General features: G+C 45.1%; 1 protein-coding gene and 1 long non-coding RNA gene across 3 annotated transcripts; both read right to left on the bottom strand.

Annotated features, from left to right (window-relative positions):
• Nucleotides 1-49,682: 49,682 nt before the first annotated feature.
• Nucleotides 49,683-247,813, bottom strand: EBF2 (EBF transcription factor 2). Of its 2 annotated transcripts, XM_045456765.1 has the most exons (16): nt 247,115-247,813; nt 244,525-244,681; nt 243,421-243,484; nt 243,063-243,118; nt 242,478-242,551; nt 235,986-236,054; nt 111,672-111,753; nt 95,067-95,184; nt 93,419-93,549; nt 92,397-92,523; nt 70,400-70,488; nt 69,074-69,139; nt 68,813-68,990; nt 66,913-67,098; nt 57,262-57,429; nt 49,683-52,570 (listed from the first exon to the last, which is right to left on the bottom strand). In XM_045456765.1, the coding sequence occupies exons 1-16, from the start codon at nt 247,243-247,245 to the stop codon at nt 52,539-52,541; spliced, it is 1,728 nt and encodes a 575-aa protein (XP_045312721.1). In that variant the 5' UTR covers nt 247,246-247,813; the 3' UTR covers nt 49,683-52,538. The 2 variants fall into 2 exon arrangements, with proteins under 2 accessions (XP_045312721.1, XP_045312722.1); XM_045456766.1 differs by lacking the exon at nt 57,262-57,429 and having other exon boundaries at nt 247,115-247,641.
• Nucleotides 247,814-250,783: 2,970 nt separating this feature from the next.
• On the bottom strand, nt 250,784-252,898 carry LOC123582718. Its single transcript, XR_006704526.1, has 2 exons — nt 252,455-252,898; nt 250,784-251,107 (listed from the first exon to the last, which is right to left on the bottom strand). It is a non-coding gene; the product is annotated as an uncharacterized LOC123582718 (long non-coding RNA).
• Nucleotides 252,899-288,358: the final 35,460 nt, after the last annotated feature.

Here is a 288,358-nt window from a genome sequence, read left to right as displayed (position 1 = left end):
GACAGTGTTTATGGTTTTCTTGGAGGGGAGGGCACCACCCAAAGGGAACTTGTACTTGGGCTTGTCCGGCAGGAAGCAAGTTGGTAGGTCCTAATATCACAACGACAGCTACCAGCCTCTGTTCTCTGTATACTCACACTGAATTCTTTACCAGCAATAAACACAAGCCTTATTTGCCAAAGATAATTTACAATTAAGAGACATTTTCATAGACTATGATTTTTGTCCCTAAAGTTTTTTTTTTAAATAAATTAAGACTTTGATTTGACATCATGGAAATGACATACTATAACAGATGGCTAATGAAAAAGAACAGAGTCAGGTTTAATAGATGAATTATGCATTTCATAAAGGTAAGATGAAATACTATCATGGCACACTGTCTGAATGAAAGTTTCCAGTAATTTTAAGAGAAGAAAGTGATATGAGAAGTTTGTCATCACATAACACACAGAAATATAAACATATCAATCAATCCCCAAAGTAACTGAGTTGTAGCCTTCATCACCCTGTTCATGTTGGGGATAACAATTTAGTTTCTGCCAAACAGCATTACTTATTATCTTAAATTAATGACTTTTATTGTCTTTTGGGTTTTGTTTCTACTCACTTTGCGAATATGCCTTTGTAGTTATTGAATACTTATAAAAAGTGATACTGAATTTTATATTTGTACAAAACATATAAAAATATATTAACATTGGGTGTTTACAAGTTTTTTCTCCCCCACGACAAGGAGTCTGAATATAACTTATCCTTGAGTAACACTAATCTGGTTCTTTGTTCTTATTTAAAAAAGTGACCTTTCAGTATTATGGGAATGTCTCAGTGTTGGAACCTCCACAGTCTTTCCAAAGAGAACTCAACCATCCTCTCCACCTATATATAGGTTATTCTATATTCCGCCCAGTGTTGATTGCTTTTTCCCTATTCCTACGTTTGCTTCTTTCACTCCCCCACATTCCCTCAGTGTTCCTACGTCAACCATAGCAAACTTCTGCTCATGTTTCAAGACCAGCTTATGGAAGGCTGCTCTTCTGGAAAGCTGTTTTTTCCAACAGCATCAAGCAATTTTCCAAATCTCAGTGGATACTGACTGGGTGTCCCACAAACTTCACCCAATTCTCCCACTACCTACCTGGAGATAGCGTCAGATCCCACAGGTTAAGGGCTCAGCCCTAAAAGGCTGCCCCCACTTCAGACACCATCACAGACCCAGGTTGTCACCTGACTGACTGGCTATAAATCACAGGTTTCCATGACCCTCTTCTCAGGCTGGATTAATTTGCTACCATGGCTCAGAGAACTCAGGAAATCAGTTTACTTACTAGATTATTGATTTATTATAAAAGATATTAAAGTATCTGAATCAGTTGTCAGATGAACAGATATATAGGGTGAGGTTTAGAAGAGCCCCCAACACAGGGGTTTCTGTCCCCCGCCCCCCGTGGAGTTTAAAGTGTGCCACCCTCCCAGCACATGGACATGCTCTGATTCACCAACCTGGAAGTTCTTTAAGCCTGTCTTTTTTTTTTTTTTTTAATGCCCATTTCATTACATAGGCATGATTGATTAAACGTTTGGCCATTGGTGATTGAACTCAAACTCCAGCCCCTTTCCTCTGTTTGGAGGTTAGGGATGGGGCTGAAAGGTCCAGCTCTTTAATCATAGTTCCACTGGGAACCAACCCCATCCTTAGTGCCTTTCCAAAAGTCACCTCATTAACATAAACTCAAGTGTGGTTCAAAGAAGTTTGTTATAAATAACAGGACACTCCTTTCACCTTTATGGCTCTGGAGCTATTTTAAGAATCAAGGACAAAAGACCAAGTACTACAACCAAAGATGCTCACATTTCTCTTATCACTTAGGAAATTCCTAGGGTTTTAGGAGCTCTGACTCAGAAACTGGATGAAGACCAAATATATATTTCTTACTACAAATCACAATATCACAGAAGCCTTCCTTCTTTTCCCGGTGTGGTGAGTGGCTCTCTCTGTGTTTGCCACAGCTTTCAGTTTCTATGTCTCATGCCACACCCTTCATGAGACACTGAACATATCTGCTTACTCTCTAAACTTCTGACTTGCGCTCACCTTGAGGAGCCTAGCCTTACTCATCCACGATTCTAGTCTGTGGCTCATTGTCAATTTTTAATAAAAGTCTATTAAGTAAGTTAGACCTCTCTATGTTAAAACAATACATCCTAATGAAACTGATCATCACCCCATGAGGCACAACCTCTAATGTCACCCTTGCAAGATTTTTAGGAGACATTACCTGCTAGATTTATTTTTACCAAATTAGCGCATGAGAAGAATAAGACAGAAACAGAGGAAATTTTTGCCAGCAAGACATTAGAATCCCTGGAGTTTATATGCAGAGGTGGGCAGGAGGCTATCTCCAGGGTCAGCTTTTGACCTTCCCATTTATGTTTGAGGAAGAAGGGTTGGAAGTTAATTCTTGCTTGAATCTGGGCTTGTGATTGGTTGCAAATGGAAAGACTTCTCGTCTCTGCAGGAAATGATGCCATCACATTGAGAAGCTGTTTTTTGGACTGGCAAATGGAAAATGTTCTTAATGAAAACACAGAATAATCACTCTGAGTGTGGGGAAGAAGCACTGGGAGGAAAAAGGAGAAAGAATACATATTAAATAGATGTGCCTACCAGCATACTGATGAGGAAAGGGATTTAGAGGTTATTGTAGGAAAAAAAAAACCTCTTCATGTTATTATCCTAATGCCTTTCTGTAGCTTAAAAAGTGAATATACAGAATGTGTCACAGTGGAAGGAAAATGCCAATCAGTGGTCTCTAAAATAGAGATATGGTGGTCACTTTCTAGAGCTATTATAGAAACTGTCACCCAGTCCAACCCCCAAATTCACGTTCACTTGTCAGACTATTTGTCCCAAGCTTTGTTTGGAAAATATGGTCACCAAGTTATCAGACATATATTGTAATAATCATAGTGGCTCATGTTTACTAAGTCCTGACATATGTTCTAAGTGCTTTATAAGTATTAATTCCTTTTTCCCATTTTACTCAGGAAATGGAGTCACCAAGCAGGTAAGAAATTTGGCCAAGGTCACATAACTAGTGCGTTGCTCAGCCTAACTTCAGAGCTCCAGCTGCCTAGCATTATGACAGTCTGCCTTCAGAGCAGAAAAACATGGGCTTTCGAGTCATGCCAGTCTCCCCACAAATCCTGAGCATTGGGCCTTGGCACAGGACAAGTTATTTAATGTTTATCAGCCTCCATTTTATCCTATGCAAAATGGGAATGATGATATTTAACTCATAGGGTTTTGTGTGGATTAAATAAGCTGATATACATAGAGTTCTTGGTACAGTACAGAGTAGATAATTTCCCTGCACCTACATTCTCCTTGCCTTAGGAATCTTTATAAGACAGAGCTTTAAGGTTTTTGGAGTGAGACATGATGTGTTGAGGCTGGCTTTATGGGATGGTGTCACCAAGAAGGTATACCCCATCGGGTTGAGGTGCCAGTGAGGTCATGGACAGGTGCACGAGGATGCTCAGAATCAGAGACTGACAGAATTGTTCCTCTGTCCTTGTATGTTCTTTTCAAGGGGGATATGGCTTAGGAGAATCAGCAAGATGAAACTTAAAATTAAATTGCTTCCGCTAATCCTGTGTGCTTTCTGCAAACTGAGTAAAATACCCCCAGACGTGCACAAATGTGACTACCATGGTATTGGTGATTAGCTCATGTCATTTGCTCAAATGGAGCTGAAGTCCTGATATTCTTGGGGGAGGGTAGAGATGTATGATACAGAGGCAGGGGATGAAGCAGCACTGGAAACAATAAAAAAACTTCATGTTGGTGGGGGGCTCACATCCTCAGTCCAAACCACTCACATTGGACAATGAAGCGGATTCTAACCAATGGGGAAATTCTTGAAATCCTTTCTACTGCCCTAAAAATGCCCGTCTACAAACCGGGAGTCTTCTCCATCAATATTTAAGCCAGAGTGAAGAACTACCATCAGGTGGCACCAAACCACAGCCCGCACAGGAAGGATTTGGATTGCATAGCCAGACCACTGGAATGCTTCCAGAATTTCAAGCTGGTCACATGTGCAAAGTCCACCTGGTCATTTCATTAACCTTGGACAAATGAGAGATGACACTTTGCACAACCGAAGTTTGGGGACATCACACACCACGTTATTGTGGGTTTTCTCATGTACGCTGACCACCTACTATTTGGGGACATATGTTAAGTGCTTGGGATTCAGAAGCAAAAAAATCTAGCCCCACCTTCTGGGAGCTGATGGTTCAGTGTGGAGATGGTCAAACAGACGAGCAATCACACCATGATGTGACAAGCGCCACCACAGTGGAAAGCAAGGAATGCTTTGGGATTGCAGAGGAGACCCAGGAAGGACATCTGAACCATTTTCCTGAGGCAGAACCAGAGGATGAGGAGGGAATTCCAGGCAGAGAGAGCAGCTTGTACATCGACCTAAAGGAGTCATGGTTTGTTCCCAAAAGTCAAGAAGAAGAACATGAGAATGAGGTATGAGGCATGAAGGACCCCAGCTGCCATGATAAGGAGCTTGAGCTTTTTGCTGTGTATTAATAATCCCTAGCCTTTTCTGGGATGCAGACTATAGTGGGCTTTATGGTCCCTTTTCTCTGGAAAGAAAAGGTATAGTGACACACACATACACGTGACTCTTCGACATTCAACTTCAGGGACAGTTTGGGGCCCTCTGGCACACACTTATTTATGGACTCCTACTTAAGACATCCCACCTAGAAGTAGTAGAGATGAGTAGAAATCAGATTTTGGGTTGAGCAGGAATGTGTCCATCAAATAACTGGAAACAGAAGATGGATTGGAAGATGTACAGCCTGAAGACGAGGAAGATGGGACCACAGTTGGGAGCCTGTAGTCACGGATTAGACAAAACAATGGTTTTGTGCAATCTCCTCCATCTCCAAAACTTTTGTTGGGTGGTGGATAAGGCACAGAACCCAATCACTGGACTCAGAGCATTTTCTGCTCCACCCCATTCTTTCTCAGGAAGGTGCCAATGATCTTGAACTCAGCTGTGAGGGAAGGCAAGGGGAGGATAATAAAAGAAGCTGTAATCTACAGGTGATATCGCCAGCCCCTAGGGTACAGATTGCCTAGGCTAGTACCCCAGAAGTTCATCTCTGAAAACATGCCCCTGGAGTGTGCCGTCTGCTTCTAACAACCACAGTGGTATCTCACTAGGAGACCAGGAAGCCTCTGGGTAGCAAGACATCATTGCTTCTTCTGTGTACTGGGGAGACGGGCAGGCATGCAGAGAGGGAAAAGTGCTTTCCTTTAGCAGTGAGATAAGGATGTGGAGATGTGAACTTAATCCCGACTCTTCCTGGGAGAACCTGGCAAGTGTCTCTGCACTCCTATTTCTACATCTAAGGGAGTAACAATAAAAGTGCTAACATGCTCTGGGAGGAGTAACAAGGAGAAGCATTTTGTAAACTCTGCAGGAAGGTGATGCAACAGTGGCGGATGGCAGGTTCACTGGAGGAAACAGCAGAATTATAGCCATCCTTGCTTTGTGGCAGACTTTTGATTTCTCCCATCACTAAAGGCCCTCCCAGAAGTAAGGGAGCCCTGCCTCCCTTTCTTGTTGCCTTCTGCAACTGTCTTGCCATGTGACAGCAATATGGTGGAAACCGGAGAAAAGAAAGTGTCCTGAAGCAGTGGGAAGCTTGGAGTGTTGAGCAAGCCTCACTCTCTCTCTAAAATAGCTGCTTAGGGAAGCCAGGGCTGGCTCCACCGCACATGGTGTGTGTGTGTGTGTGTGTGTGTGTGTGTGTGTGTGTGTGTGTGTGTTTTGTTTTAAGTTTGGGTTTAATTGAATTTTCATTGATGCCAAGAGCGCCTATAGCACTTGCTGTCCCCCATAAAGTGGGCAGTAGCTGCTCAGAATGGCTTGGTTTCCTTGAAGTCACGTTGTGGCAGACTGAGACCCCCATCCATCCAGTTCCATGCCTGCTGCTTTTTCCTTAGGACCGTCCTTGCACCTGAAGAAGGTGGGAATGATGAGCCCTGCTGGAGTCTAAACCAATCTGCTGTTCCCTTCAGACTTCCAAATGCTTTCTCCGCAGCGTGATGCCTTGTTGGGCTTGAGGTATTTTGTTTTTTGTTTTTTTCACGAGTCGAGTTTTGGCACCATTTCTATCAGTTGCAATGGAACAGAAGAGGAGGGTGGCTACAGGTAACAGATTATTTTTAATTCTGCCTTGTTATTTGGAACTGCTTTCCCATATGTTGTTGTTGTTCAATTCCTTGCATGAATTTTCTCAAATATTTGTAACATATGTCATATCTATATGCAGATTTTAAATTATGGATGCCTTCATCCAATCATTTTCGAAGGAGGAAAAATCCAAGTCTAATACTCTCAGGCAGGACCACAGTCTCCTGGGCATCAGTTATCGTTCAGGTAGACACATCTGGTGAAATGCATCACATCAAATTAGTATCAAGGGTATTGAGACTCTGAGACTACAGGCAGACAACCCCCTTCTAATGTACTGCTTTTTAGATTGTTGGGGAAACTTGAATCCCAATTCTCCTGTGAAATGAGTGATACTAACATGCCTGTTCAAATGCTCAAAGTGAAGATCAAAGCAGCAGTGTCCAAATTGCCTTTGCAAACAAAGCAGCCCCTTGCATCCCCCCTGGGGATACCGTGCTAATTTTATCTACTCTCCCTGGCTCTTCTGCTATTAAATAGCAATAAATAAATGTTTTTTTCTGGGTTTGCCAGTGGCTTATTTGTCTGACAAACAAGCTCATTTCCTTTTAAGTGTGAGGTTTTAGTCCAACTAATAGAATTAATCTATTTTTAATGAAAATGCGAATGGCTTTTACTTAGAAATCTACCTACCCATCTCCCTCTTGGCAACAGGCCCCTCCCCCCAGTGCCTTCTCTGAACACATACAACCAGCCATGAATATTTCAATACATCTCAGGCTTCCAGATCAATATAGGCAACTCTCAAGCCCTATTGATTTTCAGAGGTTTGACTCACAAGGGTGATAAATATTTCTCGACTTATGAAACCTGAGTTAAAGAGGCTTTGCTGGCCCTTCCACTTTTCCAGACATCTTTGTCTCCTCTTCTGTCCTCTTCCCATATCCCTTCTGCTCCTTCTCCCTCCCTCCCTTGCCCTGCACCCCACCTTCAGTGTCACCCTCCCCCGCCCCCAGCTCCCCAACAGCCCTGAGATGGAGTTTATGACTAAGCAATACGTCCTGGAGAAGCAGGCACTATTTCCCCCACTGGGTCCACTTCAGTTCAGAGGAAGAAGAGCCACGGGAGGAGAGCAGTCATGGCACGATTCGGCCCCCATCCATCTCACCTGCAGGGACCCTGCCAGCTTTCCTCTTGTCTCTCTGATTCATTTATCAGCACAGCCGACTCCTCCTCCTGCACACCTCTGAAGATGTAATCCCAGAAGGCGACCCTAGCAACATATGAGGAATTCCCCACTGAGGCACAGGAGCTGAGCTGCTCCATATGGGTAGGAAATAAGCTAATTATACAGTCAGCCATGTCCAATGCCAGGATGTATGTTGTTATAAGTTTATCCAGCCTAGTTATGAAGCAGTGAGCCTGAAATTCTTGGAAAATTTTACCGAACCTTTGGCATTTGATCCACCGTGATGTGCATTGGATTAGGAGGAGTTTGGAGACCCGGGTACGGATTTCTCTGGCTTGCCCTGGGAGGTTGGTCAAATCAGATGACTTCCCTTCTTGAGCCTCTATTTCCTCATTAACAAAATAAATTCATTCATTCATTTACTTACCAAATCATTGCGGAGTTCCTCCTATGTGCTAGGGACAGAGGCTAGAATGGCAAACAAGAGAGATACGGGTCCCTGCTCTGTTGAAGCCCATCATCCAGCCAGGACTAGTCAAGGCTATACTAATGGGGCTTCCTCCTCTGAACTCCCATATTGCATGCCTCTAGATACTGCAAAGACATTGTATATAAATATGTCATCATCATGTTTCCAACATGATCCCTTGCTTAAACTGTGTGCGGCTTGTTGGTCTGGATTGTGCCTAGATCTTTGGAGATGCTTGTTCGCTGGATAGCAGTTGAATAAATTGGCTCTTTATACTCTGTGTCCTGCTGAACATCAAGTAGAATTGAGGTAGCGATCCCGTGTGTGGAGCCACAGCAGAAACATACTCAGTAGTCATGGATCCTGCTCCAGTGGTTTTTTCATTCCAAGTCTTGTGTAAAGAAAAGCGTATGAAAGGACTTACAGAAAGCGAGTTATAAACTTGAATAAGTTGAATAAATTGTAGTGAATATAATTAATATATTTGTAGTGAATATAATGTATAATATAGGTAAATATAATATAGGTATATAATATAATATAGGTATAATATAGGTAAATATAATATAGGTATATAATATAATATAGGTATAATATAGGTAAATATAATATAGGTATATAATATAATATAGGTATAATATAGGTAAATATAATATAGGTATATATAATTGAAGCGAATATAATAAATAAGTGAATAAGTAGCTGTGTTTTCAATGGAAAGTTAGAGATGACCAAAATGACCCTGTGACCAAAACAGACAGACAGACTAACGTCTTTCTCTTGAAGCACAATCACGTTTTATTTTTTTTAGTTTTTTTTTTCAACGTTTATTTATTTTTGGGACAGAGAGAGACAGAGCATGAACGGGGGAGGGTCAGAGAGAGGGAGACACAGAATCCGAAACCGGCTCCAGGCTCCGAGCTGTCAGCACAGAGCCCGACGCAGGGCTCGAACTCACGGACCGCGAGATCGTGATCTGAGCCGAAGTCGGCCGCTTAACTGACCGAGCCACCCAGGCGCCCCTAAATTTATTATTGTTTTCAATTTGAAAAGTTTTTCAAGCTTTATTGAGATACAGTTAACATATAACGTTGCGTAAGTTTAAGGTGTACAGTGAGCTGATTTTTTATACATATATGTTGCAGAATGATTCCCACAATAGTATCTGTTGACAGACGAATGGATAAAGGAAATGTGGTATACAGTTACGGTGAAATATTATTCAACCATTATCAAGAAAGAAAGCCTGCCATTTGTGACAATATGGATGAATCTTGAGGGCATTATGATAACTGAAATAAATCAGACAGGGGAAGGCAAATACTTTATGATCTCATTTACATTGGAATCTAAAAATGCAGAATTCGGGTGCCTGGGTGGCTCAGTCAGTTAAGTGTCCTACTCTTGGTTTCGGCTCAGGTCATGATCTTATGGTTCATGAGTTTGAGCCCCGCATCAGGCTCCATGCTGACAGCATGGAGACTGCCTGGAATTCTCTCTCTCCCTCTTTTGCTGCCCTTCCTCTGCTCTCTCTGTATCTCAAAATAAATAAACTTAAAAAAAAAAAAGAATGCGTAGAAACAATGAGTATATTGGTGGTTTCCAGGGGTGGGGGTTGGGAAAGACAGGGAGTGAAGAAATGAGTGAAGTTGATCAAAGCGTACAAACTTCTATCTGAAATTTTTAAGTGAAGTCACATTTGCTTCTTTTTTTTTTTTTAATTTTATTATTTACTGAGAGAGAGAGAGAGAGAGAGGGAGAGAGAGAGAGAGAGGGAGAGAGAAAGAGATTGCAAGAAGGGAAAGACAGAGACAGAGGGAGAGAGAAAATCCCAAGCAGGCTTCACACTGTCAGTATGGAGCCAGATGCAGGGGTCAAACTCACCAACCATGAGATCATGACCTGAGCCGAAAACAAGAATCAGACGCTTAACCTACTGAGCCACCCAGGCTCCCCAAGTCACATTTGCTTTTAAGTGACCTTGATCAACACTCAAACAGGCCCAGTGACTTGGGTTGGAAAAGATGCACAAGTCTCCTTCCAGCATTGGTATTGCTTGATTCTGCATGGCATTGTTTATAATTCATGTGAGCTCAGAAAGAAGTCCCCTCTTCTATGCTACTCCCTCATAAGTCACGCAGGGTCAGCTTCCCTTTCTCAGGGAAGCCCTCTCTGGGAGCGTCCTTCACCCAAGGTTCAGTGAAGGGCCTCTCCCACACTTACCTCTGTTTCCATGATAAGTTTTCTCGACTGTCTCCACTAAACTTAGAGCCCTCTGAGGACAGAAGTTATGTTTTATTCTGCATGACATTTCTAACATCTTCCTACCACATTGCTGGCACAAAATAAGTACTAATAAATATTTACACTGAGTAAAATTGAGAAGTTCTCTGCTTAACATATTGAATAAATAAATATTAATAGAAGATCTAGAGATCTAGAGTAGGGAGGTGCTGATGCAATTCCTTCTTGCTCTTAAATCCTCAGGAGGCATGTAGGAAAGAAATCAGGAATCATTTGCTTTCTGTTTCCATTTCACTGGAAGAATATGGTGACCATTTTGGTACCATTGAAAGATATTTGGTCTTTGTCCCCAGTTCCTGGCACAAACCTCCTAAAATTTTGGAATTTCCTGGGTGATAATTATGATAGGAGCCCCTTTTGTTCTAATGAGGCAACTCTAGGCAAGCCCCAGATAGGTCCCGGATGGCAGCTGGTCATTGTTTCAATGAGGGATGGTCACTAGAAAGACCAAGCCTTGATTAGAAGCTTGAAATTTTCAGCACCCCCATCCAACATCTAGGGAGGAGAGAGGGGGCTGGAGATTGAGTTAATAACCAATACCCAACAATTTCATCAATCCTGCCTACATAATGAAACCTCAATAAAAACCCCTAAACTACAGGGTTCAAAGAGTTTCTGGGTTAGCAAACACACTGAAGTGCTGAGGGGGTGTTGTGCCCTGCCTATGTGTTTCCCTATGTGTCTCTTCCATTTGGCTGTCCCACGTTGTATTCTTATAACAAACTGCTAATAGTATGTGAAGTGTCTTCCTGAGTTCTGTGAGTGTTCTAGAAAATTATCAAACCTGAGGAGGGATCGAGGAACTCCAAATTTGTTTCCAAGTCATATAGAAGTGTGAATAATCTGGGTACCCTACTTGAGACTTGTGTCTAAACTGAGGGCAGTCTTATGGCTTAAGCACTTAAGTCTATGGAGTCTGGTGCTAATTCAATGGTAGGTAGTGTGAGAATTGAACTGAATTGTAGGATACCCAGTTGGTGTCAGAGTTGGTTGATGTCAGGAGAAAAAGCCACACATTTGGTGTCAGAAGTGTGAGCAAAACCAGTTCAACCACGAAGACAGCCTTTGCTGTTTGCTTTGGCAATAAGGGCATCTCCTGCTATGAGAGAAGGCCCAGTCTTCCACCATGAGGACATAAGCTTGTAGCTGGGTAGGTATTTCCTGAGTGGGTTGTGCAGGGAGTCATGTACAGAAGTGATGATATCATCAAGAGTTCTTAGGGGCAGGAGCTGGTTTGGGGAGAAGATAGAACTGTACAGCCTTTCATTTGCTGTGGAAATTCTGAAGGATCTCAAAGACCTCCCTGGGGAACAATCCAGTTACTCACCACCAGAGACAGAAATGCAAACCACACTGCAGAGCACAAAGTTGCTCTCCAACTTGACAAACTAACACCTTGATGGTGGCAGAGCTAGCAGTGGAAGTGGCGGTGGGAACATGGCATGATGTGGATGACAGCAGCTTTGCCCTCAGTCTGCCAGATGCTTTGCTGGTTGCTTCCACCAGCTGTCTCATTTTCTACCTCTCAAAATCCTTTTATAGATAAAGTACTCTGATCCTTAGTACACAGATCAAAAATTAATTCTGAAGTTCTGGGGAAATAAAATCTGATTTTCACATCAGAAGTCACAAAGGTTGCAAATGTTCCAAACTGTGTGTATGGCTAGGAGATACAATAAACAGAGAACTTACATTGCCTCAGTTTTATTCAAAGTGGTGGGGGTTTTGGTGGTGTTGGGGGGGGAGCTGGTTGCATTTTATTTATCAAAAATGTGAATGCAAACTTTACTTCAATATGTAAAGATTAAAAGCACATCTGCAAAAGGGCTGGCTTAGTTGGTGGAGCATGTGACTCTCCATCTCAGGGTCATGAGTTCCAGCCCCATGTTGGGCATGGAACCTACTTAAAAAAAAACAAACCTATCTTGGGGTGCCTGGGTGGCTCAGTCACTTAGGCATTCAACTCTTGGTTTCAGCTCAGGTCATGATCTCAAGTTTCATGGGTTCAAGCCCCGCATGGGGCTCTGTGCTGACAGTGTGGAACCTGCTTGAGATCCTCTGTCTCCCTTGCTCTCTAACCCTCCCCCACTAACACACTCTCTCTCTTTCTCAAAATAGTAATAATAACAATTATAAAAAGCCATACACATCTGCAAAGAAAGTGTGCATGGTAGCAGGTTTGCACACCATGCTCCCAGTACTTCCAGTGGCATTGTGGTTATTTGACAGAGAATTTGAAACACAGGGGGGCGCCTGGGTGGCTCCGTCGGTTAAGCGTCCGACTTCGGCTCAGGTCATGATCTCACGGTCCGTGAGTTCGAGCCCCGCGTCGGGCTCTGGGCTGATGGCTCAGAGCCTGGAGCCTGTTTCAGATTCTTTGTCTCCCTCTCTCTGTGCCCCTCCCCTGTTCATGCTCTGTCTCTCTCTGTCTCAAAAATAAATAAACGTTAAAAAAAAAATTAAAAAAAAAAAAAAAAGAAACACAGGGATGCATGAATCCTGGGGTGTCACGGCTTGCTGTGATGGAGCTAGAGCTAGCTGAAGAAGTTGTGAAGAATGTCAAAGAATTTTTAGGCATTAACTCTGGAGTATAATTTCTTTTTCTGTTTCTGAGAAGGAAAGAGGAGACAGACTGCTTTACTAATTAAACGTGCAAGCAACATTTGTTCTCCAGCTAATAGTTTGATGCTTCCCACTCAGTGACATGCCCTCCATTGCCCCCCACTTACCTCTTGTTCCAAACAAGACACCCTCATAAGTACAGTCAATCTGGAATAAAAAACCAAGTTGCTGTCTGTTAGTGTCTAAATGCATCACATGTAAACACGTGGATGGATTTCTCAGTAAATCTTGAGGGGGTATGTGGTGTGGTCGGGTTTTAAATCTAGGTTATGTAAAGTTTGTGAAATTTGCTTTCAGGAGCTGAGGGGGCACCTAAAAGAGAGAGACAGCTATCCTCTGGAGCATCTGAAACTGAGTTTACTTGGGATGTCCCAACGACTTCTGATCTACAATGTTATAACTTCCATGGAAAGGGAAAAGAGTTTCATATACGAATCCCAAATTAGAAGTCTCAAAGGCAGGTGCTCTGAATTGATTCACTGTGGAGCTACTTCTAGAATGGGCAACTCTATCTTTTGAGGCCCAGACTTCATTTACATGATATCCAGTGAGACTTTATTATTACCCTAACCGATGCTGGAGGCGGCGAGGGGGGCCAGCTAGTAACACACGTTTCCTCAGCTGAGCAGCCTTCCTTTTACATTTGCCTCTTTTGCGTTGAGCCATTCTCTAATAAGCATTAGCTGACTATCCCAAACAGGGCTAAACATCTACTCTAAAAGGTAACCCACTGCAGATTAGCATTTTAGGGCTAAAGCACACTGAGAACATCACCTTGTCAAAGCCTCTTACTTTAACACTGAGGTAACAGGCCCAGAGTTGTGAAGTGACTTGCCTAAGGTCATTAAATTAGCTAATAGTAACACTGAAACAGGACAGGTGTCTCCTCTCATCTGAGTGCTTTGTTGTTCCAGATAGCACACTATCTTTTCCAGGCGAGCACCATGGAATTTTCAAAAGTATTTGGCTTATTTGAAGGTCATTTGTTTCTGAAAACAGGGAGCTCATGACTTATGAAACAAACTGAGAAACTGAAAATAATTTCTCATCGGGGTGTTATTGTTGAGCAAATGTTTCCTGTCCTCCGTCTCCCCCAGGAAAGGAGTAGACTTTTAGACACCACTGGTGGGCCGTTTGGCCAGTGAAACGTGAGCAAATTTGAAAATACCACATCTGAGCAGAGGTGTGCTGGTGTGGTGTGGGTTCTGTGCTCTCTCCCTTTCCCGTAAGAAGGACATGCTCCAGCTTCCTGGGTCCTAAAATAGAAAGTCATGAGACAGCCCTGAATCCAACTTGCTGCTGAGATGCTAATCGACAAACGCATGGGCAAAGATATAGGTGTTGGAGTCTATGGAAATTAGGGGGGTTTATTATATAGCATATATTGGGGGATATTTATTATATGGCATATCACAGAGCATGCTAATGCACTCAAGCAAACCTTTCCTTATGTAGTCGTACCTTGCTCTCACCTTTCACGTTGCGGTGTATAAATTCAGATTGTCCCTTCAGTTTTCAGACAAGAAAGTTGCATCCCAGGTTAGATGCTTTATATAAGGGCACATTGGAGAAAATAGAGGCATAGCTGCAGTTAAAATTCATATATCCTTCCTGATTTTCAGAATTCAGTTTCACAGGGTATTTAGACATGAGATTCGTATTACCTTTCAGGTTAGAGAAAAAACCAAGGCTATTTGCTTTTTTGGTTTTGTCTATTTCCTATCTATCTGTCATCTTTCTTTCTCTCTACTCCCCCCCACCACCACTCTCCCCCACCTTTATGTATCTATCTATCCATCCAACTGTGTATTTGTTTGAACTAGAGAAAGGTAGTCTTAAGGTTCTATTGTGTTCACTGTTGTGGGGTTGACATTTTAGTGCCTTAAAAAATTCAGCTGAGTTGATAATGTTTAGTTGATCTGTCTGCATCTGATTATGCTTGTTTCCAGATCCAAGCAGTTGTTAATGAAACAGTTGCTGTTTTGTTGACAGAACATTAATTACTTGATCTTAGGACTCAGTAATTGCACAAGCCCCCTCTGTATACATTACTAATTACATTAGCAATTATATGGCATTTTAAAGACAAAGAAGTGACTGAAGCAATTGCAGTGTCACAGGTAACCTGCTGCTAGATTTCAATCACATTTCTCACGTGTCCATGATATGCTGAAGCAGTTCTGATGCATCGGTGACACCGACTTGAAGAAATGGCCTAAGACGCCTTGCCTATGAACCCACTGCCTAGTGGGAAGCCCATCAGGTGGGCAGAGATAATGTCAGGAAAGTCTCTTTAGCACTCATTTCCTTCCTCTATTGAAAGAAAAATCAGAGAGAGAAAGGTTGGACCAGAAAAATTAATTCATGTATTTAACAAATATGTATTGAATTTCACTACGTTAGCTAAGTTACAGGCCTAGTCGATAACTCTGTAAAGTTTATAATCTTGTGGAAAAGACAATAAGTAATAAACACGAAAATAAGTTGGTAATGGTCAGAGTAAAGCTTGTTAGCTGCTGTAACAAACAGCCCTCCAAATCTCAGCAACTTACTATAATAAAATTCTATTTCTTGTTCATATCTTGGTCAGCTCTTTCTAAGCGGTGGCTCAAGGATCCAGCTCTTCCCTTGCATGACCCCATAATTCTGGGCTTCTTCATTCCCAGCTGTGGGGACAGAAGAGAAAGTTGAGGATCTTGGGAGATTTTAGAGAGCAGGCCTGGACGGCCATACTCCATTTCCCCTACATGTTACTAGCTGAAACTGATCGCAGGGCTTCTTCTTCCCTGCAAAAAAGGCTAGAAAATATAAAGAAAAAGGAAGAAATGAGCACTGGTTCTGTGTCCACCGCACTACACAATTACAAATGGTGACTGGTGCTATGGAGGACAAGCACATAGTACGATGAAAACATGCAATGGAAACGTTCACTCACTTGACATCTGACATCCATTCTTCTTCCTGATAAGAATGCCCTCATTGCCTGAGAAGGGAACTACCCTCTATCGTGTGTAGTTTTTGTGGAGCTATCATTCAAGTTTTCCTATTTCTCCATCCTGTTCCTATCAGGCTTGTGCACATGGTATAAACTATGCCCATCAGATTCCCTCCCTGGACCTTAACCTCAACTGGAGAGACACAAAAGACAAGGAAAGGTAACATTTCATTCTCTACTGTGAAAGAACCATACACCGACCAACTTGTCACTTGGATCTGTATATGCCCAGTCCCTGTCCTTCTGGCCTATTTATCAGCTTTCCTTTCAATCTCCACATGATCTCATATTGATCCAAAGGATTCCCTTTCTTCCTAGATGAACCAGTTGGTTTCTGTGCTTACACCCAAGAACTAATTGACACAGGCATATGAATTACATTGGGAGGTTTAGTGTCTCTCTGTGGAGCAGCATTTTTGCTTATAAATGAAGCATAAGTTGGGGTTACCTAGATGAAGTGGGGAAAATGGTTTCTAAGGCAGAGAAAATCATATGCAAAGGCCTTGAGGTATTAAAAAAAACCTTACAGTGTCTGAGAATCATAAAGTATGCCTATCTGGCTGGAGGTTGTGGAGTGAAGGGGAAAATAACAAGATGGAACTGGACAGGTGGGAAAATAATAAAAATTGTGAGCAGTGTTGAGCATTTTGGATTTTGCCTTAAGTGCAGTGGGAAGCCACTGAAAGTTTTAAAAAGGAAAGAGATACAATTCAATTTACACTAAAAAAAAAACAAACCACCACCACCACCACCACCACCAACAACAACGCACCCAAGCTAGTCTCTGAGAGACAGAATGGAGTCAGAGTAGAAGCAGGAAGATCACTCAAGAGTCCAGGAGTCAAGAGACAGGAGGCATGGCCGTGGTTTGTCTTGGTGGCTGGCAGAGAAAATGGAGAGAGGAAGGCACTCCGGATGTGCATTGGGATAAAACTGACACAGCTTGGTGACGAATAATATCCTGGAGGCAGGAAAGGAGGGACAAAAGGAATGATGTCAGTTTCAGGAGGTTATCATTACTGAGATTTAGAAAAAATTTTACAGAGGAGTAGGTGAGAGTGACAGGTTAAGAACGCCTTTTTGGCACTGAACTGCTTGAGAGACTCCAAGCAGTCATGTCAAATGTCGATATATACGTCTGGCATTCAGAAGAGAAGTCTTGGTCAGAAATACAAACGTAGATAGCATGGACTTAGACACTGCATTTGAAGCCATGGAGAAGAAGAGACAAGATATCTGATAACCCCTGAATCTACTATCCTGGGATGGGTGCCTGGGTGGCTCAGTCGGTTAAGCGTTCGACTTCAGCTAACTAAGGTCATGATCTCATGATTCCTGAGTTCGAGCCCCACATTGGGCTCTGTGCTGATAGCTCGGAGCCTGGATCCTGCTCCAGATTCTGTCTCCCTCTCTCTCTGTCTCTCCTCCCCCTCAAAAATAAACATTATTACCTTGGGAAGCAGACAACAATATTGCACCACCCATCCACTCACCTAACCATGTTTGGGCTATGCCGTGTCTTCGGGCTTAGGGCCTTGTCCTTTTAAGGAAGCCAACCCTTCCTGCACTACTCTGCCAGGACACAGTTGGAATGGCTCCCTCTATTCCTGAAGCTTCCCTCACTCCCCGGTCATTTCCCCTCTCCTTTCAATCCCCTTGCCTAGTTTTGAGCAAAGCAGCCCTGCTCCCACTTCCCCAGATCTGAAGCCAGTTGTGTTCCTCTAGTGCAGCCCCTGGCTCCCTCCCTCAATGGCGTGTGCTAGTTCTAATCTGTGGGTTATTTTTCCTTCCCTACCTGATCCAGCCTGGCCTTTGAGCCGTGCCCCTGGTGAGCTCCAACCTTTGAGAACTAGCGCCGTGCCCTTAACGTTATTTTATGGCGCCTGGCCATTGGCCCGACTACTGCTTTCTAGAGTTGAAGGAATGGGTAAAGCAGAGAGAGAACAGCAGAGACTAGCTCCTGGGAAACCAGGCTGGTGATCTGAAACTGGAGAAGTTCCCCAGACGGTGTGAGGGGGATTGTCCTCCTGACCCCTCACCTCCCCACAGCCCTGGGTCATCTTCCTCTGTTTACTTGAGAACACGCATGTGAGAAAACAGGACCTGCCTGGGCCAGTGAGCCGTGTATGAGAGAATTTGAACTTTATTGGTCCTGACACCTCTGCCTTGGTATGTGTGACTGTTCGTACACATATGGATCGGATCAAACGAGATAATTTATGCGAAAGCACTTTGAAATTTTTAGAGGGCTATCCCGAGTATTGCTTGTTGTTATTATTACATTCCACAGGAAAGCCTTTCCTCTTTAACATACCCAAGTATTTGATTAAAATTAGGTGGCAAATTGGCAAACCTATAAAATACTTTCTTGTGTAGCCTGTCACCTACACCTATGGTGACCATATGGTCTCCATTTTCCAGGATGGCCCAGATTTCATGTCATTTTATTCTTTACAACAGAAAAGTGATTTGTTAAATTCTTAACCAAGTGTCACTTCATTATTAAGCCTCTTTAAGATTTTTCTCAAGAATAAATTCTTAAGTCAGGATAAAGAGTTTTGTCAGCCCACGCATTTTAATTTTTTGGACAGGTATGGCCCTCCATATTTAATACTGTCATCCATGCAGAATGGGAAGTATTCTCAAAAGTCAGAGCACCTCTTTTATCTCCTGCATCTGGCAGGAGGGGAAAATGAGAAGAAAATCAATTCTCCTCCTTTTAACAAGTGAGTAGATTCAAGCCAGAATGGCCTGGGTGGCACCATGGCCTTGTGAGGACAGCCACCCTGGAATTAGTTGGATTTTAATGGAAGGGGAAGAGACGAAGGGGGACTGGCCACAGTACCTTTGTCCCTTGTTGGTTCTCCCCTCTTTGTTTTCTTTTCTTCTTTTTGGTCATCCAAGGATTTCCAACAGGGACTCTGCAATGGCAGCCTTTGGGTTCTCATTGTCCACATATGCTCCGTGTCCCGTGGCTGTGGGAAGAAGTCATGAACAGAAATTAAGAGGGAAGGAGGGACAGTGGGCCTCCTGCTTGATGCCCACAGGCTTATTCTTTAGGGAAGAGAAGGATGTTCATGGGTTTTTTTCTCTGAGACATCATTTCCTGATCTATTCTGAAGTAGCTGGCCCACCAGGCATCTGAGAGATGTTTCATAAATGGCTGCATCCTCTTTGCTACTTCCTCTCCTTCTTCCCCTTTCAAAACACCTTCTCCTTTGCACAGCCTTCTCCTAAAATCCTAACACAGGGGCTCGTTTGGTATTGTTCCGCAAAGGATTCAGTGAAGAGGTCACCTTAGGTTTTTCAGTCAAGAGAATTTCTATGAGTAAGAGTCCAGTTTCTAGAACATTGTAGGCCAGGTTGCATTTGAGCTTCAGTTAAATCTAGCCCTGACCCAACCACCAGTGAGCACCGTGAGACAGAGCAGCTCAATGAGCACCGCAGGCCTTACTTTGCTTACCTGTGCTGTGAAAGAATGGTCCTTCCACCTCCGTGGAACAGTTCAAAGAACAGAGCACCTTTTGTCCCAGATACTCTTCATTGGGTTGCACACTTTAAGCCTCTGTACTCAGCTCTTCCAGCCGGGCACACAGCTACCATTTTTCTGCTTGTATAAATCTAGTCTGATGAATCTTGGAACAAGTACCTGCTAGATGCTTGGCACTTTGACACACTTTTTTCTCATCGAGACTCATCTTCTGAAGAACAGTGTAGGAATGAGATGAAACAACATGGACAGAAGCATCCAAGAGAGAACGAGGACTCTGGGTTTCACGGAGCTCATACTCCCCGCATGAGGTCACTTAGATGAGAGGCAGCCAAACCAGGATTTCAATCCGGGTGTTATGGCTCCGGGGCCAGTGTTCTTCCCAGCACATCACAGCAATTGCATTCAGAAGTTGTTGCTCTTTAAAAAGAACCAAAAAAATGAAAATTCTGTAATCCAGGAAATCCCAAGTCTTCTAAAATTAAAGAAGTTTAGAGAAGAGTGTAAGTCATTTTGAAAAGTGAACGCTGTGAATCACCACAGCATTGCCTAGCCAGGAAAACGTTTGAAAGGAAACAAACAACAAAGATATAAATGTTACCATTCTGACTTTTGATAGTATTAAGATCATTTCACTTCAAACAAGCGTGTTTATTCTTCAATATTCAGCGTCCTCAGTCTTTGAGGACACTTCTGGTATGCACTTACAGAAATAAACTCCATACTCTACAAAGGGCCTAAAGGAAGACGTTTGGAACAACTTGTTCTGCTTTTGCTAATGAAGAAGCTGAGGCTAGGGAGGACGGTGGCTTGCGTATGGTTGCTCAGCCGGTGGAGAAAATGGCAGAATCTTGAATGAAAAGAACCTTAGCATTTTTGCTTGAATGAATGGATGCATGGTGTTACCATTCGCTGGTGTAAAAAACGCTTGGATTGGAGGATACATTTTGGGGAGATGCAAAAGTTTATTTTGGATATGTTGGGTTGAGCTTTCTGTGAGATATCCAAGTAAGCAGCTGTCTGAACCTCAAAAGAGGAAGTATAAATGTGAGAGATGTCAGCATATAAACAGGTACTAAAAGCCAGGCTCAGGCTGAGAGTGGAAATTGGCGTAAGCTCTACAGATAGAGGGGACCATTTGGTTTATCATCCAAACCAGCCACTTAAGTGCAAGAGGTATTATTATTAATAACTACACTGGGACAGTGTCCTTGGCAAGCTAGAGTGACGGTAGTCTCTCTCTTAAAGGTAATCTGGCAATATTTGAAAAATGACAAATGCACATGTTCGTTCACCCACTTCTGGGAATTTGTCCTGCAAATATACTATAACTCTTCTCACATATGTGCAAAAGGACAAATTTATTAAATACCAATTATATTATTATTAGTGGCCAAAAATAGAAAACAACATAGATGTCAATAAATAGAGGAATGATCAAACAAAATATATACATTAACAATTGGAAGGGATTGAAAGGGGAAAAGCACTGCCCGCTGGGCCTGGAGATGGTTTGAGGACACAATCAGAGAACAGCAGGAGCCCAAAGCTGCTGCTGGGACCACTTGCCCCATGGCTGGACCAGGTCCTGGACTTCCCTCTTGGTTCTGCCCTTCCTACCCCTCTGTAGGCACCTCCCACCAGGAGAACCCTCCAGGGCTTGGGCTCTGCTCTCTCTTAAAAAAAGAAAAAAAGAAAAGGACTACAAGACAACCATTAAAAGCCAAGCTGTTATTTATGCACAATGGAAGTCTTTAAGATGGTTAGTTATATATATATATATATATATATATATATATATATATTTATTTATATTTATAAATTATATATTTATATATTTATGTATATATATTTAATATATATTTATTTAATTTATATATATTTATTTAATATATATTTATATAAATATATAAATATATATTATAAATTTATTTATATATATATATATGGTGCAGTTATATTTTTTTAAAAGGTACAAAACAGTGAGTAGCCTGTGTTACTGTGGGAAAGACGGGCAGAGGATAATATGTATATGTATATATGGAGACTACCTCTTAGAAAATATACAAGAAATTGGTAAAATTGATTACCTACAAAGAAGGAAATTGGGTGACTAAGGGACAGTTGTCAGAGGGAAATTTTTCAGCATACCTTTGGACTATCTTGAATTATGAACCATGTTAAAATATTACCTCTTAAAGAAAAAAAATTAAAATTAAAGATGAATCAATAAAATAAAGTCAGCCTGAACTTTAACCCATAGAAAAAATGTATTGTGAGGCTTGTAGTGTTTTATACATTTTCTTTTTTTTTTTTTTTTCAACGTTTATTTATCTTTGGGACAGAGAGAGACAGAGCATGAACGGGGGAGGGGCAGAGAGAGAGGGAGACACAGAATCAGAAACAGGCTCCAGGCTCTGAGCCATCAGCCCAGAGCCTGAATGCGGGGCTCGAACTCACGGACCGCGAGATCGTGACCTGGCTGAAGTCGGACGCTTAACCGACTACGCCACCCAGGCGCCCCTATACATTTTCTTCTTACAAGGTGAAAGCCACAAATGCTTAGACCATGCCGGAAAAAGGGTACTTCTCATGCATGGTAACCAAGATATCCTTTGTAAGACCAACAGACTGACACTAAATAATATCAGAGTGGCTAATATGTCAGAGTGGCTAAAATGAACAAATCAGGAAACATACACAGAATTGCAAATTGAAATCAAAAGCTGTAAGAAGTTTCAGCCACGGTGGAGAACTGGGACCAGGTTAGTCCTTCTTCTTAAACAACAAGGAAACTAGACAAAATATATGAAATGATTCCTTTCAGACACTGGAAGTGAGCAGAGAATGACTGTGACAGTGAGGGAAAAGAAACAGTGAGGGGAAATCATAGCCCTACAATTACTGTGGCTTTCCGCCTGGAAGCACTTTCTGGAGCTCAGCACAGGGAGGAGGTGATCAAGCACAGCAGGGCCATCTTGCTGAGTTGAGGAGACAGAGATTGAGGTTTAAGTGGTCTAAGGTGGTTGGGAGTTGTGGGGAAGACTATTAGAGGCAAAGAAGCAATGCAGGGAGAGAGAAAGATCCAGAAATCTACAGAGGAGCCTCCTACAGTCTGATGCTAAATGTTAAGCTATCTATCTATAAGGTGCAAGTCCATGAAGCCACATAAAATCCACTGGTGAGGACGGTAAGGCTGAACGGTTGGCAGAGCTCACAAGACCTGACAGATGTTCAGTTTTCAATCAGCCAAAGAGGAGACACATTGTCTAACACCCAGGCATGTGGTAGATACCCCAGAAGGGTCATGTCTCAATGAGAGTTAAATTAACCCTAGAGAAAAACTACTCTAGATTTTCCCCTACAAAGTTCAACCAAATCCACAAAGGATCAAACTAATCCTTTTCAAAATAAAAATCAACTCTTTCAAGCCTGACAACAAAATCCAGACACGCAACAGTGTTAGATCCACAATATTTATAAATATTTATATAATATCCCACAATAACAAAAAAATTACTAGACATATAAAGAAGCAAGAATATATGGTCCATAACCAAGAAAAGAGTTGGTTGATAGACCAGAAATTATAAAGATAATGGTATTAACAGAAAAGGACTTTAATACGGCTATTATAAATATGTTCAGGGGTTGAGGAGGAATGGGCGTATAAAAAAGAATCAGTTGGAAATTTTAGAACTTCATAATGCACTATCTGAAATTTCAAAGTTAACTAAATGTACTCAGTAGAATATTATACGCAGAGCCAGAAGAGCTCAGTAAATTTGAAGACAATAGAAACTATTCAAACTGAGGCACAGAGAGCAAAAGTTTAGAAAAAAAAGTGAAGAGTGAAGTGACTTGTGGGACATTATCAAATGATCATATAATTGCAGTCTCTGAAAACTGCAAAACATTGCTCAGAGAGTTTTAAAAAATACCTAAACATACGCTATGTGAGGGATAGTATGTTTATTTGTCAGAAGACTCACTATTAAGAAAGTCATTCATCCTAAATTAACCCATAGAGTCAACACAATCAAAATCTCAAAAGGCTCTTTGGTAGAAATTGACAAGCTAATTCTAAAATTTATAGGAAAATATACGGGGCGCCTGGGTGGCGCAGTCGGTTAGGCGTCCGACTTCAGCCAGGTCACGATCTCGCGGTCCGTGAGTTCGAGCCCCGCATCAGGCTCTGGGCTGATGGCTCAGAGCCTGGAGCCTGTTTCCGATTCTGTGTCTCCCTCTCTCTCTGCCCCTCCCCCGTTCATGCTCTGTCTCTCTCTGTCCCAAAAATGAATAAACGTTGAAAAAAAAATTTTTTTTTAATTTATAGGAAAATACAAAGATCTAAAATAGCCAAAAAATTTTTTTGAAAAAGAACAAAGTTGAAAGACTGATTTCAAAATCTACTATAAAGATCTTAAAATCAGTGTGGTTTTGGCAAGAAGGTATATATATAGGTTGATGAAACATAATAAAAGAAATAGGCCCCCACCAAATATATGCTCAACTGATTTTGATACAAATGCCAAAAAACAAAAACAAAAAAAAACAACCCAACGTGGAAAGGATAATCTTTTCAATAAATGGTTTTGGCACAACGGATAACCTTGGGAGACTAAAAATAAAAACAAAAAACCTTTTACCCTTGTTTCAGACCAAACGCAAACATCACCTGAAATAGATCATAACTTAAATATAAATCTAAAACTCAAAGTTCCAGAAGAAAACAAAAAAGAAAATCTTTGCAACAGTCAACCATTTAACATTGGGGTAGGCAAAGATTTCTTAGACCAGATGCATAAAGCACTATCTGTAGAATTGAAAGAGATTGATAAATTAAATCTGACAAAAATGCAAAAGTTCACTTCTTCAAAAGACATTTCAATTGTATGTCCATATGCAAAAAACCCAACCCAAGCCCACACCAAACCCAAATAACCCTTGCCCCCAGACACAAGCCTCACACTTTTATAAAACTTAACTCCAAATGGATCATATACAACTTTTAGGAGAAAATCTTCAGGATCTAGATTAGGTGAACGGTTCTTAGACTTGAAACAAACAGTACAATCCATAGAAGGGGAAGCTGATAGATTGGACCCCATTAAAATGAAAATTGTTGTTCTGCAAAAGACTCTCTTAAGAGGAAGAAAAGACAAGCTACAGACTGGGGAAAAAAAACATTTGTAAATCTCTTATCCAACCAAGAACTAGTATTTAGGATGTATGAAGAATTCTCAAACATTAGAGTAAAAAACAAAATAAAAAAATTCAATTAGTAAATGAGCAACTCATGAAGAAACATTTCACTGAAGGTGAAATATTTAGAGGGCAAAAAAGCACATGACAAGATATTCAATTTCATTAGCAATTAGGGAAATGTGAATTAGAGCTACAATGAAAACCACCGTGCACCTATCAGAATGGCTAAAATAAAAAACAGTGACAAGACCAAATGCTGGCAAGGAGGCAGGGAAACTGGATCACTCACATTTTGCTAATGAGATTGTAAAATGGTACAGCCACTTTGGAAGATGGTTTGGCAGTTTCTATGGTACTAGGCATGCAATTACCATATGACCCAGCAATTGCACTCCTGGGCATTTATCCCGGAGAAATGAAAATTTATGTTCACACAAAAACCTGTCCATGAATGTTCATAGCTTTATTCGTAATAGCCCCAAAGTGGAAACAACCTGGATGTCTTTCAGTGAGTGAATAGTGAAACAAACTGGTATATGGAATGCTACTCAGAATGAAAAAGCAACAAACTACTGATACATGCGACAACTTGAACGAATCTCAAGGGGATTATGCTGGGGGGGGGGCGGGGAATCCTCAAAGATTACATCCTACATGATTCCATTTATATGACATTTTTGTTTTTGTTTTTGTTTTTTTTTCAACATTTATTTTTGGGACAGAGAGAGACAGAGCATGAACGGGGGAGGGGCAGAGAGAGAGGGAGACACAGAATCGGAAACAGGCTCCAGGCTCTGAGCCATCAGCCCAGAGCCCGACACGGGGCTCGAACTCACGGACCGCGAGATCCTGACCTGGCTGAAGTCGGACGCTTAACCGACTGCGCCACCCAGGCGCCCCTATATGACATTTTTGAAATGAAAACCTGAAGATGGAGAACAGATCGGTGATTGCCAGGGGGTGGGGACGAGGTGTGGGTGGGGAAGGAAGGTCTGTGGGTGTGGTTATTAAAGGGCAACACAGGGAGCATAGTATTCTGCCTCTTGACTATGGATCCATGAATCTACACAAGTGATAACTGAATATAAACACACACACACAGGAGTATACATAGGACTGGGAAAATCTGAATATGATGGGTGGGCTGCACTTAGGTCAATATCCTGGTTGTAATGTACTACTGATAGTTTTGCAAGGTGTTACCACTGGGGGACTGGGTAAAGGGTCACACGAGGTGTCTCTCTACTTTTCACAACTGTGTGTAAGTCTATAATGATCTCAAAAGATGCTTAACATTATTAGTCATCAGGAAAATGCGAATTAAAACCACAGGGAGATAGGCTATACACCCATTATAATGGACAAAACCAGAAAATCTGAAAATACCAACTGTTGGTGAGGATGTGGGGCAACTGGAACTCACATACATCGCTGGTGTGAGTGAAAATGACACAGTAACTTTGGAAAACAATTTAGTCTTTTTAATTTTTTTTTAATGTTTATTTTTCAGAGAGAGAGACAGAGAGAGTGCAAGCAGGGGAAGGGCAGAGAGAGAGGCAGGCACAGAATCCGAAACAGGCTCCAGGCTCCAAGTTGTCAGCGCAGAGCCCGATGTGGGGCCCGAACCCACGAACCACGAGATCATGACCTGAGCCGAAATCAGATGCTTAACCGACTGAGCCACTCAGGCGCCCCCAACTGAGTCTTTCTTAAAGATAAAATAAGACATATGCTAACAATATGCTTACAATTCCCTTCCTAGTCGTTCACCCAAAAGAAATGAAAACATCAGTCCACAGAAAGTCATGTATGTGACTGGTCTTGGTGCTTTACTCATAATAGCTAAAAAATAGAAAAAGTATAAATATTTATCAACAGGTAGATGAGTAAATAATTTATAGTATATTCATACAACGGAATACTACTCCTCAATAAAAAAAGAATGAACTACTGACACATGCAACAACATGGATGAATTGCAAAAGCATTATGCTTGATGAAGAAAGACAGATACAAAAGACTACATACCATATAATTCCATTTATATGAAATTCTACAAGAAGCAAACTAATTTATGGAGGCAGAAAGCAGAGCTTTCAGAAAGCAGAGCAGATGCTTGCAGTCAGGGGTGGAGGATGTGTTTAGGGATGATGGAAACACTCTAATCTCAGTTGGGCTGGTGTTGATGTGCCAAAACTCACCACACTGTATACTTTAAATGGATTTTTTTTTTATGTCAAAATGAATCACAATCAATTTTAAAAGTAACCAAGAAAAAAAAGATTTCAGAGAATACACAGATTCTGTAAAATATAAAGTCTCCCACCTAGTCAACAAGTTTGCCAAACTCTCGCAGACAGTGAAGTCAAAGGACAGAGAGAGGCAATGAGAGAAAGAAAGTATAGATGTGAAGGCCAGACCATGGAAACTTGACATATGGCACCTATTGTCCCGAAGAAGACAACAAATGGGAATAAAAAACAAAAACAAAAACAAAAAAAACCTTTAAGGTGTAGTCATAGGAAAGATGGTAGCTAGCTAGGAGGGTAGGTAGATAGAGCCTCAGACTGGTGTACCTGTTGCACAATTGATAACAGGATGTGAATAACTTCTCAGTCTGAGAGAAAAAGGAAACATGGTGCATACGGCTAAATAAAGAAAATTGCAAAAAGGCACAAACTATAAAAAGTGGTGTACCAAACATGAGACCGGGCTTTTTTTGATACCGTTAAGCATAAATGGATTAATCTTCCGCATATGAAAAGAATATTTTGAACTTCTAAAATAACAACAAGGGAAACGCAGATATTTGATCTTTCTTCCACTTTTAACGGAAATGACAAGAGACAGTAGAAGAAACCAGGATTTCTAGATGTTGGGAAAGAAACAATCCAGCTCCCTTAAGCTTTGGAGGTTTGTGCCAGATGCACAGAGAATGGAACCAAAACTGAGAGATAACATGAACATCCTTGAAATTTACTGCCCAAAGAGTAGGCAGAGATTTGGGACCCTACGAATATCCCTCAGCTCTTAGGAGGAAAGAGTGGCTGCAAAGGCAGCCACTGTGTCTTTAGCCACTGTGTCTCAGTGATGGTCAGCACCCAAAATAGCCAAGTGCCTCAAGTCCAAAGCCAGCACTGATGATAAATGGATTTATTCCAATAAAACAACAGAGCTCTTATCTTTTGTGGAAAATGACAGCACCAGAAAGGAAACTGACCAAGAATGGAGAAAAGACATTTCAACAAATGGTGCGGGGAAAATTGGATATTCACATGGAAAAGAATGAAGCTAGACCCCCTATATGACACCACTTACAAAAATTACGTCAAAATGGATTAAGTTCTTAACATAAGACTGGAAACCATAAGATTCCTAGAAGAAAGCATGAAAGTAAATAGCTTTTTGACACGGGTCTTGGCAATAAGTTTTTGGATATGACACCTAAAGTACAGGCAATAAGATAAAAAATAAACAGGGGCGCCTGGGCGGCGCAGTCGGTTAAGCGTCCGACTTCAGCCAGGTCACGATCTCGCGGTCCGGGAGTTCGAGCCCCGCGTCGGGCTCTGGGCTGATGGCTCAGAGCCTGGAGCCTGTTTCCGATTCTGTGTCTCCCTCTCTCTCTGCCCCTCCCCCGTTCATGCTCTGTCTCTCTCTGTCCCAAAAATAAATAAACGTTGAAAAAAAAAAATTAAAAAAAAAAAAAGATAAAAAGTAAACAAGTTGTGACTACATCAAACTAAAAAGTTTCTGTACAGCAAAAGAAGTGATCGATACAATGAAAGTACATCCTATGGAATGGGAAAAATATTTGTGACTCATATATCTGATAAGGGGTTAATATCTCAAGTCTATAGAGAACTCAAACACCATACTTGTCATAAATAGACATTTTTCTGGAAATATATGAATGGCCAACAGGCACACAAAAAGATGTTCAACATCACTCATCGTTAGGGAAATACAAATCAAAACCCCATCTTGAGATGAGATATCATCTCAAGCCTGTGAGAATGGCCATCATGGAAAAGACAAGAGATGACAAACAATAAAACTTCTAGAAGAAAACATAGGCAGCCATCTCTTTGGTATCTGCCACAACAACGTATTTTGGAAGCCATCAACAAGATGAAAAGACAACCTACTGAGTGGGTGAAGATGAATACTATATGATCTCATTTGCATGTGAAGGAAGAAGAAAAACTCATATAAAAATAAATCAGCCTTGTGTTACCAGAGATGGGGAGTGGGGTGTGGTGTGGGGTAATTAGATGAGGGTGGTCAAAGGGCACAAACTTCCAGGTATAAGATAAAGAAGTTCTGGGGATGTCACGTAGAGCAAGCTGACTGTAGCGAACACTGCTATGTGATCTATGGGACAGTGGTTAAGAGGGTAAATCCTAAGAATTCTCATCACAAGGAAAAAAATATTTTTCTTTTTTTTTTTCGTATCTATATGAGATGGTGGGTGTTAACTAAATTTGTTGTGATAATCACTTTACAATATATGTCGATCAAGCCCCCATACACCTTAACAGACATCCAATTCTGCGTGTCATTTACATTTCAACAGCACTGGGGAAAAAATATGAATCTTTAAATTAACCTATATATAAAAAAAAGGAAGCTGAGTACAATTTGGGGGCACAGTCCTCTCAGTCCTTGATATAAATGGTTAGCAAGGGATACATAAGGCTGGAGAATCTCAATAATGTAATAACATTGATTAATAGATATCTTTCTACCCCAAAGCTTCATCTTTTTCTCCGGTATCCTGAACTACTTTTTTTATAAAAAATAAATGCGGTCATATGTTAGACCACAAAGAAAACATGTCAAAAACACCGGAAATCAGAAAATGTACAGTCTGCATTCTGAAATAATGCAAGGAAGCATAGAAATTAAGGACAAAATTATGAAATGAAAGTCCCCACTGCTTAGGAATTAGAATGCACACTAAATAATACCTTTGGGGCACCTGGGTGGCTCAGTTAGTTGAGCATCTGATTCTTTTTTTTAATGTTTATTTATTTTTGAGAGGGAGAGACAGAGACAGAAGAGAGAGTAGGAGACATAGAATCTGAAGCAGGCTCCAGGCTCCAGGCTCCATGCTGTCAGCACAGAGCCCGATACGGGGCTCAAACTCACAAATGGTGAGATCATGACCTGAGCAGAAGTCAGACGCTCAACCAACTGAGCCACCCAGGAGCCCTGAGCATCTGATTCTTGATTTCAGCTCAGGTCATGATCTCAGGGTCATGGGATAGAGCTTTGAGTTGGATTCCATGCTGAACATGGAGCCTGTTTGGGATTTTCTCTCCCTCTCTCTCCCTCTCTCTCTCCTTCCCTTTCTCTGCCCCTCTCCCTTCCTCATGCTCACTCCCTTTCTCTAAAATAAAAAAATAATAAAATAAAATAAAATAGCTATTCAGTACCAATCTTGCAAAACGCAATGCAAATCCAAAATTAAGAATATTATATCAGTTCCATCATTAAGCAACAAAACTGATCACATTATACAAGATAGAAGGAGTATTGAGAGGATCCTGATGTAACACAAAGAATTGAAAGACAAGCTGAGCCAAGGTGTCTCAGGAAAGCCACGGAAGGCTGTTCTAGACTCTCACACTGGGAGCTCCTGGGATCTCACTAAGGCTTTAGCTAAACCTGGGAGAAGCAAGTTCAGTAGACAAAAACAATAGTTATTATGACTCCATGGATCAGAAAAATACAAGTTAAAACCAGTGGGTTGGAACCAGATCTGTCCTTGGAGAGAAATTAAATAACATTAAATCATTTTGTTTCTAATAAGTGAAAAGGTAAATAAACTTCACTTAGGTTAAAACAGGCAACATCCCCAAAAGGAAAGAAATAAGAAAAACTTAATAAAAGTACCCTGAAATTTAAATAGAGGATTCGTAAAGCTAAGAATTGATTCTTTGCAAAAAATAATCAAGTAGCAAATTACTAAAAGTCTAACAAAAGGATGTACTAAATTAGACCACAAGAAAAATCCAGTAGGAACTGTATGCAATTCCATGGTATTCATTCAATTTAAAATTCTCAATGCAATGGTCACATATGTAGGAAAATTTAAAGTAATGAAATTGACAAGTGATGAAATAAAACTCCTTAATTAATCAATAATGATGAGTAAAACGGAAAAAGCTGTCAGAATATTATCTCTAATTGCAGCTCCAAACCCACAAGTTTTTATGAACAAATTTTAAATTTTTTTCAAGAAAAATAATTCCTGTTACATAAACTAGAAAATAATGAAAATTTTCTAATTTATTTCATGGTTCTATGTACCCCTCAAGAACACAAACTTGGCACTTTGAAAACTGAAAAATAAAAGCCAATCTTCCTTTGGCCTTGTCCACAAATCAAACACAGCAGCTTAGTTTAAATAAAGAACACAGCAGAATCAGGAATGCAAAAATGGCTTGATGATAGAACATCTATTCATATAATTCATTAGTTTTGTAAATAAAGGATGAGTCACATGATTATCTTACTAGATGCCAAAATACGTTGGTGATTTCCAATGTCATTCTTGATTTTTAAGAAAAAAATTTCAAATGAAACTTCTCAGCAAGAAAGGAGACTTCCTTAACCAGAAAAAGCATATTTATGTCACATTGGCCAATATCACATTTAATTGGGAAACCTGGATATAAAAGTCAGACCTAGGCATGTGAGCTTGCTATCATCACAACTTGTTAGTTAATATTTTCCTGGAACCCTTAGTCAACAGGACATCAACAGAAAGAAATATGAAGTATAAACTTTGGAAAGGAGAGAAAAAGTGTGATTTGCCTCAGAGGTTACTAGAATAATATCCTTGATGAGCTTGGGCTTTTGGAAACCAAATTCTCTTTATTTTCTGCTTTTTGCCTGTTCATTTCTCCCCTGAGGCAATGAGCAACATGCTTTCTATCTGCTTCAAGTAGGGAGAGAAGGACAAGGGAGATGGACTGAAAAGAAAGAGCGAAGGAATCGGGAACAGCCCAAAAATATTACTGCACACACTCACGCACACAAATACACATGCACACACAGAAAACAAATCTGGAGAAAATGATAACAGGGCGTATTCCTTAACGGTAACATAACTATTTTTTTTTTTTCTTTACACTGGTCAGCAGTCTCCAAATTTTCTACAGTGAACATTTATTACTCGTGTAGTAGGAAAAAAAAAAAAACATGATTTCAAAAAAAGAGGCCAAACAAGGGGATTGTAAGAAATTAGTCCCGGAGCTGTGGCTGGTGGGGAGTTGGGGAGCAGAATCCAAAGGGAAGGGTCACCGGGATGTATTGAAAAGAACTGTAGCTCCGTATCCAGAAGACCTGGATTCATTTCTGGTTGCATCGCTCAGAAGCCTGTTAACTCCAGGGAAATCACTTAACTATCCAAGACTCTATTTCCTTTGGGGGAAACATCTATGTCCTAGTCCTCATGTTCCCTCCTGGAGGGGCTTCCCTGGAGAATTAGGACTTTCACCTTGCTTGACGCTTGAGCTTATGGCTCCAGTTACCACACATCACAATTTGCCCGGCACAGTGAATGCCTTTTGTCTCACAGTATTTATACATTTCTTTCCTTTTCACTCTCAAAACTGTCCTGGTTTAAACACTGACTTACGTGGTCACCCTACTCGTGACAGCTTTGTCTATGTGAAAATGGCTATTTTTTATTGTTTTAAATACACGTGGACTTCAGCGAACTCCGGCTGCCAGGGCCAGCAGGCTGCTGGGGTCTTGGCAAAGTCCACCTGCCTACGCGACTGGTGCCGTTTCACCTGCAACCACCCAGGCTCGATGAGGTATTGTCACCTGCTAGGCATCAGTAGGCAGAACTGCGCTTGCCTCTTTGACCATGGATCTCAGCCAAGTCTGCAGGCCAAGCGTTTAAACTGTGTGGTCAGCAATGATGTACAGAGCACGAAGGTGTCTTGGGCCGGGCACAGATAAAGCGAGGCTAGGTCTGATGTCCCGGAAGTCATCTGACTGTGTTGCTTTGGATCCCCTTGGAAGCTGAGGGAGAGAACCATGGAGGGATTAAAACTCCAATTGGATTCCCATGGCTTATTCACACTTTCCAGAATTCGCCCCCGTTTGGCGCTGGTTTGTAAAATACATAAGCCCTGGCCAAGATTTTAGATTTCGGGACCTATATTGTGGGTTAGCCCACAGATTTTCTCCTTCTCCCAACACTGCTTGCCTCTGACAACACTACATACTGGGTTCTGAAAAAAAATAATTGTGATAAGTTAGCTTCTCAGGTGGCTGGAGATTTCTTGTGGTTCTAAATCTTGTGGAATATGGGCCTGATGTGATAATAATCTTCTGTGTTCCATTAACTCTTTGAACCCTTTAAAAATGGAGCTCCTGGGGGACTATGCAGGAGTCACGCCCATTCCCATGGAAGACAGCCCAGTCTGCAGCTGGTAAAGGCCAAGACCCTCTGGTTGAGACTGAGCAGGGCTGGAAATTGAGATGAAATTTTGGACATGAATTTCTCTGTGTATCAAGTCACAGGAAAAACGAAAAATTCAAATTCAACTTTAATTTCTTTGGACTTTTAACCCCACAAGTTAAAGAAATTTAACTTTGGGCCTTAATTATTTTGGCCTGAAATGTCTTTGGACTTTCTTTAGAGGAGTATTATTTAATTTTTGGACTTCAATATATCCCTTGGAATTTCCTAATGGGAAGGAGTTTCGATTCCAATTTGGTCCCCTCTATGTTGCTGGCATTATACAATTGAGTATATTGTTACTTAACCACATTGCAGAACCTCTGAAAGGCGTATCAGAGAACATGGCTGAACAGTTTTGGGGGGAGGAACACAGAATCAGGCGTGCCTTTGCACTTGGTTAAGTTCATGTAGTCTTTGGATTCGTTCGGAGTCTTCTGAAGGCAAATTCTAAACTGTCCATCTACGATCCCAGGAGGATTTTCCAAAGGAGCCGTGGCAAGAACTGGGGGACTAGCCTCGTAGAGTGGGAGCAGCACGGCTGTGAGATAAAGCCCCTCAGAACAAATAGCCACACCTGTGATGACCATGTGCTTGGTGGTTAAATTCCAGGCATTAGAACAAACGAGCTGGGATGTACCAGGAGAAATCCCTTCCCCTCCCCTCCTTGTGTTTCCATGAACAATATTGCTGGCTCTCCTGCCCTCTCACCCACTCAACCTCGTAAGGAGGAGGGAGTTATCCACTCGTGAAATGACAGCCTCAGTCGCATGGAGCTCATCTATCAAAAGCCTTTGAGCATGAGGGTTGTGCTCTCTTCCCCCTCCTCCTGGATTCGTGGTAAGTGAATCTGCTGTGAAGACCAAACTTGTACTTGAATGGGCTGCCCTTGGTCTATGCTGATGTCCGTTGTGTGTGCCTGTGGGGAGAGGGGCGGGGATGTTAACAGACTCATTGCATATGTCAGCCGCTCTCCCTGGTAAGTTTTAGCAGTAATAAAGCTGACATTTTCCTCTTCGCTCGCCTGGCTTCTGTAGGTTCCGCACTTGGGCAAGAACAGAGGTATTTGTTTAGTCTATAGAGCCCCGGAGAAACCTCATCTTTGAAGGGTGAATGATAAGTACCGCTACCATACAAAGTTGTATTGAAAAGTTAAGTGGATAACGGATGTGAGCATATTTGGTGAATTGCTGATCATTACGTAGTTTGGCCAATAACCACTGTTACCTTTATTAGGTCTAAGATAAGCGTCACCTACTTCCCAAATCAGAATTTAAAAGGGCACTGCTGGCTGTCCAGTCGGTTGAGCGTCTGACTCTTGGTTTCAGCTCAGGTCATGATCTCATGGCTGCTTGGGATTTTCTCTCTCATTCTTTCTCTGTCTCTCTTTGTCTCTCTGTCTCTTGTCTCTCTCTCTCTCTTTCGCATGTGCATGCTCTCTCTCAAAATAAATAAATAAACATTAAGAAATAAATCAAATAGGGGCATTCTGGGTAGCTCAGTCAGTTACATGTCAGAATTCAGCTCAGGTCATGATCTCAGGGACTGTGAGTTCGAGCCCCGCATCAGGCGCTATGCTGACAGCTCGGAGCCTGGAGCCTGCTTTGGATTCTGTGTCTCCCTCTCTCTCTGCACCTCCCCCACTCGCACTGTCTGTCTGTGTCTCTCTCTCCGAAAAAATGAATAAACGTTAAAAAAAAAACTAAAATAAATAAAATGAAAGTGCGCCTCTGCCTGTTGCGTGTTAGCAGAGTGCCTGGCCACCACTTACGGACTCCCTACTCCATGTACGGCACTCGGGACGGTTTCCCCCTCTGAGCATTTCTGGCTCTACATTTGCAGTTTTCATCAGAATGTGAGGGGAAAGGAAGCTCGTGGGAGAACCCTGCCATGTGTGCCACCGGGAGGCCCCCGGCTGTCATTTCTCATGAACACAGAATAAATACATTTGCTGTTGATAGCGCCTCATGCAAAAAGAGCTGGGAAGTGGCCGCCCCCGCTCTGTATTCCTCTTCAAGGTTGCAAGGGGGGCATAGGTTGCCCACATCTTCTCTTCTAACTTGATATCTTTGTGTGTCAACTTCCCATTAGCTATTCTGTCGACACGGCGCTCGGCCCCAGCTGCCCCGCGCACCCTATCCCCCAAGCAGAGATAATGAGACAGTGCTACTTATATAACCTGGTCTGATTAGAGTCTCAGATCTTTGCACCTCAACAGCTGTGTGTTGTCACCAGTGGAAATTTTTAACTCGTCTGCCAATTCCCAGGTCGCCCAAATAAGTGGCTGAAAGAGTGGCTGCTGTTTCACCGTTTATTAGAACAGAATTTAGGTTCTGATAAACCCTAATGCTGAAAATTAGCTCCGAGGAAACTGTGGCCGCGGTTCCTGGTCTCTGGCCGATAGGCACAAGGAGAATTTATTCAGGTGGGTTTTTTTTTTTTATCCTGTAGCCCGTTCGGCACACAAATTACTTCAGAGCTATTTTTAAAAACATAATAAGACCAATACTTAGGAGAGCCAGACACAGTGTGAGGAGGATCAGAAAGCATCTATTATGGGCTCGACATTCGCTCTCCCACAAAGCCTCAGATGATATTGAAAAATCTCTTCCTGGTCTTCCTGGTGGCTGAGCCACGTCGCTGGAATCCTCTGGGTGTTGGTCAGACTTGCCATGGGTGGAGAAGTCATTTTGGCCTGCAAAGTCATGTTGGAATTAGCCTTTTGATACGGGCAGAGTGGGGGTACCCCGCTGGCTTTCCAGACTGTGTGACACACGGCGAGGTCACCTCTAGGACCGGCGCAATTCAAACCTCTGGCACTTGAACACTCTCTTCAAGGTCTACAGAGAGAGAGGCCTTGCACCCTTGGTGGTGCGTTCGAGTGTTTCACACCCAGTTCAGAGGAAAAAGGAAAATTCGTTTTCAGACGCCTTCTGGAACTTTCCTTCTTGTTGTGACACGATGAAGCATAAACCCTCCTTCATCACCACTCCCCTCTGAGTCCTTTAGGCATGGTTCTTGGAGGTTGTAATGAATTCCACCCCCTTGGCCTTTCCTTTTGCAGACCAGAGTGATCCATAGATCAACCAGGATACATTGCATCCCCAGCTGGGAGCCTCGGAGGGAGAGGAGGAGGCCGGCCACTAAAGCAAAGTTACATGACACCGTTCCTGGCCCCGTTGGAACCTACCATCTAGTGAACAAATTCTTTAATTTTTCCCTGTCAGGAAGAGTTTTCTTGTCTCTCCCCCGAGCTTTTGTTCATTTTGGCCGCGTCCTTCCCAAGCCTTTCCAAGTTCTCCCCATTCTCGCCTCAGGTCAGAGGCCCCGCTTGAATCTCGGACAGGAAAACAATAATCTTATTTTAAAAGATTTCTACATTCCAAACACCTATAACATCTTGCTTATATTATTTTAACATTCAAATGGGAAATCAGGAGAATTCAAGGCAGGGCTTTGCCGCTGCCCAGCTGCTCAACGTCAGGCAGGGCCCCTAACCTTTCCTGGCCTCAGTTATGCCACCTCTCAGATGTGGGTAGCCGCAGTCCATTACAGGTTTGCCGGGGGGATCAGAGACTAGGTAGTGAAAGCTTCTTGCACTGATTTTTTTTTTTTTTTTTGTCCTTGGAGTGAAACATTTTAAACGCTAAAAATGACTACTGCCTTCTCGTGGATGAAAATAAAACAGGCCCATGGTCCTCGAAAGCAACAGCAGTGGGCCCAGCGACCTCTTCTGCGACACCTTTCCTAAGACGGAGCTGGATCTCTGCCGCCAGCTGCCCCCCAACCCTCCGTGCCCCCTCCTCCACCCCCTGGCCATGGTTCAGGCTTTTGCCGCCTGACCTGGGCACCTTGGAGTTGCGTGTCCATAAACGAGCTCCTCCCTCAGGTAATGAAGCTCCGGAGGTAATGAAGCCCCCAGGAAAACATGGGGCGTCTCCTCACCTGGGCGTCCCCAGCACATTTGCACTCACCTCCCAGATTATGTTAGTAACACTTCCCCATGTACTAGCATATTATCTCATTTAATCCTTCCGACACTCACGTGAGCTTGTTCTTTGGGCCCATTTTACAGAGGATAAAACGTGCTCAGAAAGACCGAGTCACTTTTCCATGGACAAAATGCTCATGAACAAGGTCACTTGCACATGAATCTTGGTCTCTGGGTTCTCCATTCCTGCTCCCAGTTCTGTCCCTTTCACGCAGTCAACATCCTCCTGGAGCTAGACCACCCCCAGGCGTCCTGAAGGCTCAAGTAATCCCAGGGTTTGTGCATTCCAAAAACACAGCTCAAGCCCCCAGGTATCTGCGAGCCACCCAGAGAGAGGAGCCCACCCAGAGAGCACCAGGCTGCCCTGGGAGCTTGCTCAGTCTCCCTGTCGGCTTCCTCTGGGCACCAGAATCTTGCCTGAAATGGTTCTGTAGTACCTACAAAAAGCTCGTGAGTGGTTTTAAACCCCAGACGTCATGTGGACAAGAAAGGTGTCGCTGGGAATGGCTGAAGCCACACACAGTTGAGTAGACTCAGAGTCGAAGGCTGTAAACATCTCCCGGCGGCTTGTGATACTAAGTCCTATTGAGTTTTACTTCCTCATCACCAAAATGCTTAGCAAGTGCAGATAAGGGGATCTCTGTGCTGGTTGTGACCAGATTTATCTTCCCGAGTTAGAGTCGCCGCAGTTCCCTGTCCTTGTCTATCAGGGGACATACCTGGCTACTCTTCCTCAGCCTCTGCCAGCGTCCCTTGCTCAAGGCCCTGTCTGAGCAGAAGTGTGGTCAATCCCCATGCGCTCCACAAACTGCTCGTTGCCTCCTCCTCTCGGGGAGAGGGAAACAGCTCTTTCTGTTTCCTGAACCCTGTAGTGTCTCAACTCAGTCGATTCTGGAAGCTCTGTGCTGTCTGGCTGGCCGTCCCAGGGCCGTGGTGAGGAGGCAGGTGCTGTCTGCCACTCCTTTTGGACAAAATGTGGGTTCTAAGATAAAAATGGATTCCCCGGTGGGCAACAGCCTTCACCTTTATCAACAGTCTTTCTGATCATAGCAGACAGCACTCTGACATTTTTTCTACTTCATTTCCTGTCATGGATGGGCTCACTGTGTGTTCAGGGAGCAGCCCTTTCTGGCGTCTTCGCCTGAATTAGAAGGGGAATGGGATGCCTCCAGCATTCTTCAGAGTGGGAGAGAAGTGCTCCTTTCCATCGCCTGTGTTATTTATTTGTACAGCCTAAGGATAGCAAAGTGGGGAGCAGGAGGAAGGGGGAACAAAACAGCCATGTAGGCCGCTCTAAGGCCTAGACACTTCTTCCCTTGGGTTTATCTTTCTGTGTCTCTTTGTGTCTCTTCATCTTTCTCTCTTTTAAACAATCTTATGAAGTATACAATTGACATACAGTAAACTATACGTACGGGGTGCCTGGGTGACTCAATCGGTTAAGCTGTCTAACTCCTGGTTTTGGCTCAGGTCATGATCATGCGGTCTGTGGGTTCGAGCCCTGCACTGGGCTCCATGCTGACAGTGTGGAGCCTGCTTAGGATCTCTTTTTCCCTCTCTCTCTCTGCTCCTCCCCCGCTCTCTCTCGAAATAAATAAACTTCAAAAAAATTTTTTTAAAGAGTCTGTTTTAAGAAAAAGAAAAAAGAGACTATGAAAACGTAAAGTGTGCTCTCTGACGAGTTTCGACATATGTAAACACCCACATAACCATTACTGCAGTCAAGCTAGTGAATATCTCTATGACCCTCAAAAGCTTCCCCATGTTCCTCTGTAATCTTCCCCTCAACCCCCAGCAACCCCTGGTCTGCTTCCTGTCTCTATAGATCAGTTTGCTGTTTCTAGAATTTTATAAAAATGGAATCCCACAGTATGTAGTTTAGAAATAAGCACTTTAGGGGCGCCTGGGTGGCACAGTCCATTAAGCGTCCGACTTCAGCCAGGTCACGATCTCGCGGTCCGGGAGTTCGAGCCCCGCGTCGGGCTCTGGGCTGATGGCTCAGAGCCTGGAGCCTGTTTCCGATTCTGTGTCTCCCTCTCTCTCTCTCTCTGCCCCTCCCCCATTCATGCTCTGTCTCTCTCTGTCCCAAAAATAAATAAACGTTGAAAAAAAAAAATAAAAAATTAAAAAAAAAAAAAAAAAGAAAGAAGCACTTTATTGAGAGAGAATTCACATACAATAAAATTGACTTGCGTTAAGTCTACTTTTCATCAGGGTTCTCCGGAGGCACATCACTAATACGTATATGGAGAGAGAGGGAGACATTTATTTTAAGGAGTCGACTCATACAATTGTGGGGGCTGGCAAGTCTGAATCTTCCTGGGCAGCCCAGCAGGCTGGAAACAAGCAGAAGTTCGGTGTCACAATATCGAGGCAGAATTTCTTTTCCTGGAATCTTTGGTGTTTGCTCTTACTAAGGCTTTTCAATGGGTTTCACAAGGCCCATCCATATTATCACAAGGAAGTCCTCTTAACTGATGGTGGATGTTAACCACATCCATAAAATACCTTCACAACAACACGTCGGTAAGTGTTTGGTTGGATAAACAGGTAGCGTAGCCCGGCCGAATTGATACACACAGCCACTAAGTACACAGCTCGATCATTTTAGTCTAGTTATTTACTGAAGTTGGGCCCCTATCACCACAACCTAATTTGAGAACAGTTCCATCACCCCAAGGTCTTTACACACTTTTTCTCTCAGATTTATCTCTGTCTCTTTCTTTGCCATCAAGGTTATGAGAGGGAAAGGGACCAAGCTACCTCTAGTCTAATTCTCTCAATCTTCAAATCCAACCATTTTTAGCAAGGCTTTTCTCTAATTGCTTACTGATGATCTGTTACTTATCAATATACCAGAATTGAAAAAGTCACTCTGTAACATGAGCCCATTCCTTGATTCACGTTCAAGAGCACTGAGTTCTGCTCTGTGCTAGGGGCATTCACAGGAGTCATATGTGATTCTTATCACAACCGCACAAAGAAAGGAGGAGTTGGTCCATTTTGCAGAACACAGCAGAGTCCCAGAGAGGCCGAGAACTGACATATTCAATCCATAGTCAAACAGATTTGCGAACCGTCCTCCCGATTCTAAGTCCTTCCCTTGCAGCCCAGCTGCCCTCTTTAGATGTCACATGTCATATGTGTGTTAGAGAGCCTGATACCGCATCACACGCACATGACTAAACCTTGCCAGGTTGAAGAATAGCCTTGTGAAGGTCCTGAATGCAGGAAGCTTGGCTGGGAAGTGAGAGAATCCTCAAGCATTTTCACGTGGTATTTCCACTGGCGCTTCAGAAAGGACACCACAAAAGGGCATTGGCATATTTCAGTAGATTTCTTGGTTACAGCTGTTGAAGTCTTTGGTTGTTAGAAAACTAGGCTAGAGCGTGTTGGGGAAAGCACCCTTCCCAGATGTATCCCCTCTTGTCTTTCTATTGCCAACACAGTCCTCTGTTAGGCAGAAAGAACCCGGCACCTGTATGAGGGACCTGAAGCATTTTGCCTAAGGCTTTGCACCTCCTTTGCTCCTTCCCTGCTTCCTGGACCTGCTGCCTTTCCCACAGGCTCCTTCTCTTCTGCCATGCTGATGAATGTCAAGGTGAGGCTCCACGTTCTGCTGTCATTTCTGAAGAATGGATGCCATCAATCGTATATCTTGTGCTCCCACAAAGGGACAGCCCTCTCTTCATTCCCCACATCGAAATGTGTCCTACAGGACAGAACCTCAGTGGGACTTCTCCTGCTTGTGCCTATCGCCTCTGAGAATTTACTTAACTGAACTTTTCTCCAGCATGGCACTCTGCTCCATGCCAGCAAAACCCGCCATGCTAGAAAATTCTTCCTCTGTTCTTGTTTTAAGATCAAATGCGTATCGTATGGCATATTTGAAAGTCGCTAAGAGAGTAAATCTTAAAAGTTCTCATCACAAGAGAAAAATTTTTGTAACTCTGTGTGGTGACAGATGTTGACTAGACTCACTGTGGCGATCATTTCATAATATATACAAATATCGAATCATTATGTTGTACACCCGAAGCCAACAAAATGTTGTATGTCAACTATCCCTCAATAAAAAAAAAAAAAAAAAGATCAAATGCATACTGTGTTCTCTCTTCATTTTCTCTTTTCTGCCACTCTCTGACATTCCTCCTTAACCCAAAGCGCAGTCAAACAATTAAGGAAAGACAACAGTAACCGGAATGAAAACTATATGCTATGCAAATTCGCATCTGCTTACAACCTTGGGTCCTTTGGCCGGTACAATATGATTCAACGTAGAAGAGAAGTTTAGCCTGAGGCGTGAGCATTTCCCCAAGCTTCTGGGCACACCGCCTTCTCTACCATTGCTATGCCAACCCTGCTAAGCCTGAAGAAAGGACCAATTTTTACAAGGCTTATTATACAGGAAGAGATTTCTTTCTGGTTTCCTTGCAAAGTCAGGGTACGTTTCCCAGAAGAGCTGGTTTGATTCCTGTTCTCACCTCTTGCCCACCTTAGTGAACCCAGGGAAGTGATAGATTCTTGGGTCTCAGCCCACACATACATAAGGACGGTGAAGACAAGAACCTGTGGCTTTCGGTTTTCAAAAATAAGAAAGTGAAGGCACTGCAGCATCACGTGTTAGGTGATTTGCATGGCTTATACCGTAGAACTCTGTACGTCCTGGATTTTCCACGACAACCCATTTCAGATACATCTCTGCTTGTCAAATCCCAAGTCCTGATATGTGCCCTGCAAAATATGATCACCTCGGTTGTAGGTGAGCCTGTGCTACGTGAGGTCATTTTGGTAACTAATTTTTCTCGGATGGTGTCAAAGATGACTCTGAGATTCTGCCACACTGTATAAATGAGTCATATTATTGAGATGATACAGTGCAGTTACCAGGTGGTTTTGCTAATAATTAGAAACACATTTCTATATTTCATAGAACCAAGGCAAGGAAAACATGACCAGGAAAATGTTACATGTGGGGACAATTATTCAATAGGTCCTTGGCTGAGATTTGTGGATATGAACATAATTCAGAGGCAAAAATGAAATACTGGAATAATACATGGAGGTTTCTTTTATTGATGCTGAATTACAGAACACAGGAATTAACATTCAGCCAAGTCTTGATAATTCAAGGAATGATGACCCAATCTGTAGAATACCAGACCTTTTCCTCCTCTTTCTCATTGCCATAGGCTTCTCAAATTTGAGTAATGTGTTTCGGAAAAAAATCTTTAAGAGGCTACAGTGTTTCTTAAGTTACGTATACTAAAATTGTAAAATTTGCACAGAACTAAACTTTAAGATCGAATACTTATGCTCTCATATATGCTTGTTTTAAATAAAAATAATTCACAAAGGCCATCAAAATCACAAAATCAATAAATTGGATATTCACAACATGAATTTACAGTGATGGATGGTGTTGTTTGCTGAAACAACATGGAACACCGCGATCTTTCTATGTGACCAGAAGCAGAGGGGAACGAAATATAGAGACCAGTGTGAGACCCACAAGCCCCAAGTCCTCCCATAGAACATCACGCTCCTCCCCCAGGGACGTATGAACCCTGGCTTGAGGAATACTGCTTTTATCCATTTAGAATCGATCTTTTTCTATATTCCAAGATCTACAAGGGCAAGGAGAAAATGTGAAACCAAAATGGGCCAGCTATCCTTCTTGTTGGTAAAAGTTGTCACTAAAGGGGACTTACGGGTGATTTGTAGATTTCAATCAGATCAACTTTTGACCTCCTTTTATTGGTTTCCCATTGCCCTGGCTATTAGAGGATTATCTATAATATTGCCTGTCCCGAATTGCCTGCCTACTGCTCAGAACAGGCTGTAGTGCAGCCTGCAGAGCCACGGCTTTTCCAAAGACTCCCACACTGATTTTTGAAAGACTGGAGCACATCTATTAGGACTCCCTTACATTGTAAGCAGATCCAGTTGAAGGAGCCGCCAACTCATGTATTGTGATGTAAATGGTGTTGTTCCACACCCAGTGCTTTTCATCTTCCAAGAGTTTCACAAACACGGACTAATTAATAAGCCTCTTTTCCATGCTGGCAGGGAGGAGTTGTAAGAAAAGAGCTGATGGGTGGTTTTCCAGATCAACACATGTTAATTTTTATCTAAGGCTGAGGAGAAAGAAAGAAAAAATGTATAGTGTTGAACACGTAACTGTGTCGGCCACTTTCACATTCTTTATTTTCTTTCAACCTCACAACAGTCTTGGCAGGAAAAGAATCTTGGCACAGAGGTCTTCTTGTCACCAGTTTTACAGATGGGAAAATGACGGCTCCTGAAGGTAACTTTCTGACAGTTACACAGTTATAAGTGAAGGCTGGAGGTGAGACTTGAACTCAGGTCTGTGAATTTCCTGCCCTCACACTCTTTCTGTTACTCCGTAGGACGCAGACCGGAAGTTGAGCATTTTCGCTGTATTGGTGATTATCATTGTTATTGTTACCAGTTAGTGCTATTAATATTTAATGACCATAATATTTCACAATTATTAAGACACAATCTTTGAGGCACTTAGCGTTCTATGCAACTATTCTGCTTTTGCTCAGTTCCGAAATGGCAAATATTTGGATTTGATATTCCAAGTCATTTCGGTCTCATTTCTGTCTTACAAGAAATTTTTCATGGGTTCAAACTCTTGGAACTTGCAAAACTCTGGAATTAAAAACAATGCTTGCTTTGTCCTCAGAAGTTTTGTTCATGATGCACCAGATGTTCTGGTCTATGATAAAAAAAAAAAAAAATTCTTCTTAGTTTTTAAAGGAAGAAAACACAGACGGTGTTAAGGACACATCTTTCAGTCTTATTATCACTTACAAAGAACTGGGACTGTGGCTTCTCTTGAGTGGACCACTCCCAGGTATGCAGAGCGCTAGAGAACTCTTTCCTGGCCTGGGGTCGATTATCCCTCCTTGACTTTTGCTATCGGGTAAAGGGCATCATGGCCAAATAATGGTCCCAGTGCTGTTCACTCTTCAATCCACCGAACAGACCGGACTGAGCCTTGTGCTCTGACTCCTTCCCTTCTGAGCACCTATTTGAGAGGTACCTGGGACCTGGGACCATAAGAAGGAGATATTAACTGACCCCAAGGCAGGAGCAGTTGTAGTAGTTCTGTTCTTTCAAAGATGATAAACCAGAGACTACAGGGTTTCAGTACTCACACGCTGGCAAGTGGGAGAGCGAGCCTGGGGGCCTCAAAAACCCTGCTGGAGCTATTGTCAAATTTACGGAGTCTCTACGGAAGGCAGGCATTTCACATATTCATTTAATTAATTTTTTGTTGCATGCCTACACTGTGCCCAGTACTATTCTAGGTGTTGGGAACAGAGCAGTGAAGACCAAAAACAAAAATTCAACACTCACGGAGCTTATGTTCTTTAATGTATATAGGTGTTGCTATTTAACCATAACAATGATACATATATACATATGTATATATGTATAGGTATATATACTCCTTAGCCATGTATATTTTTATTGATGTAATCTTGGGTAAATCACTGCATTGAGTCTTGTCTCCTCAAGTGCAAACCAAGGACAACCATATATATGTATACATATTAATATGATATACATGTGAATACATGTGTATACATATATACATATAGTTGGTTTTGGTTTGCATTTGAGGAGATAACGATTTAATGCAGTGATTTAATAAAGATTGCATAGCTAAGGATGATAGAATTTGAATCCAGATCTCTGCATTCTAGCCATTTCCATTTTATCATACCATGTTCTGTGCATATAATTATATAATTTATGGAAAATAGAATTTTACTGTTCCAAGTGGGATCAGCTATAGGGAAGTAACCAAAAGCACTGATGTGCCATTTCAACATATTTCCAACATTCAGGCCATGGGTCCCTTTTTGTATATTTTTTCACTGAAACAAATTCCAGTAGTAGTTTTGGGAATTCCTTGTATCTTATTATTTGTATTTGACTATTTGAAATCACCCAGGGGAGAAGGTGAAGAATGTAGCCATCGGCCTGGGCCACAGGAGCTGGTTAGCAAGGGGAATCTACAAGGTCAAAGGTAGAATGGAGGGGTTCATAGCACTACGCAGCAATCCCTTTTTCTTGAATTACTATGGTTTGGAGAATACGAAGCCATCAGATTAACCCACTATCATAAGACCTTTCCCATCAATTCCCACTCAGAATCACTCAATAGAAAATAGGGAGATGTGAAAGAGAGGCATGAATTTCATCTTGGATGAAATTAGGAAAATCGGTGACCCCAAATCACGATTTGTGAGGAAGGCATGGCAATGGCATTGAGAGTCAAACAGGAATGTGTAGAGACTGAGAAAAGATGCCTCAGCTGCTACAGACAAAGCTGGCAGGATGAGGTGTGATGATCCTAAGGTCCAAACCAATGGTCTTCTGTTGAAACGACTGGAAGTAACATATAGTCTGATGGCAGACACACCTCTGGACCCCATTTGGCAGAGGCACACTAGGTAAGGCTGATGTGGGAAGGACGCAAGGAAGCCATGGACGTATGAAGTAGTCAGTGAGGAAGAGTAGCAGCCACTGTGAGAAATAGCACAAGTGCTGTTTTACCTTGCCCAACAGGAAGTAAAAGCTAAAACAAGCATCGCTCTCTTTCTCTCTCTCTTCTCTTGTACACACACACACACACCCCACATCCCTCTGAAATAAGAATTCCTGCTAGGCTGTACATGGTCCTAGACCCTTCCCTTTCAAACTTCTGGCAACGAGCTGATACAGAAAAAACTCACTTTAAAGATGAGTATTATTGGGCACCTGTGTGGCTCAGTTGGTTAAGCATCCGACTTCGGCTCAGGACATGATCTCGAGGTTTGTGAGTCTGAGCCCCACATTGCTCTCTGTGCTGACAGCTCAGAGCCTGGAGCCTGCTTGGGATTCTGTGTCTCCCTCTCTCTCTGCCCCTCTGCTGCTCATGCTCTGTCTCTCTCTCAAAAATAAACATTAAGTTTTTTTTTTAAAAAATGAGTATTATGAAGAAGGTATCAAAACATGATTTATATACATACACCAGGAGAGAAAAAAAAAAAAAAAAAAAAGGTAGGTGATGACAATACTCACCAGAAAAAAAAAGAAAAGTTTTCACAAACCTGATGGTAATTCTGATCAAGCTCATTGCCATAATAATAATAAAATAATTTCTCTAGGAAACAATAGCTCAAAGCAGAGATACAGTAGCTCAATGGAAACAAGCAACACAATAGAAAGCAATGGAATATAAGCTGGTACAGCTGATGAAAAAGTGAAGGAAAAAATAGAAGCATCTGAAAAATTAAGGCCACATTTGAGGGAGTAGAGAGGAAGACAAGCATACGAATGGCAATATACAGGTACACTAAGAGTCAAGGGTGGCTAGAGAGACCATGATAGATATGAATGATCGACACTAGAGATCCAGCTTATGAATGGAGTCTCTAGCAAGACAGACTGCAATGAAGGAACAAGGAATGTATTTTATGTTACAATTAAAGGAAAGTTTCCAAAAATGAAAGAAGCCTGGAAGCTACACCTTGAAAGGGAATGCCGTATCCCAAGGGGGAAAAAAATTACACATAGCTATCAACACTAAGACAAATCACTGGACTTCACATACAGAGAAAGGCACTTTTAGGCAGGCAGATAAAAATATCAAGAGTGAGCCCAACTGCCAGTTTGCATCTGTTTTCCAGGCATAATTATTTACTGTGCCCCTTCTCACGGTCAGAAGTGTCTGGACTTCACCAATTACGGGATTTCCTTGCTTATATAAGGGAAATTAAAGAGAGGAATGAAAAGGGAAGGCACGACTGCAGACATCCCCATAGCAACATTCAATACTGGGAGCTAGCTTTAAAACAAACCCTTGTATGACGTTCTCAGAGGTATGCAGTGTAACCCCAGAAATTTTATACCCAACTGAACAGCCATTCAAATAGAAACAGAGCAACCATTTTTTTAAATATGCATGAACCAAAGTAATAATTCTCCTGAGTCCTTAAATCAACTGCTGGCAAACAGTCTTCAGCTAACCAGGAAAGAAAAAAAGGAACTGGGGAAGTTGTGCCCCAATTTAAAATCATGATATCTTCGCATTCCCCGCAATCTGTTCCTCTTTATTCCCTATTTCGGTTAATGTTATCACAGAATCCAATTGTCTAACCAGCAGACTGGGACTTAATACCAGCCCCCTCTTCTCCCTCATTCCCAGATCTAATCAGTCTGTAGGTCCTGTCAAACTGCAAGGCTCACTCTCAAATCTTTCCTCTACTTTCCATCTCTATTGGCAATCCTTAGGTCAGGTATGTCACTCTTACCAGGATTATTGCGACTTCCTCCTAATTTGCAGGAGTCATTTAAAAACACTTATCAGGGGCGCCTGGGTGGCGCAGTCGGTTAAGCGTCCGACTTCAGCCAGGTCACGATCTCGCGGTCCGGGAGTTCGAGCCCCGCGTCGGGCTCTGGGCTGATGGCTCAGAGCCTGGAGCCTGTTTCCGATTCTGTGTCTCCCTCTCTCTCTGCCCCTCCCCCGTTCATGCTCTGTCTCTCTCTGTCCCAAAAATAAATAAACGTTGAAAAAAAAAATAAATAAAAAATAAAATAAAATAAAAACACTTATCAGCGGGCATGGCATAGGTACTGATCAGTCAGTATGGACACCTGCCATAGAAACCAATACAGCACACAGGTGCATATGAGCCATCTTTCATCCCCCGCCTGCTTGGACTCCTTGCCTCCAGTAACCACTTGCTCCAATCCATAATCCACACTGTAGTTACTGTCATTTTTCTATAGTTTAAAGTGTATCGGGTCATTCCTTGACTCAAGTTCCTGTAAGAGTTTTCCGTGACTTGCTGCACAGTCCTGGGGATGAAATCCAAACTCTCTGGCATGGTCTCCAAGATCCTTTAGGACCTCGCTTCCACTTCATTCATAAAGTCTCACATTCACTGCCCCACAGCCACTCTGAACTTGCAGTTTGGTGAATGCCCTAAAAGCTCTTTGCGATTCAAGAGTGGGATCGACAAGTGTCATATCTGGAACAGAAATGGAATGCACATTTCCCTAAAAGTTCCCGATTCTGGTTCTGGAATTACATCATGAAAATCCACATGGGATAAGTTCCAGGGCCAAGGGGTCAAGCAACTGACCCAAGAGGCTACCAGCCAGAGAGGTCTCTTCTCTCTTGCTTTCTTTCCATTTTGAGATTTCTATATTTATTAAGCAACCAGCCACTTTACATCATAGACACACTTCATCTTTTTTTTTTTTTTTTTTTATTAATTGACTGACAAGATCGTCCCTAAGGAGTGGGCTCTCAAAGTGATGCTATTTCCTACCATTTGTGACACATCAGCTACCTCTCCCACATGGAAAGGCAGAGCTGCCTCTGGGGATCAAAATTCAGTGTGTTCGTTCACTAATTTAACAAGTATTTGTTGGGCACCTCGGGTACTGAGCTCAGTGCTCCACATAAAGTGTTGAGAGAGAGATGGCCCCTGTTCTTATGAGCCTTCAGTCTAAAGTAGACAACAAATGAATCCAAATCATGACAAGGACACAAGCAGAGTTCAGTTAAAGAGAGTAAGTGGGAAACCTGCATGATCAGAGGTCGGCCAAGGCCTCCATGAGTACAGGATACTTGATCTCAGGCCTGAAGGACGACAAGACACCAGGCTGCAAAGAGCAAGATCTTCCCCGTGAGAAGATCAAGGGCAAGCACGGTCAAGGCAGAGAGATAGTCTTCACAGAGAAAATCAGAACTGAGGTGACTTTCTCAGATTAGTGCTTAGAGATACCATCTCATCCACGCATGCAAGGAACGCGGTTTACGTGGTTTCAAGAAACTATACCCTTGTAGACAGAAAGGAGATAATCCAATCATGAGTGTGCTTGTGAACAGTCTGCTTGAAAATGACATTGAGGAGCACATTCACCTAAATGTGCTTTGTGAATTTCCCTTTGCATGTCTCTGTTTGTGACGGCCTTCCATCTGCAGCATTCACTATCAACCTCTGCCACAAAATTCCTACCATTCTTTAAAGGCCCTTTCAGCCCTGCCTCCCCCCATAGAACCTTCTCTGACCACTCCAACCCTCTGTGATTGCTGTCTTCTCCGAGTTCCTGCAGCCCTTCTATATTCCTGTATGAGCTATTCTCTATGGATTATTTCCTTCCAGGGGCATGCACCTTGCTCTCTTCCTATGACTTAAGACTGGCCTCAAGCCTTTGTGTCCAGCCTCCAAATCTTGACCCAGTGTCTGATGGGTCAGTTATAACATTTGTTCAACATGCAGTTTCAAACTTGAGTAGACCACCCACCTACCTCAAGAATTCCATACAGCCAAAGTCCAACCCAGGAAGTAGGATCCTTCTGAGTTTTTACAAAGGAATTTCACCAGATGGATACATAAATAAATGCATACAGAAAAATGACCTAAAGTCATACATATTCTCTCCTGCAAGTGAGAACCTCAGAACGCTTTCCATGTAAGCAAAAGCTGTAGTAAGATTTCCTCAACCAGAGCTCAGGGACTAATAGTTATGAGAAAATCCCCAAACATAAGAACAAATCCCAAACTATTTTTTTTGCACTTCAGGGGGAAAAAAAAGGCAAAGTTCCAATCATTTTTACAGTACAAAAATTTTATTTTTTGTTAGGATAATTTAAAGTTTAAAACTGAAGTAGACGTATTCATTTTACAAACAAGATATTCTTTAATAAGTAAGACCATTAAAAACAGTAAACAAAAAAGCTGTCTTTACAAAAAGCTCTGTGCATAGCAACTTTATACTGTATATAACTGACAAAGCAAAACGATAAAAGGAAACTATACAGTTTGAAAATGAGACCTTACTGTACAAAAGGTAGAGAAGATAATGGTTTTTAAACCATGCATATTGAAATGTGCAAAGAAAAACTGGAAAAAATATGATGCTATAACAAAAAAAATGAGATAAATAATGAAGTAAATTGTCCCTTTAAATGGAAAATCTTACACAGCTCCTCTTACAAAGATAGGATAGAATTTGTAGTTACCTATAGAAATACTCGTATTCCAAGTGGCACAAAAGTAACCTGGGACCGGAATGACTCAACAGCAAGACTGAAGAGGAGAGAGTAGCTTTGTTTTTAATTTATTAGTACACTAAAAATAATCCGTACACACATTTGTACAATTAAATAGATCTGTCGCTGCCAAGGTTCTAGCTGAATGGTCAAGGATGTCTGGTATTTAGTTACACACATTTTTCGGTGTCAAGCTATCAACAAATTCTACAATCATTTTGAAGACAGTACTCCAACTCATCTTCATGCAAGAGCAAAATTCACAGATTCTAAAAGCGATGCTACTTAAAAAAACATTTCCTTATGTCGGATTGGCTCGAATCCAGGTCTAAACACGCTTAGTTTTGTTCTGCCTTCACTTTTGGATGGTGGTGTTTGTATTCCACACACTCTTCCTCTTCGATCAGAATTTTCACAGGGAACTTTCTCTGGTGCGTTGCCTATGTTTTGGTGCTGTAAGCCCTGACTATGAAGGACTGTCAGCAGTAATTATAAGCATGCCAGGTTTCTAAAATCTTGGATTCTCATGTGCATAGAAATAATATTTGGGTCATATTGAGTAATTCCAGAATGGATTGAAGGCAGGTAAGACCGTTGGGGGCTGGACAGCTGTGGGCAGGTATCAGTGGGGCAAACAGAAGGGAGGTGGGATTTGTGACGTCACCTAAAATTGGCTCAGATGCACTGAAGATGTGTTTCCATGAGAGCTGCAACAATTTCTGATGTTAGAACCCCAGACCGAAATCTGTATACAGACTGTACCGTGGTACCAATGAGGCAACGAGGAGAACCCTGGCCTAGAAAAAAAAATGACGTCCTTACCGGAAATCCAAACGAGTCTAGATACATCTTCAGGATCACACAGACTTTCAGGACTCAGCCACTGTTAGCCACTCCTGCAAAGTTTCCCTAAGAGCTAGTCCCAGAACTAGGAAGAGTCCGTTGCAGACCTGGGTACCAGTGCTGTTTCAGCACAGAGGCCCTTAGTCTCGGACCCTGCCAAGAATCTGGGTGTCCACCTTTTTGAACATTAGGAGAGGGATTTAGGGCTTTTAACATTCTTCTTCCACACAACCATCCCATTCTTGTCTGGAAACTGTGTCAAGTTAGATACAGATTTTTTTCAAGAAAGTTGAATGCCATGAAAGGGGAAAGCTGCAGAGAGAAGAAAGGACACGGACATTCTAAGACTAGCGCTTACGAGTCCAAGAAACAGGATCATCTTCCTGAAACCCTGTCTCTGAAGTTCCGTGGAGCTCATAACCTCTGTGCTCAGCCAGGTAACCAACAAGGAGGGGGCATGTGGCTCTATCAAGGGAGAATTCCAAAGGGGCCACTTGGGAAAGTCACATGGCTTTGGCTGCTCTTTAAGGCGAGACACGTCTTGCTCCGGGATGCAAAGCCTGGGACACACTAAAACAGGGGAATTTTCTGCGCTGCTTGGAGGAGAGTGTTGAACGCTAATACAAATTTTTCAAACATTCACAAAGAGTGAATACCAAAAGGGACATGTAGACTATTTAGAAAGTGGACGGAGCTGGGAATGAGTGGATGACTTTGAGTATTTGTGTACGCGCATGGACTGAATCTTTGCTTCTGCCTTGGGCTCTTCTGTAGGAATCTGTGGAAGGTACGCGTTCTTGCCCATGGGTCAATAAAATGATGGGAAAAGTGGGGGAGGGGCTGCAGGAGGGGGGATAAAAGTCTAGTAAGTAACTGCAGGAATAATCACACACCTTTTAAACTCGTTACTACTTGTTTGCATCATTTTCATTTTACATCAGGAAGAGAAATTCCTCTCTCTTCCAAAAAGGTCTTAATTTCTACCTCTACTTACAATAAGTTACACGTTTATTTATTTAAATAATTGTAAAACATTTTAAAATTTTTCCCTTTTTTGTTTTTTTTTGTTTTTGTTTTTGTTTTTTGAAGAGATTAAACTATAAGCAAACACACATACAACATTTCATCATTCAGTTCAGGTTTCGTTTAAGAATGTCTCCCATGCTGGTACCCTGTTGTGTTCAATTTTTTTTTTTTTTCTGCATAAACTAAATTGGTATCTGAAAGGCTTCATAGAAAATAGAAACTTTCAACTTTTTTTTTCCTACAAAGAAAAACAAATAGTATCCAAAATATTAAGCATGAATTGTTTGCCAATTTTTTTTTCTTAAATATTTTACAAACATAGGAAGGTGGTTCTCATAATGTTCATAACAAAGAATTGCATTTCTGCTCTTAGCACTGACTACGTCAATGACATCTTTTGTCCTTGTCCCCAAGAGGGTCAGTTTGTGTAGCCACCATGAGAGCTATCCAGGAAGCGGGAGGCCAGGTGAGATGCGGCTCCTTGCACACCCAAATCTGTCCGTCATGTTCGTTCTGGGGCACAACTCTCCCCAAAGAGCTCATAGTGCTTTCTTCAGTATTGGTCCATCAGAGTAAGTAGTTTTGTGCTATAAGAAAGCAGTTCCTCTTCTTTACATCGGGGGCACGACAAGTCCAGTCATGGCTGCAAGGAAAGAGTGGCACAGAAATGAGACTCAGAGATGTTGACACTCGTGTCTATAACCCGGAGTGAGGGGCGGGGGGTTGGGACTGACAGAGTCTGGTACAATCCGGGGAGACGGTGCACTGATACGGGAAACCATTTTCTCCAGGTCTGGTCTAGCAGACGGCTCGGTCAGAGGCACCGAAGCCTTACGGAATCACTGACATCACAAGGCTTGTTGAAGTTTTGTTGGGAGGCCAGGAGCTATGTTTTGTCTTGTTGTGTATCAACGGGTTGTATTCTTGACAGAACAGAGGTAAACATGTAAACTAAATACTCACATCCTTGCGTTATATTCATTTTGTAGCATCAGACTACAAAGAAGATTGTATGGTCTCAAATCAGTTGGAACAGGAAAGAAAGCTCCAGGTGCTGAGCCTACAGCGTCACTCACCGGGTGTCGTTTATGACCAGTAGGCTTTCTATCCATCCTAGGTTTCTATCCATTCTAGCTGAAATGTGATGAGTTTTTTTCTTTTTTTCTAACTAGCTCATCTTCCTTTGGTGCTTACTGCTGATACGCGATGCTCGTTCACCAACGAATGCCGATCCCCTGGAATAGAAGACTTAACTGTGTTCCTAATCTGGGAGTCACCCGATCTCCACTCTTCAGCCCCTAGCCAAGTGTGGTGCTCAAGGTCTCCTCCATCTAGTGAGGAGGACGCACACGATACCTGTTGGGGGCATCGGGTTCAAGGCTTCCCCTTGATATGGGAAACAATGTAGCCTCGGCACAATGTGGAAAAGTCACACGGCAAAATGCACCCTCTGACCTTGGCTTTCGGGTGATGAACCCATTCTTGGGAATCAGCAGAGGAGCTTCCTTGCATCAAACCTGAAAACCCTATCTAGAACTTGATCCTTTGAGTTTTATTGTCTCTGTCTCGTCTAGAGCTCACCGGATACATAGAAGCATTTTGCTGAGTGGTGCTGACCAAGCTTCTAAGCAAATGGCCGAGATTCTTCCTGCTTCCCCCAACACCACCCCTCTTCCCTCCTCCCCTCCTCTTCCTCCCCCGCCCCTCCCTCTGCCCCTTCTCTCCATGCCAGCTAGTCTGCTCGGGCAAAATTGTCAGCCGCCTATTTCCCTGCCCATACAGCCTTTATTGAATGTTTGTGAGATCTGGATTAAGGTCTTACACAGCTAGCAAAGCCTTAATTATTTTTGCCTGTATTACTATATATTGAATCGATGTAACTTTTCAATAAAGGCAGTTCAATTCTGGACACTCCCTGATGATTTGGAGACATAGCAACCTTGGTAATTATCCCAGAGTGTAGGAGGTTTTTTTATTTTATTTTATTTCTTTTCCTGGAGGGAGCTGGAAAATGAATCAGGCACACAGTGCATAATATTATCTCGACAATCTATACTCATCACTGCAAATGCCTGATAAATGAGGTAGAAGCTGGGAGAGTGAACACTACACGTATAACTCTCTGGCAGTGGGATTCTGGCTCACGTTTTCAACTTTAACTTGTCCGTTACACTTAAAACTCATCAGCCCCTTCCTTTTCCTGGGTCCTCGGGGAGTTACCCAAGCTGCTTAGGGCAGAGCTGCTCAAAGAAGAAGATCTACTGCCTGCAGGAAGAACAACAGATCGCACATATTTTCCTTCTTCCTACTCTCACCTCGGGCACCGGGTGGGCTGGATCTCTGCTACATGGTGACCCTGACTTTTTGCTTATAGAAACCATCGCCAGCAGACAGAAGGCAGACGTTAAGTGGAGAAAAAGTAAGCATGCTCACTGTCGCGAGGGGAGCGTGCTTAATCGCACTTTGTTCAATTTCTTTCTGCCTTTGGCGTTTTCCAGGAAAGCAATAATCCCCCTTTGGTCCAGGTGGAAAGCAGGTATGGGCGAAGGGTGAAGAGAGGAACTGCACTATGCCTGTCCCCGGGGAGACAGTGGTCTGTCGCAGCACAGGCTCTGGAATCCAAACGTCTGAGGTCACCTTGCTTGTGTGGCCTTGGGAGAAACGACTTAACTGAGAACGGTGATAATGGTACGACCTTCCCTTTTTGGTCACATGTGCGGCTTGGGCAAGGTAATCCGTGTAAAGCGTTTGGGTCACTGTCTTGCACGTGGTGCTCAAGAACAGCAAGCCTCAGAGACGGCTGGTTGCACGTGACCTCTGCAGATGATTGAGCCCCTCTCATCTTACGGACCAGCCTGTGACCACCCAGGCACTTCCGACCACACTTTTACTCTCCCGCCGTCTGTCTCTAGAGAGACGCGGCTTCGTGCTGATCGCCCCGGCAATCCCAAGACTCCTTCGCTCGGGGACTGTGGCTAGCTCGTTTGAAGCCAGCTTGTTTTCTCCTTCTAGGCATCAGTGGGACACCTGGTAGCATTGGACCTTGAAGGTCTAGTCACCTGATGCCACATGAGGAGAAGTGGGAGTCTGCACCCCTAATTTAGGCACGGCTCTCCCCCTCCACCTCCTCCCTACTGTCTTCCTTCTTCTTCAGGCTCAAATTGCCAGAGGAATTTCGAGGGAATTGTAGGGTTCCCAAAGAGGCTCGGGACATTTCAGCGATTCTATAGAAAGGAGACTAGATCCCAGAGCCTGTGCCTACGCGCAACTGATAAAATCGTCACTCCTGCCGACACGGAACGTGTGGCTCAGCCACCTCCTCAGTCTAATTATTCTGACCTGTGGGGGACCAGAAGCTCACATGGCTGAGGAACCTAGGGAGGGTCTTCTGGCGACTGCTGTCCCTGCAGAGAAACCTCACTATGACCGCACAGACCCTTCCAGCATTTGGGGCCAACTCAACTCTGAACGGGTCACACCACAGCTAGACTTAGGCAAGCAGCCACAGGCAGGGGGTAGATTCCGGGTCATGGGAGCCGGTGAAAGATCTGTCCCAGCATTCCTGAGGGCCCAAAGCCAGGCAGGGCCCATCGTTGAGTATCTTCTGCCCAGAAGATCGGAGGCAACCAGCTCAACTCGCCCAGCTGAGTGCACGCACAAGAGAGATAAAGGAGGGATGGCAAGTGGAAGTGAAGTCGTACTTTTCCTCCTCGAAGTGAAGCTGGAAATGTTGGCAAGGGTTGCCTGCAAGGAGGAAAGGGCTGCATCCCTCCCGACTTCCTCCTACACCTGCACTCCTTCTTAGCCTTTCGGGGGGCCCTTGCTCTACATTTCCCCAGCAAGAACTGTGTGGCCCCCACTTGGTTAAGGGACGTGACTAAAATCACAGCACTTAGAAAGGGGAGACATCATCACCGACACCGGCAGGCAGAAGGGAAAGATACACCAAATATTCGACCACTGTATCCACTTCCTGGTCTCGAGATGAGGCCATTCATAGAAAACGTTCTGAGCATATCCCCCAAGGACGGGATGGAAACCACTGGTTGTTGAGGAGAGACCAGGCAGGTAGTGACACTGAGCCGCGGGCTGAGCCTCTTTCTCTATGGATCAGGCATCTAGATTAGAACCAAACAGATCTATCTTGTCCCCCTCAAATATACAGATGTTTCCAACTACTCACACGTTGGATGGCATGTTTCCCAGCTACTTGTCTCGTTGAAAGTGAAAGAATTCTCAGGGACCTCTTCTTAGGGCTGAGCTTCCAGTTCCCGTTTCACAGTTTGTCCAGTCACTTGACTTTGAGGAGACACCACTGTCTCTTACGGTAGAATGGGACAGGAACCTACCGTGCCTCCCAGAGCTCTGCTCGGCCACAACTGGCAGATGAACCCTCACAGGTGACCCAGAGGGTCAGGAATCTATGCATAATCATAAAGCTACTAGGCAGATGCCGTCCTGGGGACGGCACAGGTCATCTGAGGTTCTGCTGAGCTCAGAGGCTCTGATCCATAAGGGGTTAACCAAACCTCTGCCCTGCTCGGTTTTAGCCAATGCCGCTAGTCGTGAATGTTTTCATGTCAAGACATGAAAAAGAGCCTAAAAATAATGTGGGTCGTCAGGATCCATGGTGTTCAGCAGGTTCCAATTTGCTCTTTTGCCATCAGCTGGCTCCCATTCACAGCGAGATGATTAGATTCTCGTGCACTCATCACATTTGTGTAATGTTATGTCATACTCTATTTTCAGACATTGCTCAAAAATGGGTTGGATGGGCGATATTCATTTTTGTTCTTAGACGGTGTATGTCTTTTTACCTTCTTTCTTTCCTGCCCCACCCCAGATCAGGCACCTGCTATCAATCTGACTGGCATGTAACCAGAACTCTCACAATGGGCTGGTTGCTCCCAATGGATCCTGTCCATTTGTGCCATGGGAATATGTATGCAGTGTAGACGGCAAGACAGGTAAGCACCAATCACCATACGGTATCTGATGTGGCAACGAGGCACCTTCTGGGAAACGGTGACACGGCCCTGTGGAAACCAAAGGTCTGGGCAGTCCAGACACTCCTGGAGGGTGTATATGGCTCTATCATAGTTAATTCCGTGACCTCGAAGAGCTGTCCGACTTCTCTGTTTTCCTCCATCGTGCCCTTGGATGGAGTACAAGCTCAGTTGTATAAGCCGTCTGTGACCCATGGTGAAAACACCAAAGCACCTCTTTGTAGGTACATGGTTAAAGATGGGGAATGATGCTGTGCTGTTTGCTCTTACTCTGCCGGCCCTGTGGCCCATCTAATCATGGCGGTACCAAAGTGGTACCTTTGCTTACCTCTGAATCCATTTCCATTGCCACTGGAGCAGGCAGGTGAAGGGGAGCCTTGTGGCCTGATGACAGGGGCAAAGGCACTCTTCTGTTTGACGGCAGGAAAAACTGAAGAGGAAAATGGAAGGATGGAGGACGTGCTAGAAGATCCAACAGTAGGACTTGATGACATGACTGGAAAGCAAAGGCACAATCCTCTTAGGAAGGGACAAACCTAGGCACGAAGTCCTTTCTTCGGGACATACAACCAACACACATTACTCATTGGTTCCAGGCATTGTCCCAGATTCTGGGGATTCAAAACAAAGTAGGATGCAACAACGTCCCCGCCTTGCCCAGTGGAGGGAACGCACAGACAAAACAATGAACAGGTTCACAGTCCTACTGGAGGAACACACACGATGCTAAGGAGACTCAGCAGACAGAGTGCTCTTCTGCCAGGGAGTCAGGAAGACAGCAGCGGGAGGTAATACGATGATAGGTCTTTGCTCACGACCAGAAGCTTGACAAGAGAACACTAAGACCAACATCGGCAAAATCATCAAAGCTACTCAAGAATGGAAACCTCTTTTTCACCCTAAAAAGAAGTCCTGGCTGGGAGCTCTGCGCTTCCCTGGTAATTCTCAGCGCTCCAGAGGTTTCATCTACAGGGTTAACATCTCTGAGAGTACCATCTCTATGGGCCACTGCTTCATTAAATGTAAACGTTTATTAACATCTAGGAGATTACCTCCCTCCCTCCCTCTCTCTCTCTCTCTCTCTCTCTACTTTCAAAGCCCCTGGGAAATGAAGTTGCAAGTTAGGCCCCTCTGATGTAATGTGTAGAAAAAAACACCAATATTAACACTAAAATTACCTAAAGGAAGCCAAAAGCTAAGTGTTGTAATTTCCAAGAAAAATAAAGGCAATTTCCACAATGAAATGCCCTACCTCTTAATGTCAGATACTCCACCAAGTTACATCATACAAGAAGATAATTGTATCTTTTCTGTTCAACTAGCTCAAGTAAGGGGTAATCTACAGTTCACAAGGGTAAAATTGGCAGATACAGCATCTTGGAGAATAATGTCAAGTTCCAGGGATTCATTTTAGCACCGTCTCCAGAATTCTGAACTGTCATATGATGTGGTGAAGGAATTACTGAAACCTAATGGTCAAGGCTAGGAGTGCTAACTTCTGCTTCGTATCTTCAGTGACCCAGCTACCCAACAAAGTAAATTTTGAAAGTGAGGACATGTATGTGACTTATGGCTCAAAGACCAAGTACAGGGTGAATTGAAGGTCAACTGTTCTGATGTCCTCTGTAAGACTCCATTCCCGTTTCTTGTCTCTCCATATTTTCTACCTCCATATGAAGATACACTTTGGGCTATGTTCACACAATTACATATATAAAATCACCATATAGCATCCCTGCAATATGATGTCTTTTATAGCCAAACTACAAACCAAAGACCTCAAAAAAAGAGCTTTATCTAAAAACTGCTCGTCCTTATGTAGTCCTGATTTAAGCGCAGAAAGACGCATCTGAGTACATGTCTGTCTTTCCGCAAGTAATAGGAATCAAGAGAAAAAATTGGAAAGGAGGATGAAGTCTTGGAAGAATCTCACATCATACTTGAAGATTAAACTGAAGAAAAAATTGGGCTAATTCACTATTATTACAGAATAGGACACAGGGCTAACCATTGGGAGTGGATTGTATTCATACTCTCAAGCAAAATCTCCTCTTCTAGCATTGGCTTTCACATCAATAAAATGAAGTCGGGGACCTTTCCCCTTTCTGGAAGGCACACAATTAGAGGCCAAAGAAAAGCTGAGACTCCGGAGGCCCTGATTCCGATCACAGTCCAATCTCCACCACTCCATGTGAACCATGCAGGCACCAAGATGGCGCCTTGACTTCTGAGTCTGCAAAAGCACCACCTCTCCTCCTACACCATGATAGAGGAGGGTTTTTATAACATGAGGCACACATATACACCCTTGATTCCATTTATATTCAGCACCTGATTCACTTTTACAAATACCTCTTTTCTAAACAACAGATCTCAAACTAAAGTAGATCCATTAGGTCAAATGTGGCTGCCTCTCCATGAAAGAGTCGCCTCAAACTTCGCTAAGTAACATGGAACAATTGTTGTGGAGTTGAATAAGCACAGAGTTATAATATGCCCAATTAAAATACCTTTTAGGAAATTTTTGTGAAATGCTAAATACCCAACTTAATTTAAAATTTAATGCAACTGGGGCGCCTGGGTGGCGCAGTCGGTTAAGCGTCCGACTTCAGCCAGGTCATGATCTCGCTGTCTGTGAGTTCGAGCCCCGCATCGGGCTCTGGGCTGATGGCTCAGAGCCTGGAGCCTGTTTCCGATTCTGTGTCTCCCTCTCTCTCTGCCCCTCCCCCGTTCATGCTCTGTCTCTCTCTGTCCCAAAAATAAATAAACGTTGAAAAAAGAAATTTTTTTTAATAAAAAAATAAAAAAATAATAAAATTTAATGCAATGATAACAAAAATCCCAAGAGGAATTTTAATTTGTTTATGTCCACAAACCCAATTGTTATGTTTAATAGATAACTATTAAAAAAACAACAACCCTATAAGAGCCAGAAAGTTCTGTTAATACTTCAAAAGTACTAAGAAAGCATTTATCTTAACAGATATTAAATCTTACGAAAAATCTACATCAATGAAGTCAGTGTTACATGAGTGTAGAAACAGGCAGACAAATCCTTGGAGAAAATAGAGGCCAGAAACAGACCTGGATATATATGAGAACTGAAACTTAATAAAGGCGACATTTCAAATTAATGGGGACATAAATGCATGGGAACAATATACAGGCCCCCCAGAGACAAAATTTAAAGTGCTTCCTCGTGTTAAACACTAAAGTAATGTAAATGGATTAATGAGTTATTTGCTAAAACAAAATTATAAAGGCGCTAGTAGAAAAATTAGGAAGGTTATATAATCTACATAATCCTTTCAACCTCAAAGCCTAAACAGAACATCACGGAACAGATTTGCCCGCCCCATGACGCAAAACTTCCTTAACACGCAGAGAAAAGGCAAATGACAAATTAGGAAAAATCTTTATCATAATTATTTAGATATGTTCTTATCCTCAATAGCTAATAGGCTGTTATAAATCAATTAGAAAACAGAAAAACATCCCAATGAGGAAAATGGGCAAAGGATCGGAAAAGCAAGGTCACAAACATGAGTGAGACATGAGTGAAAATGACCAAAAGACTTTCATAGGCCTAAAACATGTTCAAACTGATTAGTAATCGAATGCAAATTAAAACAGTAATGAGAGGTTACTTTCCACTTTACCAAACTGCCAAAGATTAAGGAGAAAGGAACAGGGCAGGGAAACAGATACTCTTCCTTTACTAAGGGGAGGTTTCATCTCTCTGGGGGGACTTTGGCAATGTGTATTTAAAATCAAAGTATTTTAGGGGCGCCTGGGTGGCTCAGTCGGTTGAGCGTCTGACTTCAGCTCAGGTCACGATCTCACGGTTTGTGAGTTCGAGCCCCGCATCAGGCTCTGGGCTGATGGCTCAGAGCCTGGAGCCTGCTTCCGATTCTGTGTCTCCCTCTCTCTCTGCCCCTCCCCCACTCATGCTCTGTCTCTCTCTGTCTCAAAAATAAATAAACATTAAAAAAATAAATAAATAAATAAATAAAATAAAAATAAAATAAAATCAAAGTATTTTAGGGGCGCCTGGGTGGCGCAGTCGGTTGAGCGTCCGACTTCAGCCAGGTCACGATCTCGCGGTCCGTGAGTTCGAGCCCCGCGTCAGGCTCTGGGCTGATGGCTCGGAGCCTGGAGCCTGTTGCCGATTCTGTGTCTCCCTCTCTCTCTGCCCCTCCCCCGTTCATGCTCTGTCTCTCTCTGTCCCAAAAATAAATAAATGTTGAAAAATAAATAAATAAATAAAATCAAAGTATTTTAAAATGTGCCCATTTTTTAACCCAGCAATTTAATTTTGAGAAGTTAATCCCAAGGAGATAATCATAAATTTGCAAAAAAAAAAAAAAAAAAAAAAAAATCGATCCAAGGGCATTTTTATAATTGTGAAAAATTGGGAAATAATGGAAATGACCAAGCAATGGGGTAAACTATATTAAGTCTATAAAATAGAACGCTACGCAAATATTAAAGCTAATGTTGGAGAAGAATATTTGCTGACATTGAAAGATATGCTTCCTCAGGTGAATAGGACAAATTACATCTTAACATATACATCAAACCCAATTTAATTTTTTTAATTATTAACTTTTTTTTTAATTTTAAAGAGAGGGAGCATGCGATCAGGGGAGAGGAGCAGAGGGAGAGAGGGAGAGAGAGAGAGAGAATCTTTTAATTTTTTTTTTAACGTTTGTTTATTTTTGATACGGAGACAGAGTGTGAGCCGGGGAAGGGCAGAGAGAGAGAGGGAGACAGAATCTGAAGCAGGTTCCAGGTTCCAAGCTCTGAGCTGTCAGCACAGAGCCCAACGCCGGGCTCGAATTGATGAACCGTGAGATCATGACCTGAGCAGAAGTCGGACGCTTAACCAACTGAGCCACCCAGGAGCCCCGAGAGAGAGAGAGAGAGAGAGAGAGAGAGAGAGAATCTTAAGCAGGCTCCACACTTAGCCCGGAGCTCAATCCCATGACCCTGGGTTCATGACCTGACAAATCAAGACCCTAACAAATCAAGAGTCAGGCCTTCAACCATCTGAGCAACCCGGGGGCCCCAACCCAATTTTATTTTCTAAGAACACGTACAAAGCAAAAATTTAGAAGGATGCGATATACATCAAAACTTTTAACAATGTTATCTCTGGCCGATGGATTATGAATGTTCTTAAATTTATTCCTTTAACTTCTCCATATTTTCAAAATCTTCTATGATGAACGTGCATTAATTTTGATGTAGCAGAAACCAATAAAAGCTGTTAAAAGAAACAAATGGAAAATCTCCTCTTTTTTTTTTGGTTAAAAATTATATAATCCTTAGCACTAGGCCTAATAGCTTTCCTGGCTGTTAATGCTCCTCTTTGATTTAAGGCTTTACTACCTGTAAACAAGGTTGCCTGTTAACCTTTCTGCTACAAAAAAGCAGACACTGATAAATTTTCAAAATCCCGGGAAAAGCTTATTGATTATAGTGAACTTTGCAAGGCAAACATCACTCCTTATATCTGTTCTCCATTCTCAGGACCCAGGTCTGCATCATTGACAGATTTTATGGAGCCTAGCTTCCAATCTGTGGCTTTGATAATTTTGCCACTTTTCTTTTACTCCCTCTTTCATTGATCCCCTGGCAGAATTCCATTTGTTGTGCATCAGAGAAGACACTGCAATCTTCAAAATGTATCTATCCATGACTAGAAGGTTATCCTTTAAAAGTTAACGGCGGTTGTCCCTGCACGGAAATAAAGCGTGTCATTTCTCTTTTCCTTTTTACATATGCGTGCTTTTCAAATTGTGTATAATGAGAATGTTACTATTGTAACAGGGTTTCTTTTTCCTTCCCGGAGTAAAAGACAATAGAAATATGTCAAAATGTTAACAAGGTTGTTTTTTTGTTTTGTTTTGTTTTGTTTTTTTAATTTTTTTTTCAACGTTTATTTATTTTTGGGACAGAGAGAGACAAAGCATGAACGGGGGAGGGGCAGAGAGAGAGGGAGACACAGAATCGGAAACAGGCTCCAGGCTCTGAGCCATCAGCCCAGAGCCCGACGCGGGGCTCGAACTCACGGACCGCGAGATCGTGACCTGGCTGAAGTCGGACGCTTAACCGACTGCGCCACCCAGGCGCCCCAACAAGGTTGTTTTTTATGGTGGGAGTACGCTTTCTTTTTGAAACTACTTCCATATGGTCTAAATTTCCTATAATAATCATTTAATACTCTACCATAGAAAATGTCTTGATATCTGTTGTTGAAAACATAAAAATATTGAGCCCCAGGGCATAGGCTAAAACTATGTAAATGAAGTAGGAGTCCCTGAGCACGGGTCGGATTTCTGCCCGTATAGATTCTGCCCCAATCTTTAGAATTGCTCGATGGCTATCCTGCTTTGGAAGAAGTGGTCCCACAAGTGTCGCAAGCCTGTTGAATAGACCATCTTTGGGGACACCAGTGGGTGCCATTTTAGGAAAGCTGATCACATCTACTTGCAACTGAGAATTTCTCTGGACAACTCTCTCTCTATGGATAGAGGCCAAAGTAAAGGCAAGTCCGTCTGGCCCCCAAATCTCTGTGAACATGGGGAGTTAAGGAAAAACCACTTTTCTTCTTACAAGGATTGATTGGCCTGCATAGGCCCAGCTGGAACTCACCGGGCACATATCCTCCTCCTTTGCATCGAGCCATTGCATTTGTTGGCGCTAAGGGGTCTGTCGGCATTTCATTATAACCCCCTATTGTCAGGGGTTTAGAATTCAGCCATAAAAACCTGCACTGAGCTGGAACTTGGCACACATGCTACCGCCAGGAAGTGAAGTTTGTATGTGAAATTGAAAAAACATCTGTCCGGCCATTTTTGAAGCAGTGTGAGAGCGAAAGCAGTGAAGACGCAGGTTTTTGATACTCTGCGATGGACATCATGCAAATCAACTTGACCGAGAGGCTTGGCTTTTTATTTATTTATTTTCTTAACGTCTCTGGCAAGTGATTGCTCCGGGGCAGGGCCCGGCTGCATCAGCATCGCTTAAAAAAGAAAACGAAAAATCATAGACTGGTGTTTTCAGACACAAGCAACTGAATTGACAAAATGGTTTCCCCTGGGCTGTTTTTTATATTTCCCAGAGAAGTTAAGACTTAGCTGGCTAGAAATACAGGTCAGATGCTATTGTAATGAACTCCATGGGGTATTCAGTATTTTTGCAGTAGGGGATTTTATTGTAATGAATGCACTGCTTGGAATCCATTCTCGGTTTGCAACTGCTTCGGACCCTCCTTCAGAAAATAACGGTGCGAGAGATCACACAGACCCAGGAGGAGCAAGGAGAAGGTTCTCTGTTGTGTGTCCCTACTCCCGTTGGGCAGGGTGCCTCTTTCTGGTCTGTATAAGCCATCTTGTTTTAATGGGTGATTTGAAGAATTGGGTGTTATCATTTTTCTTGTGGCAGTGGGATCGAATGATCAAGAAAGGATAGTGGAAGGAAGTTGTCACTGCTGCAGTGGGAAAGGAAGCTCTCGACCAAATGAATTAGCTAATAAGAAACAAGCAATTACCCAGTGGGCATATTCATTTAGCTGTTCCTCTTTTCTCTCTCTGTCACTCTCTGTCTCTATCCCTATCTTTCTCTGTCCCTCTCTGTGTCTCTGTCTCTTTCTGTCCCTCTCTCTCTTTATATATATGTCTCCCTGCCTCTATCTCTCTCTCTCTCATCCCTACTCATCCACCCCGTCTTTCTTTTGGTCTCTCTCCCTCATCACCACACTACATACTATATTATTATATTGACCATTTTTGAGCTACAAAAATGACAATTAATATGGTTCAGCTTTATACATGGATTTTTATTGATAAATGTATGTTGAACATATGAAACTATTTGGGGGAAAAAAGTAATTTCATGCTGTTTGGTCTAATAATGTATTATAAATACAAAAAGTATTTCTTACAGTATTGAATAATTTTAGAACATGGTATTCTGAACCTGGTGACATATTTCTAGTCCTATTTTTATGATTTATTGGCTACAAATCCTTGAGTAAGTCATTTAATATCCCTTGATAACTTAAAGGGAAAATGATAAAAATAATTACAATCATAGCCATGGCATAAATTGTTGTGGGGATCCCACTGGGGTCTATATGTCAACATGCTTTTTAGACTGTAAAGTGGAATGCAGTTGTGAATTACTCTTGTTGTCACCATTATTATGTGACATTCTTTACACAATGGCTCTCTTGCCTTTGTATCGCTTGTAGGGGCTATTGGAGATGTGGTCCCTTCTACACAGTGAGGCATGGGAGATATCTCTCCAAGATCTCAGCAACAGAAAAATCAGGTTTCTTCAGAGCTCCCCCCCGCCCCACACCAAGAAATGTGTGGACACAAAATCTTATGACAAGTAATGTTTCTCTCTTTGCTTTCCCATCTTGTAAGCCTCCGAACCAAGTTTATGGCTCCCTTGAATAGACTGAATAGCATCCAGGTTAGTCCTTGGATTCGTCTAATTTTCTTATCCGTATTTTTTAATTTTATCTCAGTTTCTTATAGTTATTATTTTATACTTTCAAAGCACTCATCTCACTATTAATATCCCCCGAAATATTTTTGGAAGACGATAAGGTAAAAACAAGTAAAGAACTAAACAAATCAAGAAAGCAATAGTTTGTTTATCTAGACCGCCATGATCTATCCATATTTTTTAATTTTATCTCAGTTTCTGGAGGTCATTATTTTATACTTTCAAAGCGTTCATCTCACTATTAATATCCCCCCAAATATTTTTGGAAGAAGATAAGGTAAAAACAAAGAACTAAACAAATCAAGAAAGCAATAGTTTGTTTATCTAGACCGCCGTGATCTAATTGATCCAGGCCATTGGACATGACAGACACAGAACTCATGTCTTTACAAGAGTACGATTTTAGTTGTAGTAGAAGAACCAACCTCTAGTCTCTCTGCTACTTGGTTACTACGTCCTTATCACACTGAGTAGACTGTTGAAGGTAATGAATTGAACAGATAACACAGAAATAACTCATGGTTGTGTGTCCACAGAGAACCACAAGGCTGTGAAAGGCAGCCTCCAGATCCTTGGCATGTCACAGCCTGAGCTGTGTGCTGCCCTTGACTTGTCCTTGTCCCTGGCCTGGGGGAACCATTCTGGTGAACAGAGGGCCTGCTGTAGAGCCTTGCAATTGGAGCCAGAATTTCAAGAACATTCCACTCGCTCACACAGACTCTCCATGGTGGCTTCTCCCCTGGCCTGAAGTATCCCCCAGGCAGGTCTGAAGAACACATATTCTCTCAGGTTTCTTAGCCCACGAAGCAACCCAAAAGAGTTTTCACGACCCCCTAGGACATCTAGCTAGCCCATAATAGGATTAAGAGGTCCGTCTCACAACACTCTCTCATGAGCAGCTAAATTCCATCTCTCGGAAGGTACGTAAGGAGGAGAGGGCCATGTAACAAAGCAACGTGGGAGCATGGTGTGATACACAAAACAACCAAACCACAAATTCTGTGTTCAAATGATGGCCCGGCTCTATCCTCGCTGTGTGATCTCGGATAAGTCAACTGCTGTGCGCCTGAACCTCCTCACCCACAACAAGGAGGAAGTTCTTATAAGGATTAAATAAAACATTACATCCCAAAGTGCCTAATTGAGAGTGTGCATAATGGTAGCTGAAATGGAATCTCAATTCCCCTCTCCTGTCCATATGAGCCGCATTGCCCTTTCTTTGCAAAAAGCAAGTATCTTCCCTCTTTGTCTTTCCTTCAGAAGGCTTTGAGCAACCAAGTGCATCAAAGTCCAACCAACGGCGAAGAGCAGAGGGCAGGAAGGACATTTCCTCGGGAAACTGGGTTCCTCCTCCACGAGTCAGTCAGATGTAGGGATGCAACTCTCCCTCAAAAGGGTGAACAGTAAAGCCCAGGGACAGAGAGACAGGGAGAGCCGGACAGAGGGAAGGGGCACTTACTTCCATACGGGGAGCCTGTGGGGGAGCCGTTTAGAAATCCTGGTGACCCAGGGACGCCCAGGTTGGCCATGGGGACGTTGCTGTAGCCGTTCATGCTGTTACTGGAGGTGCTGTAGTTAGACTGCTGGGGGGTGGAGCTGGAAGAGTAGCCCCGCGGAGAGATGCTGCTTGTGTTGCGGATGTACCCTGGACAACAAGGAGAAAGCCCAGGTAAACGAACCGGCACACGCAGCCAGCACAGGCCAAACATGGCGGCGTGGGCCCACGTGGCCCCCAGATGGCAGAAACCCCCCTGGTGCCACCCTTGGGCAGGGCGGAATGTCTGCACTTTGTCTTCAGCCTTCTATCCTCCTCTCCCTTCCCCATCCTACAACGAGGCCATGTCCCTGACAGCCCCTCCTTCCTCTTGGTCCCCATTTGCAGTCAACATCTCCAGCTCAGACCGAGGAGTAGTGACTAGCGGTTGGGTGCAGTGACAGCTCCCAAATCATCCTTCACGTCAAGTCCTGTGAGATCTCCAGGGTGTCACTGAGGAAGGCGTTCTGGGGTCAAGTTGTGTACCGTAGCTATCCCTTGTCTTTTCGTGTATGTGGGGCCTAGAGAATAAGCAAACCAGTTTACATCTGCTAACCTAGTGTTTCCCAAATTTAACACACCAACAGTATCTTTCCCGGGAGCGGTGGGCAAAAGGGATCCTGATAACCTCCCAAGGGCCACCAGGACTCTGTAGATCATAGCTTTGGGAACGTGAGTTCAAGGTTGTTACCATGCCCTGGGTGGGAGTGGGGAACATCTTCATTTAAAAATTGCTGTTAAATTCATCTAAATGTGCCATTCTTTGGCCAAAGACTTGGAAGCATCCGCCATCGAGTGCAGGGAGATCAGGTTTGTGGGAGGGATGGGAAGGGATGGCAGGGTTCTCATACTTCTGAAACCCCAGCACGGAGACATCACCTAACCTATCCTGAAATATTCCATTTTGGATAACAGTCTCTAAAGCTATGTAAAAAGTGACCCAAATCAGAGAAGGAGGAGGAGGAGGAGGAGGAGGAGGAGGAGGAGGAGGAGAAGGAGAAGGAGGAGAAGAAGGAGGAGAAGAAGGAGAAGAAGGAGAAGAAGGAGAAGAAGAAGGAGGAGGAGGAGAGGAAGAAGAAGAAGGCTATAATACGTCCACACCCACCCTTCTATAAGAAAAACGCAGCCTGGGCATGAAAATGAGGCATTGCCTTCCGATGGATGAATGAAATTGGAAACAAAGCTATCCCAAAGTTAGGGACATGATTAGGAAATTTATTCCTTTTAAAACATGATTTGTGATAAACTTAGCACCTTAATAAAATCGACCTCGGTGACAAAAATCTTTACACGACATACTTCAGGTGTAGAAAGCACTGTTAACTAGAAAATGTGCTGCTATGTATTTGTATATGAGATAATACACACATAGAAGTCACCAAATAAAGCCAAGCCACTCACCCTTGGCTCCTAGGAAGAGAGGGCTGTGCATAATAAATAAACGATAATGGCAATGACTCAGCCTCCTTTCACTATTCAAGCTGATGATCCCAAGAGCAGAAGTGCACATTTGAGTCAAAGAGTACCTGTAAGTCTAGTTTCAGGAAGCTGAAACCATTCTAAATAAGTAACAGTCCCTCCTAACCTTAAATATCTTCAATTAGGGGGATTCGACCCGGGACCTAAAAAGCCCCAAATCTAACAAAACATCACCTATCATGTTGAGATAATCCAATATGTGATCGGTGGGGGGGGGGGGGGGGGGGGGGGGGGGGGCACGCTTTTCTGATGGTACATGAATCAAGCTTCACCTCCCTCCACTCACGCAGAGCCAACGTTTTAAATGGAGAAGGTGCTCGAAGCCTGCCTCCAGGAAAGGCTGTACCTTGATTATTTCCCTGTGTTGACTCTGAGATGCTGACGCCAAGCTGGCTGCCATACGAATTGATGCCCATCATGCCACCATGAGCCGGAGAGCTGGAGAGAGCTGGGATCTGGCTGGGATTCCTGGGGACGCTGTACAGGGCTTCCGCGATGTCTGCGGCCCGCTTCAAAATGATGTCCTACAGAATGGCAGGTTGAGGTGAGCGTTTTTATTCAGCGCAAAGACTCAAGCTCAACCGAGTGTAAGAGGTCAACGTCTAACCTGGTTATTGTGTGGTGTGCCATAGAGGGCCTCCACCAGATCCGCAGCTCTTTTCAACAGCATTTCCTAGGAAAAGGGAAGAAAGGGTAAGGGATGAGCAAAGGTAACCACACACCCCCCCCCCCACAGTGGCAACCACAAAGGAAAATTATGCGTAAAAACCAAAGTCCAGACATCCTCCCTGAAATATAAATAACTGGCTAAGAGGTCTGGTATAATTGGTGTGACAGGCAGAATTATACCTGTACGTATAAATCCCGCTATAAATATGTATCTACACGGAATCCATCTAGATAAAACGGTTCCATACATGATTGCACTACCAAAACCAAAACGCGACCAGATTCAAGGTGGAGCTGGTTAAAATTAATAAGGTCTGGGAAGTGCCATTAAAAACTTTCAGACCATTCCATTTATAAGATCTGGTACTCTAATTAACCAGAAATTCTTCAAATGATTGACTGGCCTGAGTTTAGCTGCTTGCCAAGGAGTTGTTCGTAATACTGAAATGATCTTGGCAGGGCCTTCTGCAAAATTTTATTCTAATAAAGATGAATTCTTTCAATAATATTTCCCCCTGTTCACTTTAACCAGAGAGAATTAGTAATCAGTAATCCCTTTCGTCTCATTTTGTCTTTTCCACCTCCTGCTTTGAACAGCCTCTTCAATTGCTATTAACCTACTTTCCAGATATCATCTAATTTAATGGTGGGGCTGGGGATTTTTCCAAGAGGAGAAATAAAGGTGTGATGGAGAAGCGAATGTGGTACTTGAATTTTACTCACAGTACAGAGAAGAGAACACGGCATATTATAACGTGCGTACTCAAAATGCGAGTAGAGACGTTAAAGTTTAATAATGTCTCCTTAATTGAATGTCTAATAAATTAATGTGCTTTTCAATACGGAAAGCTAAAATAATGGGCCAAGTGCATGACATAATTGTCCATAAGCAAGTTCACTTAAAAGTGATTCGTTTCACAGAAATTTTACATGGAGGCATTTTTCACTTCACAAAATACCCGCATACAGGGTAGTGCCTCTATGAATACCTGATTGTGGGTTAATGTGCCCTTGCAACTATGGGCACATAAAATTAGACTGAAACACAAAAGAGGGAGGACTTATTAAGCAATTATACAATTATTTATTTTCATAAAGTTGGCAATGTTTTATAAGCTGGATACTTATAGTGTATCTGTTTTTGAGGACAAAATTTTCAGATTTCATATTCCCTCAGGTATTAACTTTCTGGATTCATCTAAGTTTGCTGAAATCCTATAATAAGGTTTTCACCTGTCAACTTCCAAAGCATTTTTTTTTTTACCTTAGCTAATCTCTCTGGGTCCCCAGGATGCCTTGGAATGACTTTCTGCAGTCTTTGGAAACCGTAGTCTATGGTGGGTTCATTTAATGCTGAAAAATAAAAGTCCTCTTTTTGAGTATGTTTCATGGTCATAAAGCAGAGCTTCTCAGTAAGTCTTCCACCCGCAAAGAGAAAGGTTCTGGTATTATCTGAGAATCGATACATAATGGATACAATTCATTAAGGAATTTTTTGCTGTTGACATTGGTTAATTCACATTTGTAAGTTTGGAATTCACAGTAGTTTAGTGTCTTTGCATTCAAACGATATTTCAGAATTTCGGGATTATTACATTTCCTTTACCATTCTGCCTTAAGTGCATACAACTTCTCATTCTCCGCTCACTCTCAAAGAACCAGAAATATTACACAATCGACCATCTCCCCGTTTTCTACAAAGACGATAAACTACCCTTACATGCTTTTTCTCTTCCCCCCTCTTCCGTTTCCCAAGTATACCTTTATCATCTATTAATTCTCCTAATTATCAGTTTTTCTTATTCTCCTAAATATTTCCATTCATACATATACAAACCTTCTGTGAATTTATTCTCCCAAAGCCCTGTTCTTATGCAACACACTTTCAGAATTTCCCATTACATTTTGCTACACGTACATTCATATACTCTCAGGCTCCACCTTATGCTGAAAGTTCCATAGAATCAGGACACATGCTTTGCTTTGCCACTGTGTTCTCGTTGTTGAAGACAGTGCCCGGCACATAGTAGGCATTTGGCATCAGCAATTTGTAAAATGAGTGAGGGACAGAGTGAATGAATGACACATCTCCCCATCTCTACCATGCTAAAGAATTTTTGGAGTGGATTCCCTTATCCTTTCTCCTTCTTCCTGTCTTCTTTGAGTTTTTATAAGTCTCTTGTTTAAATTTTGTAGTTTCAAAATTAATGCATGATCAAAGTAAAGAAAAAAGATGCAAAGAATAAAAAAATAATCACCTGCACTCCCATTAGGCAGCAGTAAACACAGGAGGGTGTACTTCCTTTTTTAATCTTCCTTTTTGCACATATGTTTTATGAATATTTGTTGCTATTATTCTAAATATCAAAGCAACACCTTTGGTTCAAAAGAATTATTCAAAAAATTTAAATGCGGAAATAAAAATACAATCATCCATAATCTCACCATTTTAAAGATGAGCTGGGTTGGCATTTTTGCTCATATCCCTACAGATCTAAACACGCACGCATACTTAAAATTATTCACACTGTTACATAACCTACTTTTTTATCAATTTAGCAACATATCAAACTTTTCCCCAGCTTATTCAATATTCTTTTATAATATTATTTAAAATTCCTGCATATTTTTCCATGTCATGGCCTGTAATTTATTTAAATGGCTTCCTAACGTTTGCCATTGAACGTGATCCTTAATTTCTCACTATTATAAAAATCAGAGCCATAATTATCCGCTGTGTATAGTTTTAATGATTTCAATTGGATAATTCCAAGAATTAGAATTACTGGACCAAAACTATGATTTACGTTTAAGGCCTTCCACACATCCTGCCGAACTCTTCTCAGAAGACTGTACAAATTTGTACTCCCTCCAGCGGTGCATGTGGTCACTTTAACGTCTATTTCGTTATTCATCAGTGAAATTGAAGAGCTTTTTCTTATACTTGCTGATCATTTTAGTTTTTTTCTTTTATGAACTGCTTATTGATTCTTTCCATAGTCCTTTCAATTGGGGATTAGTCTTTTTCTTTTTTTTTTTACTTGTAAAAACACTTTATGTATACATATTTTTAACACTCTGAATGTCCCCATGCTATAATATCATATCCCAGTTTGTCCTCAGGCATTATAGGTAAAAAGATCATCCCAATTCCATGATAAGTACGCGCGCGTGCGCGCACACACACACACACACACATGCAATACGTGTGGTATTTGCATATACATATACAAACATATATGAATTCTCTTTCTTCTTTTTTCCCAGGCCCACCCATAAAATGTGTACTGCTCATCATCTAGGTAATACGTTTTTTATTTTTTGGTCTGTATTTCACTTTTTATCATTTTTCTTGTCAATACGATTACTCCCTCATCACATTTTCTAGGAGTTTTACTAGTGCCTAGAAACACTTTTGGTTTTTATGTGTCTGTGCAGGCAGCGTGCAGGGAGTGGGTGGTCGTATATGGCCTAGTCATTAAGAGATTCCACTTTAGAGTCAAATGGATCTTGGGTTTGAATTTCAGTTCCACCATTAATTTCTCTAAGTCTCTGTTTAAAATCCATCTCATGGGTTTGCTGTCAAAATTAAAGAAAACCATTTATATAATGTCCCAGCTCAGTTCTTGGCCCAGAGAAGTTCTTAACCAAGGGCGGCTATCTGTTATTTTGTAACCAAACACCTGACAGATGTCATTAATGTTTTCTGTTCACTCTTAGGACCATCCATTCATGGCATCAACATATGAGGATCATTTTGTCTGTATATTAATTCCAACTAGTTCTCTTAATCTCATTCTCATGTTAGCTAAAATGTCCCAAATGGTCTAAAAATGAGGACGATAGTGGAAATTCTTGCTTGTTTTTCTCCAAATGGGAATGACATTGACATTTCACCATCAAATTATTTATTATGCTTCAATAAGGGTTTTTTTATCAGGACTTTTTAGAATTTGAGGAAATTATAATCATGAATTTTCTCATTTGACAAGTATATATTATACTTGATAAGAGATTTCCCAATATGTCACAATTAAGTGTTTAGTCACGGATATGGTATATTTCTGAATACAGTTTGTTAATATTTTCCTAAGATTCCTGCTGTGAGGATTAAATCATTTAACTATTGAGAATAGTGCCTAGCACATACTAATCATTCAACAAGTATTAGTTACTATTACCGTTGCTGGGGGTTTATGTGTCCATATTAATAATTGGGATTGTGTGCTTGGTATTGTCCAGCTGCTGGTTGATTTGTGTTTTATACGAGCTTTGAAAAATAAATTGAGAAGCTCTCTGTATTTCATCCTATGCTTTGTAAAATTTATACGGCATGGATATTCTCTCTTGACTAAAAGTCTGGAAGAACCCTGTGAGATTTCTCTCATTAAAGTCACCAATAACATTTTAACCAAACCAAGAGGAATTTTGCCGTTCTTCTTTTTTTTTATATATATTCTTTGAGAGAGAGAGAGACAGAGAGAGCACATAGGGAGAGAGGCAAAGGGAAAGGGAGAGAGAGAGAATCCCAAGCTGTCTCCACACCCAGCGCTGACTGGGTGAGTTCTCCACATGGGATTCTATCCCACGATCCTGGGATCATGACCTGAGCCAAAATCAAGAGTTGGGCACTCAACTGACTGAGCCACCCAGGCACCCCGGAACTTTTCCACTCATATGATAAAGACGAGTTAGCATTTGACACTGGAAATACTCTCCCCTTGGAAATTCTTCCACCCATCGCCTTTCCTGAAAGTGCACTGCCTGTTTCACTCTACCTCCTTAGTCACGCCATCTCAGCCCACTTTGAGGACTGCTCTTCCTCCATCTTGTAAATGCTATTGCTCCCCATGACTGTTGCCAAGCCAGTCTTCTGTTTGGCTATACATTCTCCCTCAACCACCTCATCAGTGCCCCCATGATTTCCATGTCAAGCTACATGCCGACTCTCACAAACCTTTGTCTCTAGTCAAGAGAGCTTGCCTAAGATTCTGCCTTATCACTCCAAGTATTGGCTGGAAATTTCCACGGGATAGCCCATAGACTCCTCCCACTTAAGATACCCCAAGCCGATGTGGCTTTCTGTGAATTGTCATGTCCATTAGGTTGCCAATCAGAAACCTTAGATTCGTTCTTTATTTCTCAATATCATTTGTATTCTTCTAGACAATTCATGCATTTCATCACGATTTTAAATGTTTTAGCACAGATTCTACACAGTATATTTAGAATTTCTAAACATGGGGCTTAGTCCCACACCGTGAGATCATGACCATGAGATCATGACCTGAGCCAAAATCAAGAGTCAGCATTTAACCGACTTGATCCACCCAGGTGCCCCATGAATAGTCCTATTTCTAATTCTGTCTTCCTTTTGTTCCAAAGAAAATATCTGAGATGCTTGGCTGTTAGTTAATTATTTATTCCAGCTAATTGCATTGGATTCTAAAAGGTGGCCTGCAGAATATCTGTCTTTCGGAATTTAAGTTTTTTCTGAATTAATACATATTAGTTTTGTCTGTGTTCCATGGGTAATGCTTCAAGTATATTATTTAATATATCTTTTTGATCATATTATTTAACATATTCTATATATAATTGCTACTATAAATTTGTCCTTCCACATTCTCCATGTATTTCTGATAGTTTTTTAATGGCTATATTTCTCTCTAGTAATGAAAAAGATACACATCCTATTTTAACTTAAAACAGTGTTTCTAGGGGCACCTGGGTGGCTCAGTCGGTTAAGCGTCCCACTTCAGCTCAGGTCACGATATCGCGGTTCATGAGTTTGAGTCCCGCGTCGGGCTCTGTGCTGACAGCTCAGAGCCTGGGGCCTGTTTTGGGTTCTGTGTCTCCCTCTCTCTCTCTCAAAAATAAATATTTAAAAAATTTTTTTAAAAACAGTGCTTTTAGGTTTCTCTGAAAATCTTTTTTTCTAACTATTTGAGTCTGGTAAGCCCCTCCACACGTAAGGAATTTGGTCCACCCTTAATTTCTGTACCTCATACTTTCTACTTTTACATGTTGATTATGCGGTTGTCATCTTCAGCTAATATTACTATCGTTAGACTTTCTATGATCCGTCTCTTTTAGACTAATTTTCACATTGACATTAGGCTTTGTCATTACATTGACAACAATTGAAATACTCTAACTGCTTTCTCTCTTGTGATACCATAACTTTTCCATTCTCACGTTTTTCACTGGTTCAATTCCCCAGCAGTCAGGTTACATCAGTAAGAAGAGCTGAATTCTGGGGCGCCTGGATGGCGCAGTCGGTTAAGTGTCCGACTTCAGCCAGGTCACGATCTCGCGGTCCGTGAGTTCGAGCCCCGCGTCGGGCTCTGGGCTGATGGCTCAGAGCCTGGAGCCTGTTTCCGATTCTGTGTCTCCCTCTCTCTCTGCCCCTCCCCCGTTCATGCTCTGTCTCTCTCTCTGTCCCAAAAATAAATAAACGTTGAAAAAAAAAAAAATTAAAAAAAAAAAAAAAAAAAAAAAAAAAAAGAAGAGCTGAATTCTATCCAAGCCCCTGCAATGAGACAATCTCTTTTTGTCTCCCTCATATGTAAATGACGACTTCTCTGGATGTAGCACTGCTAGGTATCCTGGTCTCCATTCAAGATCAAGTTTCTGCTTGTGTTGCTTGTTCTTACCCTTTGGGTAGGGGGTCAGAGGAGGCCTGGAGGGGAATGACGGGTGCAGCTTTCTACACATCCTCCAACATAACCCTGTTCACACACACCAGCACACAATTTCTGGCATACTGATGACACCAAACTGGCTTCAAACATGAAGACTAGATTTCCCTTATTTTTGTTGTTGTTGTTGTTGTCGTTTTCTTGAAAATGTCCTCTGATATTTTCTGGGGCTGAGGGCAGATTAAACACTTGGACTCACATTACCATTTTATCCAGAACCACAGGTGAGAAAACCTGTGTGTATAATTAGAATCCTTCCATAAACCTTTTTTTTTTCCCCCACTTAGCATTAAAACGTCAGCAGTTTCTGAATCCTTTTTCTTTAATAACAGTATTTTTAGTGGCTATAATATTCAATAATGAAAATCGTTATTGCTGCTGTTAGAATTAACCAAAGGCTTGCTGTATTACAGGCCTTTTACATACGTTAGCTCGTTTAATCCCCATTACAACCCCACGGTATGGGTTTTATCCCCATTTCGAATGTGGTTCCAGGCAGTAAAGGTGGAATTTGTGTCCTGTCTTCTCTAACTCCTAGGCCTGTGCCCTGAACCTTAGAGATGTTGTCTCAAGCCTTATCCAGATTCGCCAACGGCCGCCTGGGTCAAAGGCTACCCCTCTGCACTGAGCTACTGGGCTGGAGCTGGTAAAGAGCAGAGAGTGTTGGCAAGTGGCCATGCCACCTTCTGCTTCCACCCACTCTTTGCACCCGCCCTTCTGCCTTCCCGTGCTTCCTCTCTAGCTTCTGGCAGAGGGCTGCAGATCTCCAAAGCGAAGCCTCGCCAGGTTGCCTGACTTCGCAGTCCCTGAGTGTGGGAGAAGGCCCCATTTGGTATCAATCAGCAAACACAAACAGCTGCCCAGGGCTGCAGGGAGAACAGACCTAGTGACAAAATGCTCTAAATCAATCATTGCCTTGTCTGTTTTCAGACAGGCACCATTTCATGACCTGAGGTACTGATTTTCTTAGGTGGAGAAAATGGAAGTTATAGAAATTAGTATGCTCACAATGTGTTTACTAGAAAGTAAGGGAAGATCCCCTAAGGTAGAAAATCTAGCCCCTCCGAGGGCCCTCCCCCTCCTGTCTCCACTACTGTCCTTGTCCTTTCTAGCCAATTGCATGGCTACTCCCCCCGCCCCGCAGGTTCTCACTCCCCCTCACTACAGCTCCAGGGGTCCCCCCATGACCACCACTAATCCCCGTAGCCCTTGTGCTTCCTGCCACTTGCAGAGGAATTCTCTACGGCTGGGCTTGAATCAGTACACAGAAGTGGGATATAGATGATAGTTTCTCTTGCACAGAATTGATCGCACATTTGTACCCACTGTTCTTCCCGTTGGATGGGAAACCACCAGGTCCCAAGGGGAATGTCTGCTTTATCTTGCCTGCCCTCCTCGCCTCACTCCCCACCCAAATCAGAAATAGCAGACTATCTTGGCCACACCGGGTGAGCGATGCATGTTTTAAACTGAGAAGTTGATCAGGCATCCTCATCTCTTTCTGATGTTGAGTGTTTTTTGGCAGGCCCCTGCCAGACTTCACAGCAAACTGTGGGAGGGGTTCTGTGTGTATCCCAGATGAGAAGACAAAGGTAAAATACACTGTCGCCTATACGGACGGGAAAAAAAAAAAATCACACGCATGTACACACGCGCGCATGCACACACACGACTTCGTTTAATCAAGGGCACGTCTGAAGCACAAATCATGAGCGGTGCTTCGTCAACACCAAGCCAAAAGAAGGAAAGTCGGTCAATGCCTCCAGTTTTCGGCCGTCAGAACATCCAGGTTGAACTGGACAACCTTTACTTTGGTCCCAAACTGACGTCCCAACTGACCAGCTGGTTTTGCATCCTGTCGGTTCAGCCTCACGTTGAATCCCGGCTTCCCTCCTCCCCATCTCCCTGGGTGTTCTCTGACATTTCAGGCCTCGGCGCGAGCCAAGCAAACCTCAATTAGCTAATGAGGTGCCCAAGATCAGCACCAAGACTGCCTCCGAGGGCCAACCAGATCATTAACCACCATCATCAGTGTGAATTTCCAACCTCTCCTACCACATGGACTGGGGGGGGTGCTGTGAAATGCTGCCGGCCCCTTGGCTGACAGGGACCCAGAGAAGTGCTAGCAGGGCAAAAACAGAGTAAATTAAAAATGCACTTCGATCTATAGGCTCTATTTATCTATGTCTTTCTTTAGTAACATCACATTAAGGTAAAAGGTCATATCCCCGCTGAAATATAATTTATATTTACCTTTTATTAAATAATTATGGCATGGCATGAAGTTAAATATTACAGAAGCTAATCAAGGGGGAATTCAATAGAGAAAACTCAGACATGAGAATTTCGTCTTTGCTATACATAGAATGTCTTAATCCTCCACTGGGAGTCATTCGGGTTTGCTTAAGGAGTTTAATAATACACATTTCAACTGCCACAGAATCTAAATCCCATTTGGATCAGCCTTGGAAAAACTTTCATCAATACCTTGAGATTTCATAATATTTCTCCTGAGAGCCTGGATCTTATGTGTCATTTCTCATTTTGATTGCGGGTATAATATATGAGGTTTCTTACATATCTTGGATCCGGCAAATAGATATAAACTATAAGCAGTGTGTAAAGGTTTTATTTTATAAGTAAATAGTATTTAACTAAAAATATCTACTGGGAACCACTCATTAGAAAAAAAGCTGGCTGGTGTTCAATATTAATTTTCCCCAGAGGTTGGTGAGATGTATAAATTCTATATGATTATTGCTTTCCTTAAAGGGAGGCACAGAAACCAGATAATGCCTACCCTCTACTTCTGTTTCCAAAAAAAATATAGGGGACACTGGCTAACATGGAATGGGGAGTCTTTGTGACAGTTCTGGTCAACCCTCAACAAAGACAGCATTGACACTGCAGGCAGGAGGTCATTTATGCCCTTGGCCGACAGGAGTACTCATCACAAAAATGGCGGCTTCAAAGGCTGATCAAATTCCTTTGCAGAAATTTGAGAAGAGACAAATCAGATGATGTGGTGAGGGAAGATCTGAGTGCTCAATTGGGCTGTCACTCTAGGATGTTGGCCTGGGTTTCAGCTTTCCTCACTGGTAAGTCTTCGGCTGGAGCCTACGATCATCATGGAGTGTATGGATGGCCATCAAGAGGCCAATAAAATTCTAAAAGTCTGAGCCTAGCTGTATGTTTGCACATATGTGCATTTATCGGCAACAAAGGATCTTCACTTTTATTAGATATGCCTAGAGCCCATGGTCCACTGAGGGGTCTAGACCACATAAATAGAGGATCTCTCTAGTCCTAACTTGAAATCTTATCCTTCTCCAATAATAAAGAAAACAATGGAAAAGAATCAAATCTCTGCAATGTGACTGCCAGACAAACACCAAATCAGAAGAGGGACTTTGATATGCAAGTGAAGGGGAAAAACTGCGTCACAAATACCTCTCTATGTGGCTCTGGTCAAAGTCCTGTTGACAGGACAGGAAGGTGGAGAACAACTCAGCATGGGGAAGAATTCAGATGTCCAGAGACCAGCTCTTGCCTTCATGTTACCTCTAGGACTTCTCCATTCTGCTTTTCCCTCAGTGTCCATCTCTTCAAAGAGCCTTGAGCCTCCATATTGATTCCTGTGGGGTCTGCCTTCTTTGTGCTTGGATTTTAGTTTCTCTCTCTCTCTCTCTCTCTTTCTCTCTCTCTCCTCACCTTCCCAGTGTCCTTGTCCAATCACCTACCTTCTGCCCCACTGCTCATGTGTCCAACATGCAAAGCCTACGTTCATTTCTTTTAAGGCCTATGTTCAATTAGCATCTTAATGCTCCCCAATTAAATTGTTTCAGAGCATTGGATAGCCAATGGAGGTAAAATTGGTCTGGCCTGGGATCTGCTTTATTCCCCCACCCATGACCGACCATACACCATCTTCAAGGCCAGGTGGACTTTGGTTTCTCTCTCTGCAAAGACAGAAGCTGGGGCTAAATGGCCTCTAAGATCCCTTGTAGGCCCTTGCATATGATCCGAAGGCTATTATTTATTTGGTGCAGTGAAATTCTTCTTTGAGGAGTGGAGACGGGTGGGGCTGAAGCCATAGGCTGTTGAATTACATCGTCGTTAACCTTTGCTACATTGAAATCTTTCCCCACATCCGCTTGTTTCAATGTAGCAAAAGTTCGGTGTCACCAATTAAAAAAAAGGACAAAGATAATATAAGAACACATTATTAAGAGGCGGTACCCGCCTTCGCCTTCGTGGATACAGGAACAAGAACACGAGGTGAGAACCAGCAGTGCATAAGTGAAAGATTAGACTGAAGCCTTTGATATTTAATTTTAAATGAAATATTAATTTAATATTTAATTATGCTTTGGTTTCAAGAAAAACTGCAGCAGGAAGACAGATTGTTTGAAGAAGGGAGTAATATACGCGGTTAAGGAGACAACTGTAAAAATTAAAGATAAATTTCAAGGGTAAATCTAAATGCCACAATGGAGCAGTTATGAATATGATCACGCTCTCTGTAATGTGTATTTAGAATATTATAGCCGAGAGCACCAGGCCATTAAGGGGCTGAGATGTCTCCAGTGAAACAACAGCCCCCTATTCTGGGGCTTCCAATGGAGACATCATTCTTCAGACTCAGCTGAATGATGGATCCGAATTTTACAAGAGGTGGGGGCAGAGGCGACCTCAGTACAACTGCAGGCTACCAGGAGGGCTATTGATTCAACCTGTTTCCAGGGTGAACAGGGAACAATTGTACTCGGGCCAGTTTTTGATGTCTGAACTGGGTATTTTTAACTAAAAATCAGATTCATTTCTTAAATGGGAATTTTTTTTTTCAGGGCACCGCTCTAAGAAAAAGAAAGAACGAAACGTGAATTGCAATGAGCTGTTCACATTTGCAATCCCACTTGCACACCGGTGAGGTGCAGCTTTATGAAAAGAGGACCCCACGCCCTACCCCAAGCCTCGGGTATGATGGAAAGGTTTGTGGAAAAATCCGGGTCTTCCATTTCTTCTCCCAACTGCTGCCTGTTCTTGGCCATTTTCTTGTTAACGCTTTGTCTTGTTAACACATGGAATCAGATGCAATTGTTTGTGCTAAAGCAAAAGGTAAGAAGGTCTCTGGGGACGGAGGTGAGGTGACATGAATTCTTTGGCTCCTCAGCGTCCCAGGGTCCCCATCCGTTCTCATTTGCCAACATCCAAGTTCAACCACACACCTGGGCAAGCAGCTCCTCTGTGCGTGCCTGGGCCACCTGGGCCGATTAGGTGTCTTCTGTCCCCCTTTGAAAACCCGCTCCCCCTTCTCTCCACCTTCAGAGCCCATGTTCTCAGGCTGCCTCGGCCCTCTCTGGCCCCGACAGAATCCTGATTTCTAATCTAGTCCCAGCTATGAAGAGCACGGTGTGGCAGGCCTTTCAAGAAGAATCCACCTTTTTCAGAAGGGAAGACATGCCAAAAAGCCCACCCTGGATCCAACGGTGCAGAAGGCGAAGCCACGTAAAACTCATCCCAGAAGCGCGTGCCCCCCTGCCAAACGCCGACAGGAGTGAGCTGGACTTCTATTTCGATATTTCTAAGCATATGCATTTGCAAATCCATACCATTTCATTTTCCTCATGAGATATATACCTTCCTATTTGTTCACTTAGGAACCTGACATGCAGAAGGGTTAAGTGATTTGCAGGAAAGTTGGGACTCAGATCCAGGCCTCCAAACTCAGTCCCTGTCTTCCACTCCAGCACTAGGTTCTCTCTTAATAAGAAAGTAGAGGGGCGCCTGGGTGGCGCAGTCGGTTAAGCGTCCGACTTCAGCCAGGTCACGATCTCGCGGTCCGTGAGTTTGAGCCCCGCGTCAGGCTCTGGGCTGATGGCTCAGAGCCTGGAGCCTGTTTCCGATTCTGTGTCTCCCTCTCTCTCTGCCCCTCCCCCATTCATGCTCTGTCTCTCTCTGTCCCAAAAATAAATAAACGTTGAAAAAAAAAATTTTTAAAAAAAGAAAGTAGAGTTGGTACTCCTTTCCCAACTTCAGTTATTCGTGGAGAGGACAGTTTCTATGACCTCTAGGGAATTGGAAGCACTCCATAGAGTCTCAGCCGATCACATGACACCGTAATAGAAATATCCCACTTCGCAATGTGGAACAGCAGGGTACAGGCAAGGCATCGTCGTCTTCCTCTTTTTTAAAAAAATCTTTTTAATGTGTATTTATTTCTGAGAGAGAGAGGGGATGAGCAGGGGTCGGGGATGGGCAGAGAGAGAGGGAGACACAGAGTCTGAAACAGACTCCGGGCTCTGAGCTGTCAGCACAGAGCCTGAGGCGGGGCTCGAACTCACAAACTGTGAGATCGTGACCTGAGCCGAAGTCAGACGCTTAGCCGACTGAGCGACCCAGGCGCTCCAGGCAAGGCATCTTCTGAGCCCCTCCGTGCTCGTTGGCCAGGCTTATCTCCTGTGCATTTCCTCAGAGTACCGGCCAGAGAGGCAAGGCCACTGGCATTTGCCAGGTAAAATATTGGATGAAGCCAAAGAGATGGCCTTGGTGTAATTTCTCCTATTTGCTATATGGGATTGGTGAAGAAGGCAGCTTTGAAATGAGACACCTGGGACTGCACCTATCTCGGTGACCTTAGGCAGCAGCATTCTCATCTATAAGGTCGAGATACTAATAGAATCATCACCATGGGGGAAAAGCAGTGATGATATGAGCTCGTGAGATATGAGCCTGGCCCTACCTCCTCAAACGATGCCAGATATGACTACTGAATTCGTATCATCATTTCTTTTTTCTCACTAGTCCTATCTGATGACAGAACTTACAGGAGACTTCTTCACCAACAATCAAACGTTTACACCAGATGTTTAGGCCAAAGAACCAGAGGAGTAACACTGAAAAGCTGTACTCATCTACCCCCATATCCTCGATGACCTGCCTTCAAAGACCATGACCTCTTACTGGTTTCTGTGGGTGGTGCAGATTTTATCATTATAAACTGTGGCCATTCTACCCCCAGATGCACACTCCAGACATCCCCTTCCTGCACCCACAAGACAGCCAGGAAGCACCTGCACAACCAATAACCATGATCCCACTGGGCGCCTCTACCGCGATTATTTTTCTGCCCTCCAAGTTCACTGTGGAAGGGTCTGTGAGGAAAGCAGAGGTCCTTCTTCTCTCTGAGCCCCAGCTGGTATACCATGCCTCGGTCCCCAAGCAGACAGAGGCAGTCGGACCTTTCCCGAGGAGCTGTATTCTCACGTGGATCTCTCAACTCCACAGCAGCAAGCCACGCTTTAGCAAACCACGGTTGGAGGAAAACAGATCTGCAAAGTCACACGTGTGAAGCAAATGTGTTGTTTTTCAGAGCCCTGATGCTGTTTCTGCTGTACTTGGCGCAACAACCACGGGGAGCTGATTACTGCATTTTGGCTAATTATATCAAGTAAGTTACATCTAATAGGCTTGGGTTTATTATGATGGTGTATCCTTGGATACAGCAACCATCAATGGTTGGACCTTGGAGCCTCCTTTCCCACCTCCTGCTTTTTGAGTCTCCTAGAAAGTTCCACCTGAGAGTAAATATTATTGTGTTCGCGGTGCAACGACTCAGTCTCAAAGGAGCTGCCCCCGTGCGCAGGGTACTTTACCAGCAAGAAAGTCTCCACGACGGCCTGATGAGCAGGACTCAGGCTTCTCAAACTTGTTTCTTTGTTTAAAATACAGATTCTCAGACCCTCCCCAAAGAGAATGATTCGGTATGTCTGGAACGAAGCCAAGCATGATTCTCGTGCTCAGCCAAATTAGGAAAACACCTATGGGTAATGGTATAATTAGTACCAGAGCTTTACAGATGAAGAAAATGAGGCTCAGGAAGGTTAGCTGACTTGTCCAAAGGACAAACAAGTCATTGGTGCCACAGCCGGCATCCGAAAGCACGTCTTCTGGCTGAGTCCGGTGCACCCTCCCCTTGGATGCCAGCCGATCGCTGGTGCCCAGTCTGTCCCCACTAAAGCTCTCTAGATTTCTCAAGGTTTTCTTTTCCTCTGGAATCAAGATGCGATTTTCCACGTGACCACTGGAGCTGAGTATTTTGTCTAGACCTCTAGGGGTTTCTGACACACTATCCTGCAGCTGAGCACATTCTGAGGCTCCGAACGTGTGGCTCAGGAGGCCGGGCTGGCTGGAAATCCATAAGTTCTCTCCCCATCACCACCCAGAGAGAAGGTCAGGATTCTCCAGGCTCCCTGAAGCCAGGCCTCGGCTCGGGAGGCATTGTAGCCCCACCTCCAGTCACGGGGGGAAGCCACTGCCTCTCCAGCTCTTGGACCAAGATTCCCGATGGGCTGGAAAGTACTTTCCATGTTGGTGGCTGCTCATTGAGTGGGCAAGACCAGAGATCGCCAAACCATTTCCTGTAGCGCCTGGGCCCCTCCGTGAATAACGTTAGCCACTTGTCTCTACCAACCCTAGTCCCATTTGGCTCAGTAACCTCAGGTAGAAGTTTTTAGAGAGAGTGACCAGCCTCCTGAGCCACCTGAACAGTGTTTGTATTTTTATTTTCTTCTCTATTTGTGAAAGAATATACTACTGTGTCCCCACCCTCCTCACCCTTAACTGCTTCCCATGGTCCTTCTTCCTCAAAGGCAGTCTTCTGGAAGAAGCTTCACTGCTTCCCTGGCTGGAAATACTCTTTTTTGTGCCTAAAGAATCAAGTCGACCAATGTATGTTCTTTCAGAATTCAAATATGGGGAACATTAATTTTTTATACCATGTTTTCTTTGTTTAATTATTAATTAAAAGTTACTTATTTTTTTCAGAAAGTAATAAATATAAGTAAGCAAAACTTAAAATAATAACAATAATACCAACACCTAGAAACCACCATTGTTAAGACCTTCATATGCAGGGCTTTTTAATCTTACTGGGGTTTTTTATACAACTATTCCTTTTTCATATATATGTGTATGTATATATATATATGTATATATATATATATAATATATATAAACACACATACATACATACATACATGTATACACATACATATATACATACATGTATATATGTATACATGTTCATTAAATCAAAAGGAAAAGGACAGAGAACATATTCATTACTTGTGATATATTATCTTATGTACAAAAAGATTCATTCATTTGTTAGCATAAGCTTATTTTATGCCTACCATTTGTCAACAACTATGTTATGCATGTGGATAATTATATATATACATATAAAATATATATGGATGTTATATATATAATGTCCATATATATTATATATATAATATGTGGATATTATATATAATATACATATTATATATAATATTATATATATAATATGTGGATATTATATAATATATTCTATATATTATATATTATTATGTATATTATATATATAATATCCACGTATTATATATAATACATGGATATTATATATAATATATGCACATTATATATATAATATATATGGATACATATATATAATATATATGATATTATATATAATATATATGGATACATATATATAATATATATGATATTATATATACATATAATTTATGCTTTTTTTTAACCTATATCCCATCTTTCATGCAACTAAATATTCATTCACAGCATTACTTTTAACATCTAAAATGTGTTTCAGTGTAAAGAGACTTCATTATTTATTCAATGAGTCCCCTAATGGACACTAAGGATGTTTTCAATTTTCACTACCACAAACAGTGTTCCAATGAACAGCCTTCAGGCAAACTGAGTTATCTCCTCAGTATACATTACAGAAAGTAGAATTGTTCGGTCAAAGGGTATATACATTTTTAAAGCCAGTGCCATCAAGGTACTCTTTAGAGCCATCTACTCTCCTGCAGTAGAGTGTTAGAAGTCCCACTTCCTTCTAATTTTGCCAACTTGGGTATTCTCATTTGTTTAAAAACAATTCTTTGCCAACCTGACAGGGAAAACAAATGTTATCCTATAGTCGCCTTAATTTGCATGTATTAGATTATTAATGAGATTGGGATTTTTAAAAATACGTTTGCTGCTAAACTGTATTCCTTCCTGAATTAACTCCTGATATTCCTTGCTAGCTTTTAATTTACATATCTTTCCTTTTCTCCTTAGTTTGTGAGATATCTAACATTCATCACTTTACCCACAAGGCATAACATAGTGGTTGACAAATGGTAGGCATAAAGTAAGCTTTTGCTGAAAAAATGAATGAATCTTTTTATACATAGGGTAATATGTCACATGCAATGAATATGTTCTCAGTTTGTCCTTTTCCTTTTGACTTAATGACCATCACCCTGACATGCAAAAATTTTCTTTTTATGTCATCACAGATTTATGCTTGATGGTTTCCTTGGGGTCAAGGTTAGCAAGGCTTAAGATTATAATATTTTGAAACGTGTACATTTTTTTAATGTTTACTTGTTTACTTTGAGAGAGAGGGAGAGAGAGAGAGAGAGAGAGAGAGAGAGAAAGAGGGAGGGAGAGAGAGAATCTCAAGCAGGCTCCACAGTCAGCATGAAACCCAATGTGGGGCTCGATCTCACGACCACGAAATCATGACCTGAACTGAAATCAAAAGTCACCGACTGAGTCACCCAGGCACCCTGAACTGTGTACATTATTCATTCAAAACATCTAATTCAAATATTTCAGTTTATAATATGAAATTAGTTATCTAACTTTTTTTTTAATGCTTAACTAGTGAGTCCATTCCCATTGGTTAAACATTCCATCTTTTCCACATTGACTGAGATGGCTCCTTATGTATCCATAGTACTCATGTGTACAAAACCTGTTTGTTTTTAAATGTTCTCTTCTGTGGCATAACATTTCTATGTATTCCTACAAAGCCCCATATTCTTCTAATTACTGAAACTTGCAATAGGTTTTAAGTCTGGAAGAGCATGGCCCTTCTCATTTTTCAAAAGGAGGGGTTCTATTTAGCACCTTTATTTTTCCAGGTGAACTCTTGTAAAGTTTCCCCAAACATTTTGTTAGTACTTTGATTGGCATTGTGTTAAATGTATTCATTAATTGACATCTTTACAGTATTAAATCTTCTCACCTCTCCACCAGCTGGAAGTATTTTGGCCTTCCTCTGAACTCCCTTAGCACTTTATACCTTTTTAAAAATCCCTTTCTAAACTATACCCACCCAATTTTTCAAACTTGAAACCTGAGAGCTGCCTCCTCCCCTCCCTTCCCCAACCTTCACCCCATCCAATCAATCATCAAGTGATGCCAACGTTACCTCCTAGATTCCATCCCCTTCTGCCTGTTCCCACTACTGGTACTCTGGCCCAAGCTGCCATCGTTTCTGGCCGGGGCCACCACACCGGCCTCCAGCTGACCTCCTTGAATCCACCCTGGCTTCCAAGCCATTCTCAACAACTCAGCCAGAACGATCTTTTAAAAGGCAAATCTGATCATGGCACTCCCCGGCTTTAAAATATTCCAATAGCTCCCCATGGTACTCGGGGTAGAACCAAATGATCAGCCCCAACCCTCCCTTTCCAGCTCGAGGCCAACCTTTCTTCAACTCACTCTTTCTTCCCTGTTCATAGTGGCCATCATATATATCCCATTTTCTTTCTTACTCCAGGGCCTTTGCACCTTCTGCTTCCTGTGTTTGGACTGTTCTCAGCTTTCCTCATTATCTCAGTTTAAGAGGGTTCAATTTCCCAAGCATATGTCCCCAGCATCCTATGCAACTCCTTTTTAGGATTCATCACATTTGTAATTACTTGCTCAAGTTTCCATGGTAATAACCCTGATAGTAAAAGTTTCCATGGTAATAACCCTGATAGTAAGCATAGGAATATTATTAGTAATAAATACTTTTTTTTAAATTTTTTGTGTAACATTTATTTATTTTTGAGACAGAGAGACACAGAGCATGAACGGGGGAGGGTCAGAGAGACAGGGAGACACAGAATCTAAAACAGGCTCCAGGCTCTGAGCCATCAGCACAGAGCCCGACGCGGGGCTCGAACTCATGGACCGCGAGATCGTGACCTGAGCCGAAGTCGGACGCTTAACCGACTGAGCCACCCAGGCACCCCAGTAATAAATACTTTTGAATAATAAGATATAGTCGCTCCCCCTCCCAAATGCTTACATACAGAGGTGTTCTAGACCTGGTTTCCACCAGCTCGTGAGAGCAAGCTGTTAAATTTTCAGAAATTTTGTGAGCCAGCTGATGTCATACTGGTAGCTAGAAATCACCCACAGTCAGAGTATTTGCACCATGGAAATCAGCAAATACTACAAACCCTACTGCTCCCTCCCCCTGGCTTTTCCCTGAAGAGCCAATTGTGAAACTTTTATCAGCACGCCACTGTTTCCATGCCCCATATTTTTAGTCCTCACCACAGCTCTGTAAGGTAGGCAGCCCGTTTTGTAGACGGGAAGGCTACGAAGTGAAGTCACATATACAAGATTTCAGAACTATTTAGAGTCATCCAAGCAGCCCAAGCTTAGAGCATCACTGGCTTATCTTCACATCACTGCACCATAATGAAGGAAGGATCCTGCTGGTCTGACTCATCTACAGTGTCCCCAGCACATGGCACAGTGCTAAGCACAGCAAACACGCTCCACCAATATTTGCTTCCTGTGGGGCGCCTGGGGGGCTCAGTTGGTTAAGCATCTGACTTTGGCTCAGGTCATGATTTCGTGGTTTGCGCGTTCAAGCCCCGCATCAGGCTCTGAGCTGTCAGCCCAGCCTACTTCAGGTTCTGTGTCTCCCTCTCTCTCTTCCCCTCCTCCACTTGTGCTCTGTCTTTCTCTCTGTCTCAAAAATAAATAAACACCAAAAAAAAAATTTTTTTTTTTACATATCTGCTTGGTGAATAAGTCGATAAAATCTCAGCACATCAGGAAGGCCGAGCTGTTGGTTAACAATAATTGCTAAATAAAAGATGCTGGGCAGGATGGCCAGAGACCTGAGTCCTTATTCTGACTCTACCTTGAATTCAAGGGGCCACTGGGAACAAGTCACTTCTGCCTGGCTCTCAGTTCTCCCATCAGCAAAAGAGGGAGCTTGACCACGTGATCTTCAATGGCTCATCATCTCTACCGTTCTTGGAATTTACAAGTAAGATAATATCTATTATTTTCATGGTTATGTGGGCTCCTCTTTGCCAAACACTTTGTTTCCACAGGCTGTGGATCACGGCCTCTTCTATTCTGTCTGGCAAGTTCCTACTGTGCTTTAGAAATGTCACTCCGTTGTCACCTCCTGGAAAGCCTTCACTGATTCCCCAAAGTCAGCCACTCCCTGCTCAGTGCTCCATGCATTTATACCTCTTATGGGACTTAAGCCAATCATCATAATCTCCATGTGGTCGTCTCCCCTTCTAGAACTGTAAGCTGCTAGAGACATACTGAAATTACTGATTTGGTGCCTTGAGCATAATTTAGAGCTGATGTTTGCTCAGTGAATATAGTAAGTGCATGGATACCTGGGTGGGTCCTGCCCTCCGAGATTCAGAGATACTTGGTCTGGGGCCCAGGTGGCAGTGACTTAAAGTGCAGCAAAGGGTGAGGACTTCTGCTGCAGAGACAGTTTTCACATGTACACACACATATGCGTGTACAAGCACACAAGCCCTGGTTCCACATGTCCACAGCCTCCCTGAGGATTGATATCTTTCATTACTTCACAAGAGAGCTGAGGATTGGCTGCAGTGTGATTGCTATTAGTCCTACCTGTCCCCTCACAGGCCGATGGTCACCCATCTACAGTTGAGTATACTAGAAAAAACAGAGATGCCAGAGTCCTAAATGTGGCAAGTGCCCCCAAAGTGAGACCCATTCCTCACCTAACTCTGGGGACAGCCCACATTTCTGCTGTCCTCCAACCCTACCAACCACTCCTTCTCAGTCACCGTCACAGGCTCCTCCTATCACCCCGAGCCCGACATGTTGGTGCTCCGGAGGCACCATCTTGAGACTTCTTCCATCCTGTAGCTACACTCCCTTCTGTGGCCCTCTCATCCAGCCCCGTGGCCTTCAATCCTGTCTGGATGCCGACTGCTTCCCTGTTCAACATCCTCCATGTCTTCCCATTCAAACCCCTTGCTCTGTGTGCCCTTCCAACCTCGTCTCCCATTGTCCTCCTCCCCCCCCCCCCCAATGCTACTCCAGCCACAGGCATTCGTGCTTTTCCCTGATGATGCCAGGCTTATTCCGACCTCTCAGTCTATAATCTGTTCTCTGCTTGGGACGCTCGCCCCCAATTCACTGAGAGTCAGACACTGTGCTAGAGAACACTGAAGAGCCAAACAGAAACACAGCCCTGAAGAGTTCCAGGCGCAGAGGGAAGGCCGTGTGAATGGAGGCGAGAGAAAGTGAGAAAGATACGGAGGCAGGGGGACAGCTTTGCACACCTGTGATACAGGTCTTCGCTCAACGTCCCTTCCTCACAGCATCACTCGCTGACCACCTCACCCCAAGCCCTCCTTCATTCTCTATCCCTTACTTATTACTGTTGAAATTATATTACCTGTTTTCCGTGTGTCTGTCTTCCCCTCTAGAAGTCAGTTTTATTAAGATGAGGGATTTTCTCTTGCCCATTTCTACATCGGAGAGCCTAGACATGTGCCAGGCCATGGTAGTAGGCATGTAAGAAACACTCATTTAAATGAATGAGTAAACTGTGTCCCTCTGGGGGCGAGAGCAGCAAATAGCTTACTGTTCCTGCAATAGACTCTTCCGTAGACACACACACACACACACACACACACACACACACACACTAACCCTGAGAGGGAAAATTCAAAGGTGGAATTTTAAATAAATAAACCTAAAAATTACTCTCCATCTACTCCTCATTGATATCTAACCAGACACTTACACATAAACGAGAATAGGAGGCTGGATCCAAACGAGAGATGAGGACGCTATAAAATACGATCAGAATTTCGTAATGTGCCTGATATATTTTTTAGGTTCATATGATTCTTTCTCTACACCCCTTATTTTCTCCTTCAAAGTACAATGTCCTGGTTGATCTTCCTGCCTTCAGTCATTCCTCTGATTGACTCAGTCTTTATATCAATAGCATTTGTTTTTCTTACGATAACCCCTTTGAGTTACTCTCCCTTGCCTGGGAACACTTAACGTTGTCTTACAAATCAAGCACTAACTCCCATACGAGGCGCTTTTTTTTTTTTCATTTTTTAAAAAATTGTGGTAAAACACGCATAACAAAATATACCATCTTAAACCATTTCTGAGGGTACAGTTCAGGCGTGTGAGGTACATTCACACTGTTGTGCGACCCATCTCCAACATTCTTTTCATCTCACAAAACTGAAACTCTGTACCCATTAAACATCAACTCCCATTCTCCTTCCCCCGACACCCGATAACCACCATTTGATGTTCTGTCTCTGACTTTGACCACTCTAGGTACCCTACGGGGCTCTCAAACTGTTTTATGTTTTCCTTCCCTCCCCTGCGTGGCTCATGTGGGCTAAGTTCTGGTCTAAGTTCTACCTGAGTGCATTGCCACAGCTGTAAACCGGCCCTCTCTTCTCCAGGCACCTGCTCACCTCACCCGCTGGGCCTTAGTATGTGAGATTCCCATAGCTGGAACATTCTTCCTTCTTCTCTTTGACTATTCAAATCCTCCCCACCCTTAAAAATAGTCTTTGGGGGCACCTGGGTGGCTCAGTCAGTTAAGCGTCCGACATCGGCTTGATCTCACGGTTTGTGATCTCACATCATGATCGCACAGTTCGCGGGTTCGAGCCCCGTGCCAGAGCCTGGAGCCTGCTTCAGATTCTGTGTGTCTCTCTCTCTGTCCCTACCCCGCTTGCGCTGTCTCTCTCTCAAAAATAAATAAATAAACATTAAAAAGACAGTCTTTGATTTCCATCTCCTCCTTGCAAACCCTTCCTCCTACTCTAGGCCACAGCAAACTCATATTCCATTCATCGGAAACACTAAACATTTTGAATATTCAAATTCCTCGGCTGTTCTGTGCAATATACCATCACTCCTCCAAAATTTTCTACATTTCCAAATACGAAGCATGTCTTCTAAGTCATTGCACCTTCCATATAGAAAAAGTAGATACAAAGTAGATATTCAACAGATACCAAAATAATAGATAATTTCCACTTTCATAAAATTTTAAAATAATTTGAATCACTCTGTAATACCACTAGGTAATTTTTATGAATCTTTTTCAAGAAAATTTAGTCATAGCCAGCAACTTGGTCTATTTTTTTTTATCTGATTGCTTAGACAAAATTCCATTCTAGGTGGTTCCAGCTGAGTTAAATCTATGAGGATATATACTCATGATATGAACTCCCGTGATCATCTCTCAGACTGTTGAGAAACTGCTTGCCTAAAATAAACTTTAGAAGCAAGTCTGCATTTCCCCAGTCAATACCTATCACCCAGTCCACTCTTCCCACACTAGTAGAAAGGCCTAGAAAAGGTAAAATCATTATAAATTGGAGACACCGGGAGCTAGAGCAAAGGTGAACCAGGAGCCAGTCTCCCTTGGATCATTTTCTCACCCACCTGTGTAAATGAACCTCCCAGGAGCTCCTTTGCAGAACTGCTTGGATTTATAAGATAATGTCACTTCCACTACTCCAGGGATGTGCCGGGGAGGAGTCTGCACTCGGATGGCATGAGGAGTTATTAGCTGAACAGGCAGGGAAATAAAATACCTGTTATACAAGGTATCACCGAGGATATGGAGAACAGGAGCATCTCCCTCAACAACCCCCCCGGGGCAAACTGGCTGTGCTCACAGTGCTCCAAACGCTCCAAACGCCCTGTCCCTGTGTCGCACGTGTTTGTCTCTCCCACTCTGGAATTTCCTCGCAAGGTAACCTGTCTGGATCCTTGCCTCCCCACCAGTGCTGCTCAAGTCCCACCACCCCCTGTATTCACTCCCTCCCTGCTTCCTACACTGCTACTCTCTCACATCGTGATTTGCCACTTTCCATATCCAACCCAGCACTGTACTCGTCTTTTTGTAATGTCTCGTTGGTTTTCTCATTATGACAGTGGAAACACACCTACTTGAGACAATTTGGAAATTATAGAAAAATATAAAGTAAAATATTAGCATTGCATAACCCGGAGACAGCCACTGTTAATCTTTGGTGTGTTTCTAGCGTTTTTCTATGGATGCATGTTGTGTAATTAGATTTTATATCCGTAGACCCTGTTATCCTGATTTTTTTTTTCACTTACCATTATAGCGTAAGTACGATCCCCTCTCCTGTGTCATTAGAACTTTGTCAAAACCTAATTTTTAATAATGGATTTTAACCATTCCATTATTCAATATTTAGGCTATTCCTAATTTTTCACAATTGTAAACAACGCGCAACAAATATTTATCTTTTTAAGGGATTCGTGCCTACAATAAACTGTGGGTTACGTGTCTTTTAATTCTTGGTGACTCGCTCCTAGCAAGTACTCAACAACAGGCAATCACGTTTTTGCTGATGATCCAGGAATTACACTTACCCAAATCAAAACAATCTTCGGGCCAAAGAAAATCAGGGAAGCAAGGTGCCTTTGCCTACCTCACTCCATACAAGCATGGTCCCAAACACCACTTGGAGGCCATCAAAGAAGTTGTCTCCAATGATGATGACCATGGCTCCTCCTGTGGTCCAGCCTTCGCTCGGGCTAATGGCTTTGATGCAGGGGGTAGCTAGGAAGATCGGAAAGGAAAAGTCAGGGCTGTCCTTTGATGGTTGAAATTTAGAGTTTTGGGGATTGGCTGCTCTTGAAAGCTGTTGGTTATTTCAAGTTCAAGTTGAGCTTTGCTGACTTGCCATCATTCCCTAATTGCTTGCTGGTTTTCACCAGGTCATTAAAGCCTAATGAGTTGACCACTATATATGAAAACGTGGAACACTTAGCTAATTGTGCAAAGGGTGTTTTTAAAACCCTGTTGTTTTCCCCCATATTTTTATAAGTTGATCACACTAGAAATGTGTAAATCCCTTTTCTCTCCCCACCTCCTCTGCCCCAAGATGTTAAGATTTACAAGGCCTGTTAATGTGCTAGCGAGAGGAGAAAGTAAAATCTATCATAGTTGAGTTTTTTTTCCGGCTCTATTAAGAGACAATTTCTAATCAGTTTCCTAACTTTGTAGGAAGGATTCCGCAGCCCCCCCCCCCCTTCTTCCATATGTTCAAGGCCTCTGGACTTTACATCCCAACAGGAACCCAATATGGTTTTCAGGCCATAACTAAAGTCAATCCATCACTCCATTTCCAAAGTTGACAGGGTCAAAGGTGGAGGAGAACTTTGGCAGGACTCCAAAAACATGAGCCCCCTTTGAACAGCCAGTCAATCACATCCAATCAGTCAAAAGAAACTGGATGGGTTCCTAGTTCTGAACCCTGGGATTTTCTTCTCCCCTTTCAATGCCCACTGTGGGAGAATTAACACCACTCCAAATTCTTTACTGATTCAATCATTTTCTTTCAGTTCATTAATTCCTATTTAAATTGATACAAGACACATTTTAAGGGCCAAGCTGGAGCGGGGGGCTGGTGGGCAGTACACAGCAAAACATCACAATAAAATAGTAGCCTAGGTTAGCCATTCACCCCCTATAACAAAGCCTTACCCAACCCTGGCGACTTGGGGAGTGTGAAAGATGGAATTTACTTAGGTATTTGTCAGTTATCTTCCTTGATATGCTTTAATTTTTTGGACAACTTGAAGTTGAACAGTTACCAGTATTTCTGACGACTCTAATGCACATGGAAAACTACCCAGAGCAGATCATGATTTCTTCTTGTCCAAGCAAACAAAAATCAATTAGTGTCAATTTCATTCTGCACATTGTTTTGTTTTGCCCACAATCTGTTTAAGGGTACATCTGACACTTTATTCATACATGTCTGGCAAGGTAACGTTCCTGTTTAACCAAGATGTCATAGGCCCACGTTTGCCTGAAATGCCCGTCTAGCAAAAAGAAAAACACAGAAGTGGATGGAGGAGACGGTGAGGCATGGGGGCCTGAGTGTGGGCTGGGACGTGTGTGGCGTTGCAGCAGAATAGGCAGGCATCCGTGTTTAAACTTCACTTAAAACCCACATGATCTTGTGTGCTTTCTCCACTCCGGCTTAGACATAAATGGAAAATTCAAGCCAGGACAATTGCGGACATCTCGACCTGTGTGCTGTTCTCAGCCCAGACAGCGGGCAGCCCTACCTTCTGACGGGTCCAGCCTTCTCGCTCGCCGTCCGTGCTTGGAGTTGTTATGAACAAACATGTTGTCAGAAACAGCCAGCACGTGTCCATCCACATTCACCGTTGTTGACAACACGACCTGTGTATTTCAGGTGAAAATGGGGTGGGGGTGGAGTTAGTTGTACATAAAGTAGTAGAGGCCGTAGCATACTGATCTGCCAGACTTCCCCATGGCTAATGAGAGACGGAACAGAATCTTGGGCCGGGGCCATGCCCTCAGCATCTCAGCAGGCCATCCCCTCATAATTATGGCAGAGCCTTCTGGAGAAAGAGGCCACCCTTCACTCACGTGCTGTTACGTATCTGCACACAAACCACGCCCAGGTGATGAAGTGGGGAAACTGGCCATCGGCCTGCTGGTTCTAAAAACCTCGTTCTCAGGAGCACCTGGGTGGCCCAGGGGGTTGAGCATCTGACTCTTGCTTTCAGCTCAGGTCTTGATCTCATGGCTCATGGGTTCGAACCCCCCTCAAGGCATGGACTGCCAGCGTGGAGGCTACTTGAGACTCTCGGTCTCTCGATCTCTCTCTCTCTCTCTCTGTCCCTCCCCTGCTCTCGCTCTCTCTCTCTCAAAGTAAACAATAAACTTTTTTCAAAAAGATAATTAAGAACCTTGTTCTCTACCACAGGACTTGGACAATCGTTCCCAGCTGACCCTACATCTGTAGTCACACCAAGGAGCCGATTGTGTGTGCTCAGGAAGTGAAGATCTCGACACCAGTGGGGAGGTCATTTCTCCCAGCTTGGAAATGGGTTCTCCCACTTCTAGCGTGTGCTAAAGCAATGCTGGGCACCAGGATGCTGCCCGGGGAGTGGTCTGCGGTGGCCCCGCCCACTCGAGAGCTGCGGCAGAGATGCTCTGATCTTTTGGTGAGTGGATGAAGAAGCTGGAAGTCAGTGTTGAAAATGTAGGACAGTCGGTAAATCTAAGCAGAGGAAAGGGAAGGGATGGGTGTGGAGTAGTGGAAGGGCATGGATTGGAAATGAGATAGAACTGAAATGCCACACCTGCTGTTCCCCAACCTTGTAACCTGGGACGAATTACTTCACCTTGTCTAATCTCTTTTTTTCCTCATCTGTAGAACATACACAATAATGCCTGTCTCAAGGGCTGAATAAACAGAGGAAGGATAAGGTGAGATATTTCACGTAAAGCGTTTGGGGCAGGGCCTGGCACATGCCAAATCGGGATGACGTCCGACCCTAATTGCCTCACCTCTGCCTTGTTTGACCTGTCAATAGGACAGGTGACATTACTCAGTGAGCCCCTCCCATAGCGTAAGCTCCGGGGAGCCTCTGGAAAGGCAGACACACAGGCTGGGTACCAAATTTACGAGGCAGGGTCCCTACCCTTAAAAAGCTCACTCTCAGGCTAGAGAGATACGGCTAACACATCAAACCAATGGCATGCAAAACGAAATCCAATTGAGGTCTATGTGTGTGCCTTAGATCAGGGGTGCAGGGGACATTCAAGACAGAGATCAGTCAAGGCCAGAGCAGTTGGGAAAGCATAGCAGAGGTGGGAGGATTTGAGTGCACCCACCACCTACTTGACCCAGGAAGACGGGCCATGCTAGACATGAATCTTTTTATCAGTTATGCATGCAATTTTTTTTGAGAAAGTAACGTGTTATATACATATTCATGCATATGCATAGACCTCTTGAGGAAAGACATTGAATAGGTACATAATGAGGAGCCGTATTTAAAAATGACTCTTCTGTCTACTCCCAAATTAAATTTGCTGATATTCTACTGGTAATTTTTCTGCACACCCCTTCCTTCCTTATTAAATGAAGGGCGGGAGGAAACCTTGACCCTGCCTTATCTCTGATATGAAATAAGATTCATTAGACGGCACTTAAAATTTTCCACTACAAATAATTTCAAGCAAACAAAATAAACAGAATAGTATACTAAATGCTTTTTCTCAGTTGAAGTTTACATACATTGAAATGTACAAATCTTTGCTGCACAGCTTTGACAAAGAGATACATTCAGGTAATTCACACCATATCAGGACAGTGAACATTTCCATCTCCCCAGAAAGTTATCTTGTGTTCCTTCTCAGTCAGTCCTATCCACTGCCTAACCCCCACCCAAGAAAACCCTTCTGAATTTTTTTTTACCTTAAATGGAGTTTTAGATGGTATCTTTAAAATTTTTTAATATATATTTTAATGTAATAGGGGTTCAAGAAAACCCCCGTAAGCATAAGTCCACAAAATATTTCACCTAGCCTGGTGCTGTGGGCATGACAGTGGCATATAGGAATTTTCCAGGGACATAAGTGGGCTTCAGTCATTCATCCCAAAAGCTCACACTGAGCTCCTGCTACGTGTTGGGTATTAGGGCAGGTCCTGGAGATTGAAAGACAACAGAACGTCTTTCTAGTCAGCTACGTGTCCTTCCCACACTTCAGCTCCTGACTTGGGAGTGCACCACAGGTACGGTGTCCCTGCCTCTCTGTGACATCAAAATGAACTTAAAGGAACCTTAGTTGTCATTCAGAAAATTATCGTCTATAAGCTCACAATTCAGGGACGCAGCCTTGTCTAGCTCCGGGTCTGTTTTTAACTGTGCCCAAATTAACACGTTAGGAGTCTGGGGAAAGTCCTTCCGGAAAGTTCCTATCGTACGGTGGCCACTGTAAGATGTAGACATCCATCACTCCCTCACACGAGCGCAGAGGCACAAGTTTTAACCCGGACAAGCATCAGATGGCATCATAGTCAAAGGAAGAGAGAAACTAAGTCTCCTAGCGCGGGGTTAGGATGAACACGAAGGTTGAAAGCACTCACCTCTGTATACGCTCGCCCTCTGAAAACAATAGAAGGCAGAGGAAAAAAAGAGGAAGCGGACCACCCTTGTAACTTGTGTGTGCGAATGGATTTTCAAGGACGTGCCTGCCATCTGTGGGAAAACCTGAAAACGCAAGGGTGCTTCTGGCTTTAATTGCCAGTGAGCCGTCCTAGGCACAGTGAGGGGAACCCTAGCCTGTCTGAGGATTATGTGGCCAGAAAGAGCATTCTCTCTGAGACCACGTTAATTCCTTCCACAAGCTTCTTGTCATACTCTACTGTAACGCTCCTCGTGCATCCCTGCCACAAAATGTGGGGCTTTCTCGAGCCAGCTGATTTCATCATTGTGCATTTGGGTGGAGTGAGATTCAGTTCCAAAGTGAACATTTCCCGAATGACATACCCTGATGGTTCAGATGCACTTCATTATTTTCTATTAACAATGGAAATAAATTTTAATCTCTTGCTGGCTAGCGCTGGCCTCTCGTGACAGCAAGGGAATTAACCTGAATTATTTCAGTGTCTGCAAAATTTATTACAAGATTTTAAATTATGTCCAAATGTATGTGCGTGTGGGTGTGTATATATATAGATACGAGGCAAGTTCCCATTTTTAATACTCCAACCTATCTTAGACTGTGAGGTATCTAGGAGGGCCTGTCAGTGAAACGGACTTGGCAAAATGTCGAGGACTTAATGTTCAAACTCCACCGCGTGAAACCAGACATGTTTGTTTGTTGCTCTCGTACATGGAGGCACACGCCGATATTGACTTTTACGCACATTCCCTCTACTCCTGGAAGCAAACGAACCGCATCGTGGAGGCGAAGACGCACTTGGTACACTGAAAGCTTCGAATTTAACTTCCTTCCCTGTTTTCTGGTGAACGATGACAACACCGATATTATTCTATTCAGACAAGTTAAAGTTTCTGAATGTTCGGGGACTAAAGGAAGTAGAATGTGCATTCCAGCATCGCCCCACTCCCAGGCCTTCCCCTTCCACAAGCCAACTTCTTTCCCCTAGTGAGTATTTCCTGGGTCACGAAGGCTGACCTTTTCCATCTGGAATCAATCAGTCAACCCCTGACAACTTCCTGAAACACCTCACTCCATTTCCTGTTCTCTCCCCCTTCTCTCTTTTCCCCTGGTTAGCTTCACTCTTCAAAACTGCAGGCCACAGCAGCTTAATGTTAGAGGGTCAGACACAGTTAGACTCCAAAACACTACACAAGGACACCTTTGACCTTCAAAAATCTTTACATCTTAGCTAAACAAATCAAGGTCAACATTTCTTACCATTACCTTGTTAACTATTTGTATGCATCTCTGCCAACGATCTTCTGATCATATAACCATCAACACTACTTTCTATCTGAGGCTCATAAACTGATCTGTTTTAGAAGTAGCAAACTTCGGATTGACAAAGGATTGCCATTCGGAGGTTGCCGAAACTGAAAATCACGGGTATTATGGCAAACCTATGGAGAATACGGCCTACAAAAGAGCCTCGACGTCTCATCAGTGTCTCCGACCACCTAAACCTGATACCTTGTCTTGTCTGAAGCTGTCAGGCTCTCTTGGAACTCCCGTTCTGCTGGCACAGCCCGAAAGAATGCCAATTAGGAATACAGATGTCCATAATTTGTGTGGGATGGACCCCCGGTCTTAGCTGCTGACACCGTGACAGCTTTCATTTGTTTCTCATATCTGGTGTATCTGTATTTTAGCTCAAAGCTCTCAAAGGAAAGCCTGCAGATCTGAAACCCACGCTACTGTAAATTATAGCTCTCCCCAACTGAAACATTTCAGTTCAACCCAAAAGCAAAAACTATCATCTTCATGCAAATATTATTTATGACATGGCACTTGTAAGACAAGTTTCCAAGAAAGAGAAGTAGGGATCCGTTGAAACTGTTTGCATTTTAAAAAAAATTTTTTTTAATGTTTATTTTTGAGGGAGAGAGAGAGAGAGATAGAACGCAAGCAGGGGAGGGGCAGACAGAGAAGGAGACACAGAATCCGAAGCAGGCTCCAGGCTCTGAGCTGTCAGCACAGAGCCCAATGCGGGCTCAAACCCACAGACCGCAAGATCATGACCTGAGCCAAAGTCGGACGCTAAACTGACTGAGCACCCAGGCGCCCCAAAATTGCTTGCATTTTTTTAAGTGACAGTAGCTTTGCACTTCTCGCAACTCCCTATTTTGCGCCGCGTGATCTCTAAGTTTTGGTGAAGCCAGATCAATATGCACAGACCAACTGGAGAGTGGCCGTGTGCGTTCCGTTCTGAATCAGCCAATTCAATGGCAGTTTTCGCTACATGAATAAAAAGTCTGTATCTCCCCTTGAAAAGTACGAGAAAGTTGTAAGAACAAAATTTACAACTGTGTTAGCAATCTGCTAAAAGTACCCAAGAAAACTGATTGGCTTCCTCAAATTATATTTTTCTTCTCATTATCTAAAAGTACTCCCATGTCCCTCGTTCTAATAATTTATACAAAGCAGGAGCTGAGCTGTAAAGAGGTCTCTCCTGCCTATACAAGGCCACGGCGGGAGTTACCCTTTAGGTGGGCACATCCATTAACCCGTACAACCAATTTGCCACGAAAGGAGCTGTCCCTTTGGTATCAGAATGATAGCATGCAGCCTGGGAACCTTTACCAACCTGACTTATCCCCACCCTTGAGGTATTTTTTATGTCTCACTCTGAGACGTCTTTGGCTTTTTGGAACATCACGCTTTTGGTTTTCTTTTTAACATCTCTCCTTCTCAAAGCTCTAACTGTATGGCTTCGTTGAATTGCTTAAGTCAGAGGAACGGCCCGCTTGGAGTCTACCCCCAGCCAGCCTTTCTCAGCTCCCACCCAGGTGTTCCTACAAAGGCCCTAAGCCTCACACAGGAGGGGGAAGGAAAAAGAGAAGTCAAAATGAAAAATGGGTGCAATGACTACACGATCTGCTTTTTGAAACAGACGAGAATCCTAGTGTCTGTCGTCATGAGAGAATAATGACACTGGTCAGAAACCTCCCCATATGGATCAGAGCTCCTGCTTTGAAAACACACCAGATTCCACCATCAGTCAGACACGTTTCCCCTCCATTTCAGTGAGGGTCATGCACCTTCTAGCTGAACGTGGGGCCTTTCGTAGTTTAATCTCAGTAAAGCTACACTCCACAGCATTTATAGCACACTCAAGGTGGAAGGCTCTCGTATACCTACTCACAAACACGCGTCCACCAAGCTACATAAAATGGCCTCGAAAATTCCTGTTATTTTGCCAAGTATGGAAAAAAATTCTTTATGACATTTTACATCTGGAAATGGAATTAAATTCATGATGTGCTTTTCCCTTATAACTGTTCAGTTGCTATATATGTTATTTCAGCTTTCCCAAAGCGTAACTATTATGTGGGATTTTATTTTCCACCTGTGGTAGGAGGAAAGAGACATAGAGACCGTTAAAGGGACAGAGAAAATCAAGACAGACTTCTGGTTGTGGTAGGCAACCAAGTCTGGAGTCCACAGCACGAGAAAAAAAATACTCCACTGGTGTTTTTATACCCTGGCTAATTCTCACATTCGACAAGGGGACTCTGATGAAACAGTTTTGTCTAAGCCTCCGTTAATTCAACCCAGGCTGACAACAAACAATTGGCTACTGAAAATTGTTTCTCCCCACCACTTTACTCTTGGCACACGTCGTATTTTCAAACCAGATTTAAAGACCAGATTCTTCTTTGTTACTGGACTCCAGGGTCTCCAAAATTACCTTTAAACACCTACCCCACAAGTATGGATTTTGTCATCTTTTTTTTTTTTTTTAAAGGAATTCCCAGAATTCTTAGCAATCGCTGCTGTTTCGTATTCCCTAAGGCTAAATTTTCTGTTCAGTTAAGGATCAAGTGCCGAAGGAGAGAACACAAAGTTGAGTGCTGTTGAGACAGATGCGGGGCATTGTGGGACTGCTTGCATGAAAGGAGGGGGGACCATGGCATTAATGACATAACTCCCGAGAAGACACTTGCTGAAGTAAGAAGACTGCCCTATGTTTCAAGCAGTCCATGGTATTTTTTGACACTCCCAGTGACATTCCCAGTGACACTCCACAGCTACACGCAATGGAGACTTACAGAAAACATTGTCACGACTTCAAGGAGCTTACCAGGTAGTTGATGAAGCATCACAAACACTACACATAATCAGAAAAGATGACTACATAGTAATGCATAATTGAGGACCAAATTGGGTGGCCGTTGCATACCCTAGGAATCCAAAGGTGAGAAAAATTAACCCGAAGGCGGTAACCACCATTTTCATCAAGGACGTGAAACTTGAGATAGGCCCTGAAGAGCTGAAAAAGTTTGGTTACGTGACTTGAGGTTACTAAAATCATCATTCTGGAACTTCAAACAAAACAACAATCTAATGGGCGTAAGTGCAGTAGTATGCCAAAGACAGTTTCCGCTGGCATATTTTGCAAATTTGGCTTAGGATGGCTGTCTTTTAGAGCCTGTTTTTTGGTTTTTTTTTTTTTTTTTTAAGAATTAAATATGTACAAAAATCAAGTGGCAATTTTTTTTCCAACCCACCTTTCGTGTCATTGGGGAGCCTGCTTTACAACTAAATTTGCCCCATCTCAAAGGTCAAAGACACTTGCATCCACCCTACCTCATTTCATTCCATGGAACCCATTGCTTTCCCCGTCCAAAACGTACTCCGAGTGGGATGGTTCTGGTCAAGGGCTATATTTTACTAGCAAACATGTGGAGAGCCACAAGGGAGCCTTAACGTATTTGATGCAGTTCTCGATTCAGTTGGGCCATTTTCTTCCACCAAACTCTGCCCACCGGGGACCTCATGAATCACCTGTCGCTCATCAAAAACCAGGAGCACGCAGTCCCCATAAGCAGCTAAAAATCTACGCACTCTTATTGCAAAACTAAAAAAAGCTTTGCTTTCCAGGAAGTTCTGCATCTGATTGTTCTGGAATGCGTTCAGAGGTAGGGTTTAGGGCCCAAGCTTGAGTCTCCTAAAATGCTGGAGCATTTAAGCTTTGTTTCCACTTACCTGAAATCTGACGTGTCCTTTTCCCAAAAGTTATCTGGAGAGCTACTTGCTACCACTCTCCCTTTTCTCCCCCAAAGAAGTCAAAACACATTCCCTATGGGGGTTAGTCAAACCTTTTATCCGCCTGATTCTTGTCCCCATTTGAGATGCCAAAGGTCATGCGTTGGGGGGGTGGGGGGGGGCAGCAGGGTATCCTGCCAAGCAGAGAAAAGCTTGAAGTGACCCACAGAAAGCCTTCCCTGAGCTTAAAGCACTAGACTGAGGGAAATATCCTCAGCCCCTCGGAGGGGTTTTTTTTTTTTTTTTTTTTCTGACTCCAGATAGATAATTATTCTTTCCTGGACTCTCTGGTTTATTTTACCACCAGATCATGGACTCACCTGTTGATTAGAGAGGCCATAAGTCAAGTGATTTTCATTATGAGCTTTAAACCTGCTACTCAGTAGCCCAGCAACCTTCCAAGGGTGCATGAGATCACAGAGCAGCTGGGGGAGCTCTCGATTTGAAAGATTTGAACTGAAGAAACCTGCAGGCAGCTGGAGCTGTATTAAATTTTTACCATTTGGAGTTCATTTAAACTCTCGTTTCCCTCTTCAATGGGTGTGAGAGAAACATTCAACATTTTTTATTTAAGGAAAATAGATGGTGGTGCCATTAAAACGTTTTATATAAGAACTGGGGGGTTAAGAAATCGTAAGGGTTTGTTGGATGGATCCTGGCCCTGTTCCAAGACATGAGCAGCCCTGCCCTTCGCTCATGCGTTGTTTAGTCACACAGACTAAGGGCTGACGCCCAGCTGTGGGGACTGGGTGTCTCTGTCATCCACATTAATTTCCCGGTTGTTCCTGGGCAGTGACGACTGTATCCGGGCCCTAGGCCTCTCCCATTATCCAGCTACCACAGCGATGCCAGTCAGGGCTTACGCGGCCTCACTTCCTTTCTTCATTCTGATGGAGGAGATCTTTCCGCCTTCCGTTCCCTTCTCTCCACATCTCTTCCCCCCAGGTCTGGCAGACCTAGATGTATCCTCACAAGGCACAACCCTTTCTCTCACCCCCTCCAAGTACCCCTCAAAATCCCCTTCTGGCAGGCCCATCCCGGGATTCTGTGAAGATCCGTATAAACAAGCAGGAATCGACTTAGCACTGATGTCCTTCCCAATCTGGCTCCACGATGACTTTCCTTTCGTTAGAAATGTATGCCCGTGCCCCTCCATATATCTTGCCCATTTGTCTCTTGAGGCCACAGGTGGTGAGACCTGTCTGTATATATTTCTCAGTCCTCCCCCTAGAATCAGCATATAAACAAAAGTTATGATTTTGGTGGACCTAATCCAAAAACGGAATCATTTAGGGGTGAACCTGAGGCATACGAGTCACTCAGAAAAGTTCAGCAAATGACAGTAAGAGTCTTTATCCTAACTACACGAAAGCTTTAGGTTTAAACGAAGGAGTTCATTTCATATTATGCTCGGGTGAGAGATATCTCAAGGCACATGCTACTAACTTCAGAATGACTAATGGACAAGTTGGTGCTACCTATATGATGGAAAATACTGCAGCCCTCTACAGTGATCAGGCCTGTTTTTTGTTTTTTTTTTTTTTAATTTTTTAAATTTATTTTTGAGATAGAGAAAGAGCATGAACAGGGGAGGGTCAGAGAGAGGGAGACACAGAATCCGAAGCAGGCTCCAGACTCCGAGCTGTCAGCACAGAGCCCGACGCGGGGCTCAAACTCACAGACCGAGAGATCGTGACCTGAGCCGAAGTCGGACGCTTAACTGACTGAGCCACCCAGGCGCCCCTGATCAGGCCTGTTTAAAACAGACTCCTTTTTTTAAAAAATGTGGCTTTTTTTTTTTTTTTAATTTATCTCTTGAGAGAGAGAGAGAGAGAACACGAGCAGGCAAGGGGCAGAGAGAGAGAGAATCCCAAGCAGGCTCCGTGCTGTCAGCGCAGAGCCTGACACGGGACTCAATATCACAAACTGAGATTCATGACCCAAGCAGAAATCCAGAGTCAGACACTTAACTGACCGAGCCAGACGCCCGAAAACCGAGTCCTTGTGAGGCAAGGGGAAATCATGGACACCCAGGCCTTTAAGCTTCCCAGTATCATATAAGTAAGTGATCTGCTGACGTTAGTGTCCTCTTACAGCTGATGCTCTAAAAAACTTTGAAAACTACATGGAAGAGTATCCCCACTGACTGCTATCATAACGGCGGGTATCGCTTAGTTCTACCTCAGCTGGCCTTGACCACACCACTGGGTTCTGACAGTCAGGGTGAAGACAACTGGCCTCATGCTGGGCCCTGTGCTTTCAGGCAGGTCACTTGAAGACCACGGGGAAGCAGAGCTAAGCCATGTAAATCACTCATTTATCATATTTTCCCTGTGTCTCCCCTCCCCGCCTCCCCCGCCCCGGGAGAGAAGTCTCTAAAGGGCAGGGAATTGTATCTGTTTTGCTTGTTGATGTATCTCTAGCACCTAGGATAGTTCCTGGCAAAGAGAATTTCCTCAACAATACTGGTTGGGTGAGTGAATGAAGGAGGGCATCTATGTTTTCATTGACTTGGAGCAGAAGCAGTCCGCCTGTCTATGAGCATGAGCTGGCAACAATTGCCCTGATTGTTATCAACTTCCGTGCTTTCAAATCTGAATGGGGGAAATGGCAACATATTTCACTTCTCCTTGTCTTGGCTTGATTTTCTTCTGGATTTTCCAACTGCCTGCTCTCCACCCACAATGCAGCGAAATAAAGAACGGGGTTCATCATGTCTAACAGGCCTGTCAGCTTAAACTAGGCACAGATTTCTTTTCCTTTTCTTCACTGAGCTGTTAATCTGGGTGTTTCACCTAACTGTTCCATTTCAAGAAGGGCAGAAGTGATTCTCTGCATGTATGGTCCATGGATTTAGATACGTTGGGGACCACAGACATTTTTACTTTCCCTTTCTTCCTTCCCTTTTTTTCTTCTCCCTCTTAAAAAATGTACCTAATAGCAATTTATTGAGCTCTGCCGAGTGGCTGGCATGGTGCTAGGCATTGGGGAGAAATACAAAAATTAAGAAAACATAGCAGTTACCCTCAAGCAGCACAGTCTCAAACAATAATGACAAGACAATGTGATCAATGGTTTAGTAGAAGCGTGGAGAGAGTGGTATGATGTACAGAAGAAGGAGGCAACCACTCTGTCCGGTCAGGAAGAGTGAGAAAAATGCCTCACAAAGGAGGTGACACTCAGGTGTAGTCTCTCTTTTTTTTTTTTTTTTTTTTTTAATTTTTTAATGTTTATTTTTGAGAGAGACAAAGCGTGAGCAGAGGAGGGGCAGACAGAGAGGGAGACACAGAATCCGAAGTGGGTTCTGGGCTCCGAGCTGTCAGCACAGAGCCCAAGGCAGGGCTCGAACCCATGAACTGCAAGATCGTGACCTGAGCCAAAGTCAGAAGCTTAACCGACTGAGCCACCCAGGCGCCCCAGGTATAATCTTGAAGCATGAGTAGAAGTCACAAATCAGAGAGAGGTGAAGGGTTCTCAGGCAGAGGGGTGACTGTGTGGAAAGGTTCCAAGTAATATTCCATGTCATAGAAATCAGCGAGAGGTGCCTAGTGAGTGGTGGGTATATGGAAACATCAGGAGATGTGCGTGACAGGAGCACTGCCTGGTGTATCTATGAAGAAACTATTCAGCCTTTTAAAACGTGAACTTCTGGGGCGCCTGGGTGGCGCAGTCGGTTAAGCGTCCGACTTCAGCCAGGTCACGATCTCACGGTCCGGGAGTTCGAGCCCCGCGTCAGGCTCTGGGCTGATGGCTCAGAGCCTGGAGCCTGTTTCCGATTCTGTGTCTCCCTCTCTCTCTGCCCCTCCCCCGTTCATGCTCTGTCTCTCTCTGTCCCAAAAATAAATAAACGTTGAAAAAAAAATTTTTTTAAACGTGAACTTCTGTCTAGATCCTTATATTCTAAGCAGAGGAGTGACATGTTTTCAAAGTTAACTTTGGCAGTAGGGCTGGGGATGGCGTAGACAAGGAAGGAGTAGAAGCAGGGACCTATTGCAGTTGTTTTCAGGAGGAGAGATAGATTTAACCGATACTTGGGTGGAGGAAGTGATACTTCAACGATAAATGAGGAGGGCACAGATCCAGAAAGGAAGTACTGAGATCTGCTGTGAACATGTGCTCACTAGTGACACAAGAGAAGATGCCCAGGAAGAAGGTAGAATGGTAATTCTGCAGCTCCAGAGAAGGGTGAGGTCTGAGGACAGGGATCCAAGAGCCACCTGGGAACAGATGGCATTTATAAGAGAATGGGAAAATTCGTGAGGGAATTCCCAAGTGAACAGGTCCTCTTTGTAAGGGTTAAATGGAGGACGGCCATTTGGTAGATGAATTTCATTTCCTTAGATCAGGGGTCCATGGAACCCTAAGAAACATTTCAAGAGGTCTGGCCACACCTGATATTTTAAGTAAAAGTTGGTTTAAATGTAGCTTTTGGTGGAGAAACTATAGCTTCTACCAAATTCTCAATAGGTTGTGAGCCAAAAAAGGATTAAAACCTATTGTGTTTTGATAAATAGACATATGTATTTATATAGGTCCAAGATAATTAGGACTTGAACTGAATTAAAGAAAGGTTTGTTTTAGGTTAGAAAATGAATGTAATATAATGGTTTTGTTCTCATGTGCTCATTTTTGGGAAAAGAATTTGGTTCCACCAGTGTTTTGGAGACAGAGGAAAGAAGAGGGGTGAGAGACGAGAGGGAGGTTGGTTGGCGTCGTGATTTGGTAAGAAGAGATTCATATTTTTATTCTGTTCACATCAAATCTCCACAAAAGAAGACTTCAGATTAAATATGTTTGATCACTTAACAAAGTAAAGAAATGAAGTAATTGTCTGTATGGTTTAAAAGTATTACCTTTGTCATTCTGAGTAAGATATGTATTTCAGAAATTCCCAAGTCACCATTCCTTCAGATCACAACCCGCCCCCCGCCCCACCACCATGATTACCTACAATCTCTGGTTTGGTTCCATATGTTGAACTTGACCCAAGTCTCCCACTTGACCCTGATAGCCCATAGTCATAGTCAAGGCTTTTCTCTATGCAAAGAGTATTCATTGAAGACTATACTCTTAATAGAATCTGAGCACAGTATAAAAATTATCATTTCTTCTTTGCATCAAAGAAAGAACACTATCCAAAAAGAGAAAAGACAATGATGGAATGAGAAATAATATTAGCAAAGCAATTATCTGATAAGGGCCTAGTATCCCCCCCCCACATATATATATATATATATATATATATATATACATATATATATATATATATATACACACAAACACACATAATCACAATAAACTATATTTTATATATATATGTAAAATATAAACCCATAGAACTCAACAATTAGAAGACAAATAACCCAATTAAAAATGGACAAAGGATTTGGAATGGACACTTCTCCAAAGAAGATACACAAGTGGTCAACACGCACATGAACAACTGCTCCACACAATTAGCCATTAGGGAAAGACAAATCAAAACCACAGTAAAATACCACTTCACCTTCATAGGATGGCTAGAATTAAAAAAGAAACAAACAAAGAAACAAACAAAAACCAGAAAATAACAAGTGTTGGCAAAGAGATGGGGAAAATGCAACCTTTGAACATTACTGGTGGGAATGTAAAATGATGCAGCCACTGTGGAAACCAGTTTGGCAATTCCTCAAAAAGCTAAAGATAGAGTTAATGTATGACTCAGAAATTCTACTCTTAGGTATATACTCAAGAGAATTGAAAACATATGTTCTGTTTGCACATGAAAAAACTTGCACACAAATGTTCATAGCGGCACTATTTATAAAAGCCTAAGTGTAGGAACAACCCAAGGGTCCGTCACCGGATGCACAGATAAACAAAATGCGGTACATTTTTACAATGGAATATTATCCGGCCACTAAAAGGAATGGAGGACTGTCATGGGCTACAGCACAGTTGAGCCTTGAAAACATCATGCTAGGTGAAACGAAGCCAGACCCAAAAGGCCACAGATTGTATGATTCCAATTCTATGAAATTTCCCCAAGAGAAAAATCCACAAGAGACAGCAAGTGGATTTGTGGTTGCCAGTGGGTGGAGAGAAAAGAGAATTGGGAGGTGTGGGGTTTCATTTGGGGATGATGAATGTTCTGGAAGCATATAGCGGTGATCATTGCACAACACTGTGAATATACTAAAGGCCACTGAATTGCACAATTTAAAATGGTTAAAATGATGAATGATATGTTCTCTCTGGGGTGCCTGGGTGGCTCGGTCGGTTAAGCATCCGGCTCTTGGTCTCACAGCTCCTGAGTTCAAGCCCCACATCGGGCTCCACGCTGAGAGTACACAGCCTGCTTGGAGTTCTCTCTCTCTCTCTCTCTCTCTCTCTCAAATAAACAACTTTTTAAAAAGGATCAATGATATGTTCTCTGAATTTTAACTCAATAAAAAAATACAAAAGAAAATTGCCGATTGATGTTAGCCCTACCCCCAAAATAAGACAATCAGAACCCACAAGCTTAAAAAAAATCTTTCTCGTTCTCTGCAGAAGTTAAATATTTTCACATGGGATGAGAACTCGCCATCATTCTGAGATCAGCAATATTTATTCTGACCCTGTTGAAAGCTCAGACACGTTAAAACCCTCACTTAGTAAATAACCAAAGAAGTAGAGGAAATATGAGCATGCGTTTGCTTAGTGGGTACGTTTCCAAAAGTTGAGAAAAATAAAATGACAAGGCTTTCTATTAAAAGCCTCTTCACAGGGGCACCTGGGTGGCGCAGTCGGTTAAGCGTCCGACTTCAGCCAGGTCACGATCTCGCGGTCCGGGAGTTCGAGCCCCGCGTCGGGCTCTGGGCTGATGGCTCAGAGCCTGGAGCCTGTTTCCGATTCTGTGTCTCCCTCTCTCTCTGCCCCTCCCCCGTTCATGCTCTGTCTCTCTCTGTCCCAAAAATAAATAAATGTTGAAAAAAAAAAATTAAAAAAAAAAAGCCTCTTCACATTTATAAGAGCATTCTCAAATGCAAAACTCTTTGGAAGTGATGGTAGTGAACAGGAAGATAGGAATGCAAACTGCCAACCTCTCCTCCCGACTCTGTTTCTTGGGGAAGTGAAAGCCAAGGTCATTCTGGTCATCGAGGTACTTTGGAATTCTTTTTGCATCTCACACTTTTTTTGGACTGACATGCTATACTATTGCATTTGGAACATGGAATACCATAAACTTCCACCTTGCACAATCCTCCTTGCGTGGTCCCCAAGAAAGCTCACTTTATTTCTATTTGTCTTCACGGCATACGGCAAGGGGAAGAAATTGTGTGATGGAGAGGAAGAGAGGCTGGTAATAGTGTTCAATAATGCGCAAAAAGTGGGCCAGTGCCAGGAAGATAGTTCGATAGCCATCAGATGGTGGGGAAAAAAAATGACAAGAATTTTCTTTTTTTTTTTTTTTTTGCAAAGTAGTTCTCTCACCGTGTGTGCACCCACCTCCCCTGGCAACTCTTTAAGGACCCTGTTCCTAAACCCGAGAAGCTCTCTGAGCCGCGGGTGGGAGCAGCGACATTATCTGTGCGGTCCCGCGCAAAACGAATACGTGCAGCCCCTTGCTCAGAAATGATTCAGGTTTTTCAAAAAGTCAACAGCAAAGCGCGCACCTAGCTGTTGTACACAGTGCAAACCCGCGGTCTGGTGGAAGGGGTTTGAGCAGACAGACGCTCCTGGCTCCTGGTTCCATCACATCCTTCCTGCGATTAGAGGCAGGTCACTAAGGCCCTAGAACCTCACTTTCCTCGCCCAAGACACGAGTTTAATAATCCCCATCCCTTCCGTTGCTGCCGGATTTTTTTTTTTTTTTTTTTTTTTAAGTCTCAAGCTTGAAGGCTATTGTCTAACGTGTTTTCAATTTTTCCAGGGGGAAGAGAGCGCTGTATGTTTCGCCGGGGTGTGAATGGCAGGAAAGCCTTTCGGTGGATTAAATATGGGTCCTGCAAAGATTAAGGAAGGGGGCCGAGGGGGACTGCACTTCCTCTCATCTCCTAGCTGACACACTTTGCCTCTCTCTGTGTTTTTATTAGCTCGTGTCCTCAGTACATCAGTGGCAAGGGTGACGAAACCGGTGGCAGATTTAACTGCCAGGCAGCTGGGTCACTGCCCCGTGGGTCTTGTGGTCATGCTGCGATCTTAAAGTGACCACGGCTGTTTGGGCTGCTGCTTTCCCAAAGGCTCCGAGAGAGACCACTGAATAGTTAATCGGTGGGAAAGGAAAGGAAGAGGCTGTTGCTTGCAGAAAGCACAGAGAAGCTGCTTTGAAAAATCCCAAGGTGGCGGAGTATCAAGAACACGGTTCCTGCTGTGGGCAGCTGTGTGTGCGAAGGGCAGCCTGAGGGCTTAAAATCAAATCTCCAGCACGGGTTGGTGCCCCTCCCCTGGGGCCTCGGCAATAGAGGCCGAGGGCCTAAGCACTACAAAATGAAGAAACCCTCAATGCTATGGGATGAGGGTTATCATTTAGAGTTATCTTTATTGTTAGCAGCATCGGTGAATAATGTTTTCTAAGGCAGAAAAAAGAAAAAAAAAAAAAAAGAAGAAGCAGCAACTGCTAAAGACTGGGAAAACAGGATGACTTATTTAACAGGAAAGAACCGCAGGCCCCTTACCTGAAACCTTCTCATGTCCCTCGGGTTTCCTGCTGTTTTCAAACAATTCTGATTGCACTTGAGGAAAAATTTGAGAAAGAATCTGCGAAGAGAAAGCAACGTGTTACACTCCGGAGTAAACAGTTTTTAAGAGAAAATAGATCTGCATTATATTAGATTTGATTGGAAAGCGATTGTGTTTCAAAGTCTGGGGAATTTCAGCCAGCCGCCTGGGAAGGAACACCCTGCCCCAACCCACTGCAATTTGCAAATTTGGATGTTTGCAATCACACGCCGGCTCCATCACCCGTTGAGGATTGTGAGGTGGCTCCCAAGCTGGGCTCCTGGTTGTATACCCGCCCCCCCCACCCCGAGTTGCAAGGGCACTCTGTCTCCCAAAAATAAGCCTTCCAAGGCAGCAGTGACTCCTGCTGCGCAAAAATGTCTTGCTCCGGGGTAAAAAAAAAATGGCATGACTTCACCCAGAATCCTAGGGTTCCTCACGCATGTGGCTTTCCGCGGGCCACACACACCTTCACGCTCGCACACCTCACACGTATCCCCTCACCCACAAAAGGGCCCCTGATATTTTTAACCAATGTATATAAAAATCAGAAAACGGTATGTTGCCATCCAAAGGCAGATCGGTCTGTGCAGGAATACACTGGGGTTTTTATGATTAATAACAAGTGTGAATGTCCTCTCAGACCATCTGTAGATCATCCCGAAAAATACAAAGGCGCAGCATAATGGTCTGAGGTTATCATCCGTAAGGCATATTTTAAAGCCCACAGCCTCTGAAATAAACTATTTGTGCAGGTTTAAAATTGGGAACCTTTAATCAGACAAGGACATGGAACAACAACAACAACAACAACAAAAAAATGGCAGAGGTGGTCTTTTCAGCCATTTACCTATTTCATGTTTTGGGTTTTGTTGCAAACCACAATAAGTTTCTCATTTATTTCACTTGCAGAGTCCTTTTCCTTAAAAAAAAAAAAAATCCAGCTTTTGCAGTGTTAAAGTCCCAGGTGAGCTAGGCCTATTTCCCTTTCTGTTACTATGACAACGAAATTTTACGCAGTCCCAAAGTCCCTCCAGAACTCTCACATCCATGCCTTGAATTAGAACTTTAAAGGAAAAGATATACATTTTTTTCCCAGGATTTACCAACAAAAATAAGTGGAAATCAACAATGCTTCCAAAAATTCTATTTTAAAGCAATGGCTGGTGAGATGCTCTCAGGGTGACCTTCTGTTTATTTTCATTTTTTTTTTAAAGAATCACACAAAAGAATTAGAGCGCGCTCCGGTTAATTGTATGTAGCACTTAAAGAAAAAAATAATAATAATAGCCCTGATGGAAAGATAAGCAGTACACGATAAAGGAGGAGAGAGTGGGAACTGTATTCTGCACAGTGTTTTCCGTGTTGGAGTCTCTTTTACTCTAGATTCGCTAAAAATATTTGGCCAAGTGCTCCTGACCCCTATCTATGAATAAGGTGGGGTGTGAATTTGGAAATAACAGCTAAATTTTTTTCGTTCTGTTACGACATCTGCTTTTCACTTCTCTCTTTTAATCTTTACTGGGGCGGGGGTGGGAGTGGGGGGTGGGGCGGGGGGTGGGCATTACTTCCGGTGCCATGCAGCCACCGAGGGTCTCCGGCCGAGGTACCTCTGGAATGACAGGGCAGAGAAGATGCCCCGCACTGCTTTTTTATTTTTTTTTTCTTTTGCCCCTCACTGCTTTACGCAGTGTCCAAATTCACCACCTGCCTTTGCTCCCTAAAATGCAGTGAAATGCCTGCCCGTAGCACTCGGAGACCGAGCAGAATTCAAACATTTGATTTTTGTGAGGGGAAATGTTCCTCCGTTTGTACATTCTCCGCAGAGGCAGCTACTGCCACTCACGACTCACGGAGATCCTTTAAAACTTGCTTTTTCTCACAGGAGTCCCCTTGCAAACAATAGCCCTCCCCCCCCCACCCCCCATGGGTGATTTACACCTTTTCCCCTCCTCAAACCAAATCAAGTGCCTTTTCTTACCAAGTCCTTGATGTTTGGAAAGTTTTGCTTCAGCGGAGCTCCTTATAATGCACTCTCTGTGTGTTAGACTTTCCCTTACCTGCCCTACCCTCTCCCTGAAATGTATCTGGTGAAGACATTAATGTTCGCGAAGGCATTATTACGCGCATAGTGTGGTAGGTGGAAAAGTGCAAAAAAAATAAATGCTTACAAGAAATCAAATTGATTGGGGGAAACGAGGGGCCTGCCGAAAGGCTCGATTCATTTTCAATTAGGAGTTCTTTGGATGGAAAGTTTTGACTCTTTTGCTGGCCTGGGATTGGAGTTTGTAACCTAGACAGCTCCCTGCACAGTAAGGGATATAACCCTCCGTTCACAAAGGAGAAGGGAGTGGTGGCGGGGGTCGGGGGTAAGTCAAGCGGGGAGGGAGAGAGAGAAAATTCTCTTACGTTGTACAGTACTTTCTAAAGGAAGGCACAGCGACTTCTAAATGGCTAGCTCCAGAAACTATGGCCTGGATATTTTATATGTGAACCTAAAAATTAATGTAAAGGAATTCTGGGGTTTACTGATGTCTCCAATTTTTTCTCTTCCTTTTCCTGCTGTCTTCCACCTCCCTCGCCCACACCCCCTCCACCCACCGTGCTCAGGGGCTTGCTAGAGAACCCTTTACTAACTATACCATCCATTAGCCACAGGCAGGGAACAAATCCCCTGGGTCTGGATCCCTCCGAAGCCACAGCTGCCTGGAAAATGTCAGCACTCTGCACTCAGAAACGGGAAACCAAAATGAATTACAAGATTCGGACCAAATGTGCAGATTCTCATCAGGATGGATGTTGTTATTTCCACTTTCTCCAAACAGCGTTGACTCCATAAATATTATAGCCACTCAGCATATAGTACACTTTGCAAGGCTTCTGATCTCATTCCTGAGGCGCGAACTCTAACAACTGCAGGACTGTCCTTGTTTTATAGACGCGGGGAGGTGGGATCAGAATGGGAACTCGAGCCATCAGCTTTCAACCTGATTCCTAGGTCCGCTGAGGCAACCTAAGGTACCAAAAGGCATTCCTGCACTCCACAAATATATATTAAATGCTGCCAGGATTCTAGTCTTGACCTGCTACCAACCAGCTATGCAACCAGGTTACCTCACTTCCCTGGGCCTCAGTTTCTTCCGCTGGGTTTAACTGGATGATCTCCAGGGCTGAGGCAACATTAACATTCTATGATCACAAAGTCAAGCGTGTAGAGCTGAGAGCCCTCCAGAAATGGCTGCACTGATAGAAGAAAGCACTGAAGACAAAAAGACCCCGATTTACTAAAGTCCAAGTGGGATGTTTGCAGGGTTTTCTAGAGATAGGGCAAACCCACTGATCTGAGATTCTGGAAAAATAACTAACTAAATAACTAAATAAGGCAGGACAGCTGATGGATGGAAAGTGAGGCATCTTAGGTGATGCCTTGGTCAGAGCAGGTGGTACCCTGGGGCTTGGCAGGCAAACTGCTGAGTGTCCATTCTCTCAAGACCCCTTCTGGATGCTTCTGAGGCAGGAGAAGGTGGCTGAGGAACATCACAGGTCAAAGCCACCTCTGTCCCTGCTCACCATTCTGGGTTGGACCAGCGGCTGAAGGGTGTCGGGATCACAGAAGGGACGGAAAGGAAGTTTGTCTCCTCTGTGCAATACCCTGAGCTAGGTGTTTCATATACAGTGCGCCATTTTTTTCTTGCAACAACTTTATGACTGATGAATCGTCTCACAGCCACGAAAAACAAAGGCACCAGATTTTTCAGACACTTGCCCAAGATCACACAGCTTGTCCGTGGCAGAAACAAGGATTTGAACCTGGGTCTTTCTCGCAGCAAGCTCCATCTGGCGTTCTATGTTTCCTGAACCAATTAGATTACGGCAATGATTGCACAGCTCTGTGAACAGATTAGAAGGCATGGCGCTGTACACATTAAATGGGTGAACTTTCTAGTGTGTCCGTTATATCTCAAAACGGCTGTTTTAAAACAGAAAATGCTCAGGCAGGAAGGAAGAGGGAAGGAGGGAGGAAGGAAGGAAAAGGGAAGGAGGGAGGGAGAGAGGGACGGAGGGAGGTAAGGGGAGGGGGAAGGAAAGAAAGAGAACCACGTGAAGGATTCCGGTTTCTTGGTGAGAGGGCTATAGCATCGCAAGAGGGAAACATTAGGTCAAAGATAGTTGCATGGAAGTCAATGTCTACTAATGCCAGTCATGTATTTACCTATCTGATCGACTGCAAAGTATATAGTAAATTCCACAAAAGTTCAAGCACCATGGCAAATAAGTGTGCCCTCATGGAGCACACAATCAACCTCTTCAAAATATACTTCTTCAGATTGTGAGAGTCGTCTGGAGACCCCTGAATATGGGGCTACGATCTCACGGGATCTCCTAGTACCCCAGGAATCTCTTCTGCCAATCTGGAATACTGGAACACGCATCACTGTTTAAGAGTAGAATGAAAGTTCTAGAAGGGTAGGTCTAGAAGTGTCCTGAGCCCTTCCCAAAAGGAACCTGACTTTAAAACCAGTTGCAGAAATAGAGCGCAGAGTGACGGCCTGGAGGGTGGGAGAAGCGGGGCGGGCAGGACGTGTCTCTAAATCCAAGGAAGGGCAATTACTCAGTATTCACACCGGATTCCAGAATTATAACCAACAATCCGACTAGTACGAAGCCCAGCAGAATTCTGTCCAGATTTGTGGTAGAGGTCATTCAATTCACCTCCCATTTGAAATCCGAGATCTAGCGCCTTCTAAAAAAATTGCAATACGGAAAGTGTTGCAGAGAGCACTGTGGGAAGACATGAACGTCTGCAAGGAAAAGATTAGACAGGGATGCGTATCAAAAGAACGTGAACTAGGGGCGCCTGGGTGGCTCAGTCGGTTGGGCGTCCGACTTCGGCCCAGGTCATGATCTCACGGTCCGTGAGTTCGAGCCCCGCGTCGGGCTCTGGGCTGACAGCTCAGAGTCTGGAGCCTGATTCGGATTCTGTGTCTCCCTCTCTCTCTGCCCCTCCCCTGTTCATGCTCTGTCTCTCTCTGTCTCAAAAATAAATAAATGTAAAAAAAAGAAAATTAAAAAAAAAAAAAAGAAGGTGAACTAGCACCAGTAACAGCCACCATCAGGTAAAACCTTACTCTATACAAAATAATGTGTAAAATACCTTTCACTTTGAAACCTTTTCCCTTAAAAAAACATATCTAATTCTGCCTATGCTGGAAATAATTTCTGCAGTACCACGATCACATGTTCCACACCACAAAGATGAGAATACCCCCACCCTCTCCAAAAGCCAAGAGCAAGGGGTTCTCTCTCTGGTTCTCTCTCTCTCTCTCTCTGCCACGATGGCCACATAAGCAGGCTGGCTCACTGAAGCCTGAGCCATATGTAGACTGGATATGCCTCACAAACCGTGTAGGTGTTTAAAGGCCGAAGTCCAATGATTTTCGAGGAAGACACATGTTATCTGGATTAACTACTAAACCGCCTTTTCTAGAGTCCAATAAATTAAAATACAATTGGCTCCCACTGCTTGTGGGTGCTTCTGAAAAGAAGGTTAACTCCTCTCCTTTAAGGCACTCATACCACTTCTGAGAACTATCAAATGTAGGGAGAGGCCGGATCATCCAGTCATATTTGAAAGAAATGAGCATTTGCCTCTCTTGTCCCAGGGCCCTGTCACGCTTGGATCCTCGGGGGACTAGGCAGGATGAGGGGCCGCGCTGGATGGACACACCTGCGGGGGCCATTTTCTCACTCAGAACGTCCAACATGGCAGCTCCCTCTGCTTTGCAAGGTAGGAAAACCCCTAAGTGCTGGGTTTCCACTTGAGACCAGTAAAAAACATGATGATAATGCTCCAGCTTTAATCTAGGTCTTAACTGTAACATCCTCTTTGAACCTTCTGACAACAGAAAGAACGCATTTTCCTCTCCCAAAAGCCTACAACAGAATCCAAATCCTGGCGGCCAAAGTGAGATGAAGGGCAGCAGTGGGCCCCATGCTTGGCTCAAAGATGACATTGCCCTTGATAAATCTATTGATTGTTTAGGTATCAGCCCAAGGAAGAAAGAGCCCTGAAGCATTAAGGGCCTTGTGAAGGCTCTCATTCAAGTCCACAAAAATTAAGAGACTCTGGGGGGGGGGGGGGGTGTCAAACTCCCCATTGACTCTTGCTATGCCTTAAAAACTTGACAATGGGGCATCTGGGAACGGTTGGAACTTGACATCTGCTTGGGAAGATGACAGCCAAAACAAAGGTTCAAGAAGATCCATGGAAAGGGGGGATAACTGAAAAATGTTGACTGGGATCTTTAGGCTTAAATCAAATACTCATTTCTCTAAGCTGATTTTCTAGGTGATCTATTTATTTAAACAGTCCCTTAAAATGTAAATATAAATACATGAACAGAGCAGACAGAATCTTTAATGTCCACAGGCATCCCTATGGAAGAGTTTTATTACCATTAAAGTTTATCCACTTAGACTGCTTCGGTGAGAGGTCATTTCAGATCCGAAAAATGTAAGTTTACGGAAAATCTGGAAGCACTACATTGTCTTACTTACAACTACACTCAACCCCTCTCACTCCCGATGGTTGAAAGACTAATTACGGAGATGACTGTAATAACAATAAATAAATAACCCACATTCATCGACCTCATATTATGTGCCATGTGTGATTGTATTTAACCCACCCACCTCTGAGAGTAGGAGAATTAACATCTCCGTTTTACAGGGGAGAGGAACAACACTCACACAGGTGAGATTACTTGTCCAAGGTCAAACAGCTAATAAGTAGAAGAGCTAGGAGAGGAACTCTGCTTCATCTGACTCTTAGAAAAACATGGCTCTGGTGGGAGGTTGGCTATGCTTCTTTTTTTCTTGTTGTCTTTAATGTTTTCAATGTATATTTATTTTTGAGAAAGAGAGAAAGAGTGCAAGTGAAGGAGGAGCAGAGAGAGAGAGAGAGAGAGAGAGACAGAGAGAATCCCAAGCAGGCTCCAGGCTCCGAGCCAGCAGCACAGAGCCCGATGCAGGGCTCGAACCCACGAACCAGGAGATGACAACCTGAGCTGAAGTGGGACGCTCAACCGACTGAACCACCCAGGCGACCTTGGCCGTGCTTCTTTTGAAGACAAAGGTAGGACATACAGCCAAATGGCTCTTTGCTTCAGGGACTAGGGCCTCACTGATCTATGGGGGGATCATGTGACATCCTTCACCTTATTCCATGGAAATGAAAGTAAAGTCATTCTTCATGTCACAAAACAAAACAAGCAGACAAAAGTCTATCAGGTATCCGAAAACAAGACATCCCAAGAACCCACGTGGTCCAAACATGACATGACCCAAAGAGTTACAGCCTTCTAGAAAAAGAACACAAAATACTGCTTGAGTGGATGATGAAGATTAGGGGTCGTTTGTCCATCAAGACTGTGGAGGGAAGGGGCACCCGGGTGGCTCAGTCAGGTAAGCATCCAACTCTTTGTTTCAGCTCAGGTCACGATCTCACCGTTCCGTGAGTTCGAGCCCCGCATGCGTCGGGCCCCAAGCTGGCAGCGTTGGAGCCTGCTTGGGATTCTCTCTCTCCCTCGTTCTCTGTCCCTCCCCCACTCATGCTGTCTCTGTCTCTCTTAAACAAATAAATCAACTTAAAAAAATAAAAGACTATGGAGACAGAAAAGGCTGGGAGTCGAATGTGCAACATGAGCAGTTGAATTAAATCTTGGAAAACATTTTTTGAGAGTCAAGTCACCAAGCTAAATTTTGAAAGCATTACCCAAGGGACCGAGGAGGCTCTCCTACATTGGAGATTTTTTGATAGACCAGCAAGTTCATTTCTTTGGCTGCAGATAATTTCGGTCTTACATGTGGCAGCTCACTGGGGTGTCCCCACCAAGTCACTGCCACACGACATCAAGGCTTCTGCAATTACTGTTATTACTTTTTGCTTGCTTTGTATTTATTGTAAAAAAAGTTAGGGACCTTCAGTTTCTTCCTCTGTAACCTGACCCCCTGCGCCAGTGGCGAGGATGAATTATCCACGCCAAGTGTTTGGGTAAACACCTGGGCTGGGACATAGTAACTTAGCGCCCTCGCCTTTCCATAGGCGAACTTACGGCACCTCGCCCTGAATTGCCCCTTCCTCCCCACCACATGTGAAAATGGCTCATTTTCTAAACAAAATTATACCAGAGGGAGTTGCCATAAATTCAGATCTGGTTCTCTCTGCATTGATTACCTCTCCAGTATTAATATATACTCTACTGAAAGATCTTCCCTTAATTTTCAGGGAGAGATCATTTGTTGTTTTTTTTTTTTTAAGTTTTTTAATGTTTACTTTTAAGAAAGAGAGAGGGAGCGTGAGCAGGAGAGGGGCAGAGAGCGAGGGAGACACGGAACTCAAAGTGGGCTCCAATAGCACAGAGCCCCACATGAGACTTGAGCTCATGAACCGCGAGATCAAGACCTTAACTGACTGAGCCACCCAGGCACCCCTATTTTATTATTTTTTTAATGTTTATTTATTTTTGAGAGACAGAGAGAGAGAGAGAGAATGAGCAGGGTTGGGGAAGAGAGAGTGGAGGACAGAGGATCTGAAGCAGGCTCCGCACTGACCACAGCAAGCCCGATGTGGGGTTCGAACTCACGGACCAAAGTTGGATGCCCAACTGACGGAGCCACCCGGGCATGCCCTGGAAAGATACCGTAAAAAGAAAAACAAAAATGCCATTAAATCTATCACAACAGATCGTAGGAAGAGAGCAACAGCAGAGGACCGTGGGTCAGAGTCCTCATCCGCGTTTTCCGCAAACTACGGTCAGGCAAAACAATTCGGTTCCTCACTGGCAGCGGGCCCCATCAGATCACTTTCTATTCGGCGTTCACTCTAATCACAAGCTCCTGGAAGTGGCACTTCAGTTTGGCACTTCAGTTTCAGATTCTTCATTACCAAACACACTGCCTCTCCAGTGGACCAGGAGGGAGCGACTTCCCCCACTGTGTAATTCTGACTCTGTATTGATAGACTCCATTTCCGAGCCATTTCGGGATTTCTTCCGAAGTGAGGGTCTCCCAGAGCTCAAGTGCAAACAACCGACTGTCAACAGTCGCTGAGTTGCCAAAACAAGGGGCCACTTTGATTCTCCACGTCTGACCAATAACACCCTATAGTTTCTGAGGACCTGGGGTTATGTGGCGGGAGGTTTTTTTTTTGTCTTTTTTTTTCCTTCTGGAGTCAGACACACATCCTCACTCCCCTGAATTCCATTACTTGGCAACATGAGGCTCGTAGGAAAAGAATCTCCAAGGAGAAGTCCTTGTTTTTGCACTCGGATGAAAATCTGACACCATTAATGAAAATAATAATTGAACTCTTTGGGCTTGAATTGGAGTGAAACAGAACGCTAGGAGCATGTTTGTAATTCCAATTGTTCTCAGAAAGTGTCTTTGGAGGGCTCTTGGCAATGTGCGCTGTTCCAGCTTTTCCTTTTGTTTTTTGTTTGTGTGTTTGTTTTGCTTTGTTTTTAACCCGCCTCCTCTTTTTGGCCGGATCCTTCCCTCTCCCTTCAGATCAATAAGAGGAAAAAAGACGGAGGGAAACTGAACGTGGTACCGGCTGACTTCAGGAAGCATCATTCAGGGAGACTTCAGAATTGGAATACAAATCTCTTTCCCTTTCTAACGCCCACGACGACTCGGATGAAGGAGAGAAATGAAGTTATTAGCCAGCCATCAGCTTAATGGGTCCTTACCATCCTATTTCCTTAGCGCCCCTTCTCCCCTTGGACAGCCTTCCCCTCCCCCTCCCGTGGCTCTGCCCTCCCTGTGAAGCTCATCTATGCTAGGCTGAGCAATGAACACCAATTACACCAAGAGCCCTTTGCTGCTGCCTGGTCCGCTGGTTTTACTGTTTTGCCAGATGGTTGAGGCCAATGTGTAAAACTCTCTACCCTACCATTAATTCATAACTTGGTAATAACTTTCCCACGGCTCCAGGAAATTGAAATGAAGTGCAAATGTGAATATTTGGAAAGGGAATCAAGGTTGGACAACTTTTCTACCTGCCAGCACAGATAACAGTCGGACAAAAAAGATAATCCCTTTCTACACAGGTTGCAAGGTTACTTTCCTGAAACTAAGGCGGACCGACCCAATACGCAATGTTGGATAAAGAAAGGGGCGAGCAAAGTTCAGAGTTTGGGTCCCTCCTATCACCGCTTTCCCCCCGCAGTTTTTAGCTTTATGCTTACTGCACCTACGGGTCCACTCACTAATGACCTTGAGTTTGAGCATCTATGTAATGCTATATTCTTATGACAGAGTCGTAGATTAGCAGATATGAGTGCATTCTCTTGGTAAGACAGGACACCATCCAATGTTTTTTAGCATCATTAAACTAAAACTGACTTTTCACCTGCTCCCATACCATATGCAGCTGCAAATTTTTAAATTAAACTATGAAGCCATGCATAAATTTACATATATTACAGACTAGCCTCTCCATTTAACATGCAAATGTACTCCAATGTTTCAGAACACCTTCTGTCGCTAATTAATTTGCTGAATTATAATTAGACTAATCCTGCATAATTAATAAGCACAGATTTTTTTTTAATTTGTAAGCAGCTTGAGGAGATCATTCACTTCCTTCTATAAACTGCTAAGTAAGTGTTAAAAAAAATCTGGAAAGAACATGTGTGAAAAGGTATGTTTGATGTCGCATACAAACTCAAACTAGTGTGGAAGATACAGAAGTCAGTATTGATAAAGGTACATATTTGAAGCCAACATTCAAACAATCAAAAAAATCTCACTCAGAGGATGGGGACTAATTCTCCCTTTGTCTCCTTGTATATAATGTTTTATTCTTTGCCGTCTATCCGTCGGATCTTGCAAGATCACAGAGGCGGGAGAGGATTAAAGTAACCGTATGTTGTATTAGGAGAGATAATGATATTAACACTCCACTGTATATCAAAACACTCTGTGCATGCTGGGTGCTTATAAGCCCCTTTGATGGTATTTGGAATCATTTTCATTTTGGCTGCCAAAAACACCCGAGATCCATCTAGTGGAAACAATTAAGTTCCATTAGTACTGTATCCATTCGGTAATGATTACAATGAAGGGTCCCTCTTTAATGCTGAACAGTACAGTCTCAAAGAAACGCACGCATCTGTGCGCTTGAAAATGTGAAACTATATAGTTTTACGACCGAGCACGAGGCTCAGTTTTGACCCGGAGAATAAACCAGGGGCAGGAGAGTCCAGGTATGGGTCGATAACTTGTTTGAAATTTTGAGGCAAGGCGGCAATCTGGAAGGCCAAAGTGTGCTTAACAGTCACACAAATCGAGGACAAAGCTAGAAACACAAAGTGGGAAATGCATGTTCTGGCAGGGGGAGTGATCAAACTTTCAAAGAGAGGAGAAATAACAGGCTGGGAGAAAGCAGAGAGGTCCTTGGCCCTCCCACTCTGCGAAGTCACTAATAGTAGCAGCCAAAAAAGATCGTTAGGCCAAAAGGACGGGGCCACTTGAAATGTGCCTGGCTGTCTATCACTGGAATGCACGTTTTCACAGGGAATGCACACAACAGCAACTTCCGAAGAAAGGGAAACATTTTCCCAGGTCCGTTACCATATACTTCCTCATTACTAGGCAGCCAACATTTTTTTTTTTTTTTTTCCACAAAGCTAGGACACAAGCTAGCTCAGGAGTAGAGATGAAAGTTTAAATGTTCTTTAACGGTTATTATTTATCTTCGAGAGGTAGGGGTGGAGGGAGGCGCAGAGAACAAGGAAGACACGATCTGAAGCAGGCTCCAGGCTCTGAGCTGTCAGCACAGGGCTGAAAGCAGGGCTCAAACTCACAAATGTTGAAATCGTGACCTGAGCCCAAGTCGGACGCTCAGCTGAGCGAGCCACCCGGGCACCCCCGAGTGGAAATGCAAGTTTAGACGTGCACTAGCCCCTCAGAGGCCTGTGGCCACTGCCAGGAGCCAATGCCAGGGGGTCAGACTGACAGGCAGCTCCTGCTTCTGCCCTGAGAGGCATTCATCTTATTTTTTCTTTTTCTTTTTTTTTTTTTTAATTTTTTTTTTAAGTTTATCTATTTGTGACAGAGACAGCGAGCATGAGCTGGGGAGGTGCAGAGAGAGAGAGGGAGGCAAAGAATCCGAAGCAGGCTCCAAGCTGTCAGCACAGAGCCCGATGCGGGGCTCGAACTCACGAACCGTGAGATCATGACCTGGGCCGAAGTTGGCTGAGCCACCCAGGCACCCGAGAGGCATTCGTCTTAGACCCCGGCTACGGCCTGGGGCTACTGCAGTGACTAAGCAGACTGAGAAAAATATCTTGAAAGCACCTGGAAAGAGTGCAACAATTTTTCTGAGCGAAGCGATGTTATTGCTTGGATAGCTTGGAAGCATAAGACACTGGGACGGGTTTTCAGAGCCAAACCATAGCTTTTGCCTTCGGTTTCCACCTGAGGAGATTAAAATGGTTTTAGGCAGGGGCGTCTGGGTGGCGCAGTCGGTTAAGCGTCCGACTTCAGCCAGGTCACGATCTCGCGGTCCGTGAGTTCGAGCCCCGCATCGGGCTCTGGGCTGATGGCTCAGAGCCTGGAGCCTGTTTCCGATTCTGTGTCTCCCTCTCTCTCTGCCCCTCCCCCATTCATGCTCTGTCTCTCTCTGTCCCAAAAATGAATAAACGTTGGAAAAAAAAAAATGGTTTTAGGCAGGTTTGTAAAAGCCTAAAAGAAAGGGAGCTCTCTGTGTATCTCGTAGTGACTCAGAAGGAACATAACAACAGCTGGAATAATGCTATTAATAAGAGGCAAAAATTATCTTCGGTCAAAAACTACATGCATGGCCATGGAGATCCCGAATAACATCTTCACCTTTCAAGAGAACCCACTGTAATATAGCGTGCTCGTCTTTCAAACTCCCCACATCCCATTTTTGATGGTTATAGTAGGAAACCTGGTTTCTGTGTAGTCGGGAACGGGTGCGGGTCTGTTTTGCTAAAGCGAGAAAAGGGCTTAATCGTTAAATTCTGACTGAAAGGGAGGGCCTCCCCCCTTCCTCCCTGAAGTGTTGGACCAAGGACGCCACATCCTCTCTGCAGCAGAGCTTAGAGATGGAAAGAGCCAGAAGGTCACCCAGTCAAGCCCCACGTATGGATAGGCAAATGATTTGGTTTTGGTTTTGGTTTTGGTTTTCTTGGATATTTTCTCCAGCTTTACCCAGCCTATTTCAAAATACGTACCGGGGGGAGAGAGCCGAGAGAAAGCAGTTGTGGCCCATGCGCAGTCAGGTTTTGAGACATTCCTGACAACTTATTAGGGAGAAAGAGAAACGACTTTGTGGCCTTTAAACACTAAGGTGTAAAGCAATTCGTTAACAAACCCACATCACTTGTGGCTAATGGGTTTTTTTCCCCCTCGTATATACATTCCAGGAAATTCCTCTAATTTTACTCTTTACCGGGAAGATCTTCCCCCCCCCCCCCAACCTTGACTATCACTCCCAGTTTCTTCTCGTGATTCGTTCTGTCTCCATCCCTCTATCTCCCCAGTTCGTAAATTCAGGACGGCATGTTGTGCTTTTCAAGAGTCGTGGGGGGGGAGGCGAGTTGGGAAGAAGGGGTGGCCGGAGCAAAGAAGCCGAGATGATAATGACATCAAAGCTCTACCTCATCTGAAATGTATGACGGCTTGCCTCCACCGAAGCCGTGAAGACCCACATTCACAGTTAATGCAACCTTCATGCCAAAAAAAGGAAACAAGAAAGAATGTGTAACCTGACAGGTAGCAGGTGGTACATATGGAATTATCATTGGCTATTAACACCAGGTCGGGTATCATATTAGCCACTTTCAGACTGCATTTGCCAAACCCACATAAAAATATAAAACCAGGTATTTCAATATTCTGTCACTCCCTTAGCAAAACAGATTTTCTTATATTACTCATAGTAGAGTCAGCCGGCTTTCATTAGAATTTTTTTAAGGTTTTTTTTTTTTTTTTTTCCTTAAAGGAAGCACTAAACCTAAATGATATAAGAGAGAAACTAGGACAAAAATCAGGTCAAGAATTTGATACAAAAAGCATCCAGATAAAGCTAATAATATTCCAGAGTGTTGTCAGTATCGCGGCCGATGATGACATTTGTCTAATCTCCACCCAACCCCTAGATCTACATGAGGTCCCAGGAATCAGGTATTATTTCTGATTTTTTTTTTTTCATTCAAACTTTGCTGATTCTAAAACCTCTCTTTACTTTCTGGGTATCACTCACTTTCTGGAAACTTCCAAATCTTAGTACCAAAAATGGAATCTTTCTTTCACATGCCACTAAGAGATTTTTTTTTTAATCTGTTCCACTTTTTTTCACGCGGGGCTCGAACTCACGGACCGTGAGATCATGACCTGAGCCGAAGTCGGACGCTCCACCGACTGAGCCACCCAGGCACCCCCAAAACTCTAGTTCCTTAAATAACTTCCAAACTGATGAAAATCGGTTTTCTTTCTTTAGCCCGGTTTTATGATACGCAGTGTTTTACAAGTGCAGACCATTTCCAAAGATAAGAGTGGATTTTAGGTAATTATCCCTGCTCTTCATTAAATAAGATCTGTTCTTTCAGCCAGGGGAGTAGAATGCGTGCCTTCACAGTACCTTCACTTGAGGCCAGAGAATCACGATGACTCAAATAAAGAAAACCTTTCTTCAGAAAAAGATCGCAAAGGTGTTGGGTATCTACAGAGATCCTCAACTTTAATGGTTCAAACGCTCATTTCCTTCACCAGAACAGATATCATCGCCACGTCAAAGTACACAGCACACACACATACACACACACACACACACGAAACAGTGTAGCACAAAAAGTGGATAAAAGTTGCATATAGTCCCCAAAACTCTGTTGAGACTTTCAATGCCATTGGCTTTCTTACTCTCCACAATGCCTTTGAAGTAAGTGCTGATAAGCCAAATGGAGCACCGCAAGTTCTTTCGGGAACATGGCGGAGAATTCAATGAATGACTAAAATTTTAACACCATGAGGGGAAGAAAGGCTTGATCATTGACACGCTCAATATTCAGCAATCTGCAAAAACTAAAGACTTGGATTGCCTCATATGAGCCGTCCCTTTCCCCACAGCTTTAGAGTTGAGTTTGTGGTTTCTCCTCGTGCGGTAGATAATAGAACACAGTCATTAATGAAAAAAAAAAATCACTTCCCTTGGGGAGTCAGCAGCTGACCTGGAAGTAAAACGTCTCAGCCCTTCACTCAGAGGCCACAGAGCCTGTTCTGCTTTCTCAGGGAGCTGCCAGGACTCAAGCGAACAGTAGGACTGGGTCCAGGAGCATGGGAAAACGAGAGCCACAGCTCCCTGGGGAAGAAACACAGAAGGTCGCACAGCCATGCTGGGAGAAGGGCAGCTCCGTCCAGCCCGGCATTTTCTGCTGACTCAGAACCCAGGGATCCAACGCCAGCTTCTCCCTGGCAAAGCCATCGGCGGGATCACCACCCCCAGAAACGGCCCAGAAATGCCTCTGGTCCAGCACCGTCACAAGGAAGTCATCTTGGCTCCTGGATGACTCAGAGCTGATTGGCTGCACATTGGCCCCCAATTGAAGCTACAATTCTACTGTTCCTCCTGATAGAATCCTGCCTTGAAATCTGACAGAACAGGAAGAAGGAGGCCCGTTTTTGTTAGCATCCCTCAGCTTGCCAAGGTGATTACAGTTTAGCCATGCTGAGCAAACAGCTAATCCATGGCTAAAGTTCTTTGTTTTCTAAGAAAAAGGAGATTTCCTCACTCCCAGGACCATGACTACATTAAGTTTTCTTTAGACAGTGCAAGTTCTGAACTGATCAGAATGTGTTTCCACCCCCCTGCTTTGTTAGCCAAGGCCTTGAGTTGGGGGTAAGGGGAGCACTTGAGTTCAAGTTCGAGATAGAGTCAAACTGAAAGGCCCAGGTGTGGTTCGTGGCCTTTCACAGTTTGTCCTCATCTATTTTTTTATCATTATTTATTTTGAGAGACAGAGAGAGTGCGAGTGGGGGAGGGGCAGAGAGAGGGAGAGAGAGAGAGAGAGAGAGAGAGAGAGAGAGAATCCCAAGCAGGCTCCAAACCGTCAGCATAGAGCCCAAGGCAGGGCTCGAACCCACAAACCTCAAGATCATGACCCAAGCCAAAACCAAGAATCGGACGCTTAACTGACTGAGCCACCCAGGCACCCCTTGTCCTCCTCTTTAAGCTTATCGTTTTATTAAGAATATATTCTATTTTCAGGCTGGCCAAGATTATGATAGCAAAGCCTTGCTCGGTGAATGAAGCGAGGCAGATGAACTTTTACATTACGATTTTAAAAAGCGATAATGCAGTTCTCCAAAATTAGCGGACTCCTTTTGGTTTTAACTCGGCTATGTTAACCGGGGCTGAATGTTTACCCTTCTCCTAATGAGATGACTCACCGAAAAGTGAAGATAAATGTCACCTACTTTTCATGTGATCTATAAAATTAATCTCCCATGCTTATGTTAATACCGATAATGTAGTGTAGGAGGCAGTGCGACCCACAGGATAAAACTTAAGAGTAAAGCGAGCGTGTTCAATTACTGCCTATATTACTCACAATATTTTCACCTCTCTGTTTCGCTGCCTACTCTCGGCCCTCGTACACGTTCCCTCACATATCTTCCCTGTAAAATTGGGTATTACCTCAGGGAGATGCTGGGAGAATTACTTAGGTGCTTTGGGAAACAACTTAAAACACCTTTTAGAACTTTCGCGTGAAATAGCAGATATTGTTAACGTCCCTACCGTCGCGGCAGCCTTCGGTAAATAACCATGACACATTTAGCAAATTGTCTTTCTACTCGGTGAAAGACGATCCCACACAGGTAACCCTCCACCCAAAGGGTTCCGTTTATTTCCAGAGAATAAATTACACAGAAGGAGGGCACCATGGATAATAATTAAGTCACCAGGAAGAGATCAATGCTTACACTTCAGGGGTTAAACCAAGAGCTGATTACATCGAGAAGGAATTCATGTTCTGTATTCCGCTGTAAAAGAAACTGGGAGCTCTGTGTTCGGTGTCTGAAACATCTTTCGGAACACTAAATCAATTTAATATCAATAATCGCCAGATATATGCTAGATTAAATGAACCAACACAGATAGCTTTGTTCACAGAGAACACAGGGCCAAATGGCCTTCATTAGCATGACTAATCCCAAAGTTCTGTGTTTCGATAATCAGATGTCTAAGCCTGAATTCTGACTCTTGCAATATATAGTTTGGCACAAGACATTATACACCCAGCTATTCTTTGCCTTTCACGTGCATGCAGGATGTCAGAACAGCAAGGTGACATTTATAGCGTCCGTATTAGCCACAACTGCGCCCACTGGTGCTTGGAAACATACCAGACGCACAGAAAATGAGGAACCTGCTCTTCAGTACAGGGCTGAGGCTTTTCCCAGACCCGTTTCTGGGGTGCTTTAGAAACACCTGCTTCGGCCTTGGGAGCCTTAGGGGGACCCTCTTAACAATAGTTTCAAAAACCAGGCCTTTCTTCATAACAACTCTCCAGCAGCCCCATCCTTCTGGTCCCTTTCCTGCCATGATTATAGGACCAAACGGGCCCTGTAACTGAAGGGTTGGTCCTATTTTCACCTCGGACCTGAGAATAGTTCCCTTTTTTTGAAATTCTCACGTATCTTTTCTCCTTGCGACTTCTCGAGTTTGAAAATTATAACAAATTTTGTCCCTAAACAACCCTGTGAATTTCAGGGTTTCTCTCAGGATCTCTTAACTAGAAAAGAATGGGCTTTTCAGAAAACCAGGGGCGTAGAAAATGAGCTGAGGAAGGTCATCAGAATGACTGGTGTGGGTGGAAACTAGGGAATCGTCAGGGCCCGGCTTCCACCACGGACAATTGGATGTGCAGGAAAATGTTGGCAGAGCACTTAGAACCTTGTGGAAGGGGGCTGTGGACATTATCATTTGTCGGCCCTGGTTTTCTAATCCTCAAGTCCACCCCCTCACCCCCAACCCGCCATTACATCACCTCAGCCAGTCCTTGTGAATATACTTCACCAGCTGCCCTTTGAAGAGTGAGTGAGTGAGAGTGTGTGTGTGTGCGTGTGTGTGTGAGTGTGTGTACTGCCAGAAACACAGAATAGCTCTTCAGGGCCTAATCACAAGGCGGCCAAGCCTCTGGACAGTCTCCTTTGGAGGTCTGCGAGCCTCAGGTCAGAACAGCTGCCTCTGAGTCATGGTGGGCTGTGGGGCCCCAAATGCCTTCATAGCTGATCTCTTCAGAGCTGAGAAAATCCTTAATTTTCATTTCCATGATAGAAAGGAAGTTGTTTTCTGTTTGTCTGTTTGCAAAACCCTTACAACCCAGGCAGGGAATTATTTATTTTGAGCAAGGGGGGTTGGGGGCGCACAAGCACAGGAGGGGCAGAGAGAGAGGGAGAGACAGGAGCCCAAGCAGGCTCGCACGACCAGCACACGGCTGGCTGCGGGGCTCAAACCCACGAACCCCAAGATCATGATCTGAGCCAAAATCAAGAGTCGGCCGCTTCACGGAGCCACCCAGATGCCACAGGGAATGCATTTTAGAGTCAAGGGTGACTGTCCCTAGATTGTGGTTTTGAAAATCACAGACTCCGATTATGAACGTTCCTGGAGCACAGCTCATATGCACACGTACCAGCCATGTCCTTGCAGGCTCTACTCTCCTTTGCTACGTGCGTGTGCACACTTGTGCACTGTAACGGTTCTCTTCTTGTCCCCCATTGATACAGCGGCAAAGAATTCCTCAACTGCCCCGCCTGGCAGGTGCTCCAAGGAGTCTTGACTCAAACATGCAGTCAGCTCCGAGGAGCAGAGAGAGTCCTCCTGATGGGAGGCAAAACCAGCAGGCGAGGGCTCCACGTCCCCAGGTACGGGGCCACAATACAGAGCGTGAGGAGGACGTCTTTATCCTCTCCACATGGTAGCCTGGCTGAGAAGTCAAGTGTTTCTGTGAGTTTTCTGGGACCGAATCCGAGGCAGGCTGGCTCATCCACTATAGATGCTATTGCAAAGAAAGGTATTTATTTATTTGTCTGTTTGTTTTTGAGAGAGAGGGAGAACAGGTGTGTGTGAGGGAGCAGGGGAGGGGCAGAGGGAGAGAGAGAATCTTAAGCAGGCTCCACACTCAGTGAGGGGCCTGACGCAGGGCTGGATCCCACGACCTGGGGATCATGACCTGAGCCAAAATCAAGAGTCAGGTGCTCAACTGACTGAGCCACCCAGGCGTCCCCAAAGGAAGGTGCGGAGGAAACATCATGTCTGGCCTATGAAATCTGTCCGCCCACCCCACCTCTCCCGTCTTTCCAACGTTCTTCTCAAGTCTCGCTAAGAGTAATCCACTAAGCGCTTGGACCGGATGGTGGCGGAATCTCTTGAGAAACAATCAGGAGAGGAGGGCAGGCCTGGTGCCTTTGTGAGTGGAACCTCAGCCTTTACACCTTGACTTTGGCAAAGGAAACATAACTTTCTCTCTGGGCATCCCCTTTCTCTGATTCTGAGCAGGCTGTATTAAGAGTTTTCATTTAGTGAGAAAGTGTGCGTTGTTCCTACTCTCCGTGACACTCACCGACTCCCCCAATGTGTCCCACCAACTCACAGAGGCCTGAGTCCCTTCCACATATCGAGGCTACTTCCTAAGAGATGCGATCACCGTCAACGCTGGCGATAGTTTATTGTTGCATGTAAAATTTGAGAAGCACCCTGGAAAATTCTATTCATAATCTTTGCAGCCATCTACGTTCACCACACTTCCCAGAAGAAATGAGAAGAGAATCGCCACCAGCTCAGAAAACCCCTGAGATCAAGAAGGACGTGCACGTGATCTTTGGGGGCCAGTAAGGAGAGGCAGAAGTCCCAGGGAGAGTTTCAGGACTGTGACGGCTAGTGTGGAGTGTCAACTTGGCTAATGGCTAAGCTCCACTGTCCACTTATTGAATCGAACACTAGTCGAGGTGTTGCTGTGGAGGTATTTATAGGATGTGGTTAACATCTGTAGTCAGTCGACTTTAAGTAAAGGCAATTACCCTCACAATATGGGTGCGTCTCATCCAGTTACTTGAAGGTCTAAAGCAAAAACTGGCATTTCCTAGATAAGACATTCTGCTTCAAGGTTTACAGCACCAACCCCAGCCTGAATTTCTAGGTTGCATATGGGTTTTGGACTTGCTAACCTCACCGCACCAGTATATGAGCCAACTCATATATACATATACATATATACACACACATACACACACACACACACACACATATATATGTATGTGTGTATATGTATATGTATGTGTGTGTATGTATGTCCATGTACATATATATATATATATATATATATATATATTCTCTTATTGGTTTCTCCCGAGAGAGAACTTTTATCATTCTAGAACTTAAAGATGCAAAGAACCTAAAAGTACCAAAGAGGAGACACTTTTCTGCCTGAGTGGATAACTCCGGGGTGAGTTGTCCTATTCTTGGTACACAGTAAACCTTCTGGGGACATTCCTTCTGAGTGGTACAAGAGGGAGGTCGGGGAGAGGAAGGGGGGAATATTTCTGTGATTCACGCTGCTGTGGCCTTATAACAGTAATTTTTACATACCTGACTGAAAAGTACTCAATTGGAACTTAAACCCTAAACAGAGTGAGTTTACATGACATTGTCGTTATTATGGCCCAGCTGCAATCAAATTGTGTCAAGTACCACGGGCTTTCTTTCCTTCTCTGAGAAATCCCTATCTTTCTCTGGAAGAGTTACATAACTCTGATGAGAAAACCTCGTAGAGAATAAAACCTGGCCTTCATGGTCCCAGGACAAGACCAGAATGTGTGTATTCCATTCAATAAAGATAGAAATAGGGGCGCCTGGGTGGCGCAGTCGGTTAAGCGTCCGACTTCAGCCAGGTCACGATCTCGCAGTCCGTGAGTTCGAGCCCCGCGTCGGGCTCTGGGCTGATGGCTCAGAGCCTGGAGCCTGTTTCCGACTCTGTGTCTCCCTCTCTCTCTGCCCCTCCCCCGTTCATGCTCTGTCTCTCTCTGTCCCAAAAATAAATAAACGTTGAAAAAAAATTAAAAAAAAAAAAAAAGATAGAAATAGAAGGAATCATGCCCGCTGTATAAAGGATGAAGGCTTGTCCCCTCCTCCCCACGCACCTGTAGCCCGAAGTTTGGAAACTGCCAGAAATGGGTTTCCCCTAGCTTAATGGGAAAAGACATGTGTTAGAATCTGGTAGGGGTGAATATTATTCTTTAGGATGAATTCAGTTAAGAAAAAAAAATGCACCATTAGCATGTATTCCTGAACTCTTTTCCCCACTTTCTTGAGGCTATTTGGCATCCTAGATGCACGGGTTGGGTCTCTACAGGCTGTAGGAAGAGAAGAACCTTTTAGATACCCGGTCATTACCGGCTTAAGTCTCAGTGCTAACTGTGGTAGAGAGAAAGAGAACCCCACAGACTTTTCACTTGCTCTTTGACCCCTTTCACCTTGGAGATGGAAACTGGAAATGAAGTAGAGATCAAGCCTTCTCCACCACGAAGCAGACCAGACTTGGCCAAACGACAAACACACCAGGAAATAGTCCCTCCTTTCCAAGATGAACCTGCTACGTAGGAGGCACCTACTGTACGGAATGCTTAGCAAGATGCCTCCACATCAACACTCCATACATGATAGTTGTTAGTACTATTAGTTTTAATTCAAAAAGAATGGTATGGAGAGAGTTCAACTGAAAATAATACACCTTGTGAGGGAACCCTGCGGGGCCAGGGGTTGGGCCCACTGGGGTTGGCGGTCCACATGGGCAGAGTTCTCCCCAGGAGTGTTGTGAGATGGGCCAGGGCCCAGATGCTGCAAGCTCATATTCCATCAGTGGGGCCCAAGGCCAAGGGCCCAGGTAGAGTCCATTTAAAAAAGAAGGAAGGAAGCAAGGAAGGAAGGAAGAAAGAAAGAAAGAGAGGGACAGAAGGAGGAAGGAAGAAGGGAGGGAGGGGGGAGGGAAAGAGGGAAGGAAGGAAGAAAAAAGAAAGAAAGAAAGAAAGAAAGAAAGAAAGAAAGAAAGAAAGAAAGAAAGAAAGAGAGAGAAGGAGGAAAGAAGGGAGAGAGCGAAGGAGGGAAGGAAGGAAGGAAGGAAGGAAGGAAGGAAGGAAGGAAGGAAGGAAGGAAGGGAGGGAATAATACACCTACCTAGTGCTTACTGGATGTTGACCAGTGATCTGCTTCTAGTTCATTTGAATACTCGCAACAATCCTGTGAGACAGGTAGCCATGATATCCCCATTTTACACAGATGGGGAAACTGAGGTATAAAGAGGTAAAGGCACTCGCACAGGGTCCCATAGCGACTGGATGGTGGAGAAGGGACATGAGCCCAGGTATCCTGGCTCCAGAGCAGACTTGTTTAACCACAGCACGAGGGTCCAGCGCCCTACCTCGGGGAAGAGGGAATCGTTGCAATTTCTTTTTTTTTTTCCTGAAGCATTTTATCACAGTTTATCAGGGGATTTAAAGCACTTAATACACTGTTTATTGAAAGCAGACACTCAATACAGCTATTTATTATATGATTAAGATTTTAAGGCAAGAGAACTTCTCCATTTTGGTATTTATTCACCTTGTTCCCTCAATGCCTTTCTGTTGGATACTTTTTTCTATTCTGCTTTTGAAACCTTGTAAGTTCTACCCATCTTTTGGGACACACACACACGTCCTCTCCTTTATAAATCCCGATCCTTCAGTCCATGGTGGTGTTCTCTCCTTGGCATATCTACATACATCCGTGAGGAAAATAACACTGGTCCTGGGCCTCCTTCACAGCTCCTTCCTCCTCCACCCCACCCCGTGAGAGCTGGGCCTTACCCAGATCCAGATAACTAGTGGGGAGAAGAGTAATGGAAGGACTGTGTTAGGAAGGGCTAAGGTTTGGGGCATCTGGGTGGCAGAGTCAGTTAAGAGTCCAGCTCTTGGTTTCAACTCAGGTCATGATCTCATGGTTCCATGGATCATGGAACCATGATCTCATGGTTCACAGGATTCAAGTCCTGTGTCAGGCTCCATGCTGACAGCACGAAGTCTGCTCGGGATTCTCTCTCTCTCCCTCTCTCTCTCTCTCCTCTTCCCCAGCGCCCTCTCTCTCAAAATAAACAAACAACTTAAAAAGAAAAAAGAAAGCACTAAGGTTTATGAGAAACAGAGAGAGAGAAACAGAGACAGAGAGGGAGAGAGGGGTAGAGGGAGGGAAGGGAAGACGGTGAGGACTTGAGAGAATGGACAACAGCAGTGAATATACAGAACTCATGGCGGCCAAGGACGGGAGAGGGATGGAGAATAAAATGATGAGGCAAAAGCTTATGAATTGAATTCCCTTTCATTATTTTACTGTTCCTTAAACTATCCCCCGAAGAAAATGAATTACTTGCAATTGCTTTTAGCCGCTGAAAGGTTTGGATGTGAGACCATGCGGAGACAGGCACGCACAGACTTTTGGTTTTATTCAGACTACACTCCAAGGCTCGGCCATGGTCGTGGGTACTGCTGGGCTGCACCACTCACGGAGTACTTAATCTTATGCTGACTCACACTGTGTCAAGTAGTGTCGAAAACACCAGTGCTGGAAGACCCGGGCTAGGGTCCACCACTTCAAAGCTGTGTGACCTTCGGGAAGTCGCTGAGCCACTCTGAGCCTCACGAACAATTTCTGTCTATAAGAAGCAACGGGGACAGTACGTGTGGAAGCGTGCTGGGAGCCATCGGTGCTACCTACACATCACTTGTCGCTCAGTGCCTAGCAGGGACTCATTAAAATCTTGCCGATTGACCGACCGATTGATTAACTCTCTGGCCAGCTTCCTTAAGAGTTTCCTCATTCAGTTGAGAAACGGGATGGCCATTTGTTGTACGACAAGCAACACCCGAGACAATCCACTCGGCTCTGCAGCAGCTGAGGCCAAGAGATGTTTTAAGCTTATAAATTCACTTGCGAACACAACTTCTGCCGTTTAATGAATTTCACCTTGGTTGGGACGATGGAATTTGTCAAAAGAAAGGACGATGTCACGTTGGCTAAGTGTACGTTTGAGCTTGGAAGAACCCGGATGCCAAAGAATCTGAGTGCAGACGGCAAGAACACTAGTCCCCACCTGCCTTGCCCCACCAGCTCCGGACTAAGATTTTTGAGAAACACCTCAGGGCTTCCCTGACCTCATGAAAACAAAAATGACTTGAAGTTAAATACAGTTGAAGCGAATGAAACTTCAAGCCACATTTTATTGAAATTCTCTTCATTGTCAGCCGACATTTTCAATTTCCATTTCCCTGCCTCAGCCCATTTTGCCATAGAAACTTGGATGTTTTCATTGAACAGCAGCCAGTGAACATTGGACTGAAGGGGCACACTATAAATTTGGAAAAATAAATAAATGCTTCAGAACTTCCACTTGAAAACCACAGCTAAAAATGAAATCAAATCTGACCCACCCCTTTTCTTTTAAATTGTGGGAACAGACTCAGTCTGCCTCAATTTTTAAGCCCATATTAAATTTTATATAAGCACCTTGGAGATCAACGCATGGCCTGGTCTAAAGCAATTGTGGAACTTTTGACTCATACAGCAAGGTTGGGACGACTTGAACCAGAAGGTATCATCCCTCCTCCACCATATTCCTTAATAAACATGTGTGCTTAAAAAATAAAAAGGGAAGAAAAATCAGTTTATGGGCATAGAGAGAATAATTCACTCCAAATTGCTCCTTTGATGAATGTGGACAAAAGAACAAAATTTGTCACCCAGCTAATATTACCATCAATATTTTGTCCAGCTACATTCCTTCCAATTTAAAAACAGTTCAATATCCCTTTTACCTTCAAGTAGCAGCACTTAATAAACAGTGATGGATGGTTTTTATTTTTGTTCGCATTTCAGTCTTCCCTGCTTCTGTTACAAGGGGACTATTTTGCTTGGGGGAAATGTAGATCTTCAGTCTTTCTTGCATTGACATGCATCCCTCAAGGAAAGACGGCCATATTTAATTCATAACCCCCATCGGCTACACAAACATACAACTTCCCATCAATTAGGCAACACAGAGATGTTGTTAAAAATCAATGAGCTTATTATTAAATATATTTTTTTCATGTAGCAATAATAGTTATTGCCGCACTATTGTTATTACTGCAATGCCAGCTGTTTAGGCAGCTTTCAGAGAGTTTGATTGGTTTTGATGTTGCTCGCAAGGCATTCTATGAAACAAGGGATCGGGGTGAGGCTTTCCTGTTCTGTCTCCTGCCTTCCCTAGAAGCCATCAAGAGAAAAGGGGGAAGGAGTGCTGTAGGGGAAGGAGCCCTGGAATGTTGGCAGAAGACCTGGGTTCCAATCCCCCCTTCTGCGCATAACTAGCTGTATGACCGTGGGTAGACCCCTTCTCTCTCCCGGGGTTTAGTTTCCTCATTTTTAAAAAGGAGAGGGCCACCTACAGGATGGCTGAGGGCCCCTCCATTCCAAAATTCAGGATTGTTTCATAACTTGTCTTACCAGCAAACAACACAGGAAGAAACTGGTACAATTCAGCAGTTCTCAATCGTTCCTTTTCAAAAGAATCCTGATTTAAAAAAAAAAAAAAAAGACGGAGACAGAGTGGGGCTGGGTGGGGGGCGGTGGGGGACACTCCTGAATCTGGAACAGACGTTAAATTGATCCGAAGACCAAATATGCCCATATCTGTGTTTTCATCCTCGTTGTGTGTTTATTAAAAATAATTTTGATATTTTGACACATGCCACTAACTGTGGGAGCCTCCTGCCTACAAACAGAGATGTTAAAACCGTGCCAGCACATGCAAAGGTTAAAAACAACATTGCACAGATTTTGGCAACTACATCATGTGCTGTCTGGCCGCAGCTGATCTGAACTGAGTCCCCCGTAATTACAGGAGAAGGTGGAACAGGTTTGCTGCTAATTGGAAAATTCTGCAAATGGCAGCACTGAAGAAAATTGACAGTCGTTAGAATATTAGCAAAATGAGAGTACTGATTAGTAAAAAGCTCAGATGCAGACTCTTTTTTTTTTTTTTTTTTTTTTACTGCCGGATTCTACTGGCAAATTGATAATAAAAGCTGAACTTAATAATAACAGCTGTTATTTGACCTGCTAATATTTTTTTTTAATCTGTTGCTGTTCCCAGACCAATAACACATAAAAAAAAAAAAAAAGGTCTGTATCCACTGTTGCAAAATTATTTTGAATCCCAAAAGGTGTATTCAGACTTCAGACTCAGTGAAGGAAAACTGCTTCAGGGACAACCCATCTACAGGCACATCCTAATGAAGGTACGTTCACCTGAGAAGCTGTCGCGTCGCCTTGCATTTGCCATCTTCCAGCAGGTCTTGGTGGACATGCCAGGGTGTTACGTGTCTTTTCAGAACTGGGCCCGAATCCTACCTCTAGGACACTTGAAATCTGTGGCTGGCGGGGCGCCTGGGTGGCTCGGTCGGTTAAGCATCCGACTCCTGATTCCGGCTCAGGTCAAGATCTCATGGTTCGCGAGTTCGAGCCCCACGCCAGTCAGGCTCTGTGCACGGACCGCGTGGAGCCTGCTTGGGATAGTCCCTCTCCTCTTCCTCTCTCTGCCCCTCCCCCGCTCATGCCCTCTCTGTCTCTCTCTCAAAAAAATTAAATACAGAAATAAATAAATCTGTGACGGGTAAAAAAAAAAAAATATCAAAGTTAACTTATTTTTCACTTTAAAGTGAATGGGAAAGGAAATTAGACATTGTCAGACAGACCATGAGGCTCCTATCAGCACTGAGCTGTTTCCAACTACTGCAGGCAGAGAAATACAGAGGGGGAAGGGATTTGGGAATATACGTGTTAATGAGAATTGTGGCCATGAATCGATGGACTGTTCAAGACTGTAACTTCACCACACGTAGTTCCGTATTATGTGGACACACATGGATAGGCCCAGAAGACCTCCATTTTGGTACGGTCTTCTTGGCTGTATGGCAATGTGGGTCAAGAATCTTAAACCCGCATATGGCCTTTGACCCAGCAATCGTATTTTAAGGGTTTGTCCCAAAGAAAGAGACTTGGAAATGCCTAATGCTCCACCTCCAAAAGATATTCCTTGCACGCAGCGTTGCTTAGAACAGCGGAAACCACATTTGTCCTGAAATGAATCATTGTCTCTGATATACAGAAGAATTCTACATAATTATCTAACATATCCTGTAGAATATTTAATGACACTGAAAGATAGTCTAGTAAGTTAAAAAAAAAAAAAAAAAAAACCAGACTACAGAAGAGCCAACATAGGATAATCACTCTTTTTTTAACTACAGAGAAACAAGAGCGGAAGAGGGCTGGCCAAGGGGATTGGTGGTTATTCCCGGCTGGTGAGCTCACGGGTCGTTTTCATTTTATTCTCTTTTGCCTGTCCGTGTCCTCGAAATTTTCAAAAACGATCACATGCTGTTTCAGTCGGAAGAGAACGTATGCATTATTTTTCGGAGAAAAAGAATCTTGAGGCTTCCCGTTGTTGTTTTAAGCAAAAATTCAATCTGTGCCAGTGGGAACCAACAGCACTGCTGAAAGCCAGGTTGGGTTCTCTGCTGCCTTACACAACGTGAGCCCACCTTCCATCAAAGTCAGGAAAAGGGTCAGCTGAAAGCAAATCTTAGAACCCCATGTGAAGAACTGGCTTGCTCATTATGGTTAATCACACACACACACACACACACACACACACACACACCCCTTTTTTGATAGGTACCTGTTCTCCAAAAATGCAGGTAGGTCAGCAACACTCTAGGCCCATATACAGACAGATTTCCTATTATGACTTTGGACTTCACACTGCTAATTTTGCCATTTCCTTCTGCCCTTATTATGGTAACGCAGAACCTCCCTTATTTTGAATCAGTGCAGTAGGGAGTCATTGCCATTTTCAAGTTTTATCTAGCCGTTAGTCTAGGGGGATTGGAGGGGAGTCCGGGGGTTGGACCCACACAAACCCAAATCCAGCCCACAGCCTCACAAAAATACACCCCGTTCTTGCATTATAACAAGAAAAGTTCGCTCCTAACCAGACGCGGTCGCGCTGCGCAGGGCCCTGTTGACGGATCTCTGCATAGTTCACCCTCAGCAACAAAATATTAGCGGCTTGAGCTCTCACAACACTCCCTGCACTTGAACATCAGCCAAGAAGTTGAGTGAGGCTGAAGCCTTTCGGAGCTGGCCTCACAGCGCATGTACGTTTGCAAAGATAGACGCATCGCATTTCTTAACAGGTCGGCTTTTTAAAAAAATTCGCATTAACATCCTACGGGCGCTGTGGCCAAAAACATAGAATTCCAAAGGCAAATCCCCCAAGTTCAAGCGCTGCCAGAACTGGTCCAACTAGGCTCTGCCCGGGGACTGTAAACTGCCAGTTTCTTCCAGCGAGGAGCACAAAGCCCACGCCATTAGTTTCAGCCACAGGACCAAGCCACTTTCAAGCTGCTTCTCGCCAGGAGTGTGGGTGGGCAGCGGGCAGGATCCCAGCGCGACAACTAGACTCAATTGACTGTAACCCGGAGTTTTTTTCTAAGTGGCTGTTTTGGACGGTGGCACCCAGGCCCCCCATCCTTCCTTCTCTCCAACAGTTATGCATCAGGAAAACAAAGCGACGAGGAGGGGGAGGTGGGGTGTGGCGGCAGCCAGTGTGTTGCCAGATACAGTTAAGGGTGGAGAGGGAGGGAGGATTGGAAAGGGGGGTAAAAATCAAGTCACTTTCAATCAAGTGTCGCACCTTTAAATAGTGGTTAAATCTTTGCATTATGCAGCTCATCCCTTTACAACATGGGGTTCCCTTAGAGAATTCCCTGTTTACACTGGGAATTCCTCCAGGGCCACATCAATAAAGCTGAACAGATGTCAGGGTGGGATGCCAGCGGCAGTGGCTGTTGTCAGGGGTACTGGGGAGGGAGGCACAGAACAATGAGAGAGGCATCTGCTACACAAAGCCCTCACGCGTGGGTCAGGTTCTGCCAGTGTGTAGAGATTCCACCCTACCCTTTGTCTGGGCACATTGCCTTTCTTGTTTCTCGATGACAAGGGTTGACACATGTCACCGGCCCTATCAGGAGTGTTATTTGTTTGCCACTTGCATATGCACCAGCGTTTCTGACCTCCCCCGCATCTCCGCAGAATGCAGCGAGCAATGCTGAAACTCTCCAGCGCTGCCCCAATCTACAATTTCATTATGCACTTTGAGTGGAAAGTGGGATGTAGATGTCCTTCTTTTTAATTAAAAACATGATTGATGAGACTTAACTGACAGTAGGAAATGCAATTTAAATATTCCTTAAAGAGGCACTAACCCTGTTTGTGTGGTGAGGGCTGCATTCTGCCTCCAAAGTTGCAACCAGCGGGAGAAAGGAAATTAAAATAAAAGCCCCGTTCAAGTCCGCTCGGCTGTGGAAGGGTGGTAACGGAAGCCAGCATCTGCAGGCTTGTAACCAGAAACTTCTGCACATTAGGAGCTAATGTGAGGTGTTACTCGGTAATGGTAATGTTCAGTGTGATGAAAGGCCGCAGATGAGTGGAGAAGAAGACGATATGAAACCGTGTCAAAGCAAAACACAACTACTTGACCGTATTGCTAAGGGACAACCGGCTTCTAAAAGACCTTCTACCACAACTCCCCCATTTGCCGGCTCTACAGCAGTGGTTTTTGCCTTCGCTGCCGTGTTGCTGGGTTCCTCAATCCTTGGCTCCTCTCTTGAGCTCTTTTCCGTACGCTGTCCTTTAAATACGTGCATTTTAAGGAAAGTCCTGAATGCCCCGGGAAGGTTCATCTCCAGCCTGGACTCAGGCTGCAGCACTAAGGCAAACAGGAAAGCGTTCACAATTTTGTTTTAAAGGCCTTCTCAGATTTATTCCCTCGGTGACCGCTAAGTTATTAGGGAAAATTACGCGAACCACAGGATGCGGTAATACACAAATCATGGGAACCCCAAAACGCAATAGGCGGAGTAGGTTTTCCCAATCACAAGGCCTTCGCGTTGATATTTTCAGTCTAGAAATAATGGGCGACGTCGAATCTTGGTCTGTACCAAAATAGCGTTAAGCTAAACACCAACAACGATAGCCGTTCAAAATGTATTTTCAAAATAAATCTGCCTTCTTTTCCTTGGTATCGTTTACAAAGGGACTTTCTTGTTGTTGTTTCCGGACGTTTGTTTTGTTTCGCTTTGTTTTCCACGGAAATAGTTATTTTCTGAGAAACAGCAACTTTGAGTCAAAAAAAAAAAAAAAAAAAAGAGACTTTTTCCTAAATGTATATGCAGGAGTAGCTGAATCTGTGCTATGGAGCCTACTAAGAGTCTGATCTTTGTATGTTGTTTGTGCCTAAAGATTTTATTCTATGTCGTCAAAATCCCCCAAAGAGCAGTAGATACCACCCAGTATAGATCTTTTCCACTTAATTCCTAATTAAGGACTGATAAAAAAGAAAAGCTTTTATTGAAACGCCTGGATTAGAGGAAAACAATTGGAGTTGATTTTTGGTGAGTATTTAACTAGCAAAGGTTAATTAGAATTGTAGCAATGAGATGTAAAAGAACAGATTCTGATCAATTGATTAATGAGATGTCAGAAGGTACAAGAATTCACCTTTGGGAGAAACATATTAAAAATGAAATATATTTGCAAAGCCATAATGTCTTCCCTCTTATTGGGTTTATTAACACTAGCAGCAGCTGTAGATGCTTTTCCGTCTATGACAAGGTACAGAAAATTATGGCCCCCAAATCTACCAAAAGTAGCACCAAAATATTCCAGTTTCTCCTAACCAGTTTCTCCTAACACCCATAAAAGTTCACAGAGGCTCTAGGAACAGGGCAAAATCTTCAGCAATCCCTTTCTCCGTCCCTCTCTGCCTGTCCTCCCCCCCACCCCCCCCCACCCCCACCTATTCCCTTGGCTTTATATATTCAGATTTATTTAAAAGATAAGTGGTTTTGAAGTTCTGGATTTGAAATTATTAAAATAGGGCATGTTACGCCCATTCTGGATTTATTGATTCATTAGCCCCACATCAATTTCACTGCCGACAAGGGCGATGGGGTAGGGAATGGGTCTCCCCAAACGTTTTTCCTTTCTCAACTGATGGTACCGGTGAACAGACACATCTCCCTGTTTGTGGCATAGATGTTCTTTGTCACAATAAACCACAGTATATTATGTTTATATATGTCCTTCAGGCATGTCACAACAGTTTGGCATTCTGAGCGGCTCTACCACTGTGTACATTAAATAGTCATGTAGTTACATTAAACAGTGGGGAGTTCACACTTCACAACCACTCAGTGTTTTAAAACAGATGTGGGCTGTCTGTTGTCAGACGCTGGTGGAAAAGCTCAGAAGGATCTTGGTGGGAATCTCCAAATGATTGAGGGCTCCCCAAATTTTCCACCCAAGTTCCCTCATCCCCACCCCGGCCTAGAGGGTGTGGGTGCGAGAGATTTGGGGGGAAACGGATGAGACAAGAAGGTGGGGGAAAGCAACAACTCTTATGTCTTATAGTACAGAGATCTGAAAAAAAAAAAAAAAGAATTCAGAATTCGGAATAGTTTGTGGCATGGAATATTTTGAGCGGGGTGGGCTTGCCGGGGTGTCGTGGGATTTACTGACAGGAGAATTTTTGACAGTTGATGGACAGATGAATTCCGTCATGGAAGCGTTAGTCGAAAGCGGCAAGGCCAGATGGAAACTCACAGCTTGTCTTTAATATTAATTTTCTTTTTTTTCAGGAGATCAGAATTCCCTAATTCCCTAAAATGTTTCAATGCATCTTGAGGTATTATTTTTCAGATGCCTTTCTCCACCTACTCTTAGTAAGAGTGTTCCTTTGTGTTAATGTTATTTTTCCTCCCTTACTTTGAAAAAGAAAAAAAAAAAAAAAAGCCTGGTTCGTTCTTTCTCTCTTTCTTTCTGTCTGTCCGTCTTTCTTACGGGAGTCTAGTTGTATAGCTGTTGAAATTATTCCATCGTTTCCAGTAAATAGGGAAGACACATATCTCAACCTCATAAGATGCTAAATCTAAATAGGAGAAATGCTCCCAAAGTGGTTGTGACTTTGCACCGTGATGACTGAACGAGCTAACGATAAGATTTTCTTTGTGGCCGAATGGGAGACGGAACTCTTCATGCTTTCGGGGGGTGGAAGGGGCCATTGTTTTTAGGGTGTCCATCTCCTGGATGGGAAGAAGTCATCTACTCTGTTCCGGGATGCAGTTGGGACTCGCTTACTGACTGAGTGGTGTTACACAGGTCACTACACTGGGCTGGCCCTCGTTGTCTCCCCTTGTAAAATACGGTTGGTATCGCGAGGAGGCAGCGAGGCCCAAGTGTCACGTCTCCCTTTAGGACGCTCCAAATCTTCTGAGGGAACGCCGAGTACTCATACCCAAAAGTCACAGACTGTGGCTTTCCTCCACTCACCGCCGAGCCCCTCAGAGACCGAGGCAGTCCCTCCACAGGAGCTCAGCGAGCAGGGACAGCGCCCCACCTCTACTGTCACCTTTTTCCTTCTGTTCCGCACGAAATGCCATGCATTTCTCTGTCACGGTGACCTCCCTCTTAAGACAAATATCTAAACATTTAAAACTAAGTGACCCGGGGTGACATTCTATATTCTACCAAAACAAAGCTCAAATGCTCCTAACGTTTCTGTTCTATGATCTTTTCCCCCTAGTTCCTTTATGTTACATCACTGGATTCGCTCAGGTTGAGAACATTACTTTAGAACTCAGAGAGACTTCTTCTATGTCTATGTATTGCCTATTTGCCTAACATCGTTTCTAGTTTCATGTAAAAACACGAACGTGGGACAGCTTTCCCCAGAGTTTCCGACACATCACTTTGGTTGTATGTCGGTTCTGTGTGTGTGTGTGTGTGTGTGTGTGTGTGTGCGGACACACACATATGTTAATAAGTTAGTCTTGGTCAACCAGCAAAGCCTTTTACAATTAACGTAATGAAAACATTTAGCCACACAAAGGAACTCAAAACAAAGCAATGGATTGTGGTTTGTTGGCAAAATGAAACAGAGACCTCCCCACATAAGTTCAAAGAGTGTTTCTATGTGTCTCAGGAGGGGTGAGCAGCAGTCATGAAACCTCGTGCAGGAAGCTGTCACCATACCCTGATGTGTCCCCACTATGTAATCAGGGATGAGTCACTTAACTTTGTTCTTTCTCCTTAACTGCGAAGCAGAGAAAAGTTTATTAACCCAGACAAGAGAGATAGAGTGAACACAAATACCTGTAGGTTGTTTAGGGTTCCAGAGGACAGAAAGTAGGAGCGGTGGGCAGGATTTACCAAGGACTAGATCTGGCCCATTAGGAAAAAAATTTGGCTGAAGTGTAACACTGCTCAAAATCACATTTGGTCCCCTTGTGACCCGATTTCCCCACCATGATAACTAACCCATCGTCCAGAGTTCCTTAAAGATAATCACTCTGTGACTTTGCAGGTTCGCCTAGATGACATCTAAGCCCCTTCTAATTAAAAATACCTATCTTTGATGATTCTAAGACACACAGCTAGACAATGGGGTGTTTCACAAAAATACCCGGAAACATCCTCACGAAAGAATAGACTATTTAAAACTGAAAGAGACCTCACGGGGTAGGGGGACTCTAGGCAGTCCCTACACCCCCATGAAGGTGGTCGCGGACCCAGACACAGCAACAACCTACATCTGAAGAGTATCATACAACCTCTTTTGAGCCTCACAGCACCCTTCTAAGGTGGAACTCATGAGCTACACATTTTACTGTCATTGAAACCAAGGACAGGGAGGTTACATGGCTTGCCTAAGTCCAGGCAGCTAGCAAGTGGAAGAACCAAGGCTGGAACTCTGAGCAGCTTCCGTCCTGAGCTGTCCCCTCTGTCCCTGGCACTTCTCTTTCAAGGACCCGTGAACATTTCTCTCTCAGTGTCTCGGCAGCATCCCAGACATATGCGTTACAAATGATTAGCCACAGAGAATCGCTAACTACCAGAAAGGAAACTCTGTGGCCATGACGCTCCGTCTTTTCATTTACAAAAGGAAACTGAGGCTTGGAGGAGTCGTCATTCAGCAGGCCACCTGAAATAAAAACCTTGATTTAAAAAAAAAAAAAAGAAAGAAAGAAAATCTTGATTTCTGCAGGGTTCCTCAAAGACCTTAAAATAGGCACCCGCCCCCTTGACCAGGCAAGTAATGATTTAAACCAGGTGAGTGCGAGAATGATTTCATACATTGCATTTTGCATGTGCCTCTGGAGGGAAGGCATGTGTAATACGTATATGGAGAGAGACCCCCAACCTCCATGGCCTCCCCCTTCTCCCACACATGGTAGACTAGTAAATGTTTGCTAGCTATTTGTAAGGCTGACAGCAGGGATAATTTTTCCCATGTGCCAAACAACTTCATCCTAAAGGAAATATTTTGCTCTGGCGAGATTTAATAACAATTATAATGATACTTTATATTTATATAGCACTCTATCTCTAAAATATTTTTTCAAGCCTTATTTTATTGGTGAGTTGATAGGGTGTGACAGCAAACCTCATGGGTATGAAGAGTGGTGTGGCAGTAATGGCAGGGATACAGGCCACTCCTCGCCAATCCCTGGGGCTCTCCCTTCCCCATGCTTCCCCAGCTACCGAGCTGGATGACAACTGGCATCCCCAAAGTCATTACTGCACCCCCTCTTTTTCACTCACTTTTCTCATCTGAGATTTTGGCGGGGGGGGGGAGGGGAGGAATGGGACAACAACACTACAGGAGAAGCAAAGGAGTCTGGGAAAGCAAGGGGCAATAGAAACCGTAACTCCTCGGGGCGCCTGGGTGGCGCAGTCGGTTAAGCGTCCGACTTCAGCCAGGTCACGATCTCGCGGTCCGTGAGTTCGAGCCCCGCGTCGGGCTCTGGGCTGATGGCTCAGAGCCTGGAGCCTGCTTCCGATTCTGTGTCTCCCTCTCTCTCTGCCCCTCCCCCGTTCATGCTCTGTCTCTCTCTGTCCCAAAAATAAATAAATAAACGTTGAAAAAAAAATTAAAAAAAAAAAAAAAGAAACGGTAACTCCTCTGTTACCTGACCCTCTAGTCTGTGCCTTATGCCATAGAGAAGTATTAAAGACACCCAGGTTGACCAGAAGGATCCAACAACAGTCCCAGACCATTGGCTGCTGATAGAGGGGCCAGACTCCATCCACACTGCCCATTGGTTCTGTCTCCTTCCCTTCTTGACAAAACTCCCCCCTCTCACCTATCCATTGCTTATAAACACTCCAACTTGTTAAACTTGTTAAAATATGGTAGGGGGTTTCCAAAGTCAACCATTTCCATTCCTAAGATGGCCTGGGGTTTTAGTCCACATGGCAGCTAAATTATGGATCACTTGTTGATTCAACAAATGTTTATTGAGTAACTATTATTTGCTAAGACCTGTGCTAGAGACTGGAAATAGAAAGGGACTTACGGTCCAACAGAGGAGATGAACACTGGAGACAAAACTGTAAGATGGTGCGTTTAGACCCAAGACAGAGGGGAGGCCACGTCGCGGTAGAAATGCTTAAGAAGAACAATGGACTTCGCCGGGGAACACAGAATAGTCCTCAAGCATACCTGCCAGTTTGAAAACTAGACTTTTTTTTTTAAGTTTTATTTATTATTTATTTTGAGAGAAAGAGAGCACAGGGGAGGGGCAGCGAGAAGGAGAAAGAGAATCTCAAGCAGGCTCCGCACTGGCAGCACAGAGCCCAACGCAAGGCTCAATCTCCCATGAGATCACGACCTGAGCTGAAATCCAGAGTAAGGCACTCAACCGACTAAGCCACCCAGGGGCCCCCAAAACAAGACTGTCAAGAGCCACCTCCAGCAACCTGAATTCTAATATAACCTTTCCCCAGTTGAATTTGGTGTGTGTCTGAGAGGAGCGAGGTCTAGTTAGATGGTAAGCTAAATTAGACACCTCTTTTTTTTTAATTTTTTTTAACGTTTATTTATTTTTGAAAGACAGAGAGAGAGAGAGTGTGAGCAGGGAAGGGATGGAGGGAGGGAGACACAGAATCCAAAGCAGGCTCCAGGCTCTGAGCTGTCAGCACAGAGCCCGACGCGGGGCTCGAACTCACGAACCGCGAGATCATGACCTGAGCCGAAGTCGGACGCTTAACTGACTGAGCCACCCAGGTGCCCCTAGACACCTCTTTTTTGAAGAATGTACAATTCAGTCACCTACGTATAATGCTGGCACATTTTCAGTCTTCAGTCTGCGGAGCAAAAGAAGCCCACAAGAAAAAGAGGTGTTTCCAGGATGGGGCATAAATCCTACTATGTTGCTAAGCATTCAGTTTCAGAGAAACTGATTGAAATACAACCAATTTGTATTTGATACAAATAGGATCAAATCCTATTTGTATGATATTGTTTGGATATCATACAATATAGGATATTGTTGGGAGACGTTCATAGGATATTGTTGTAGGATATTGTTGGGAGACGTTCATAATTTGCAGTTTTGAAAATTGGTGCCAAAAAATATTTTCATTTTAAAAACCAGGTAACTAAAAAGCCTTATACATGGGCCCAAGTGCTAACCACCAGGTACGGGAAGAGTATAGGTTTGTGGATTCACTACATGACAGTAACTCTGGGCACTTACTTGGGCATATGTGCACTCTGCAATTTGACCCTGTGAGCGGCTTGCATTTCATGCCTATTAAGTGCCCATGCTTCGATCCTGAAGGATTCTTCGGAGGGACACAGTAAGTGTCCTAGTACTTGACATGAGAAAAATATAATATATAGTATATAACATGTATCATACATAATAATATATAAGATATAGAACATAATAAACTTCATAAATGCTTGTTGGATTGATACACTTACTAATATATTCAATAACTGTAGCTGCTCCCTTTCCAGCCCTCTTGGATTTGGGAAGCAGTTCTGACACAGTAAAGAGGAGTCTAAAGCCATCTCCCCTCCCTTTGCTTTCCTTCTCGTATTCTGAGGCTTCCCCAAATCCCTATTCTCCTTCCCTTTCCAGGGCTGAGCTCTTTATTACCTGGAAGTTCGTGGGTCCTTAAATAGTCTGAAAATTGGTTCCCCCCAGTCTGGCTCGGGATTGAGAGAAGCTGCAAATTCCTCCATCCAGAGAAGAGAAAGTCTTCAGGCTGCAGCGTCCTGGAAATACACTGTTTTCCTTTTCGCTTTGCTGGGAGGGGCATTCCTCCAGCGCTTGGGGGGTTTTCAAAGCCTTTTACAGTCATTAGTGGACTGACACCACATCCCTATGGGGCTTATCCCCCTTTTAGAGAGGCTCCGTGGAGATTAACCGCTGTCTAAGGTCACCCAGGGCAGAGTCTAACCCCTAGCCCCCTCCTCAGGCAGCTTCAGAGATACATATATGGCAAAAATCATTCTGGAAATAGAAACTGAAAGCCTTTTCTAATTGACCTAAGCCTAAATTGGAGATTCTACACATATCTTCTATCTTTGATAATTAAGTGAGGAGGTGGGGGCTGGGAGGGCCAGAGCAACTGCTCTGTAAAATGAGGAGCACTGCTCATGCCCAGCGACCCCCACCCCCCCCCACCCCCACTTCCCAGCTCAGCATCCGCGTCCCCCTGGGGCCACAGAACTTAATGACTATTGTGTGTGCTCTTTCAGTGGTCAGAGGCTGCTGTGTGGACTTTTGTGTTCGGGAAATGTTTCCTAGGCGTGAAGGTGGTAAGTTGCCTGTGTTTTAAGTCAATGAAGGGGTAACTTCCTCGGGCACAGGGTTTTTCTCCACGAAAACTCGAGTTTACATCCATGAGTAACTTCATGGGACTCTTGTGTCTTGAAGCCTAGCACCTTGCCTCCCCAGCTGTGTAGGAGCTGAACTGGACTAACGGCCAAATATTTGTTTCTTTTCTGGAATAAAACTGTTCAACTCGAGTAGAACTCCAGAGGCCATCCAGTGGAAACACCTCATTTAAGACCGAGGTTTCCCGGCTCCTAATTCACTGTCCTTTTCTCTCTACCATCTTGAAAGCAAAGAATCTCGTATGGGGTTGCCCGTGACTGCTTTAGTCCTGGAGACCTAGTCCACAGGTACGTGACAACACTCAGCCGCTTACAATGGAAACCTCTGGGTTTATCTGGGAAGCTGGACAGACCCAGAAAAAATACAGTTCTTCCTGAAACACCAAAACACCACGAAAGAAGCCTACGGTAATCTGGAACGTTCTTCTCCTCCTTCCCATTCCTTGGCGGAAATAGAGCAGAATAGGACACTCGAGGATTTCCATGACTGCCGTGATATCTGGAAGGATCACAAATGTCCTTCACAGCTTTCGAGCAGAGGAGAAAGATCTAGGGGAGAACAGGGCTGCAGGGTGCTCCAGACTCATGGCCCCGGGGCCACACGCAAATAGACCCTTGTTCCCCTTTGAAAAAGGGCTTATCTGTGTGAACAGGTAAGCTGAGAAAAGAGGATGTCTTCATAAAAAATTCATCCTCTTAAAATTTTTAATTTAAGTGACGTTAAGCACTTGTCATTTGCTTGGTTCACAGTGGGCACTCTACAGGGGTAAGGGAAAAGCTGACGGCCAGGTCCCAGCCCTCCAAGAAACCACAAGCTAATGAGAGGAAAAGACACAAATGACAGAGAGGTAGAAAGAAACTTAGAACGTGTCTAAACAACGGTGTCACCATTCAGCTGAAGTTAACTGTCCTCGTCTCTAAACTCCCAAGAACATCTCCATCCTGCTTCTCTTTAGACCTCCGGTCATTGCCTGCTATAGATAGTTCACTCCTCGTGGGTATCAGTTTTCTCTCCCCTGACAAGACTAGAAGTTTTTGCAGGCAGAGGTCAAAGGATGCTGTTTGAGTCACCCTTAGCATCTAGCATAGAACTCTGTACATGGCCGGCCTTGTACACACACATACACACACACACACACACACACACACACACACATATATGTAAATATAAATATCTATAAATATATATTTATTTATTTATATTTATAATTTATATATTATATATAATATATGTTTATAAATATATATTATATATTATATATTTATATTTCTAATTTATATATTATATAATATATTATAAATATATATGTATATATTATATATTTATATTTATAATATATATTATATATAATATATATTATAAATATATATTTATATATATTATGTATTTATATATATTTATATTTATAATTTATATATTATATATAATATATTTATAAATATATATTTATATTTATTCAAATATATATATATTCTTAAGTGCAGTGTTATATGCAGCCAAGGAGCCAGGACCTTAGTGGTATGCTTTTCCAGGCCCTCTGATCCAGACTGTGGGTCCTATCACCTGCATGATTCCAACTCTCTCTTTGTCATAGGCCCAGTTTGTCAATATTCTTCTGCTGTGGCCCCAAAGTTGAGCTCAATACTTCTGCCTTATTTCACACAAATTGCTTTTGGGCAATATCTCCCCTTGTTCCACATCATGCGGTGGTTGAGATCAGAAAATTTCTAACGTAATTCCGTGGGTTGCTGACTTCCAGGGCAGCTGGCCTAAGGACATCCAGGCAAAGATGCCCCCTTCTTCTGCATTTTTCCCGCATTTTATCCTCATTTTATTTAAGCTCTGGGCTTGAATGAACCTTCTTGCATCACCAGGTTAGAGAGGCAAAAAGAGTCACTCCAGGTTCACCCAATACTCAAGGCCTCTTATGCCAAAATCAAGATGTGAGAGGCATCATTTATATAGAATCAACTATTTCTTTCTCCTACTTTATGTCTCTTCTGTGTTTGGCTTCAGGGGTACAGTGAAAGCCTATGAAGTTTGTTTCTGATAATGCAATGCTTTGAGGGCCCCTGAATAATGGGTCTGTAACTGGGATTATGGGGAAAAGACAGAGAGGGTTGGAGGGAAGGTGGTTCTGATTCCACCTCTGTTAAATGTTTCATGCTGCCGGAGGGTAACTAAATTGATTGGGGTAAAGGGAATTTTTATTCCTCGTGCTGTCTAAGGATTCGGGGCTCCTCAACCGCTTAAAATCGTCTCTCTTTCATTCCAAAGATGAGAGAGCCTTTTGCTATTAATAGAGAATGTTGAAACGTAGTCTCAGAATGAGCAAGGGGTTGGAACTGGAAGGGGGTACTCTCTACACCCAGGCTATGCCTTCATCCAAGCCTCCCTCACTTCTTGCCTCAATCATGCCAAAGCTCCCCTAATTGGTTGCCCTGCCCCAGGCTCTCCCCTCTCATGCAACCCTCACTCCATACTCTAGCCCCAGTCAAAGGCAAATCCATTCAGGCTGTACCCCCTTTTAAAAACTTTTGATTCTTGTCCAACCACCCTCAATGCTGCCACCGTGTTCAGACCAGAGTCCATACTCCTTTGTTTGGCCTAAAAGTCCCTTAATAACTTGCCTCTGTTGGCAAGAGCCCTAGTTGAACTTTTGCAGTGTGGCCCATTCCCCCTTCTCTTTTGCACATTTTGTTGTTCCTTCTACCTGGATGCTGTTCCTTTCTTCCCTGCCTTAGTAGCACCTTTTCATTCTTCACCCAGTCTGGGCATCATACACTCTGATTATCCCTGATTCTTTTTTCCCTAGGCAGAGGTATGTAGGGGCCCTTCCTATAAATTTGGTATAGACCTCTGATAAACACTTTCATGCTCTTCGGTCATTTTTGGTTTTCTCTAACTGAACCGGGACCCCCTAGAAAGCAGCAACTACGACACTCAACTCTCTCCATAGAACAGAAAATCTGTTCCATGGAAGATGTGTAATAAATGTTTCTTAATGGCATGATGATGCCAGAAAGTTCTTCCAAAGAGTTTAGTTGGCCAAGCATGCATTGATTTGTTCATTCATTCGTTCAGCCATAGGATACAAGCATCCTCTACTTTGGAGGGAGAATCTGATTAGAAATTAATCCTAAGGGAACTGGTTTTCTAAGTGATCTGATTTCTCCTTGGCCTGTCTTGAAGGAACCAAAACTGACAACGTGCAGTGTCTCTCCTGCCACACACACTCACCCCAGCTCAGGAGTTCTGTGGATGAATGAAAACTTGAGCGGGTTATTTCTCCAGAGAGCAGGCCTTGTTACTCTGGGGAAACAAACCAATTCCATGACTTCGAGCAAGCATCCATGTAGAGCGGCTTAGACGATGATTGGCAAGAAGGCGCTCCTCTTCCAGATACCTCTCTGGTCCAGAGGAAGCAAACCAGCTCATTGCTTCACCTTCCCCAGTTACAATGTCTGGTGAGGGATGGGCCCAGAGTCCCACTCTAATTATACCCTGTTTGACTAGGAAACAGAGTTCCTGATCCATTCCTAAATCTCAAGCTGATGTGACATTTATAACTACGTGAAAAAGGAAATGTTCTTTGCTGTGTGCCTTCACCTGAGATAATTGCACAGTGATAACACTGCTGAGGGGCCTGAGGCCCTTCCCAAAATGACAGGAGAGAGCCATGACTCATAAAAGCAGAGGAAACAGTAGTTCTCTCCCGGAGCCCTGGACACAAGGGAAATAAATGGAGCCTTCGCTGAAAGATGGACCTATCTCGGGGAACTCCTGAATTCTGGAAATCTCGGGGATCCAAAGTCTAATCCTGCATTGGTGCCAACTACCTCTCCCTTCCCTGTTCTCTGCTAAAGGGGACCAACCAGCGTGTGCCTTTAATACAAACTCCAACTATGATTGCAGACCTCTGGGCGGCTGGGGCTTACCGCAAGTGACCTAGGAATCCAAACACACACCAAAAATCATAGCTAAACAGATAACAGGTCTTGCACAAATTTACCCTTCTACTTTTCAAATGCTTTCAGTCGTGACCTTCATCATCATCATCATCATCACCCTCACCATTGCTTCCCATAGGCCAATTTTCAAACACCATCCGCACATTAACTGATTTAATCCTCTGAACCACCCAATGAGGTACATGGCCCTCATTGTTCCTATTTTACAGATGAGAAAACTGAGGTACAGAGAGGTCACGTAACTTGCCCATGTCTCACAGCTAGAAAGAAGCGGAGCTGTGATTCAAGACAGGCAAGCTGGTTCTAGCATGCCTTACCCCCATTGCATCCTGCTGCCTCTTCCGTTTCTAACAGTTATTATTAAAAGTACCCCCCCCCCATAATGGCATTGGGAGTCCTGGTTTTCTTTAATGTTTTTTTTTTCTTTAACAAGGTCCTCATGTAGTTTGGAACCCCTAATTGGCTAAATAAGAAGGTTGCAGGAGCTACTCCCTGACAGAACACTCCTACCAATGCCTGAAAGCTGGCCATCGGAGATCCCTCCCATGGGTTTAAAGGTGGCCATCAACATGTCCTTTTAAAATGCAAGTGCCCCAAGGAGGGTAATATAAAAAGTCACTAGTACTTTAGTACCAGTGAGGTTTCTGGATCATTCCTTTATTAGCATGAAAGAAAAAATCAAGGGCATTAGAAGGATAATGTTGGAAGTAGAGGAAGGGGGGTGGCGTCCGGGGGTGGGGAAAAGAGAAAAGGAAGGTGGTCCTGAAAAGGATAGAAAATGACCACGTTTGGAGGCAGTCAGGGAAGTCAAAAAATAAACTTGGCCTACTTCACAGTTTTGCCTAGAGCTGGCCTCGGGGCATTCATCAGTACCACACAGGATGCCATTTTTGGTGAGATGTTTTAAAACCAGTTAAGGGCTAAATCATTATTTCTAGAAATATTAACTTCATCACCTTTTGAAATAAAAACTGTACCAATAAGCAAGAGGCCAAGTAGATCTGGGATTTTACAGAAGACAACAGGGCATAGTTGGTCAGTCTAGAAATGTATTAATGGCCATGGTCTGAAGACCAACTTTGATGAAGGGCAGCCTCCTTAATCAGAGCATCTGAAACGAGCCACCTTGCTGAGCTGGCTGTTTCCCCTTTTATCACTGACTGATAAATAATGGACTGCTAGGTTCCATTACTTTTGCAAAGACCTTTTCCTTCAAAAATCATACAATGGCCTCTCAAATGCCATAGTTTGCTAAAAACAAGAAGGCTGACATCTCCGATGCCCATCCATATGAGATTTACACATTTTATTAAAAAAATAATAGAAATATACAATAAAGTTGGCCTCATTTTTCAATTACAATAAAGGCTGCAAAACACATGTGAAGTCTCTACATAAAGGATGCTTCTGCAACACATGGGTCCTCAGAATTTAAATGTCCCTATGTTCCAGAAGGTTCCTGGCTGCCGAGGCAGGTAACCAAACCACCTTTGGTCACTGCCCCAAACATCTCATCTACCTGGTTCAGAGGGAAACAAAAGTAACTATCAATGACACTTTACTCATTGCTGCACCTGAGGAATAAGATTTACTAGAGCTAAATGAATAAGAAAAAGATTGGGTCTCCATCTGGGAGGAATGGGTTAAAGTCTGTTAAACCATTGACCCTGGGTCAAAGATGTCACCATAATTGTTCATCAACTGCCTCAGGCATAGAACTACAATCTTGGGTTGGGGCAACCTTCGGGCAATCTTTAATGCCTTGGTGCTCCAAATTGTACCAGAAATGCATAATTCACAGGCCCGTTAACAAATGAGGCCAGTTCTCCACAATTTTAACACAAACTGACAAGAAAAAACTGGAATGAAAATTAAGTGTAACTCAGAAATAAAATGAAAATAAGAGGGTTTTTGTCCTCCACCTACCCCCACACAGAGGGTCCCAGTCCAGGACAAAGTAGTTTTTTATAGATTTTCAAAGGAAAAAAAAAAAAAAATCTCCAAGCATGATGTATCTCTTTCTCTCCAAATGAAAACCAAAAATAGATGCCGCTTCCCTAATCTATCTGATTTGGAAATTATTTGGCATTTTTAGAAATTAATTTTTCCAGACAATTAAATTAGCCAGTAATTCGATGTCACCATCTTATGTCATTATATAGAACACACGCTGAAATGACACACAATCCCATTTTCATTTATTATTTTTGCAAACCCAGCGCACATAAAAAGGTGTTGGATTGACTGTGCCAGCAACTAGAATCTTCCCTCCTAGCTGGGGGAGCTGAGGAGGGGTTACGTGAGCTGGAGCCCAGGCCCGTCCGGGCTGGAATTGCCAGCGGTGAGAGCAAGAGCCAGTCCCACATCGGACAGGACAGCCCTTTATTGCCTGCTCCAGAATCCTCGTTGGCCCATCCAAGTGAACATGATAAATGGCGCCACCACTGGATGGAATCCACCCCCTCACTTCCCAATGGCCACCTGGTATTTCTATGATGCCTGTGTCCAAAGAATTTTTAAACACTTTCCAAGTCATCCAACTCAGTTCTCCAACCCTTTTAGACAAAGACAGATCTTTGAAAACCTGGAAATTCACTTGGGAGGAGAGAGAACACACACACTACTACAGCAGAGATGAGGGAGTTTTTTTACTTCTGTTCAGCCGGTAAGGGTGAACTGTTATGTTCTACCAAAAGCAGAATAAGGTTGAAGATTTCACTGGGCCCCGTAAGTCCCTAGGAAGGAATGAAAGCACCGAGTGTGTCATGGGTAAACAAAGGCACAGAAAAGAGGAGCGATGACTTCCAGCAGGTGCCTAAGACAAAAAGGCAAGGTCAAAGTTCTGACATTCAGAATTCATCAGAAATGATGAATACTTGTTTAATCATTCTTTTTTTTTTTTTTTTTTAATTTTTTTTTTCAACGTTTATTTATTTTTGGGACAGAGAGAGACAGAGCATGAACGGGGGAGGAGCAGAGAGAGAGGGAGACACAGAATCGGAAACAGGCTCCAGGCTCTGAGCCATCAGCCCAGAGCCCGACGCGGGGCTCGAACTCCCGGACCGCGAGATCGTGACCTGGCTGAAGGCGGACGCTTAACCGACTGCGCCACCCAGGCGCCCCTGTTTAATCATTCTTAATATGGATACTTTGAAGAGTGTTCGAAGGGGGCTCTGGTAATTACACCAGGAAAACAGGCATGCAATCCAGGCCCGTCCAGGGCTACCTGAGACATGTGTTCACCCTGTATATGTGGAATTTACAATCCGGCTGGGCAATCGTTAGGTTAAAAACGATTACAAATCATTTCAGCCTTTTGGCTCTTCCCCACTGTGCCATGTTCACTCCTTCTGCAGGCTTTGTTAATCTTTCCCCAACTCCCTGACTAGAGTATCCTCCCTAACCTGCCCTTCATCTAAGCAAATCTTATGCTTTATTTAAAATCCAAATGAATGTCCACCTCTCCCACGCAGCTCTTTCGGCCTACTCCAACTCCTTCTACTCTTTCCCCATTCTGAATTTTAAAAAATATTTATTGTATGTATCATATAACATAGCACTGACCTACAAAATACTTTGGATTTTTTCCTACTTGCTCTGTGAGTATGAAGTTCTTTTTCCAATTAGTCTTTAAGTCCCTGGAAGGCTGAGATCTTTCTTGTACTTTTCTTGCATCCTCCATTGGACAGCCTCACAGATGATTCAGGAAGTTAGGATAGGAAAACAAACAAACAAGCTTCAAAGAGAATACCCAGTCAAGTTGCAGCTCAAGAACCTGGGATCTCCCAGCCCTGACATAGCCTGGGATAGAGTCCCTTGGTCCATGGGATCTTGTGCAATTCACTTCATAGCACACACATTGTGGTATTTCTTTACTGTAATAATTGGGTGCTAATGACTTGTTTACGTAGCTGCCCATCACTATATTGGAAAGCTCCAGAGGGTAGGAACTCTGTTGGATTATCATATCCTCAATACGTAGCCATAATACATAATAGACACTGAGTAAACATCGGTTGAGTGAATGACTGAAGGAATGAATGAACGCATGGTTTTCTTTAAAGTAATAAAATAGGCATTTATTGGACTTAATCAAATTATTCAATTTAGTCAGGAGAGAAGAGACAGAATCTTCTCTTCCCTACAAGAGAAGAGACAAGTCATAGGAAGCAGACTGGGATGAGATAGCTGATTCCTGGCTTCTGCTCCTTCCACACTGGCTAGCAGAACCGGTTTCCATTGGCTTTTCAGCCTCATGCCATGTAGGGAAAAAGACACCGGACTCAAAGCCAGAGCAACTACATTGAGGCCTGCCTTCCACTGAGTCTCTGCACCACCAGCAGCAAGACCTTGTGCTTTGGACTTCAGAGTCTCCACCAGAAATAGGGGAAGCCTGGCCCCAAAGACTATAGAAGCCCCTTCCAGCCCCCGAATTCCCTGGCCCAGAAGCCTACTCACTGAGCACTCCTGCAAATAAATGGTGATTCCCAGGCAGGGTAACACTCCATCAGGGCTGGATGCACAAGGGCTCCTGCTCTCCACAGTCAGGGATTGACAGCTCAGCAGACAGAACCTCTGATTCTCCCTTCAGCTGCTTCCCAGTGGGAAAGTGAGCCTCACGGTAGCACATTAGGTTGCATATTAAACAGATGGGATGCCGATTTGAGACCTCTTAAAGGTGGGGGCTTTTCCTTTTTTTTTTTTTTTATTTCTTTTTTTTTTTTTTTTTTTTTTTTTTTTGTATAAGCTGTTGTCAAGGTGCGTTAGTATCTCTTTATTTAAACAACCTCCGTAGTCTTGGTACACAGAGCTGGGACTCAAAAAAAAAAAAAAAAAAAAAAAAAAGAGTAGAATAAATAATCTATCATGCCAGCAACATAATTATAAGAACATATGTTAGCTTGAACTAGCTATATTCTAGTCATAGTAAGGGTATGTGTGGGAGAGAGAAAGATGGCAGGAGAGGCTCAAAATAGTTCAGGCGGAGGAAGAGTGATATTGGGATACATGGAAACCCAAACTGCTTTCCTGAAGCCTCCATCGTGGCGCCCAGAGCACCCCAGAAGGCTGCCGGCACTGCTTGCAGACTGCTATTAAATGCAGCCGCCTGGGTCTGGAGCTCAGCAGCGTCTTGCTGCTCGGCGGCCCTACCTGAGTGCACAGGCCAGGGGAGCTGTGTGTTCCTGCTCCCCCACCCCCGCCCCCGTCTCTCTCCATCAGGTGTACAGATAGCACAAGTCCAAGGAGAAAGATCCCCAAGAGGCAAGGGCAACCTGTGGGTCTTGGTTCTCTCAAATGCCTCATACTTTGAAGCGCGAAAGAAAAAAATCCATACATTTGACACCTTCCTCAAGGGAGTCAATAGGAAAAAAATATATACTGTTTCCACCGCGTCTTCCTCTCTGCTCATCTAGATTTTACCTGCCATTCAAGGCCCCACTCAAATCTCCCCTCTCACTGCCACCCACCTCCAGCCCTCCCCAGCCCCTCCCCTAGGGAACTCCTGCTCATCCTGCAGGAAGCCTTTCCTGCTGCCTGCCCCAGTTTGGGTCTCCTGGTTATTTGCTGCTGCAGCACCCTGTGGTTCTGGATGATACTAATACCCACTGCACTTTTAATTATACCATGTCGGTCTTCCCCGAATGGATTGCAGCCCCTGCGAAGGTAGGAGCTGTGCCTAATTTGTTAAGCACGGTGACGGCTGTGCTGGCTCTGGGAGCTGGGGTCTCCGTGCTGAGGATGCAGACACAGCATGCCAGCCTGTGAGACAGCTGTAAACAAGGTGCCCCGAGAACTGAGAACTGCCGTAGGCCGGGAGGATCAGAGAAGGCTTGCAGACGACAGCCCAGTGTGCATCCCGGAGAAAAGCTCCAGGCTGCAGCAAAGTGGAGAAACTGGACCGATCGCTGCCAGCAGAGAGAGCCACGGCTCTATCTTAGCCTGACCGAGGCAGGGACCAGGACTGGGGTGGGGGTGGGGGGGGTGGGTTGGGGGGGCTTTCCTCGCAGGCGCTAGGAGTTGGGGTGGGGTCCTGACACAGAGGGCAGATGCCCTCAAGTCTGTGCTCTAGAAAGTTAATTTCTGAGCCAGAAGAAGAGCCTGGAGACAGGAAACCGACCGCAGGCCATTATATTTGCCATGATAAGAGATAAGGGCCTAAATTAGCGGAGGCCTTGGGAATGGAGAGGGGGATGAAATTCCAGAAACATTTGGTGAGACTCTAAGCATTCTGGGGTCTTAAAAAGTTGAGGGCATAATAGAAGTTTAATAAATATTTGCCATCCTATAAAACACATACACTCACGTGTCCAGGAAAGTATAAGAATGGAAAGGGATTTTTATGAAAATATTTTAAAGCATTGTAATTTTAACACATTTTCCATATTTTTAGATAGCCCACTGATGTTGTTAAAAGGACAAGAAATAAAGGATCTGAAGGAAGAAGAAAGAGAGCACTCCGGAGAGCCAATTCTTAGACACTTAATATTTGCAACCACAAGCCACATTCAAGGGCACGTTCACCTAAACTATTCCCATTGAAGCCGGAGCCCTTTAAAAGCTATTATTTTGGCACATTTAAGTGCTACCTTCTGTGTTTGGTGACTACTGGTACAGAATTAGGGTACTGATACGCCTTTCCTTCCCCTGGAAAGCATGACCCCGAGTAGTAGGATGTGCCGGTAGGTCTGCAGATGGAAAGGAGAGCCATGATTTCTGACCCAGGAACAGCAGAGAAAGCAGAAGGGCAAAGGTGGAGCCCTACATGGGGACGGGTGGCACAGCAGTGACAGGGAAGCTTTCACGGTCACCTGCCCTCCAGTTCTCACCTAAGGGTCGTTTCAAACGCTCACATGTAAATGGTAGTCTTTCCCAAGATGACAAACCATCAGAACTGAATGTAACCCGGACTATCATGTCCATGGCGCTGATAAAGAACACGTGACATCTGGGCTTCATCCCCAGGGAAACACTGCTGCCCATCAAGGAGAGGAAAGGAAGAAGTCCAGATTGACATATTACCCAGCACCACGCAGTTGGCAATATCCATATTGATAAATCGGGACATTTTGCCAAGGACCACGGTGACGGCCACATCTTCTGCTGCTCTTAAAGCGCAGGACAGAGGTGGGTCAGGGCACACGTCAAAAAGCCCTCACTTTCACTCTTTGAAAGAAGGGTACCGTTAGGACTTCTGTGTCCACACTGCCTTCCTGCCTTGCAGCGCCTCACCTCTCTCTCTAAAACTGCCCTCTCGCTTCCAAGAGCAAACTTTCCCGCCCCACAGATGACGAAGAGGGTAACACACTGCACAAGATGATACAAGATAGCCTGCAAGACATTTTCACACGTATTTCTTCACAGGCGTCTCCCCCAAACAAACGTGGATCTCTAAAAGTCACTGGGAAGGTGCTGTTAGTCCTGCTGGGATGGCAAAGTGACCCTGTCCAGCTTCGCCCTCCTATTTCAAAGTCAGAGATTTTCCACTCCCCCACGGGCCACCCCTTCACCATCCCCCCTGCCTATGAAGCCCTAATATCTGGCCGGGTCTCCTGTGTTATTGAATTATGCCCAAGGCCGGACAAGGAATAGACGCGAGCGGGATACAACCAAAAAGGAGTTCAAGCCATCCTTGCCAGATGGGGGCGGGAGTGGCGACTGGGACAGAACCAAACTGGCCAGGCTTCCTCTCCAGAGCCAACAGAGAGCATGACCGGTAGGGAGGGTCGGAGCTCCTGGCTGCACGTCCTTCCACGAGGTCCCCAGACAGACAACAAACCTGCAGGACGATGCGGGCTCTCCAGAGGTGGCGCAGTCATTTCTAACTAAAGACGACGCGGTGCCTGAGCAGACCCCAAACAGAGACCAGCACCTGGCTTCAGCCTCCCTTGCACTGCCCAGAGCCTCCCCGACAGAAACAGCGCCGTTGGCCCAGAGCAGGAAAAGGTAAAAGTAAATAAACGCTGCCTTAATCTCTCCCGTAGATTGGAACAATCTGAACCAACCTGTAATTTCATCCAGACACGCGGGGAGAATAATTTTTAAAGCTTTGCTGCACAAATGCACCTCCACTCATTATGATTTCCCCGGCATTTTTTTTTTTCCTTCCTGCCCCCTTCTCCATCTGCACTTTATTCAATGAACACATCTGCATTCCTTCTCTCTCTTTTTCTGGCCAGAAACTCTATACAACCTTATCACTGACACCTCTCTGCAGTTTCAAATTCCAACTTTGTGCCAAATCCCCATTTCCTGCTGCTTAATTTCCATTCATTTACTCTTGTTTTTGCTTCTTCTGCCATTCCCAGCATGGACCAGCTCCAGCCCAGCTTCTTCTAATTTTTTAAGGAAGGCTCCCCATCGAGTGCTATTGGAATCTGAGCCTGCACTCCATGCCAGTGACTGGCCATTGTTTATACTACCTAACGACAGTTGCCAATAGGAATGCTTCTTTCTTTTTCTTTGTTTCACTCCCTGCGTGTGTAGACTAAGGCCCAAGAGAACTTTTCCCCACATATGGTGACCCAGTAGGTCTGGTTTTATTATTACTTCAGTAGACTCTGAAGTAGCCTCTTTCCATCTTTTTTTCGGGAGGAAAAAGGAAAGAAAATCGAGTCTGGGAGCTTTGTTTACAGTTCCGTTAGTAGAATGCTCAGCCCTAGCCCCTGCTAACCTGCTGTAAGGACTGGGTCCTTGGGAGCCTCATCAAGGGAGGCTCAGGAAAAAGATGAGGGAAAGGTACTGGGGGTAGGGGCGGGGTTAATCTGAGGCTGAACTCTACAGAGATGTGGAGGGATCACCGCTCAGTATTTCTTAGGCTCAAGGATGACTCGTTAAGATCGTTCGGCAAAGCCAGGAGCACCCTCAGGTTGGTTTCCTGCCTTCCGGGGATAGAACTCCTGTTTAAAATAAGCTCTCCTAGGGGCGCCTGGGTGGCTCAGTTGGTTGGACAACCGACTTCGGCTCAGGTCATGATCTCACAGTTCGTGAGTTTGAGCCCCGTGTCAGGCTCTGTGCTGACAGCTCAGAGCCTGGAACCTGCTTTGGATTCTGTGTCTCCCCTCTCTCTACCCCTTCCCCACTCACACTTTGTGTCTCTCTGTCTCTCGAAGATGAACAAATGTTAAATTTTTTTTTTTTTTTTAAATAAGCTCTTCTAAGCAAATGAATTGTGGTTTGAGACGGTAATGAATATTTCACTTCCCACAGTGGGACTGATCCTGGTCTGGTGTTTACTCAGTTTTGTTTTTTATTTGATTCTTCCTAAAGCTACAGATGAACAGAGCTCATCTGCCAGCTCTGTTCGTCACACCAGAGCCATTTTGCCATCGCCCCAAGCATCTCTACCCCCAGGTTCTGTTCCCCATTCCTTTCCCACTGGTTTTCATCACCTACAAACTACATCTCCATAGCCCCATCGAACACATGGCATCCAGAGCTAAAACATGGCATCCAAAATGGAAGGATGAGAGGTCAAGAATGGAGATGACTCGTAGCAAATGTCACCAAGGAGCAAGAGGAGAAAATCATCAGTTATTGCAAATGCTTAAGGGACCCAAACACTCCTGACTATCTCTTCTCCCATCTGTCTCTGCTACAGACCCTAAATTGTAGACCAGCCTCCCTGAAATCGTACCACAGCCCCGCCTTTGGCCTCCTGAGACAAAGATTCTCCTATAGGGCATTCCTTCTCTGAAGCCATAGTTAGAACATTCTGTATCAGGAGGAAATCTCCATCCCACAAAGTTTGAAGTGTTCTCAGACATGTTCTCTCTTTCCCCAGCTTGCATAGCAACAATATTACTTCTTAAGAGAGCAAAAGGAAGGTGCTGTTTTATGACACAGATGTGCCTGTAAAACATTACCTTTTGTTGATCTACTTTATTCACATTTAAGAGCAAAGTCCTTTTTCCAGTAGAGCACAGTTGGGTTATCCTCTTGACCCAACTCGGGCCAACAGTCTCTCAAATGGTATAATTCACACTCGTATAATGCTAAAGACTTGAAAGCATTTGTCAGATTTTTAAAAAGTGAGTCGGGGGTACCTGGGTGGCACAGTCAGCTAAGCGTCCGACTCTGGATTTCAGCTCAGGTCATGACCTCAAGGTCATGGGATCAAGCCCGGCATCTGACGTAGCTCCGCACTCAGCATGGAACCTGCTTGAGATTCTCTCTCCCTCTCCCTCTGCCCCTCCCCTGCTCATGCCGTCTCATAAATAAATAAATAAGTAAGTAAATAAATAAATAAATAATAGTCTGTGTGTGTGTGGTTGGTCCTTCTCAAGAGCAGGAATACTAATTAGGTATTAATGCTCCATTCTGCAGATAAGAAACCAACAGTTCAGGGTTGTATCCAAGGTGGAATAAACACAAATGATCCAAATTCCTGGTTTCTGATAGAGCTACCTTTGAACACATCTATCACCCTGAAGCAATGATCCTCACGCATCTAAGGTGGAAAGCGAGGGACTGGTGACTCAGAGATTATGACCATCCACCCTTCCTTTGTTCCTCCAGTGCTGGGGTCTCCACGCCATGACAGGCAGATTCAGCCCTTGCTGTAGGAGTATTCAATACCATGGCCTCATTTCAGTTCCCGAGTGACGCAAAGTCTATCATCAGATGGGCCGTCTCGTTTGAGAGAAGTGGGATTCCGACCAGAAGAACCAATTCCATGCCCTCAGGCCAGCTGTGGCTCTCTTCACAGAGCTCAACACAAGGTTCCTAAAGCTAGCTTGTAACACACGCGGTACCACTCATTCGTCGTCCCAACCAAAGCGAAACCACTGTCTCTGACAACGAACTTCCCGTACAAATCAACAAATAGATGGCCAGGATAAATATTCATCAGATTTTGCCTGTGTACGAAGAATTAAAATCGGGAGGGCATCATTTGTCACGTCAACAGCCAAGAGGAGCCCCATTGGAAAGGTTCGATTTACCGTAAATTTTCTTCTTCGCTGGGGGATACCTGTGGGTGCCTATCACAGCAGAGGAATCAGTAAAAGAATGGAAATCCTTTGCATGTTCAAGAGCCTTTATTCTTTCCCTAAAGCACCATCAAAAAGTCTCCAGAGAGCTGGGTATGTTGGGTTGGGTAGATTCTTCAGAAAGCCAGAGTAGAATATGCACTTAATTAAACTCACTAAAATCTATCTTCCCCACTTCTTTCGGTTCCCCAGTTTTAGACTCTTCAACCTATGGGTGCATATGCACAAATATATAAATATAAATATGTATGCACCTATCCACATGTGAGTTTCTCATTATATTATTCTCTTTGCTTGTACATGTGCTTGAAGTTTTCCATAAGAGAAAGTTTAAAATTGAAACTTAGAAGATAAAAATTCCGCTCCTCTGGAGTCAACAAAATGAATTTTATTAACCTGATAATTATGGGACATTTCAAGTAATCCACATGGAGACCCTTCCTCATTATACTGGTTTTCCTAAACGGCTCTCAACTTTTTGAACAGAAGAGAGTAATAATGAGTCTTTTTAGAAAGGGTCTATGCACCAGGGCAGCCTACAGTTGAAAATGGGCGGAAGGTGGACCAAATGGTATTGGAAAATGCATTTGCCATTATTCTTATGAAGTTAAAAACCCTCATTTTTAAAGAATCTTTCTGTAGATTACACCCTCTCCAAAATACCCTTAGAAGATTTATAAGCCAAAGTATATTTTCCATAATTCTAAAATGTCCTTCTACCCATTGCTGAACTGACCTGGGCATAAGGCATGCAAATTCTCTGGAGTAGCCAAATTTAAACAAAACTAATAAAGTTTTTGGGAACGTGCATTCTGAATGCCAAATACAAACCCTATTTGTTTTCCGCTCCATTCAAACACATATTGTAAGTTAAGGTGTTTACACATGGCAGGTAAAACAAAGAAATAAGAAGGTGGCCCAAATTTTGGTTCTAAGTCCTATCCGGATATGAGCACAGGGTGTTGGTAGTATTAGCTCACTGATGCACCTGGTTTCCCCTGGAACCCAGTTGCAAGAGGGCTATTTTGGATAACAAGTTAGTCCCAGGATAACAGGCCCCTCCAGAAGTAAGAAGCATTGGCCTCCATGTAAATACCTTGGGTCCCAAGGGCCGGCAACCCCCTCGGATCAGCTTCTAACTATTATCCAGACATAACTGAATCTAGCCTCTGAACCGAAACCCATCCATCTATCACGGGCAACACCACACATTTTCTTGGATCCACACAGCCTGACTCCCCCTTCCATCCCCCCCCAAAAATTCCAGCAAGTGTGTGACATCAACATGTTTTCCTCAGCTAACAAGCTTCTCTATTCACCAGCAGCCAAAAATTTTAAGTGGCTCTTAAACAAAGACAGCCCAACAAAGAATAATGATGTCAAACCCAAACCATAGTTCCGTGGTGTGAACACAAAATCTACAGGACTCAAGTTAAAAATGATTTACACACAGTTTGATCAGAGTCAGATGTAAAACTGTATCTTACTGGAGACAAGCCAGTGGCTATCAATCCGAATCCCCTACAACAAGTGATGTCATTAGTCAGAATCAATACATTATGGAGACAATTTTCTCTTTTTGTCTCTTGGCCCAGGGAATTTTCTCAGTTGAGTTTCATCACTAGATTGCAAGGCACTCATATTACAAAGCGGCTGACAGGCATCGCAACCAGGACTCGCCCACGTGGCTCTTCTGGAGGAACAGGGGAAAAGTTAAAGGAATAAATCCAATGAGACATGGGAGACTGAGAATAACAAGTCCAAGGGCTTTGTTGGCAGGTCCATTTTGAACTTGTCTAGCCCATTCCTCTTGTTTTATCCCTTTTAAGGTCATGACTTTGGATTCTCGGGTATAAGAACAACATTAGGGAAAATGCTTAGTTCCCCATCTCCCCTGGAAGGAACGACCTCATCACGTTGGCTTAACCACGACCTAGAGAAAATGACTCGCTGATGAAGTTCAAGACTTCCAGGCTTTGACTCTGGCCTATATGCCCTCGTTTTTCTCCTCTGTAACACCAAACCGCCCCCATTTACCCAAAAGATCTCCATGCCCATGCTCTCCTCTTTGAACCCTAAAAAATGGCCAGGATGTGGCCATCTAATATGAGGGTAGTTCTGTAAGATCCTTCCCAGGTGTCACCAGGTAGACAGGTACTTCTTCCATCATTAATGTTATCAAGGACCTCTTGCCTCCCAGCCTTGGTGCCATCTCGTAGGACCTTCCAAAGCTCTCTTAAAGGCATGACAGAGAATAAGAACGAAGACGCAGGAAAATTAAAGAAAATGAGACTCTTGCTTCCTTATTGCCTTCAAGCTCTTCCTAAAGAAAAATTCTCTATTCAGTCCCATGTGCAACTCCAACACAGGATATTTTTCCAGCTCACTGGTATTTCATAAACACCATTTGTTGTCATGTGGTTAAATTAAAACTGAGGATATCAAACATCAAACAGTATGTTAATGTCAAGTATGCTTGAATAAATAGTAAGAGTTCAACTGAATGGAATATGTGGATTGCTAGCTAATTAAGCAAGAAGCAGGTGTGAAAAAAATCTAATTTAGGCAATTTTTTATAATTAATAATGTTTACTTGTAGTACCCTTCTAATGGGGCTCTAGTTTAGCCTCTTGTGAATTGCTAGGAGTTTACTCCAGTATTTTAAAATTATAATTGAATGGATAATTTTACGTGATATCAGGTTTCCTTGCTGATGGTGAAGCACAATGTACATAGAAGGTTCCTGACGGTACTTTGTATCAATAGGATCAATTAGCAAATCGCCCCCAGCAATTAAAACTTCAAACACACACGAGCTCACGTCCTCCCCGAAAAGTTCTCTTGTAAACTCCAGCACCAGTGAAGGTAGAAGGAAGCCTGGATGAGCCAATTTGAATGAGAATACGGTACCCATTCCAACGGATTGTTGGACATAGATGGTGAGGGCTTTGGTGAATGTCTGCAAAGAGCCGCGACAGCACATTTTGTTACAATTAGGTACAAAATATTAAGATCATATCTAAACTGTCCTGGCAAATTGCATAGCAGCAATCAATTAGTCCAAGTATACATTTAAGGTTGGTTTTCTTTCCAAGAAGCCAAATGGAAGTAGAGGAGGAGAAAATGTCCACAGATGCGAAAGCAGACCTGGAATATTTCATGCACGTGACATATCTACTGCATTTAATTAAAAGAAGAATGTATGAGAACAATGTATCCTTCTCAATCCGGGCGGAGGGAACAAAACAGGACTGGATTAGATAGGACAACTGCAATCTCTAGAGACCGTCACATGTTTAATGGGAGCGCCACATGTTTGATACGTAGGGAAGTAAGTGGGTGTCCTGGACATAGTCCACTATTCATCATAATACCACAGCCCTGCTCATTCCCAGAGAGGAGACTTAAAACCATGAAACCATATGTAGAATATTAAAAATCATTTAACGTTAAAATACACATTATGAAAGCATGTACTTCGGGCAAGGCTGCAGTCCAAGAGAGCTCTGAGAAATCTCCAGTTCAGGAGATAATGGTTGTAAAGGTAAACACACACACACACACACACACACACACACACACACACACCGCGCGCGCGCGCGCACACACGGAATTTCACAGAAACCTGGCCCTCATCTCTTCAGTGCTGCCTTTTATCACTCTGTTTTCCTTACTGATTTCTGCAGTGAGATCAGTATTAATAATTGATGGAGAAATGATACCTAGGGCATCAGTACATTAATTTATAATTAAAGATGAGAAACACCAGCTCCTCTCCCACCACCCATCATTTGGAATAGATATATATGGCAGATACTAAATTGTTTCTCCGACAGAGTCAATAACCTTACTATATTTTCGTGGTCTTTTCATTGCCACTGAGTTAATCACAGCCCTGCCCCTAACCACATAGAATTTTATTTCCCATAAGAGCGATGTTTACTTTGGTTTACTTTGTTGGAACTCACGAGTACTTATTCAGTCTATAAAGATTTAGTGTAACAGATCGTGTTCAGCAACGTTAAAAGCGCTCCCTGACAGATCTTGTCTTACGTCGCTTTGCTCCCATGCAGATTCTGTGGGCTTTCGACGTCATCCAGTGCTCCAACAAGGTCGATGCTGAGGCTAGCTCCAGTTGCGTGGAAATGCCAACAACGCCTTTGGAGGCAGAGAGTTCTAGTTATTTTCCTCCGTCGCCAAAAATAATATATGAAGTGAAAAGTGAATGCCACGAACCTGAGCATGCCCCCAGGGAGAAATCCTATTTGTCAACTTTCGGCAGGAGATGACAGACACCAGAGACGGTACCAACTCAAACCATCGGTACTTTCCTTCTTAACCATTCCAGCTCAAAACAGAAGGACAGACAGCTGTTGTCAAAGTTACCAGAAGAATGAGAGCCCCCTGGTCAAGGCGACGCGCCTCCTTCCCCATCCCATCCCTAAATTCATTGTAGGACCCAAATGTCACCCCTTCTGCTGGTTGCCTCAGTCTCCCCAGCTGGAGGATGGGAGGATATTTACTAGAAGGGCAAATATCAGATCGGGTGAAGCAGAGAGAAATCCAGAGGTCGGTACCTGACCAAGAGCAGCACAGCCATGACTTCCCGTGATAGGGCATCAGCAAAGAGTCTCCTGCCCTCAGCTCTATACTGCTGCAATCGGCCAGTGCCCTCTGTGGACACAGCATAACTCATTCAAGAGGAACTACATGTGGAGAAGGAGTTTCACATCGCTATCTGTAAGGCGGGAGAAGCCAAGGGGAAATAAGGATGGGGAACTTCTAGCAACCCAGATATGGGTACCTATTGCACCCCACCCTGGATCAGGCTGGCCCCTCCTCAAAGGGAAAGAGGGCCTTTGCCCCAGGCCCAAAGTCTTGGGGAGGTAACATCTTTCCCATCAGAGAGGGAGCTATATAGGTACTAGAGATTTTGATGAGTAGTCTGGCCCTAGAAGGACAGGTGTGTTCACAGCTCAACACCCAAAAAGCCCAAACAGTCTGATTTTAAAATGGCCAGAGGACCTGAATAGACGTCTCTCCAAAGAAGACATCCAGATGGCCAACAGACACATGAAAAGATGTTCAACATCACTAATCGTCAGGGAAATGCAAATCAGAATCACAATGAGATCTCACCTTTCACCTGTCAGAATGGCTAAAATCAAAAAGACAGGAAATAAAGAAGTGTTGGCAAGGATCTGGAGAAAAGGGAACCCTAGCGCACCGTCGGGAGGAATGTAAATTAAGGCAGCCGCTGTGGAAGACACCATGGAGGCTCCTCGAAAAGTTAAAAATAGAAATACCATGTAATCCAATCATTCCATGACTAGTTATTGACCTAAAGTAAGCGAAAACAGCAACGCAAAGAGATGTATCCATTCCCGTGTGTTTTGCAGCATTATTTACAACAGCCAAGATAGGGAAGCAGTTTAAGTGCCCATCAATAGACGAGTGGATAAAGAAGATGTGGTGTAAACACACACACACACACACACACACACACACACACACACACACACACGCTGGAATATTACTCAGCCATACAAAAGGGATGGGCTTTTGCCATTTGTGACAACATGGATAGACCACGAGAGTATTACGCTAAGTGAAGTAAGTCAGAGAAGGACAAATACCGTTATGATGTCACTCCCATGTGGAGTCTAAAAATCAAAACAAATGAATACACAAACAAAAAAAGCAGAAGCAGACCCGTAAATACGGGGACCAAACTGATGGTTGCCAGGGGGAAGGGGGAGGGGGAGGGGGGGCAAAACGGGCGAAGGGGAGTGAGAGGTACAGGCTTCCAGTTATGGAATGTGCTAGTCGCGGGAATACAAGGGGCACGGCTTAGGGGACGTCACCCATGGTATTGTAATAGTGCGGTGTGGTGACGGAGGGTAGCTACACGGAACACACAGCAGAGGATGCAGACTTGGAGAATCACCGTGTTGTATACCCGAAACGAATGTAGCATTCATGTCAACTCTACTCAAATTAAAAAAAAAAAAAAAAGTTTTTTTTTTTTTTTTAAAGAACAGGTCTAGTTGATGTAAGCCATTCAAACCCGCCCCTCGCCCCAAGCAGAGGGAGAAAGGAAGGTATGGCAGGGTGGTAGGGCACCTCTTGGCCTGCACACACTTCCCACCTAAGCCCAAGCTGTTCCTAGGAGACCCAAAGGAAATCATTTCATGGACTCTGCCCTCACCCACACACTTACCAAACAACAACAACCAAACATCAATCTCGGTAGAAAGAAAACGAGCAGTGGTTGCAAGAATGTTACTGCAATCTGAGAGGTGTGCCGTAAACAACAGGGGGTGGGGGGGGGGGTGGGGAAGGGGAAGGGGGAGCTGTGTTCCATCATATAAAGCATGAGGTGGAGGCTTCTGAAAGAACCTGAGCTCCTTTCCAACATCCTGATGAGATGGGCCCTGACTTCCCTGAATTCTTGAGAAAAGACAGCCCATTCTGCTCCCTCCTGATGCTCCAACCTGCCTGCCATTTGGGCGGTGAAAGAATTAACAGCACAAGGCCACCCACTCCTCCGCGAATGCAGTCAGAAAGTCTCACTGTACAAGAAGACGAGGAGGAATTCTCTAGACCAAGACAGCGACGCTACAAGCCTTAATGCCCTGCCAGGCACGAGGTTGGCCAGAGATCATTTTCTGTGGACCGTCTATGGACAGCTTGCCCAAATACCATCCCTGCCTGGGTATTCATATAATTTCTTGAGACAGTGTCAGCAAGGGAGGGGAGAAATCATAACGGATACGCTGCAGTCGACGTAGCTGCAATAACGGAGGGGAGGCTAATCAATAAATTCGTCAGTAATGACGCAAAAAAAATGAAGAGGAGTCTGTATGGTTGGGAAAGCAAACCTCTAATAAATGGCACACACACACAGCCTGTTGCTTGGGGGGGACTGACCCTGGGTGGAGGCTCACAAGAAAAAGACGCTATATACGCGTATTAAGTCATCGCCAAGGACGGAGGCAAGAGGTGAGAGCTGACGCACCTGGGGTTGGGTCCGGATTCAAAAATAGAAAAACAGAGCACCCCCTTGCGTAGAGAATTGGGATGTCTGTGGATATGTGCTGGGGGCGGGTGGACACATTGAATGGCTGGGATCCTCACCCACTTGCCACGGGAGACCACAGCTCTGGGGCCAGACCTCCTGGGTTCACGCCCTGCTTCCCCCATCTGCTAACTTTCTTCATATCTCTAAGCCTTAAGACATCCACGTGTATACCGTGGGTAATCACACAACCCGCCACACAGGAGTGTTGTCGGGAAGACGGAATGGAGCAGCCAGATGAAACCCTTATCACAGTGCCAGGCACACACCGGCGACTCACAACAGCACGCATGCACTGTCTACACGCACGCCGTGCAGCCTGCCTGAAAGAATCCGGGCAGAGCTCTGTTTTAAAAATATATATACGGGCTGCAGGTGGTACTTTTTATGTTCACTGGCTATTTAGTGAAAGACGAGGCACTTGAGACCTACTTAAGAATCTCAGTGAGTCACATAATCGGAAAGTCCTCTTCAAATGGAGATTACGGTCCCGGTCTCTGGATCCTCCCAGCATCAAAGACTCCTCCTCTGAAGACACCCCAAAGTCAAACCCTGGAGAACAAGGAACTGTCCAAGAAGATTTAGGTTCGAGTCCGACTAACGACAAAATCCATCACTGAAAGTTGCCAAATTCCCCCAGCCCGTATGTGAATTGCTTCCCCAGTGTCCACAACTGGCTCCATTTCTGGTGGGCAGCCTGGGAATCGGGGATCAAAGAATTCAGCAAGCAGCACGAGCCAGAAAGGGAGGCTCTGAAATCAATCACCTGTTTCAGAAAATGGAAGGCAAAGGAGACTCTTGTGTCCGGTCTCCCCAGGCTTCCAAGGGCAGGGCCATAGACCTACGGACCCCTCTGAGTTCCACCGGGCCTGGGGCACTTTCGTGGCCGGCAGGAAAGGCGGTAGCGACGCGTGTAGGGCCCCCATCCTGAGAAGTCACTTTCTAAACTGAGACCGTAAAAGGGCAAAGAAAATTCTAAATGAGAGCATGTCTGCTTAACCAGAGCATCTCTTAGGACATAGCAAATGCATGTTGCCACTGGAGTACTTGCAAGTTCTTTCTCAGTGAGTCTCACTTATGACAAAGCAGTTAAAAGCTCAGGCTCGGCAGTCCGAAGAATCTGGGTGGCAGAGGAACCACGGGCAAGGAACGTAATCTCTCCTGGCACCAGCTGTCTCATGTATAAAACGTGGATGACAACGTCACCTATTTCTCAGGATCGTGGTAAACATTCAACGGGGTGATGGGTAAAACAGGCTTCGTACAGGGCCTAATACACGGCAAAGGCCTGGCGAATATAGAGACGCATGCTTGGATAATGCTGTCCTGTCTGCACTGCTCCTTCTTCTGGTTCCATTCTTTCCGGCCCGCGCTCAGAAGAGGCCTTCGGATCCACTGACAGGCCGGGCCAAAGGCCCTGGTCTCCGGATACACCAGGAAGCTACCTCTAGGTTGGCTGCGGACTTTCCTATCCTAGGGTAGTACCCAAATGTAAGTGAAACGCTGTGCCCTCTTCCATTTGCCTCGACAGGGGCCCTCATCTGCTCTGCCTTCTGGGAGACTGTGTCAGTCTCGGAGCCCGGCACTGAAGCAGGTGCGGGCGTATTTTAAGCTCCAGCAAATAACTTTAATTGAGCTCTCCTTAGACATATGAACCCACAGAGCGATTTTTTTTCTCTCTCTCTTCTAATAAAAAAAGACCCACAACAAACCAGATGGGTCTCCGTCCCTCCCCAACACCCCCTCCCCACTCCTCAGGCTCCCCTAATAAATCTTTTAACTCTAAAGAAATTACCTTTCTTGGAGTGGGTATTTTATTTGGTTGCATATGTGGACCCAAGCTGCCTCTGCGGGTCAGAATGTGGGTCAGAAGGATGCAGGCCCAAGAACGAGGCCGGAGGATGCAGCCCACTGGTTCAGGCCCGGTTGGTACTTGAATTATGACTCATCCGGAACTTCTGCCAATTGCCTCCCTCTGCCGGCTCCCCTCACTCCCGGCTCCCTGACCACCACTGTCGCTTCCCCCGTCTCTCCTCAGATTCAGCATCTTCACCTAAATCTTCACCTTTCATCGTCCTGACCCAAACTAAAATCTCCACCGCGGTGTGGGCCTTCCAAAGCAGCAGGCCAATGCACGTGGACCCAGACGGAATCTCTCCACCGGGAGCCAGCGTAATTCCTCGGCCCTGCGTCCAGAAAGAGCGACAAAGAAATAAGCCCAATACCTCCTGTCACCCAAACAAGGCAGTGTGGGGCATGGGGTTCTGTCTCATTTTGCAGATGTGTGTTCTTTTTTACTGTCCCCTCTGAAGGTGGCAGCAGGGAGGAAGAGAGAAATGCAATGTGAATGGATTCCAGACTCCCCTGGAAAAAAAAAAAAAGACTCCGAGAATCGCCCAGGGCAAGAGAGAGAGAGAAGCAACACGCTCTGGGTTCTGATTTATGAGCACTGAATTATTGGTAGGAGGGCCCAGAAGGAGTCGTTTACAACAGAAATTATTGCAGGCAAATGTTGGTTGGTATTTTAAATCACTCACTAATATTGATAGGTTAATGCCTGTCACACTTGCTTAAGGGTCATGGGGGGAAAAAAAACCCACACAACTTTATCTTAGACTTGTTACCAGCTAAATATAATGATAAATACACCTTTTTGGCTTGCTTTTGGGGTGTTTTTTTTTTTTTTTTTCCTCAAGCAAAGCTTGCTGTATTATTTACGGTTTTCTGAGTCACTAGCTGTCGCCTGTATCTGGATTTTGAAAAGGTTGATTTGCAAAAAAACAAAAACAGGACACCCGTCTAGTGAGGCTGGTGGGAAGGGAGACCGGCCCCTCCGAGGACCCTCGCGCCACAGCGGCCTGGGCGCCTCAGGCGGCGGGGGCCAGATGGCCAGGGCGTATTGTTCCCTTTTTGGTGACCGTCCTGCTGTGGCAAATAAAGTTAAATCAAAAGGTTAGTGCTCCGCAAGAGCGTGGCCGCAGCCGACAAGGAGCAAGGACGCCGAGCAGTGAGGACACAGCGATTGTCCCCTCAGAACGCAAAGGCAAGGCCGCGGCTGCACACGTAGAGAGGAAGCCCACGGATCTCGGAGGCCTTTCCTTCCTGGGGCCTGAGAAGCGCCGAAAATATCACCTGGGTCTACCCAAGGCCAGGGGCTGAGGGAGGTACAGTTGCTCTCCGTCTGTGCAAGCTCAGAGGACCGATCTTGACTTCCCCCAGACAACAGCGCATTCCTCAGGGACGGTGGGGTGGGGGGTGATCTGGGGTTATTCTGAGAGGGTCAAGTGCCTGCCACTGTTGTGAGTGGAACAGAACTTTGGAATCCAGGCAAGCAGCACGAGATCACCCTCATGGGCGCATCAGACTTTTAACGCTGACACAGAATTCGCGGATTATTTCGTTGCATGTCAGAGCTAGAAAGAAACTGTGGACACCCCCCCCCCCCCACCACCACCACCACACACACACACACCTTTTTACAGATGGACAAAAAGGAGGCCACAGAAGCGAAGCGATCTGCTCAGGGCTCAAGGTCACATGACAAGGAGGCAGAGCTGGCACCAAGTGCCAGTTTTCTGCAGTGCACCTCCTGGGCGATCGTACCGGGAGGATACATGGTGGGGAGTGGGGTGGGGGGGGGTGTCCATGTCTGCCAGGGATGTGCAAAATCACAGAATCCACAACCACAGCATGTGCCAGTTTTAAATGGTGACTGAGAGATGACGTTTTCCACACCAACAGATACAACATACAGTCGAATGCAGTACTGGCAGTGTTTTTGAAATCACCTTTTTGATAAGTCATGTTTAAGCTCCTCTTACACTTCAAAATCTGCTACCCCCTCCTCAGCTCCAAAGGTGGGATCTCCTGGTTTCCTCTCCTCCCTCCTCTGGGCTCCGCCCTGCGCTCTCACTCAACGATGCACAACTTTACGCTCCTTTTTCCGTGGAGTTGCCAAAGCACACCGTTTACCCTCGAGGCCTGCAGTTTCCAGGGCTTGGAACACAATTAGGCGGTCTGCAAAAGCATTTGTTATTTACCTGTGAGACTCAGGCCATCCTTCAGTGCCAACCGGTCTCACGGGTAAATATGAACTTGGGCAGACTTTAAAAAAAGGCAAACATCAAAAGATTGTATTTAGGGATTTTTAAATGCTGATTTCATTCTTTTTGGTTACGTACCTTTCTTTCCACTTCAGTCCCCGCCCCCCCCCCCCCCCCACCAACAGAATATTATGTATGCGATTTCAGCGCTGTTGACGCTGTTCTAATCTAGACCACATTTACGGGTACTTGTTTCCTGCCACGTTCAACTGGCTCGAAGGCACAGCAATATTTCTGTTTCTGTTAAGTGATATCTTGACTTCCCTTTGAAAATATAGGAAAAGGGGGAATTTTCAAAGGTATGTAAACTCATCGATGCAACAAGTTTAACATTTTTTAAAAGCGGGAGCTACATTTCCATTCAAGCAGAACTTGAAAACAGCAAAACTCTCAAATCACTACATCTCCATCCTTAAATCTGCTTGGTTAGGTTGGGTGACCCCCCTTGAAGCTACTCGAGGTGTGTCAGTTCCATTAGGAGACTGTACGGGGCTCTGTTCCTTTGCAAAGCACGTGAGGTCATGTGCCACATCTCTGTCTATTCCGAGTTCCAAATGGAAACTATTTGAGCGGTTTTGACTTCTTGCTAAGGATAAGAACTTCAGAGAGGGAAGAGGCAGGTGAGATTGTGCTGTCAGACTGTGATTGTTTCTCAAAGCTTATTTATTTATTTTGAGAGAGAGAAAGAGCACAGGAGGGGCAGAGAGAGAGAAAGAGAATCCCAAGCAGGCTCTACGCTGCCAGTGCAGAGCCCGACGCAGGGCTTGAACCCATAAACTGCAAGATCACGACCTGAGCTGAAATCGAGTCGGACACGTAACCGACTGAGCCACCCAGCAGCCCCTGTCAAACTCTGACCTTACAGATGAGCTCAGGAAATACCTAGGTGAATGGGCACAGATCCCAGCTGGAGCGGGCTGGACTGAGGCCAGAGGCCAGTACCCTAGTGCCTGGACTCCTCACTCCGTGCTCTTCCCAGAACCTCCCACTGACTTCCTAGCCCCCCCAGTCATGATTGGAGCAACCAGTGACTTTATATTATTGGCCTGACGGCCACCAGAAAATAAGAGGATCTATCAAAGTCCACGGCATCCCCTTGTACTTACTAGTAGCTGAGAACACTGACAGATAGCCTGGTGATCAAAGTGAAAATAGGGGTGCCTGGGTGGCTCGGTCGGTTGGGTGTCCAGCTTCGGCTCAGGTCATGATCTCAGTTTGTGGGTTTAAGCCCCACGTCGGGCTCTGTGCTGAGAGCTCGGAGCCTGGAGCCTGTTTCAGATTCTGTGTCTCCCTCTCTCTCTCTCTCTCTCTGCCCCTCCCCCACTAGCACTTTCTCCCTCTCTCTCTCTCAAAAATAAGTAAACATTAAAAAAAAAATTTTTTTTTTTTAAAGTGAAAACCTCCACCCTGATACCTGTATTTGGACAAACCTCTAGTTTGGACTAATGTCCCACTGTCTAGCCAGTGGCTAGAGCCGCAAACTGAATAATCTGAGTTTGAACTTTTAATGTTGGGAGAATCAAACAAGCAACCGAGAATTTTACCATTCAGCTAAGTATCTTTAAGTAGATGTTATAATTAATATTTTCAAAATATTTTTCTGGCCATACACAAACACATTAGCAGTGACATAAGTAGGACTTGAACTACAAAATAATGAGCCCTGCTCTCCTTCTACCCCCACCCCCTCCACTCCCACCCCAGCCAAAAAGTACAGTTTTCCAAGAACTGCATTTTTCTGACATCTTGTACATTCTGATGTCCGGGGAGACTTCCCATTTTCTACACTCAGCACTTTGAGGGTCATCAGGGTCAAGGCACCAGTATTCCCAAAAGATCCCTGATAGTTCATCCAGAACAATCATGCTCCTGGCTGCTCCGCCCCTCTTGTTACTAGCGGATGCCAATTTCCCAAATAAGCATTACCTTTTTGTTGTTTTCGTTGTTTACCAGAGATCCAAAGCAAAAAGATTAGAGACACTGAGAAGGTGTAGCAGTTCCAGACCCTGCTTTAAATCCTATTCTTTAAACACCAGGTGCCCAAGTTTAAAAAGAAAACAGAAAGAAAAGAAAGAAAGAAAGAAAGAAAGAAAGAAAGAAAGAAAGAAAGAGGGAAGGGGAGGGGAGGGGAGGGGAGGGGAGGGAAGGGAAGGAGGGGAGGGGAGGGGAGGGGAGGGGAGGGGAGGGGAGGGGAGGGAAAGGAAGGGAAGGGAAGGGAAGGGAAGGGAAGGGAAGGGAAGGAGGGGAGGGGAGGGGAGGGGAGGGAAGGGAAGGGAAGGGAAGGGAAGGGAAGGGAAGGGAAGGGAAGGGAAGGGAAGGGAAAGGACCACATCCTGGTCTCAGCTTCTGTCAGCACAGGAACTAGTGTACTGAACTGCAAATCACATCTTCTGCTCAACTCTGTGAGCAGGGACTATAGGGGAAAAGGAAAGAAATGGTCCATGTTTCAAATTTTACAGGCGTTTACATCATGCAAAATGGGAAGGGCCTTAGTGGTTTCATTTTGAAGCATGGTTGGTACAGAATCAAAGAGGTCTCAGGAAAACACGCCACAGGCACATAATGTAACATAGGCAAACATCGAAAGCAACCTCAGATCCCTTTCCTACCATCCCTTTATCATAAAATTTAGATGCACATTTTTCCTGGGACTATTACTTAAATTAACGGGACACGGTTAAAGCAGCATTCAAGCATTCGTAAGTTGAGTAATACACTTTGTAGGATATCAGTATGATCACATACATTGGCTTTGTTAAATGAAATATTTGATTCATTTAATACATAAATACATAAATACACAGCCTGCTTTTTCATTTCTTAACACTGTGTGTTTTAAGCCTGTATGTATATTTTTATATAAACAAGATACATATTTTCGTGTGCTAGATATCTTTATATAAGCAAGATTCTAAGAATCTTCTGTCTTTTTCTTGCCTAACCCCAAACTGCAATATGACATAAAAGAAGTAGTTTTTATATTTCCAAGCAACATGCTGTTAAATTTTTTTTCTTTTCATTTCTACAGTAACTCAAACTTATCCCGAGTTGTAAAAATTGGCATTGTGTGCAGAATTACTGAGGAGAATTAATAGGCAGAAAATCATCACAGAATCTAAAAATTGTGTTTAAGCAGAGCTGGTGACTGGTGATTTCAGATCTAAATTTGCACAGCTGCCAAAGGAAAGTTAAAAATTACATCTAAAAGGATGAACAGCTGTGGTCAAAATTATGCCGCAGTGTTAATCTTTATGAGCTGCTTCGATAGGATTCAAACCAATGCCAGAAATTTCCAAATAGATTCCTCTTAGAGCATGAGTCAGAATCACCATGTTCTGAGGTTTGGGTCTTCTTTAAAATAAAATAAGAATAAATTCAATGACATTAAAACTCTCCTCAGACGAAAATGAAAAACTCAACTCTGTTGCATCATGCTTTTTTATGAAGATGAATTAAAATGTCTTCATTGCTTTTAAAGGATGTGGTTAAAATTATTAAGTTATTACTGAATCTCGTTCTCAAAAACCACTCGCAGCTTTTTTCCATGTTCTTCCACATGTTATAACGGAGATCCCTAAAATTTTGCCAATTTGGCAACAGGTCCCATAGATGATTATTAAGCCGTGCTTGGCTATTCAGCTTTCTAACTTCTATAATATTTTGTAGTCCTCCATAGAACTCAAGCTGCCATTCGCCATCTTTAGAATCACTCATAACGTTCTGGGCAAAACCTTAGGAAAATGACACAGCGTTAGACTTAGCTGCCAGGACACAATATATTTCAACTGAAGACTAATAATATTTGGAAACGATTTCCTGTATTTCTTTTCTACTTACTTGTTAATCTGATATAGTTTCCAGGGTTTGGACTGTTCATGCCTTTTGTGTTCTAAAAAGAGATTAGGGGCTCCCGGAGGAAAAAAAAAAAAAAGAATCAACTTACTTTCTCTTAGCTTGAGTCTCGATGCTGAAGGTCTTGCAAACCTTCTAAGTAAACATAAATGTGCATACATTAGTGGTACTTGCTTTGGGGGTGGGGGCGGGGAAAGGTTGGCCTTTTCCCTGTAAATATGGACTCTTAAGCCTCTAAATGATTTGCCAAACCGAATCGGATAATAAAGGGTTTAAACTTTGCCACTTTGGGGTTAATGTGAAAGGCTTGTCAACATCAGATTGTTTAGACATTAAAAGGAACGCGCTGTGCGCCTCCTTTTAAACCCCATGTTCACTGGAGTTGCAGCTCCCAGTGAATTTACCCAGCTGTAAGTGATTCCAGATGCGCCGCAGTGACAAGCTTCAGTCTCAGGGTACTTATTCATTTCGCATTAAAATCTCATGTTCCCAGGTCTGAGCCGTTATCTGACTGAGATCTGATTAGGGAATACAGCAAAGAGGCATTTCCAAAGCCAGAGCCTGCCCTCGCTCCCTGGCACGGATCTCTGACCAACAGGCACCTCCGATCCAGGGAGAGGTGCTGGGGGCTCAGAGCCACCTTTTCCAAACTACATCCCATACGCCAAGTGCTCCTCCCAGGCTATCTCATTTAATCCTGGACAGAGCCGTTGACATCTCAGCTTGGCTAATTCCTCAACCAAACACCGACTTCCTCCCCCCGGGGACTTTGTCCAGCACAGCACCCACACGCGCAAGGGCTCACAATCGGTGCATTATGAGAGATGATGGATTTGCCAGACCCGCAAGCCTTCCATTCTCTCTCTCTTGCCCCCAGCTCTGTTCGGACAGCGACAGCAGAAGGAAAGTAGAAGTGGTGAGGGGAGGAGGAAGAAACGTAAAGCAGATCGGGAGCCGGGAGGAAGCACCTAAGTCAACCAAGTAGTCGTGCCTTTGTTCCCGGGCAAAGGCAGTGATGGACCTTCCCGGCCCCTAGAATGAAACAGGGTACTTGGTTCTGGGTCCGTTTTTACTTCTCTACCCCAAGTGCCGAAGCACAAATGCCGTTGTCTGACACTGTCTTCCATGACACGTGTCACAGACACATGGCTGGAGAGCTAGAAGGTGCACTGAGGACTGTGGACAGAGCCTACAGGTAATGGGGTGCGTGTGGGGAGCATGCGTCCTCCGTGATGCCCACGAAAGGCAACAAAATTACGGATCATTATTATTTTATTTTCCCTTCCAGGCGGCCCTGTGGTTTGCTTTGGGCTTTCCTGTTTTGTTTTGTTTTTCTTTTTGCCCTACTCCGTTGTCACTTTGAAGAGGTAGAGAGAACCCCCAGCTGATCGACTGTGGTCACAGGCTGCTGGGCAGCCCCAGAGCCCGTCAGAAGCTCCTGTCACTGGACTCCCGTCACACTGGAAGCCCCGGAAAACATGCAGTGAATACCGTAACCCCCTCCCCATGGGCTCAGTCTCCCCCAAGAGGAACAAAAAAGAATCACTCAAACCCCAGATTCGGAAGGGAGAGGATTTAAAAACTCGGGGAATCCCCAGACCGGCCTTGGGGGGGGGGGTTGAAATGCCGGCGGGGGGGGGGGGGGGGAATGAGCTGGCCACATGGAAGGAGAGCAGCGGCATTTGGTTTGGCGGTGGGCAGATTTTCTTTTATGACTGCTAAATGCCTGCCTTTCTCCCCAAGCAATTACAGTGCTGTTTCCCATCAAGATGGCTGTTAGCAGCAGATCTCCAAGTTGCTGCAAATAAATCACGAATGCTATTGGCAGCTGTCGGGGACCGTGGCCTGGCTGGTCATCCTGGTCATTCCATCACAGAGACGAGGGGCATGGCAGCAGTGGTCCGAGCTGAACCGTAGTCCGCAGCTCAAGAAAAGAGGGTGGCAGCCCTCCCACGGCCCAGATGGGCGAGAGGGGAAAGGTAGCCTTCGCCCTCTTGCTGCGGGGTTCAGAGCAGGGGCACCTACGAACTTGAACTCCCCGCCAGGGCCATGCTTCGCCCAAGGAAACACAACGAAGGCACCTTCCTCCGGCACACAGACCGGCATCAAGTGCTGTCATTACAGTTAATTAGAAGCAACACAAAGGGGCGATTCAGCGCACCGTGGACACAATTCATCCAGTAATGAAAGCTTTTAAAAGACCGTGCCGAAGACGCGTGTTGGACACTGAGGGCGACTAATGGCTGTGACATACGGGGACTTCTCTCTACAACTTGCCGGGGCTTCCGGCTGGAACACAGGCAGCGCGAACCTCCCAGCGCCTTTGATCTTCTGGTGGCAGGAAGGGTTCTCAGAACCTCGGTACCCGTCTTGGTGTGGATGAGCGCACACCCACGCGAAGGCTCCACATGCCAAGGGAGGGTGAGGTCCCCGCATGGCTGCACGAATCTCTGCTCCCCGCCACACCCATGGCCCCCCAAAACCACTGGCGGCAACTTGCTGTATGCCCCACCGAGGCAGAAGGCATTTCCTCCGCGACAGTGTTTGGGGGTGAAACGAGAGTAAATGATTTGGGAAAGCTGCCAGGGGTGTTTGGAGGCCAGGTGGCCGTGTCCTCGATGGGCAACGCGTGCTGGGCTAAGTAGCGGTCCCCACACCGGACAGGCTCCGTGTGCCAGCTGCAGACCGAAGCCCCGCCCCCGGCCCTCGAGTCACATTGTGTCGTGCCACACAGCCTTTGGATCAGGAGACGGCTGTGGCGTGCTGCATAATATTTTTAAAAGCCCATTTCCCTGTTCAGGGGGAAGCAGGTGGAAAGCAGGACCCCTGAAGGGCAGATACTTTGAAAGGCCCCACAGGCAATTCTCCAATAAAAGAGCGAGCAAAGCTGGCATATATCCCAAAGTTTCAAATTGACCTTCTCTCTTGATCTGGGACTTAATGCCTCCAAACCAAACTAATTCCAAAAGTCACCTTCTCAACTTCTCTGCACAATTTTTTTTTTTTTTTTTAAACAAATGAAAGCTCAGGTACAGGCTCCCCTCACAGCCCTTCTGACGTCCTTAGCTGCTCAAATTAAATCTGAATGGTTCGTCTCTTTTTATTATACGATGGGCCATATGTCACCAAAATAAAAACCCAGCTGAAATCCCAGTACAGATAAAGGGCATGAAAGGCTGTTCCGGCCACAAAATAGAGACCCTGTTTAAATCTTATTAAACAATAACACCCACCCAACCATCCCCTCCCCCTCTGGAAAAAAAAGTCAGGAAGGAAATTGTGGTTAAATCATCTCATAGTTTGGCAAAAACTTCTACCTCTGAAAAATGAAAAGAAAAAAAAAAAAAACTTCATTCTGAGCTGGACTCACACAGGCTAATAAAAAGCAGGACTGTATTGCTTTGCACTGTAACTGTCAAATTCTCAGCAATGAAATACAGATCCTGAGTCTCCTGGTCCCTCGAGTCCTACCCCTCCAGACCACCAAAAACGGAATGGCCGGGGGCGGGGGGCCTGGGGGGGGGGGGCGGAGGGGTGGGTGCATTTATCCTCTCCCACTCCAGAGTGAATCTTGTTTGTTGCTTTGTTTTATTTTTAATTTGGGGGTTCTGGGCCTGCGTAGCTCCTTTTCCTGAATAAGGTTTCCAACTGTTCCTACCAACACAGTTTGATCGAAGTGTCAGGGGATGTTTGGGGCTGCCGTTTTAAAGAGCTGTAATGCTCACTCTCGCCAAGACACCACACACGTACGTTCAGAGAAGTCCAGGCATTGCCACGACGGTATGTGTGTCTTTAAATTAAGAAAAAAAGAAAGAGAGAGAGATCAAAAAGAAAAAACATTTCCATTTCACAAGGTCCCCCAGTGGCCTCAAACGCTCCTCCTCCACCATCAAAAATTCATAAAGGGGATCAGCATTCTTTACCGAATGGATCCCAGTGGCACCATAGACCTTGTTGGGGAGAGAGGCAATAAATATCGAATTATACACCTCATGGGAAGAAAGGACTGAAGACTCGGCTTCAAGCCCTCCACATGGTCCCTGGGGGAGCTGGGTCCAGACTCAAGGTCCAGCACAGAAAGGAAATGGGTCAAGTGTGTCAATTTCTAGACTGATGACCTTTGACTTGCTTAATGACACTAGGAGGCCACCACAAAAAAAAAAAAAAAAGATGCCAAATGCCTTGGAGGAAAGACATGGGGGGGAGGGGGGGTTGGGGGCCACAGGGAAACTGCAGCCACAGCACTGCCGTGGAGGATGGTCCCCGGACCCCCTGCTACCTGTGATCTGTCCTTGTGAAACTCCGACCAGATGAGTGGTAGACAGTCCACGAACGGAGAACTTGAATTGCCACCCACGTTTGGTTCCCGGGCCCAGGAACACTTCACCTTCTGACTGAAACTCCAAGAACATAGGTTTCCCACTGAACCCCCAGAATGTGCCCATGCAGAGACTCCCCTCTCCCTCTCTGCCTGCTGTGCCCCCAGAGCCCTCATCTTCACCCCCCACTAACAGCCCCCGCTTCCAGCGGCCCCCCACCTACGCTCAACCGTGCATGTGGCCTCAACGCTTTGCTGTTTTGCACCACCACCCCCCCCTTTCCACGTGTGGGTTTTTTGCCATCTCCCCACTTCTAGCTCCCAAACAGCAGGAGCTCCCTGCCCCCACCCCACCCTCCTGCCCCACACACTGTGTCACAGACGCTGAGTCAATGCTCTGTCATCCACGTCCATCGACCGCTGCACAGGAAAAGGAAGAGTCTGGCTTCCAAAGTGAAAATTAGAGGGCAGAGAAAGTGGGGAAGAAAACAGACACGAACGTGTTCACACAGCCCGCATCTGCGTTTTTCCAGTTGAGGAAAGCAATGCAGTTATTCACTCGATAAACAGTATACAGAAGAGGTACCCAGGACTCCTTTCCTTACGTTGAGCGATCTAGATTGACATTTCCAAAGTACTCTCACAGCTTCAATGCAAATTAGGAGCCTCAAAGTTGGTGAATAAGACGGAATAACATTTTTTACGGACCAGAACACTTTCAGGTAGTCTTATATAGCTCATGGACTAAGCTTTAAAAAAAAAAAAAAAAAAAGACATTTGGCCACAGTTGTCCCAGAGGGAGGTCTCAGTAGCTAAAGCCCCTCATATTATATATAAAGTTGACCCAATTAGAGTTTGGATCGGGGTGGGCATTTTTAGCTCCTGCTCTCAGACACCTGGGCTGAAGTTGTCGTTTATGCTTCAAAAACGGTTGAAGTTCCTCACCCTCTAGCTTTCTGAACTCTACTGACAATTCGGTGAGCTAGTCCTTCAGACATTCGCTAAAGAGTAAGCGGCAAGAAACCTGCCCAGAACACCCACACTGAACTGCTGTTTCTCCCTGTTCCCAGAACTCAGGCTCGGTGGGAATGAGCCTCAGCCCTCTGCCAGCTCGCCTGCGAAGCGAAAGCTTCCCACCCCGTTAGCCGTGGCCCTGCTTCTCCGTCCTTCACTCCTCCTCCTCGCTTCTTGTCACTTCCTCAGTGCATCTGACCCTCCACAACCAGTGGGCCTGGGAAGTAAAAAGTGAACCTCACACCAGTCCCAGGGGAAGAGGTTTAATGCCAGGCTCAATGGGGAAGGAGCCTGGGACTACTATCTCAAAGGAAGCTGGGGGATTGTGTGTGGATTTCATTGATCCGTGTTTACATCGCCCTCCAAGACCATTAAGAGGCTGTTCGCCAGCCCCTAACCTTTTTTAAGAGTGGTAACACACTAGCGCGGTCAGATTTTACCAGCACCTTTCCTTCCTCCCCTTCACCTCTACAAGGGGAAAAAGTATCCAATGCTTTTCCTTTTTTTTTTTTTTAAGTTAAGGTTGGTTTAAATTATTTTGGTTTTTAGAATACGGAGCCAGTCATTAAATTGAACAGAAACACACAAGGGTGACATATGGGCCAACCTTTTTGTGTTTATATTATGTTATTACAATATACATATACAATACAGATAGTGTATATAAATGCGTAATTACATATCACTATATTATATTGCCATATGACTAACATGTGTATATATTTCTAAATTTTTTTTAATGTTTATTTCTGAGACAGAACATGAGTGGGGGAGGGGCAGAGAGAGAGGGAGACACAGAATCCGAAGCAGGCTCCAGGCTCCGAGCTGTCAGCACAGAGCCCGATGTGGGGCTCGAACTCACGAATGGCGAGATCGTGACCTGAGCCGAAGTCGGTCGCTCAACTGACTGAGCCAACCAGGCACCCCCCATGTGTATATATTTCTATTTATAAGGTTCATATTTATAGGTAAGATAGATACAATCATCTCAATTCCATGGTGAAAAAATGAGACTCACAGTAATTCAGCCGCTCGCCACAAATCACCTAGCTAATATGTGGCAGGATAAGGACCACACCTTCATCTTCTCGAATGAATATGTTCATTACACCATTTTTAGAAATAAGAAAAAAATTAGAATTTCTATATACCAGAAATAATGGCAAAATGGTTATGCAAACTATGTCACATTCGTCCACTCAGTGGGATGGTATTTATTCATTAAAAAAAGGATGGAGAGGGGCGCCTGGGTGGCGCAGTCGGTTAAGCGTCCGACTTCAGCCAGGTCACGATCTCGCGGTCCGTGAGTTCAAGCCCCGCGTCAGGCTCTGGGCTGATGGCTCAGAGCCTGGAGCCTGTTTCCGATTCTGTGTCTCCCTCTCTCTCTGCCCCTCCCCCGTTCATGCTCTGTCTCTCTCTGTCCCAAAAATAAATAAACGTTGAAAAAAAAATTTAAATAAAAAAAGGATGGAGAATATATAAGAGCATGCCAAATGCTCACCACTCAGTGTGGAAGTTAAAAGAACAGAATACAAACTCCTAGGTCCTCTATCACGCATAAAAATATGCCTATTTAGAAGACTGTAGGGAACACACAAAAGTGCTGAGAGTTACAGCGATGTCTTTCCCACTCTCTTCCAGGCTTTGCTTTTGTGTTGCTGTTTCATTTCATCATTGAAAACTTGGAACAAGCCTCTCGATCCAAGCTCAGTGCTGCCTCCAGTGGGGAGACATCGTTTACACTCCTGTCTTCTCCCTGGGGCCACCTACTGGCGCCCAATTTGGGAACTGGGCTTTGGGTTCCCAACACTACCCAACAAACTGGAGTCCAAGAAAGAGCCAGAACTCCTGAGCTCCAATCTCCAGTGCCCGCCCCCACAGCCCCAGCTTCCCGGGCACTACGCTTGGCTCTAGCTGTGTGTAGCCCCAGTTCATCAGGGGCCTCTCGGATTATGAATTATGAAAGCTCTCTGGGTGTGCCCACTCGTGCATATGGATCAGCTGAGCCCCAGTGCTGGAGACATAACCAAGGATTTCCCTCCTTGGTATCATTGTCAATTTAAAAATCAGAAACTTTACTTTGTGATCTATATCCTTCCACGTCAGTAGGGTGTGGTGTAAAAGGTACCCCAAGATAACTGTTCAATGATTGCCTCAAAAAATAATAAAATCTAAGCATTTTTTTAACCAGTGGATGTATTCCCCCAACATTTGTCACACGGCCATATGCCGGGCTCCCTCCTCCAATCGGATGGTACCAGGGTCAAGGAGAATGAAAAGTAAGCCAAGAGGTGTGTACCTGTGTAGGCTTATGTACACACTTGGGTGCAACCTGGAATCCATAAAGGTTACATGTGGAATGTGAAATCGAGGAGGAGGTGGGTCTCCAAATTTACGAAGACTGTAAGAACTCAAGCGTTGCATGGAGCTGTGCAAAAAAAAAGGGGGGGCTGTTTTGCTGAAACAATCTTGGCTGACTCGATTTGAGTGTCAGATTCACACACAGTTGCATTCACCATTAAATGCATTAAATGCATTAAATGCATTAAATCATTAAATGCATACGTAAACAGACCCCCAAGCCCAGGTTTACCAACATTTACAAGCAAACAAGGCACAGAGCCTGGGAAAACTCAGTGAAGTCCATCAAGCCTGCGAGCACCTCAGAAAGCCCCGTTTCCAGGCGGTGAAATTTGCCCAATGTTCCTTGATGTCTAAATTTTGGGAGCAGCCCAGGGTTCTTTCTTCGGGTAGAGGCTGTTAGGTTTTTACAGAATGAGATGTGCAAAGCTCAGACCTGCAGCTACCCGTCCTGGGTGTTCTCAAAGATTTTTATCCGCCTACTCCCTGAAATGGAGAAACTTTTCAAAAAACGCATCTTCTGCCAAAAGACAAAAAACAGAAAAAAATACACTTCTACAATAGGCAAAGGGAAAGGTCTCTTTCTTCTGCCTCCAGATCTCAGGGACAGTAAACTCCGCTCTTAAGGGAAAGAATTGTTTTATATTTGAAAAGTGATACAAACAGGACTGAGCGGAGCACGGGCTGTGATGGGAAAGGAGTGTCACCAAGGTGGGAATTACCCAGTATAATTCAAGCCTCCAATGAGGTCTCGATGTTCTCCAGGGCTCCATGTGGCCAGTCCCCTTTCTCTGCCAACATCATGGAAGACAAGCCCTTTAAAACTGGCTGGGAATTTAGCTCCTGTCTTCTCTGAAATACCCAGTGGCTACATATAAAATATATGGTGCCACAGCAGATTTCTTCACACATGATATACACATAAAATTTCAGCATATTCCGTCAGTAAACCAGGTGGTAGGCCTCCGGAGAGCAAAGATGACTAAATGATCCAGGGGACTGGAGAGGTTTCCAGAGTCAACTTGGCCGTAATGAGAAAGCCAGGCGCTTACTTGAGAAGCCAGACTTCGGAACGAAGAAAATGTTATAGTGCTGCCACCAACGAGCTGTGTGACCTTGGGGAAGTCACTTAACCTCCCTGGCTTTCAGTTTCCTCCTCTGTAAAGATATACACTGAAGGTCCTTCTCAAGGCCCCGACGTTCCCTGAAATGCTACTCTTGGTCCGGCCAGGAGAGAAATTAAGGAGGACAGAAGGTAATGGGAATCTTGCTACTGAAACATGAGGTGAGGTGCTGGAAACGTTTTATGAGCTTAATGCTGACGTTACATGGCCCTAAGATGTGCACTCGTTTATGTAAAACATAGTCGTTGAGGAACGATTATGTGTATATGCTGGAGTGCAAAACTCCATGGTTCTTGCCCTCATGAAGCTTATGGTTGAGCATGGCCGCGGTCTCTGAGCCTATCAGGCACCCTCCTGGATACTCAGATGTGCCAGGGGGGGTTCACCCTGTCTGCTTTTGCTCATGCTGCAGCCACCACCTGCAATGCCCTCTACCCATTTCAATTCTACCTCTGTTTAAACCCCCAGCTCCTCGATGAAGCCTTCCTCCGCTATTAATGCAGTCTACCCTGGCTTCTTTTGCCTCTGGGCTACCATACTTCTAGGAGCACCGTTGAATATGAACTCATATCACTTGTGAACTGCTGGTAAGTGCCCCCAAATTGTCACCCTACTAGATTATAACCTCCCCAGAGACAAGGACGTGCCTTCTTTTGTCATGTCCCCCACGGCACCAAATTTAGCTGTGTCTCAGGACCTATGCCTTTGTTCGAACGCTATTATTGCTCCCTATTTTGCAGACGAGGAAACTGAGGCACAGAGTGGTTCAGAAGCTTGCCTGCAGTCACAGAGCTGGGAAGTAGCAGAGCCGGGAGTGGACCCCAGGTAGTCTCAAGAGTCCTTCTCGTACTCACTCTCCGCCAGCCGGCTCTACGGATCATTCAAGCCTTCAAAAACCGTCATGCCACCTTTCACTTGCTCCACACTTCAGAGTTTTCTAAGAATTTTTACGCATGTTATCCCATCTGAGCCATTCAGCGATCACGTATGAGGATTATTGCCTTAGTTCTTCGGCTGAGCAAACTGAGGCACACAAAGGTGAAATTCCATTCAGAGTAACGAAGCCAAAGCCAAACCTAGGTCTCCGGGCCTCTGAGTCCTGTGCTTGTATATCATACGAACCTTCTCTAAAACCAAACTTTGCAAGGACGCCACACCTGTTTAATGCCCCTTCAGAAAGCTTCTACCATGTTCTCTAGAAGCGTCTCCTCCCGGGTGGTTCCAAGCATTAACTTGGGCTCAGTGTCTGCAAACACATCATCAACCACTCAAGTATATTTTATAGTAATACGCCCCAAAAACAATTAAAGAAACCTCTTGAGGTGTGCTGATTTGGTAGGTTTTATTTTTTTTTTTGTTTTACAGGTAACCTTAAAATACAATGAATTCTTTTATGACACAGGGACACTCCAAGGACAGCGTAGTGCTGTCCAAGGGTTTTGCAAGAGACCTACTCTCTTAGAATTACCTGCTCCTCCCAGCCTGGTACGTCTTGTCTAGAGGCCCATTTGGCCGGCCATTGGATAGAAGGTTGAAGAGTGTGGAAAGGTGGGAGAACAAAGAGTTGGGGCACACATTCCCACCCTGGGGCCCTTACCATAGCTCTGGGGGCCCTGGACACATCCAAGGGCTGCCCACAGAGCTGCCACAAGCACAGACAAGTAGAATAGCTTTGATCTTGCAAAAATACCATTGGTCCCTGCACATCAGCCATCGGTGACCCCCCCAGACAACTAATAGTGAACTCCCCACACACATGCAAAAATATTCTACATGGTCACTCAGGCACATGTTTAAATAAATATTACACAGCCATGTACATCCCTATGAATGTTGATACATACGTGTATTAAGAAACATTTTTCAATCTGCCGAAAGTCATCTCTGGGATGTCACCATTTGAACAGAAACGTATTATGCACGGGGGGGAAAAACACAAAGGAATGGGAAGGCATGATCTCAGCTTTCCATCAATCAATAAGTCAATCAGCTTATATGTATTGCATAGCTTTTATGTAGGTAGCACTACATTAAGCTACAGAAATAGAAAAGGAACGTGACATGGTCCAGCAAGAAATATGCAGTCTAGTTCATGAGAGAATTATAATAACCTTTTACATTTTGCATAATAGTTTATGTTCTATACGATGCTCTCCCAAACACCAACCCCCCCCCCCCGCCGCTTTACAAGACATCTATCACAAATCAGAATGGATTTTCTCAAAATCGCACAACTAAAGGGTCAAAGAGAGAGAATTTCTGCTCAGTTCTTCAAACTCCAAATCCAAAGTTCTTTCACAGAAACCACACTGCCAAGCAAGACTCACATGTGAAAACTAAACAGCCAGCATCGTATCATCCAATTGTATGAAACTAATTGTGTGAGACACGACCATGAGGGGCAGCTGAGATGTAGAAGAACTGACACAGGACTTAGATAGAGTCAGACAGCTCGGTCTCTGTCCCTAGTTGGTAAAAATCTATGACTTCACAGAAATCCCTCAGTCTCTCTGAGCCTCAGTTTTCTGTAAAATGGGAATAGCGGCAGCTACCCCAGAGAGCCGTCGTAAGGCATAAAGGCCATAATGTACGTGAAGATGCTTTACAGGCAGGAAAGGAACGACTGAATATGACTCGTTAGGGGCGGGGCGGGGGGAGCACAGCAGGAAGGGTGCTCCCCTCTGCTGGGCATGGAGACAGATGAAACACTCATCGCATGAGCCAATGGCAGGTTAGAGCAGTTTCGCCGTCTCGCGTGTGGCATGGAGGGCCAGGTTTTGGCTTGCGGCGCATTCAAATGTGGGCTACAAAGATCTATGTGGTAGTGAACGTGTGAGCAAGACCTCATCTGATCCACCTCCAAAGATGAAAAATATACAATGTGCAAAGCACATTGGGTGCCATGTGAAACTCTGGTTCTTTAAACAAATATCCATGTAACCAGGGGGTTGGGGGAGTACAGGCATTATATCGTGCGGTCTCATATACCCGAGGCCCCTGGGAATAAAAACGGTTCGGATATATGACAATCCAGATATTTGCAGAGAACTCGCCCACATTTACAAGCAGTCTACATTTTTGCTGCAGTCTCTTCTTAGCATTCCTGCCACAGAAAGACGCAATGTATTCCATATAATAATAGGGAAAAGGGCAAGAGAGCTTCCCTTTCCACAAGCTCAGTCAAGTTGCCTTTCTGGATAAAAGGGCCAGTGGGTCGCCCTGTTCCTCTACTGACCAGTAAATAAATGTGATGCAGGAGGAGAACCTGCCAGGAAGCCCTCCATTGAGGGTTAATGGTTTTCCTTTCTGCCAGTTCACTTGGCATCAGGGTCAACTTCTAGAGCATAAAGTTGCATTAGGATTAGCAGGAGAATTCAGCTCCTGGTGACTCCTCCGCCCAGCCTCGAAATTCGCAGATAGAAAAGGAAGCCCAAGGTCAGGAACAAGAGGTATGGTCGTCTGCACATAGTAGGTGTACAATAACATCTTACTGAAACCAGTTTTACACAACCAGTCATCCTACGTAATTGTGTCCTTATGCACACGCATGCATAGAATACACTGCTCCGGACGTACACACACACACACACACACGCACAACGCACACACTACACGTAATCAACATACCCATTTGTACAATAGTGCATCTTCCCTCTGAGCTTAAAATATTCTATTTATATGTGCATTGCTGTATTAAATAATAATTTTAAAGGTCTATAAATAGAAACTTTATGAGATCATGTACAGTCCTGTTTTAAGCAGAAAGCTTGGCATGCACAACGTTGGAATCATCTGAGAACCCTCCTTGAGGCCAATCCGTAATGAAAAATAAAAAGCTAGCTCCAGTCTTCCTGGGGGCCAAGCACTCGTGTCCAGGTTCTTAAAGACGGTGCGGCAGAAAAAGAAAAAAAATTGCCTGTCTTTCTTATCCCAACAAAAGCCACCATCTCCAGAGCTGAATTCAAATCCTCTGCATTTTTAGGCCAAGAAAAGGGAAAGGGGCTGTCCTTACCACAACAACAGAATAGCCTGGAAATATTAAATTGACTCAACCCATGTTTTATTAGACACAGCTTAACAACTCTGAGTTTACAAAACTCAGCCAAACAGCATCAGGCTTCAGCATAAACTTTTGCTAACTAGCCCACATAGTTCCCATATGCTATGAGATGTTGTTTGAGCCAACTCGGTACCTTATAATTATAAACACACGTCTTTCAGCTCTTCTGTGTATTCTTCCCAGGCAGAACGGAAATATGTCACTTAAATTAGCACTTGGAGTACAGAGTGGGTGCCAAATTTGGGTTAGCACAAACAGGGTAAATAAAGCAGCACCAAATTAAAATGGTAAAATAAACTTCTTTATGCTCCAGTGGAAACTGCTAAGTCCTAGCTGAATGGCAGCTAATGGGTCTGGGAAAAGGATATCCCTCACACTGTAGCTCTTGGCTTTTGAGTAAGATTTTCTCATCCAAGAATCTCGAAGCAATTTCTTGCAAAACCCGAGCAGTGTGAAAAAAAAAAAAAAAAAAAAAGGAGATGCCATCATTTTTCTTCATCATTCCTTTCCAATAATACTGGGAAGGTTTATATTTTTATCCTTATACAACTCGTGAGGAAAAAGAAAGGTTTTAGGGGAATAAATGAAGGCAAATAGGTGTGACATAACTTGGCAAAAGCCACAGAGCTAGAAAATAATGCAGAAATCCAATCATAAAATATCTTCCAACTAGAAGCCTCTGTGCCTTCTCTGTACAATCACAACTACCACTTATTGAGCACCTACTGTATACTAGGGACTTACTTGGGAGCCTTTCATACATTACCTCACTTTCTTCACAACACAACCCTGTGAGATAGGAATTATAGCCACACCATGAAGTACCACTTGGCAATCAAAAAGGAACAACTATTGGGGGTTGGACAAATCTTAAAAACATTGGTCTTTTTTGTTTTGAGAGAGACAGAGAGAGCAAGTGGGGGCTAGGGACAGGGAGAGAGGGAGAGAGAGAATCTGAAGCCTAACATAGGGCTTGAACCCACAAACTGCAAGATCATCACCTGAGCCAAAATCAAGAGTCGGACGCTTAACCAACTGAGCCACCTGGGCGTCCCTTAAAAACTTTTTTCTGAGTGAAAGAAGCCTTCCAGAAAGGAATACATTCTGTTTGTTTCCATTTTTATGACGTTCTAAAACAGGCAAAACAAATCCAAAGTGGTAAATTATCAGAACAGTGGGGGTCTCTGGAGGGAGAAAGGGGGGACAGGGATTGGTTGTGAAGGGGCATGAAGGAACTTTCTGAGGTGATTGGAAGGTTTTCTGTCTTGACAGGGGTCTGAGTTACCCAGGTGTGTTCATCTGTCCCAACTCATCCAACGGCACACTTAAGACCCGCGAAGTTTATTGTGTGTAAGTTGCAGCTTAAAAGTGGGAGCTGGGTGGGGGCATCTGGGTGGCTCAGTCGGTTAAGCGTCCGACTTCGGCTCAGGTCATGATCTCACGGTTTGTGAGTTCGAGCCCTGCGTCGGGCTCTGTGCTGACAGCTCAGAGCCTGGAGCCTGCTTCGGATTCTGGGTCCCCCTCGTTCTCTGTCCCTCCCCCACTCATGCTCTGTCTCTCTCTGTCTCAGAAATAAATAAACATTAAAAAAAAAAGTGGGAACTGGGTAGCTCAGTCAGTTAAGTGTCTGACTCTTGATTTCGGCTCAGGGCATGATCTCACGGTTGTGGGATCGAGCCCTGTGTCACACTTTGTGCTGACAGCACGAAGCCTGCTTGAGATTCTCTCTTGCCTTCCCGCTCTGTCCCTCCCCCTCTCCTGTGTGCTCTCTTGCGCACACAAGCTCTCGCTCGCTCTCTCTCTCTCTCAAAAATAAACCTAAAAAAAAAGAGTTCCCTCCTTTAAAAAAAGGGGGGGGAACTTTAAGCAAATATTGAATTCTAGCTAATGATACACATACTAAAGTACTTATAGAGAGTGTACTGGTCACTGATACCCGAAACTTATTTTAAGATAAAAAAAAAATTATAGATTTCTGGGTGGATAGAGAGATAAACAGATATGTAATTAACAGATATGTACATTTCATAAGATGTTAACCATGGAATCTGAGTGTAAGTATACTGGTATCACTGTAAAATTTTTTCACTGCTGTATACTTGAACATCTTCATCATAAAGTGTTGGGAAAGAGCAGGAGGATTGGGAGAGAAGACAGAATGTGAGGGAAAGGACAGGAAAAGAGGACAGGGAAGTAAAACATTCAAGAGAGGTCTAGGAAAGGAGAAGCAGAAGGAAGTCAAGTGGGCGGAGGCCAGAAAACACAAACAGAGATCGGGAAGGAAAATATAAAGAAAGGAAAGACAAAATAAGAGGGGGCAGGATATGTGATAAGAAAGGAGCAAACTAAAGGCAGATGACATGGACGGAATGGGACATAAAGGAGAAAGGCGGCATACAGACTGACGAGACAAGTAGCCTAGGTCTTGTCCAAACCACCCAGCTCAGGGCAGCTGGACCGTGACTCATGCGGCCCATCTTGCAGCTGCCATGCCACGTTCACCTGGTGGTGCACTTGGTCAGAATCTGGATTAAGAGGGTGGAGAGGATTCGAACGTGTTTTATATTAAAGCCACTTGACTCATCAAGCCCAAGACTGGAGGCAACGTGGGATCCTGAAATGGTTGTCAAAATGTATCATTCATCAATAGAATCTCTTTCAATAAAATTTTATATGTATAGATTATAAGAATATAACAGGCAAAGGGGGAAATGCTCTGGCCAACATGGAGGTCACAGGGGCTAGGCCCTATGGGTAGAGTTGACCTGCCACCTCTCCCTGCCCCTCACCCCACCCTCAGTGACCATTCCAGAGTTTCTGCAGAAGCCCAAGGTTCTGAATACACTCAGTAGAAAGTCCACTGCGCTAAAAAACAGACGATGAGGTCATGATTCCGCCACTAACTGTGACTTCAAGCAAATCATTGAACCACCCAGTATCTTAGTTTTATTATGTCTAGCTGCACTGTCAACCACTCTGGGTAAAAGGCTCAATTAAGGCATTACTCTATAAGTTTTAAAGCACTTTCCAAATGTCCAACTATTAAGACTCTTCTTTCCTACAAACTTGCCACAAGAATCCGTGAGCCAGCTTCTGGTTCAAAATGGCCTCCAGCTAACAGCTCCCTATCCTGTTTCTGCTACCTTGTTAATATCAAGATCCAGAAAGACAGAAGAAGAAGAAGAAGAAGAAGAAGAAGAAGAAGAAGAAGGAGGAGGAGGAGAGGGGGAGGGGAGGAAGAGGAGGGGAAGGGGAAAGGGAAGGGGAAAGGGAAGGGGAAGGAGAGCAAGGAGAGGAAGAAAGAGGGGGAGGAGAAGGGGTAGGAGAGTTCACAGCAACATGGAAAATTACTTATAAAATGTATCTCAAGTTCATTTGTTTCTTTCCTTCTGTACTGCCACCACCCTGGTCTGTGCCTATAAGAGCTACCATAACTGCTCTCCTCATTGCCTCCATCCCAAACTACCTTCCAGTCCATTTTCCACACAGCATCCAGGGAGAAAACTAAAACCACTATGTGGACCACAAGCTTGAAATGCTGTCCTAGAAAACATAAGGAAAGGGCAAAATAATAAGGAAGAAACATAAAAAACATAATAAAGAAATGTTTTTCTAACTTGAAGAAATGTATGCAGATTTTAAGAGTTCCTTATGTTCCAGGAATAATCAATAAAAGCAAAGTATTACCAGACTTTCACATCTCAACATTAAATACTAGAATACACTGGGCTATGTCTAAGTAGTTTTAAGTGGAAAGGAGTATGACCCAAGAGTTTTATAGCCAATATCTTATAAGTGAAGACCTCAGAAAAAGACTCTTAAGTATACCAGTGTCAGAAAATATAGCACCTATACACCCTTCCCAACAAATTTATCGAAGATGTAATCCAACTCCTGAAAAACAAAACAAAATTAGAAGCTCAAAAATGTGGGTTTATAATATGAAGGAAGTAGTTGAGGATGCTGAAACCAATTAAAATAGAGACATGCCTAACAATACAAATATCACTACAAATTTAAATATAAATGCCAAAAAATAGATATTCAGAGGAGGATATATAATCAAAACGTCTGATGTAATCACATTAATCTGGTTATAAAGGCCAAATTTATTATTTTAAAAGACTAAGAAATGACATAAGAAGAAAAGGGGGAAAAGGTGATTATATAAATGCAAAATTGTGCTAAATTATTTGTATCAAACACAGAGAGAGAGAGAGAGAGAGAGAGAGAGAGAGAAAGAGACAGAGAGATGCATTTCGCTTCTGGCTGACAGTAATAGAAATACAGCTTAGGAATTATTTTTGAAAAAATTTTGACCAATAGTAAAAGTAAAAGAAGACATATACATTCAAAGATATTTGAGATTAAAAACAAAGAAAACAAGATCAATATACAGAAAGAGAACAGGCAAAGGAAATGAAGTAGAACAAGATGACAGGTGTTTGGCCAAAAAATATCAGCTACAACAATAAATGTAAATAAGTTAAACTTTCATATTAAAAGGATATTGAATGAGATATTCACATCGAATCAAAAATACATATTATTTAAAAGAATACTCAGATGTCCCATAACTCAATTTATTAAAAATCAAAAATATATACTTAAGGGGTGCCTGGGTGGCTCAATTGGTTAAGTGTTCAACTTCAGCTCAGGTCATGTTCTCGTGGTCCATGGGTTTGAGCCCCACATCGAGCACTGTGCTGACAGCTCAGAGCCTGGAGCCTGCTTCAGATTCTGTCTCCCTCTCTCTGCTCCTCCCCTGCTTACACTCTGTCTCTCTGTCTCTGTCTCTCAAAAATAAACATTAAAAAAATTAAATATATATATACATATATATATATATATATATATATATATATATATATATATACACTTAAAATGGGAGGATTTTATTTATGTCAACTCTACCTCAATAAAACTGTTTTAAATAAAAATAATGCTCAAGTCAGAGATTAGAAATAAAAGGATGCACAAGTGATTCTGAGGCAAAGGTAAACAAAAATAAAGCTGTCACAGGGCGTGTGGGTGGCTCAGTCGGTTGAGCATCCAACTTTGGCTCAGGTCATGATCTCACGGTTCGTGGGTTCGAGCCCCGCGTCGGGCTCTGTGCTGACAGCTCAGAGCCTGGAGCCTGCTTCCGATTCTGTGTCTCCCTCTCTCTCTGCCCCTCCCCTGTTCATGCTCTGTCTCTCTCTGTCTCAAAAATAAATAAAAACATTAAAAAAAATTTTTTTAATAAAATAAAGCTGTCACGAAACTAATGGTAGACAAAGTAAACTTAAAGGCAAACAACACTAAACTGGATAAAGGAGATAATTTTATAAACTTTATTGTTATAATAATAAAAAGAGCTAACATTTATATTGAGAATAAGGCATAGTAATCCTGAATGCAAATGCACTACATGAAAATATATGAATCTTAAAAGTATTAGTATTCTAAGGATAAATTTGCAGGATGATAATTATAGCTAGAGATTAACAGAGCCCTCTTGCTCCTTGGAAAATAAAATAGACTAAAAAAAACAAGGTTGGAGATGATGTGAATAACATTAATAAAGTTGTGGGGTTTTTTTTAGAATCACCCAAAATAGAAGTGGTCCAAACCACATTTTCTAACCAAAATGCAATAATTCAAAAACATAAAACAAAACAAAACAAAAACCAAAACAAAACCCATTCAATCACTTAGAAATTGAAACTGCAATATGAGTACTTATAAATAAATAACAATTAGAAAGAAAAACGTATTAAAACTCACAAAAACTCATGGCCAAAACATGAGGCCACAAATTTTTCTTGGCCACAAAACATGAGGCACACAGAGGCCCCAAATTTTTCTTTTCGCATGGCCCCAAATGCCTTCTTTGAGTAAAAAAAAAAAAAAGAAAAGACGGAACAACTAAAAAATAAATAAACTAAAAATTCAATCAAGGAAACTTGAAAGTGAAACAGACCCACAGAAAGGAAGAAGATGGATTTGGCAGAGATGAAAGCAGACCATAATTAACTAGAATTGAAAAAGAGTTTTAAATAAATAATTTAAATGTAAATTAGAAAAACCACCAAGGATGATAAGAGAAAGAGAGGGTAAGAAAGTGAAAGAGAACAAGAACACAAATGGGTCTAACTCCTCAAGAATGAAGGACCTGGGGAATTTACCCTCGCTTAACTGGAGATCTTTAAAACTGTAGGGGAACAACTGCGTTAGGGCCCCCGGGTGGCTCAGTTAGTTAAGTGGCAGACTGTTGGCCTCACAGTTTTGTGAGTTCAAGCCCTGCATCAGGCTCGGCACCAGCAGCATGGAGCCTGCTTGGGATTTTCTCTCTTCCTCAGTCTCTGCCCCGCCCCTACTTAAGCTGTCTTTGTCTCTCTCAAAATAAACAAAAAAAACTTAAAAAATAATAAAACTGTAGGGGAACACTATATACAATTACATGCTAATAAGTGTGAAAATGTTGACTTAAGTCTGCTACTTTTGGGATAAGACTGAATTTGAGAATAAAACGTCTTCCAGTAGAAAATGTAAACTGATCCAAAATCATTATGAAACTGGAAACATTTTCAAAAGGCATCCTTTAAAATTTTTTTCTTATTGAAGGATAGATGGCATATAACATTGTATTAGTTTCAAGGGAATAACATAGTGATTGGACAATTCTATACATTATGCAGTGTTCACTATGTTAAGTGTAGTTACCACATTACTGACTATATTCCCAGGCTGTACATTACATTCCCGGTGACTTATTTATCTCATCGCCAGAAGCTGACACCTCTTAATCCCTTTCACCTCAACCCATCCCTTCCTGGCAATCAGCAGTTTCTCTATATTTAAATCTGTTTCTGTTTTTCTGTTTGTTTGCTTGTTTTGCTTGTTTGTAACTGATGAATATATGCAACAGAATATTACTCAGCCATAAAGAAGAACAAGATCTTGCCATTCACGACAACATGGGTGACCTAGAGGGTAGTATTATGCGAAGAGAAATAAGTCAGAAGGCATCCTTTGAGCCAAGATTTTGTATCACAAGTGGTCAGGAACAGACGGGAGGCGGAGGAGAGGAGGGGTCAGCCTGAAATCCTGGAGACTGCACAGCTAGAATGGACCTCATAGGTTGTGTTGGGTAACCCACTCCCTCCTGCCCATCCCGTGCTAAAACACATTCTATGTCCTGGCATGTTTTCATTCCACTGAGATCAGGAGGTCCCAGAGCTACATTTCCTCAGATTATCACCACTGTTTATGCAATCTTAATTTTTTTTTTTTTAATCTAACAGACCACTTCTAACCATCTCCATGGGACACAGGGAATAACAGGAAGAAGAGCTTTCAAACTGGGGCCCAGAAGCCTGAAACCTCGTCCTGTGCTACCACTAACAATGGTTTGTACACCCTCTTGGAGAAGGCAGTTTCTCTCTCTTGGCCCTGAGCTGGCGCATAAGGTTCAATTTGAACGTGTGATCCACAGAGTTAGTTTTCAAACAAAACCTGAGAGGAAAAACAGCATTGTTGCTCCCAAAAAGCAGTTCCCTGTGCACACATATTTTATACCTTCTTCCCCAACCCCCTCACCCTCCTCACCCTCCATCGCATTACTGAAAAGACTGGACAAAACCTAGAAACTTCCATCTGGAAGATCACTGGACCCCTACGATGCAAAATAAGGTAAGTCTTGTGAGAGGCTCCCAATGTCATGGGGGGGGATACAACTGACAACATCAAGCAGTGACGGACAAGAGAAGAGAATTAAGTAACCAAACGGGCGGTTTAGGCAATAGTTGTGAAAACAGACAGACAAGGATCTTGGCGCAAAGGGGAGTGAGCGCGGGCTGACTCCACGGCAGAAGCCAAACTTGAACTTCCGCGCAATATTTCAAGCAATACACAAGGAAGGACTGTCCAGTCTTGAAGGAGTCACAGGCAACATGAAGAGAGGTTAAGAAAGTGCATTTTCAGTGGTTATTTCAGCGCCAAATTGCCCTCATTTGAATGATCTCTGCCTTGTAACTGAGAGGGATCATCCCACATAAACTCCTCTTGGTAATGTTCTGCTTTCTTCCCATTTATTTGTAGTACTTTCTGGGTTGTGTTTCAGAGTGTCATTTAATGTCATTTTATGACTCCCTGGTTGTAAGTGTCTGAGTATTACCAGGGCTTAGAGATTTACAGCCTATTTTAAACTCAGATAATGATGTTTAATTTGTTATTGGCTGTGTAAAGGTTAACAAAGAAATAACTCAAATTATCATCTCAGGGATAACACATTACAAGAGGGCAATTAAGCGCAGTACCTGGCATTACACAAAAGATTGATATCTCGTTACCAGAGTGCAGATGAGTTCTGATTTCACAATACAGGAAGTACACTCGTCACCACCATCCCTCTTTGAATAAACAAATAGCAGGTCCCACTTATCAGCGCCACTGAGTAACCAGTAGGGGAAGAAAACAATTTGCCAGCAAACGAAAGACTGACATACAGCCAATTTCTTGGAGAAGAGCTGGAGACGAAAGAAAGAAGCTTGGCCTCCTAGCGAAATGAGGTTGATGCTACTCAAGTAAAAGATCGGGTTCCCTCTTGGTTGTAAACAAACGACGCTAAGGGGCAAGCAAAACAGACATGGGGCCAATAGGCCCTTGAGAAGAGGAAGCAAAATAAATAAAAGCATCAAAGCCAAATTGTTATTAAATTGTCTCTGAAATGGAAAATGAAAAACAATCTATTGCAATAATCATTTTTGTCTCTTTTCTTCTCCCCCAAACACCTTTCTATGATGATCTGGTCTGCATTCCATGCATTTCCATGCCAATGAAAATATAAATAGATAATATTTTTTAAAACCCATCAGATTAAAAATATATTTGTATTTCTCAGCTCCCTCTTTCTGGAGTAAGCTAACAAATGCAGCACGTCTCATAAAAAGTCTCATCTAACTCACATTCTATTTATCTCCCTCAAAGAGAACATCCATCTTTTTTTTCCATATTCACTTTCCATCTCTTGCCTTTTCTTCCCTCTGCAGTCCGGGTCTCTCTCCATCAGGGTTGTCATTTCCTCTTTCATTTCCCTTCGCATCTTTCGCTTTCTTCCAGACTCTCACTCTACATCCCTTCTTTCCTTTTTTGCCCCCGTTGTCTCTCATTTCCCCAACCTACCCCCACGGGCTCACATTTTCTCTTCCGTGGGCGTCCCGCTTCCTACCTGTTACATTCAGTCTTCCTACCCAGTTCTTCTTTGTCTGTTATTTCTACTATGCCACTCTTCAGCAATTCTCTACTCCTGCACCCTTTTCTTCACTTCCCACTCCCCATCAAACTTCTCCAGTCCAAGGTGTGTGGCTCAAACCTTGCTCCATTCGGACCATGACATCTAACCGAGGTCTCGGGAATGGGTGTTCCCCCACTTTGCTTTGACCTCAGAACTGACGGGACCGGCAACTCGAAAACAACAGGTCTGTCCGCCATGGCTGAAAACTCCCCAGCAGCCAGAAAACTCAGGTCATGACAACTGCAGAAATCACAGTGTCATTGTCTGGTATGGTTGGGGGGATAAGCCTCCCCCCCCCCCCCCCCCCCGCCGCGAAGTACGGTCCAGTAAGAATCTGGTATTTTGAGTCCTTACTCCCAAATCAAGCTACCACTGGGGATTTGAAGCAGGCCCAGCTTTCTGTCTGGCTTTATATTGAAAGAAACAAGGGCTTGCCACCAGACATCACGTGTTCGGCTTGCCCAACTGGCAAAGCAACGCAAATACGAGCAAACACCCCCCTCATCGACGTCGTCGAGGAGCGTTTACGAAGCACCAACGTATCTTGCATCTGGTGCCAAGCCTTGTGGAAGACAGAGGGAGACGAGACACGGTCCCTGTTGTCAAAGTGCTTATGGCCTGGACACAGGTACCGCCAGCAGTGATCGCCAGTGCTGAGGCCACACTGTATGAGGAAAATCAGATAGTCAAATTCAGTAAGTAGCCTCTGTTGACACATAAAGGAACGCGCTATTCATTTGTTCCTTTAATCAACTGGCTGTGCCTTAGTTCTGTAGCCCCTGATAAATGGAATTGTTCGTATTTCATAAGGATGTGTACATTCTACCAGTCACACCAGGGAGTCAAAGCCCAGACAACACTGTCGTACGGGAACACCTGGGATCAAGGGATAACGCATTAGTTAAGCAAACTAACCTTGCGCTTTTGGAACTGAAATATCAACAAAAGGATAAAATAAATGTGCAAATTGTTCTTCCCTGTGGACATTAGCCAGGCGTTTGTTCTTTAGCCAACAACAATCAACAGGCACAACACAACCGTAAAAATGCCAGCCGAGGAGCTAATCCAATAAATAAAGAAAACTCCTTGTATTATGGATAGGCCACCAATGGTCACGCCGTCGAAAGTGAGCAGTGAATTCAAACAAGAATGGGGAGGTCAGAGTCAAAGTCGGACCTACCTCAGGGAGGGGCTCTGACTGCTAACATAAATTTCAGATTTAACGCTTTCTTTAGCATATGATTTCTAGCCTGCAAAGCAACCATATGCCACGTGGGGTACCTAAAAAAAAAATTGCAGTAAAGCCTAACTCAGTGAGTGCTGAGTGCATACGGAGAGCCAGGCACCGTGCCTGGCATTGGCTCGCTCGGCCCTCAAAAGGCCAAATCCTGCCAAGCCATTCGTCTAAGACCGGAAGGGGAAGGAAAGGTAACCATGAGTCAGCATTTCCTAAAAGTGGCTCCCCCACTTGAAAAATGCTTGACCCTTGAACAACACGGATTTGAACTGTGTGAGTCCGCCTATATGCTGATTTTTTCCAAGAAGATACAGGACTCTAGGTGTATTTTCTTTTTTTATTATTTTCTTAACATTTTCTTTTCTCTAGCTTATTTCATTGGAAGAATACAGGATATAATGCATACGACAAACCAAACATGTGTTCGTTGACCATTTTATGTTATTGGTAAGGCTGGCGGTCAACAGTGGGCTATTAGTTGTTAAGTTTGGGGCAAGTCAAAGGTTATACATGGATTTTTGACTGGAAGGGGGCAGTGGGTGCCCCTGAGCCCCCACATCGTTCAAGGGTCAACTGCATTGACAGGAAAAGAGGATGGAAGAAAGGGAAGAAGGAAAGAGGATGGTACAGATCTAACTAGATTAACTATATATCTGGAAAGATATTAACCAAATGTTACTAGTGGTTAATCCTAGCTCATAGGCTTATTTTTTTTCTTACGACGTCTGTAATTTCAAATCGTCATTCTCCATTAAATACAGAAGGTGTAGAAAAGAAAGTAAGCTTACTTAATATATTTTTAAAACAGCTCTGTTTTCCCTCCCCCGCCTGCTCCCCAAGCAGCCGCCGGATCCTAATGACGCTGTTCACATGGGGGCACCAGAAATAGGAAGGATGAAGGACAAAAGTGACCTGAAATAAACTGAACTCGGCAAGATGGTTACGAAAAACAAGACAGGGGGCGCCTGGGTGTCTCAGTCGGTGGAGCGTCCAACTCTTGATTTCGGCTCGGGTCACGATCCCAGGGTCGTGGGATCGAGCCCCGCACTGCGCTCCGAGCTGAGCATGAAGCCTGCTTAAGATCCTCTCTTTCTCTCTCCCCCTCTGCCCCTCCCCACCAAGTTAAAAAGAAAAGAAAAAGAGAGTTTCCTTTTATGAGGCTTGGTAGCCAGAAGAACCCCAGCGCTCCCTGACCGTTAGTTAGCATGGATGAGGTGAGTGAAGTGTTCAGAAAAAGCAAAACAGGGACTCGGGGCCTCTGGCCCGAAAGCTGCACTCAAGGTCCCAACCAGCGCCGGGAGCCCACATCCGAGCCCGAGACCTCCTTGTCTGCGACTCCACTGGGAAGTCTGCCCGGGTGGGGTGAAGTGAGGGAGACGGTGCCCAGGGATGGGCTTGATAGGAGATGGATTCTATTTGTTGTTCGGTTCCTGGAGAAGGATGTTAGGAAAAAATTATTGATGAACTACTTTGTCATCGTTAAGAGTATTGCTGACACGCTCACAGCAGGCCCACTGCGAGGCAGACAGCGCCAGTCTACCCAACGCCTTTTGTAGCCGAGACATGTGCTGTGCATTAGGCAAGGTGTGTAAATTATGACAGCCCGAGTTCTTCAGCGAGGGCCTGCTCTGAGCCCTCTTCTGCCTCCTTCTCCCTTCTGTGTTCTATTTCCCCACGGCGCTCGCCTCAAAGCAAGTGGCGCTCCTCGGAGAGAACGTTAACAGGCAGAGGCTCTGGCTCGGAGTAAATATTGCAGGATTGAAATGCGGAGGGAATTATACCTGCTCCCTTGCAGACTTTGGAGTGCTGGGTGAGTAATAAATAATGAGGGTAATAATGGGCCCGGTTCTTCTCGGCTGTGCCTCTTCCCCCCCCCCCGGGCGTCGAGCGTCTTCTAAAGTCGGTGTGGCTGTTTGTGGTTATGGATTCGATCCTGAAGCCAATGGACAGGCAGTCTTGGTCAGGAGAGCAGGTGGCCAGAAGAAGCAGGGCTCCGGGACAGTTCCCAGATGCTCTCATGTCCTCCCTGTTCCCGGCCTCCTTTTGCAGACAAGGGGCCCAGAAAACAAAGAAACTCCCTGATTGTTTGGGGGAAGGAATATGATCCTAGCTTGCATTCCAAGAGACTATTTTGAGTCACTCCTTCTGAAGCCAGAGTGGGAGAGCCTTGGAACTTTGAATAAAAACGGCACCCTGGAAGGGGTTTGAGTACCCTTTGTGATGGATACGTAAGTGGTATAGCTCATCCGTGGGCACTGAGCCCGTGGGAAGCCCTGCTAGAAAGTGGTTAGAAACTTCCAGGCCCTTTGAGAAGGCACTGAGTGTCCCCCTGCCTCTTCACCCCTACCCCTATTCAACGACTGCTGCGAAATTGTTTTCTGTGAGTGAGCATTTTCAGAATTCCTCCGATAGCTCTGTCTTTTCCCGCTACTCCCGATCCTCTCTCCAAAAGAGGGCAATGGAAGTCATTTACAGTTACTTCTACGCAGTGAAAGCAGCAGGTAGATCGATGTCCTGCACTTGAACTTCTGGAATCAAATCCAGCCTCGGGAAGATAGAGCCTGCAGCCTCAGGAGGATGGAGTTGTTTCTATGGTGAGTGCAAGCGGTGCAGGAAGGAACCTCCTCCTGGTCACTGGCAAGTTCAGGTTGAAATCTGAAACACTGTACGAAGCAATACCTCCGGGAGGTGTCCGGAGGCAGCTCTCACCGCGGAGAGCCTGCAGGTCAATAACCGAGCAGGTCTTAGAACACTGGGCCATCAGGACAGGTGAGCGAGCGATGCCCCTGCTTCTGCTCAGAACTGACCCCTAGTTGCTGGAGACGGTCAGATTCGCTTCCAGCCGTGTCCTGAGAGGGCAAACGTTGATGGCCCTTCCCACTACCTCATTCTCAATTTCTTTCATCCGAACTCACGTTTTCTCCTGAAAAAACACCTCTCTGGCGAAGCACCAAGAGAACAGTTAGGGATTAACCGAAGTGCTGCCTCTTGCCAGCAAGAGTTTGGACTCTCAGGGGACCAGGGGCAGTTTGTACCAAAGCTCTTTGTCTCTGAAACTCCTTCGTCTTTGTTTTCCATCTCATTAGGAGATGCATTTTTCTTTCCACCGTGCAGAAAGACTTTTGCTTCTAGGTGTCATTGAATTGTTGACTTAGTATTTTCCCCATGTCCAAAGGCCTTAGGACAATAAGTGACCATGTTGAAAAAAAAAGGGGGTATTAAAATCACTCAAAAACAACATATAATTTGTTGTTACTATTGGCTTCAATATCTATAATTCCTTCACACACGGGCTTTTCCTAGAACACAATTTTAACCCCAGTGTCTCTAAGCCAGCATCCATTTGATAAAATTATTCCAAGAAAAATTAACAAGGCAGAATTTTTTTTCCTGATTTTTATTGATACTCAACTTCCACATTGCACTCCAAGTGCAAATTACTTCAACTATTGAGACAGGACTAAAATCAAAGTGGTCCCTTATATAAAGTTACCTATAAAAAACACTCCACCAAAATTAAAAACATAATTTTTTAAGCACGACAATCCCCTAAAAGACACCTAAGCCCCTCGACATTCCATAACCAGGGCTGAGAGATGGGTATCATAGCTCAAATTGAGCCCCACCTCACCCCACAATATAGATAACAGAATTATCTTTGATTTCTTCATTCATCCAGAACAATGGAATCATACACAACAGTCCCGTGGGGCTGCTGATATTCCTTTGAGGCACACAGGAGACATGGAGAAGATAATTGAGGCACATAGACGAAGAACCACCTGTCCACAAACACAAATTTAACAGCAAAAAATCAAATTAAAGTGCCGGATTTCCTTTTCTTTCTCTACCAGGTCACAAAAAGCCTGTGGAACATTGCTAAGGAGTTACTTGTATGTTGGAGAGCAGCTGGGCTATTTTTTTCTAAGAGATGTTTTCTGCACTGATGTACACAGCAACGACTCTATTATGAGACCGAGTATCCTGTGTGTGTGTGTGTGCACGTGTGTGTGTGTGTGTGTGTGTGTGTGTGTGTGTTTAATGGGAAGAGTTTAAAATGATACTAGAAGCTGGACCCATATGATAAGTGATGACGTCAAAGCATGAGTCTTCCCAAAAGTAGCCACAATTTAATTTCCATTTTCAAATGGTCAGGGCCTCCATGTAGCACGTCTTCACTGGCATCTTGGTTCCTCCTTAGCACGAGAAAAAAAAAAAAAATCCCTTCCTGCAGGATAAAGATTCATTTTTTTACAAATGGCTAAACATCGTGGAACATGATGAACCCAGAGTGGGAATAGAAAGTTAAAACATACTCTGGGTCAAGATATCGAAAAGCCGGTCCGGGTGATCCTTCTTGGGAACATTGGTTGTAATTTACATTAAGGCAGGAGAATAAAAGTAGGAAATAAAAAACAGATCCCCAGCCATAACTGCACCACCTTAACCACTGACTGTTTTGACTTTCTCTGCTTCCTGGGGGCATACTTTACAGAGCAGCAATCTGTGAATCCATGATATACATTCCATTTTCCACTAAACATCTTCCCACATTTGCTAGCCAGCCCCCATAATCCTCCTCAACGGCTGTTTATGGGTGCATCCAATTGCTGTGCTATCATGTGCCTAACTCGTTCTCTTTCCTCTACAGGATATGCTTTGGGTTGTTCAAGTCTTAAGTTAGAGAGGGAGGGAGGCAAACCATAAGAGACTCTTAAAAACTGAGAATACACGGGGCACCCGGGTGGCTCAGTCGGTTGAGCAACCGACTTCGGCTCAAGTCGTGATCTCACGGTTTGTGGGTTCGAGCCCCGCATCGGGCTCTGTGCTGACCGCTGGCTCAGAGCCTGGAGCCTGCTTCAGATTCTGTGTCTCCTTCTCTCTCTGCCCCTCCCCCGCTCATGCTTTGTCTCACTCTGTTTCTCAAACATAAATAAATGTAAAAAAAAAAACTGAAAATAAACTGAGGGTTGATGGGGGGTGGGAGGGAGGGGAAAGTGGGTGATGGGCATTGAGGAGGGCACCTGTTGGGATGAGCACTGAGTGTTATATGGAAACCAATTTGACAATAAATTTCATATTTAAAAAAAAAAAAAAGGTTGTTCAGGTCTTTACTATTCCAGATAATAAGCAAGGTAATGAACATCTTCATGGAGGGAGGGGCTTTTTTCCATTACGTGATCCACTATGAGTCTATTTTTAAATAAACAACCTCTTATGTACTTCCTGGTGGGAAAACTACATCGTCTGGTTAATTACCTTTTCTGGACACCCTCTCCTTGCCAGTGCTCTGCAGGGGTGCTTTTGAAGCAAAAATGAGAAGCCCACTCGCAAGGCTGATGTTGGCTTTAGTGAGACATGGCATCCTGCCAAGACCTCATCTCTCTGTTTCTGAGACCGGAAAGAGTATTTTCACTGCTGACTTGTGTCTCTTCAGAACCAGAGTAATTCCTTTTCCCCTTAGAGGTCGTGGGACTCGGCAATATGAACACAGCAGCACCCACTTAGCACATACTTTTCAGGCCACAATCCAGGGCCATTACCATCAGGGAAGCGCTCCTCTGGCCATCTTGACATTGTTACCTTTGTGTGGCCCAAGATGACTGTGAAGTCTTCCTCACCAGATGAGACAAATAAATTTATCTGTTACTGAAGAAGTGACCTTTCCTCAAGCCATAGTAGCAAAAAAAACAAAACAAAAAAAAAAAAAAAACAAAAAACTGAGTTAATAGAAGCCTTAAGAAATATTCTCCATGTGGGGAGCGTCTGGGTGGCTCAGTTGGTTAAGCATCCGACTCTTGATTTCAGCTCAGGTCATGATTCCACAGTTCATGAGTTCGAGTCCCCCATTGGGCTCTGCACTGATGGTGTAGAGCTTGCTTGGGATTCTCTGTCTCCCTCTCTCTGTTCCTCCCCCACACGTTTTCTTTCTCTCTCTCTCTCTCTCAAAAATAAATAAATAAACTAAAAAAAAAAAAAAAGAAATATTCTCAATGAGAAAGGAAGTCTTCATAACCTAATGAGACCTACTGTTGATCCTTGCTCCTCTGGGCCAAGACTCTCCAGCGAAGGTTGCTCCTGTGGCCTGATCATTTCACATCACCATGTTTTAAGTGACTAGGCCAACAGGGAGAGAGGCTGGCCTTTTGGTGAGCTATCAGGACACCGGGCTTTGTGTCCTGCCTTCCGCACTGACTCACTCCACGGCCTTGACCAAGTCCCTGAGCACTCCCTGTGGCCTCCGACATTCTCTACTCACAAGATATGAATCATTTTGGTATCAGCTCCCTTTTGGGAACTAAAGATGCAGTTTGCTTCATCATGTTTTCCTGCCGATATTGTCATTTACGATTTGTTCTCCTCTACTCCACTTGAGTTGTGCTTTGCAAAGCACCTAATCCAGGCTAAGACTAGAACAGCCTTATGGAGAAAACAAAAGAACCCGTGGAGGAAGCTAGGAAGGGTGAGACTACGAGTATGCAGAAGTGTAAAAGACACTAAAACTTCGACACCCTTCTATAGAGGTCCCAGATCACACTGGGCCTCTAAACCAAGGAGTAGAGGCTGGGCTGCAAGGTTGGAGTCATCCTGGATTCTGAGATCAGACTCAGATCTTGACACCCCCTGCCCCCCGCCTTAAGGACCATCACTTTCTCATCTGCTCGTGACTTTTTGCACGCCACCCACACAACATGCACACACCACAGAGAAAGCAGTTCCCAAGGTCACACCTAAGCCCAGCCTGATCCTATTGGAAAAGTAAGACACCCAGGTTTCCCTGAAAACATAATTTTACCAGATATCTCAGCATTTTTCGCTGAAAAAAAGGAAGATATCACTGCATAGTTTCCAAGTGAAATCGTTTTAAATGTCCTACATTTGGGCCGTTCACAGAGGCTAATATTTGAATCCACTTGGGAGACTGTGTCCCCAATTCCGATGCAATCATCATGACCAGAAGGGCCTGGGATATCTTTGAGGTCAATACGAGTTTTCACAAATTGTGTACAAGACAGACTTCAGTGATACGTGGGTGTGGGCCTGTTTTCACCAAGCGGTATTTACAGCACATGGCAAGAGGCAGGGAAGTCTTCTAACGCCCGGTCCTCAGGAAGGATACGGAAAATCACAACACGTGTGTCAGCTGCATTTATGCTTTTTTTTTCCACCTTCTCTTACTGCAGTCCCCTTCACACCTTTCCTAGTCTGCATTTCACCACGCAACTGCAAAACGCGTTCTGCCTTTGTCACTGCGAGAAGCCTCGTTCGACAAGGACCCGGTCAGGTCATGAGTCATGCCCACTAACCCGATGTTTAAGCTAGCGTTCAAGAGCAAAATGTCAGCCTTTGGGGGGCCCCAGAGACAGACTGGGGTGCTGCCTGAGCTAGTCAGTGCCTCAACCTACTCGGTTAACCATCAAGATACTCACTGCGATAACTGCAATTAATGTGGGGGAGGGGGTGCTCTTTAGAAAAGTGCAGTAAATTCAGTTAGAACAAAAGTTATGACATTTTATTTTCCCCTTTTGCCTGAAATCCTAACGCCAATATTAAGTTAGCGGCATTTGATCATGATTTGCTTTTCATATCCCAGGCATTTGTTCCCTTAGAAACTAAACAGAGGGAAAAAACTGACTCTATATAGAAATACACAGTTAACTAACTCTCCATCCCCAAGATAAACAAACTACTCTTGGCCTTATTTATGCACCACTCAAAAACAAAAACCTAAAACTACAATAAAAACAACAACACACCATGTGTGTGCAAAATTGTAGGCAAAGCTAGTTAAGCCACAGAGTTTGTGATGTTTTACACAGCAGGCTCACAAACTGAAAACAAATTTTTGATTGCTTATATATTCTGAAGTGTTTCCTGCCTACATATCCTCAGAAATCCCAGGAGCTTTCCTGGACACATGGAAAATTTCAAGTTGAGCCATTTTTAAGTTATCCATGAGTGAAAGGGGAAAAAAAGGAGGGAAAAAAAAAAAAAAAAAACCCAGCACATGGAGTGGGAGTTTGAATTTGTCATTAAAAAAGAAGAAAAAGTTATTTTGTTCTTTGCCTGTCTTTGAGTTACTTGACAATGGCTGAACATACTTTACCCAAGTTTTTTTTTTTTTTTTTTCATTTTTTTCAGAAAGAGGAGAATCACCTTTGTGCCGCAGCCAAGTATGAACATATTCAGCATGTTCTTTCTATACAAGTGCGCACCAGGGAATTCTTAAGGCAGATCTACATGTAACCGTAAAACTAGCACTACCAGGCACGAATCGGATCGCACGTCATAATGACAAATAACTACCAGAATAGGAAAGCAAGCGTGCACTTGGCATCCAGCATCCAAAATAAGAATTCGACTTTTAAAGTTACTGTACGGCGTTTAACGTGGAAATAATCACCTCCGCGGTGGAGATCGCGGACGGAGACGCGAACCCGGCAAAAACCCTGGCGACCGGGCGTAGACCGGCTTTTGCGCCTTCCCACCGCGCCTCGGAGAAACACCGCCCCTGGATTCAAGGTTTCCGAGATGCTCTGCGCACGGCATCCACGTGGTAGATGGCATTGCCTAACGGTGGCTCGGGTGCCCGTGACAGGCAGGGCAGGGAGGCGCGGAGACTCTGGAACGTTTAAAGTAAAAGAGTTGAACAAGTTAAGTAGAGGGCAGAGGCCAAGACTGTTTTTGCAGGGAAACACCCCACTCAGAAATTCAGTTCCTGGCTTCATTTCCCGAATCTCACATAAATATCTGAGGACATTGCCGGCTTCCTAGAGCCAAGAGGGAAAACATGCATTGAAAAGAACGAGCAAGAGGAGCCAGATCGCGGGATGATCGTTTCGCTGGACGCCCTCCCCTTCAGACACCGTTGGCTGGGGCTCCTGGTAAGAAGGGCCGGAGAAAATGGATGAGCGGTGCTCCCTCGCCGGGAAGGGAAGAAACTCTGCTTTTATAAATAAACTTGTCACGGAGATAGGCCACACATCAAAAAAGGAAAGTAGGGGGGAAACCTGGAAGGACAGGGGGCCTGAGGTAATGGAGCCCTCCTGTCTCCCATCGCGGCTGGTGCGCACGGCGAGGGGAAACCGAATATTAGCATTGTCTGGCCCTGGCCATTTTTTCCCTTCTCATAATATAACTTTGTGAATATGTTTAAGAGAGTGTCTGCTGTTATTGGTCTAATGAGCGAACTCTGAAATCTGAGCTAAAGACAGCTCCCTAGTGGCTGCTCACTGTTCCACAGACCGAAAGGAAACTCCTTTCAGGGGCCCATCAGGGCGAGCCACTGCTGACAGCTTGGAACGGCACAGCACACAGATTTATTTCACAGACAGCCACAGACAGGAATTTAGCACCCTGTGCTGGCCTCCTGCTTAGTGGAGAAGGTGTTAAAATGCAACCATGCAGAGCTCTCCCTTGAACAAAACCCAGTAGCGACTAATCAAGCGGTCACCCGTCCCCCGGCAGAAAATTCCGGGTGCCGAGCAGCTGAGCGCCGAGCGGGAGCACCATCCTGACAGCTGCTCGGCGGCCGCTGCAGCTTGAGAGCTGCCTCGGAAATCGCTAAATATTTTGCGTGACCTTTCAACTTACAAATTAATTGATTTATAAACAACGGCAAATGTTATTTATTTATTTATGACATCTTGGAATGCCTTCCCTCGATTTAAGGGCACAGAGCTGCCGAGAATATTCCCTGAGGCCTCCGGCGGAGCTTCAGACCCAGAGGGTGGCGGCTCTTGCTGTCCCTCACCAACGCGCCTCCCCTGAACGTGCAGCTGAAAGGCGGGGACCAAAGTGGGTGCTGATGTGTAAGACAGTCACCCGCCCCCACTAAGCAAGTCTGAACCGTGGTGTCACCTGCAGAAAATAAGCACACTAGCTTTGTTCTATACATAGATAGATAGATAGATAGATACATATATGTGTGTATTTCTGCGTGTACGGTGTGTGCATATATACCTGTGTGTGTACATGCAAAATATACATACACACATACACATATGTCTCTAAGGCAGCCTTCACCTTCAGATTTGTAGCGAAAGTTACTCTCTCCCCACTGCTGCAAATTCTAAACAAGTACTCAACAGCTGATGGGCTGAGCTATTTAGGGATAAAAGCGAACTACGTTTATCGAAGCGATTGCTACCGCATCCTGGTCGCTGGGGGTCGTTCCTAAGGAAATTGCACACAGTCGGCAATATTGTTTATATTGATTAGTTTGCTAATCTCACTCTCCCTCACGTATGCCATGCTTTCTCATACTTAGTTGGTGTGTTTATGAAACTACCGACTTGTTCTGGCAAAAGGAGGAGAGAAAAAAAAAAAAAGAGAAAACAAGGAGAAGGCAGGAGGAGGACCAGAAGAAACATTTTTCTTTCGTATTTTCTGTGCTGGAAGTAAGCCCCTGGGTCTCTCGTTTTTAATTCCATTTGCAATGGCTCTGAAAGCTGTCCTCGCCTAGTGTATTCCCAATAAACGTATCCCTTCAGCTCGCTTCTCTTTCTCCCCACCTCAACTCTTAAAGTTTGCCAATCGATAAATAATAATGACCAGATGCTCCCTCAGTCCGGTGCTGGAACCAGGCACGATGCCAAAGGCAGGACACATCGGGTCAAACAACGATCTGCGTCCCAGAAGGTCTTTAAAGCAAGGGACACAAGAGTGAAACATGATGGCACATGGACCGAAAGGACCCTGCCCGAGACCCCAAAATGCATCTTCACAGGACCAAGTCTACATTTGTTGCGACTACCCTGTGGCACCCCCTCCCCCGTGCTATTTGCTAGCATTCTTAGAGGGAAATCATATTTATTTGGACTTTTTTTTTAATGTTTATATATTTTTGAGAGACGAGGAGAGACAGAGTGTGAGCAGGGGAGGGGCAGACAGAGAGGGAGACACAGAGTCCGAGGCAGGCTCCAGGCCCTGAGCTGTCAGCCCAGAGCCCAACGCGGGGCTTGAACCCACGAACCGCGAGATAATGACCTGAGCCGGAGTCGGATGATTAAGTAACTGAGCCACCCAGGTGCCCCTTGACTTTTTTTATTTTTTAGGCCAACATGTTATCAAATCTTGCAGAGCCAAAAAAAAAAAAAAAAAAAAAAAAAAAAGGGCACAGTATGAATAAGAAACTGATGCCTAGGCAAGTGCCCCTCCCAGAGCTCCTCCTCCAGAGTGGTAAAGCTTTCCCCACCTCACTGTGGTAACTTTACAAAGGGAGCCTTGAAAGAACCAGAGCGTTAGAAAACCAAAGTGGGGAAAGAAACCTCATCACCTTAGGAAGCCAAATCTGTCTGCTCCCATTCCAAGACAGAAGAGAAAAAATTATGCCCTGTTTATTTTTCTACTTCTCCCACTTCTTTGCAAGCATATCATTTTCCTAGAATTCTTGTGTCGTAGGTTTTGGTTAAAGGGATAAGACTGTATTTTTGTCCCTGAAGTCAAAAGGGGTGTGTGTGTAGGGTAGTGGTGTGGAGGAAAGAGGAAGGGAAGCCACAGGTATGATGTGACAGAGGAACTTTGTATGGAAGTTTCCTTTGCATGTGTATATACATATAGATTCATACATACATACACATTCATATATAAATATACATACATACATATACGTTCATATATACTTACATATACACATATACATATATATTCATACATACATACACATTCATATATACATATGTGTATATATGAACGTAAAGTTCACATCACACTTACTAGTATAGGGAATGTGCAGAAAAGTATATTTTCACTTAGATGCAAATAGTTTATAGGAATCCTATACAAAGAAAAATGCAACCAAAAATAAGTAGCTTGAAATAGAGAAATTTGCCTTAACCCCAAGTTGAAAACCATCTAAGTGATTCCTGATGCACACTAAGTTGTCCCTCTCTCTCTTACTTCCTCGCTCTCTTCCTGGAGTCGGTATTTCGTATATTAAACAGGCCCTTTCATTCTATAAATGTGTTTGCATTCCAAATGAAATCTATTGAGGCAAGGATGAAGTGCGAGCCAAGATGGGCAGAGAGGGTTCTCAATTCTTCCACCAGTGGACATGGTTACAGTTTTTATTCTGGACTTACATAATATGTTCTGCGTTTGAAATACTTCCCCGTTGGTGCTGGTTGCTAGATTTCAAACAGGTGCTACCAGTGAGGCACCCAAGGTAAAAGGACATGTCCCTGTCCCCTTGCCCAGTGTGCATTATGTATACTCAAAGTGTCCCTGAGACCCCTGATCACTAGAACATGAAACAAAGACTTCCACAATGTAGGTCTTCTTTTATTCATTCATTAAATAAACGTTCATTGGTACCTACTATGTGTTAGGCATTATTCTCGATGTTGGGGATGAACCGCTAAACAGAAAAACAAAACTCTCTGCCCCTTTGTAGTGGGAGTCAGCGAGGGCAATATACACAACCAACAAATGAGAAAAATACAGAGCACGTTAATTAGTGAAAAGCGTGATGAGAAAAATCGAGCACGGAAGGGGGTTAGGAACTGCAGGATCGAGGAGGAGGATCTTCACCGGGGTGACATTTAAGACCCCAAGGACACTGGAGCAGAAACTTCACATTGAAATATACAGTCCCGGGGCGCCCGGGTGGCTCAGTCAGTTAAGCGTCTGACTCCTGGTTTCAGCTCAGGTCATGATCTCACATCTGGCTCTGCGCTGACAGTGTGGAAACTGCTTGGGATTTTCTCTCTCTCCCTCTCTCCCTCTCTCTCTGTCTCTCAAAATAAATAGATAGATAGATAGATAGATAGATAGATAAACAAAAGAAACATACAGTCCCAATTAAAAAGTAGATATGAACTAACTAACGATAAGGATTTTTCCGTTGGTTTTTATCATGCCAATCACAGCCAATGGTAAAACAGCTGAATTTCTCCCCATTTTCCCTCCAGAGACCAGATTGTGCTTTCCCGCACCCTTTGCTGCTTCTTTCCCACTGAACTTGCACCATTTGGTTCCTGCTGTCCTAACAGTAGGTTCTGTCATTCCTTTAAAGTAATATTTGCTGGGTGTCTACTCTGTGTCAACATTTGAGGAGGAAATATCAAAATGGTGTAAAAGCAACATCTATGAAGTCTTCCCTCCTCTGTCTCTCCCCCCAGCTCCATCATACCTGCTCCCCTTCCTCCTTAAGGCAGAAACATTCCAAGATCCCAAATCAGTACCTGGGAGTTTTAATTTCAGGTGCCAGCTCCTACATGGGAAATAGATGTGCTCCAGATATGGCAATTCAGACTCCCTGGTTTTCAGATACACCCCTCCTAAAATCACATGTCTACTCACTATTAAAAAAATCAAGTCAAGCCACAACAAAATGACTCCATGCAATTGTGTATCACAGGTAAAAGAAAACCTTGTCGATATGAAATCAGACAGTGTAAAATTCTCTCCCAGAGGAATCTGGCATTATTACATCCCCCATCAATCATGGTATTGTCTCTCCAACAACTGTATCAGATGCAACATCCAGATATTGCTGTCATCCTACCAATTCAGCAAAGACTCCAGATACCATTACAAACAATTCGGTCCCACCAAAATCTAAACTCTGCCTAGAGATTTCAGAGTCCTCACTTGTTTCCAACAACTATGTCCAAATTCCGGGACTTTGCCGTTGAGTGTAATGGAATTTGACCTAAATATATGTGTATGACCTACACATGTACATTTATGAGGAAATCATGGATCTGACCTTGGCATATAAAAGAAAGACTCTATACACATTATCATAGAATAATATCTGACAATGCATTATTGGATGGCATGTACTCTAAATCTTACCAAGATCAGTTCCTATTCTGGGCATTCCATTTAACGACAGGCAATGATTCCCCCCAGCCCATATTACGGATCACGTTATCGGAAGCATCCAGGCAATGCTCCAAGTATACAGGATATAACAGGTAGACACACGGATGGACCCAGCAAAGTGCCTGCCTTCTGAATTTACTTTTTTTTTCCAGTAAGGAGAGAGTTTTGGGTTTTGTCTCGTCAGATACTCCCGATGTGGGTGAAAATCACAAAACCAAGCTTAAACTGAAGTGCAGATATCAGGCGAGCATTCAAATCACCTTCTCTTTATCCCCTGATGCCATTAGGATAAAAACGATTCCCCCTCTCCTCCTTCCTGCATCCTCACGCACATATGCACACGCACAAAAGTTGACTTTGAAGCTTTCAATTTCGCTTAACGTCTTCCCTTTGTCCCAGCCACGGATAACCCAAAGCAAGCGAAGTGAGGATCTGGCCTTGGCCCCTGCACAGAAAACACCCACGGTACTTTCACCTTATGTACCTTATTTATAATCCTCTGTAAATTCACCCAAAAGTCATGAACTACATAATACTAATTCTTATAGGTTGACATATTTCCCTGATCTTTCATGAGCCACATGGGGAAACAGTTTTCTCCTGATCTGAATGAAGAAGAAAAACAGTGATCCTAATCAACCATTTGCCCTTAGTGGCTTCCCTAAACAAATCTGGGAAAGCGCTTAAAGGCTTGGGAATAACCATGACCCTGCTTGATGCACTGTAATAACCCTACCTAATTATACTGATATAAAAACTAATTGGAAAGATAGCAAATGTCAGGGTAAGATGCAAATCGTAGGGTGTTAATTGCTGAACAGGTGCTGGAATAGAATTAAATGAGCATTCTGATTAAAAGAGTGGAGGAAACAAATGTGGACCCCCGATACAAACTTGGCCATGTGACTTCTTCAGCAGTCCATTCCACCAGGAAAAGGTCATGGTGCTGCGACCTCTGTTCTGTGATGGGTGGACCAAGAAAATAATAGTGACCACAGAAGAAAAAAAAAACAACAACCTAGCAATAATACCAACGTGGCTTCTAGAACCGACTGCTTGGTTTGAGCCCCAGAGACATGCAATGTGTTTTAAGAGTTCTCAGATACAGAAATAAGCCTCGCTAGAATCAAGAATGCAGAAATGCTCACCTTTCCCCTTCCACCTTGGACCAGAAGTGCTCCTATCCCGCCCCAAGTACAGCACTACACAGTGCTAAGTGCTACGAGGGACTCACAACACACTTGGGGAGGGACAGAGTGCTTGATTAATTAACTGAATCCATAGCATCGCTTGCCTTGAATAAGGTGAAGCCATATACGAGCCATGGCATTGGAGTGAGACGACATGACAGAGAATATATCGGCGGTTCCAACTGCTATGAACTGCTCATTCTTATTGCAAACAGCATCTCTTGATGCTCTAGCCATCCAAACCGTAAACTGTGTCTATAAAGGCGATTTTCTCCTTAGCCCGGCATGCCAATGAAGAATGCTTCCTCCCAAATGCCTGGTGCCTTGGTCAAGCTCTCGGCCAATCGTCATTCATCTCCTGACATTTGGAGAAGCCTGGACCCACAGCGCCTGCATGCTGACGCCATCCAGAGACGAAACCCTGAGGGCAGCCGCTGCATGTGGGTGCTGGGTGACAGAGATACAGCTCCCAAGCTCCAAGTCGATAGGATCCCTTCCCAACACCATGACACCGTCCATGCTCCCACCTCCTAAAGAGGCCCTTTGCTTCAGCACCCCCCTCGAAGAAATGCTCTACGTGAAGTTCCTACCCCTTTTCTCGACATACAACCACAAACAACCCAGAAGGAAATGACTCCCTGTCCAAGGAAGGATGCTGCAGCTTAAGGGTTCTTTTCTCCCCGTAGTTTGTGGGGCTTTGAGATGTATGATGCTGGACACCTAAACTAGCTCTTCAGCGCAGGGAGAGGGAGGCAGCGCAGTTCTGCCCTGTTCTACTGGTGTTTCTCACGCTGCCCTGCCCCGGGGTAGAACAGCAATTCATTTACAGTGCTCGTTCCACCGGGGGGGCCTCTTCACCCAGTGGCTGCCAGCCGCACACCGTTCTGCTTACCTGTATTTGCTTTTGGTGATAGAGCCCAGGGACGGCAGGGCGCACAAAGCAGCAAAGTGAATCCTTCTAACTCAGACCTACGTCTCCTAGAGTTAGAACAGAAAGCGCAGCAACCCAGTTTGCTTCCTTTTATTTATTTTTTTTTTCTTTGCACTTAGATTTGGCCTCCACTGACAGTGGGCAAAAGAAAATAATACGATGGTGACATGAGACAAGGCATCAACTCAGCAGCCCCATTTCAAAGTGCAAACAGAGGAGCTCCCAAATGCTTCAAGATGGAAATGTGGGTACAGGAGGCATGGGTGAGATTTCACCGTGTTTATTTATGCTTTTATAAGGACACTGAGAATAATAACAAAACAGGATGGGAAAGAGAAAATTCTTTGCTCCAGCATGGAGATGGGGGGGGGGGTGGGGGGCGGGTAGAACCTCCTTGCTCTTTTCTTTGATCTTAAGAGAAGCTCACTCTCTCTTGTTCACTCTTCTCTTTAAGGAAAAAAAAAAAAAATAAACTGTCTCCTGAGTAATAAAGTCAAGACACTTGCCAGTAAAAATTGGTTAAGGTCATCACTTCCGAAGGTCAAACGAGTTTTAGACAAGATGCCATGTGGGATCGCCATTCAGCACATTTCGTTAAATGGTTAAAAATAATAAAAATAATGACAGTAGTGGAGTTATTTAAAAAAAAAAAAAAGCACAGAAGTCAGAGAGAAAATGAGAGAACCAGATGTCTTGAAGGAATGCTGGGAAATGCTTAAGAGGAAGATTTCTCCCACCCCAAACAAAAGCTTCCCCAAGGATCTTTTGAGATGCGCTGTCAGTATCTGATGCAACACCATATATCTTTTTTTGTGTTTTGCTGTGGGGTTTTCTTATTTATTTATTTTATTTTAACAAAGAAGACACAACAGGGCAAACTTTTTTAAAAGGATGGCAATTCAAGTTGACCCCAAAGCAAGCATTTCCCCAGATCCCTCGTGCATCGGCCTTGTCGAAAGATCCAAAAGACGGCAGAAGCGATGTTGTTCCAATGGTAGGTTGGCATAGAGGGGCCAACCTCATGCTCAGCCTTTCTGAAAATGATACCATCAATTTAAGTGCGAAGATACCACGATCCACGCAGGTTCCGAAAGAAGAACTCTGCTTTAAACAGGTGGAGGCCAAGAGACTGTTACGAGATGCAAAGGAACTCTCACAGGAGACCTCCGTGGCTCCAAAAACAAACTCGGAATCCACACTGACAGTGCAGCCCGCGTTCCAAGTTATGTCACATCCTTTCGCAGGGCAATAGTGGGCCGTCAGGCCTGGTGCTTTTTATGATCCGTTTGCTTTTTCAGGCCACAGCTCACCCACGGAACCAAAAAGTCTCTTGTGCCAAGGGATGCTTTAAAACTCCAGTGAGGCCACCGCAAGACTCCGGTTCCAAGTACTGTTCGTTGCCAGTGACAATTAGAACAATCTGAAAATGTTCCTCCCAGAAAAATACACTCTTTTTTTGTTGTAACAGGGGTGTAAACGCCAGCCAATCTCTTTTGGCACCCAGTGCCGTAAGAAGTGTTTTCACTGTGCCACCTCTCGACAAAAACGCCCTCAATGAGTGTCCTCTAAGGACCAGCTTTGAAAAGGGGTTTCGCGTATCAGGTTAATGCATGCACTTGGCACGGCCCAACTTTTGCACCAAGGCTCTGGGGTATGGGGTGATAAGAGCCAGGTTCTGTTTGTTAACGATAAGGCAATTATTTCTTTGGTACTTCATAGGAAAAAAAAAAAATCTTACAGCAAAGATTCAAACAAGGATCCCTAGGGAGACAACGGAACTCGTAGGTTGGAAAAGTTTCTTTTTTTTTTTTTTTTTTTTTCCTGCACAAGAGCAAACAAATGGGCCATTGAGAGCAACAGAACGGCTGAGACCAAGTTCCCGACAAACACACTGGCTGTCGGCTCCTGCACAAGTCCGTGATAACTTGGGGAGGGGAAGGCAGGCGGCAAGGGGAAAGAGAGACAGGAAGAAAAGGCGCAGAGTGAGAGGAAAGGAAAAAGAAAAGGAGGCAAGAACAAGAACAGAATAGGAGTAAAGAGGCAAGAAAGAGAACAAAGGAGTGGAGACGGGATAAGAGAAAAGAAAGGGCACAGTACATCACTGGTGGAACTTTCGATGTGTTTGGGGATGGAAGAGATCCATGAACTTGGAAGGGTAAACAAATCAGACCTTTATTTTCACTGCCCCCTAACTGAAATTTAGCATCTAAGCATCTCTTTCCATTTTAAATGTAGACAAGCCCCAACGGGATCAGAGATCCACAGGCTTTCCTGGACCATCGACGGTATCCATGATGAAAAAGGAAGGGATGTGGTGGGGGAGATGAGAACACCAAAATCTTGGGATGGTATCAGGCAACCTCTCTCTCCATAGACATAGTATTTCAGAGGATAGATATGTATGACTTGGGTTTGGAAAAAAGGTCCTTACATTTACTCCCTGGGTCTGGTTTTCTGCCTTCAAGCCCTAGCTCCCTGACCTTCCCCGGAACCTTCTAATGTGCAACAAGTCTAGGCTTCCCATGCCAGGGAGCTTTCAGGAAGTTTTCTCAAGGTCATCACATCTGATTAACAGCTGAGAGTCAGTTCCACAGCTCTGCAGGTCAGGTCAAGCATGACAATCTTTTCGGACACAATTTTGCCCAGCTGGTTCCTGCTAAGGTCTGTAAAACTCAAAAAAAAAAAAAAAAAAAAAAAAAGAAGAAGAAGGTAGGCTGTGATTTCCCAAAGAAGCATGTCACTGACGCCTCATTTTTAGTTTTCTACTAGGGAAAAAAAAATGCCGAAGGGACCGAGATTAATCTACAGACACAATGGGTCTCAAAACAACCAGCCTTCTGGGGCGCCTGGGTGGCTCAGTCCGTTCAGCATCCAACTTCAGCTCATGTCATGATCTCACGGTTCATGAGTTCAAACCCCGCATCCGGCTCTGTGCTGTGGGTGCAGAACCCCTTCGGATTCTCTTTCTCTCCCTCTCTCTGTCCCTTCCCCATGCACATGAGTGCTCTCTCTCTCCCTCTCAAAATAAGTAAATAAACTTAAAAAAAAAAAAACAAAAAAGAAAAACTAGCCTTCTGTCCAGCCTTCCTTGTCCTCAGAATTACATCACAGAATCCCATTTCCACAGAACTTCAAATCCTGCTGTTAGGGTAGACTAGCATCCCGCAGTCAGTGGACCACTGACCCCATGACCTGTGCCGTAATCTACTCGTAGTTGTGCCCCTTTACAGATGTGAGTGGGGGAACAGCTGAGCCCCTGCCCTTGGAAATTCCCACCTCCTTCCTATTTCAGTATCACAGGCCAGCCTGGCCCGACCAATAGAAATCATGCCAACTCATCAAACTGATCTCCCTGCCCTCATCTGCAGATGCTTAGGTTTGGGCTCTGTTTCCAGAGGCTCCAAGCCAAAGCATCCCCCCCCCCCCCCCGGTCTTCATGAAGCAAGAAGACCTAACACCTTAACTTGGGGCTTCTTGGTGCTGGACTTTAGCGTAGGTGTCCTGCTAAAATCCAGCTGCCTGCCCAGGGGTTAAGAATGAGGGAGGCGGCCTGTTTCAGGCCGATGCCAATTTTGAAAAACGTGACATATTTCTCTCATCTAAGGAGGGGAGGGTCTGAAAGGACAGGGGAGGGCCTCCCAAACAGGAGCCCACAGCTCCACCTCTTTGGAGAGGGCACGTTTCTACCTGGCAGTAAGAGTCCATGGGACTCCAAATGATAAGTTACAGCCCCGTGTAGGCAGGTTCCAGCCATCAGAGTGGCGGGGGTCAGGCACGGGACGGAGAAAGACGCTAAACAAGATACGCCCTGACCAAAACCACATACCGGCTTACCTCGCTGTCTGGTTAATTTGCTTCCAGTCTCAGTGATGGGAATTAGGCAATTGCTTTAAAAACTCAGAAGCCACCATAAAAATAGAAAATTATTGCTTCCTGTCATGACCAAATATTAAACACAGTGCACACCTAATGACTCTATCCCTCCCCAGGGAAGAAGCTTTATGAACAATAAAATCCCAGCAGACTTCTACTGTTTGGGTTTGGAGGTCTCATTATGGGCTCACTGATCCAATACAATTTACAAGCTCAATGGACTCCACTCGAAGTGAAAACCGCCACGCCGGAGTTATAAACAGAACACCTACAGTGAAGCCAGCGTTTCATTCTTCATCAGGGAATGAAAAGAAGAAAGAGGGGATTGAGGAGAAAGGCATTCGGGTACCAGTTGCTCCCGGAAATGTTTCTGACAGCCTGTGTCTGACTCAAGGTTAGACACCTCACTAAAAACGCAAGGCAAGGTGGGGGGAAGCTAAGGAGTCCCTAAAGCCAAAGGCAGGAAGTAAAAAAAAAAGAAAGGTCAGCAAAGGAAAAAGAGGGAGATGGGGTCAGAGTGGGCCGCGACGGGAGTGAGGGAAGCAAACGCAGAATTTTAAAATCTGCCGTCCGGTGTTTCGACACAGGTTGACTCAGAAACGACACCAAATTTTCAAAGTTAGATTTTTTTTTTTCAGTTCACTAAATTACCCAGATATATGTCTAAATGGTGGTGATCCTTCATCTTGTGACTCAACATCTGGATGATAAAATGCATTAGCCACTCTACATTTACTTGGGCAAGCATCAAGTGGACTGCTAGCATTAAATCGAAGTCGAGTCTGGCTCTTGTTCAAACGTCAGCCAAGACCAAGTGGGGAGAGAGGAGCTTCCCCTTTACCTTCAACTCCGTGCAATTTATCACTCGAGCCTAAACAGTCCCACATGTTTGAAGCGCTGAAGGAGACTTGGGGAACGCTGAACAAAGGCTTTCAGGGAAGTCAGTATAAAAGTGAACAGTAGGTAGACAGTGGGCACTAAACAAAACCAATGCAGGGGAGGCGACAAGTCCATAAAACAGGGTCTAGACAGAGCATGAGAGCAAGGCACCGAGAGGTGACAAAAAGAGACAAGAGACAGAGCGCCGAAGAGGGGGCCTGGGTGGCGAAACTGGCAAAGACTGGCGGGGGAGGGGGAGGGCCGGCAGGGACTGCTGACGGTTCCCAATAATGTTTTCTGTTCACCTATCAGCTTCCTAACTGAACCCCTTAAGTGTGAATCAACTTCCACGTGGACAAGAAGATCATTATGAGCCCTACACGAAGGCAGAACACACACACACACACACACACACACACACACACACACACACACACAAAGGAAGGAACCAAGCCAGCATGAGCCCATCATGGTACAGGGCTCTCTCATGCATCATCTCCCCATCCCAGCACCGTGTGACAGTCCTCACTCCCCTATTTTTCAGATGCAAACTGGGATTCAGGTAGGGTTGCCAGATAAAATATAGGATGCCCAGTTAATTTTAAATTTCAGACAACAACGAATAATTTTTCAGTATAAGTATATCCCAAATATCACGTGGGAAAGGCCTATAATGAAATTGCATTTGTTTTTATCTGAACTACAAATCGAATTAGGGCATACTTGCACCAAAAAAAAAAAAATCATTCATGTTTACGTGATACTGGAATGTGACTGGACATCCTATATTTTTATTTGCTAAATCCGGCAACTCCGGATTCAATGAGAGGGAGGAAATGAATGAATGGGTAAAGGCATGAATGGTATAGTGGAGTGGTCAAACCCAGATCTGAAGCCAGATTTTGCCAGTTATCACACTCCAGGAATAACAACCACTTCAAGTATGCAACCCACATGTCATAAGTCTGTGTTACGTGCACAACCTTACTTCTTCTGAAGAAAGAAAAGGCCTTTTTTCGCAGAACAAACTGGCTACATACAAAATTACTGATTATAGTGAAGCAAAATGTCATCAGTCTGACCCATGGCATGGTGCTTGAAAGGTGATGAATCCTCCAAAGCTCCCGTCCAGTTAGAAGCTTTGCGATTCAGCAACACCCTATTCATTGGGAATGTCATTGTTCCTCCTGTCCTCTCCTTACACAGACCATCACAGCTGTGTCCTGGGAGTGAGAGATCTTGTCTCTAATCCCAGTTGAGTCTTTGACCTGCCTGCTACATGGTCACTGAAGGAGTTGCTCTTCCATGGAGTTTTCTCATCCGAAACGTGGGTGACGGTCCCAGTGTATAGCTGAGTCATGTGCAAAGCTTTCAATCAATCAGGAAAATGTCCTGTGCAACTGTGCAAATCTGGACCAAAGTCAACCAACCAAAAGGCTTGCCCTTTCTCTCCATAGAGACCCACCTCAGGGCTTGATTGGAGGACCTATGTGTGAAGGACAGCATACAGAGCTACGATGGCCCAGACTGCATGACCATTTTGTGAGCTCTCTTTTCTAAAAGTCCTGGCATCCTATGTGCCTTAAAAAATGCAGGTGTTAACCCCAAAGTGCTGGCCGGAATCCAGATGGTTCCATCCCTGCAAATTCTTCCATTCCTGCCATGGTATCAGTGGGATTAGGAATTTCTCCCTATTTCCTTTTCAAAAGCTCCTGTTATATGTGAGCAGCTGCAGCATTTCTCACCAGTTCTGGCTCCTTGGTGGTCTTGAGGGGGCTGGGAGAGTTTGAGTTTAGAACAAAACCTTCCTGGAGGACAATCACTTAATTAATTACCCAGTAGAGATTGACGAAATGCTGACTCCTTATAGGCTTGGGTCTAAGCTGCCTGACGTGCTTTGAGCCTCTTGTCACTCGACCACTTTCCTTTCGATCAAATGCCCCCTCCAATCGCAACTCTAGGTCAACATGAAGAACAGGGCAACAAAGAACATTTCCTATAAGATTTCAATCAGCATACAATCTAATCAAGTCCTAACAGGTAGAGCCCTGAGTTTTATAAATCATCTGTGGATAACTTCCTTCCTATCTCCTTAGGATATGTCATATTTCCCAACCGTTTGGCCTGTTAGCCTCTTGGCTGGTCATAAATAGACCCAGAAGAACTCCTCTAGCCCCGTTTGCTCAAATAGAAAGAAATAACTGGGAGTTCTAGAAAGTTCTGTCAGGATGAACATGTGGTCTTAGCAATCTTTCCCAAGTTCTGGGTCCTTTGTTCCCCCTAAAGCCAGCTAGACAACTCTGGGAAGAAATACCTTTCCTAGAAACAAACATCGATTTCTTATTTCCAGCACTGAACAACCTCACAGTGATGTTCTACTTCTCCTGACTCATCCCCTTTCTGGCAAACCTGCAACTTAATCACATCATACAATTTTATGCGGGAGAAACCGGAAGTTGAAGCATACCATTAGTTTGCTCAGCATAACCGCATACATCCCCTTGGTCCTCCGATTTTCCCTGGGAATTGATCCAGGGGACCTAACGCGAGCACTTCGAATGAGAGAATGCTAGTAAAAGTGAACTGGTTTGGGTTTTTCCCCTTTTTTCTAAAGAATTACTTGCAAACGGTTTGGATTCCGGCTTCCGAGTTCCTGCTCTCTCACAAACATCCAGGCTACTAAAAAATTCACAGATTGCCAGATGGTACAACAGCAGTTCTTTGCAAAGGATCTGAGCTTTCCAGTGAACAAAGGACGCGTACTCATGGGGACAAGTGGCAACATCAGCAAAAGCTTTGGAGTGGTGGGTGTATTGGGGGAGGGGAAGTGAAATGTGGAGAGGTGAGAAAATGGGCCTTTTACCTCCAGTGACTGGTATCTGGCAGGGAAAAACCCAACTCCCAACCACTGCTGATGGTAGGAGGGAGCATATCCAGAAGAAGAGGAAAGAAATTAAATCAGAAACTAGGATATTTTGGGGCGCCTGGGTGGCTCAGTCGGTTGAACTTCCGACTTCGGCTCAGGTCATGATCTCACGGTCTGTGAGTTCGAGCCCCGCGTCGGGCTCTGTGCTGACAGCTCAGAGCCTGGAGCCTGTTTCAGATTCTGTGTCTCCCTCTCTCTCTGCCCCTTCCCCCGCTCATGCTCTGTCTCTGTCTCTCTCTCTCTCTCTCTCTCTCTCTGTCAAAAATAAATAAACATAAAAAAAAAAAAAAACTAGGATATTTTTATAGGAAGTCACTAAATTTGAAGCCTGTGCCCATTTTCCCAATTCCTGGCGGTGCAGGGTGATAGAAATAATGCCCAAGTTTTGGCAGGTAAACTGATACATTCCCAAAAAAGTCGCAGGAAGCAAAGCATCCGTGAACTATTTTAACGCCTTCCTACAAGTTTCCCCTACTTCCATTCTCCATTTTCCAATTCATCCTCAAAATCATCCCTCCAAAATATTGACCTGACCATAAAATCGCACCACTTAAAATCCTCTAATGTCTTTCCGTCACCAACGAAAGATGTCAAAATACTTTTGTCCAGGCATATAAAGTCTTACAAAATCTGGACCCAAATAATCTTTCTAGCTTCTCCTACTGCCCCCCTTCACATACATCCATGCACTTCTAAAACTATGAGCAGATTTAGGAAATTTTTTTCCTTTCCATATGTCTTCTCCTACCCACTTTCCTCCTAGAATGCCCTTTGATCTCAACTATGAATGTCCAAGTTATAGTCGTCACCTCTCGCACCTCTACCTAGATGAAAATAATCTCCCCGCTACAGGTCTTCAGAGCTTTAATCTCTGCCTCTCTTATAGCAGTTTTTTCTGCACACTTTTCATTTTTTCATCTGAACTATAAGCTCCTGATGGGAAAGCTTTGTGTCAATTCAATTTTATTATTCCTAACAGCACCTTGCAAAGTCCTTAACATAATAGACCCTTGATAAACATTTACTGAATGATTCATTCTGCCTCACAACCCTAGATATCTGTTCTTGGCATTGTTTTGTACCTACCTGTCCCTGGGGGTAAGACTGCTAAGCAGCAGTCAAATACAAGTAGTTACAGGAAAGGTCCTATATAAACTGGCAAAGGACTCAGTCATCCAAACTCTTCAACGCTTGGCAGTCACAGACTAATCTGCCAACTAATATTTACTGAGTGACTGTAGTATCCAAGCCACTGGACAGATGTTACAGGAGATACAACATAATAATTGCTATGACTTTTTTAAAGCATCTATTCAGTCATACGCTATGGTGGGCACCTTACACTAATATTCTTTTTTTTTTTTTTAATTTCCAATAGAGGTTTCTTTTTTTTTATATTAAACATAATTTTTATCAAATTGGTTTCCATACAACACCCAGTGTTCATCCCAACAGGTGCCCTCCTCAATGTCCATCATCCACTTTCCCCTCTCCCCCACCCCCCTCATCAACCCTCAGTTTGTTCTCAATATTTAAGAGTCTCTTATGAGGGGCGCCTGGGTGGCGCAGTCGGTTAAGCGTCCGACTTCAGCCAGGTCAGGATCTCGCAGTCCGGGAGTTCGAGCCCCGCGTCAGGCTCTGGGTTGACGGCTCAGAGCCTGGAGCCTGTTTCCGATTCTGTGTCTCCCTCTCTCTCTGCCCCTCCCCCGTTCATGCTCTGTCTCTCTCTGTCCCAAAAATAAATGAACGTTGAAAAAAAAAAAAAAAAGAGTCTCTTATGGTTTGCCTCCCTCCCTCTCTGTAACTTCTTCACTACAAGCGTGAAACCTACAGATAACACAATGACTCTAAACCCATATCTTTCAATAATATTCTTAATACAACTCATTGAGAAAGAAGCATTATTAGCACCATCACAAAACTAAGAAATATCAAAGACTTTAAGCCACATATGATGCCCGACATCCAAGAATCACAGTGTACTTGGAAATGTAAGGCAAACCCAATAGGTAAAGAAGATAACAACATCCAAACATCCTAGCAAGAGCAGACACAGGGGGCAAATGTCAAGTGAGAAGACTTGGGCTATAAGAATTGATATCTTTGAAGAGGCAGAATCTGAAGCAGGTCTTGCAAAACTAATAGGATTTATATCGGCAGAGTTTGGGGTGGGTGTTCCAGGCAGAGCTGGTACATGCAAAGGGAGAGAGGAAGACATTTTCAAGGTCTGCTTGATGAAACAAACGTTTTGATTCATGGGGAAAGACATGACTGAACTAGAAAGTTGGAACCCATCTACAATCCACTCACCTAGTTTTCACGTACTTTCCACAGTTTGAAAATAAATGTTTCTCCGCGCGATCATGTAAGCTGTCCGCTCCATAAAAGGAGGAACCATGGCTGTTATGCTCCCCAATGGTCTCTTAGTGCCACGGGTTCACAAATATTTGTTTAATAACTGAATAACAACAGCAACAAAATCCTAAGTGAATAAACGATGGAGTGGACCAACGTACAGATGATTGAGCCAGTGTGAGTCAAATCTTAAAGCTCTGTGAGTCTAGGAAGACCGGTGAGTCGAGTAGAACAAGAGTAATTCTTAAACACTAGCCCAACTGCAGAAGTAAACATCAAAACTCTTCCCTACCACCTCTCTGATCAGCAGGGGAAGAGTGATTTTCTCAAACGAAATATCATTTATTTACCACGTGGTCCAGGCTGTCATCTGGTGAAGTGCTTCAACCCAAAAGGATGTATTTTCTATACCAGCAAATAGAAGAGTCCCTTCTCCTATCTGTGTCTAAAATGGCCAAGAAACTAGCAAAGATTTTACTGGAAAATAAAGGACAAAGAACAAGAAAGAATGATGCGCTCACTTCGGGTAGATAATCTGTGTTGTTTGGTGAGAAAATCTACACCCTCTCTGAGAGAATAGAATTTTCAGTACAAAAAAAAAAAAAAAAAATAGCCCGGGGCCAGGCTTTTGTAGACTCTTCACAGCACTGGGCTCCCTACACTGGAGATGGGGAATCTGGGCATGGAAGGCACATATTAATAGCTCCCGTAAATTATTGATGAGCAAGGATGATGAATTAGCATGCCTGACACCCAAGCCTGGGCCCTCCGCTAGAATCAGAATTCAGAGCTGGAAGGTAATGCAAAGGTCATCCATTAATCCAATGCACTTCCTTTCACAGATAGGGAAACTAAGGCCCAGAGAGGCAGCTCATGACCTCTGTAACATAAGACAGCTAGTTAGTGCATGATTCGGGGCCAAGAGCAGGCATCCTGATCCTAGTCGAAGGCCATATCTGCTACCAAATGCAGCCTCTCAGCCACGGGGACTGGGGACTGATATTCTATCACGCCCGTCACACACATGAATGTGACTTGTACAACCTCAGAGTTAAATGGCACTTCGGGAGCCAACAGGGCTTCCAGACCATACTCACCAGGCCTTTCCATTCTTACACAGCTCTAAATTCTGGAAAGGTTTTCCTTCTTTACCAAAATCTTTTTCTCTGGAACTTCTACCCATGAACTACACTCCAATTTCACCACTGAAACTGGCTATGTGACCTTGGCTAAGTTCTCCAGCTCCTTAAGATTCATATTCTTCTCCATAAAATTGAACTTTTCTTAACCACCAAAGATGAATTAAGAAGGTAATTAACGCAAATTACATAGCCGAATGCCCAGCACATAGTAAGCGTCAATTAAAGGTTGAGTATCGGTCGCATCCACCCTTTTCAGGGACAGAAATCCTTGTTTGGGACGTGCCTCTACTGACATATCTGGCTTGTCCATTTCCAGGGAAAGGGAGGGAGTTGTCACAGATTGAAAACCAGTGTGAGTGGCCTAAGACGGCAGGAATCTACTAGGCTTTGTGGACATAAATCTCAGCAAGAGCTCAACTCCAACTACTATCCAAATACTGCTTCTGTGCTGAAAGGAACAGTGGGGTTAAAAGCTGAATCGACATTACAAATCAAGAAGAAATTAATATGGAGTTCGTTTGGTAAACTAACAAAAACTCTAGTGTTCAGGTTTAATGCAATACCCTCTAGCATGCCTGGGAGGGCGGTAAGAGCTTTACTCCCCACAGTTATTCTCTGGAAATTCCCATCCCACAAATAATACTTTCCTGGAGTTAAGTGATACACTGGAGAGAGGGATAACAAGCATGGGCCAGAGGAGAGAGGATCCAAACACGCACTCCAATGGAACAAGGTGGTCGATGAGGCAGAAAAAGGTGGGAAAAGGATGTGCCAAATGGCAGGAAAAGGGCAAACAAGAAGCCTGGACCAGAGGGGAAAGCAGCAAGTGAAGATGCTTACCAAGATGAAAAGAGGAGCAAAACTTGGGATTACAATTGCTGAAAGAAAGAAGGAAAGAAAGAAAGAAAGAAAGAAAGAAAGAAAGAAAGAAAGAGGAGAGAAAGAGGAAGAGGAAGAGGAAGGGAGGGAGGAAGGGAAGGAGGGAGAGAAAGAAAGAAAGAAAGAAAGAAAGAAAGAAAGAAAGAAAGAAAGAAAAAGGAAGGAAGGAAGGAAGGAGATAAGTAATGTGGGGATCTGGAGAAATTGGGACCTTCATGCATTGTGGGTGGGAACGTAAGTAGCTGCAACGGAAATGGTGTGGCCATGACTCAAATTACTATTTGGTAGGAACAAGGGCAGAGAAGAGAGTTCCATATTCCACTTCCAGGTCTATACCCAAAAGAATGGAACAGTCAAAGAGATATTTGTACACCCCTGTTCACAGCAGCATTGTTCACAAAGAGCTTGAAAGACTGAAGCAGCCCAAGTGTCTGTCGACAGATGAGTGGATAAACGAATGTGATATATCCAAACTGGGATATTGTTCAGCTTTCAGAAGGAAGGCAGTTCTGGCACTCTACAACATGAAGGACCTTGGAGGACATTATGCTCGGTGAAATGAGCCAGTCACAAAAGGACAAATACAGTAATGATTCTGCTTATGTGAGGTCCCTAGAAGTAGTTAAACTCATAGAGACCAAAAGTAGCACGGCGGCTGCTGCGGGTGGGGGAGAACGGACGGTCACGGTTTTGCAAGGTGAAAAGATCTCTGCGGTGGCTCTCACCGCTCAGTAATGTGAACGACCTAAACCACTGAACTTAAAAATGGTTAACACTTAAAAATGGTTACGACGGTCAAGTTCATGTTGCGAGCATTTTTCCACAATTAAAAATTTATTTAAAACAAAGGGAAGATACCATCAGGAAAACCCACCCATGAGATACTTTTAAGTAAACCTTTTGAATAAGGTTCATTCTGTTGTTTGTCGGGCTTCTTGAAAAAGAAAGTAAACAAAACTACATCAACATTCAAAATGGCCCTCCAGGAAACAGCTCAGAAATATGGAAACCAATGCCCCAGGACAGAAGGTCTTGGGATATTTAGCGTATGAGACGTAAGCTGATCTGCCCTTCTGATAGAAAATACCATACCAGTGTGCACATGGGCACAGACAGCCTACAAAGATGCAAAAAGAATGTTAGCCCTCTCTACCTATCTGACTTTTTATGGGCTACAAGAACTGGTACTTTAAGGACTCTTTTGTCACTCTCCTACATCAGTGAAACTGTCCCTAAAGAGATCTTCCCACGGACCACCAGATTATCCCTGAGCCCCAGAGATTCAGCAGATACTCAGAAGAAGTTTCCAGACGGAGAAGAGAGTCTGAGAAGAATACAGCCCAGAAAAAACAAGCTCTGAATTAGCTCTGAAACCACAAAATGTAAATCGGCTTGAGACTTTTTATTTTTATTTACCACACACAGATCTTTATAGACAAGATTTAGGCCGAGGACCAAAGGAAGGATTATGGTTTCATTGTTGGTTTGGTCTGTTCCGGTTTTGGTGTTGTTTTTTTTGTTTTTTTTTTTTCCTTCTTTCATACAGGAACTTTGGATTTTTACACTAAAAATTAATCAGCTTTACTGCCACTCTAGACACGCACACATTTGTACACAGAAGGAAGTCTCTACTGGAGGCCTGTGATTCAGCAGCAAGTCCTGCTGGGCTGTGCATTGGCCTGGCTTTTTGGAGAGGGGTGGGGCTGCCCAAGAATTCACAAAAGCATGCTGAAAAGACAGCTGAAAATAAAAATTAAATTTATGTTTCTAGAGAAATCAAGGCAGAGAGCAATTTAGTAGGAAAAAAACAAATCCTAATCTGGGGCTAAGTCTGAGGACCTAGAGAACTACATCTCTGATGGGGGGGCGGGCGGGCGGGCACCCTATTATAAAATCCGATGATTTTCAATGAAGGGGCCACATGGTAGTAAAAGCTATCTTTCATCTTTTAAGCAGCCTATTGGAAACTGAATATCTGCCCAAGATGTGGTCACAGGGGCTAAATGAAAAGTCAAGTTGTTTGGCGTTTGAGCTGGAAGCCTATCAAGTCAGTGTGATAACACTGCTTGTCTTGTCCCCATCCAAAACTCTGACAGGCCATTGATGAGATCAAGGGCATTTCTGGAATGAGATTCTTCCTTCCCATTCCATCGTATGTCTTTGATTAATAAAAATGGAGTTTACAGCTGAATGGTTGGTTACTTGTCGATTGCAGTCCAGCGGGCAAAATCTGACAAAACGCTGGGCCGGCCAAGGAAAATGATCGAAGGGGTCTTTTGTGGTGAAAAGTTTGGGAACCACCCTTGAGGCTCCCCATCCCCTCCCCGGAACATGCACAATTCCAAGGGAATAAGCAGGCTCCCTAGAGCCAAAGTGGAGCGTGCCTGTTGTGTGAGAAAACTCAAAGAGAGACAGTGTAAATTAACTGCATCTGGTTAGATGAGCGAGCAGGGGGAGGAGATAATTAGTTGGCATTATAGGAACAAGGGCAGAGAAGAGAGTTCTATATTTACTCAGAGGAAATCCAAAATAGACTACTTTGCACCCGTTTGCTGCTCGTGGGGGATCTCAACATTTCCAAGTTGGCAGACGTTGAACACAGGGACGGGATGCAGAACTCAACCAAACCCGTGAATGACACAAACCACCCATCCCACCTCCCACAAATGGAAACCTGACTTCACCTCCTTTTACATCCACAATGAAGGGAAGGAGGTGAGGGTAAGCCCGAAAGACATTCAGAAGTAATAAGACAAGGGCGATATCTCCAAACAAAAGCCCTACAATGAGTAAGCAGAATAAATGCATCTGTTTACAATAAAATAGGTTCTCTAAAAACCTGATAATGGCCAATTTACAGCACCCCTTGGTATGTCTCCGTGTGTAGATGCGCAACATTTCAAAAGTAACACATATTTCAAGTGATGCAGAGATATCACTGGGCTGTTTTATTGTGCACAGGATAGTAAAAAGTAAATGCCATAGTCCCATAAAGCTCTACAATATGCAGCCAAGATACAATTTCCACCTTCGAAGACGAATTTAAGGCATTCTAGCACAAACAATGAAAGCACCTAATTTGAAAATCTTCTCCCTCTGTAGATGCTAAAAGACTTTCTTTTGTACGGGTACCATGCGTATTACATAGGATTAAAACGTAGATATGTCAGGCTTTATCCACGGGTGCAAGTCGTATGCGGGTTCTTAAAGTAAGAACTGCTAAGTGGAGAGTCATTAGGATGTGTGCTTATGAGATGGAAGGTGCAGGTTAGGATTTATGGGTTGGCAACCGTCTTTAAAGCTGATTTGTGGGGACCTTATTCCAAGAAAAGATGCCATAGTCATGAGGTCGGAAGACCTTCTTCAAAGGGGAGCAAAAGTGTGGGGAGGAGAGTTGAAGATTAGTGAGGTCAGCGTGCATCCTGGAAAGGACTGGGTCTGCATCTAGCTGTTCTCATATGCTTCGAATTCCCCCAGAGGATCCTGAGGGCATCCTGGGAAGTTGGGAAATGGGGCCACGTGCGATCAACACATCCAACTCACAGAAGTCAGGACAGACAGTGCTTGGGAGAGGCAGGCTGTGGCAGTGAGAGGAGCACGAGCCGAGAGGGACAGACAACTGTGTTCTAGAGCCAGCTCTGCTCCACCCAGCCGTGCAATCGTGGGCAAGTCACATCACCATTCCCGGGTCAGCCTTCCGTCTATCAGATGAGAGAGATGGCTGACCCCAGAGAGTTCTTACAACCCCTGCATTGTAAGCTTCTATGCACTTTCAGAAAAACAAAAAAAAACAACAACGGAATTCCAAACAGCTCTCTAAAATTGGTCCCCCGTGAGCCTCCTACGATGGCAAAAGCACCCTGCACATCCAACAGACATTTTACATTTGGTTCTCATCCTCTTCCAAGCACCTCAGAGAAGTCTGCAGAACCGCCACGGACATTTCAGGAGCCTCCTGAAACCTACGGCGGCAGCCAGTACCCTCCGATCGTACCATGGAAGAACAGAGCTGCTGAGTGCTTTGTCCAAGGTCAGAGGCGAGGACAGGATCAGGATTCCAGCCTCCCCGTTCCTAGGGCTATGCTATACTTTCCACAAAGAAACCAAGCTGGCTTTCTGGGAAGAATGCCAGAGGTTCCATTCTCCCAACTGAGAATTCATTGGGATATTGGAATAACAACTTTGGAGACTGTGGTCTCTCCAATCCATTTCAGGACCTGGCTAGAAACACGAAAACCCAAAGAAAAAAGCAATAGGGAATTATTCCGTTTTTTAACGAAAGAGAAAAAATTAGGGGTGGGAATATGGGATTTCTTAAAAATTACATGATTGCTGGAAGTTAATTTGGTATTTCTTCGTTGGTTTGTAAGTTCTGTTTCCAATCACAAAAACAGACAGCTGAGGATGCCTAAATCACATTTCAATGAATTAGCATCTTGTCCCAGAGAATCTTTCCCACTCTGAATAGAACAGAAGACCCAGAATGCAATGCTCTGTGGTAGAAAGGAATCTCCCTCGATGCAAGAGAGAGTTTGTCATAATCCCCTAAACTGTAATCTAAACTGATAGTCTTCAACCCAACAGCCATCGCGGAGAACGACAAAGGGGATGACGCTTAACTCGGGGTACACTGCCTCTTCCAAGAAACTTAGTGAGACCCAGCTCTGCCAAATAGGAGAGCTGGCCTCCTTTACCATCCTTTAATATCCACACACTCCTTATTAGGTTGACATCAGTGCACCTGGAAAAGAATCCCAGCATAGATTTAGAGACACATGTTCAAAAAGGAAGGTTCTGACTTCTTCCAAGAAAGGCCAACCAGAACAAGAGAACACATGTTGCACTAGCTCTGCCTTGAAGATAACATGAAACCAACCTTATGGCAAATCCCAAGTGATCGATACTCAGCGTCGAGGTTCATAAAGGAGAGAAACCAGAAATGATCGTTTTAATCACTTTTGCCCCCTACCTGTCGATGATGACAGGGTCTGAAGGAGTCTCATTTCGGTTTCCACAACTTTTCTTCTCGCAACATCGACTGTAGATTGGGAAGGAACCAAAAGAGTAAAAGAAAATTGTTAAAATCAGGAAGATACAATGAGCATACAGCACAGAAACATTCACAAAAATACACACGTCCTAGGTAGCCTCTTAGCGTTCAGAGGCTCGAGCACAGAGTTTATGGCCATGTTTCAAAACAACACTGGACCTGAAGCCCAAAGATACTCCTTCAAATACTCTGTGGCTTATGACTGGGTAATTCTCAGCAAATCACAACTTTCTCAGGAACCCTATTTGTATTCTGAGCCACGGGCATTGGACTTTTAAATCTATAAGGTCACATCTTATAGACCCATGTTGAATGATTTTATGATTGTGTATTTTAGATCTTTGTGTCTCAATAAATATTTGAAGAAAGAAGGGGCAGGAGCACGGACAAAATAGACCCCCAAGTAGCTGCCTGGACTTATCAACCTTATTTGTGTAATCTTTCCAGAAAACTCTGTGTACTTTATAAACATTTATTTATTTATTTATTTATTTATTTATTTATTTATTCATTTCTATCATTTTCTAAAGATGACGGGAGAAGACCAGAACCATGGTATACATTGTGAAATAGGGGAGAAAATGAGGCAGGGAGCTATGAAATGATATCTCCAATGATTTTCGCCAAGTCCAGAACAGAAATGGGACTTGATGCGTTAAGTGCCATCTTGAAAACTCCACCTCCCAGGGCTTCCTCCTAGCAGAGTACCTGGTAGGGGCTCAAAAACCACTTGTGGAATTAGCTGGGAGGGAGAGAGAAAGATGAGGCCCGACGGCAATTACGACAGATAAGCGGGACCCCGTCAAACCTGAGCAGAGAACAAAATGCTCCCATCCAAAGGTGTCCGCGCGAAAGACCTAGACAGATGTGACAAGAGCAAAGGAAGCTGGGTGGTGGGGAAGCACTGAAAAAATCACCCCCCCACATGGCTGCCACTGCAGACTTCTGAATACCTCTTGGCTCATCCAAGCACATGGTCTACCATCAATGGTAGTTGCTTATGGATGTAGGCTTGCAGGGCATAGAAAAAAAAAAAAATTACCATCCACACTGGTGCGAGAATATGCCTCATAAACATTAGCAAAGTATATGTAAGCACTGCCTTCCCCTGATCTGTTGAAGAGTGAAGCAACACCATAGGAAGATTGCCCAAGTGAGAATCAGGGCTCTGACGTCCGACCCAATGCTGTCACCAAGCAGCTGCGTGAGTTTCGTCAAATCTGTTTAACCCCCCTGGGCTTTGCCAACCTTATATATAAAATTAAAATATTGGACTAGATTGGGGTGCCTGGGTGGCTCAGTCAGTTAAGCGTCCGACTTCAGCTCAGGTCATGCTCTTGTGGTCCATGAGTTCAAGCCCCATGTGGGGCTGTGTGCTGACTGCTCAGAGCCTGGAGCCTGCTTCTGATTCTCTCTCTCTCTCTCTCTCTCTCTCTCTCTCTGCCCCTCTCCACCCATGCTCTGTCTCTGTCTCTCAAAAATGAATAAATGGTATAAAAAAAATTTTTTTTTTAATATTGGACTGATTATCTCCAGAGTCCCTTCTAGGTTTACAAAGCCTGTGAGGCAGCGAGATCCCCAAGCACCCTTTGGAGGTGACGACAGAGTAAGAGAGAAGCCATGTGGCAGCAATACCGAAGCCTTATACCGGCCCAGACACAGATTTGCTTTCTGCCTCTTCTCCGTCCATTTGCCCTCGCTGGTCCACCACAGAAGTACAAACAAACAAATAAAGAAGAATTTTTAAAACTTTTAAAGTTCCTCTTCCCTCCTTGCAGGGATGTGTGCGTGGATGACGCGGCGAACCAACTCCAGCATTCTCAGAAAGCAAAATATACTTGAGAGATGCTAAACAAGTTCCACCAAATGAGCGCTAGGAGCTTTTAAGAAACTTAATCAAATTAGCAGGAAGTAAAAGAGAAATGGTCTCCACTTCCCTAAATACCAGAGTTTGCCACTGGGGGCTTTCTGAAATAATATTTTGCCTTTGAAATTATATTAGGTCTTAACTTTTAAGATTTCAATCCATCGCAAGATTAACACCAATAAAAATGCCGGCCAGCTGCTTTCCTAGGTCCCAAAGCCCTTGTCTCTCCTCCCAACTCCCTATCACCACCCATTTCCGTCTCCCTCCTCTTCTGTTTCCATTGCTCATGTCAGCAGAATACCTTTGCAGTTCAGGCAAACCTTTTCCTCCTCAGCAACACAATTTCAAAAGCCCATACGTGCTTGTTACCTAAAGACCTTCCAGCTAGACTCCCCTTTGACATCACCAGCATGTCAACGTGACCCAAATTATGTGTACGGTGCTGGGTACAATTTAATTACAAGAGCACACACTGTTGGCATGTGCCACTGTGTCTAGTTTGAGAAGGAATGATTCTGAAGAGGCCGAGTAAGTTTGCAAGAGTGCTCGGCCGAATTCAGCTGCTTTCCGTGGGGATTTTCTCTGAAGGAAAAGAAAAACAGGTAAAAATGCAAGCCTGGGACCAGTGTGACACAATGTGGGGAATCTCATCAGGGAAGGAGCCAATGCTCGAAGAAAAATGCAGAGGAACTTTAGGACCCAATCTTCCATTTTCCAACAGTAATGTCTTTAAGCATAATCTCTAATGTTCACGGGGCAAAAAAAAGATGGAGAAGACACTCACTTGGCAGCTGGACTGAAATAGTAAAGGTATAAAAATAATAGGAATTGGGGCGCATAGGTGGCTCAGTCAATTGGGTGACCGACTTCGGCTCAGGTCATGATCTCATGGTTCGTGGGTTCGAGCCCCGCGTCGGGCTCTGTGCTGGCAGCTCCGGAGCCTGGAGCCTGTTTCCGATTCTGTGTCTCCCTCGCTCTCTGCCCCTCCCCCACTCATACTTGCGCGTGCTCTCTCTCTCTCAAAAATAAACATTAAAAAATAATTTTTTTTGAAATTAATTAATTAATTGTGTTTGCCCTTCTTAAAATTTGAGCCCTTCTTAAAATTTCTCTGGGTTAGGCAAAACTAACTTTTTCTTTCTTTCTTTTCTTTTTTTTTTTTTTTTAGAAAATGTCTCATCAAGATGTCCTCACTATTTTTTTTTTCAAATCTGGTTTCTTAAATGACATTCCGTCCTCATGCCAATAATATCAACATAAGCAAAGGGAAGTGGGAAGTGGGAGACATTCGTGAACCCATAGTCGGTCTCTAAACAACTGCTCTGAGATCAGATATGTGGACGGTGGATGTGGAGGACTGGGGCCCTGAATTACTCAGATAACAAACTCCATTCTCCCCTCCCTTTGCTGTATAGACAAAGCCTGTGCAGCCAACTTCAGGTTCAGCTACTTTAGTTAAAAGGCTTTATAAGGTTATTTTCTAATAAGCAAGTCTCTAGGTCTGAAGTTCCTGGTGTTTCTAAAAACCGAACAAGACTGTGAAACAGGAAAGGAAGGGGAAAAATAAACAAAGAAGAGGAAACTGAACTTGGCTTCACGTTGACTGTGTCCCTAACTACCATGGAGAGGCTCAGAAGTGCTTTTTCCCTAATGAATGAAAATGAAGGTTGGTCCTCCCCTCCTCACTTTGGCTGGGTTTGGTTTATTTTATTCTAATTCTGATTCAGAGAACCTTTTACCTGAAATCCTCTCAATTTGCCTACAGGACTCTGCCCTTCCGCATCTCCTCACAGAGTCTTTAGAGAGGGAAAGAGACCAAAAAAAAAAAAAAAAAAAAAACCTCATGGGGACGAGGCTGGGGGAATATGGAAAATTGCATCCCAATCCTGAATCTTACCTGCATTTTTCAGAAAGGAAGAAAGAAGGGGGATGAGGGATGGCTGGAGAAGAAAAAAAAAAAAAAAAAAAAAGCCCCAGCCACGGACACAGGGTGTCCAGTCAGCCAAACTCCTGCTCGAGACGAGCGAATGTGCCCTTTCCCCTCCAAAATCGTTTTTAAAATTCAACCCTCAACTTTCAAAAATCTGTCTCTAATTTCAAACTCAAATAAGCGCACAGCATGGTGGCTTTTGTTTTGTTTTCTTCTCCCCAACTCCTCCCTGCGATTGCATAACAAAAGTGTCTAAATTCACACCATCTGGCCGATAAAGACACTGGCCCCACTGCCCGGCTGGCCCATCTGATTAGGGCCCTGTCTAGCCTGCGCCTTGTGGCGAAAAGTCACAGCTGTGGGGTTTGCTCGCGCTCAATACAACTCTGTTATTAGCCAGCTGTAGGCCTTGAGACGACTTCTGTTCAAATTATAATATCTTTTAACCCTCTGAGCATTGAGGGCACAGGGGTGGCTGGCAGCGACATAACAACTAGATTTCTCCTTGCTAATAATTGGCAAAATGAACTAAAGCAGGGAAGAGGGGAGCAGAGACAATTGGGGAAGAGAGAAAAAGTTATTCCTAAAGAGATTTATTTTGTTCCCCTCCAAAAGCTAAACATCAATTTATGAGCTCTTTTTTTTTTTTTTTTTTTTTTTTTTTTTTCCTAAGGATTACAGAAACCATTCAGGGCAATTCCCAGGTATGCCCAAGAACACCATGCAGATGGAGCTAAGCGTGAGCAGGAATCTCTGAGAACATCCCTCTATCACTGACTGCTAGCACTTGCCTTGTCAATGTGGGAGAAAGAACTTTTTTCCCTTCCTGGAGAATCAACCAGCTCTGACTGACAAATTGAGATCTTCCCCTCTGGATACATCCAACATTTGCCATCATCCCAGTGATCTCCCAAAACACACACGCACGCACACACACATGCACACTCCATGCACAGTGCCCATCCAATGGATCATTTATTTACCCATAATTAATATGTGTTTTAAATTCTAGTTTGGGGAAGAAAATAGCAGAGCGTCTTCCCTGGTCTCAAATGCGGAGAAGTTACAGTACATTAAATTTTTATATTGTGTTACTAATGCAGACTAAACTAGAGGCTTTAAAAATTGATGCTGCTACTTAGACAGCATAAAATGAGGAGGATTTGATTGGGCTTAAAAATAAAAATGTCAGCCTTAACTACAGCTGGATGGGGCATGCGAGTGTTATTTAAAGTGATAGGTGTAATTCGTCAGACAATGGGCCAGTTTGGGGGTTTGTTTTCTTTTCTTTTAAGAAGATAATCTCTCCAAACAAAGACATTTAAAAGTATAAAGAGGTATTAAAAAAAAAAAACGCCCTTCAATTAGCCAACTAAATCAAAGTGTTCTGACTATTTAATCTAGGTATTACACGCAAGTTCATCTTGGAATTGTATTTTCTTTCTGAACGAATCTATCAGGGGCCCTGGGATCATGGCGTGGCTATCCGCTTACTCCATCACCCATCACCTCACCCGGCTACTCAGGCAGGGAAGCTCTATTCCCCTCGGCTGAGGCCCCTGGCAGAATTGAACTTTGCATTTGGCAAAGTTTGTTTTTCCTAATACTTGGTCAAAACCAAAACAAACATGGCTGATTGTTATGGTTTCTTTCTGACTGGGTTGGGAGGGAGCCGGGGCTGCTCGGAGCTGCCCATAAAACAGTCCAAGCTAAATCAGATGGCCTGCAATTACCCAAAACTAGCAAGTCTGGAGCTGGTAGACATTCGCCGGAGCAGGAGCAGTCAGAGTAAGGAAGAACTGAGGCTTTCTCCCCCGTCAGGGATTTTGGAGAAAGAAAAACACGTATGGAATCAACGCTTACATTTTTACAATAAAATAACCACCTCTTTCAAGAGTTTCCTTCTTATACCCTCTCTCGCGTGCTCTGAGTTCCCCACTACCCAAACGGTTGTTTGAAAGGATGAAGAATTAAGAACGGACTGCACTTTCTAACCCAGTAGTTTCTCCTGACCTCAGAAACTCCCCTGACACGTGAAATCTTCGGAGAAGCCACATCCTCGGAGGAAGGAAACCCTTCCGCATCACAGACAGGTGCCTCGGCAGTTGGGGATGGGGGTCTCCACCCTCGGGTGGTCCCTCTCCGGGACTGCAAGGTTTTCCAGTGCTTTGACTCGGTCCGCCCCAAGTGGCCCCTCCTGGAAATCTACCCAGAGCGGGCCCGACAGGCGGGAACCTAGCGGTGCGGACCTCGGGTGGAGACCGGTTCAGGCAAAGTTCACGACCCCAAATTCGGCCGGGGGTTGCCCGCCCCCTCCCCGCGCTGCCGCCGACCGCTGGGCTACAGAGACTTTCCACGTAACGGAGGAGACTCCCGAGATGCCAGGGCGGTGAAATCCTGAGTGGTTGTGGGTTTCCTTTTAGCGTCTTAACGGATATGCTCTAAGAATCTGACCTTTAAGGGGAAGTTCTAGCGGATCGGCCCCCGGGGTAAGGCCTCCCTCCCTCCCAGCCATCATTGCTGAAAGGCAATGCCGGGGGCTCACGGGAGCGCGGCCAGCGAGGCTCACCTGCCCCGCTTTCCAGCAAAGCCCGCAGGAAAAAGCGACACTTACCTGCACATCACTTCGTGCGTCAGGAGAACTCGGCACATTTCCGGATTCTTATTTTGTCCCTCGTAAGCTATGGGCTGCAGAGGAGTCGGGGGCAGGGAGGGAAGATGGGAGGGCAACGGAGAGACAAAGGAAAGGAGACTTCAGAGCAAGCACAGAATCGTGGGGTGGGTTTTTGTCCCCTCTCTGCCCACTACTTCGTTAGGAGTTAGCACAGAACCTGAGCTGTGGCCCGGTTAATTCAGGCGACAATGATAATAGAGTAGCGAAGTTGGCCCTAGTGAAAACATATTTTCTGCAAAGGGTGGGGGGGGGGGGGGGACGCGATCTCGCAACAATTCTCTCTTCGCTCTTTTGCTCCCCTGCCCCCACCCCCCCCCCCACCCAGGCCAGAAAGAAACAGGACAAGGGGGAGAGAGAAGAAAAAAAAAAAATTGTTCTCCAGGTTGGACAGGTTCTTGCTATTCGACGTGGAGAGGCAAGTGAAGCCCGACCCAGGAAACCGCGGGGGGTGAGCAGAGGTCAGGGACAGACGAGGGGGGGAGGGGGGCGCGGGAAGAAGAGGAGCCGGGTGGACCTCCGACTTACCTGCTTGGTGACCGAGTCGATGAGCCTGACGTACAGGTCCTGCTCGGTGCGGACGCCTGCGGGGGGAGGGGGCGGGCACGAAGTCAGGGCCGAGGAGCCCCTCCCCCGCACCCCCAAACCCGTCCCCGCCGTGGGGGCAGAGGCCCAGGCAGCCACTCCAGGCTCCGGGCTGCTGGCTAGCCGGCGGGCTGAGCCGTCCAGGGGCCAAAGACCACCGCCCGTCCCCTGCCCCTGACCGAGCCTCCCGCAGCCCTGCCCACCCCGGGCCTGGAGGCCGCCAGCCAGCGACGGCGGCAAGGTCAGCTGCCCTCCTTGCCGGTTACACGTGCGGGCGCAGCCGCCGGCGCTGGGCGCTCACCATTGCTGTAGAGGAGCTGTAACTTGTAGTGGGTGCCATTGTTGGTCTTCTCGTTGCCTTGTTCCTGAAAAGACAGGCAGCGTTCGAGCCCCTTTGCCTTCCAGCACCCCCCACCCAAAGGAGAGACTGGAGAGCGCGCCCCACACCGCCTCCCGCCGCCTTTCTCGCACTCGCCCAGCAGCTTTGAACAACCCCCTGCCCAGCCCCAGGTCAAAGGGCAGGAGCGTCTGCGGCCTGCCAACCCTTGAAACTTACTATAGCTCGGACCACTTGATGCTCTCCAACCCCTCTGTCCCTCCCCCTCAAAAATGTCCTCAGAAGTTTGCCTCCGGAGCCGCCACCATCGGACTCTGCGGCCAAAGCTGCCTCAAACAGGCAGCCCCTCCGGATCTCTCGGTCCTTAAGAAGCCCCAAGGCTTCTCTCGGCCGAAAGATACAGGTCTGTCATTTGGAACGGCAGCATCCCGGCTCCATCCCGCCAAGACTGGAGCTTCTGGGGCCACAAGCTCAGGGACCCAGGGCCAGGTTCGAGAGGGCCCTCCGGAAGCCCCTTCCCTAAAGCTCGCATTGTAGAGCTGAGGAGACTGAGGCCCAGAGAGAGCAAGGGACTTTCCTTTCCTCACACGTCCGTTTCATCTGGGATCAAATCCCGACCGAGCCTGGATCTGGAGCAGGCACTGCGCTCAGGAGGGAGAGTGGGAGAGAAGGTTCATTGGGGAAAGCGGGCCAAGACTGGGCTCTGGGTTTGCACCCAGTAGCTCCCCACTCTGCCGGCGCTGGCAGGTGCAAAATAATAAATATTCCGAAGAAGGGCATGCTCTAGTCTGAAGGGCGTTTACTCCGCGGCCAGTCCAGGACCAGGCTCTACGACTGACCCGGAGGCTGGGTGCGCAGAGCCGCCAGCGCCCCCGCAGCGTGTGGTGCGGGAGCGGAGTCTGGGGGAGGCGCCGGGAAATCGACTGATTTAGAGGCTTGGGCCAGAAGCCTCGATTTATCATCCCTGATGATGTGAGTGGAAAAGTGTCGCGAGTGACAGATGGAATCTTTAGTGCTCTGCACGGTGGTAGTTATTAGGCCGTGAGAAGAGGGGGGACCTCCGCTTACTTTGTCGTTCTCCACAAAATCTACGAAGGCTGTGCGCTCGATCTCCACCGGCTGCCCCTGCCTGTCATAAAGCGCCAGAACGAAGTGAAAGAAGTTGGATTTCCTCAAGTTGGAGGGAGGCTGCTTCTCAAAGTGGGCCCGGGACAGGGCGACTCCGCTGCGCAGGAAGAGACACCGAGGGGGCCACCGGACAGAGGGAAGAAGAGAAAGACACAATGTTACCAACGTCCCACACAAGCACCGCGGAGGAGGGTCAAGGGTTCCGGTCCCGGGTCCAGAGCTCTGGGCCCTTCAGATCTTTTTTCAGTTCGGTTTCAGAAGAACGGACTCCTTAGAGTAGTCGCCGCGGCCACAGGGGTCGGTTGGCGGAGCCGACGCCCTGTCCACTGCCACGCCCGCTGTTCCAGCCTCCGGGCGTCCCAGCGCCTGGCAGCTCACGGTCCGGCCTTTAGTGGAGCCCAAAGGATCTCGGGTGCGGGCCTAGGCTCAAAGCGGTCCCCCAAGGAGGCGGCCCAAGTCCTATCCCGCAGGGCCGCCCCTATCTTCACCCTCAGGTGGCGCCGCCGGCTGGATCAGGATTTGGAACTAGGACCCCGGGTTAGAGCAATAAATGCCTCCTTACTTTTGAAGAAGTGACTCTGTCCTGTCCTAGAGCTACTGCCCGCTGCGCCCTCCTTGCTCTCTCCAAAAGTTGGTGGCTGGGAACGCCTTGGGGGCGGGCGGGAAACCCAGAGCCCAAGCCTTGGCCCTACAGGGAGAGGCCTCACCTCCGGCTTCCCTCGCTCTTCCGAAAAGTTGCGCCCCGGACAGTGGCAGAGCGGAATCCCTGGGACCTGGGATCGGAGGCCACTGCCGACAACGTGATACTGGGGACCCCGCCCCCAGAACTGCTGCGCTTGAAGCAGCCAAAATGTTATTAAGAGGCAGAGAGCGTCCTCGCCTGGGGCCAGAGGGATCCCCGCTTAGGCTGCATCTCCCGGCGGCGCCAGCCAAACCCGCTGACCGCGAAACCCATGTTGGAGGACCCGGGAGGCGCCCTCGAGCGTTTTGAGTGTGCGCACACACCTCCCTGCAGACCCGTCGCGGCCGGGGACAAACTAGCCGCCAGATCACATTTAACAGAAGTCTCGGGGCCCAGGCGAGTGCGCAGATGGCCAGTGCTGCCCCGCGGCGCCGGTATCGCTGGGCCTTCTACCCTGGGGCGCGAGCACTTTCACTCTTTTGAATGGTGTAAAATTTTGGCTAGAACCCGCCACTCGGGGTGCCTATTCCAAGTTTCACAATTATTTGATCGGGGGAAAGGAGGAAAGTAGGGAAGGTGTCTTTAAGGCGCTTGGCTAAGGAAATGCGCCTTGGAGCCTTCTCTGCGAAGCTGCCTAATTTCTCCCGGTTGAGCCCAGAGAGTACCCAGACGGCTGCGGAAAGCCGTCGCCGCCTTAAGCTGTCTGCCTTGGGGATACTGGCGTGCCTGGGGCTCGGGCAGAAGGGAGGCAGCCGCCGCCTGCCCCGGTCTCCTCTCCTCCAAGGGTGGAGGCTGGTTCGCCCTACCCGGGACACCTGGAGACACGGCTGGCCTGGGAAAGGAGTTATTTCTCTGTGTGATGTTAGGACTTAGAGGGAGATGGCTAGGAGAACGGATAGGAAGGCTGGAGTCGTGGGAAGAAGTTCGAGAGCACTTTGGGGTTGGGGGAAGGAGGCTGTCTCTCCAAGACAAGGACGCGCAGACCGCAAATCCCAGCTCAGTAGTGGTGATGAGGGAAAGGGACCAGGATGTCTCCGTGGAGTGTCATCCTAGACAAGGCGTTTACTACCTCAAGCAGGCGGACGCTTAGAAACAAAGTCAACTTCAGCAACTAGCAAAACTAAAAGCTGGTGATCCCTGCGTTTGCGGCCCATCTCCTCGCCTTTCTTCTGCGGCTCTTTCCACTGCTACTCCTTCGTCTTTTCTTTTTAATCTCTTCTCTCCCCTCACCCCCGCCTCCGTGCGTCTAGTCCACTGTTTTTATCTCTGCGCCTGGAACTCCAGCCTGCACCCCCTCCTCCCGGAGCTCCCAGCCGCTTTGCCTTCCCAGCAGCGGCTCCGGCCTCTCCCACTCCTCGCGTCGCCGCCGCCGCCATCTGGCCGCGGGGCTTCCGGCCTCCAGGAATCACCCAGCAAGTTGCGGGAGGAGAGGCGCTTGCACGCGGAGTGGCGCAGCCCGGGAGTCGCCGGGAAGCCGGCTCTCCTCCGGCGGCCGCGGCTGTCAGCTCGCGTCCTCACGCTCCGCTCCGGGCCGGCATCGCAGGACTAGGGGCTGAGCTGCAAGGCGTTGGATGCCACTTTGCTATTTTTCCTCCCAAAGAGTGGTGTGTGGGGAAGGAATGGGGGAGAAACACAAACGACCCAGGCAGTTCGGAAACTTGAGTGTTGGCTAGGGGGTAAGTGTCCCCCTGACTGCAGCGACCTGCCTGCCCTGGGTCGAGCCCCAGCGCGTGGGGCGAGGGCGACAGATGGGGGAAGAGGGAGGGGACACACAGAGAGACGGTGAGAGAGAGAAAGCGAAGGAGGGAAAGACTTAAGAACGTAATAACTGTGAGGCCATATCGTTACCTCTGCGCCGCGACATTGGCGTCCACCACGCCGACATTCCGGACCCAGGACCTGACGGAATCCATCTCGGCACCCAGCGATTTGTCTTTCAGAGCTGGTCCTCTTCCTAAAGTATCTTGAATCCCAAACATTTAAAAAGTCTGGTCTACTGTCGCTTTAAAAATACGAGTTACAACACTGTCCCTACTGTTCCCAACGCTGTCACCAAACGGTCTCCTCCAAAAGCAATCCAAGAAAAGGGATCAAGAGCCGAAGTTTGAGTCTCTCTGGAGGGGAGGGGTGGGGGGAGATAACCCGTCCTTTGCTTCGCGCGTGAGGTGCGGACTGATGTAGTTAAAGTTTGGGTTTTATCCTCCGCAAGTTCAGATCTGCCGCCTGAGGCCCTCCGTCCTAGGTCGCTCGCATCCTTCCAGCGGCAGCGCTGCCTCCAGAAAGTGATCACAATTTAGAAGCATCACCTGTTCTGGGAGAAACGGGAGATTGATGGCTGCCTAATCTCTCCCCTTCCTCCTGGTCCCCCCCCCCTCCCTGCTCCTCCCCACCGCTCGAATTTAGAAAAAAAAAAAAAAATCCCCAACAGGATCAGTTGTAAAAGGAAGGGGAAGACCCGGAGCCGAGAGGAGGCGGTGGCTGCGAGCACCGCGGAGCCGGGCTGCAGCCGCGCGCGGGCCCCATGAATGGGTTACTACGGCCGCGGTCGCGGGAGGCGGAGCCGCGGCCCGATAAGGAGCCTCATTTGCATGGACGCTCGGGATTGGCCGGCGCTGGGCAGGCCGGGCCGACGTCCTCCGGCGGCGCGCGCCACGCTCGGCGTTGCTGGGAGTCCGGGAGGTGAAAGGGGACAGAAAGCTGTGGACGCTGCGTCCTTGTCCAAACTCCGTGTGCGTGCGTCGGCTGGGGCCCCAAATCCTGCACTGAAGGCTAGTGATCCGACCCTGCAGGTTGGGATGCGCCCGCTCAGTCCGGCCGCGGGAGCGCGAAGCCTTCGTGGATCCCGCCTCTAGATGCAGATTTTTGCAGCCTGCCGGAGGCATATTCATTCTCGGGGCTTGAATCTGCGTGCGTATTTGTGAAGAAGCGGAGAGTGTGACCACATGCACTTATGTTTTGTGCAAACGTTCCCCAAAGCAACCCAGTTCCCTGAATGGTTCTCCCAAGTCTCCTGTTTCATGGTGACACTCAGATTTTTGTGTGCGGTTTACAAGTTGTTGAGAGAGGAGGATATATGAATGAAAGCGGCACGGTGGGGGAAGAGCAAGGCTCCAGTGCTAGTCAAATAAATACAGTGTCCGGGGAAACGGTCAAGGAGCTAAGGAAAATACCCCCGGGCAGACACTAGCGGGAGTCGCACCCGTGCGGATGAGAGCTTGCTGACAGATCGTGGTAGGCTGAGAGCGAGAGCTTCCCGGTGTTGTCCCAGAGGCCCCCCCCGTCCCCCCCCCCGCCAGAGCCCACCCCCATTCCAATTCGCGAAGCCGGGGGCGGGGGGGGGGGGGTAGCCAGCAGGGAAGTCGCGGAAACTTTGCCCAGGGCGCGCGGTCGCCGCGTTGCTGGCTGCAGGCTGGTGGCTGCGAGGCGGCGGCGGCTCAGCCAAACAGCTGAAACCCTAGACGGCTTTTTAACTACGCCGGGCAGCTCCCGGTGCCTATTAAAAATCCTCCTGGCTGGGTGTTATTTTCTTGCTTCTCCTTTTGTATTCTGATCTGCGCATAGATCTGCTGCTGAAATCTAGAACACCAGCGCGAAAACAGATTTGAAGACAATGAATGCAAATCTGTGCTCAAAGACCATCTGCCATGGAGGAGACAAATCAGCTGTTCCACAGTTCGAGCGACTGCGCCCGAGCCTCCCGGCTTCATTACCAGGAGGGCCTTGGCGAAAGCCTGGATTACATTCAGGAGACTTTCCCCTCACTTAGGACTCAAATTTGAGCGTGAATTGACTCTCGACCAGATCCCATAGGTGTAAGTGAGCGCTCAGAAATGAACTGCGAGAGTTTGCCGCTAGAGGACACAGCGCCTTGCTACTCATTGGCCTGGGCGGACTGGAAGCTCACACTTTCAGAAAATGCCGCTCTCTTGAGAGAGGGACAGGTCTGCGCCTCCACTCTACCCCAGAGGCAAACTGCGACCCTAGACTGCTCCAGCAGACCGCGCCCCAGGATGCGCAGGTCCCTACTGCTGAGATTCACTTGAAAACTGATGAGGAGGAGGGGAAGGCGACCAAACCCTTTAGGCACAAACCCAGGGTGCAGGGATTGGAATAGTTGATTTAGGGGGCGGAGAATGTGAAACCCCAGCCTCTGGGTTGTGCTGACTGTGGCACTGGGACCCCAGAGCTCTGGCTTGGACAAAAGGGAGAAATGAAGGAAGATCGGGCGCCAGAATATGGAACGGGACTGTCATAGAAGCCAAGATACAAGTTGTCCATAGAAAAAAAGGAGGGTAGGAGAGAAATGTACAGGATTGAAACTTCTACCCTGTTTCAAACCAGCAATTCTCTATGGATAATTTCGGTTCCTGCAAAAACTAAGCCCTTGGAGTCTTCTACCCCGACCTGCTGTCCTTGTAAATCTCTCTGAACTTAAATCACCCAGCCCCATTCTCATCAGAGATGTGTGCCCAGCGGAGCCTATGCCTCGGGTTCCTTGGAGTGTGGAACAGCCCTCGAGTCCCTCAAGAGGTGTTGATGAGCCCGGCGATTTTTTTCAAGGGGCCTCTCGTCTGCTGCACCTCGATGCTGCCCAAGAGAGGTACCCAGCGCAGTTCGAGGGACTGTGAGGCAGCAGTGGGGCCAAGCCCAGCCGGACCGCCTGCCCCTCAGGCCTGGGGTGGCTGGGGTTAAAGGGCAGAACCCGGGTCGAGGACGCTGGCTCTTCTCTCCCCCAACAGCTGCTACCCAAATTATGCCCCTCTGGATGTGTGAATGAATTGGTCCTTTCTCCGGGCTCCCCGCTGCCCTCCCCAAACCAGAGGGCCGCGCAATGCGGGCGCCCTCACCTCACCTCCCAGAGACAAGTTCAGGGGCCGTTGTGCCCTGCCAGGAGGTAGTTTGAAGAGTCGAGACCCCGGAACTTTGACCGGGGAGGGGATGGGAGCTGCACCGCACCCCTCCCATCCGCCTGCGCTAGGGGCGCCCTCCCTGCGCCGGTTAGGGAGCTTGGGCAAACACCCGCCGCACCGCTGGGGGCCTTTGGGCTGCGGCGAGCCGCCGGCGTCCAAGTTCCCTCTGGGCGGGGACGAAGTTCCGGGGCCAGCAAGGGAAGGACAGCTGAGGGGACAGGGAGTGGGGGTAGCAGCCTTGGGCCCAGCAAGGCGGCGCTCGACCTTTGGGGAGCAGGGAGCGTTTCTGCCAACCGGGTTGGGTTTAATTCTGTTTGCGCAGATTTTGGGGAGGGCGGACGCAGAGTTGGCCACCCTCGCAGAAGGAGCGTTGGTTAGTGGTGAAGTGAGCCGCTGCTCCTGGAGGGTCACTCCCGTCTCTGTAGCCTCTGGCTATCCCCAACAAACCTCCTTTTAGAGCACGCCACACAAATCCCGCCCCGAGCCGCGCGGGGGCCCGGCTGGCGCAGCTGCGGCCAAGGGAAGCCCGGCCCCGCGGGGGTGCCAAGCCCGCGCGCGCATCCCCGGCTCCGGCCCGCGAGCTTCGTTCCGCCCCTTGCCAGGGTCAAGAAAAATCTTAAATGACCTTTATTCCAATTCTAAACGACATTCGATTGACACAAAATTGAGGTGGGGGGTGGTGTTCCGTCTTTTACCCCGTCCCCTCCTTTGTTCGCTCTTCCCAAGGAACTCCCCGGGTTTCTTTCCGTTCACGTTTCACATCCGCACCTCAGTGCGGTGTGTTCAATTTCCTCCGGATCGGTTTGAAAGCCCGGTTCCCCAATATCGTTCGGTCCAGTCTTCTGGGCGCCGCATCTCTCCTTCGGGTCAGAGGTTCGGAAATTTTTCTTCGAAAATTGCTCACCAAGCCTCGTTCTCGTCGGGCAGGACCCTGGGGTGAAATCAGAGGTGTGAGAACACCCCCCACCCCGCCCCGGCCTTACAACCTGACCTTCACCCCCACCCTCCCAGACACTCCGTTTGGGGCCTGGGTCTGCGCAACCCGAAGAACAGAGGCTGGTTAGTACCCAGGGAATTCGATCCTTAGGGACAGTCAGTCTGGGTTTCGTAAATGGAATAAGTAAGCCTCTCTTCGTGGTTTTTCCAGTTTGTTTGTTTTAGTTGGAACCTTTGCTTTTTTTTTTTTTTTTTTGTAATGGAAATAAAGGGATTTGCTCACCATCTCCAAATCCTGCCGAATATGTAAATCACAATCCTTCGTGGAATATTTTTTCCAAATATCCAACTCCACTAACCCCCACTCCAAATTTCAATGTTGGCATTTTTCTTACGAAAACTGGGCTTGTATGCTCCATAAATAAAAATTCCCTAGAGAAGGAGGGGGGGGGAAGATACTACTGTACTCACAAACGCACGATAAATATTTCAGGAGGACTTCACCATGCATACCGAACACTTCTCTTTCGGGACAATTTGGTGTGAAGTTAGATTCGCCTCCTGATTTGCTTTTACTAAGTAAGGGGGACGGGAGCAGGCACCGCGGCCAAAATGCGGGGGCACGGAACACGGAACGACGTTTTACAGACACACGATATTGCTCACACCCAGGCCAGTCGGGACGCTGCAATGAGTTTACCCGAAATGGGCTGTGGGACCCAGAGTTGCCTCTACCCTAACACTTAAAAACTCCAGAAAGCACTTCCTCCCCCTTCTCTCCTCTTTTTCTTCCTTCTCTCTGGCTTGCTCCCTCTCCCCTCGGTACCCCGCCTCTGAAACACCCTTCCTTCCCGTTCTCCTATTCCGGGCGCAGAGAGCGAGGGAGCCGGAGCCGAGGCAGGGAAGCAGCAAGGTCAAGAGAACAGATTTTCGAAGCCGCGGCCGCGGTTGGGGGTTTGGAGAGCTGGCGTCGGCCCTGGGCCCGCGGCCGCGCGGGAGTGGCTGCCCCGGGAGGTGTGTGTGTTGGGTGGCAGGTGGTCTGCAGCCTCCAAGCGAACCCGGGGGCCTGGCTTCCTGGGTGGGTGGGGTGGCACGCGCGTCAAGCCCCCCCCCCCCCGATCGGCGCTGCGCGGGGGTAAAGCGGCCGGTCGCAGGCCCTTCCAGGTACCCGTGCACGACGACGTTGGCATCTCCGCTGAAGACGCAGCGACCGAGGGGCAAACTGACCCGAATTAAGCGACCCCGGAGAGCAGGTCCTCACTCAAGAGGAGGTTGAGGGGAAGATACAAAGGACCCGCCCGAGGCAGGACGTTCACCCAGCACTAGCCACACTCTGTCTTACCCTTAACCTCGACAGCGACACTTTCAGAGGGATTTTGCTGGCTCCCGGGATGCAAATGTACAAAATGAGAATGGGAGACGGCCTTTCGTCCGATAACTTGGAGAACTGGGAACAAAGACCCACGCCAGTCTTCGAATATACCACGGTGGCAAGCAAGATAAGGCCTTTCAACCAGAAAAAGTTTAATGTGACTTTCCCCCCCCCTGTCGCCTTCTTCCGGTGTCTCAGCTCGGTTGAGGGGAAAGATAACTGAAGAGATACTCTGAGATGCCCCCGCTCTTTTCCTGGTGGTCCCCTCCCCCAGCCAGCCGGCAGGGGAAAGCCCTCGGGACCTCCCAGCTCCCTCCCAGCTCCCTCCCGGCTCGCAGCGGAGGTGTGAGCGATGTGTTGATTATTCATATTTTTGCCGAGCGTACACTCCGCCACGGCCGGCGCCGCCGCATTTCACACGTACACTCACGTACACACATGCACACGCGCTCACTCGGGCCGGGCGCTCGCTCCGCGCCGGGTGCTCGGGAGATCGCGGCCCCCATCCGGCGCCTCCCTCCTCGGAGAGGGGGAAGGGTGGCCCAAGGGTCCCACCCGCCCTCCCCAGGTCGCCTCTTCCCCCTGGCCCCCAGAATCACCCTTGGCCTCCAGATCCAGCTTGCTTCTCCATAATACACTTGTCTTCCCAGCTCCGGGAGGGGGTCGGGGGTGGCGGAAACAACTACAAATATGACACCAACTGGAATTTCCGTTTGGCACTAGGCGAACTCGTCCTCCAACCCACCCACACCACTGTCACCTCCACCCGCACCACACACCTCCGAGAAAATCGAGAAAAAGGCACTTGAGTAAAATGCATGCTTTCAAGTTGTCTTTAAAGGTGTAAAGTGCATTTCTAACTGTGGAATCTTCACAAATGGTCCCCAAGGGCTAGAAATTCCATCTCTGGATCATGGGGACCCCCCCCCCCACCCCCGCACCCTCTGGAGCTAGACACGCATTTCGTGGCCTGTGGATGCAGGGAGTGCGGGCCTGCATGAAACCTCAGAACCAGCTGGGAAAACAGAGCTAGCTGGCCCGGCTGGGCAGCTCCGTCCCACCCTCAAAGGGGTTGCTTACTTCCACTTACTCCGGTTTCCCGAAGGAGAGCAGAAGGGGATCAAGGGCTTGGCGGTCACCCGCGTGGGAGCAGTCCCGGGGGCCAGCCGCTCTTAGAGCAGCATTTTTGAGCAATGCCGGCCGCGCCAAGTAGGGGGCGCTGGACTCAAGGCTGCAAAGCCGTCGCAGCTCCGCACTTTCCGCGGCTCTGACCCAGGACAAGTTGGGGCGCTTCGGTTGCTCCTACAGGGCGGGCAGCGTGACGAAGGAGAAACTCTTGCAGCTGTGGTGTCCGCAGATCCGGGTTAGAGCCGCGCATTCACTGGTGAGGTTTGGGGCATCTGATCTGACCCCCCCCCCCCCCGAGCCTCAGTTTCCTAACCGGTAAAAATGCGGGGCGTTATTCCCCCGAACCTCAGTTTTCTTATGTTTATTCCCCCTAGAGCTTCCCTTGCCCTACGGCGAGAAAGTGGGTTAGCTCATGAGAGTGAGCATCAGGCACGTAGTAAGTGTTCAGTAAACGCGAGTGTGCCTTCACCACCTGCATCTGTAACGTGCGCATGCTACTGTTTGCTTGTGGCACCTCACTAGGTCCTGTGAGTCTCCTGTGGGGGTGGCGTTCCTTCCTACCTGGCCTCGACGCTCCTCGAGACCGCAATTCTGACTTGCTTGTCTTTACAGCTCCTCGACCTGCTGGTTCCCGCAGTGGGCGCTGCGTCGTTTTGGTTAACCGTGGAACTGTATCTAGGAAGGCGCTTTGGAGCCTGTTTGGTGCTCGCAGGTGTCAGAGGGCACGGAACGCAACCAAGTGGGGGCCTCCCGGGGGAGGGAATGGCGGTCTGCTCCTAGGGGTCTGCTTTCGGGGCTCAGCGGTGCCATTTTCCGCCGCAATTGACTGGGCGCAACCAGGACCTGCCATGCGGTTCGCTGGGAGGACCGCGGCAGCAGGAGCGCTGGGATCGCGGAGAAGATCACCAGGGAATTGAAGAAAATCTCAGAGTTTAGGAAAGGTCCTTGGGTTCCTGTGACAAGCACCAGTCGATTGGTGGTTGGGGACAGCCGGGAACCTCTCCCTGCCCTGCGCCCTACCGGGAGACGCGGCTCCAAGGTCGGCGCAAAGCAGAGCTCGGGAGCCACGCTTTCCCGAGACCACGTTAAAGGAACCGGGAGGCAGGGAAGCAAGGAGGCTTAAGAACCCAGACGCAGAGACCGGAGTTGGCAGAAAAGGGGGAGAAGGACAGAAGGAAGAGAGGGGTTCCAAAACTGTGTTTTCCACAAGACTAACGCCTCCCAGAATCCCCTTTTTTATTGCACCTTGAATGCCAGGTCAGTGCATGTTCCTGCAGGAAAAAAGTATACAAATACACATAAACAGCAACAGAATAAATTCAGGACCATCCCTAACCGCATCAACATAAACAAATGCTAATATTTGGGTGGGTTTCCTCCCAGTCTTTCTTCTATGCATATTTGTGTTTTCTAATTTGTCGTCTTTTGACTGACTTATAAGCATATTTTTCCATACCATTAAATATTTTCCGACAGTAGCATTTAATATTGGCTTAGTATTTCATTATCCAGAAAAGATCTACCGTAAGTTGTTTCATCAGTCTGCTGTTGTTGACCATTTGTTTCTAATCCTTCACCATTATAAACAACACTGTGAGGAACATCTTTGTGGCTTTTCACATAACTAGAATTCATTCCTTGAGATAAAGTCCTTGACATAAAATTGCAAAATCAAGACTATGCATGTTTCGAAGCTTTGATGCAGATTGAAAAATGGTCCTCTTTTTTTTTAATTTTTTTTAATGTTTTATTTATTTTTGAGACAGGGAGAGACAGAGCATGAACGGGGGAGGGTCAGAGAGAGGGAGACACAGAATCTGAAACAGGCTCCAGGCTCTGAGCTGTCAGCACAGAGCCCGACGCGGGGCTCGAACTCACGGACCATGAGATCATGACCTGAGCCGAAGTCGGCCGCTTAACCAACTGAGCCACCCAGGCGCCCCAAAAATGGTCCTCTTTGAAAGACTAAATGTACACTCTCTTCTCCCCCCACCCCAACCTTCCTTAATCCTTGAAGTTATTTTCTTATTTTAAAAATTTGCCAATTGGATATCTGTTGGTGTTTTTATTTCCACGTTATGCCTCTTTCATGAATTTCCAGTAAGGGGAAATTATTTTTTATTCATTTTTTTCTTCACCCCATCATCGTTTGCATGTTGAGTTTTTAATCTCAATTTCACTGTCTCATGGTGTTGAGATGGTTGATGGAGGAGCAGACACCATAGCATACATTCAATGAAGGAAGCAAGAGGAAAGAGGTACCAGAAGATTCTGTACCTTTGTACAGCAAAGTAAAAGCTTTTCCAGAAGCAGCCCTTATGTCTCCTTGGCTACAACTAAGTCGCATATTCTTATCCATAGTCAGATGGGTAACTGAGAAAGCCAAGTCCCCGCTTTTCCGTAGTTGTGTGATAGGCCTCAGAGATGGGGGTTGAGAATCACATTTGGATTAGACGAACAAGCCCTCCACAAAAAATGTGTCTTCAACTGCATGTGACTAAATCTATTCATCTTTCTCTTTATAATATCCTCCTTTTATGTTATTCTCAGGTAATCTGCCCCCATTCTAAAGTAATTTAAGTATTGCCCTAAAACTTATGATGTCTTTTCTATGAAGAATTATCCCATCAATAAACAAATTTGTTTCTGTGGTCTTGGTTTCACTTTCATCAACAAGCGCCAACATTTTGAAAGCCTGATTTTAATAGATTAATTATAAATGTATCTAAATATTTAATTAATTTGTTCTTTCATTCAAAACATATTTTATGCTTATATATCAACTATATGCCCATCACGATCACATGTCGTGATCTCACGGGTTCGTGAGTTTGAGCCCCACCTCGAGCTCTGTGCTGACAGCTCAGAGCCTGGAGCCTGTTTCAGATTCTGTGTCTCCCTCTCTCTCTGACCCTCCCCTGTTCATGCTGTGTCTCTCTCTGTCTCAAAAATAAATAAACGTTTAAAAAAATTTTTTTAAAGAGTCTATATATCAACTATATGCCATCTGGAATTTATTGTGGTTTATGTTATGAAATAGAAATCAAACTTCTGTCACCAAATAGTTGTAATAAATAGCATTTATCAAATAATCCACAATTTCCCCCAAAATGTGAAATGTTACTATATATATATATATATATATATATATATATATATATATAAAACAAATGCTGAGATTTTTACATTGGAATTGGAGATTTGTGATATATTTAGAAACTAGAAAAGCCACGTGCTATTCAGTTTGTTCATTTTATTTTATGCCCTACAGTAAACCTTTGTAGTATTCCTTATATAGATCTAGCAAATTTTTGTTTAAGTTATTGCTAGGTAGTTTGTGAACACACTTTTTTCTATTATAGTTACTAACTGATTGTTGTTGAAAAATAAGGAAGTTGTTTGTTCATTGTGGAATCAGTCATCTTACTTACCTCCCATTAGTTGCTGTAGGTTTTTTAACTGATTCAGTTAGACTTCCCAAATAGACAAATATATTACCTACTTAATGATAACATGGTTTCTTTCTTTCCAATAAATATACCTGATTTATTTTACTTGTTTTATTGCATTGGCTAGGACCTCTAATACCATGTCAAATAGTAGAAGTGTTGAAGATAAACTTTGTCTTATGTCTGAATATTATGGGTATTTTTGTAATATGCCATTATTAATTTAACTATTATGTCAGATATTATCAAATAAGTATGTTAATTCTTAGGTTTCTAAGAATTCTGAGCGCAAATATATGTTGAACTGTATCAAATACATTTTTAGCACTTATGAGGATAAGTATAGAATTTTTCTCCTCTTTCTATTATTGTGATTAATTATTAACACATTTACTAATGTTACCCTATCCTTGCATTTCTATAACAAACTGAACAGGGTCAATCATTTACTCATTCATCACAAATTTATCAAACCCTCACCTTGCTGGAGGCACCATGCCCACCAATGCCCAGTCTGTGCCCTTGTGGATGGAATTTATATTCCAATGGGAAAGATGGAAATTGATTTACAGTTTTCTCTTGTTAATTCTATCTTTGCAAGTCTGTGATGTATTTGATCCCCTGACACTCAGCATTCATTTCCTTCTGCTGTGCCTTCTTGTCCTGGAGTCTAATGCTATGAAGAAGCGGTTAACTCGAGGGGGACCCAACGGGCTACAAATGATCTGAAGAGCTGTTCAGCCACACTGGCAATCCAAGAAATGCTCATTAAAACAACAATGAGGCATAACTTTAGATCTATCAGATGGACCAAAATTAGAAAGTCAAGTTTTTGGTACACTGTTGATGGGAATGTAAAGTGGAATAGTCTTGAGTAATTAAAACAAAACAGAACACAACATTCAGATATGCTCTGTGGGTCATTCCTAAGTCCCTGCTTAGAGTCTGCCTCTCCAATTATTCCAATAATTTTGTAAGCACCATATTTATTTTATCAAATTCCTTTCTGCTTATGATGTTTAAAGGAATTTATATTTTTTGTGCCAAACTCTAGCTAGCACATCAGGTTTTGGTATCCAGGTTATACAAATACTGCAAAAAATAATCTGTATCTTTTCTTACATTCAGGATTAGTTTAAATAGCATATGACCTATGCTTTTTAAAATAAATTGACAAGGGGCGCCTGGGTGGCGCAGTCGGTTAAGCGTCCGACTTCAGCCAGGTCACGATCTCGCGGTCTGTGAGTTCGAGCCCCGCGTCAGGCTCTGGGCTGATGGCTCAGAGCCTGGAGCCTGTTTCCGATTCTGTGTCTCCCTCTCTCTCTGCCCCTCCCCCGTTCATGCTCTGTCTCTCTCTGTCCCAAAAATAAATAAACGTTGAAAAAAAATTTTTGTTTTTAAAAAAATAAAAATAAATAAATAAATAAATTGACAGTATTTTCCCATAGGCATCTTATCTGTCTAATTTATCTAATTTATTTGATAAGTCACCTAATTTATTTGATAGCTATTGATTTATTCAAGTTTTCTATCTCTTGGTGATTATATTTGGGTAACTTCTATTCTCACAGAAAACTATTTTAAAGTGTGCAATTATAGACATATACCTTGTTTTCTGCTGTAATTCACATTTTCTATATCTGAAATAATTTTTCTCATTTCCATTGTTGCATATTTGAATGTTGAGTTACTGTTTTGTTTTAATTACTCGAGACTATTCCAGTTTCTAATTTTGGTCCATCTGATAGATCTAAAGTTATACCTCACTGTTGTTTTAATGAGCATTTCTTGGATTGCCAGTGTGGTTGAACAGCTCTTCAGATCATTTGTAGCCCGTTGGGTCCCCCTCGAGTTAACCGCTTCTTCATAGCATTGTTCATGTTCTCATTGGATTTTCAGCCTTGGAGACTGTTGTTCCGAATGCCTTTTGCAGCTGCTGCTGTTGTTGATGTGGATGATGCGTCTTGTGTGTTGAGATGTTAATCCATTGTTAGCTTTAGATGTTACAACTATTATCTCTTAATTTATCATTTATCCATAACTGTCAGTATTGTCTTTTTTTTTTTACTAGAAACGCTTCATGTTTGTATTGTCAGTTCCATTCATTTTTGTGCTTTGCAGTCTTATTTAAGAAGTTTTTCTGTCTTCAAGGTCACAAAGAAATATCCCTATACTTTTATTATACTTTTCTCTTTCATATTCATGTGCTGAATCTCTCTTGAGTTTAACTTGTAACATAGTCTACGATAATGGTCCAGATTTTGTTTTCTCCATTGACTGAGCCACAAAAATGGATGGCTAAATTGTAACATGGTAAGAAAGAAAATTGTCCCAAATCTGGTTTAGGACAGAATTTCCTTGTCTATGTGATGTAATATACAATTCCTCCTAGGCAATGATTAGCATTCCTAAGCAATTTTTTGGTAGACTTTACTGAGATGAAAAGCACCTTCTGAGTTGTGGGTCTTGAGAAGAATCTGATATTAATTGGCACCCTTTTTATTGTAGCATCTTTTTCTGTGAATTTATTTTCCAAGAGAATAGTCTTTGAAATTACTGGTTCAGGACACTCTTCCTTCCTGGCGACTTTGAAATAAAGCTTTGACCAAGGCTTATAATCATTTCACCAGAAAAGTTGTTTTCACGATTGTTTATATGCTCTTAGTTTATAGACACATTTCTCAGTTCACCAAAGTGCCTCTTGGAGTAATTTTTCAGAAATGATATGTGGATATTATCCTTGTTTCCAGCAATATCACTACCTTCATCACAGTTCTGTTTGATAATAATCTCCAAGAATTATTTAGAATCCCTTCATAGAATGTTGACAGTAAGTGTTAGCTCTCAGTGAATTCTTTACTCTCATTGTGGCGACAATTGTGTAAACAATAAATTCTTAAAACAGTTATTTTTCCAGTGATTCTACATTGCTTCAGCAGACTGATCTCTCTCTCTCTCTCTCTTTTAAATACAAACTCTCTTTAAATGTCTAAAGATTTCACACAACCTCAATCAAAATAACACCAGCATTCCTCATGGAGCTAGAACAAACTATTCTAAAATTTGTATAGAACCAGAAAAAGCCTCGAATAGCCAAAACAATCCTAAAAAAGAAAGCCAAAGCTATAAGCATCACAATTCCAGACTTCAAGCTGTATTACAAAGCTGTAATCATCAAGACAGTATGGCACTGTCACAAAAACAGACACACAGATCAATGGAACGAATAGAGAACCCAGAAATGGACCGACAAATGTATGGCCAACTAATCTTTGACAAAGGAGGAAAAAATATCCAATGGAAAAAAAGACAGTCTCTTCAGCAAATGGTGTTGGGAAAACTGGACGGCGACATGCAGAAGAATGAACCTGGACCACTTATACCATAGGCAAAAATAAACTCAAAATGGATGAAAGATCTAAACGCAAGACAGGAAGCCATCAAAATTCTAGAGGAGAAAACAGAAGACAACCTCTTTGACCTCAGCCACAGCAGCTTCTTAGTTGATACGTCTCTGGAGGCAAGGGAAACAAAAGCAAAAATGAACAATTGGGACCTCATCAAGATAAAAAGCTTCTGCACAGCAAAGGAAACAATCAGCAAAACTAAAAGGCAACTGACAGAACGGGAGAAGATATTTGCAAATGACATCACAGGTAAAGGGTTAGTATCCAAAATCTATAGAGAACTTATCAAACTCAACACCCCAAAATCAAATAATCCAGTGAAGAAATGGGCAAAAGACATGAATAGACACTTTTCCAAAGAAGACATATAGATGGCTAACAGACACATGAAAAGATACTCAATATCAGTCATCATCAGGGAAATACAAATCAAAATCACAATGAGATATTACCTCACACCTGTCAGAATGGCTAAAATTAACAACTCAGGCAACAACAGATTTGGCGAGGATGAGAAGGAGGAACCCTTTTGCACGGCTGGTGGGAATGCAAACTGGTGCAGCCCCTCTGGAAAACAGTACGGAGGTTCTTCAAAAAATTTAAAATAGAACTACCTTACGACCCAGCAATTGCACTACTAGGTATTTATCCAAGGGATACGGGTGTGCTGTTTCGAAGGGACACCTGCACCCCCGTGTTTATAGCAGCACTATCAACAATAGCCAAAGTATGGAACAAGCCCAAATGTCCATCGATGGATGAATGGATAAAGAAGATGTGGTATATATATACAATGGAGTTTTACCCAGCAATCAAAAAGAATGAAATCTTGCCATTTGCATTTATGTGGGTGGAACTAGAGGGTATTAGCGAAATTAGTCAGAGAAAGACAAATATCATATGACTTCACTCATATGAGGACTTTAAGATACAAAACAGATGAACATAAGGGAAGGGAAGCAAAAATAATATAAAATATAATATAATATATTTTAAATAAATAATTATATAATTATATAACTATTTAATAAATTATATAATAATAAATAAATTATTTAATAATTTAAATAATATATATTTTAAGTATATAATGATTTATATTATATATTATAATATATAATATATATAATATAACATAATATAATTTATAATATAAAAACAGGGATGGGGACAAAACATAAGAGACTCTTAAATATAGAGAACAGAGGGTTGCTGGAGGGGGTGTGAGACGGGGGATAGGCTATGTGGGTAAGGGGCTTAAGGAATCTACTCCTGAAATCATTGTTGCACCATGTGCTAACTAACGTGGATGTAAATTATGAAAAATAAATAAATTATAGACAATAAAAAATAAAAAAATAAAAAATAGATAAAATATGAAATAAACTTTTCCACATATATATATATATATCACATCTTTTTTAAATATATATACATAATGGAATATTACTCAGCAATCAAAAAGAATGAAATGTTGCCATTTGCAACAACATGGATGGAACTAGAGTGTATTATGCTAAGTAAAATAAGTCAGTCATAGAAAGACAAATATATGATTTCACTCAGATGTGAACTTTAAGAAATGAAACAGACGAACATAAGAGAAGGGAAGGAAAAATAAAATAAGATAACAATAGAGGGGGAGGCAAGCCATAAGAGATTCTTAAATACAGAGAACAAACCGAGGGCTGCCAGAGGGGTGTTGGGTAGGGGGATGGGCTAAACGGGTGATGGGCATTAAGGAGGGCATTTGTTGGGATGAACACTGGGTGTTACATGCAAGTGATAAATCATTAAATTCTATTCCTGAGATCATTATTACACTATGCGTTAACTAACTAGGTTTTAAATTTAAAAAAAAAAACAGTATTCAGATAAAACTTTTTAAAAAAATAAATGAAATAAAATAAAATGTCTAAAGACTTCACATACCCAGTGATTGCTCGTCCTAGGGTGGGGGGAGGGGCAAGCACGTCCGTTTGAGTTTCCTAGGTTGGTCCTCCACATTTCCATGCTTCTGTTTCATCTATAAAATGGGATAATGCCACATTTCAGCTCTCTTGCTAACGTTTTCAGGCGATGGGAGTTGAGATGGAGTCTTGTATGGATTTTGTCGAGCTGTTCCAAGACGCAAGGAAAGAAGAGAAATACTTAGAATTACTGTACCTTTTACTTTTCTAGATTTCGGCTTTTCATTCTATGGAGAATGAAAAGGAAAGCTACTGCTAGAGGCAGTTGTACTCAAGAGCGCCACCCTTGTGTCTGAGAGTTTTGTTTTCGTATTTATTATGTTAAACTGGGTCAGTGTTCCCTGGGGCAGTGACCTTTTGTTTGGGGACGCCGCTGCCCTTACTATGGCCAGCCTCTGCAGTGCTCAGGCTGTGTTTAGAATACAGCCCCAAAGAGATGTCTATTCAGAGTGCTGGAGCCATCCGCTCGCCCCAAGACTCTCACTGTGCCCAGTGGATGGCTCTGTGGCACAGATAGAACAAAATTCTCCCTGATCATCTCCAGTCCCAGCTGCTTTGAGTTAGGGCATGCTGGTGGGGTGACTTCCACTGGCCCTAGCAGTTTTTCAGTTGAAGAAAATGCATAAAATGACTACAAAGGAAACACCTGTTTAGGCAGACCCTTCCCTCAATCCAGTCTCACCTGCCATATATCTTGGAGAAATTCCTTGAAGTTTATAGTATAAGAATGGCAAATCTCTCTAGTTTCCAGCAATAATATGCCTTTTTATTATAATATTCTTTTGGCAATCTCAATAGGAATTTGAAGCATGGGCTCAGAGGACTGGAATCTCTTACTCAGTTCTATATCCCCAGCACCTAGTAAAATGTAATACGTGTAAAGAATGTGTGCGTGATGAAGAAGAGATGAATTCAGTGAATTATGAGCACATAATTCAAAGTCTAAATCAGGATCCTTTTGAGAATTAAAGGGGATATTTGCTAGATGAATCATCAGATTAGCAGTAGTAAAATAGTACTGTCCCCAACAAACCAGGATATATGATCACCCTATCCATAAGGAGAGTGAGGAAACAAAAAGGAGAAAGAAAGAGGAAAAATGTGAGGCAAAAGAATGAGAGAGAACATAATGTCCTTGGATCCCTGGGAAAGTAACTCTGAGATAAAGCCTGGGCTGCAGGGAAGTTGATTGAGGAATGTTCTTGTCGACAGTCAATGAGGGGGTGTGGGAGAAGGAAGATTGGGCAGAGGGAGAAGTTCACTTCCATGGGCCACAGGGAAGTCTGAAACTGAGACGGCCCTTCAGAGATGACATAAATCAAGGCAAGGAGCCTGCGCCTTTGTACTCCAGCATCAACTGTTCATGGGATGTGGTATGACCTTTGGTGAGGCTGCTTCCCTCCGTGGAGGTCAACTCCCCCAGGGTGTGCAGCTATGGGGTCTCACCAGAAAACACACCCAGCACTAGGGCATGCCTAGGGCCAGAAGGACGATCAGGTTCTACTCCCATTGGCCCATCACGCTACTCAGTTACCTCCTTCATGGACGATGTTTACCCTCATCTGGGGAAGTTCCTAAAGGATTCAATGGGGCAAACTATAGTTCCTGCACTGCAGCTGGACCCAAGGTCACAATGAATACTCATCGTCTTTCTCTGCAACCTAGTCTAGATTCCCTTCATTCTCAAAAGGCATTTTAGCTGGTCAAGTTGACTTAGAGCACCATCCATGAGAAGTTTCAGTGTCTGGTGACCATACCTCTCTCAGGCTATGGCTGCTGGATTTTTCCATTTGCCATCACAATGGGGTAGGGTACCAAGAGCTTCCCCCCACTGGATCATTGGTCAGCCAAGCACATCCCTCGCTGTTCCCCTTATATAACAGCATCACCCTCTTCTTCCGGTGATCTGGGCCAATCACCCGAGCCAGGAGAGTGGCTCCTTTCTTCAGTTGCTGTTTTCTTAGCACAAGAAGCCCCAAATAGCCAAGCAAGGGCCATCACTTAAAGTTTAAAGTTCTTGTCATGTCCCGTGTTGAAAGTTTCCTTCTGGAAACTAGGACCTCTAGGCCTACCCAGAGTTTCAGGGAAAAGAAGCCTAAGTTCCCTAAGTGGGTCACAGGAAGTGAAGAAATGGGGCTTTTCCTGCTTCCGTACTGTGTTCTTCAGCCTATCAGGAGTGCAGTGCCACATGATGGCAGAGATGAAGGGAGGCTACTCATAGGATATCATCTCAAAACTGGCACCTCCATCATTCTATCAGGCCAGCGGTTTCTGGGTGATAGAACAAAATAGAGCCAATGGGTTCCCTGCTTGCATACCCACTGCCATACCTCCTTTGGTGGAAAGTGGGTCCTCTGGTTTGATGGGACGTTTCACAGGATCCCACGTGGATGGATCACTGTTGTACAAAGCATGAAAGTTGTGCTGGCGTGGGCGCCACAGGCAAGAAAAGCAAATTCACATCCCAATTCTGTGTTCACTCTAGTCAAGATGAATAACTGGCCACTCTCCACCAAGTGGCAGTTCATCCTACTCCAGGGAAGCTGCTGTCAAGAGGATCAGCATTAGTCCATTGCTGGCAGGTTGGACATATGGCAGCAGAGTGGCCAATCTTTGTGTGTGGCTGCTCACGCTGTTGGCTTGTGAATCTCTGCCACCTTGGCCGTGCTGTCAACGTGTTCCTTGTGTCAACACTGTGGCGGTCAGATACAGAGACGGGCTGAGTCGTTGTCTGCTTAGTTGTTAAGCACCTCTTTCCTGGTAGATGCTGTCTAGTATGTGGTAACACGCACGTCAACACATGACGTAGATATCTTCACCCTTTATATCCACCCCAACGGGTCCGACCATGTGCCTCTTCCCCTGTCTTCTTTCTTTCCAAATCTTTCTCCTTCTAAAGCCCTAACAAACCACTGATCTGCCACTGCTCACCAGTCTATGTGTATTCTTCTTTTAGAAACACATTTTTCACACACAACACAGATGACCAGGCATACTGCCCAAAGCACTTCCCATTGAGAGGATTCTCCCTGCCACAGTCGTTCAGGGTCACCCCAGAGTGGGGCTGTAAGTCAGCTGTGGTCCATTTTGGACTTGCTCCACATACCGTGCTGATCCATCTGTGAGCCACACTTGGCCTTTTCCTACCTCCATCATCTGGCCGTAGGGAACCACCCAACTCCAGGCCAGCCAGAGGTATGAACTGAGGGAGAGACACCGCTACGAAGATAGTGGTGGGTTCAGCGAAGGTTTGGGGGTTGGGCTTATTGACCTATAGCTTTCTAACGTTCTCTGGCCTCGACCTTGCCCCACCCCAGATGGACCACTTCCGTCTCACAACATACGGCTGCTGGGACCTCCAGACTTAGGACTTCGAAGGGCTGACAGAGCCCAGCTCATAACAGACAGTTCTGGCTGCATGATCACTTGATGTCTCATAGTCAGTTGTCCCCTCTCTGCCAGAGTCCAGAAGCCTTCCGGGAATTGTTTTGCAAACATATAGCTCTCTGCTGAGATGGCCTGCTTGCTCCAGAACTCTAAGGACCTGTATTATGATTATGCTGTTGGGGTTTTTCCATAAACTCTACCGGATGCCTTTGGACGCCACAGATACCTCTCCTTCCATGGGGTTTCTTGGACCATAAGGCCTGAGTATCACATCGCTAGAACCTCAGCCTGGACCTGAGCTCTTTCCTGCTCTGGGTACCACCAGATTTGGCAGCCAATGGGAAAGTAGTATTCCTAGATGTGAAGTATGTGATTTCCAGACCCTGAGGCCCACTGGGCATTGTGCTTCCTTCCTGGTGGTGAGCGGTACAAGATGTAGTAATTTGTCCTTTACTTTGAAGAAAATGTCCTGTGATGTTCCAGACCAACACACCCTTGGAAACTTTCCCACTGTGGCAGGCTCTGAATCTTCACTGGGTTTATCTCTCATCCTCTGAAGCACATGTGTCTTACAAGGCTTTCAACACACTTGCCTCCCCTTGTTCATCTGGTCTGATTAACAGATGTCAACGGGCACCTGGGTGGCTCGGTCAGGTAAGCGTCTGACTTCGGCTCAGGTCATGCTCTCCTGGTTCGTGAGTTCGAGCCCCAAATCAGGCTCTGTGCTGATGGCTCAGAGCCTGGAGCCTGGTTCCAATTCTGTGTCTCCTTCTTACTCTGCCCCTTCCCTGCTTGCACTCTGGCTCTCTCTTTCATATATAAATAAACATTAAAAAACTTAAAAAAAAAAAAACCAGATGTCAATAGAATGGGCTACTGTGATATTATAAGACTAAGGATGGGAAACATATCCCTGGGGCAATATCATAAATGTATATACTTGCCTGGCCCATATGAATGTGAATTGTGTCTAATCTTCTTTTCTAACTGGCAATGGAAAAGAAAGCAACTGCTAGATGAATGAGTGCACACAATGGCTAAGACCATCTTACGTCACTCTAGCAAAGACACTGTAACCAGCACATCAGCCGAAATCGGAGCTGCCACTTGTTTTAGTTTGTGACTGTATTGTCATCCTGAGAGACCGGTCTGGCTCTTGTAGGAGCTGGGATGATGTGCTTACATGAAGATATAATGGGGACCACTGTCCCTTTATCCTTTGGGTCCTTAGGAATGGCCTGAATCCCCCCCCCACCCCTATCAGGACACAACATTGTTCTTAATTTCCTGTCTTGGTTGGGGAACAGGATCAAATTTCAGAGATGCTACTTCCCCACGACGATACTTCTCATCCGTGGGCCAAGGAACCAAGGTGACAGTTCTTCCAACTACGAAATGTGTCCATTCTGATAGCGCTTTCAGAGACTAGGGAAACGGCATGAGATCATCATGGGCGCAGTGAGCCCACTGTGAGCCAGACTCAGAACAGAACTGTATGCGTTACCAAGCCCTCAGATGCCCCCTCTCTGACCCAGGGGCCATGATGACACTTCAGCTGCCCAGGTATCAATGGCAACTTGGAAGCTGTAGCCAACAGTCCTCCAAATGTCTGAATGGGCACCTTTCCCCAGGGAACAATTACTCAAATAAATGGCCATCGATCCCCTTACAGAAGGACTTTGGCAATGACTATAGACTTGCCACGTGTTGTGGAGCCCGTTCTTCCGAGGACTCTTCCTTGGAAGAATAGGTCCCAGGTCCTTCCTCTTCAGTAGGTCCCAGGTCTGAAAACTGCTCAGCTCTGGAAACTGGACAAGATTTCATGGCTTTTATCTGGATGGCTGCCCTCAGTTGATTTCTGTTTATCCTATGCATTGAGTAACGCCTTTGCTGGCTGCTCACCTGTTTTGTCCCTTGGGATAAACTCTAGTTGAGTTCAGGGATTTCAGGACTGGTCAAGGACAAAGATGTAACCACAAGGGGGCAGTGGCACACAATAAGCTTACTTCAGGCAGTGCTTTGATAGGATTGCTCGCAAGGGGAAATCCCTGAGGACAGGAGACTTTCCCAAGACAGGAGGGGCCACTATCCAGAAAACTCCAAGGAAAGAGGGGAATGAGGGGGGGGCATAGGTGTCTGGGAGATGTCCCTCAGCAACACAGAGAGCAGTCTCTGGTTTGGAAAAGTTCCAAAGGGCAGCAGTGGTGTGCCGTGTCTTGTAGACCCTGGGTTTGTCTTGTCAATGGCCAGCAGATGTTGGGTACAGATGTTCTGGAAGGTAATGCAAGCAAGGAGGCCCTACATGGCTAAAAATCTATTCGTGCTACATTTAAAGCAGTCGGATGGCTTAAATTTAAAATTTTGAGTTTGACTGTGGCGGGTTTTTGCGCTAATGATCTCAGTCTGCCATGAAGAAGTAAACAACTTACAGGCAATACCCAGGCGCTGCCTTTGGCTCATTTATATAGCAATGTTCATGTAACCATCTCTGTCCCTCTTCCTGAGTCAGGCCTTCCATTCTGATTTTGCTAATTATGATCATTGCCTCCACCTTTGTTTGTCTCAAGGCCACGTGCTTCTACTTGGCCTCTGCTATTTAGAGATCCTATCCCCCTTCCTATGGAAGCCCAGTCACCTAACAGTGTCTCCTGCCACCTGCCCAGGCCAGCAGAGGACAGCCTCCTCCCCTCCCTTAATACCATGAATTTCTCAGAGTTGCTGGTACCCCTCTTACCAAGTCATTTCTTACTGCTTTGGTGAACAGAATAACCTCCAGGTTCTCCCAGGGGACATGGTTCTCTGGTGAATCATCCAGCCTTTATGTGGCATGTACTCTTCAGTGAAACTCTTGGCCCCTTCTTCTATTGTCTTATCCAGGCTTCCTTAAACCATTCAAAGTATGCCAGCAATGTCTCCAAAGATCCCAGAGTCCCAGGACCCCAGGTCCTTGACAAGTATTTGTACTGCAGTGTGCCCCCATATCCACACACTCGCCTTTCCCCAACTTTATGGTCTGCCCACCTTGACCCAGTGGCCTCCAAATCTATCTTCACACAAACTCTCGCGGATCTCGCTGGTACACAGGATGTAGGTCCTGCAGCTGTTTGGATGCCTATTCCTCTGTCAGCAGGATCAGCACTTTCCCGGCCCTGTTACGTTGGGACCTCGGCCCAATGGCCAGGATTGGAGATGGGGTTAGGCCCTGAGAGGGGTGTGCATTGTCTTCAAGCGTTGAGGGCTATGCATTGTCTTCAAACAAATGGCGCGGTGACCACTATTTCAGGTCCAGGATATTCAAGGGCCTCTGGGAATTCAAGGTGTGTGAATATAGACGTCATCGTCCAATCCCTCCGGGTCCCATTCTTCTTGATCAGAACTCTTGACATCTGAGACCTTAGCTAGTGATGAATCTCCTTCAGTCCTTCATTGGCTTCTCCAAGGCGTCAACTACGCTCAGCAACAGTGACCCAGTTTCACAGAGCTTATAATTCCTACTGCCCTGGTTGTTATTGAACTGAACGTCTGTGCCCCCTCCCCGAAGTTCACATGTTGAAGCCCTAACCCCTCGCGTGATGGTACCTGGAGGTAGAGCCTTTGGAGGTAATTAGGTTCAGACGGGATCATGAACGTGGGGCCCTGTGTTGGGATCGGTGGCCTTGTAAGAAGAGACCAGACAGCTGTCTCCGAACTATGAAAACAAGTAACGAGGTGGCCGTCTGCAAACCACCAAGCATGACTTCAACCCTCACTGAGAACCGAATCTGCCAGCACCTTGACCTTGGACTTTCCAGCCTCTAGAGCTGGGAGAAATAAATGTGTGTTGCTTAAGCCCCCACGTCTGTGGTATTTTGTTACAGCAGCCCGAGTAGACTAAGGAACAGGTTCATCTCAAAGGCCTGAGTTATTTCCGTCACCACTAACATGTCCTCCCCCACTTTCTGACATGGTCGCTACCAGCAGAAGCTTTAACAAGGGCGCCACAGCAGCATGACAGGGCCTCTCCGTACTCGCCTGCCACCAGTGTTGTGGCCCTCACGCTAGTCTGCCAGCAGGTAAGCTCTCCCATTTTTAGCGGCTGCTTCCTAGGGCCACTCCCAATACCAGCTGTTATGGGTGGAGTTCCCAAGGAAACAGATTCTGAGACTCTTAGATTGGTGAGCAGGACTCGTATGGGGCAGTGCTCTCAAAATCCAAACTCGTGAAGAAGCAAGGGAATTAGAACCAGGCAGTGGAAGACGGCTGATCTGCTTCAAGGAGCCCTGAAGCTAGTATGGCCCCTCAGAGACATCCTGAATCCAAACGAGGGACTGGTCAGCTAGTCGCGGGACTTAGGGCTGAGGCGGGGTGGTGCCAGCAGGGGGACCCACCTTGCATGAGATGGCTTCCTTCGGCCAAGAAGGATTCCCAGAGAAGGATCCAGCTGTGAGCTGGCAGTGGCCGCCCCTCCAAGCAACTGGGGGACCGAGCATCTCGGTGCTGAAGGACACCACACCACAGTGCCCGCTGCAGCCTGAGTCACAGGCTTTCTTAAGTTGGGGAGGCCTGGGTGGATCAGGCAGGTAAGCGTCTGACTTCAGCTCAGCTCATGATCGCCCGGTTCCTGAGTTCGAGCCCTGCATCAGGCTCTGTGCCCCCAGCTCAGAGCCCTGAGCTTGCCTCGGATTCTGTGTCTCCCTCTCTCTCTGCCCCTCCTCAGCTCGCGCTCTGTCACACTCTCTCTCTCCAAAAACAAATAAGCATTAAAGGAAATTGTTTTTAAAAAGGTTTCCTAAGAAGAAAAATGCAAATTCTGTCTCTCTTATACTCCTCAGCTTTTCCCTTTTTCTTAGCCCCTCTTTCCTGGTACTGCTTGCTTGAAGGTAAGTTTGAATTATGTCCCCCCATATGTTGAAGTCTTAACCCCTCAGGACTTCAGAACGTGGCCTTATTTGGAAATAGGGTCTTTGCAGATATTGGTTATGATGAGGTCATTAGGGTGGCCTCTAATCCAATATGACCGATGTCCTTAGAAAAAGGAGAAAGAGGGGTACCTGGGTGGCTCAGTCAGTTAAGCATCCTCTGACTCTTGATTTTGGCTCAGGTCATGATCTCATAGTGGTGAGATCGAGCCCTGAGTATGGCTGTCGTACCCTGGAGACTGCTTGGGATTCTCTCCCTCTCTCCCTGTGTCCCTCCCCTGCTCTCTCTCTCTCTCTCTCTCTCTCTCTCTCTCTCAAAATAAATAAACAGATAAATAAACATTTTTTAAAAAGAAAAAGAAGAAAGAAATTTGGTACAAAGACACACAGAGAGGGGCGCCTGGGTGGCTCAGTCGGTTGAGCGGCCGACTTTGGCTCAGGTCACCATCTCGCGGTCCGTGAGTTCGAGCCCCGTGTCGGGCTCTGTGCTGACAGCTCGGAGCCTGGAGCCTGTTTCGGATTCTGTGTCTCCCTCCCTCTGACCCTCCCCTGTTCATGCTGTCTCTCTGTCTCAAAAATAAATAAACGTTAAAAAAAAATTTAAAAAAAAAAAAGACACACAGAGAGAATGCCGAGTAAAGATGAAGGCAGAGATCGAAGTAATGTTTCTACAAGTCAAGGAAAGCCAAAGACGGCCAACAAACCACCAGAAACCAGGGGAGAGGCAGGGAGCAGATTCTTCCTCGTGGCCCTCAGAAGGCGCCAACCCTGCGGCCACCTTGCTCTCAGACTTCCAGCCTCCAGAACTGGGAGACCGCACATTTCCATTGCCTAAGCAAATCACTTTATGGTGCTTTGTGTCTGCAACCCCAGCAAACAAATACAGCAAGTTCGCAGCAAGTAAACAAAGTCAGTGTAGAGAGAAGGAGGTTAGCAGATTTGGTGTCCCCTCCCCCCAGCAAGGGGCCTGGTCAGAATTGGCAACCCTAGGGAAACATTATGACATCCACAAGTTCATTTTCTGTAAAGTTCAACTTTACAGAGCAAAGTTCTCTTTGCTGTGCCCAGAGTGTGTTTGATAAAGTGGTCTGGCCCTAGTGAGCTCCTGAAGGATCACTCTGGGACGCTCAGGTAGTCCTTCTGAGAAACGGAACACCCCTCCCAGGGATGCAAGGATTTATGCCAAAAAGAGAGAGACAGAGATGGAAGGAAGGAAAGAAGGAAGGAAGGAAGGAAGGAAGGAAGGAAAAGAGGGAGGCAGGGAAAGAAAGAGAAGACAAACCTTCATACTCATGTGTCAATTCCTTCTTGCCAAGACATCTGTCCCTTGGGGAACCAGGTCCTCAGACAGCCCTATAGGGTGGAGTTTGGGCACAAGCCACATTCCCCTGCTCTCCCCGCAGGAACTCACTGAGCAAGTGATGTTTGTGGGCAATGCATCGACCAAGTTGAGAGCCAATGTGAGCTCTGCATCTTAATGAACAAGGAAGCCCTGTTCAAGTAGCAGAAAGAACCACCTCTCAGATTTCTATTTGTTAAGTAACCCAGAAGAATGAGTGACAATACAGGGCACAGAAAATTGGAAACTTAGGGACGCCTGGGTGGCTCAGTCAGTCAGGCTTCCGCTCAAGTCATGATCTCACAGTCTGTGGGTTCGAGCCCCACGTCGGGCTCTGTGCTGACAGCTCAGAGCCTAGAGCCTGTTTCGGATTCTGTGTGTGTGTGTGTGTGTGTCTCTCTCTCTCTCTGCCCCTCCCCCACTCATGCTCTCTCTTCTGCTCTTTCAAAAATAAATAAACATTAAAAAAATTTTTTTAAGAAAACTGGAAACTTAAGCTGTATTTCTGTTGCACATTCTGTTTTCAGAGCACTTCCTCATCTGTTATGCCCTATTTTTTTTTACCACATTTCTGTAAGTCGCAGAGAGGAGAGTTATTCCCATTGAGCAAATGAAACACTGGGTCATAAAGAAGTTAAAGAGGTAGATAGTAATGGCTGCCGGGATTTGTTAGGATGTTTGTGCTTTCCTAGTGGACGTCAGAAAGGACGGTAAGAGGACAATTAGCGAATTTTCTAAACCTGTTTATTACTCACTAAGGTGTATTTGGTGTTTGGTGTTTGAAAGATACACCCATCGGTTTTTATTTCCAAACATTTATAAGCCTTCCAAAGCCTTATGTGTGAAAATTTTTCCTTAACAAGTATGGCTAGCATCATGATTTTAGTTACGTAGGGAATGCCACTGTATCAGTTTTGTTCTTGCAACTGCCCTCTGTAAATAAAAGAACAGCGTGGTGGTCCTTGGGAGTTCATGGAGTGTGCAAATCTATTTTGAGCTTTTTCCAAAGGTAATGGAGAGAATCAACGTTTCCTCAAACTGCCCCCGCTGATTCGACTAGAAAATAACCAACAGCCAAAAGAAACACTACTTTGTTCCCGGATGGATCAGAGGGAAGGATTCCCCTCACCACAGCCAGGCAAATAAACCCTGGCCCATGATTTTACGTCCTGGATGAAGTCGGGAAGTGGCATGTGTATTGTTTCCGCACGATTCTGATAACGCACAGCCCTCGTCTTGGATGTCTTCAGCAGGGTGTCCTGATAGGCTCCGGCTTGACTCCTGGAGTTCACCAGCCAGCCACATGGCATTCAGAACGTTCAGGAAAATTGTTTGCATCTGTGGGTTAAGTAACAGACACCCAATGATGGGTGTGGTAAGGGGATGGCTCTGGTAATAGTTTCAGACTGCCTCCCCTCGGATTTATTTAACAAGTATGAGAGATGCAGAAGGTCCATGGGAGTGACTGAAATAAAAAAGCTTGATGATAATATTGGCTAATAATAAAGATCGGGTTGTCTGGGTGGCTCAGTTGGTTGAGCATCCGACTCTTGATTTTGGCTCATGTCATGATCTCACGGTTTGTGGGTTCCAGCAGCTCCCTGTCCCCCTCTGTTTTGTCACTGAGGAGCCTGCTTGGGATTCTCCCTTTTATCCACCCTCTCTGTCCCTCCCCTGCTCGCATGCCCTTTCTCTCAAAATAAATAAATAAACTTCAAATATGACTACTAATACTAATAATAAAGATCAAGAGGGTAGTCAGGGGACGCCTGGCTGGCTCAGTTGGAAGAGCATGCAACTCTTAATTTGGGGTTGTGAGTTCGAGCCTGACATTGGATGTAGAGATCACTTAAACATAAAACCTTAAAGACGGAAAAAAGGATGGCAGTCAGGACGGTAAGAATGTCATGCTCATGCAGCCACGGTCCTGCTTTCTTTTCCTTCATTACTGCTTGTAGCACCCACCCCATCTGAAATGCCCAGCGTCTGGACAAGAAGCTACAGGGAGGCCAAAGCAAACGTATCAAGGTCCATATCCCACTAGCAGTGACATCTTCCCATACGAAGAACAGCACAGCTCAACATTTCTCACAGTTTATACCTATTATGGATTAAGACTCTATAAAAAACTTAAATCTTCCCTACCTCATCCACAAGCGGGACAGGAAGCAGAAGAGAGAGAGTGAACATGTTGTATTAAGGGGTAACAAAGAGTTAAGCTGTGCTGTCCAATATGGCAGCCATCAGCCACATGTAGCTTTCAGCGCTGGAAGTGTGGCTGGTGCCACTGGGAAACTGCCGGTTCAATTATACCTCATTTTAATGAATTTGAATTTCAATAGCCACCTGTGGTGGGGACAGCGCTGAGTTAGAGGCAGAGAAAGAACAGAACCCGCAAAATCATCGGTCCTGGTTCTCAGTGATCTTTGATGTCGAGCTTCTCATCGGAGTCTCGTAATGTTGCACTGTTGGGCAGGAAGAGAACGTCATGTCATCTGCATTTTCAACAGCCATAAAAAAGACACACAGACTCACTTAGAGTCATTAGGTAGTTTGTAACGGAAGCATGCCTCCAGCTCACAATTTCTGACAACTGGGTCAGAGCGTTAGCCTCAATGTCTATATAATAATGGTGACAATAATACATGAGCGACATAGCCAGTATTATGAACGGCTCGCTATGTGCCAGGGAGCTCTTGACACGTGTAGCTAGGTACTTGCCAACAGTTGCACATTGTGGCCCTCAAGGAAAGTGACACTGCAGTTATAGCACGTGGGGGAGGGGTGAACTGGGATAAACTACACCCCTCCGAAAATAAAATGCAAAGCAAAAGGGTAGATATTAGATGTCGATTTTATATAAAACTTCCAAATGTTTCATGAGAAATCTAAGCTTCCCTCTCTGACCATGTATATCGTTTAAATATCAAGTTTTTAAAAAACAATTTTTTAATGTTTATTTATTATTGAGAGACAGAGAGAGACAGAGCATGAGCAGGGGAGGGGCAGAGAGAGGAGGAGACACAGAATCCGAAACAGGCTCCAGGCTCCGAGCGGTCAGCACAGAGCCCGACGCGGGGCTCGAACTCACGAACTGTGAGATCATGACCTGAGCCGAAGTCAGACGCTCAACCAACTGAGCCACTCAGGCACCCCTAAATATCAAGTTTTATGAACGAAGTATACACAATTCCTGACCAAAACTTTTTTCTAATTTTTTTTAAGCTTATTTTTTTTTAATTTTTTTTTTCAACGTTTATTTATTTTTGGGACAGAGAGAGACAGAGCATGAACGGGGGAGGGGCAGAGAGAGAGGGAGACACAGAATCGGAAACAGGCTCCAGGCTCCGAGCCATCAGCCCAGAGCCTGACGCGGGGCTCGAACTCCCGGACCGCAAGATCGTGACCTGGCTGAAGTCGGACGCTTAACCGACTGCGCCACCCAGGCGCCCCGCTTATTTATTTATTTTGAGAGAAAGAGAGAGAGCACTGAAGGGGCAGGGAGAGAGGGAAAGAGAGAGTCACAAGTAAGCAGAGCCTGATGCCAGGATTGAACTCGCAGTGAGATTTTGAGCCAAAACTGAGAGTTGGCCCCTTGACCGCCTGAGCTATCCAGGCACCCCATGACCAAACATTTTTTTAAAGGTGACCTCTTGAGTTCTCGATGTTCACCACGGAAGAGAAATTTCGCCAATACAAATAGGTCACAAAAATTTTAAGCCATTTTTACAACCATCCAAAAATGTACAACAGTTGAAATTATATTTATTTAAAGAATCTGCAAGGCCTTTCGCTGACAAATATAGCATCATGTCCTGTGACAGGGTCAGTGTTTTACACCCAAACTTTCTTCATGGCAAATATTTCACGATCATGATGACACTGTAATGTGTAGAATTTACATGTATTGTGAGACCGCGTCACTACAGCTACCTCAGACGACATTGAGAAAGGATTCGTTAACCGCCGAACAGAAGCGAGGAACGGCCAAGAGTGTGACCCTCCCCCGAAGCTAGGCACACCAGGGGCACCTGCGTCCCCTGCCCAGGCCACCTCCCCACCGGTCCGCTGGGCCCTTGGCACATAAACGCTGCCATTTCCCATGGGCCCCCTCGACAGTGGCAGGCAGAGGAACATTCGGTGCCTCACTGCCAATGTTGATTTCGATTTCGGGGCTTCAGACCACGTGACCAGCAGGTGCTGATGTCCCTCATCGTGCGCGATACCTGCAGGCAGAGCCAGCTTCGTGGACACGTAGCCCGTGCAACCACCCAGGGCCACGTGATGAGAAAGACCCCACACTTGATTTCGCGTTCTCTGTCACCATCCTGAGAGTCTCAACAGTTCCTTCCCAGGAGACCCTGCCTTTTTTTCCCACACTGGCGCCCAGCATCATGCTGCCGGCCCCTCTGCACGCGGCTCATGACCTAAAGCTGGCAGCCGGGGCCTGGTGGGAGACCTCAGCCGCAAGGTTCACGAACTCCCAGCAACTTGCACGTTGGCGCACGGGTTGGGAGCCTTGGCAATACCTCATTGAATCCTTAGAGCCATTTCATGAGGCTGTTACTATTACTGTTCCCATTTCAGAGATGAGACGATTAAGATGTAGAATGGCCAAGTAACATCCCAAAGGCCAAAAGGCTCTAGCGAGCCCCTAAATTCACACATGCTTGGACAGATGGACTCAGAGACTGACTTCCTCAGTTTGTCTGCTTTCAGTCCTGGGCCTCATCCACGGAGTCTCCATAATTAAGACTAGAAAAGGTAGCAAGAAAAACAACATGAAAAAAAGATTCAGGGCGGCTACTCTGAAAAATGTATTTAAAAAAAATCATCTTATCACCCTGATAAGATGAAACTCAAAAGATTTTTCTAATGGTCATACGTACAAAATACAAACTAAAACGCGTTCTGACACACTCGTGGCATCTCCAAGACTCTTAAGCATAAAAAACTGACTGATTTGGACAATTTGGGGCTTATAAGAACGGAAAGGCTGGCCCCACAACCTCCCAAGGAAGTGAGCTCAGGGCTCTGCCCCACCCCGTGCAGCCCCTTTTCACATCCGTCCCAGCGTTCACACGCTGTCCCCCACGCCAGCCCTCAGCTTTTGTGACATCTGCTAAGCATGAGTGTGGTGGCTTGTTTGACTAGGACACAACTCTGTGAAGGCCTGAGGCAGGGCGCGTGGACATTCGTGTGCTCCGGAACCTTCCCCACGTGTGCATGTGCAAATCAATGCATCCGTGCACACGCATACACGCACACACTTACGCGCACATTTATATGTACAGACACACATCTACGTACGCTGTGCAAGCCTGCACATTTCTGCATGCACACATATGCACACATGTACACGGGCACACAGACATACACGCATGCCGGCATGCACACACACATATGCATGCAGACGTGTTTGCGCCTGCATGTGTCCATGTATTACAACACATGCACACATATGCACATACACGCAGACACAAGACACATGCACACACAGACACACACAGCTCCGGCCCTCCGTGGGGAGCTGCGGTCAGCTCAGTCTAAACACTGCAGAACGTAGCACCCTCTCTCTGCCCATTGGTCGCTGTGCAAAAACAAGCTCTCGACCAAGTCTGGGCTTTCTTTCGGGATTTGCACGCAACGTCCTTCTGAGGGCCGTTGGAAAGGCTCTTGGGCCCGACAGAAGAAGCCGATGAGACATCAGCTGAGAAGCCGATGTCATTTCCGTAAGTTGCTGCGGGTGTCCTGAGCGGGTTGATGGCAAGGAACAGACCTCAGAGGCCGAAGCTGCCTTGCCCCTTCACACGGGGCCCCTGTGAGGGCCCTGGCATGGCCTGCCAAGGCTGGAAGGACTCGCTTCTCTGCCGTGTTGCTCACAGAGCCGGCTTTCCCTCTACAAGCAGGCCTGTGCGCTCCCTGGGCTGTGTCCACAGCCTCCAGACCCTCTCTTTTCAGGACTCCTGAGCCTTAGAAGAACAAAGCCTTTTTATTTATTTATTTATTTTGAGAGAGAGAGAGAGACAGAGAGAGAGAGAAAGAGAAAGGCAGGGAAGGGCAGAGAGAAAGGGAGAGAGAGAATCCGCACAGAGCCCCACGTGGGGCTCGAACCTGGGCACAAAGCCTTTTATGACAAGTTGTATTAGCGATGCCTCCTGTGCTAACTCTCGGGGACAGGTCAGCGCTATTAACCCTGTTTTACAGAAAGGGAAACAGACCCTGAGAGGTCAGATGCTTCACTCAAGGTCACACAACCTGTGCTGGGTGGAGATTGGACAATTAGCCCCAGGCTGTCTGTTGGGCCAAGCCCCCAGGATTTGTGAGGCAAGACTCTAGGGGTCCTGGAGCTCAGACTCCAGAAGGCCAGGGATGATAAGGGGGCAGCACCCAAACCGTCCCCGCCCCTACACCCACTGCTCTGCCCGCCCCTCCCTCCACCAGCTCCCCTCTGCCGGATTTTCCACCAGCTGGGTGAAGCGCTCCAATGGCCCAAACACAGCGAGGCTGTGGCTTGCAAAGAACTTCAGTAGCTATCGGACCTTTGGGGTCATGAGCCAGAGTCCAAAGGCAGAGCAGAAAGAAACTGGATTCCAGCGTCTTGATTTTTCCTCCCCAGTTGAATCGCTGGCCCCTCACAGCTCGGGGCAGGGGACGTCGCGTTGTCTGTTCCACGTTCCTCCCTCGGTCCCCCGGCACTTAACATGTGGCTGGATATAAACAAGAGGCCGGTACCCACTTGTGAAAAGGAAACGGAAGAAGAAGGCAAGGCGAAGATGCCAGGCGTGCAAGCCGGAAACACACACACACCCAAGGCCACAAACCTCAGCTCAGAAAGCAGGTCCCCGCAGCCAAAGCATGTGTTTATGCCTGGCTCTCCCAGGGAGCTTTACCACAGGCAAGGCGGTCTGTGAGCGCTGGTCACGGGTGCGTCCTGGGAAGGAGCCCAGACCCGTGGTGCGCGCCACCGAGCTTGTGAATTTCGGCTGCCAGAGGCACACGCGTTTGCCAAAGCCAGCGTGGCCCTGCCAGCTTCGGAGGTTCCCAAGGGCACACCAACCCGGGCCTCCTAGGCTTCTCCACGCGGATTAACGGAGCACGCCAGAAGGTCGTCTGTAGGGAGCCCTCCGTGTCTTCCTACTTCAAACGCCACCCTCCCTCCTCCTCCGAGTCTTCCTTCCTGAAGTTCTCCCTTTTAGCAAACCCCTGCCCACTCTGGCCAGCGACACCAGACACGTTGGGGGTGGGGAGGGCACAGGCACGTTCATCATCCATTTTGGCTCTTCAACACTCGACCCCCTTCCCTGGCTTGGCGCTCTCTTCTGTCTTAGTCCACGGGGCCACCAGCACAAAGTACCACAGATTGGGCGGCTGAATCACCAGGCATGTGCTGTCTCACAGTCTGGAGGTCTGAAATCGAGGCGTCTACAGCATTGGTTCCTCCTGAGGCCTCTCTCCTTGGCTTGCAGACGGCTGCCTTCTCGCTGCGTCTTCACACGGTCTTTCTTCTGTGTGCACACACGCTTGGCCTCCTTGGTGTGTCCAAACTCTCTCCTCTTACAAGGACACCAGTCAGATTGGATCAGAACCATGGGGCGCCTGGGTGGCTCAGTCGGTTAAGCGCCTGACTTCGGCTCGGGTCATGATCTCATGGACCGTGGGTTCGAGCCCCACATCGGGCTCTGTGCTGACAGCTCAGAGCCTGGAGCCTGTTTCAGATTCTGTGTCTCCTTCTCTCTCTGCCCCTCCCCCGCTCATGCTCTCTCTCTCTCTCTCTCAAAAGTAAATAAACATTTTTGAAAATTAAAAAAAAGAAACTACCCTAACCCCCTCACATTTTTTTTAAAGCAATCACTCTTTAAAGTTTATTTATTTATTTTGAGAGAACAAGTGTGAGCAGGGGAGGGGCAGAGAGAGAGAGAGGAAGAGAGAGAATCCCAAGCAGGCTCCCTGCCGTCAGCACAGACTCCGACGCGGGGCTCGAACCCACAAACCGTGACGTGGGGACCTGAGCCGAAACCTAGAGTCTGCCGCTTAACCTACCGAACCACCCAGGCGCCCCCCACCCCTCCTTTTCACGTGGTCTCTCTCCAAATATGGTCACTGAGGTGCTGGGGGTTAGGGCTTCAACATGGGAATACGAGGAGGACCCAATTCAACCCACGACACCTTCGTGGGAGTCTGAACAGGAGACAGAGTCTGATTTCCATCCGCCCTGTGCCAGCTTCCTTTGCGCCGGGCCGGGTGTGGGGCTGGGCGATGCCTTGAATGCTCGCGCTCGGAACGTGGGGTCTGGAGCACGTGAGGCAGGCACCGGGGCCGGCTTGGCAGCATGGCAGGAGCGGCCTGACCCTGTTCCTGGCACAGGAGAGGGGGTGTGGCTGGCAGGGCAGGCCATTTCCGTAAATCTGTGCTCCTGGCACACAGGACTGCATCGAGTACACAGCTGTGTCTGGTACTCAGCTTGGCCACAGAAGTTTCCGGTCTCCGCAGCATGGTTTGGGGCACATCCTTGGCTGCTTGGCCTCAAAATCTGGTTCCCTAGCCCTCGCTATGCTTCTCCGAGCTGCCCGATAGGCTTTCTAGCAAGTTCCTTGTCTGCTGAAAACAGCTACAGCCAGATTCTGTTGCTTGCAACTGAGGATTCTAATACACAAGGGGAAACTTTTCACTTCAGAGGCAGACCTCTATCTGACTTTAAATAAAATAGAGCATAAAGTCCATTTCTCTTACAGTTCAGGGACAAAACAGGCCGTCAATATGACAATTAATTGAACTGCATAAAAAAACCAGTGGAGGGGCGCCTGGGTGGCTCAGTCGGTTGAGCGTCCGACTTCAGCTCAGGTCACGATCTCGCGGTCCGTGAGTTCGAGCCCCGCGTCGGGCTCTGGGCTGACGGCTCAGAGCCTGGAGCCTGCTTCCGATTCTGTGTCTCCCTCTCTCTCTGCCCCTCCCCAGTTCATGCTCTCTCTGTCTCTGTCTCAAAAATAAATAAACGTTAAAAAAATTTTTTTAATTCTAAAAAAATAAAAAATAAATAAAAAATAAAAAAACAAGTGGAAGTTTCGCCTCCAAACCGCAAAACACTCCCCCTCAAGAACTTATGATGGCTCCCTATTGCCCAGGGTTTCAAGTGCAAGCTCCCTCATCTGGCTTTTAAGAACCTCCATCATATATTGATAGCCTGTCCGGCCCATCCCATGGCCTACTGCTAACATCTTCTGCATTAGAAGGGCCCCCTGCTCAGTGGTGGGCACGCAGCCTTTCCCATCAGACTGCAGGCCTGCCGCCTCCTGGCTGTGTGAACTTGGCTACTTAAACTTTCTCGGCCTTAGTTTCCCCGTGTGTAGAACGGAGATGACGGCGGTCCACAGAAGGCGTTTAGCTCGACCTCTCAACATCCGTGCCGTCCCCGTACATGCGTCCGAACCAGCAAGTCTCAGGTGTAGTCACAGGAAGCAAGTTCTAGAAACTTGTCAGAGATGTCAAATGGCGGGCCATCCCAGACCTGCGGCCTCGGACGTGCGGGGGTAGAGCCTAGAAGTCGGCTCCGACGAGCTGTCCGTGGGGTCCTGACGTAGCCTGTTCGAGGACCGCCAGCCACGCCAGGGCAATGCAAGCTGCACCCCCACCGCGAGACGCTGGTTCCAGGGCAGCCGGGGCGAAAGCCGACAGGACTCAAGGAAAAGGTTACTGTGGCCTCGAGAGTTTCGAGGCCTTGTTTTGAGAAAACAAGCCTCTGGGCTTTTCGGTGCAAGCCGCCGGCCGCCGGCCCCCCTCTTCCCAGGGAACGTAGAGGAAACACGGAGGGAGGAGGCAGCCGGTGCATGGAGCGGGCAGGAAGGTGCACGGAGGAATGAGAAGCCCTCGCTAGCCCTGCGAGCTGCCCGATAGGCTTTCTAGCAAGTTCCCTAGCCCTCGCTATGATTTTCCAAGCTGCCCGATAGGCTTTCTAGCAAGTTCCTTGTCTGCTGAAAACAGAGTGGGGAGGAAACCCTGCCGGCAGCCCGCCCTCCTCCACATACCCAGACACACAGGCCAGGAAAAGGCCTTGCTTTTCGGCTGACTTCGAGTCCGGTTTCTCTGACGTGCAGCCAGAAGAACCCCAACGCTTTGCCTTTTAGGGTTGCTACGCGGGGAGATTACCTAGCACGGTGCCAGATGCCCTGGAACGCGTGGGACGCGTCTCTCGTGGTCATCGCTGCCGTCATCGGCCCCTCCGGCCCTGAACACACACCTTCATCTGCTTTCCTAAATCTCCCTCCCTCGTTCAAGGCCCGCCTCCAATGGGACCTCTTCTGGGAGCCCATGAGAATCCGCCAGGCCTCTCCTATGAAGGTCTCCGCCACCACCCCCCCCACACCGCCCCAGGAGTCCTTGTTGTATCTCCTTGTACCCTCAGTCCCACCCAGTTTGGCACGTGACTGTGATGGCACTGCATCAACCGGGGCTGTTCATGCAGCTGTGCAGAAACACTACCCGGTCTTTCCTGCCCCGTGGGTGAGGCTCCTACCGTTTTCTCTTCCCAACTAGAACGCAAGCTCCCTGCAGCAGAACCCGTGGTTCTTTCTTTCGCTCCTCTGCCAAGACCTGGAACGGTGCTGAGGCTTGGGCAAAGGAAGGGGACACCAGACCCCACGGGAAGGCCCTACCTGTGTTACCACGTTTAACGCACGCAGTCCTACGAGGTGATTACGATCTTCTGCCTTCTTCGGGACACACCAGCGCGGCGGTAAAAACAGCGGCAACAGGAATCTTAAAAGACTATCGTCCCCGGCTTCCACCTTACTGGGGATTCCAGCCCATCTCAGAGACCACCCGGATGGCTCTGAGATCCCCCCAAAGTGCTCACCGGCACTCGGAGGACCATCCTCCCGGCTCAACCCCCGGCACCTGCCGTCCTCCTCTCCCATCTTCCCCAACCTTACCCCGACTTACTCCACGCCGTCCCTGCCACCGCCCCATAGCCAGGCATCAGGCCCGCTGGCGTCCAATGTCCCTGGGCCGCTGCCCCGCCCCCCAAGCCCCGGATACACGCGCTGCGGGCCACCGCGCGCGGCAGTCATGCCTTCCCCACCCTCTGACCTTGACGGAAGTGCTCTGACCTTGACGATGCGCTGTCTTCCTTCTCGTGGCTTCTCATCCCATCGCGCGTCACGAATTCCCTTCCACCTGCCTCTTTGATGATTCCCAAACCAGCAAGGCCTCCGCGGACCCATTTCATCGGCTGAGCGCAGTGAGGAAAAGCCACAAACCTCCGCTGCCTGTGCTTGTTCCCCCTGACGCTCGGCGATTGATTCTTCCATTCATTTCCTGCCGCCTGTTAAACTCTTCCAGCTCGTGCGTGCTCCTCCAGAGACGCCTGGCCCCGCTGAGGAATAACTTCATCTGCCCCAACCTCCCAGTGTCTCCGAATCCTCACCTCTGTCCTTCACGTCCACGTTGCAGACCCTGCCGAAGATGGTGGCTGCTCTCAGTTGCCAAAGCCAGTCTCTGTCTCCCCCTGTCCCCTGGAGCTCCCGGCCCCCTCTGGATCCTCGAGCTGTCGACTCTGCTCTCCCCCTTTGGCTTCTCCCCCTCCGAAGTCCGCTCCTCCCGCATGTCTACACAGGGCGGTGTTTGTTCTCACTGAAATGAAACCCCAAGCCCTTTCCCTGCACCCCTCCCTCCGCAAGCTTCTGCCGTCTTCTCTGCTGTTCACCACTCAGCCTCCAGAAACCACATCGCCTCCGCCATCCCCTCTTCCTTATTGCCCCACGTTCTCCTCGAGCTGGCCTCTTGCCCACTCTTGTCCCAAAACTGCTTCCTCAAAGGTGAGCAATGACCTTCTTAGCACCACCCCGCCCCCCCCCCCGCCCCCCATTCTTGATGGCCCCGAGCCTGCCGAATAGCATCTCTTTTTTGAGAAGCTTCTCCTGTTGCTTTGCCACGACCCCGTGGTATCCTGTGCCCACGTCACCTCCCTGCCTTCCCAGGAGCACCTCCTGTCTCCACCCCCTGCCTTCTTCCCTTCTCCTCCCGTGCTATCCCCCCCAAACGATCTCCCTCCACCTGCAGTTCCGGCCACCTCTTCTCCCCAACGAGATGGGCCCCCACCCACCTCTCTTGCCTGACCTCCCTCCCGAGCCCCACACCCGCAGACCAGCTCCTTCTGGAGCAACAACCCTGAGGAAGCTGTCTCTTCCTCAAGCTGAGTCGAATCATGTCGCCCCCTTAGTCACGGCATTGTAGTTTTGGACAGATGATCATCTGGTCTTTGCTTAAATAGTTGCAGTGGTGGCAAGCTCCCTATTTCGTGCGATGCCTTGCTCCGTTTTTAAATGGTTATTAAGTAGTTGTTGAGTTCATCTACCCATTGGTCCTATAAGGTAGAGTCCCTTGGCATAACATGCTCGTATTTCCCTCTTCTCTCTCTCATCTGTCCTACGTGTTAGCCTAATTGGACTACTCACTTGGCCCTAACTCGTCCCCCTCTCCTGCTCCACACTCTTGCTTATGCTGATTCTTGTCAGAAACATCTGGTGCCTCAGCTCAGCATTTCCGTCCCTCAAGATGGGGCAGATGCCAGCCCCCCCCGCCCCAGGAACTTCTTACCAGCTAAGTGCCCTTTCTCCTCTCCTGAAACCACAAAGACACTTTGTTTATGCTTCTTATCTGCTCATTTCTCATTCTCCTCATTCACGCATTCATTCTGTGCCATTTCTGGAACTGACACCCCGGCCCAGACTCTGCTGGGCACTGGGGACAAGGTATGGAGCCCCTCCCTGGAAGAAACATGTCTTCCCCACCCCCCACCCCGGAAAGGCAGGTGTTAAAAATTGGTCACCATAAAAATGTGATGTGTTCAAAAAGGAGATTTCGGGATGCGCTGGGAGGGCACGGCAGGAGGAACTAACTGGGTCCAGATACGTCTCTGAAGAGGTTAGCTTCACTGAGCCCCCGAGGCCACAAGTACAACAGCTAGCCAGAGAAGAGAGAGGGTATTGCTGGGTTGGGGGGCAGAACCACAGGAACAAAGCCCAGAGATAAGGCAGCCATGCAAGGATCTGAAAGAACTTCTCCATGACTGGTCTTCAGAAGATGAGCAGGGAAATCGTAAGAGATTTTAGAGGACTTGGGAAAGCAGGTTCAGAATTCTGTTTTCGGGGCACCAGCGTGGCTCAGTCGATTACGTCTCTGACTCTTTTTTTTTTTTTTTTTTTTAATTTTTTTTTTTCAACGTTTATTTATTTTGGGGACAGAGAGAGACAGAGCATGAACGGGGGAGGGGCAGAGAGAGAGGGAGACACAGAATCGGAAACAGGCTCCAGGCTCTGAGCCATCAGCCCAGAGCCCGACGCGGGGCTCGAACTCACGGACCGCGAGATCGTGACCTGGCTGAAGTCGGACGCTTAACCGACTGCGCCACCCAGGCGCCCCTCGTCTCTGACTCTTGATGTCGGTTCAGGTCATGATCTCGCAGTTCGTGAGTTCAAGCCCAGCGCCGGCTTCCCTCTGCCCCTCCCCTGCTCGTTTTCTCTCTCTCTCTCTCTCTTTCTCCCTCTCTCAAAATACATAGACAACTTAAAAAAAAAATACTGTTTTCATCTGGAAGGTAATTGGAGGGCCCCCACAGGACGTTAGAGAAAAGGGGCATCGTCAGTTTATCAGCTTCGCAACATCTCTCTGGCGTTCTGCCTTTGTTATGCTTGTGGTTATGGGTCTTCCTTCTCCCACCATTTGGTTTGAACGTTCTTGCATTCAGGTGGCTGCCTTTTTTGGCCCCCACAACGCCTGACCTGATGTGAAGGGCAGAGGGGGCGTGGTAATTCATGAACGCTTACAGAACTGACTGGAAGAACTGACCTGTAGTGGCCGTCTTCTGAAAGGCGAAAGCTAATAACTGTGTGACTATAGGCTATAAAACCAAAAAGGGCAACAACCAGTTAAATGAATGTATCTGTTCATGAAAACACATTTGGAGGCGCTCCCTAAAAACCTAAAGGGGAGAAGGGGCACGTTAGTTAACCCTTTGCCCTAGGTGTCTTGGGAGCAGCTTCTATCTGAACTTGAGATTTCAAGGGGCACACAGGTCTGGCCCTCCTCTGGGTAAACAGCACCAGACTCTAGACTGGGCAGGGGACCTCTGGGATGGAGGGACAGAAAACGGGCAGGCTTATCCCCTAAATGACTCAGGTCAATGGGGAAACGCTGCCCATATCCCTCACGTTAGCTTTGACGAACTGGCCGTGACAACGTAAAATGATAGCAATGGGGGAGGGAAGCTGAGACTGGGAGGGGGGGAGGGTACAGGAACTCTCCTATCTTTGCTTCTGTAAATATAAAAGGAAGCCCCTAAAAAAATATATTTAGAAGCAAGAGGGAGAGCAAATCAGGGACCCCAAAGGAGGGCAGGGCTGCACTCGAGTCCCACATCAATCTCCTGGGCCAGGACCAGCCAAGAAGGGAAGGTGAGAGCCCGGCCCTCACCGGGCACGAGGAGAGCTTCGAGCTGAGTGAGGATAGCACTGCTGAAGCCTGAGCCCACTCGGGGCAGGTGAGCTGACGTGTTCCCGCCCGGAAAGGCACCCTGATTAATGTGCAGGGTTTTTTTTTTTTTTTTTAAGTGTTATTTATTTATTTTGAGGGATAGAGAGCATGAGTAAGGGAGGAGCAGAGACAGAGAGAGGAAAAGAATCCCAAGCAGGCTCGTGCTGTCAGCGCGGATGAGCCCAATGCCCGGCTCAAACTCACGAACCGTGAGATCAGGACCTGAGCCGAAATCAAGAGATTTACAGAAAAGTTGCCGAGATAGGAGAGAGAGATACCCTTCCCCCAGCTTCCCCTAATGTGAACCTCCCATTGCCATGGTACTTTTTTTTTTTTTAAGTTTCTTTATTTATTTTGAGAGAGAGAGAGAGAGAGCAACTAGGGGAGGGGCAGAGAGCACAGAGCCTGATGCGGGGCTTGAACTCATGAACTGTGAGATCGTGACCTGAGCCGAAGTCAGACTCTTAACCAACTCAGCCACCCAGGGGCCCCTCAATTAATGTTGAGTGTTGAACAACTTAGCGGATCAGCACCTGTTTACATGTGGACAGAACTGCGCCAGTGTATATGATCGTCAGTTTTTGCATGACTCTGTACTAACAGAAACGAACGAGTGCCTAAACACAAAGATGGGGACAAGGGACACATCTTGCTTACAGAAGAAGTCTAAATAACATGTTGATAGCACCCACTCTAGGAGATAGAGCTGGGTTAGGCTGCAGTTAGTGATTGCTTCCGGAGATTAGATTAGGGAAAGGGAAAAATAATAACTTCACAGTGAAGAAACCTGGCAAATAAGTGGTCAGGTTAACACGACCCATGATGTCACACGGCCATCACACACCCCAGACATGCTGTAATGAGAATGGCACGTCATCTCAGTGATGTTCCCATGACTCCACCTGACCAGGAGGAAAATGTCACACAAACCCCAATCAGGGAACATTCTAAAAAACTGCCTGACCAGCTCTTCTGAAGAATGTCTCCGTCATGAAAAACAAAGGAAGACCGAGATGCTGTCCCAGCCCACAGGAGAGGAGGCAGTTGTGACAACCAAATGCAGTGGGGTGCCCTGGACAGAGTACAAATGGAAAAACTGGTGAAATCCAAAGGAAGTCTGGAGTGTGGTTTGAAAAATGGACTGAGGAAGGGCGCCTGGGTGGCTCAATTGGCTAAGAGTCCGACTTTGGCTCAGGTCATGATCTCATCGTTAATGAGTTCAAGCCCCGCATCAGGCTCTGTGCTCTCTGCCCTTCCCCTCCCCCCCTCTTTCTCTCTCTCTCTCCCAAAATAAATAAATAAAATAAAAAAAAAAAAAGTACCATGGCAATGGAGGTTCACCTTAAGAGAAGCTGGAGGAAGGGTATCTCTCTACTATCTTAGCAACTCTTCTGTAAATCTAAAACTAATCCAAAATAAGAACTTTATTTTGAAAACAAGATGTAGAAGAAGACACAAATAAATAACATGCGACAGTAAGTACTATTTTCAGTTGTGACAATGGCCCATGTTTGTGATTAATGGTCTTTGACATTAGAGGGCACCCTTCTGGAATCCAGGAGAACGCCCCCCTCCCCCCACCTCTAACCCCACCGGGCAGTGGAGTGTGAACAGGGACTGTCCTGTTTCTGAGTCTGTTTTTTACTTCTGCTGATGATATAAATCCTTGGTGAGATTATACAGTAGGTGAGAACAAACAGCACAAGGGGCTGAGTTGTGGCTACAAAGTGTGGTACAACGGGACATCAACACCCCCAATTTATTTGA

Source organism: Leopardus geoffroyi, chromosome B1 (assembly GCF_018350155.1).
Source record: "Leopardus geoffroyi isolate Oge1 chromosome B1, O.geoffroyi_Oge1_pat1.0, whole genome shotgun sequence".
Taxonomy (NCBI): Eukaryota; Metazoa; Chordata; class Mammalia; order Carnivora; family Felidae; genus Leopardus; species Leopardus geoffroyi.
This window is presented reverse-complemented; position numbering and strand designations above follow the sequence as displayed.

Coding starts and splice junctions, on each gene's coding strand:
- EBF2 (XM_045456765.1), bottom strand. CDS start 247,245: ATGTTTGGGATTCAAGATACTTTAGGAAGAGGACCAGCTCTGAAAGAC. Junction 243,119..243,420: donor ACAGCTCCTCTACAGCAATG/GTGAGCGCCCAG, acceptor CTCCCCCCGCAG/GCGTCCGCACCGAGCAGGAC. Junction 69,140..70,399: donor ACCCAGAGAGATTAGCTAAG/GTAAAAAAAAAA, acceptor CCCTTTTCCTAG/GAAATGCTGTTGAAAAGAGC.